The sequence below is a fragment of the Pleurodeles waltl genome, chromosome 4_1, assembly GCF_031143425.1.
Source record: "Pleurodeles waltl isolate 20211129_DDA chromosome 4_1, aPleWal1.hap1.20221129, whole genome shotgun sequence".
Taxonomy (NCBI): Eukaryota; Metazoa; Chordata; class Amphibia; order Caudata; family Salamandridae; genus Pleurodeles; species Pleurodeles waltl.
In genome coordinates this window covers 710,325,478-710,613,835 of record NC_090442.1, presented here as the reverse complement: position 1 = coordinate 710,613,835, position 288,358 = coordinate 710,325,478, and the positions used below count along the sequence as shown (strand labels likewise).

Below are 288,358 nucleotides of genomic sequence, written 5' to 3'. Positions count from 1 at the left end.
CTTCCACTGTACCACTCCATGCAGCAAACATTTATCGTTTGAAGAGGTGCTCAGGAGAGGATACTTCAACAACAAAAATTGGTGGTACTGGTATGTTTTGGTCGTTTTGCACACGCGTACATTTCTGACGGTTCATGGTATTGTATCTTTCTGTACTTCCAATCCTTTATGAAAATAAATTCAGAATGTTCAACAGTATCCCTCTCCTCACAAAACCCAGATTATCTTCCTATGCAGTTGAAACAATGAAAGTGATTCTTTGAGAGGCTAATGACTGACAAAGGACTACAAGCACTTCTACTATATTCTTTATGTACTGTGCATCTATGCACTTTCCATTTCTTTTTTGAAAAAATGCACATGTACTTTGAGGTAGGACGTCACAAATTTTATTATTGAAATAAAGGGGCAGGTGACTCAATTCATTCATTTATTTATTCAAATTATTTGGAATAGCATGCAACTAGCTTTAGGGAGCAGGAAAGCTCTTTATAAAGAACATGTTCATTCAACCAGCAGCTGAGCATGAGGTGCTGCACATAAGATAATGCAGATAATTGTAGTCACAGAGGAAGTAATTTGTGTAGAATTACACATTTCTTTGTCAAGTGCAGAAGACGAGGTTAAAGCACAGGTGTGAGGATTCCAATATTCATTACTACTGCCAGCATTGCTAGGGAGGTGGTTATATTCATAGTACATTAGTTACAGGGCACTGATTTGTACTTATTTGTACTTTTCAATAGCACTACTGTTGAAAAAGTAAATGTGTATCCATATGTATGTACCACATAGATATCATACTTATGTTCCAATTCTCTCCCACATTATCTGAATCCCACCAAGCTATCTATATTCCTGTCCCTGGCCAAGCTACATGCTCACGTGCTCCCCTCTACTTCACAGAGTGGTTCACCCTCCTTCACATTACTATTTCAGCTCTGCACCAAGGATTCCTCGGTGACGTCTTGGATACCTACATGTGCTGTGTAAACAAACCTCTGCAAGCCATGTTAAGTTTTGTTCTGTCTCACACATTAAGTTCAGCCCGTCAGGCTACCCCACAAGCAAGGTCATAGCTTCCTTTTGCCTACAAACAGTCCACCTGTTTTCTCTTCTCTTGTTTTTGCCCTCACTGCATTATGTATAATTTTACTGTGTGGTCTTGTAGTTTGTGTATATGCAGCATTTCTGTTTTGTGTATGCTTGCCCATGTTTGGATTATGTCCCCTTCCGAGTTTTGCTGTGACAGCACTTTCTAACATATATGAAGGCCCGGCAAGAAAGATTTGGGGCAGAAGAAGCTTGTTTCAAAGACGTAACACTGGGATGTGCGTCTGCCTTGGCCTGCCAATAAACATTGGTACCTCAACAAACATTTCATCTGTTCCAGAGTCTTGCCTGGTGTTTGTGTTTTCTTTGCATCACTCTGAGGGGGGTTGGAAAAGTTGTTTCCTTAACAAATGGCGTCAGAAATGGGATGCATGAGATGTCACTACCGGTAAGTAAAATAAATATCTTGCCGTTGTGGCCTTTTCAATGCTTAGACTATAGCTGATAGTAAAACTGGGGATTGAGGTGTAAATACAGATATAGCTCTCAATTAAACAGGGGAATGAGGAGAAACCTGCAAGTTTTTTCCGTATCACTAAGTTACATTGATAGTGGTTGATGCCTTTGGGGCTACCGTAAACCTACGCAGGAAGGCCTGAGCCAGAGGAAACATTTATTTTGTTTTAAGGGAAACCCAGCGAGAACTAAAAAAAAACCTCAGAGAGTGTAGCTTGGGAAATGTTTTATCAGCTGGCACCGGAACACAGGGAAATGATTTTGAAATGTGCACAAACAAATAACCAGTCACTGATCAATGGCTGTAATTGAATTATATGTTAATTAAGTGTAATGTGCCACTATATTTCATTACAATGTTTCTTTGAATTATATGTAAAGTAGTGCATTACTGCATTAGAGTAGAAAAAACATTTATGTAGTGTCTCTAAGTTGTCAACAACTCTTGATTTTTCTCTATGTCTCTCTCCCTATCCACCACTGCATAACAATTTTTTTTGCAGATTACAACTATAGAGTTCATCTTTCAGGGTGTAAAATTGTGAGGGAAGGGCGCAATAGGCAGCGACAAGTCTAAAGGAAACGTAATGGTAGTAAGCCCTCGAATGTTGAAAAAGACTAAAAAGTAGTTTAAACAGCTGATGGGAAAGAGAGGTTTTAAATTACCACCAGATAGCCCTGCAGCTCAGGTTCTAGAAGATAAGAATTGTCTAAAATATGTAGCATCTTTCTGCGTGCTAGTCTGGACTTAGTAGGGGAATAACAGAAGGTGGCTTAGATTTGGTTCTCAGGAGATAGATGATATTGAACACTTGACAGAGACTTTAGAATTACGGGGTTCGCCCAACATGGGATCCACATTATATAAGCGATTGCTTGCAGCAGTGGCTTTCAATTTCTAAAAAGAAAGTTCTCCTTTCCCAAAAAAAAGAAAGGCCAGGAAAATGTCTCCACAGGGTCCAGAGCCTGTTTTGCAGTAGTATTTGTGAACAAGGCGTGCAAAAGACCTAATAAAAAGGAGCTAGAACTAGCAAACAATTGGCCCACAATTTATAGACAGTGTTTATTAGAACTAAGTAACTATGTGCAAACACAGCAGCATTTTTTTGTCACTATGAACTACTTTGGCTTGACGACAGCTGAAGTAGACAGAGTTAAAGCAATACCAAATGCCACTACTTCTAGATGGGCTGCTGCTCTGCTGTGTATTTGGACTTGCTGTCAACTGTTTATCGCCTCAAGGCCTTTATGTTAAACTAGGGGAAGGAGCAGACAGTAAGCCAATAGCGGGTAGTACATTGACTGAGGAAGACATCCTGTTGTTAACTGAAGAAGAAAGGTAAAGACAGAGATTGGATGTGAGTAGTGAATTCAATTCCTGGATCATAGGTAGAGACAACAATGAGAGCAGTCACCCAACATTGGAACAAAGCATCCATTTTGCAGGGCCTGTTCTACCTGTACCTCATTTTCCAGACCCTCCTCAAACAACTTCAATTTACACATTACCTTCAGGCCCCTATATACACTGAAAGAAATAACATGCACAAGCAGGCACTGGGTCCAAAACCAGGCTTACCAGGTGTCACTTATTTTCATATGTCCCTGGAAAGTGATTTAACTAGGGTATCTGACGTGCCAACTAGCCCCAGAGAAGGTGGTGCCACAACACTAGTACTGAATAGACACCTATTATTTGAAGGGGACATGCCGCTTGCTTTTGAAACCCCTGCCCCAGCTTAAACCTTTCGTCTAAGGAAGGATCTAGGGCTGAGTGCAGAAGAGAAAAACAGTGAGGAGAAACGCAAGCAGTTAGCTCACCTAAGGAGGGCGGAAGATAAGTTCCAGGAGGAGGTTAACACTGAAAGGGAGAAAATTCAACGCTCCATTAATAAACTTCAGGTTAAGACAGATACCAGAGAACAGCTGTTACTTACACGGTAACACACACACAGGCGCGAAAGGGTGAGAACTTATATACATATGATGTACTATTAAACACTAAAATGACTGCACCAAAAATAGTGTTAAGGGGGACAGCAATGTTAGAACCATGGACCCCCTTGAAAGCAACTCAGATGACTTAGGATGCCCCAGACCAGTTCACAGTCAGTGTGAAATATTATGAATGGCTTTATAAAATATGCATTGCCTATACCCCCCTTCCCAGAGATGTAGTAATGTTACTAAAAATAGGATATTGTAGCAGATTGTCTTTGGTAAAGAGTGAGTTCCAAATTCCACAGGAAAGAGATTGGACAATACTGACTAATAATATGGACGTAACAGAAAATAGCTGGATGAAGTAGTGAGTCTGTCAGGAACACAATGGCTTAGCAATGAAACATGGTGATTTTCTCAAGTCACAGCCACATTGAAGAAGTCAGGCGAGTCAGTGGCTGATTACATGCTAAGGTTCAATGAAGCATGGGATAATAGTGCAGGGGTACCGCAGACACTTATGAATGGATTATTATCATCTGTGGCCCATAGTTTTAAGCTGCCCCACCCTGATTGGTCCTCTAAAGAATATTGAGAGTTGTGCACGCCTCTGGTAACTCTGGAAAAGGATGGTATTTTAAAGGTAAACCAGCATTTGCAATGCAAAGGGTCTCTCATTTGCTCGAGTTAGAGCTATTAGCGTTGTAAACTCCTAACCGGACTTTTCTTTCCACACAAATTAAAAGAAAAAAACAAGTGCGATTGTGCTATGTAAAATGCAGCGTGATTCACGCTGAAATTAAAAAAAAAAAAAAACAAGTACTATTGCGCTATTTAAAACCCTGCACAATTGCGTTGCGTGGAAAATAAAAAGATAAAGTAGTCCGGAAACCATGCTGAAAACATGGAGCCTCGTATGTTTTCAGTAGTTGCCCGGTGCGCTCGAGGAGGGCTAAACACAGAAAAAGGCATGATGTATGCATGCCTTTCACTAATGAAATCAAGCGGATTTTTAAAGGCAAGCCCACGAACCAATGAAAGTGACATTCATGACATGGGTGTGGTTAAACGCCCAAAGAGAGATTACAACAGAGACGGAGCGCTTGTGCGCTCTGCCCTAAAAAGGACAGCTGATAAAGGAATGATGTTGCAACAAGTACAAAGAGAGGAGGAGCCAGAGGGACTGTACTATCAAGGGGTGCAGCATAGACAGGATGAAGGACAAGGATACCAGAGAAGAGACAAGAGTAGGGATCAGTGTAATGTTTGCTGGAGGTACGGGCCCTGGGGCTGAAATTGTAAAAGTTATAAAGGTAGAAGAGATAGAAATGACAGATATGAGAGAAATGATAGAAACAACAGGTATGACAGATTTGACAGGGATGAGGTCCAACCATCAGCACCACCCATGCCTAGAGACACCAAGCAAATACAGCACTCCCTGAGGAACCCTTTTCAGGAACAACATGGATCAGCATAGGACCATGCAGAGAGAGAGAGAGAGAGAAGACCCAAATGGCAGAAAACCGACAAGCCCGGTGCTATATGATGAAGGTATCGGGCACACCTGAGGAAGATCCCATGTTCCCAATTAAAGTAGGAGGTAATTAAATTGTTTCCTAACGGACTGGTGCTACCTTATCAGCAGTAAGAGACAAGTTGGGTCCCAGTAATGGTGGAACAGTCACTATTGTAGCTGTAAATGGAATGCTGATTTGTGAAGAGTTACCAGAACCCCTACCAGTTTCTGTTGAGGACTTCACAATGACCCATCAGTTTCTCCTGTCACCAGATGCAGCCATCACTTTGCTGGGAAGAGACCTCCTCTGTAAATTGCATGCAACATTATATTTTTCACAAAATGGAATTTACTTACAAGTACCTAAGGGCAGGTTAGAATTGGCTAATAGAGTACTTACTGCTTATAAATTAAGTGAGGATTCTGCATTATGTATAAACCCTGTCTCGTCTCTCTCTCCAAAATACTACAAATGGACTCCGTTACAGGGCTATTTCTACAATGTCATGTTTCAAGAGATGTTTAAATACAGCCCTGACATTAAGAGTGACTTGGTGACTAATTTAGTGCAGTTGGCATTAGTACCTGGGCTCGTACACTGTACTGCAGCATTTGTTTTACAGGTCCAGTGTCTGAAAGGTGCACCTACATGGCAGACAAATATTTATACTGGACAATGGAGTTGCTTGAGGACACATTGTTTGTAGGCAAAGAAGGGTTGCTGTGAGCATTGAGCTATGACCACAGGAGGAGAGATTATTTAAAGTGCCAGCGTCAGAACCACATGAGTCTATTGCTGTAGCACCAGGATTCTACTCTAATGATTTGGACCCCATGGTCAAACAAGAACTAAGGATTTTACATTTCCTTTGGGAGTTGTCTCTGTGTTGGGAGATGGAGAATGATGGTGTTGGACGTTGTGCAAGCTCAGAAATGACAGGGCTGCAGTTTTTGACAAGCTTGAAGGGAATCTGGCTTTACAGCTGACTAAAAACAAGGTTATAGAACAAATTAACTCAAACGTTTGGGAAAAACAGAAAAATGAGGCAGAATTGTTGAAAACATGCCCTCCACATAAAGTGACGCTTAAGAAAAATGCAGAACTACCTTATGTGCGTCAGTGTAGACTGTCACCTCAGGCAGAGGCGGGAATAAAACCTGTGATTGAGTCTCTCTTACAACAGGGTATCATTAAAAAGATTACTAGCCCCTAAAATACAGAGCAGTATGGATTCACACAGGGTTTATGCCAGATAAACAACATTGTGATTCCCTTAGCAACTGTTGTGCCTGACACTAATACTATATTATCTTCTATACCTATAGAAGCAGAGTACTTTTCAGTCATAGATTTCGCCTCTGCATTTTTCAGTATTAGAGTCCATCCAGAGAGTGAGTACCTCTTTGCCTTCACAATAAAAGATACCCAGTACACTTTCACAAGACTGGCACAAGGCTTCACAAAGAGTCCCACGGTCTATGCACAGGCAGTAAAGAGAGACCTGGCAGCCTATACCTGGAAGGCGGTAGTGTCAATCTTATAATGCGCTGATGATCTCCTTGTGGCACCTCCATCATTTGAGACCTGTGAAAAAGACACAGTAGCTCTGCTGAACCACCTCCAGGACAGAGGACACAAAGCCTCATCGTCAAAATTTCAGTGCTGTCAAAAAGAGATGACTTACCTAGGTTATGTGTTTTCAAAGATACGCACCGCATATCACCTGACAGAATAAAAATGATTCAAAGCATGTAGCCCCCATCCACCAAGAAAGGAATTATGTCCTTCCTGGAGATGATGGACTACTGCCGCCAGTAGGTACCCGAGTACAAATCATATTATGTAATCTTGAGAGAATGTACACTAAAAGATGCGCCTAACAACATTGTATGGACTAATGAACTGGCAGACTGTTTCAAGAAACTGAAAGAGACGTGTACTGCACCAGCATTTGCGCTGCCTAATTATAAACTGCCCTTCCATCTCGGTGTCAGAGCTAAATGGCATTGCAAATGAAGTGCTGACACAGCAGCCTGGCTCTGGAAAAAGACCTGTGGTGTATTACTCTGTGACTTTTCCTTCAGCAGTGACTGGGTATCTGGCTTGTTTGAGAGCAGTGGCCGCAGCAGCTGTGATGGTAGAGGACGACTCCCATTGTGATGGACTACCCTTGGTTGTTTATGAGCCACATTGGGTACAGTTGTTGTCATCATCAGCAGCAACACAACATTTTTCGGTGGCCAGGCGCCCAGGTTATGAGGTTACGTTGTTGTCTAACACTAATGTCACCATTAAAAGATGCTTACTTCTTAATTTAGCAACATTATTACCAGCAATAGGTGATTCTAATGAGACCCCTGACCATGACTATGTTCAGATTGTAGAAACATGCACCACACCCAGACCAGATTTACAACAGACACCATTAGAAAAGGCAGACTATGAATGGTACACTGATGGTTCAACCAGCAGACTAACAGACACTTATTACAGAGCAGGGTATAGTATAACAACAGTAGACACCATCATTGAAAGTGCAGTTCTGCCACCTAGCACATCTGCCCAGCAAGCTGAGCTGTATGCTGTAACATGAGCATGCATCCTAGCTGAGGAAAAACCTGTTAGCATTAAGAATGACTCACATTATGCCTTTGGAGTTGTCCATGATTTTGGCCAGCTGTGGCAGTATCGTGGTTTCATAACAGCAGCAGCAGTATTCAAAATGGCCCTTTAATAAAGAACTTGTCAAAAGCAATGAGCAATACTACTACCTAACAGCATAGCAGCCATTAAATGCGAGGCCCATACAGGAGCTATTATAAAGATAGCCAGAGGTAACGCTATGGTTGGCACAGCAGCAAGAGAGAGTATTTTACAGACAATGCAGATGGTGCCCCTAATAGCAAAAAGCACTCCAAAAATTCAGCTCTTTCAGAGACAATTGTTGCTTGCTGATGTGAAGGAAGCACAATGGTCTGCAACACTAAGGAGACAGTGTGGACTGATGCTGGATGTGAACAGAATGATTAGGGATTGTGGGTCCACCAGGATGGGAGGTCTGTGGCTCCACAAAGTACGTTCCTTCCCCTTACAAGGCTTGCTCATGAACCAACTCACATGGCACAATATGGGATGAATGAGCTAATTAGACAGCCATGATTTGCACTAGGGATAACAGCTTTCACTGCATAAATCTGCTCTTGATGTCTTGTCTGTGCTCAACATGCTAAAGGCCGGTCCCCTGCTACACATGATCACTTGCCAGTACCACAGGGTCCCTTTTCCAAGGTCCAATTAGATTTTGACTTTATGCCCCTAGTGAATGGATTCAAATATTTGCTGGTGTCTGAGGATCAATTTTCAAAATGGGTGGAGGCGTTTCCCACAAGGAAGAATGATGCGGCAACTGTTGTGCGATGCTTGATCAAAGATATTATTCCCAATTGGGGGTCCCACAGGGCATAAATAGTGACAGAGGGGGTGAATTTGTGGCTTCAATTGTGCAAAAGATGTGTGACTGTTTAGGAATGAAGTGGAAACTGCATGCCCCTTACCACCCTCAAATTTCAGGACAGGTGAAGAGGATGAATTCTACAATAAAAAAAATAGATTAGCTAAGACAACTGATGCAACAGGCCTAAAATTGCCCGATGCTCTGCCATTATTGCTGCATGCAATAAGGGCAATGTCAACAACTCTTTTGCCCCTCCCCCTGTGGGGTACTGATGGGGTGGCCTATGTGCATAGGGTTGAGGTTGCCTCTCCCAGCATCTCAAGCAGCACTACTGTGGACAGATAAAAACATTTCTAACTATGCTATCAAGTTGTCAGCAGTCTTGAGGCATCACTATCTCCAGGTGAAAGAAGCTTTGCCCCAGAGACCACACACCCTTTTAAATCTGGAAACATGGTCATGGTGAGAAAAATAAAAGATGTTCCTCTTAGTTCTAGGTGTACTGGACCACACATCGTGCTCCTGATGATGCGGATGGCGGTGAAGGTGCAGGGACGTCCTGAGTAGATTCACAGCACCAAGTGCAGATCCACACCAACGACTGAGACAGAGGTGCTTGTAACAGATAAGCACCTGCTACCCGTGGAACAACGCAACATACCAGAAAGGGAGAGAAAGACCAGACCATTCCTAAATGCCATGCTGAGGGCTCCTCATCAAGTGTCAGAGGCACAGTGACACCAAGTGATGCAGTTGAATTTAGCACACAACATAGCGTCAATGAAAGGTGATGGTCGCACCTGCAGAAAAATAGACTGAAGAGGACATGTCCATGAAACCGCCCCTGAACAAGATGACTGCGGACGAGGAGAAGAAGCGGGGGTCAGCACATTGCATGCCGTTGCTTTACTGACACTTAGAGAAAATGTCTTAGAACTGAGTAACAGTAAGACACTTCGGGCCAGATGTAGCAAGCAGTTTTGCCCATTCTGTGTCTATGGGAAAATGTGTTCGTACATATGGCCCTTCATTTCTATATCTATAACTCTCAGGAAAAAAATGCATTGCATAGTAGAAACAATATCTTTTAGAACCTTCATTTTGTGTGCGCTACCTGTATTTAGACAACTAGCTGACCATCTCTTCATTGCAGTGTATGAGAAAGTTAGCCCAAGTCTTAGGTCTTGAAAAATTGTTTGATTTGTAAAGAATTATCCAGACACCCCAATGACCCCATTAGCTTAAGTGAGACACCTGGGCCTATACAGAATTGCGCACAAGGAAAAGGATGCCTTATATCAAATGTAATTTGGGATTGTGGGGAAGGAAGGATTGTATGGTACACATGTTGTACCATACTGCCAAATATTCAAGCCATATACCCAGTATTACCTATGGAAGAAAACAATGCAGATGACAGTGCATTTCCTGTAAATGTGTAAAGCATCAAGTTTCAGGATGTAACCCAGCTTCCCGATACTTATCATATCTAGCAAGTATCCTAACATATTAGAATTTGATGATACCACAGGCATTTGGAATTTAAGGGGCAGATAGTTAATAAGTAGGATCTGGACAACTAAGGTACTAGGGAAACAAGTTAACTACACTTTACATTACTGGAACATCACTATACATGGAAAGATACTGTTGATAAGACCTGATGGTCTTCTACACGATCCATTAATTGAGCGAGAAAATGATTATGCTATTGCCCCCAATGTGATTTCTAAAATATTAAAATATCCTTTATGGTCGGCTTGCTGCTCTTACATGGCACAGTGGGCAAATGTTACACTTATAAATTCTGTATGGATTGATTCCAAATGGTGTGATCAATTTCAGAGCTCTTTCCCTGAGGGGGTAGGCCTTTCTCTAAGTAAATATTACACACTGGACACAGTTACAGAGCAGTGTGTATTTCATTTGTGGCACTAAGACTTACAAGGGCCCTCCCACCACTGGGTAGGCATAAGTGCTATTGTTTATCTTACACCAAACATTTTCATTGTGCCACAAATTGCATTACACAAGCCATTAAATTTGGGGAGTTTCACTTATAAGTATAAAGAGATATACATTCACCTATGTAGAGTTTCAGGGTTTCAGGGTTTCAGAGCAAGAGTCTTTGCCGCAGGATTATCTTACACCACCAGACACTTTCAGAAAGTCTGATAGGTAAATGGGCCAACTAAGTGGACTAGTTTGTATGTTAAACTGTAGACTTTGACTCTGATTCTAGCTTCAGGGAAAAGCATCTGAAGAACCTTCAAGACTGGGAAGCTGTCATATTTTCTTTTGCCCGTGTTCAGTCTTGCTATGGAATGCATGACTGCGTTCTTAAGTAGAAGTCTGATGGTTGTGCTGACATATCTTATCAAATATTCTTAAGATAAAGTGCCTAAACAGGATCGAGGGCAGTGTTCTCATCAAGAATATATGAGGCTATGTGCCACTAAATAGATTACGATTGTCAATTAATCAAATAACATAGTCAAATGAAATAAGGGAATAAGCCTTCTTAAGTCAGATACAAGTCAGAAACCATGAAGGTTTATTTAATATTAAAAATCTTTACAGGAGGCAGAAATATAGTTAGTCATTCATAGGGATTTAGAATGAGCTCAGTGAAATGCAGCATGTCTGGTACCTAAGAGGAAGGCACAGCAATGCCGATTCACCCCCAGAATGAGCCCCCTTTCATAGCAAAATACACAGTAAACATCACACAGCTGGCACAGAGTCAGCAAAATGCTAGGTTGAGCAAATCAAAATTCAGCGTAAACTACAGTATTTCCTAATACCACTCCCTAAATGAATAATAATTAGTCCTTGTTCGCTCTGTTATTGATTGTGACAGTACAAATCTAGTCATACTTATTATAATAACACACTTATTAAATGAATGTGCTCACTGAGCCTTGGGCAGGAATAATCTTGAACAGTAAAATTTGAGAGGAAAAGCTCCCCCCGGAGCTTACGAAGTACACTATCTCATTCAAGAATCACAAAATACGATGTGCCTAATAATATTTTTGTCCACCATTTGCAGCATGTGGAGACAGTAAGAATAAAAATACGGTGACGTTTGAATTTCAAAATGGAGTCCAGGCCTATTTTGCCCAATCTAAATAAACACAGATCTCTAGTGTGCAGCAAGTTGCTTACAATTGCAGATCATTCACGCTAAGCAGTCATGAGTTATTAATTGAGAATTCACTCTAACATATCCCCCAATAATGAACAAACCATTACAGTTCACGCTACTCTATATACAATAGTTTTCAGCACTTCAGCTTCCTGTATTATGATTCTTCCCGAACCTTGATATCTTGATACGCTTGTTTCTAAATGTTCCCCAGTTCAATATCATCTTTCTTTTTCTTGTTGCTAGCACGTTTTTTACACCCACATTTTAGACCCCCCTATAATAAATTATTTATAAAAATGTAAGTAAATCCATGAGCCTGATTACACAGAGAAGAAGAATTATTTATGGAGTGAAGATTTTCCGAGTCATGCTTCCACCTACATCACCAAACTATTCACCAACCTTTGTAATCCCTTTTTCAATCTCACTAAACCATGAGCTGACAGTCTACCGCACACCATATTCTTCAATAACCTTTGCCTCATGCAATGCAACATATTTGTAATATATAATTATCAATAAGCTTGCTGTTGTCAGGAATGTATGTGCAACACTGTTGAACCCTTAGCCCACAACAGTCTCTTCCCTCATTTGCAAGAAGAATGTCCAAAGAAAGGCGATTTTGCATCACCATAGCAAGTAGAGACATTAATTCTTCATTCATACAGGTTAATGCACTTGCAGTGTTAATTAGAAGTAGACAGCTTTCTTATTTTGATATAATTTAAAGTCAAGCCAATAGGAAGAATTAGAATACCAAACATATCCATCAGGACTTGTCCAAAATCACCCCATACTCTTTTAAGCCCAATATCATCCTTTTAATTAATTTTATTCACATGATAAACACAAGGAAAAACTAAAGCAGGATAGCAGTTTCCCACCCAAATACATAGAAGGTAAAATAAGCAGTTTTGCCACACACATAATATATTCTTCTAAATATTGGTTCTTCACCAGTCATAAACTCACCAACCACATAACTGATCACCTTCTTTCCAACCATTTCTTTTGGCCCATTACTTTCAGATTTCTCATGCACATCACTCCTTCCTTTTCTTGCTTAGCATTCAATTTAGGAGGTATTTTTGAATTCCTGAATTTCTCCTTAGCCTTTTCTTGCAGCTCAGTCTCTCTCGCTTCTTCCTAATTTCTACTGACTCTCACTTATCTTTCATTATATTTGATAGTACGCTAACTCTCCACATTATTCAACTTACATCCAAATGTATTAGTCATGTTATGTCCTTGATTAGTTTGCATTATCAATCTCAAATGTTTAAAGTAAACTCTCAATCACCAAAAAAGACGTTGTGGTCAGTAAAAGGTTTCAAGAACTCTAACAAAAATATTACATGAAATATACATTCTCTCTAATATTACCTGTAGTCTTGTGCCTATTTTTGGAAGGTGAGTCATTAGCTGTGTGGCCTACACAAATAATGGATCGGCACTTGTACACCACAAGGAACCAAACACCCCCATTGTAGTACTTGACTCTCATAGGGTAGCATTGCAGAACAGTCTAAGGCTTACTCAGGGGAGGTGGTGTGGGCTAGTAATCACCATTCACAAGCACATTTATTACACACATACTACTCAATACTATCCAACAGTTTTACAAATATACACAAGCTGTTGGAATTTTGGAGGACATTGCGTAATCATTCTTTTCTCTCCCAAGGGGAGATATAAACCAACAACCTTCGTGGCAGAATATTAATTTGTAGTCCAATGCAATATTTGACTGTAACTTGGAAGTGAGAGCACCTGATACTGGCAATAAAGTACATCTACTTTGATCACTGGTGGTGTTGCTACATGCACTACGTGGAAGGTGAACAGTGGTGCAGGGTAAGGGCAATGAAATATACTATGGAGCATTGGCCTCTGCTTCCATTTTACATTGGCTCACAACTCCATTTTGTCGAGTCTGGTTCTGTGCGTAAAGCACTGTTCTGTGTTTTTCCACAAGCTTCTGCAAGCTGCAGGGTGGAGTGTTTTGCTGCTCAACTTCACTCCATCTGCCTGGTACGGAAGGCGCTATTTACATTCCACGAGCTATCAGTTTGGACAACAGGGGGCTGCGCCTGTACTCAAGGAGGAATGCAAGCTTCACCTTGGAGCCCTCTTCTGGGAACCTGGCCCGTTCCGAGGAGACGTCTCGAAGGGTGAACAAGGTACCGCCGATTGAACAATTTGTAAAGGAGGGGGTCTTTTTCTAGAAAAGACTCCTGGGCGTTAGTAAATACTATAAAGGTCAGGAGCCCTGATGGACTGGTTTAGGAACTGTCTTCTGGGTTGGACGCAACACCAGGAGGACTGATTGTCCCGAAGGAGACTCCCTGCGAAAGTCGATTTGGGTTCCCCGGCTTGGTGTGCGGCAGAGGGATGCAGAATCTCTTTTCGGTGAAGCCTTTCAATTTATAAGCATTTAAGCATATTGTGTGTGTATGTGTGTAATATGCATTTATTCTTGCAGTTATTCTCATATTATTTTTCATGATATCACTGAGTGTTTATATTCTTGCAGCTATTCTCATGTTATTTTTCATGATATGTTAGTGTGGTCAGTTTTGCTGTATAAGAACTTGCCCCATAAATAAACTTGATTATTCTACTTACTAAGTTGTGCGAGAGTGATTGTTTCACATTGTGCCCTAAACTATCCTGAAGTGCATAGTTCTGTTATTCTGAAGGCTGAAGCAACACAGGTGGCTGTCCAACTTATTACTCAAATAGGCAACAACAAGGAACGTATCTCAGCAGACTGGAGTGGTTGGCATTGCTAAGATTACTCTCCACATGATCTATGCTATTTATCCACACCCCTAAAGGGGGTGGGCGAAGGATCATCATAATCCTTATTGAATTATTCAACATAAAAATGATGCATAGTTGACACAGTCCGTAGAGGACATCACTTAGTCACGATGTAATACCATCTTTCACTTCTAGAAGGTGCCTTTACATTTGAAAACACATTTAGCATAACATGCTGCTGTTTTAGCTATAGTCCCTAGGGGATTACATTACTATAAGAACACCTGTATCTAGTGGAGAGACTGCGCTTCTTCTGCAGCTTCCCCCTGCAGATGGTACTCATTTTGGTGGTGATCCCACTGCTCCAGGGAGAGCCATTCTGCTTCGATCGTTGGCTGCCTCACGCTGTGTCATTAGGTCTTTGAAGGGCCTCATTGGGGGTGTCCAGTCCCACCTGGACCTTCATCTCCCACATCGGGTGAGTTTACGTTGGCTCCTGCTGGCTGTCCACACAGCCAGCTCCTATTTTGATTCTACAAGCTCCGGCTAGCACATATTCACACTGCAGCCCACAAGCAGGCTGCAGAGGGAGGCTCACCAGTGCTCCCCGTCCTCCTCTTGGGTCTGCCCGCTCCTGTGGTCAGATGCAGTGTTGGCAGCGGCCGACTCGGCGGTGCAGGCGAGTGCAACGGTACCCACCCCGCCATCTTCTCACCATCAGGGTCTCTGGATGGGGTCCTGGGACCCCCAGCGGTCCATACGGCTTGAGTTGTGATAACAACAGGATTGTTATAATGGTGAACACCCTCTAGGGATGAAAGTCTGTATGTAATTACAGGTGTTCTTACAGTAATGGAGTCCCTCAGGGACTATAGTTAAAATAGTAGCATGTTATGCTAAATGTGTTTTAAAATGTAAAGACACATTCTGGGGTGAAAGATGGTTTCACAGGGAGCGCGATGGTGCTAGCCAACTTTACTTTGTTGTGGAGCCCCGGGATGGGGTCTGGGTCCCCCTTTCTGCCCACTTCAGGGGGGCGCAACAGCATCCCCAGGATGGGGTCTGGGGCCCCTCTTGACACATTCACAAGGGTGAGAAGGTGTCCCCCAGTGTGCCTTTTTTGTGGGGCCCCGATATGGGGTCCGGGGAACTCTCAACACCTTCATGGGGCGCGGGGGGGATGCGAGAGCGTCCCCTGATTTTGAGCATCACTTCGAGGTACAGGGTTGGGGTCATGACCCCGTCCCCTCCTCTTTGAGGGAGCGCAATGGCACTCCCCGACCCGCAGATCCTCTTAGGGCATCCCCCAGGCCCTAGCCCACCATGGGGGCTCGGCTCGACTCAGTGGCGGTGCTCCCACACACTTCGTTGCCAGCCCTCCCCAGGAGTCAAAGGCCACAAACCTTTACATGAGAATATCCCAAGGCTGCCTGGGCCAATCTGGACGATGCTGGTGTCTTGTCACTCCAGATGGCAAGCCCTAGCCACCTGGAGCACTTTCCTCAGGCCTCCTGGCCTAAAAGGTTGATGATTTTGGCACAAAGCTGGTTTCATAGGCTCCCTGTGCCAGAGCCCAGTCTCTCCCCACTGGTCCTGGGTTCACTCAAAGTCAGAGTCCTTGGTCCTGGGGACAGTCAGGGGGCTCTTCTTTGCAGTTGTCCATGATGCCTGTTTCCAGTCCCAGTGTACTGCAGAGAAGCACAGCCAAGAGAGAGAGCCCTCCCCTGTGCAAGACCTTTTAAGTGGGGGTGGAAGTATCCAGCAGGGCTGCACCTCTAGCCTATCCAGATGTGCCACATCACTTCTCTGCCCCTGTTCCAACCTTCCTGCACAGTATTCTGGGATAGCTCAAAATTGCCTTGTCCATGAGTAAGTTACCACATGTGCTGTGAGAGTCTCAGCCCTCCTCCCTGACATTCCTTTCAGGGCCTCTCAGGCCCAGTTCCTGGCACGGAATGACAGCTGGCTGATTGATGCAAGGCCCTGCTTGGGGAGCTGGCCAGAGCAGTAATTGTCCCTAATCCTGAGCTGAAGATGAGAAAGATGACATTCCTGGATGACCCATAAGCTGGACCTACTGCGTTATTCTTTTTTATACAGGTTACAGTGTACATTGGTGTGACTCTGGAGTGTGTGGACCCTAGAGAACTGGCGTGGCGCCCTAGGCCAGCCTTCCCCGTTGTGTAGAAAAGTAGCCTCTTTCTAGGATGGTTATCCCCACTTTTTGCCTGTTTGTCAGTGTGTTCAACTGTGTTTACTGGGATCCTGCTAACCAGGACCCTGTGAGTATGCTCTCTCCTTGTATACTTGGTTGCTGGAACCTTTTTCACCCCACATTTGGCATACTGGTCCCCCCATGTAAGTCCCTAGTATATGGTACCTGGGTACCCAGGGCATTTGGGTTCCAGGGGATCCCAATGGGCTGCAGCAGTTATTCTGCCACCCATAGGGGGACCATGCAAAGGGTTCTGCAAGCCTCCCATTGCAGCCTGCGTGAAACGGGTGCATGCACACGTTTTCACTACAGGTCACTGCACCAGGTCACTATAAGTCACCCCTTTGGTAGGCCCTCTCAGCCCAGAGGGCAGGGTGCATGTACCTGTGTATAAGGGCACCCCTGCACTAACAGAGGTGCCCCCATAAACTCTAGATCCATTGTCCTGGATGTTGTGCGTGCAGGGACGTCACTCCCTATGTCCAGCGACATAATGGTAACTCCGAACCTGGGCGTGTTTGGAATAAAACATGTCCAAATCATACCCCAATACTGTTGCAAGTATTGGAAGTATGATTCCATGCACTCTGGGGGCTCCTTAGAGGACCCCCCCAGCATTGCTACCACCAGTGTTACAGGGATTTCCGGGCAGCCCAAGCTGCTGCCACCCCTCAGACAGGTTTCTGCCCTCCTACTGCTTGATCTGATCAAGCCCAGGAAAGCAGAACAAAGGATTTCCTTTGTGAGAGGGAGGTAACATCCTCTTCCTTTGGAAATAGGTGTGACTGGCTTGGGAGTGGTAGCCTCCCCAAGCCACTGGTACGCTTTGAAGGACATATTTGGCGCCCTCCGTGCATACACCAGTCCACACTATTTCAGGGACCCCTGTCCCTGCTCTGGTGCAAAACTGGACAATGGAAAGGGGATTGACCACTTCCCTGTCCATCACCACCCCAGGGGTGGTGCTCAGAGCTCCTCCAGCGGGTCCCTGGGTTCTGCCATCTTGTTTCCAAGGTTGGCAGGGAACTCTGGGAGCATCTGAGTGGCCAGGCAGCTGACGTCAGAGCCCCCTCCTGATCGGTGCTTACCTGGCTAGGTGACCCAGTGCTTAATTTGTAAATAAAAATGTGCCCGTCTCCGCAGCCCTCCCTTAAACATGCAGCTGCTGCAATTGAATGTGCGAACACGAAATACTGAGGCAGTGTAATCCTAAAGCCATCTCGGGCCTCTTCATTCCATTTAAAGGCACTCCCTGCCCTTTAACTCACTCTTGCAGCTTTCATCTTTCTTCTTTTGTCACGCTTTTTCATTTTTCTCTTCCTCCATCTTTCCTATATGTCTTTTGCTCGTAGTAAATGCTTGCGGCAGAAAAATAAGTGCCGGTGCTCCACACTGGAAATAACAAGCACAAATTATGCACTGAGGTGACCGATCCCCCTTTCAGGGCTATTTAGGGTCTCTCTCTTGGGTGGGTCCTCAGATTCAGCTTGCAAGATTCCAGCAGGACTCCTCTGCAACCTCCACTTCAATTTCTGGCCACTGGAACTGCAACTGGACCCTCCAGGAACCGACTACGCTGCAATCCATGAAGAAGACTCTTCTGCAACTTTGTTTCCACAGCTCCTGCCAGCTTTGCAACATTTCCCTGGCTGTGCATCCTCAGAAGACAGCAGCTCTTCAGCCTCCACAAGAAGAAAAAGAAGGAATCTCACTTGGAGTGAATGAGTCACTCCCCTGCATCCACAGGAACCTGCTACATAGACGACGGGCTGCGTGGTTCTCCTCTCATCCTGAGCTGCGTGGATCCTGCATCATGGGTGGTGGTCGGCAGCCTACTCCAGATCACCACCCCCTCTGTATGGTCCCTTCTGCGCCAGGTTACCTAAGTGCAGTTCTTGAGCTGTGTACGCCAGAAATTCTCCCCGCGCAGCCCTCACATGATTGCGTGTAACCAGCTCTGGGCTTCCTAACCTTGCTGCCTCACAGCAGCCTTTGCTTAATAGCATCGGCAAACATGCGCAGTCCATTTTATCATAAGTTATTCTGGGTGAGTCCCAAACTATGAGGCTCCCTCACAGTAAAAAGACAAAAACCAGGTGATCCAAAAGTGAAAAATCAGGGCGGACCAGATAGTCAGAATCATCCTCTTACACCTTTGTTTTAACTTCATGTCTATGTCTACTATGCTAATTGGTGTAGTGGTTAATCCAATGTTTTCAATCCAAAGCAAGATATTTCTATTAATCAATCAGTAGATTTGTAGAGTGCTTTTTGCCACCCATGAAGGTATGAGGCGCTGGTAGGGTCCAGCTGATTGGCCGAATAGCCAGGTCTCCAGGGACTTTCGAAACTCTGGAAGAGATAGGGAGTTCCAGAGATGAAAGGGTAGCTCATTCCAAATCTTTGCTGCTAGGTAGAAAGAGTGACCTCTGCATGTGCTACATCGGATGCGGGGTGAGAGTTAGAGAAAGGGAAGTGGAGGAGTGGTGTCTGGTTGGCTGATGGAAGTTAAGGAGATGGTTCAAGTAGGCGGGTCCGCAGTTGTGTACAGCCCTGAATGCATGAGTCAGGAGCTTGAACTGGCATCTTTTCTGTACAGGAAGCCAGTGGAGTTCCCTGAGATAGGGGGTGATATGGGTTTGTCTAGGGAGATCCAGGACGAGTCTGGCTGTGGTGTTTTGTATGGTCTGTAGTCCTCGTCAGAGGTGAGCTGCGATCCCTGCACACAGCGTTGCCATAACCCATTTGGCTGAAGATGAGGACCTGATTGATGGTCCGTCTTGAGCTTTGGGTTAGTCATCTGAATATCTTATGGAGAATGTTGAGGATGAAAAATCAGGAGGAGGGGGCAGGGGTAACCTGAGTCGACATGGTTAGCTTGTTGTCCAGAATGATGCCTAGGTTCCTAGCGTGGTCAGGGGGGTAGGAGTAGGTCCCAGTTCTGAGGGCTACTAGGATGCATCCTATGCAGCGATTTTGTTTCTTAAGCGCAGTACCTCTGTTTTGTCCGGTCTGAGCTTCAGGCAGTTGTCCTACATCCGGTTGGCAACAGATATCATGCAGTTGTGGAAGCAGGTCTTGGTGGTATCTGTAGGAGGTTGGCTTAGTATATGGTGTACACCTATAGGTGTGGCACCCTGTTCTGAGCCCAGGCAACCCTTAGTGATAGCGTAGGAGGTTCTAGATAACCAGAGCTCCCACAGGGGTAGCTGTGGAGAGCAGCTAAGGCTTATCCAGAAGGGTCTAAAGTAGTTGCAAATACCACACAGGTCAGTCAGTGATGTACACACAGAAAAGAACCACCCTAGTGTTAGAAAAATATTCTATATTTATGATAACACACGCACTAGAACTAAATTTGGTACAGCTCCCAAACAGAGATATGATAATACAAAAAGATACTTAGAAAAAGATATGTACAGACAAATAATAACATCTGCCCCTATGGGGACGGGGAACCATATACTAAGTAAATGGAATGCACGAATCACTCCCAGCCTACCACCCAAGAACCCTTAGGACTGGGGAAGCATAGGGACACCCAAGGTAAGCAGACAGGATTCCACAGGCACCCGTGTGCAGAGTTCTAATCCCGCTTTGGTGTAACATAACATAACATGGGGAAGTTGCAGTTGGAGTTTTCAAGTTCTAGGACCCTTCCCAGAGGACATTGAGGAAATCTGTTGGGACAAGTGGGGTTGGATAGGGCCCGGGTCAGTGGGCTGGTGTGTGTGCTGTGGCAGGTGAAGTGGCAGTAGATGCAGGTGGCGGTCCTACTGTGAAACCCTGGGTCTGCGCGGTGGCAGTGTTTGTTGCGGCCCCTGGAGTCAAGGCTGTGGAGCTCACCAGTGGTGTATCTGTATGGGGTGGGAGGGCCAGGGGTTGTGGCAATGGGCACGAGCCAGGTGCAGGTGAGCTTGCCTTCGGTGCACCTTTGGCACGCCAGTGGTGCACTCACGCTGCAGCCTGCATTAAGTAGGGTGGGTGGGGCTTCTGTGTGCGGGAAGAACGGTAAGCAGAAAAACCCAGATGGGAAAACCCGGGCAGCGGCGGTGTCACTTGGTCTAACGGCAGCAACTGGATCAGGTTGGAACAAATAGGAACTGGAGCCCATAGGCAAGTGGGAGGCTAGGTGCATAGATGCCTAATCCAGCTGGCAAAATCAAACTAATCAGTAAGCCAATTAACATTTTTAATAAAATCAATCAAGTTATTACTACCATTTAGCAACATCTTTGATCGCTGATTGACATATTTCTTCTAAGAAATCTTCCAAAATAAAACAAAAATGTAACTACTAATTTTAAGGTACAATATAAAAAATCAAGCTTAAGTTGCTTCAAATGTGTTAGTTCGTACATCCAGTAACAATTCACGTAACCTTACTATCTTCGACTGGATACTCAAAGTACAAAATGAAAAGACTCTAACTATGAATACTGTGCAAGCCTAAAATGAAAAATTCATTATAAAAAAAATAAATAAAAAAAAGTGCAAAGTGCAACCGTTCATCAAGATTCTATTTAGTAGTAACCTCTTCCAGTTTCTGTTCATAACAAATGGTCATGGCAGGTCTCCAAAAAGAAACTGGGAATCTGTTAATTTGATGACTTGCAAATCTGACTCAACATTTGCATTACAAATGCATTCAGGAGCTGCATATTTTTTATTTGGAACTCCTACTCTTGTTGATCCTTTGAACACTTGGTATTTAGTTTCAGTCTCATTACAGTTTTGCTTTGTTTGCTGTGACTCTTCCTCGATCGTCTTCACAGTTTGGACTTTCTTGAATACTCTTTCTCTCCCTCTCACACTCCGAGATCATTTGGCTTCATGATACACATTCACATTTTAATCCTCAGAATCACTATTCGCGTAAGACTTTTGCTGGATTCTCATCATCAATTTCCATTTGACCTGACGTGCTCTTCTTTCACCTGGAACAATTCGATTTTCACTGAGGGTTTTGGAAATTTGAAATTTCAGATTAAGTTTCTGATTCTCAAATCCTTCAGCTTGACTGTCAAGATTTTCACCCTCCATCCCCTGGATCTACACAGGGAATTCAAGCTTGACAATGTGAATCAGTGGGTTTTGTCACCACATCTTCATCTGCAGTCTTCATTCTCATTGCATGAGATGTGTGAATCCACTGTGGCAAGCCTGCAGCTTTCACAGCAGTATTAGTCACAAGGATCACTTGATGCAGGCCTTTCCACTTCGGGTGCCAGACAGGATTTGCAAACATGTTTCATCAGCATCACCCAGTCACCAGACTGGAGTCTGTTACACAGGTCTTCTTTTGGTGTAGGTGTGGCCAAACTCATGTAATGAGAGTTAGAACATACTATACCAGCCAGGGCTTTGTAGTAGTCCAATACAATGTCATCACTTACAGTCAGTCACAAGCATAGCTGAGGGGATAAAACGAATTCTCATGGCTTTCGCCATTAACACCTCATGAGGAGAAAGTCCTGACATTTTTTTCAGACTATACTTAAAGCTCATTGGTACAAATGGAATTACAAAAGGCCATTTAAATAATGCTGACCTACACACGTTCGCTAGTGTGGACTTCACTGTACCGTTGCATTTTTTCACTCCTCCAGATGCTTTTGGTCTGTAACTACTGCTCATTTTCTAGGGTTGTGTACAGTCACTTAAGAATCACCCTCTTAAAGTGAGTTATCTTTTGTGATTGTAAATAAGTTGGCATAACAAACCTAGGGATTAATTTGCTTAATAATAGTTTAGCTACTGTAAAGATATCACAATGACTTGTTGGGTAGGTCTTGACCCACCTCAAGAAGAGACATACAGTCAGTAAAATGTATCTTAGATTAATGTAAACAGGCATCTCTACAACAAAAGCCTATTTGAATTCTTGTGAGTGGGCCCTCAGACTTTCCTCTGTGACTTATTGTCACTAATGTCTTCTTAACAGTGTTCAATTGCTGGCAGGTAACACAATGTTGGCACAATCCTTCAGCTAATGCTCTGAACAAGTGCTTAATGAAAACGCTTGGCCATGGTTCCACAACCAATATGTGTAGGGCCATGTATTAAGCTTGAGATTGGTGACAACACTGAATTGAGTAAAACATATTGTTTTATTCTTATCTAGTTGGTACTGCTGTTTCCCATGTTTTCGTCTTCTGGTGCCTCGTCTTGTAGCTCTGTAAGATAGTTCAAATCCTCAATTGAAGTTGAGAAGAAACAATTTCCATTGTACTTTGCAACTTCATTTGCATTCCCACTGCATAAAGTGACAATGTCATCTCCACTTTTGTGAGCAGCACACTAGATGAACTTTATTTAGGTAACTGCAATGCTTCCAATAGGCTCAAAATACGCATTGCATTTTGAAAGGGGGTACAAAAAGAATTAATGAAACCTCTTTGTGACCACAATTGACCAAAGTCATGGACCATTCCAAAACTATACTGGCTGTTAGTGTAAAGTTTTAACATTCAGTTAATTAACTCTTGTTAAAGCAATCAGTTCTGCTACCTGTGCTGAAGTTACATTGCACTAGAATGATGCTTCTATTATATATGATATTGTGCCACTCTTAAACAAGAAACCTTAACTATAAAACTAGATCAGCCAGTTCCGGTGGCACATCCTGTATGTCTAATCTTGGTTTGGTGCATACCTTGATCATATCAATACAATCATGGTCACTTTCATCATTATCTTTGTCTGCAATTGGTAAAAGCATTGTAGGACTCAACGTATTGTATATTTTGATTGAAATTTTGTCAACCACTAATATTTTCTGCTCATACTTAGTCGGCTGTTTGTCAAATGCTGAGTCCGGGTACAAGTCAGAAGGATCTCAACTGAACGATGGACTAACACAATAAGTGTGTAACCCAATAGCATTCCTGCACTCTGCTCAGTTGTGAAACAAACTGCAGCCACCGATTTGAGATACCTACGAAGCGCTACAGCTACTGGATCCAATGTGGCCATAAATTATGTCACTGTCCAATCACATCACCTTGTTTTCGTGTGAGTACTGACAATGCACACCCTTCTCTTTCATGACAGAATAAGTATAAACATTTTTCATAATTTGTACTCAAATGACCCAGCACCCAAAATCTTTGTATACCAGTAATGGGTAAAGAACACCCATTGTCGATTCGATGTGAAATTAATATGAACTTCTTCACATAACTCCAAGACTTTTCCCTGAAAAGGTTAAAATTGTCATTCTTTATTCATTTTCTCCTTCCAACAACTTGTTTAAGCTGTAGCTAAACTGTAGCCAACGCGTTTCATCCCTCTAGGGGACTTCTTCAGGGCTACAAAACATGTATCATATATACATTTAAAACCTATATTTCATCAACAATGCAAAAATTACAATGCATTAAAACACTGCAAGAGATCAAAGTTGATATAGTCATGTCTAAACACCATGTATTCAGGACAAGTGAAGCTACATGCATCACTTATTGAGTAATGTGAGTGTTTTAATGCTTTGCAATTTTTGTACTTTTGATGATTTGTATGTTGGTACAGGTACCCAAAAGGACATCCGTGAGGGCATCATTGAAAAGGAGTAAGGGCTCGGATGTGGAAAATCATGGCTGTAGAACCTCTGTCAAGAGATTAGTCTTGACTGCCACTGAGGGTAGTTGAAGGTCTAGGACCTCAGTCTCCCTCCACACCACCGCTGCATAGGAAGCTCCCTCCTCCATAGCCACGGCAGGGGGAGAAATCATACAAGTATCTGGAGAAGTATCCCGGCAACTGGCTTCACCCAGATCTTCACATCAATCAATTTCTTCCTTGTAAGGCTGGCATTCTGGTATTCCTAAGGGTACAGTGACCACTCACAGTCCTCCCAAGGTTATAGGGCTCAGGATACAATCTAGGAGGCAAAGCTCCTGCCAACGTTAAAGTCAGCGTCAGGCGATGACCAACCGGCTCCGTGTTGTGGATGACAAAGGGGATGGCAGTGCCAGTGGGTGCTGGTGGCGCTGGGAGCATCAGGACCAGCACTGGTGAAGGTCACAATAGTGCGACAGGTGGCGGTATGGATCAAGGAGTGGATCCTTGGGGGCCCATCAGCACTGAGGCTGAAGATGCCAGTGAGGAATCCCATGGGGCCCTTTCTGACCCCTTGGGGCCCCAAGGCGCACCGAAGGCGTCGGCTGCCCAAAAATGAGGAGCATGGCTTTATAGAACAATCTGAGTTCCAGCTCCTGGAAAGTCAGGGAGGTGCAGAGCCGGCCCAGGCACAGGTTCAGAGGAATGAGGCCTATAATGCTGATGTTCCCATGTCACGTCGACTGACCGCTTCCACTTCTTGCTCTTCTTCTTGTTTCTTGACTTACCCAATCTCCCCAAGAGCTTGGAGTGGGACGACAATGACTTTTGACTTTGCAACAGGTCCTGGGACATTTCTCTCAACCATAGCCTTGACCTGCGCAGAGTTGTGTCAGGCTGCCATCAATTTTAGGGACCACTCCTTCAAAGCCTTTAGATGCATAGGCCCGGCCATCGGAGCATGACTTCAGGTCGCGCTCCAAACACAACAAACAGATGAGGTGCAGATCAGTCACTGACACTGGCCAATGACAGGCTCTGCAGGGCTTAAAACCCATCTGGAAGACATCCTTGACACACCAGGAGGAAAAACCTCAAAAATAATTGACAAAATGCAGAAAAACGTCAGTAAAAAAATGACTGAGGGGGAGTTGTTCTTCTGATCTCTGCAAGTTATGGCACAAAGGAAAAGAACTGACGTCGATGCTCCTGGGTGGCGCTTATATAGGGACCCCAACATCACTTTTGGTACAGACGTTGCTGAAGACAGAAGGAGAGCCGATCAAAGCCACCTACCAGTGAGCATCGGTACTGCTCATGAAAAACCTTCTGGATCCAGTATGATGCCTGGGGAGAATTAAAAGGTAAGGAATCAGGAGCTAGAAGTCTCTATCAGATTAGGCAGTGTCTTTCTTACAATACTGCATTTTTGTGGGAAATACTATTGATGGTACCTTTGTTTGATAGTTTAAGATGAAGTGCCTACGCCGTCTGGACAGTATTAAACTCCAAGACTAGATGATCCAATGTGTCTCTAAAGGGCACCCCTACACAAATGAAATAAATAGCATTTCAGAGAATAAGGTTGTTGGAGTCACAAGTAAAACGCAAACCACAAAGTTTTATTAAGAAAATTCAAAGAGCATTATAGAAGGCAAAAAATTTGTAAATCAGAAGGCGTAGGGGATTGGAAAATGGCTCAAATGCAGCAATAGGAATTAAATGAGGTCAAGATTCAGAGCAAAACTATTTTAAGTCCTACGCATGAGACAAACCAACAAAGTTCAGTCTCTAGAGTCAGGGAGTTAGAAAATATGTCTCACCACCAAAGACACCATCATTTTATATACAAATTTACAATGGAAGTCAATATAAATCTTAAAGTCAGTATAAGGTGTGCAAAGGTAAACGAGTCACAGCACAGAACTGCACAGTCACCTAACTCCACTATCCTAGCACTAACCCCTAAGTGAATATTAATATGCCCTACTCTAACTTAGGGGGTCATTCTGACCTCGGCGGTAAAAGGCTCTTACCGCCGGTCAGAAGACCGCCATTCTACCGCCACGGCCGCGGTAAACCGCCACGGTCATTCTGACCCACAACTGCCAAACCGCCAAAAACCCGACATCCACGGAAGGCCGCCTCATCAGCGGTCAGCGATAAACTGGAGATGACCAAACCTCCACCGTCACGCCAACACAAACACGCCCATGCCATTATGACCCACGAATCCACGCGGCGGTCATTTAACCGCGGTATACCATTGGCGTTACACACCGCCGCGGTCAAAATACACACCCAGCTCCAAAACACAGCCACATTGGACAATTTGAAATACACACACCTGATACACATACAAACACCACTCCCACACATCCAATCAACTATAAAACACACACCCACATCACCCACAAACCCCCACTACTAGAAATTCGGAGAGAAGGCGAGAAAGAGAGAGAGAGCACAGCTATCGAAAACCCCAACACACAGAGGAACACAACATCATCACCCACACTACATCCACGCACAAAACACCACACACCACCACACACACCACAGTCATCACCACAAACACCACCCCACACCACCCCATGGCACCCCAAAGACACCCCAGGTTCTCGGACCAAGAACTCAGGGTCATGGTGGAGGAAATAATTAGGGTAGAGCCCCAGCTATTCGGCACACAGGTGCAGCACACCACAATAGCCAGGAAGGCGGAGCTATGGCAAAGGATCGTCGACAGGGACGCATCCCAGAAACCGGGAAGACATCCGAAAGCGCTGGAACGACCTACGGGGGAAGGTGCGGTCGATGGTGTCAAGACACAACATCTCTGTGCAGAAGACTGGCGGCGGACCCCCACCCACTCCACCCGAATTCACAGCATGGGAGCAAGAGGTCTTGAACATCCTGCATCCTGTGGGCCTCGCTGGAGTAGGCGGAGGAATGGACTCTGGTAAGTCTAATCCCAACTACTTCACCCCCCCCAACCACCAGCATGCCAACCCACACCCCCACCCTCACCCCCAACCCCCCAGCACACATCCTCCCTGCCAATGTCTCACCAGCACAACCCACCCAACACAACACCAATCCCTGAATGCCAACACAAACCATGGACACCCATCACCTAAGCATGACCACTGCACATACCCATCCCCCCCCACAAACCACCCTCACAACTCCTCCCACAAGGGAATGCCAGCACTGGGGGACAAGGGCACCCCCAAATCGCAACCCATGGCACACACAGAAGCAATAACCATACTCTTTTACCCCTGCAGGGCCCGAATGCCAACACACCGGCCAGGAGGGTCCAGATTTGTCCATCCCGCCCCCAGAACAGGCCCCCAATGATGACAGCAGCTCTGTCGACCTAGAACCTGATGACCAGCCCGGACCATCGGGGACCTCTGGACAGTCGGTTCCCCACACACAGACACAGGCCACAGCAGACCCAACCCCCTCTGGGAATACCAGCACAGCTCCCACCCAGCAGGCCCATGCCTCTGTCTCCAGGACGCGTCAATCAGCGGTGTGTCCGCCACTACAGGGCACCCAGGCTGACCCACCACCCCAACAACAACAGGGACCTGGGGGCAGTGGTAGTGGGCACACCGTCCAGGGGACAGAGGCCCGGGGAAACAGGGGAACTGGGAGGGCTGCTGTGCGAGAGGGGGTTGACCGGCCCAGGGAACCCACTCTCCAAGAGGCCCTCACCACCATCATGGGAGCATACCACCACTCCCAGGAGACGATGGCGACGGTACTGGCCAGGTTCCAGGAGATCCAGGCACAGCAGGAGGAACGGTACATGGAGTTCAGAGACGAACTCAGGAACATCGGTACCGCAATGGGGACCATCGTCCTGGCCCTCAACCAGATAGTCACCACATTGCGGGACCATGTGGCACCCCAAAGGGCCCCTGTCACTAGCCCGGACGACGAACAGCCTACCACCTCCGCCGGCGCTAGTGGACAGGAGGCCCCCACACAACGACAGGCCACCAGAACCCCACCTCCTGCTGAAGATCAACCACCCCGCAAGCAGAACCTGAGATCACACAAGAAGACAGAGTAGGATGCCAAGACCCCCGCCAGCATAAGATACCCCCTGATGTCATCCCACTGTCCCACATTGTCACCCTGTCCAACCTTGAACTGCCCCTGCTCCATCCTTCCACAGGCATATGGACAATGCACCTGTGCTACTGAGAACTGGACTCTGCCATGGACATTACTCCACCCCCACCCATCACCGTTTTACTATCATGGACCTATATGCAGCACTTAAAATAAATCACCAATTGCACTTCAAATTTCAGGAGTCTGCTTGTATTCTTTACAAATGTATTACACATAATGGTGCAATAATGTTCTGTTACATTGTGATGACAACATACCAATGTCAATAAGCATTAGTCCATGGGCAAACAAAGCAGAAGTCACGCAGTGGGTCATACAGCTCTGAAAAGGGAAGGGAAAGTCAAAAATCAGTTAAAAGGAACTGGGGGGAAACACAGAAAGTAGAGATGCAGGAGGCCAGAAGTAAATGTAAAATGGCGTGGGTGATTCTTACCTGTGTGCTACTGAAAATACTGTTGTATAACTGTGTCCCTGTTGTCCGTGTCGTCCCCGTCGTCTTCCTCCTCTTCACTCTCCACAGGCTCCACAGCTGCTACAACACCACCATCTGGACCATCCTCCTGCAGGAAAGGCACCTGGCGTCGCAATGCAAGATTGTGAAGCATACAGCAGGCCACGATGATATGACACACCTTCTTTGGTGAGTACATTAGGGATCCACCTGTCATATGCAGGCACCTAAACCTGGCCTTCAGGACCCCGAAGGTCCGTTCTATAATCCTCCTAGTTCGCCCATGTGCCTCATTGTACCGTTCCTCTGCCCTGGTCCGGGGATTCCTCACTGGGGTCAATAGCCAAGGCAGGTTGGGGTAACCAGAGTCACCTATTAGCCACACACGGTGTCTCTGTAGCTGTTCCATCACATAAGGGATGCTGCTATTTCGCATGACATACGCGTCATGCACTGACCCAGGGAACTTGGCATTTAGATGGGAGATGTACTGGTCAGCCAAACAGACCACCTGGACATTCATCGAATGGTAATTTTTTCTATTTCTGTACACCTGCTCATTGTCTTTTGGGGGTACTAAAGCCACATGGGTCCCATCAATGGCACCAATGATGTTGGGGATATGTCCAAGGGCATAGAAATCACCCTTCACAGTGGCCAAATCACCCTCCTCAGGGAAAACAATGTATCTCCGCATGTCTTTCATCAGGGCAGACAACACTCTGGACAAAACCTTAGAAAACATAGGCTGAGACATCCCTGATGACATGGCCACTGTTGTCTGAAAAGACCCACTTGCCAAAAAATGGAGTACTGACAGAACCTGCACCAGAGGGGGAATCCCTGTGGGTTGGCGGATGGGGGACATCAGGTCTGGCTCCAGCTGGGCACACAGTTCATGTATAGTGGCTCGGTCAAGTCGGTATCAAAGTATACTGTAATATGTCGTTCTTCCATTGTCGACAGGTCCACCAGCGGTCGGTACACGGAAGGATTCATCCTTCTCCTCGCAAGTCCGAGCGGACGGTGCCTAGGAAGGACAACATGGAGCACAGAGTCAAGCAACCCACAGGTACGTTCACCCAGCTTGCACAGTACACGAATCACTATGCATTGAAAGGCTTGTATGAGTGGCAATGCAAGGCCTAGGCCTGTGTGACGCAGTAGCAATTAAGCCATGTGGGCCCTTGTAATGGCGGCTGCCTGACCTGAGAAGTGTGACAGTGGAATGTGAGGTCAACGTGCTGGCGTGGCACACCGTGGCGGTAGGCGGTCGAAGACCGCAGTGCGAAGGCGCATTGGTTAACATTGCACCCTATGGGTCTCAGGAGCCAATGACAATGTGCGCCGGCGGTCGCGGTACGCACCGCGCCGGTACGCACCGCCGCGGGCGTGACCGCCATTTTCTATCTGCTTAATCACTCGAGACCTGATCATCCACAGGAGAGGACCTATACTGCAAGTGCTGCTGTGACCTCGGTCTGGAAGAGACAATGGCTGCTGCGACTGGGGAAAGGGCCCCTGCCTTCACTTCAGAAGAGTTGGAGAAACTTGTGGATGGGGTCCTGCCCCAGTATGCGCTACTCTACGGTCCTTCAGACCAACAGGTAAGTACACTGGGTGCACGTTGAATGGGCTATGCCTGGGTTGTGTATGGTGGATGTAAGATGGTGGGGTGGGGAGCGAATGAGGAGTGCAAGGCACGACAGATGAGAGCATGTGCCACATGGCAGGGTTGGGGAGGGGGGGGGCAATCACTTCTAACATGCAGAAAAATGTTGAAATTTCCTTTCCCACCCTGTACATGTCAAATAGGTCAGAGCCCATCAGAAAGTCGACATTTGGCGTGCCATCGCCAAGGAAGTCCGGAACCTGGGGGTCCACAACAGACGGGGCACCCACTGCCGAAAGAGGTGGGAGGACATCCGCCGCGGGACCAGGAAGACCGCCGAGTTACTGCTGGGGATGGCCTCCCAATGTAGGAGGGGTGCCAGTCGTACCTTGACCCCCCTGATGTCCCGGATCCTGGCGGTGGCCTACCCTGATTTGGATGGGCGCGTGAGGACATCACAGCAGACACAAGGGGGTGAGTACCAGCACATTCTGCTATCTTTACACGCAGTGGAGGTGCCTGGGTGGGGGAGGAGGGCTGTGGGTGACATTAGGCCAGGGCGCTTTCTGTAGTGTAGTCCCCTCCTTTAGGCATGGCCCTGTGCCCCCGCCCCCCACCTCTGTAGGGTGCCAAGTACAGCAATCCATGGTCCAGCATCACCCATGTGTGCATTTGTTGTCCATAGACCTGTAGGCCTAGTCACAAGTACTGAGTAGTGTACCCCGATTGCGCGGCGTAGTGCTGGAGGCTCCTGTGTCTGTCCTCTCCGACAACGGTGTTGACAATGCATGCACTCAACCTGTCTTTATTTCTCCCCCCACCCTTTTTCTTTATCTTCTTGTGCATGTGTGCATTAGCATCATCAGGCGGAGGAGAATTGGCATCGGAGCACGAGGGAGCTGCAACTCACAAGGCCCCGGTGGGCCATGCTACAGACACCGAGGTCACCAGTGATACGGAGGGCGAGGGGAGCTCCACAACGGGGACCCGTGGTGACACCAGCGACACTGACACATCCTCGGAAGGGAGCTCCCTAGCGGTGGCGGCAACATCCGTGCCCCCGCCTCAACAGGTACAGCCGCCACCCAGCACACCAGCTCTGCCCTCCCAGCAGCCCCTCAGCCTTCGCTCCGTGCCCGCTCGCCCAAGAAGGCGGGCATCTCCTTCGCCCCAGGCACCTCAGGCACCTCAGGCCCTGCCCCAGTTACCCCTGCTGCCCTCAGTGAGGAGGTCATTGACCTCCTACAGACCATCATTGTTGGGCAGTCTACCCTTTTGAATGCCATCCAGGGGGTAGAGAGGGAGGTGCATCGGAGCAATGCATACCTGGAGGGCATTCATTCAGGTCAGGCTGCCCATCAACGATCGTTCAATGCTCTGGCCTCAGCACTGACGGCAGCCATTGTCCCTGTTTCCAGCCTCCCTCTTCTAACTGCCTCCACCGTCTCCCAGTCTCCTGTTCCTCAGCCTATCCCATCCACACCATCAGACCAGCCTGCACACACCTCAACACCCAAGGGCAGCTCATCCAGACATAAGCACCACAGATCCCACAAGCATTCACCCAAGCAACATCCAGATGCAGCCATGGCAACAGTCACTACCACCTCTGTGTCCCCCTCCTCCTCGTCTCCCTCCCCCTCCCTGTGACGTCTCCACTCACACCTGCATGCACACCACCATCAGCCAGTACTTCCATCACCACCACACCCTCCAGTACAGTCCGCACACGTGCAGTCACCACCCCCACTGCCATTTACACGTCCCCTGTGTCCTCTCCCACTGTGTCTGTCACCCCCTCTTCCAAAACACTCAAACGCAGGCAGCCACCCACACAACAGCCAACAACCACACGACAGCCTACGTCACAAGCACCTGCACCCATAGACAGCACACCTGACTCTCCTACAACCACATCCTCTCCCTCCACTCCCATACCCACTGCACCTACCCTTCCCATTGCTCCTAAAAAACTTTTCCTCTCCAAACTTGACCTCTTTGCACCACCTGACCCACCCCCTCCATCTGGTAAGAGTCCGAAGAGCACCTCAGCCACCACCAGCCCTGCATCAAGTCTGACCATTGTGCACGGGTTTTGGAGTCCACCCTTTCCCAGCACAGATACATCGGCCAGCAGCAAGGGAACAGCCAGCCCCCCCCCCTGGAAAGAGAACCTGTAAAACCAAGGCCCGCCGTGAGAAGGCTGACACGGCTGCCCCCAAGGAGCAAAGTCGTGGCCCGTCACCTGCCACAACATCAAGGGCAGGCAAGGGCCAGAGAGCCTCATCGAAGGAGGGCAAGGGCAGCAGGGCGGAGAAGTCAGCCAGCAGGGGCGCGGACCAGGAGGGCCCCACAAGCCCCATCCCGGGTGTGACGGAGGACACCCACGGGTCCAGGACTCCGTCACAGGAGGGTCCAGCAACTGCACGGTCGGAGGGCGACTAAGCAGGGAGTCCTGGCCAGGTCTGGCTCCCTTGATAGACAAGAAAGGCACCGCTGAACAGGGCCCCGCCGAGAAGAAAGGCACCGCTGAACAGGGCCCCGCCGTGAAGAAAGGCACCGCTGAACAGGGCCCCGCTGTGAAGAAAGGCACCGCTGAACAGGGCCCCGCCGTGAAGAAAGGCACCGCTGAACAGGGCCCCGCCGTGAAGACAGGCACCGCTGAACAGGGCCCCGCCGAGAAGAAAGGCACCGCTGAACAGGGCCCGCCGTGAAGACAGGCACCGCTGAACAGGGCCCCGCCGAGAAGAAAGGCACCGCTGAACAGGGCCCCGCCGAGAAGAAAGGCACCGCTGAACAGGGCCCCACCGTGAAGAAAGGCACCGCTGAACAGGGCCCCGCCGTGAAGACAGGCACCGCTGAACAGGGCCCCGCCGTGAAGAAAGGCACCGCTGAACAGGGCCCGCCGTGAAGACAGGCACCGCTGAACAGGGCCCCGCCATGAAGACAGGCACCGCTGAACAGGGCCCCGCCGAGAAGAAAGGCACCGCTGAACAGGGCCCCGCCGTGAAGAAAGGCACCGCTGAACAGGGCCCCACCGTGAAGACAGGCACCGCTGAACAGGGCCCCGCCGAGAAGAAAGGCACGCTGAACAGGGCCCCGCCGTCTCAAGCACCGCTCCGCCGGGCCCCGCCGTCTCAAGCACCGCTCCGCTGGGCCCCGCCGTCTCAAGCACCGCTCTGCTGGGCCCCGCCGTCTCAAGCACCGCTCCGCTGGGCCCCGCCGTCTCAAGCACCGCTCCGCTGGGCCCTTCCTGTCAAGCACCGCTCCGCTGGGCCCTTCCTGTCAAGCACCGCTCCGCTGGGCCCTTCATCTCAAGCACCGCTCCGCTGGGCCCTTCATCTCAAGCACCGCTCCGCTGGGCCCTTCATCTCAAGCACCGCTCCGCTGGGCCCTTCATCTCAAGCACCGCTCCGCTGGGTCCTTCATCTCAATCACCGCTCCGCTGGGCCCTTCATCTCCAGCACCGCTCCGCTGGGCCCTTCCTGTCAAGCACCGCTCCGCTGGGCCCTTCCTGTCAAGCACAGCTCCGCTGGGCCCCGCCGTCTCAAGCACCGCTCCGCTGGGCCCTTCCTGTCAAGCACCGCTCCGCTGGGCCCTTCATCTCAAGCACCGCTCCGCTGGGCCCTTCCTGTCAAGCACCGCTCCGCTGGGCCCTTCATCTCAAGCACCGCTCCGCTGGGCCCTTCATCTCAAGCACCGCTCCGCTGGGCACCGCCGTCTCTGCACCGCTCCGCTGGGCCCTTCCTCTCAAGCACCGCTCCGCGGGCCCTTCATCTCAAGCACCGCTCCGCTGGGCCCTTCATCTCAAGCACCGCTCCGCTGGGCCCTTTCTGTCAAGCACCGCTCCGCTGGGCCCTTCCTGTCAAGCACAGCTCCGCTGGGCCCCTCTGTCTCAAGCACCGCTCCGCTGGGCCCTTCCTGTCAAGCACCGCTCCGCTGGGCCCTTCCTGTCAAGCACCGCTCCGCTGGGCCCTTCATCTCAAGCACCGCTCCGCTGGACCCTTCATCTCAAGCACCACTCCGCTGGGCCCTTCATCTCAAGCACCGCTCCGCTGGGCCCTTCATCTCAAGCACCGCTCCGCTGGGCCCTTCATCTCAAGCACCGCTCCGCTGGGCCCTTCATCTCAAGCACCGCTCCGCTGGGCCCTTCATCTCAAGCACCGCTCCGCTGGGCCCTTCATCTCAAGCACCGCTCCGCTGGGCCCTTCATCTCAAGCACCGCTCCGCTGGGCCCTTCATCTCAAGCACCGCTCCGCTGGGTCCTTCATCTCAATCACCGCTCCGCTGGGCCCTTCATCTCAAGCACTGCTCCGCTGGACCCTTCCTGTCAAGCACCGCTCCGCTGGGCCCTTCCTGTCAAGCACAGCTCCGCTGGGCCCCGCCGTCTCAAGCACCGCTCCGCTGGGCCCTTCCTGTCAAGCACCGCTCCGCTGGGCCCTTCATCTCAAGCACCGCTCCGCTGGGCACTTCCTGTCAAGCACCGCTCCGCTGGGCCCTTCATCTCAAGCACCGCTCCGCTGGGCCCTTCATCTCAAGCACCGCTCCGCTGGGCACCGCCGTCTCTGCACCGCTCCGCTGGGCCCTTCCTGTCAAGCACAGCTCCGCGGGCCCTTCATCTCAAGCACCGCTCCGCTGGGCCCTTCATCTCAAGCACCGCTCCGCTGGGCCCTTCCTGTCAAGCACCGCTCCGCTGGGCCCTTCCTGTCAAGCACAGCTCCGCTGGGCCCCTCCGTCTCAAGCACCGCTCCGCTGGGCCCTTCCTGTCAAGCACCGCTCCGCTGGGCCCCGCCGTCTCAAGCACCGCTCCGCTGGACCCTTCCTCTCAAGCACCGCTCTGCTGGCCCATTGACAGTGCCGGTTCTGTGTCGAGCTAGTGTTCACGCTGCACTCTGGGCACCCTGCCTCCTCCATGACCAGTGGAGTCTGTAATCCACCTGATGGACTGTGGCTTTGCACTCCCCAGGATGGCACAGTGGGCATGGTGGCCCCTTCGTGGTTCTGGCGTCGTGGACTCCTGTGGCTGAGGTGCCCCCCCTTCCCTTCCCCCTGAGGTGCCTGTAGTTTTGTCATCTGGTGCCCCAGCAGTGTTCTCTCCAACGGACTCAGGTCTCCTGTGTGGGCTTTGCCCATGTGTTTGGTAGACATTGGCCCACGGACTGTGGATATTTGACACACTGAGCAGGACTTATTGACTATGTACATAGCTTTCGCACTGTTCATGATTTTTGCTTTGATATTTCATGACGATAATTTTCCATGACTTCAATGAACCTAATTTATACATAAATTTACGTTAAAATGTTATTGTGTCTTTGCATTTTTCAGGAGGGTTTGGGGGGTGTCACTCAGTTGTTGCTCTGCATTGGTATGTTGATAGTTGGGGGGGGGCGTATGTGTGTGCCCGTAACCTTTCGTCCTCCCCCCTCCCCTGTGTCGTAGGTGCAGTACTCACTGTTGTCTTCTGCGCCGGAGTTCGTACTCGTGGTAGATGAGCAGGTAGACAAGAGCTGGTAGGATGTTTAATTCGGGTTCCATGCTGTCCTCCGTCCTCGTGGAGTGTATAGAGGTGAGTGTTTTCCCGTTCGTAGTCTGTTTCCGCCGTGTTTTTATCGGCGGGGCTCCCGCCCCGGAAAAGGTGGCGGATTGGTGAGTTGTGATACTGTGGGCGGTACATTGTCTGCCGCCTGCCTGTTGGCGGTGACCGCCGCGCTGTTTGTCTGTCCTGCCGTGGCGGTCGGAGTGTTAAAGTGGCGGCCTGTGTTGGCGGTTCCCGACAGGGTCAGAATTCAATTTTTTTGACCGCCTGCCTGTTGGCGGGTTGACCGCCGCTTTATCACCCACCGCCAGGGTCAGAATGACCCCCTTAATGTCATTGAATGTAGCAGAACAAATCTAGTTACAGAGAGCAATTGAAGCCTCATAAATGAATAGGCCTAATACATCAGAAGTCTTTAATGTAGCAAAAGGCTTCTTCTGAAGTTATTCGAGAACATCATGTAGATACAGAGCATCAGTGCACATTTGATGCATGGAGGATCACTATGAAAAATGAAAACAAACATTATGGCTGCGTTCAAAACAAAGATGAAGTCAGGACTTAGTTTTGAGCTAGTTTACAAAACACAGCAAACCTCACTTCTGTCCAGTGAAGTTTTTTTTGTTTATATAGAGAAGCATTCATATTATTACATATTGCTAAGCACATATTTTAATTAATCAAAATCATCTTCTACAACACTTTATGCACATTTTCTGCAAGATGGTTCAAGAGTGTAATTGTATCCAACTTGTAATCTTTATTTTTAAATGCCACCATCAGATTTTCCAAACCTTTCTTCAAAATCTGATTGAGGATTGATAGCGCTATCCTGATTCCTTTGTGGGATGCAACACCAAGCTAGTACGTTATTCAAGAATCAGAATACAAAGAGGTATTGGGTTTCCTCATGAAGAGGAATGGAGAGGAACACTTGGCACAAGTCAATGACTATACCATTCTGCATCAGCTGGAATCTGAAATAAAATCACAGCAGGATTCTGTGCCACGGGGCAACGTGGGCTACAATTTTACTTATTATGTGTAGGTCTTGTACTACCCTCTATTTTCCACTTGTGTTATTTTCCATGATTAGAGAGTTACATGGGCTACTTAGCACTTGTTTTAAATTGCCCTGCTCAATCATTTTTTTATCATTGGGTTTCATTCCCTCCTCTGTGTCACACCTAAGCTTGAATTGAGGAGTTTATGATTACACTGCATTTAGTTTTATTATAATTCTTACTGGCTGTGCACTTTTTATTACTCCATTTTCTTTGCCTGTAAAATCCCATACTTCCTCATTCACTTTGTGTCTTAAAACAGGGCATAAAACGTTTTTTGTAAGATCTGTAAATGAACTCCCGACTCTAGTGATTTTATTTTAAAATCAAAGGCCTCAACATGTGTCAGAATTGCTTCTGCATCCAGTGTACAGTAAATCACACAAATAATTTTACATAGGAGATCTGTACTTAATAGGTTAACAGGACTTCTGATAACTGATGGTTATTTTCAATACAGCCAGTTTTCACAAGAACTGCTGAGACCTGATTTGTTATTTGCTTATTTGAAATACAGGTACATATTGAACTTCTTTTCGCAAAAGGTTTGAACTGGGGAGCGGGTAGCTCTATTACAAATGATACTGGGTGGCCATTCACCTCACCATCTCTGAACTACCTCTAGGACCAAGCATGCAGTCCTCCCTCCAGCCTCCACCCTCCATCCACCATCAATGCAACTGATTTGGTCCAGTTGGAGCTCCAAAAGGTGTTGAAATCTGAGCAAAATCATTGATGCCATTTAAGGATTTTGCTGAAAATTAGAACCCTGCTAGAAATTAGGCATTTTATTTTGAAAGGTTTGCTGCATCACTGGAGTTACTGGCATATTTGCATTGAATTGCCCTTGTATACTTTGCACAGAAGCCAGTTGGGCTGAGACCGTTGACTACAATATCCCCTTCTGTGCTCGATGGTTTACATTCTGCATTTGTAAATTACTTTGAATTTGATTTGGATTCTGTCTACACTTGTGTTTCCAGTACCCACATAGTACAGGAAGTGCTTTTCTACAACATGGTAACATTTGCATTCATTCCATTAAAAGTATTTACAAAATCTCCACCTCTTTCCTGCGGAACAACATCCACAACTTGTGCATATTGTAGATTACTGCCTTGCATACCCACTGCATACATTTTTTTCATAAATCTGTTTATTGTTGGGTTTTTTCCCTTTTTTTCCTGTTTAGGTTACATTTCACATCTTGTCATGTTTAGCGGTTGTTACAATACAGTGTGTTACAATGCTTGGTGTTCTTTCTGCTACATTATTTTTAGTACAGCAATATCACATTTGTACGACATTTACTACATTATGTCACTTTGATTGTTCTGTTGTTAATCTCAGTTGAGATTCTCGTTGGGGTAACATTGTTTTGTCTCAAGTGTCGGATTGTTGCATTTAGTTGAAGGAAGTATGGAGAGCAGATTATATATATATATATATTTTTTTTGTAATAAAGATTAATCTTAAAGTGAAGAAGAGTAAATAAAAGGAAGAACATGTGTAACAGTAACATTGGCCAATGTCTACAGCAATGGAGTTAGTGTGAATTTCGCTGTTTTCATGCCGGGTTGGGGATCAATTGTGACGAGTAAATTTACAATCAGGGGAGGGGGGAGGCCTTTCGCGGAGATCGTTGTTTATGCCCTTCTTGTTTCTCAAAGCCTTAGCTTACTCAATTGTGCTGTGCGTTCTATCTCCCTGTGCGGTGTGATCTTCTCATTTGTGGATGTTCGTTTGCTTTAGTCAAGTCCCTCCCCTGTCAGGTGCGATTCCGTGTTATATAATTGGAGTGAGAGTCCCTCCCAGTCAGTAGAGATCAGGAATTGTCATAGTCCTAGGGTTTCTTCTCATTTGAGTGCTACGTTTTCTGCTCCCGCCCATACCCTGAGTGAGCGTGTCCAGGCTTGTATCGGTGGAGGGTCTGGGGACTTCCACCTTTGGGTCACCAGTCGCTTCGCAACAATTAGTCCCAGGTCTATGAAGCGTGTCTCTGCTCTGTGTTGTTTGCTTCTTGGGAACAGTCCTAGGATGCATGCCTCCCATGTGAAGGATATCTGTTGTGTTGTGCAAGTGGTTAGGTTATCAATCACCGCTTTCCAGTAGGCGCTTAGGTTACGGCACAACCATATCATGTGCAGCATGTCTGCTCCAATCTCACGGCATCTAGGGCAGGCCGCGTCCTGACGGTTAAAGTACCTGTTTATGCGTGCCGGTGTAAGGTAAGCTCTGTTCACAATATAATACTGGATTAGTTTGAATCGGGAGTTATGTGGTATGTTCAGGTGGCTTGAGATGGCAGATCTCCATTTTGTTATCGCGATAGGTTCACCCGCGTCAGTTTCCCATGTCATACGTAATGTATCACTTTGGGGGGCCGTTTGGATTCTCAGAGCGTCTGCCAGCTAGCTGACCTGGTGCTGGCCGCAGCCCACCACCTGTAGGTACTGGACCAGCAGGTGGGTGGGCGGAACCGTTGTGATATCTCCCCACCTGGAGCTCAAAGACCTCACCAGTGAACAGTATAGAAGGAATTGGCCAGGTGGGAGCCCCATTTCTTGGAGCTTGGCAAACGGCAATAGTCGGTTGTCGTCATATATGTCACCCAGTGTATGTAGTTCTAGCTCATGCCATGAGAGCAGTTCTATGTCTGATGTGATCCTTGTGCCTCTAGGTGTGACCGCTAGTGCCAGGGCGGGTGCGAATGGGATCGTCGATCCCGTAAGGCGGAGTGATCTATGATAGCATTTGTGGGCTGTTTTAAGGAACATTTTTCGTGGGGTTCGGGCATGTGTGAGAGGATGAAATAAATGCTGTATTTGTTGGAGCGAGTATGGTCCTGTCTCTGTTGCTGTATCTGCCAGTTGTTTACCAGCCAGCCATCTGGATATCCACTGAAGTTGGGCTGCCAGGTAGTAGTGTTCCAGGTTGGGAATCGCTAGCCCGCCCTTGTCGGTTGGTAGGTACAGATTTTTCAGGGCTACTCTGCAGCGGCCATTGTTCCATATACATTCTCTCAGCCCTGTTTCCAGTGTCTTAAAGAAGCTGGGGGAGACATGGGGGTCATTCTAACCCTGGCGGTCGACGACCGCCAGGGCTAAAATGACGGGAGCACCGCCAACAGGCTGGCGGTGCTCCCATGGGCATTCTGACTGTGGCGGTACAGCCGCGGTCAGAAATGGGAAACCGGCGGTGTCCTGCCAGTTTCCCGCTGCCCCAGGGAATCCTCCACGGCGGCGCTGCTTGACCCCCTTACCGCCATCCTGTTCCTGGCGGTTTTCACCGCCAGGAACAGGATGGCGGTAACGGGTGTCGTGAGGCCCCTGGGGGCCCCTGCAGTGCCCATGCCAATGGCATGGGCACTGCAGGGGCCCCCTAACAGGGCTCCACTAAGATTTTCAGTGTCTGCATAGCAGACACTGAAAATCGCGACGGGTGCAACTGCACCTGTCGCACCCTTCCCACTCCGCCGGCTCCATTCGGAGCCGGCATCCTCGTGGGAAGGGGTTTCCCGCTGGGCGGGTGGGCGGCCTTCTGGCGGTCGCCCGCCCGCCCAGCGGGAAACTCAGAATAACCGCGGCGGTCTTTTGACCGCGCAGCGGTATTCTGGCAGTTCCCGCTTGGCGGCCGGCGGGGCTCAGAATGACCCCCATAGTGTGGTAGGTTAGTGAAGAAGTATAGGAGTCGCGGGAGTACCACCATTTTTAGGAGCGCTATTCTACCCGCCACTGATAGTGGTAGCGTTCTCCAGAAAGCCATTTGGGATCTAACTGAGGATGTTGCTTTTACTAAGTTACCCTCGAATGTATCTTCTTCGCTATGATAGACTTTGATGCCCAGGTATCTAAATGTGTTTGGTTGCCATGGGACTGGACTTTCGGCTAGGGTGAGTCTCGGGTCTGGTAGGGTTGAGTCGAATGGGAAGAGGCCTGACTTGGACCAGTTAACCTTAAGACCTGACATCTGCGCGAAGTGTCGCAAGAGCGAGACAGCCCTTTGTGGAATCTGTGTGACGTCTCTAAAATATAGCAAGAGGTCGTCAGCGTAGAGCGACACTATGTGTAGGCCGTCTCCCAAAGGTATTCCCCAGTTGGATACCTCCTCACGTAGGGCGGCCGCTAGGGACTCCATTGCGATTGAGAATAGTAAGGGCGATAGGGGGCAACCTTGTCTTGTGCCTCTACCTACCCGGACTGGTTCTGATATCGCGGAGCCCAGACCCACCCTTATCGTTGGTCTGGTGTATAGTAGTTTAATTAGGCAAGTGAAAGATGGTCCCATGCCATATTTTTGCAGCACTTTGAACAAGTAGGGCCATTCCAGGGAGTCGAAGGCTTTCTCCAGGTCAAGGACCAGGCAACCCGCTCGAGGCCAGGCCCGCTTAGCATATTCCATAACCCGGAATAGTCTCCTGATATTTTGGGAGGTGTCTCTGGCTGGTGCAAATCCATTTTGGTCGGGGTGTATCAGTTCCAGCACACTTGGCGCCAGTCTTGTTGCTAATATCTTAGCTAATATTTTATAATCAGTATTTAGCATTGCTAGCGGCCTGTAGGAGCCCATGTCTATCAGGTCTCTTCCAGGCTTGGGACGAGAGACCAGTAATGCCTCCCTTTGTGTGTCCGATAAGTGGCCCTCTTGTTCGGCTGTTTCGTATACCTGGAGTAGCTTGGGCGCTAGGTGCAACGCAAATGCTTTGTAAAAGTCGACTGGTAGCCCATCTGGGCCTGGTGTTTTACCCGAGTTGAGATCTTTGATACTGGCTTTGATCTCCTCAAGGTCCAGAGGTGCCTCGAGGGTTTCGGTCTGGTCGCTTTCTAGGTTTGGGAGTTTCACTTTGGTAAGAAATTCCCCACTGGGGTCTTCTCTAGGGGTTGTCTTTGAGGTGTAGAGCGCCGTATAGTGTTTTATAAATTCAGTTTGTATCTCTGCGGGTGTGTATACTATCTCCCCTGTTTGTGAGCAAATTTCCATTATCGGTTTTCTCTCACAGTCCCGTCGTATCAGCCAGGCCAGTAATTTACCTGCTTTATCAGCTGACGCATGAGTTCTCGCAGTGTGCGGTGTAGTTAAGGCATCTCAGACGCTCTAGTAGTGTCTGGTGGTCTGTGTGTAGTGCTGCTAGTTTCGCCTTTTCAGCTTGGTCATTAGTGACTTCGTCTTCTGACTGCGGTAGGATCCGCTCTGTTCGGGCCAAGTCACGTTCAGCGGTTTTGCGCATGTTGCATTGAGCTCCTAGGCTGTGTCCTCGGATAAATACTTTGAATGCGTCCCATTCAATTAGTCACGAGGTAACCGTGCCTTCATTATGTTCAAAATACTCTAAAATTGCAGTACTTAATGATGCTCTGAAATCAGCATCTTCTAAGAGTTCTGGCCTCAGCTTCCACGTGGGGATAGGTGAGTGGGGAGATTTCCAGCACAATCGCGCTATTAAGGGGTTATGATCTGAGTGCGTGCGCCCCATGTATACCGGGCTCTCTACCACTGTGGCCAGGTTTGCGGTGCAGAATATGTAATCTAGGCATACATGTAGGGAGTGCGGGCGGAGTAGAAGGAGTAAGTTCTGTCTTCTTTGTGCCTCTATTGCCATATATCTATTAATTGCCATTGTTGAGTCCAGTTTGCCAGGCCTCGCGAAGCAGCCACCACTGGGGATGTTGGCAGCGGAGGGAAGGAGCGATCTAGTGCTATGTCTTGCACGCAATTGAAGTCTCCTCCTAGTATCCACGGGAGTGTGCTCCAATGTGCTAGGTGGCGCGATAGGGTGTGTAGAAAGGTAATTTGGTCTGTGTTTGGGGCGTATATGGATCCCAATATAACTGTGCACCCTGCTAGTTTCCCTTTGACGAGTACATATCTACCCTGCGGGTCTATGATCTGCTCTTCCGCCACGAAGGGGGTGCTGCCCTAATCCAGATGAGAGCGCAGAACATCCTGTCGCGTATAATTGTCCTCGCCAGCGCTGGCGTAGTCGGGGGATTTCCTGGTCTATTAGGTGTGTCTCTTGTAGGAACGCCAGTTGAATTGAGTGTCTTTTAAGGTAGGAGTAGATGACATATCGCCGTTTGGGGGTATGTATAACTCTTACATTCCAGGTAATTTTTGTGTATGTGGCCATGTGTTAAGTGTTAGGTCTTTTTTTCTGCTTTGCCCCTTTATGTCCCCTGTGTTGTGTTATTTCGTTAGTTTTCCGTTCCCGGCTGAAATTTATAAAGATTGTGTGTGGCCATTGACAAAAACAGAACCTAGTTAATACTATTAGAGCAGTTAAACAACGGGTCACCACCCAAACATTGCAACAAAGACAAGAACGTCCAAGTGCGTGTCTATACATTTTGAATTTTGAGGCTCCACTGATAGGAGTGTAGGGGTGAGCAGGTTGTGCCAGGAGATGGTGTAGTCTTAGGCCTTGTGGTCAGGCTGTGGCGGATAATTAAGATGATAGGTGGGAGCGCAGGAGGACCCCCCAGTGTATTCGTTCGTCAAGAAGGAAAACCAGCAGTAATATAGATGGGGGGGGGAAGAAGTAGAAGTGGAGAGGCTGATCAACGGGCATCGCCCGCCCTTTTCCTCATCTGCGCGTTCGTGGCCCCCTCATGGGTTGGCTTAGGCATTGGTCAGTTGCGTAGGCTATTTGCTCGCCTATTAGTGCGATTAGTGTGAGTGTCTCGGATTGATTGTTTCTTATAGAGTGATATGGCTTTGCTTTGTACAGGAATTTTTAGAAGATTTCATCCGCAGTGGCTGGTGTCACAGGGGGTCCTTCGATAGGACCCTATTCTGATAGGCGGTCCGGTGTAGGGGGACGTCGCTAGTCATTTGTGAGAGTTCCGTGTCTGATCCAGAGCTCGGGGGGATGTGCCCGTCGCAGTGTGTATCGCTTCCCTTCTCTCTCAAATTAGTTGTTCCAGGTCTGGAGCACATTTAGTTGGCCCTGTACGAGTTACGTTTCTTTTCCGGTCTTGTTTGTTTCGGCTGCGCTTGGCCTGGGGTGTTCGTTCAGTTCATTCCGGCGTATCGCCAGTTGAGAGTCCTGTCGATTCAAGCCAATCCCATGCTGCCACAGGGGTGGGGAAAAAGTGTGTTTTGTCTTTAGCCACTACTCGAAGTTTAGCTGGGAACAGTAGCGAATAGGTTAGGCCCAGTGATCATAGCTTACGTTTCACAAGTAGATAAGAGGCCCTGTACTGCTAAGGTGTAGTCTGGAAATAGCAGTATTTGCATGTCGTCTATTCTGGGTGGTGGCGCAGCTCTTATTGTTCGTAGTATGATGTCTCTGTCTGCATAGTGAAGGAGGCGTATTATGAATGGGCGTGGAGCGCTCCCTGGGGGCCTCATCCGGGCCGGGATCCGGTGAGCACGTTCCACGGAGAAAAAAGGAGTGAGCACTTCATCTGGCATCATTCCTCGCAGCCAAGTCTCCGCGTAAGCCACCGGCTCTCGACCCTCCACGCCCTCCGGTAGATTCACCACTCGTATATTATTTCTTCTGGATCGGCCTTCTGCGTCTTCTGCCCGTCGCTCCAGTTCTGTTACTCTGGCTTGTATGTCTTCCAGTCCGGTTTTCAATTGGGTGGTCGCAGGAGTTAGCTCCTGTATTGTGGTTTCAACCTCTTTGGTTCTGTCTGATAGTTTGCGGTGGTCCGCGTGTAGGAGGGTGAGGTCGCTCGCTACTCTATCTATCTTGGCTTCTAATGATGTGCAGGCGCGCTCCAGTGAGTCCCCAATGCGTTCCACCGCAGCGAGTACCGCATCTAACTTCTGGTTATCTTGAGTTGGGAGGTCTGGTGCTTTCCCAGATCCAGCTCCCAAGCGGAGTCGTCCAGCTCCTGCCATGGTTTAGTTTGTTGAGAGGTTAGTTTAGTTTCTGGTCGTCACTCTGTGTTCAGTTTGTTTGCGCACACACTACGCACTATGAGTTAATGTCCATTGGCAAGTTGTTGAGGGGGTGCGCCGTGCGCGGCCAGTCCTCAACTATTAAGTGAGGGGGTTCTCTATTATCAGTTTATCTTGGGTCTTCAGCGTGGGTTCCGGGCCGTGTATAGACTTGCAAGGAATCACTTTTGGCACAGGCGTCTCTGTAGTGTTTCATTCGTCTTTGGCCTCCGGCAGGTCGCGTGGCTTCAATGTTGTGTCCATCCTGTTGAGCTCCTGTTTTTAATTAGGGGAGGATTGGGCCCGCTTGTCGGGGGTGAAGGGACCGCACATGCAGCCCGGTCGGTTAATGCTTCCCTCCGGGTCACCACTCTCCGCTCTTGTGGCGCTCCATGCGTCCCCAGGGGGTCCGGTCGGCCCAGGGGCCCAAGCGTCACTATGGGTCTGCCTTAGTGGTTCTAGCAGTCGTGAGTGGCCAGTGAGTTCAGTTTACTGGGCCTCGTTGCCTTCTCCCCACTGGGTGCAAAGTGAGTGGGGAAGAAGAGGGAATCAGGGGGTATCCCTTTGGTGTTTCATGCAGCAGTTCCCATGAAGGGCCTATGCACAGTTCCTTTTTGATTTTCCTTCCCTCCTTCCTCCCTTTTCTGTTTCCTCCCTCCTTAAAGAAAAGAGGGGAAGAAAAGAGGCCGGCGACCCGGGGAGGGCTCCCAGTTGCCGCGTGTCACTTCAATAGGGCCCCCTCTCCCCTTCCCGCTGGTCCGTCTAGTCTTTCTGGGCCCCATGGGCATTTCCAGGATACGGCTGCAGTGAAGGGACGGGAAAGGCCTCGATGCCGCTCCGGCGAGGCGTCTCGTTATTTTACTGTTTTGTGGAAGGGGGTGGAAGGGGGCGCCCTCTCTCACCGGTTGCTCGGGGTGTCTCTGGTGAGGGGATCAGCAGAAGTCCAATTCTTGCACGCGTCTCCTGCCCTTCAGCTCCGCCTCGTGGCGTGGCCCGCACGAGCGCGGAACCGCTCGCGAGCTGAAGCCTCCAAGGGAGCGGCTCCAGCCCAGAAAGCCCCAGCGCGTCCTCCGGGTCCAGGCGGCCAGCACGGGACGTCGTTCCCCCCCCCCCCTGTGCCCCCACCTAGGCGCTGTTTAAGCCGGTTACGGCGCGGAGCTCTACCAGCTCGCGCCCGCCATGTTAGGTCATACCCACTGCATCAACAAAACCAAAATCAAAACCTAAATCCATCATCTAATTCCTATCACTCATCTAAAAGCACTTTGTCTGCGCAATCTTGAGTTTTTTTCTCAGTAGCCAGTATTTTTAATTGAAGCACACATTACAGTACTTTGCATACTTCTGTATCTCCTCGATTCCCTTAGTTAACAATGCATCACACTCTACTGAAGATGAGAACTAAGCTGCAGGCACAGACCCTCCACAAAGGTTGAAACAAAACCACTAATATCCTCTTTTGTCAGTATTTCTATTCCACTGAACGAACAAGTTACTTACCTTCGGTAACGCCTTTTCTGGTGGATACACTAACTACCTCTGGATTCCTCACCTAAAGAATTTTCCCCATGCACCAGCATCCGATGGACATTTTTCTTCTAGCTCTGCACGCCGACGATGACGTCACAATTGCCCAACTCCCATGCGATGCCGTATGACTTCGTCCAGAAAATAAGAGGCCTTCGTCGACGTGCAGACGTCAGTTCACTTTTTTCTGTGCCTTCGAGTAATGTTTTTTTCTTCGAGGCTACGAGGGAGCTACTGTTTCACTTCGTGTGTTACAATGTCTCAGCCACAAAAGTCGGGTTTTAAACCCTGTAGGGAGTGTTATCCAGACAATAAGAGGCCCTCATTAACAGGTGAACATTGACATTACATATTTGACATGAACACATCAATCAAAACTTATATACCATCATTTAATCCAACTAATAGGAACATAACAAGTAGAAATAAACATCCTACTGTATACAGATCTACACTATGAATAATATCTATATATCTACATAAACAAAATATAAATACAAACAATTATATACACATATATAAATCATTGCATCAGTATATACATATAAATAATATACAGATGCTCACATAAGGATATCTTGGTAAGACCAACCAGGCAACGGGGAGGCAGGTGGGACCGTGAGGAATCCACAGATAGCTAGTGTATCCACAAGAAAAGGCGTTACCGAAGGTAACTTGTTCTTCTGATGGATACAACTACCTGTGGATTCCTCACCTAAAGAATAGAGTCCCAAAGCAGTAACGCACTCGGTGGTGGGTGCCTGAATGGTCAAACCAAGAAATCCTGCAGCACTGACCGTGCAAAATGGACATCCCTCCGGACTTCAGAATCCAAACAATAATGTTTAGCAAACGTGTGGAGGGATGCCCAAGTTGCGGCCTTGCAGATGTCAACCACAGGAACACCTCTAGCTAAGGCCGATGAGGCCGCCTTAGCCCTGGTGGAATGGGCTCTCAGCCCAACAGGAGGTTCCTTCTTTGCTAAAGAATAACACAATTTGATGCAAAGAATGACCCACCTGGAAAGCGTTCTCTTGTGGATAGCCTTGCCTTTCCTCTTCCCCATGTAACCGACGAAGAGCTGATCGTCCTGTCTGAACTCTCTTGTCCTGTTGACGAAGAAGCTCAATGCTCTTCTTGGATCTAGTCGGTGTAGCTTCTCTTCCTCCTATGATGGATGAGGTGGAGGATAGAAGGAGGAAAGTGTGATGGACTGTCCTAAATGAAAGGGTGTAACAACCTTCGGTAAGAAAGCTGCCTTGGTCCTTAACACCACCTTGTCCCTACAAAAGGAAGTATATCGGGATTGCTCACTGAGAGCCTGGAGCTCACTCACCCTCCTAGCAGATGTAATGGCAACTAGAAAAACTGTTTTTAAAACTAAAAACCTTAAGGGACATGAATGCATCGATTCAAACGGTGGACCCATGAGAAAAGCTAACACTAAGTTCAAATCCCCTGCGGCATGACAAATGGAGTGGGCGGAGACCATTAATGAACCTCAAAACAATTGGGGACTTAAACAAGAAAGGTTGGTCTGGAAGGCACAGAAAGGCTGACAGCGCGGACAAATAACCCTTAACAGTCGCAACTGCACAACCCCTCTGTGCTAAGGGTAATGCAAACGACAAAATGTCAGATAAGTGGGCACGTAAGGGATCAATTTGATTCTCTCCACACCAACTCACAAATTTAGCCCACCTGCTTGGATAGATAGATTTGGTGGAGTGTTGCCTGGCCGATAATATAACGTCCACCACTTCAGGCGGGTGAGAAAAAGTACTCAGATTGCCCCGTTCAATCTCCAGGCATGTAGGTGCAGGCTCTGGAGGTGGGGGTGTAGAACCTGCCCCTGCGACTGCAAGAGGAGGTCTGCCCTGTGAGGGAGACGGAGCGGTGGGCACAGAGGGAGTTGGAGAAGGTCTGAATACCACACCCCTCTTGGCCAATCCGGAGCTATTAAGATGACTTGGGCCCGGTCTTGGCGAATCTTCCTCAGAACCCGAGGAATCAAGGGTATGGGGGGAACGCGTAAAGCAACTGACCGTTCCAGGACATCTGACTTGCGTCTCCCAACGCTCCTTGCACCGGATCCTGGAGGCTGCAGAATGACGGGCAGTGCGCGTTCTACCGAGTGGCAAACAGGTCTATCTGAGGAAACCCCCACATCTGAAAGACGTAAAGGACCAGGTCTGGATGAAGACGCCACCCGTGATTGGTCGAGATGTGCCAACTGAGACTGTTCGCACACATGTTCAAAACTCCTGCCAAATGGTTTGCTACCAAGCAAATCCGATGGTTCTGTGCCCAGGACCAGAGACATAGAGCTTCTCTGCAGAGAAGGTACGACCCCACTCCTCCCTGTTTGTTTAGATACCACATTGCGGTAGTGTTGTCCATCAGGACTTGGACCGACTGACCGCGAAGGGAAGGGAGGAAGTCCTTGAGAGCCAGACGTATAGCCCGCAACTCCAACAAATTGATGTGAAACCTCTGTTCCACTGGAGATCAATGACCTTTGACCTCCAGGTCCCCCAGATGAGCTCCCCACCCTAGAGTGGAAGCATCCGTTATCACTGTGGCCACTGGAGGTGGCAGCGAGAACGGCCTTCCTTGAGAAAGGTTGCCGACCGCAGCCCACCATCGAAGATCCGCTGCAGTGTCTCTGGAGATCCTTATTGATTCCTCGAGATCCCCTTTGTGTTGAAACCACTGCCTGCGGAGGCACCACTGAAGAGCCCTCATGTGCCAGCATGCATGAGTGATCAACAGAATGCAAGAAGCGAACAGGTCGAGCAGACGAAGGACCTTGAGGACTGGAACGAACGCTCCATTCTGGAACATTGGAATCAGCGCCTGAATGTCCTGAATCCGCTGCGGCGGAGGAAAGGCCGGATTGAATGTTGTGTCCAGTACTGCCCCTATGAACAGGAGGCGTTGAGAGGGCTCCAGGTGAGATTTGGGCACGTTCACCGAAAAGCCCAGATCGAACAGCAACTGGGTTGTCGACTGCAGGTGACGCCGCAGGAGCTCCGGAGACTTGGCTTTGATCAGCCAATCGTCCAGATAAGGGAAGACTGCTATCCCCCTCCTTCTGAGCTCTGCTGCAACCACCGCCATCACCTTTGTGAAGACTCAAGGTGCCGAAGTAAGACCAAACGGAAGGACCGCAAACTGATAGTGTTGCGACCCCACCACAAACTGGAGATACTTCCTGTGCGACTTGAGGATCGGGATATGAAAGTAAGCATCCTGCAAGTCGACAGACACCATCCAATCCCCTTCATTCAACGCCAAAAGAACCTGTGCTAGGGTCAGCATTTTGAACTTTTCCTGCTTGAGGAACCAATTCAAAATCCTCAGGTCCAGGATTGGCCTCAACCGACCATCCTTTTTGGGGATCAGGAAATATCTTGAATAACAGCCCTGACCCCTCTCCTGCTCTGGAACCAACTCTACTGCACCTTTCAACAAAAGGACTAGAACTTCCTGTTGTAGTGAAAGAAGATGGTCTTCCGAACAGAAGTATGGGCGGGGAGGGATGGGATGGGGAAACTCCCGAAAGGGAAGAGTATAACCTTTCCCCACAATATCGGTGACCCAGGAGTCCGATGGTATTGACTCCCACATGTGGAGAAACTGAGACAATCTCCCCCCTACAGGAGATGCATGCAAAGGGAGTGATGGAAGACTAAGGCTGCCTTCCCTGCTGCACCCCTCCGGAGGAAGAGGCAGAGTGCTGCTGGGTAGCCCCTCTGGTACGAACCCTACCCCTTCCCCTAAATGATCTATAGGGGTGAGCAGTAGTAAGTTGCTGTCCTGCTGCCTGGAATCTCCCCCGAAAGGAAGAGCCACGCCCAAACCCCGAACCTCCTAAACGATCTCAAGGGAGTAGAGGTGGAAGCTAGCAAGCGTGACGTGGCCCTCCTCTCTTTGAACCTCTCCAAGGCAGAGTCAGCTTTTGTCCCAAACAGTTTATCCCCATCAAAGGGCAGATCAAGTAGGGCTGACTGCACGTGGGGAGAGAATCCTGAAGTCTGTAGCCAGGCATGCCGTCTTGTTGCTATGTAAGTGCCCATAGCCCTGGCCACCGAGTCCGATGAGTCAAGCCCAGATTGGATAACCTGGGTCGCAGCTGCCTGAGCGTCCGCCAAAAGGTTAAGAACCTCCTGAGGCAATCCAGAGTGTGTCTTGGCCTCATCCATCAGAGCATAGATGTATCTGCCCAGGATACAGGTAGCATTTGTTGACTTAAGGGCCATGCTGCATGAAGAGAACGCCTTTTTAGCAGATTGGTCCATTCTCTTGGATTCCCTGTCCGAAGGAACCCCTGGAAAAGATCCTGGAGCAGTGCGGGAGGAGCATGAGGCCTGCACCACCAAACTCTCTGGAGTCGGATGTCTCGACAAGAACGTTGGATCTCCAGGAGCCACCCGATACCTCCTTGCAACAGGCCTATTTACTGCTGTCGAAGTCACAGGCTTCTTCCACACCTCCAATATCGGGTCTATGAGTGCCTCATTAAAGGGAAGAAGCGGCTCTGCCACTGCTGAAGAAGGGTGCAACACCTCCGTAAGAATGTTTGTCTTTACATCAGCAGCTGGAAGAGGAAGGTCAAGAAAATCTGCCACCTTCCTCACCACCGAATGGAAAGAAGCAGCCTCTTCGGTGTACTCCCCCGGAGATGCCAAGTCCAACTCCGGGGAAGTGTCCAAACCACTGGCAGTGTCCAAGCCCTGCAGGTCTCCCAGGGGCTCTACAATCTCACTCTATTCTAAGAGCTGCTTCTCATTCTCCTGCTCCTCAAGCAGCCTCAGAGCCAATGATGTAGATAAGGCGTCTGCTGACGCCGAAGACCTCGGATGGCGTCGACCCTCGGATTCATCCGACGCTGGATCCATCGGCGCCATAGGCTTCTTTAAAGTAGATGGAAGTTGCGGCAAACTCATCGGCGCCGGGGCAACAGATGTCGTCTGCGTCACAGGCCTTCTAGGCGACGCCATTGGTACCGGCGCCGAAACAGCACTTCACGTAGGAAGGAAAGGCATGAAGAGCGGCGGCCTGTACGGAGCCTGAACACCCATGTCATACGCCAAAAGACCCAAAAGTCCTGAGTGACCACCTCCCGGAGCCATGGTGGCGAAGATGATAAACATTGCATTAAGAAATGTGGCAGGGTCTGTGTCTGGCGCCGGGATCGCCGGATATCCCTGCGGAGCTGGTGCCTGAGGCAACGCCGGCATCGGTTCGGGCATCTCCGTCTGCGCCGGTGAGACCGTCGGATCCTGACGAGGATCGACTTCAAAGACAGACAGCGGAGATTTCGGAGAAGTAGGAGTCGTCCGAGGCAGAGGTGGTACAGTCGGACTAACCTCCAATGTCGTTCAGCGTCGAGCTGATGGCGACCTCGAGCGGGTCCAGTCCTTACTCGATCAACGTTGTGAATCTTGCTGGCGCCGGGAGTCTCGATTACACCTGTGCGATTTCGAAGACTTAGAAGAAGACCTACGATGGTGATGTCTCTCCTTCTTCTTTGATTTTGCCAAGAATAACTTGGCCTCCTGCTACTTGAGAGCCTTCGGATTCATGCGCTGGCATGAACCGCACTCTTCGACCTCATGGTCAGAGCTCAGACACCACAAACAATTTTTGTGTGGGTCTGTGACCGACATTTGTCCGCCACACTCCCTACAGGATTTAAAACCCGACTTTCGTGGCTGAGACATTGTAACACACGAAGTGAAAGAGTAGCTCCCTCAAAGCCTCGAAGAAAAAAAACATTACTCGAAGGCACAGAAAAAAGGGAACTGACGTTGCACGTCGACGAGGGCCTCTTATTGTCTGGATGACGTCATACGGCATCGCGTGGGAGTCGGGCAATTGTGAAATCATCGTCGACATGCAGAGCTAGAAGAAAAATTTCCATTGGATGGTGGCGCATGGGGAAAATTCTTTAGGTGAGGAATCCACAGGTAGTTGTATCCATCAGAATTTCTGTATATTTGCCTTAATCTCTCATAATATGCATGCACTGATGGTTTTGGCTCTTGAGTATCCCTTATGATTTTTGACCAATTACTCCTGTGCACCAATAAATAAACAATCACCAATCTAGATTAGAACACATTCACAACTAGACCTTTAGTAACTCTGGGAAATATCCTAACTTGGTGCATCAATGCACATTTCCACTTAGCAGATAGTTTTGACAATATGAATATATCTCAAGATCTTGGATTTCAGTGAAGCCGTTTATCAAACAAAACTCTAACAACAATACACAATAACACAGTTTAAATATTTTTTTATACATTCAATAAGTACAATTTTGAAGCAATGATACCTAAATAACTGCACTAACGAATTACATCAATCTAACTCAAGATATGACAAATATCATAAAGGTCACAATAACTAAGACTCACAGTAACCAGCAAATCAAAACATCATTGACAAAAAGCTCACATACTATAATTAATGACAACACAATAATCCACTGTGGTCAATGCCACATCCTGTCATAATGCATTTGCCATCCTAATATTCACGTCTTCAGGAAAGTTGGCGATGTAGAACAAAGGAATCAAAAGTGTAGACAGATCCAAGAAAAGTGATCTTTTTTACCTCTAGATCTTATCTAAACTCCTAATCCCTTAGCTGCTCGGCCTTTTCCCTCCCAGTGCTGAGCCCTTTTTTGGCTATTTGGGGTAGTTCGCGCTTAGGGTTTCATAACTTCTTTTCTACATAAGGTATGCATGCCAAATTCGTGTCCTTTTTCAACATCCTGGGGATGGCAAAGGTATCCAGGGTTTATGGATTCCCCTGGAGGGGACTGAGAAAATAGGGAAAATATAGCAAAATGTATTTTTTTTTTTTACAGAAAAATAGGAAAATAGTGCTCCATATAAAAGTGTCTGCATTTTTCACTAAAAATGGAATGCAGGAATAGTTTTCTGTACTAAAGTCACCATCTTCCCAGCTTTCAGGAACATGCATATCTGAATCAAAAAACATATTTGTACCACAGTTTTGGCATTTTCTAAGAGGTAGCCTATTTTCCCTAATTTTTGTGCCCTCAATCTACTTCCAGTTTGTGGTGAAAACCAGTGCGAAACCCATGTGTGCTCAAAAACTATAGATTTCTGAAAAGTAGACACAATTCCAAACTCAGAAAGGGGTCATATGACTAGATCCCTCAAGGTTTTCCCAAGGAAAACAACTGTTGAAATAAAGAAATATTGACAATAAGTATGAAAAAACAGGCAGTTGTGACAACATTTTTATCTGTAACTTTTTGTCAAGTTGGCCAATTGACAAAAGCAAAATACCATTACGTCCACTAGACCCTTCTGGTTTTAGGAGTATATACAAGTATGTAGGTTCCCCAAGAACCCCAGGTACCTAGAGCCAACAACTGAGCTGCACCATACAATAGTTCTTCATTGAGTACCAAATATATAGACCAATTCTTATAGCGAAACTGGCAGAGTGAAAAATGTGTATAAAGGAAACATGTATTTCTGAAATGGAGACAAAATTTAGAGTTTAGAAGTGGCGCTTATTTCTACATCTCTGAATTTATGAGTACACGGACATCCGCATGGTTAGGAGGATATTTTTCAAAATGTCTTCTTCTTTATACATTTGCTTGCATTTGAAAGGCACAAACGCAGCAAAATCCAATAGGTAATCACAAATGTTCTACTACGTAGCTCCCACACGTCTGCTGATAAGAATGGCACCTCACTTGTATGGGTAGGCCTACTGCCCGCAACAGTAAACAACCCTAAATGCAACAAGGACGCAGCACATTTTTCCAATGAAAACTGATCCTTTTTTCCACTTTGAGTAGTTCAAGATGGAGCCTAGCTCCGCCGGCACATAGGGAAACCTAACCAACCTGTACATTTTTTAAAACTAGGGGCTACATGTATGAAATTTCGGATTTGCGACTCGCATATTGCGAGTCAGAGTGACTCGCGATTTGCAAGTCGCAAATCCGAATGTAGGATAGTGTCCTTGACACTATTTGCGACTTGCAAGGCGGTCGCAAATGCCCACCTCATGATTAGTCATGAGGTAGGTCGCAATTTGCAACCCCCTTGGGAATGGCGGCCCTAATAGGGATGGTGGCCTGCTGGAGACAGCAGACCACCATGTCTGTGACTGCTTTTCAATAAAGCAGTTTTTTATTTTTGTAATGCAGCTTGTTTTCCTTAAAGGAAAACGAGATGCATTACAAAAACAAAAAATGAAACGTTTTTGTTTCATTTTTTCAGAGCAGGCAGTGCTCTGAAATGTTTTTATCAGTGACATTCACAAAAGGGAAGGGGTCCCCTAGGGACCCCTTCCTGTATGCGAATGTGCTAGCACCAGTGTGACACTGGTGCTAACTGCGATTGTTTTGCAATCATACATGGGACTGCGAGTCGCAATTAGGAAGAGAATAGCCCTTCCTAATTGTGAATGGCAAACCCGTTTTGCGATTCGGTAAAAAGTTTACCGAAACGCAAAACTGGCTTTGTACATGGGGAAGTGCTTTTTGCACGTCGCAAACAGCGACGTGCAAAAAGCATCGTATATGTGGCCCTAAATACTTAGCGGTATCCAGGATGGACTAGCTTGCATGGCTCTCACCAGGTTTTTTTTACCCAGAATCCCTTGCAAACCTCAAACTTTGACTAAAAATACACATTTTTCTCATATTTCTGTAATGGAAAGTTCTGGAAAGTGTGGGTAGCCACAAACGTCCTTCCACCTGCCATTTCCCGAAGTCTCCTGATAAAAATAGTACCTCACTTGTGTGGGTAGACCCAGGGTCCTCAACAGGAAACGGCCCAAAACGCAACATGGACACAGCACATTTTTCCACAGAAAACTGACACTCTTTTTTCCCAATTTGGATAGCTCTAGAGTTTGGGCCCTAGCTCATTCGGCACCTTAGAAAACATAGCCAACCTGCACATTTTTATAAACTAGACACCTAGGGGTATCCAGGGTGGGCAGGCTTGCGTGGCTATCACCATGTTTTTTTTTTACCCAGAATCCCTTGCAAACCTCAAACTTTGACTAAAAAACACATTTTCTCACATTTGTGTGATGGAAAGTTCTGGAATCTATGGGGAGCCACAAACTTCCTTCCACCCGGCATACCCCAAGTCTCCTGATACAAATGGTATCTCAGATGTGTGGATAGGCCTAGTTCAATGACAGGAAACGGCCTGAAATGCAAAATGGATGCAACACATTTTTCCACAGATAACTGATCCTCTTTTTCCAATGTGGGTACCTCTATGTTTTGGACCCTAGCTCAGCGGGCACCTAGGGAAACCTAGCCAAACTGTACATTTTTTAAAACTAGACCTGCAAGCCTCTCACCACATTTCTTAATCTCTCTAGAATTAGATTCTCTAGAATCTCTTGCAAACCTCAAATTTTGACTTAAAAAAACACATTTTCCTCACATTTCTGTGATGAAACGTTCTGGAATCTGCCAGGAGCCACAAACTTCCTTCCACTGGAATTTCTCCAAGTCTCTCAATACAAATGGTACCTCAAGTCTGTGAGACCTAGTGCCCGTGAAAGGAAACAGCCCAAAACACAACATGGATGCAAATGATTTTGTCATTAAAAAAAAACTGACCCTCTTTTTCCGAAGTGGGTAGCTCCAGATTTTGGACCATAGCTCATCTGGCACCCAGGGAAACCTAGCCAACCTGTACATGTTTGGAAATTAGACATCTAGGAGAATCAAGGATGGTGTGATTTGGATGGAGTTTTTTGTATGCACAATGCACTGCAAAGCTCAAACTTTGCTCGAAATCACTAATTTTCCTTACATTTCTTTGATGGAAACATCTGGAATCCACAAAATTCGTACCACCTAGCTTGCACCACCTGTACCAATAAAATCGCAGTCCACTTGTGTGGCTGGGCCTAATCAATCAATAGATCAATCAATCAATAGATTTATAAAGCGCGCTATGTACCCGTTAGGGTTTCGAGACGCTGGGGGGGGGGGTGCTGCTATCATTCGAAGAGCCATGTCTTGAGGAGTCTCCTGAAGGTGAGGAGGTCCTGGGTCTGGCGTAGTGAGGTGGGGAGAGAGTTCCAGGTCTTGGCGGCGAGGTAGGAGAAGGATCTGCCGCCAGAGGACTTGCGCTGGATTCGGGGGACGATGGCGAGGGCAAGGTTGGCAGAGCGTAGTTGACGTGAGGGAACGTAGAAGTTGAGTCTGGAGTTCAGGTAGGTGGGTCCGGTATTGTGCAGTGCCTTGTGTGCGTGGGTGAGGAGTTTAAAGGTGATCCTCTTGTCCACGGGGAGCCAGTGGAGGTTCTTCAGGTGGGGGGAGATGTGGCACCGGCGGGGTACGTCGAGGATCAGGCGGGCGGATGCGTTCTGGATGCGTTGGAGTCGTTTGATGTCTTTCGTTGGGATGCCTGTGTAGAGTGCGTTGCCGTAGTCGAGTTTGCTACTGACGAGGGCTTGGGTCACCGTCTTTCTAGTTCCTGTTGGAATCCACTTGAAGATCCTGCGGAGCATGCGGAGGGTGTTGAAACAGGAAGAGGAGACAGCGTTGACCTGTTTGGACATGGTGAGAGCGGAGTCGAGGATGAAGCCTAGGTTTCGTGCGTGGCTGGCTGGGGTGGGTGGGGGGCCGAGGGCCACCAAGAGTCGTTCCAGGCCGAGGGGGTGCGCCCGAGGATGAGGACTTCCGTTTTGTCGGAGTTAAGTTTCAGGCGGCTGTTGCTCATCCACTCGGCAATGGATTTCAGTCCCTCATGGAGGTTGGTTTTGGCGGTGAGAGGATCTTTGGTCAGGGAGAGGACGAGCTGGGTGTCTTTGGCGTAGGAGATGATGCTGAGGTTGTGTTGGCGGGCCAGTTGTGCGAGGGGGGCCATGTAGACGTTGAACAACGTTGGGCTGAGTGAGGAGCCTTGGGGGACGCCGCAGACGAGGTTGGTGGCATTGGAGCGGAAGGGTGAGAGTCGGACTCTCTGAGTTCTGCCGGAGAGAAAGGATGAGATCCAATTGAGGGCTTTGTCTTGGATGCCGGCTTCGTGGAGACGGTTTAGTAGGGTGCGGTGGCAGACTGTATCGAAAACGGCTGATAGGTCTAAGAGGATCAGGGCTGAGGTTTCGCCGTTGTCCATTTGTTGTCTGATGTCATCTGTGGCGGCGAGGAGTGCAGTCTCAGTGCTGTGGTTTCGTCTGAAACCAGATTGAGAGGGGTCTAGGATGGAGTTGTCTTCTAGCAAGTGGGCGAGTTGTGCATTGACGATCTTCTTGATGACTTTCGCTGGGAAAGGGAGGAGGGAGATCGGTCGGAAGTTTTTGGGATCGTTGAGGTCAGCCTTGGGTTTCTTGAGGAGGGGTTGGATTTCTGCGTGCTTCCAGCTGTCCGGGAAGGTAGCGGTGTGGAAGGAGAGGTTGATGATCTTGCGGAGTTTGGGGGCGATGGTGGCGTTGGCTTTGTTGAATACGTGATGTGGGCAGGGGTCAGCGGGAGATCCTGAGTGAATGTAGTTCATGGTCTTTCGAGTTTCGGCATCGTCTACTTGAGTCCAGGTGGTGATGCGGTAGGCGTGGGAGGAGTTGTTGGGGGTGGGGTCCGGCAGAGGTGAGGTGTTGAAGCTGTCGCGGATGGCTGCGATTTTCTGGTAGAAGAAGGTGGAGAGAACGTCGCAGAGTTCCTGGGAAGGAGGGACGTCGTTGGCGTTGGGGTTGGAAAGTTCCTTCACGATGCAGAAGAGTTCTTTGCAGTCGTGAGCGTTGTTGTTGAGGCGTTCTGTGAAGTGGGAGCGCTTGGCGAGTCGGATCAGTTGGTGGTGTTTACGGTTGGCTTCTTTGAGGGTGGCAAGGTTGTCGGGTGTGCGCTCGAGGATCCATTTTTTCTTGAGTTTCTGGCAGGTGCGTTTGGAGGTGGTCAGTTCGTCTGTGAACCAAGCTGTTTTTTTCTTATCTTGGTTGGCGGTGGGTCTCTTGAGAGGAGCTAGGATGTTGGAGCAGTTGAAGATCCATTGATGAAGGTTGATGGCGGCGGAGTCCGGGTCGGTTAGGTCGAGTGGTGGGTTTTTGGCGAGGGTGCTGGCTAGTTGATCTTCGGTGACTTTTCCCCAGCGGCGGTGTGGTGGTAGAGGGGTGCGGTGGTGTTCGGTGTTTTTCTTGAAGGTGAAATGTATGCAGTGATGGTCGGTCCAGTGGAGTTCGGAGGTGTGGCTGCTTGAAGTGAAGAGTGGGTCAAGGGTCTGTCCGGCGATGTGGGTGGGAGTGTTGACCAGTTGACGGAGTCCGAGGTTGGAGAGGTTGGTGGTCAGTGATGCGGTGTTGGCGTCATTGTTGTTCTCCCGGTGGAAGTTTAGATCTCCCAGGAGGATGTAGTCTGGAGAGGCGAGGGTGTGGGTGCTTGCGAGGTCGGAGACGGTGTCGCTGAAGGGGGCTCTTGGTCCTGGAGGACGGTATATGAGGGTTCCTCTGAGGGTAGTGTTGGGGTCCGTGTGAATCTGGAAGTGGAGGTGTTCGGCTGACTTGAGGGTGTCGTCCGTGTAGGTGTGGATCTTGAGGGTAGATTTGTGGGCGATGGCTATTCCTCCGCCGATTCCGTTGGTGCGATCTCTTCTGGTGATCTTGTATCCGTCAGGGATGGCGATGGCGATGTCAGGGGCCGAGGAGTCGTTCCACCAGGTTTCGGTCAGGAAGGCCACGTCTGGGGCGGTGGTGTTGAGCAGGTCCCAGAGCTCTATGGCGTGTTTTCGTGCGGAGCGTGTGTTGAGGAGGATGCAGTGCAGGTGGTTGGTGTTGGTTGTTGCTGGCTTCGTTGTTTTGTTGCAGGAGAAGTTGCAGGTGCGGCAGGAAAAAGGTCCTTTGGTGTGCTTCGGGCTGGCCTGGAAGCATTCTGTGGAGGGGCCAGGTTTGAGGGCGAGGAGTTCGCTGGCGAGTAACGAAGGCATTGGGCGCGGGGGGCGCGAGGACCAGGGGGGGTGGCGCTGGGCGCGGTCCAGGTGCGGACGGGCGTGGACGGGCTTGCCTCTGGCGCGCCCGCTGCGCCAGCCATTAAGAAGGGAGGGGGGAGGGGGGAGGGAGGAGCAGCTGGGAGGCGGGAGGGAGCGGTTAATGGGGGCGCGAGGGGGGCGGGGCCGCAGGGAGGCAGCGGCAGGGAGAGAACTGCAAGGGGGAGCGCCCAAGGGGCGAAAACAAGAAAACAAGGCACAAAAAAGTCGGGCACAATTTTAAAAACAGTCACAAAAATACACTAATGGCACAAAATACAATCGGGGTACAGCAATCAGAGGGGCACAACGGGGTCAGAAGCGCAAGGAGGCAAGGCGCTGAAAAATAGGAAAAAACACTTACAAGACGGCGAAAAGCGGCACACGGGTCAAGTGAGGCTTACCAGGGCCTCGAACACGCTAGCAGCAGCGTGGACGGGGGTCAGGGGCACGAGACAGCTGGGTAGTGCTGCGGACGTGGGAGGCGAGCTCTAGACCTAAAGCAGGTCAGAGGTCGCTCACTCGCGACGCGCAGCGCCAGCCATTAAGAAGGGAGGGGGGAGGGAGGAGCAGCTGGGAGGCGGGAGGGAGCGGCAAATGGGGGCGCGAGGGGGGCGGGGCCGCAGGGAGGCAGCAGCAGGGAGAGAACTGCAAGGGGGAGCGCCCAAGGGGCGAAAACAAGGCACAAAAAAGTCGGGCACAATTTGAAAAACAGTCACAAAAATACACTAATGGCACAAAATACAATCGGGGTACAGCAATCAGAGGGGCACAACGGGGGCAGAAGCGCAAGGAGGCAAGGCGCTGAAAAATAGGAAAAAACACTTACAAGACGGCGAAAAGCGTCACACGGGTCAAGTGAGGCTTACCAGGGCCTCGAACACGCTAGCAGCAGTGTGGGCGGGGGTCAGGGGCACAAGACAGCTGGGTGGTGCTGCGGACGTGGGGGGCGAGCTCTAGACCTAAAGCAGGACAGAGGTCGCTCCTAGTGCCCCAACAAGAACAGATCAAACCAAGGACAACGGGAGCCCTTGCATGGAGACTCCTATTGACATTGGTTGGACCCGTTCCTGTCGCTGGCACTAGGCCCAGCCACATAAGTGGGGCAGAGTTTCTATCGGCACAGTTGGGGAAATGATGGGTGGTAGGAATTTTTGTGTATCCCTGCGGATAATGGAAGTTTCCACCACAGAAATGTAAGGAAAATACATACTTCAGGCAACGTTTGAGGTTTGCAGTGCATTGTGGGTAAGAAAACCAAGGGATTCACACAAGGTACACCACCCTGGAATCACCTGGTTGTCTACTTTTCGAAAATGTCTGTGGTTGGGTGGCAGCCAAGAATGGCCCCAAACCCCTCAGCTGCCCCTATTGTTGATTTCTCCATGTAGCACTTTAGGGCCTTTTGTGTCAATTTCTCTTGGCTCACCCACACATGTGAGGTACCATTTTAATTGGGAGGCTTTGGGAATGCTGTGTGGTTGAGCATTTGTGGCTCCCCACATATTCCAGAGGTTTTCCTAACAGAAATGTGAGGAAAATGTGTTTTTTTTAGTCAACATTTGATATTTGCAGAGGATTGCGGGTAAGAAAATGGTATGGGGTGGTGCATATGTAGCACACAACCCTAGACTCCTCTAGATGTTTAGAAGTGTCTGGGTCTTGTAGGTTTATCCAGGTGGCAGCCTACCCAGGCCCAAAAATGCAGCCGTTCACCATTACAGGTGAGATGATATTGGGAGTTAGCCCAGCTGTTCATTCTCAAATGTAAAATCACCTCCTAAAAGAGTCAAATGTCCTCTTGCTTGCCATTGGGATGAGATGCTTTGGTACACGGAAGAGCAGAAAAACTGTTGCCCTCTCTTTAGTTGGGGTGGGGGCATAACCATGCGCATGGTGGTGGGCAGCCCCCTCTCCTCTATTTTTTTTAATACCTTGGTATCTAGTTGGCGGTCCGCCACTCCGGCGTGGGGTGCGGGTGTTTATTGGGGATACTTACCCCATCTGCCCCCAGGGAGGCAGAAAGACTGTGTCCCCATTTATTTGGGGTGGCGTCTGGGCCATGCCCATGCAACCCCCACCCCTCTTTCTTTAAAAAAAAAATATATATATATATTCCCAGGAGCCTAGTGGGCTTTTTGCTCCCCCCAGAGGGCAGATGTGGTAACAAAAAACCCATCTGCCCCAGGGGGGCAGAAAGACTATGATCTATGGAGTAAAATACGTACTTTATACAATATGTGGCCCCAATGTTGATGATCCTAACGTTATAAATGGGTTGACTCTCGAGTTACTCGAATGGTCAGGTAAGCTTACGGTCCTGGGGGATTTTAATTGTGTAATGAACTATGGTATGGATTCTTCCAATCGTAGGGCTTTCTCACGAATGTTTAAAATCAGGGCCTCTATAGTTGAAATGTCCCGATTTCATCATCTTAGGGCCGTTTTGAGGGCCCGCTATCCGTTGGCTCCAGGGTTCATGTATTATTCAGTGCCACATAAACACTGTTCTAGAATTGATTTGGTGATGGTCTTCTTCAGTATGCCTCTATGGAAGTGTGCCCTAGAGTTCCCTTGGATCACAACCCTGTATTAGTATCTTGCCAGCTCCAGGCAGGAACAAGTCAGAGACGTCAGCTTTCCTTCCCACGTTACCTATTTACTGATCCTGGATTTGTCTTGATTACTTTTAAAGAGCTGATGGAATTTGTCCAAACCAATTTGGGTACGGCCTCCCTATTTGCAGTGTGGACTCTATGAAAGCTTTCGTGCAGGAATTATTCAGCCGTTTATCTTTCGTCAGAACAGAGACAAATCCACTATCTTACAGATTCTTCGTCAGTTGGTGACGCAGTTAGAACTTTTTCATGCCAAGGAAATTCTTAAGGGGGACTTTGACCAGCAGAAATTATATCTCTCTCTGATCAAAAATCAGAGTCAAGTTAGGGAGAGAATTGAAGGAAAGGGTTGCCACTAGGTATTGTAGTATCGCTCTCTTCAATAGAAGTATGGCAAGCAAGGTCAGTGAGTGCTGGCACATCAAATTGCAGACAGGCAGTCTAAGTCTCATATTTACTCCAAGAAAAGGAGATTATGCAACAGTGCATACAAGTCCAGAGGTGATTGTGGAACAATTCTCTGCCTTCTATGAGTTTGGGTTTAAGCGCTATCGGCGGATCTTGAATATTGTTAATCCTAGTGAACTGTCTCTTTCTCCCCTCCAGGAGGACATCATTGTCTGTGAGATCAATCAAGCTATATCAGCACTACCCGATAGTAAAGCCACTGGGGATGATACTATTTCACTGGAATTCGATAATGTTTACATGAAAACCATTTTACCTCTCTTTGTCCACGTTATCCAGCATATAGAGATTGGTGGTGAGGTTCCTTCATCCTGGAACTTAACTCGGATAGTTGTCTTCCTAAAGAAGGGTAAGCCCCCCCAGAGGACCTTGGGTCATATCACCCCATATCACTCATCAATGCAGACACTAAAATAGCCGCTAAGATCTTAGCTGCCTGGCTCACTCCCCTTATGTCGTGTTTGGCGTTGCACTACCAGCATGGCTTTATCCCGGGTTGTGATACTATGGCACATGTTAATATGGCAATTGTAGCTTTCGTCATTGCTAAGAAAATTGGTGCAGACCTTGGGATTATACTTTTACAACTAGATTGTGTCATTAGCAGTTTCATCTGGGGATATAGACGGGCCCGGCGGGCAATTCGACTGATTAAGCTCCCTTGCAACCAAGGGGGATTTCGGCTCCCTGATTTTAAGATGTATTTTTGGGCAGCGTTTGCCGGGCAACTTCGAGTTTTAGTTACAACTGACAATCAGGACCCACTGGCTTTTCCCTATCGCCTGGCACTTGGACAGGAATGTAGATTGTTTTTATTCAGACTTGGGGACTCTAATTATTTAAAGAGGGTCAAATTCAAGTGTATTAGAGACACTATATATATTTGGCAGGAGATCCCTGCTAAACATACTATAGCGCTTGTCAGCTCAGACATGCTTTTGTGGGCTAACCCTATTTACTGGCAATCTTTTATGATTACATACGTAGAGGCTAGCCTTACTGTGGGTTGTTGCATCTGGGGCATCTTTATGACTTGAATGGCTTTCATACATTCGAAAGCCTGCAAAGTTTGTATGAGCTTCCCCAACGTTTTTTCTTAAATTTTTTGCAGATTGGGGATTTTTTCTTGGTCAGGTGCAGGCTTGCAGTTTTACCCCCCTCGTTCGAACTTACTCTCTGGTTTGCTAAACTCACCAAGGAAGTCTTTAATAAGCATGGTGTATCAAAGTCTTTGCCAGCAACGGGCTAATGATAGCCCTCGGCTCGCTGATAAATGGTGTAAGGTCATCTGTCATAACATAGTCCGTGCAGAAATATTGAGAACACTGAGCACTTTGGAAGATTCGGTACACTGGACTAACTTAAAAGTGCAACAATTTAAAACAATATTTATGTTGTATTATACGCCAGACAGGATAACACAGTGGGCTAGGAATTGCAGTCTGGATAAGACCAAGTGCCCTAAATGTGGTTGTGTGGCTGCAGATATCTTGCATATGTTTGTTTTCTGCCCTAAACTCGGGGAGTTCTGGGCAGATGTGAGACGGCTCACTGGCTTATGTATTAGCAATGATCTGTACTTCTCTTCTAAGGAAATTATTTTGGGCTATAGCTCGGGTACTGACTTGGGACTTGAACAATTGCTATCCATTGTCAAGGTAATGGCAAGGCTCTGCATTGCCAGAGCCTGGGCTGCTGTGTTATCCCCCCAAGGTGGGCAAGTGGTGGGCCACTTTGAAGCAGATTTACGAGCAAGAACTTGTATTGGCCAAGTCAAGGGGCATATGCTCAATGAAAAAATGTGATCGTGCCTGGTCCAGATTCATGTAGGAGCCTTAGTCTGTTCTAGTGGGTCTAATGGAATTCATGTTGTATGAGCTTACTCTTGTTTATCCCTTTCACCAGTCTCCTTTGTTTTATCCTCTCTAGGGCTGATTTCTCTGTTTTTGTTTTTTGTTTATATGGCACACGTTTTGTTTGCGTAATGATTGTTGGATCGTTTTTGACAATAATTCAAATAATTAAAAAAAAAGGAAATGTGCCCCTAAATAAATTAAGATTGTCAATAAATTGACTAATATAGTCAAATGAAATAAGGAAATAAGCCTTCTTGATTCAGATACAAGTTAGAACCGATGAATCTTTATTCAAAAGGTTTAAGATTATTACAGAAGGTAAACATATAGTCATTCATATGGAATTAGAATAAAGCTCAAACAAAAGTAGTATGTCCAGTCCCTAAAAGATAGGCAAAGCAAGTCTCTCATACCTCCAGAATGAGGCGTCTTTTGTGTCATGTTGTTGTGCAATATTGAAGACAGATACGAAATGCAGGGTAGTGGTTTCTTTATTTCACATTCCAAAACTGAGCTTCTTCTTCAACCTACCTTTACTACTCTCCTCCTGACTCCTCCCTACTGATCCCTCCGCTGCCTTCCTTTTCCAGTTTCCTTTAGCTCCAGGGTCATAGAGCCCTGGCATACAGTGCTCTTGCAACATGACATTGTGGAGCAAAATACACAGTAAAAATCACACAGTTAACATGTTGTGAGCAAAATGTTACATAGGATCAGCAAGTCACAGTACAGAATAAAATGCAACAATGTCTACACCATCACCACAATGAATTCTAATTCGTTATCCTTTTCCCTAATGTCATTTGATGGAACAGTACAAATCTAGTTCCAAATATAACAATGTTTTATTAAATAAATGTGCTCAATGAGCCCCCAAACAGGAAGGACCTTAGACAGTAACATTGAGAGGCTAGGCTTCATCCGGAGCCTACCAAGAATAACTTCTTATTCAAGAGAGAGATGACAGAATCACAAAACACTGGGGCCCAGATTTACTATGTTTTTGCATTGCCCTTGTTGCGCAAGACAATGCAAGGACAACATCAAGGCTTCAGGAAGATTTACAAAGACACACCAGGGGAAATTTGCACCAGTTTGCATGATTTATTAAAGAAATGCAACACAATGCAGCCATTTGCACTACGTTGCATTACATTTCATAGTATTAGACATTCCATGGGTGGAGCATGGTCATTCCCATGCATCCACCCATGTAATCTGACTCAATCCCCGATTTACTTAAATCAGTAAGCCTGCGATTGCTCCAAAATGGTACATTACCCCGACCATGGCATAACAAGGAGAAATATTTTCATTTCTCCTCATTATTTCCTCTTTCCACATGGAAAGAAGAAATTGCCTCTTCGGATTGCTTTTGTGCAGAAAGGTATCCTTTCCTGCACAAAATCAATCCTGGTCGTGAGGCAGCATGGCATAAGGGAGCCTGCACTGGTGCTAGGCAGCATACAGTACACCAGCAATAGGAATCAGCAGAAGTGCACCATAACTTAGTAGATGACACATTTCTGCTCTCTGAGAAGGGAGTTTTGGTGAAATAAAATATTTTCTCAAAATCCACAATTTAAGTGAGGAAGCAGCGATTTATCAAGGTTTTCTAGTTTCTCTTTGTATAAATCAGCTGCTAAAAGGGTATGTATTTGTTTTTCTTTTTTTATGTTACTGCTTTGTTTTTCCCTCTTGGATTTGGCCAAAACCACAGGCTATTAAGCCAACGCTGAGACTCTAACCTGGCTCCCCAGTCCTAAAGTCTGCAGCTCTGGGTGTAAGGCCACATCCTGGGTAGAGGGAGAGTGGCTGGCAGAAGCCACTTGAATGATCGGCTCCTTTTCGGCTTAAGGTTCCAAGAGGGCCTCAAGTTAAGCCAAGCTTCAGGCTTGAGCATAACTCGAGCTTTCAGTGGCTGGCCCACCTCTAGCAATGTGTATTGGTGCAGTTAGATGTTCAAGTTTTCCAAGAGAACGTCCGCGTACAGTTTGAAATGGACTGGTGATAGTTTGGATCCTTGCAGGACCAGACAAGAAGTGTTTTGTATTTTAGGTTTGAAGACTCCTAATTTTAGTAGATTGGAGTGGCCAATCAAAAAGTTTTGATCAAAATGAGTAGTTCCTCTTATAGTATGATTCTGTTTTCTAGCATTTTTAAGAGAGTTAGTGATCTATTATGTCAAAAGCTGCTGACAAGTCTAAAATAATTTACAGGCATTTATCTCAGAAGGTTAAGTATTGACAGGATATGAGTGTTGCAACATGGCCCACCGCTGACTTGATGGGGGGGGGGGCAGAACAGTGACCTACCATGCGTGCACTTCAGAGGGACTGGCTCAGCTCACACACAAAGGACTTCACAATAGCTTACTGTGTCCCAAGCCCGACAGGGACCAGGGCAGAGAGGCAGTAAATTCCAGACACCTCTGTAGGATGAAACTTCAGAAGCTTCTCCCACTTCAAAGTGGGTACCAGGTGTACACCTGGACTTGTGAAAGACTCAGAAGAAAGATTGCTTTGCTGCAAGAAGGACTGCTCTGCTGCTTGTGTTAGAAGCACAATGGTCCCGTAGGTAGCACTTTCAAAAGAATCTATCATACTCATAACACAAATTCCACAGTAGGTATGTTAGTAAGTAAAATCAATGAATTAAATAAAAGGTCCCAAAATGTTCCTTCATTGAGATATGTAATCTTACCACATTCTTATAATTAACGCAGGACAATCAATGCAAACAGCACATTTTTTGCTTTTGCACTGAGCACCTTTTGCACCATGTGCTGTTTACATTGATTGTCTTACCTACAGGACTGTTGTGTTTGTTTGGTATAAATGCCTGAGGTTCCGGTCCGAGTGTAAGGGTCAGTCTTTATTGTTGGATATTCTGGCCTACGTAAGGAGGACGGGACCTGCGTCTTGAATCCAGGAACACCAGAGTGACTCCAACGGCTAGTTGACTAGCCTCCTGATCTGAGCCTAAGGAACAGAAAAGGCTCCAACCCCCTTAAGCCCTGACCCAGTCTGCAGTGAGTGTCCCCTCCCCACACCCCCAAAGTGGTGCCTCCCCAATCCTGAACCCTTGGAAGTGGGACTAAAGGTGTTCTGCTAGCCCAGCCGTGGTCCCCATCAGAAGTGACACAGTACAATGCAACCTGAAACAGGACCTCCCATTGTGGCCCTTGCAGCTCCTCATTGTAACCAATGCAGCGCAACCCAACTCGGCACAGACCCCACCCCACAGCCCTCAGAACCGATGCAGCATAACGCAGGACCCCACAACACACCTCAGAACCACAGCTGCACAGTGAAATGCCCCACAAGGACATAAGAAACAATTCTCAGCGGGCTTAACCTGAGTCCTGTATCCTGCCTGCACTCCATTGCAGTCGGCCTGAACTTGTAACTTTGTCCTGTGCTGGCATGACCAGATAATCACAGTTGGCTATTTTTACCTAAACTTTTAAAAGTGCATATCTCTGGTTCTACTAATTGTTTTATTGTCCTTTTGGTGTGAAATTATTTATTACATTTTACTCAATTGTTCTAAATTGGTGTGGGATTTTTCTTGGTTTTCAAATACACGTTATTACAGTTTAAGTGCTGAATAAATATGTCACACATTTCCTCTAAGTAAAGCATGACTGCTTTTGTGTCAAGCTACCAGAGGTGTAAGCACAGGTTAATTTAGTGACTTTTTGTGGTTCATCCGGAAAAGGATTCTGGCTGTTGCTTGAGTAGGGTTTCACCCCCCCCCCTAACCAGCAGCCCAATTTCTCACAGGAGGCTATAAAGTTCTCCATGGCTTTGCCTAACCATGGTAAGTTATTGATTGGATTGTATATGTTAAGAGTTTCTGGATCTACTGGGGTTTTCTTTTAGGATTACTGAGATTTGTCCGATCTAGAGGCTGTCTTGACAGAAACCTTGTTGTAACAATGCATTTACCAGAGAGAGAGCCAACATGGTACTAGAAGAAGGATAATATTTGTATGTTATTTTAGCGGGCAAGTAGCCATCAAAGTAGAATGCTGGCCACAATTGTTTGATCATTTTTGTTAAATCTTCTAATTTTTATATTTTGAATATGTCAATTTTATGTTTTTTAGTAAATATTTTACATTTGCAGATCTGGAATGCAGGAGTTTATTTCCAATTCAACAATTTTCTAATTACTGGGTGGGAGATGCAGTGTAAACAATGCAAAGGCTTTAAACACTCAGATGTGGGCAAAGGATAGGTTGTCAGTGATTGCTCAAACGGGGAGCACAAAGCAGGATTGCTCAGGTGCAGATGTGCCATTCCCTCAAATGGAGGGGGCAAAGAGAAGGGTTCCTTTCTTAGTGTGGAGGTAAAGGGTGGTGTAGGGAATGGCAAAACATGGTACATTTCACAATACGAGGAGGCAGCAACCCCTGAAGTGGGGGGGGGGGAGTAGGTGGCAGGGTTACAAATGACATCACATTTAACAATGCATCTGCAGAGTCCCAGTGTTGTTTATTTACCTCAACTCCAAAGGAGGGTCATATTCCAGCTAATTGTACTCCATTTTTAATTACACTAATAGTGAATAACGTATTATTGACTATTCGTGTAATAAAAAAAACTGACTGAAAACAAGGAAGTGGAGCCACAAGCAATGTCCACAAGGACCAGCCTCCCCTGTGTTCCTGGCACTGATTTTGCCACCTTTGAGGCCAGGGGTCGCAAAGGCAGTGCCAAGGGTAGCAAGGGGTAAGCTGGGGTCGCAGCTGCAACCCATGGGAACCCCTAAATGACACCCATGTAGCTAAGTATAGGGAAACTTCATGGCAGTTCACTAGGTGATAACCAGAGGTCAGATCTAGCATGGAGAACCATCTTGCCTCATTCTAAATGGCTATATCACTGGTGGTGGACATTGACCATCTTTCATGTGTGATTTGCTAGTCCCATGTCCACACTGGTGCTCCTTGCCAGGCTGGATGGCCTTTTTGGTAACAAACATCGGGGACACCAAGGGAAAGAGTCCCATAATCTTCTTTATTATCTCTCGAAGCTCCAGCTTTTGTGACTCCAGCTCTCCTTCCTTTTGTGGTGTGTGTAATGAGATGTGTACACATGTTGATTTGTAGCTTTCCCTTCTTGCTCCTCCGAACGTCCATCGCACAGAAAAATGACATGTTGATTAGTAGCTTTCCCTTCTTGCTCCTCCGAACGTCCATCGCACAGAAAAATGACTAGAATTCAGCATGGATATTTTGATTGAGCACACGCTAATACTTAACAGTAAAAGTTAACGTTTTCTGTCATTTTTCAACTCAGCAGTGTATCGATACTGAACTCCTAAATGAACACATTCACTCTGGTTTCATTGTGACATTGAGTGGTAGATCCTTTGAGGACTTCAGGCTGAAGGGTTTAATAGCCACACTCTGCTTATGCATGTGTCCAGGCAGTTAATAGCTTGGTCGTAGGCTGCAGCAGAGCTTTAAAGTGGTTTGTGGCTATCATATTTATGGTGAACCTAGTGTCCCTGAGGGCCGCTTCCCTTTTTTTAAATGTAAAATGTTTTTTGGCATTTTGGTATAAAAAATAATACAAGCAAGCAAATTTAATTTCTATATTCAAACATTATGTATCACAAAACGACATAAAAACAGGAAAGTATCTACTGAGGTGCCCACAAATATATAGATTGATATTAAGCCCCTCACATAGCCATGGCTATACCCATACACCCCATCCATTTCAAGATTACCTTTTGGTTTTGAAGTCACCAGATCCAAATATAGTTAAAAAAAAAACTTAGAAGTGGCTTAGTCTGCATTCCACCTGTAAAGGCATGGGGCTTCTAACCGTTTCTACATGTGGGTGATGTCTCTCTAAGCCAGTAACAGACTCAGCATGAGAAAGGCTTTTCATACCTATTAAGGCCCAAGTCTTCTAATTTATTTAGAACAGTGTTGAAAAGACTGAAGGAAATGCTTTATTCAGAGCAGTGCAGCAAAACCACCCTGGAATGAATACAGGTAGTGTCCAACTGGCATGCACTCTACATTCCATGAAACAGAACCATCCCAAAGAATGTATGATGCAAACCAATCCATTACACAGGCACATGCAAAATATAAATAGGGATCACAATACAACACATCTCACCCCATAAAAAATGAGTCAACAGGATAAATATATGCGGATAAGCATAAAACAGAAAAAAACATAAAAATACTAAAAAACTATAACATTCACAAGTGAACAGAACAGTGATTACTTAACAAAACCGGCATATCTGACAGAAGGATGTCTAGAGCTTTGACCCTAGAGGCCACTAACTCATTCAATTCTTCACTTTCCAAATTAGATTCAAGTAATCTCTCACAGTTTTCCCTTTGGTCGGTTATGTTGTCCAACAATTCTCCATTCTGATTAATATTGTTGTTCACTTTCAACAGAAATCATTATCTTCTCCTTCACATAATTTCCCGCATTATCATGACCATGGATTCTCCCAATACACTTAGCAATTCTCTTTCTTAATACACACCTTCGCATCCTGGATAACTAAACAATTGGGAAAGACTTTCACAACTTTCATAGCTTGATCAAACTTGGAAAACCTTTTTTAAATTATACCAGGCTTCAGAATTCTCAGTGAACCTCATCAATCCCTTCCTTAGTTTTACTTTGTTTTTTTTCCACCCTTCCTTCAATTTCTTTCAAGTCACACTTCTCCTCTACCATGCCGCACTCTTTCTTGAACCACCACAGGCATAGTGTAGAAACAGGATTCCTGGCTTTAAGTAACTTAAAAGGACTCACCTCAGCGATCGTATGTGGGGTTATACAATACACCCACAGCCTTTCTCTCAACACATTCTTCCAATCACCTCCACATTTATATGCCTCTACAACGTAACCCTTCAAGGCACGATTAAACATCTCTACTTAACTATTTTCATGAGGTTCATATGATGCTGTAGTTACTTTTTTAATGTTGCGATGCTTGAGAAATTAATCAATCTAATGATTTTAGTTGTACTCCATGGACAGTCATTAACTCTACAGTTCAACCTTTTCTTGCAAAAACCTCTTTGAAGAATTCAATAACAACATTTGTCGTCTGACAAAGAAATGTCACTACTGGCCACTTCGAATGATAGTCTATCAAAACCAACACAAATTGTGCATCCACAGGGAGAAAACTAAATGGTCCAGAAATATCAAAAGTAACCATTTCCCATGAAAGTCAGGTCTCATCACCAGTTTTATAGGTGCAAGATTGACTCTCAACATTTTATCGCTACTGGCACATCCCTCACATTCTCTTACCGTTCTGTCAGCCATCTTGTCCATCCCAGGCTACTAAACAAATGTTGAAGAAGTCGCTTCATTGCAGTCATCCAAGGATATTCTTTATGAGCTAGTTTCAAAATCACAACTTGCATGTCAGTCGGAGGACTACACATTCCCTCTTTGAACAAAAGTCTGCCTTCTAATTCCAATAAACCAACGGCAACAACTGAGGACTAACCGCCACCTTTTTAGACCAACCCTCTAACACACACTTCTTGACTGTCTGCCACAACTTGTCCTTCATCTCACACTCCCTCCATTATCCTGCAGAAATCTCCTCAAACTCCCCTGACCCAATTTTTCCTCAATGGTGGCAATCATATCACAATCCTTAACAGCACCATCCCCCATTGCTTTGCTGGCATGGCAAATCAATAAACAGTCCGCAGTGACATTACTTTTCCCTGGAACAAATTCCATTTTGAAAGAATGCTCCTGCAGTCTTGAAGTGAGTCTAGCAACACGTACTGTAGAGTTCCACCCTCCACCAGGAGACACTATTTTTACAAGAGGCTTGTGATCAGTCCTCAAGATAAACCTGCTTCTTCATACAAAATTTCTGAAAAGTTCTACTGCCCAGACACACGCCATTAACTCACTTATAATCAATGCATACCTTCTTTCAGTCTTGTTGAAGGTTCTGGAGGCTAGAGCCACATTCCATTCCTGTTTCACACATTTCTGGGAAAACATGCCACCAATGCCATACTGACTGGCATCTAAAGTGAGCAAACACTCCTTATTCATACAGAAGGGTTTTAAGGTGGGAGCTTTCACAATATCTAATTTGATGCAATCAAAAGCTAACTGTTGTCTTGCATACCAAAGAAATTCAACTTTCTGACTCAAATGTTCTTTTAAAGGATCATTTTTTTTTTTTTTTTAGCAAAGTCCTTAATAATATCATAATATTCACACATTTCAGCAAAAGTTGTTCCTTGTTAGTAGGTGCCGGTGCCTTTCCAATAGCATTCATAATAGATTTCTTAGGCACCACTCCATCACTAGAAAAGATGTGTCCTAGGTACTCTACAGAGTTTCTGAACGTTTTACATTTTGATCCTTTTAGTGTTACACCATGCTTTTCTAACCTGCTGCACACTTCAAAAACATGCTCAGGATGCTTCTGTACATTCCATGAGAATAATAAAATATCATCTTGGAAGATGTCTTTAAAGATGTGAAACATTGCCCTTTGGAATACAGAAGCCACTGAGGCTATTCCAAAGAACATCCTATTGAACTGGTATAAACATTGTGGAGTAATGTATGCTGTCAATTGTTTGGGATTATCTGTAAATTCAATCTGATGGTATGTTGACCTTAGATCTAATGCAGAGAAAATATTCGAACCTTCCAACATGCATACCACTTTGTTGATATTGGCCATTGGATGCCAATCAATTAAAGTATTGGAGTTTAGAGCCATCAAATCAACACATAATCTCAACCTTTTGGTTGGATTTGTGTGCCAAAACTACAAGAGACACCCACTTCTACAATTCAACTTCTTCAGTTATTCTATCTTTAACCATCTCATTCAACATTTCTCTTAGCTCTTACCTGATGTTTATCAGTACTCCCCTTTGTTTTTGTGTTTACAGGCACCACATTGCTCTTAATTATTTACCTTGTGTGTGAATTCTCTTAATGTACCTAATTTTACATTAAAAACATTAGGAAAACCTTCCATCAGAATCTTTTAGTTGCTTTCTTCATCAATAAATAGCACTTGGTCATCCCTTCCACCACTTCCTTCAAACAGTAACCTGGGCTCACTGCTTCTGGGATTTAATAGTATCCCAACTTCTACTGACCCCCCCAACCGTGTATATTCATACCCCTTATAGCCACATACAACTGAATATGGGCACATCTAAACTTGAACTCCAGAACAATACTCACATATCCATCGATATCAATGGTAGAGCCATCAAACCTTTCAGCACTTATATCAGCAGGCTGTAACTTATTAATGTACAATACACTGGCAGATTTTTCCAGAAAATATTCTTTGGTAGCTATGGTCCATGGGGAGCCAGAATCAGCCATAATCTCCAGATGAATACCAAATATGTGAACCATACTTTTAGGAGGTCTCTTTACAACTTGGTCTGATTCACTTCCCTATTCTTTTGGATGGACAGCACAACCCCCCTTCCACTCTCTGCAGTCTTCACACACTCAAGAAAAGAAAGGACTTGAGGCCAGATGTACAAAGCCATTGGGGGGTGTGGCCTGAGATCAATGGAGCGACACGCTTGAAGCGGAGCTCCCAGCGGTCATTGGCAGGCCTGTAATATCGTGATTCACCGGCCGACCTGAGAGGGGGCCCGAGGGGCTCCGAATTATACCTTGAGTCCGGAGAGACGATACACACCCATTTTTCAGCCGCCGAGATGCTCTGGCTCCACGTTTTGGCGAGATCGGGTGACACGGCTAGAAAACAACATGGCGGCCGAGTGGAGCGGTGGTGGCGGCGCCGGGATGCGGCGCGCGGCCCTGAGAAGGTGAGCGAATTGATGGGGGAGACCCCCTTCTACGCTCCCCCCTGGAGGGGGGGGGGGCTCCCCTTGCGGCTGGTGCTCGGAAGACACGGCTGCCGGAGATGAGCTGGGGCATCGGCGGTTGGGCCTGAGGGAGAGACGCGGCCCATGCCTGGGGCCCTGACTGCAGCGGAGGGGCTGTCTGGGCCTAGTCCTCCCCCCCCATCTCCGTCTGAGAACATAGCAAGAAGTGTGAGTGGAGGGGGGTTCGGATCGGCCTGTCGAGAGACCGGAGGCTCTCTGTGATGTGCACTGCGTGGCTAGGACAGAGGGGCCATTGTGGCCGCGGAGATGTGGGACCTGCCGAAACCCAGGGGACATTGCTGGGAGAGTGACACAGGACGGGCAGAACTACTGGGTGCAGCATAAACTGGGTCAACCCTGGGCCCATTCTCCCTCCTGAACAACTAGAAGACCGGCCCACGCAGGCAGAGAGGGAAAAGCGCTAACACAATGGGCAAGCCCAAAAGAAAAGAGGGCCTGACAGAGAAGGTACTGTGATAGACCCACTATAGGGGAGACATATCGACCCGGGGGCGGGTGGCTGCAAGCTCACCCCTGAGACCACCCTGGATACTATATTACCGGTGATCCAGGTGTCCCGAGAAGCCTTCGAGCAAAAAATTTACACTTTAACAGTTGATCTAAGTCTGCTCTGAGATGATTATCGTCGGCTCACAGATAGGGTGGTCTCCACGGAGAAAGCACTGGAACAGCTGGCCCGACTAGCCAGACTTTGACAAAGAGCCTATCTGAGATCACTTCCTGAGTTAAGACATTTGAGGCCAGAGCAGGAGACGCGGAAAATAGAGTGCGCAGAAGCAATCTTCGACTGTTGGGCCTCCTGGAGAAGGTGGAACAGGGAGAAACAAGCATGGAAGAATTTTTGGAACAGTGGCTACGAGAGATAGTGGCCCCCGAGGGACTATCGCCCTTCTTTGCGGTCGAAAGGGCCCACTGAGTGCCAGCGAGACCACCGCCCCCAGGACGCGGCCGCGTCCTGTGGTTGCCAGGCTGCTCCATTTCAAAGATAGGAATCACATCCTGACCCAGGCGAGGATGAAAGGCGAAATCAGAATGGGAGATCAGCAGGTAATGATTTTCCCGGACTTCACGAGAGAGAAGCAAAAGCAAAGAGCTTCCTTTACGAGGTAAAAAAGAAACTCAGAGAGAAGGGAATCCAGTATGTTATGGTCTTCCTGGCTAAACTCCAGGTCACCGCGAAGAACAAAGTCCACCTGTTTGTCACTCCACAACAGGTGTGGGAATGGTTGGAGTCTAGTGCCCTGCTCAATGCGGACCCACTGGAGGGGACGCCCCCAACGAACAAACGACAGTGCGAAAGACGGAGTGGGTGGTGAGCGGCTGCGGCGCCTCCAGGCACTTCAGGAGATGCGGTGGACATGGCAGCGGCGCTGAACAAGGGGAACCGGGGCTCGCCCAGCCCTTCCCAGGCCTCCTCGGATCGGGAATCCAACTATGGCAGTGCTTCTATATCATCGCAAGTGACCTCCGACATAATGCCAAGGATAACCCCGGGGACCGCGGACGAAATATTATGAACCCAGCCACCATATCGAACTGCACTCCGGTGGCTCACTCGTGAAGGAGAAAAAAGACGCTTGACCGGGAAGCTGGCTCGTGGTCTTTGGTACTTCGCCCCTGAGCAATTAACAATTAAACATAGTTGAACTAGTTAGAGTTTGGACGGGGATAGTTTTAGATGTCGGTCCTGGGGAGAGGGAGTTTTGGGTCAAGATTTAATATTACCTAGTTCTGTCACTCCTAAAAATATGGTATCTGTCCAACTACTTACTGTCGAAGGCGCACTCCTCACAGCCCACCTCATTAAGATACGGGAGGTTAATCATAGCCATACTTTACACACATTCACTGTATGGCTTAAACGACGAGGGGTTCACATAGCCATAATTCAAGAGACACATCTGATAGAGCAAGAAGTCAGGGCCCTCACCAAGAGATGGCGAGGCCAAATATACCGAACGACCTATTCAGCTTTTGCTAGGGGAGTACTAATATGGGTCCGCCCTGGGGTCCCATTCCAAAAAACAAATGAGATCATAGCTAGGGGAGGACGGTATGTCCTGGTGACTGGACGATTGGAGGAATCTATGCACCAAATCAAGAAAAGGGTTCCTTCTTTTCAGCGCTTTCCCACGCTCTAGGGCCCCATCTCACTCAGGCAGCTATCATAGGCTAAGATTTTAACTGCATTGCCGACCCAGAACTTGACAGATCACAGCCCCCCCGCAGCACTCCCAGACCCACTGAACGTCCAAATCGTTTTCCAGCTGAAAGCGACACTCGGGCCATACCGACAGCTGGAGACATCTTCACCGCACAGAACAGGATTATTCCTTTTATTTCCACTACATGACCTTCATGTTCGGTTAGAAACGTTCTTGGCATCCCCAGAGGTAAACAGTGCAGTGGAGGCGACGAAATATCGATGTCGCACAGTTTCAGACCATAACCCCCCCCCACGCATACCTAGCTGGCGCTTCAGAGCAGAGTCACTTGAGGATAGTGCTTTTCGACACACTATTGCAACTGCAATATGCAAATACTTTGAACACAACACTGGAACTGCCTCAACCTGCGCAATTGAGTGGGAGTATTTAAGACGGTTATTAGGGGTAAATGCACATCAGAGGTTGTTGGAGTTAGAAAAACACTAGAACACGACATCCAGAAACATGAGAGGGACCTTAGGAATGTCGAACACCGACCACCCCAGATCTGACCCCCCCACCTTATAGATGCCAGGGAAAAGGTTGCAACAGACAGAAAAATTGAGATGTGTTGACTATACCCAATATAGGGCCAGGCAACATGCGGAGGGTGACAAAGCGGGGTCGCTGTTGGCCTGGCTGGCGGGCCCCCAGTGGCTCCAATCAATAATAATGGAAATTGAGGACCCCATGGGAAGGAGACTTTACGGGCAGAGAGACATTACTGAAAGGTATGCTCTTTACTACTCTCAATTGTATGCTCCGCCCCGGAAGGCTTTAAACCCGGAGCAGCTACAAATATTGGACGACCTTCAGCTCCCACGACTGGAGGAAAAAGACCGACAAACAGTGGAGGAAACAGTAACTCCTGCGGACATCAAGGGGGCAGTGGGGTCCATGGCTAGGGGGAAGGTCCCAGGGGCAGATGGACTCGATGATGCATATCTGGACATACTGGCCTTGCACCTCTGCGCACTCTATTCAGAGGCAAAAGAAAAGGGCATGTTGCCTCCGTCTACAAATGAGGCCATAGTAGTACCCCTCTTGAAAACAGGCAGACCAGCGACAGATGCAGGCTCTTACCGCCCTTTATCCATGCTCAATATGGAGTATAAAATACTTAGCTGGATATTAGCGACTAGGCTTCTTTCTCATCTGACCACTCTAATTCACGCAGACCAGTCTGGGTTTATCCCCCAGCGTAACACAGCTCTGAATATCAGACGACTGGTATCGGTACTACGCTCTAACTCCCCAGAACAGCACAATGCAGCAATAATAGCGGTAGATATCGAAAAAGCCTTTGATAGCCTTCGGTGGACGCACGGGTAGAACAGTGTCTAAAACATATTCGATTGGCAGGGGCATTAGACAGGGCTGTCCTTTATTGCCCCTGCTGTTCGCGATCGCAGTGGAGCCGCTGGCACAGGTTGTGAGATCAGGCAACTGCTTTGCTGGACTTAGGACTGAAACACAGGCGCACCACATCGTGCTTTATGCAAACAATATGCTGCTTTTTTGGGGGGACTTGGAAAGGGATCTGCTGGGAGCAATGGCCCTGCTGGAAACATTCAGAGACTTGTCGGGATTACTAATCAACTGGCGTAAATCTCACATTTTTCCTCTACAGGAAGGTGCCCTGCGGGTGGGAAACATGCAGGGGCTTGAGTGGTCCCCCTCCACGTTTCGTTACCAAGGGATACAAATCTATCACAAACCTGAAGATTTATTGGAGGGTAATGTGCATCGAGCGGTCCGGAAGCTGCGCTCCGATATTATATTCTATAAAACATTACCGTTGTCAGTGACTGTGAGGGTGGCATTGATAAAAATGGTAGCATTACCCAGACTGATGTACTATTTCTTAACCCTGCCCTTGATCATCCCTCATTCATTATTTAAAGACATTAATTCCACTATAACCAGTTTTATGTGGGGATCGGGCAGGCACAGGCTAGTAATGGGCACACTCCAGAGGCCAACTGCGGAAGGAGGAATGGCAGCTCCTGTTGTGGAAATCTATTACCTGGCCTGTCAACTGCAGTGGCTAGTGAAAACACTGCACATTGAACAGCAGGGGGACAGGCTGAATCGCTGTGCAGGTCCCTCACTCCCTACCCTTCTGGGTATGTTGTTGGCTCCCAGGGGGCGACGAGAGCCATACCCACTAGCCTTACTTACCTTGCGTGTGTGCTGGGGGCTCAGTTTACAACGCACACGTATGACGTGGCTGTATGCATCGGAAGTGCCGGTGGGCAGTCTGACTGGGCTGCCAGAGGGGCGGGCCCTGGCGGGGATTTCACAACTAATTACACATAACATTACCACAGTGGGAGATCTGTACCATAACGGAGAACTACTGACCTTTGCTGCTCTGAGAGAGCTACATGACGTCCCTTGGGGTTGTTCCTTTCATATGGCTCCATAGTAAAAATGAAACAACAATACTGGAAACTGGGAACACACGAACCCCCTACGCATGCTGGATGCCAGGCTATTTGCACACGGGGGCGGAAGTGGTATCAGCTCTTTAAGGGGTACTACATAACAACACAATTCTTCCACTGGACAGGCTTGGCAGACAGACACTGGGACCCCCATAGACGAGCAGAGATGGGCTTGAATAACAGCACATGTATACACAGTATCTAGAAACGCCTGTTTCAAACTCATTAACCTCTATATTTATCACAGGGCTTACTTGACCCCCTATAAAATAGCGAAAATGTTTGCGACAGGGTGCGATAGTTGTCCCCGTTGCACGGAGCCGGAGGCAGGTCTGATCCACATGCTGTGGAACTGCACAAAGCTTGAGCTTTATTGGGAAGAGGTATTTAAAAGCATCACTGTAGTCACGGACAGAAGACTCTCCTTTAGTGGCAATACTGGGGGACTTTCCTAGACCTAACGCAAAAAAACCTAACAGATATATAGACCTAGCACTGCTGCTAGCCAGAAGAGAGATTACGATGCACTGGATGGACCCAGGGATCCCCCGTCTACAAAACTGGAAGGCCAAGTTAATACGATGGGTAGATGCAGAGGGGAAAATATTACACCGGGAGGCGTCTAGGGGTAGTAGACCCAGAGACACAGCACGACAATGGGACTTCTTGCTTGATTGTCTTAGGAATCCAAATGATCCAGTGTCAGATCAGTTGCAATCTGCTGCTGGAACGGATGTAGACGAAGACCCCAACTGACTCCCTCAAAGAGTTCAGTCACAGTTCAGACTGGCCAATAAGAGAGATTGTGTTACGGAGAAGCGCCTATTGACCTGTTTTTGGTGTTGATTTTTTTTCTTTTTCTTAGGAGTCGACACGGGGAGGGTATTAGGTAAAGGGTAGTTTAAACCCTACGGTTGAACATGTATGTATTTGATAACTGCAAAATCAATAAAAATATATATATAAAAAAAAAATGTACAAAAGCCATTGTGCATTTCTTAACAGTCTGAATCGCTATTTTGGGCGGCTAAGATATGCAAAATGGGCTTTTCAGATGTACAAAGAAACTCTAGGGAATCGCAAATTGCTATTTCTACCCAGTAGAAATCACAATTTGCGATCCTCTGAATAGGAAATATCAAATAGGGATTACCTATTTGGGACCCCTATTCAGATGTTCAAAGCGTTTCTTAAATGCGAATTAGGCCTTTAGGAAATGCAATTGCCATCAACTTTAAGTTGATGGTAGCCATATGCAATTTTAAAAAAGCACACCAAGGGGGCGTGGTTGGGACGTCAAGATGGCGGTCGCAGTTTAGAAGTGTTCTCGACCACTCTGTCATCCATCCGCACTAGAGATCACTGATATCTGGAGACCCTAATTGCGACTGTGGACTCCTTGGACCCCGGTAATGCCAAGGCCGGAGTAATCTGAAGCCTCTGGCGCTGGTGCAGAGCACTCCGGGGGTGAGAGCAGAAGACAAAAATGATGGCTGCCCTCTGAGGCTCTCGGCCGGGCCCACCTGCAGGACGATGCGTGGACGAGCGGCCATGGGCACCCGCTGCAAACTGGGTGTGATCTGGGCAGTGTCTTTGCCCTCTCTGGGCGGCATCACTCAGCGGCCGCGACCGACAGCAGAGAGGGGAGGAGGTGGCGCTGCTGGAAATGCACCTGAAGGGGCAGACGGGCCTATAGCACAGGAGCGCAGACTGGCCTGGTTCTCACCGCGCTGAGATCCCCTCACCAGGCTGGTGCCGTCCCGGACATGCGGGCCGCCCCTGATGAAGCTAGTGAATCGGGCAGGTCAGTACGGCGGAGGAGGCTGGACGGCCTTGGGCAGTGGAGGAGACAACTTTTTGGCCCAGAAGGGATGCGGGCCTGGAGTGGTGTGCCGGGGCAGTAGCGGATGAGCCCTGGAGGAACCGCGGGGTGAAAACTGTGAGTTTACCCTGGGTCTCACACCATGCGGACGCACCAGAGGACAGGCCCCTGCCTCATGACTGTAACACCATTCGGGGCTTTAAAGGATAAGCGGCCTCACCTTCTCACTCTCTTGTGATGGTCCTGGGATTACTGAAGTGCATGACAAACCACTGAAGAGTATTTGTTAAATGTGACACACAAACAATCTCCGTACAAAGAACTGCAGATGTGACATACGGCTACAAGAAGTACGCAGCCCTGCTCCCTGAAGGCCTAGCATCTGCAGCCTGCTATTTTGAACGACTGGCACTTAGGAGACACATGCCATATGCCGGGGGGTGAGGAGACTGGTGAATCTCTCCGTGTAAGAAATCATCACAGTGGGCCGTGGGAACTGATCTGTCGTTTGGACTCCCATCTGGGGGTGTGTGGAGGGTGGGACTAGAACATAAACCTGCAATGAAGAACCTGGTGGTCATTTGAATACTCCTGGGACCTTGTGAGAGGGCATCAGTGCAGCGGTAATCCACCCCTCCACTTCCTCACTATGCTGCAGCCCACCCCCACCCTCACTGCTACCTACCCCGTCCTGTGCACTACATGGGAGGGGGCATCTGCGGCTTGAAGTTGTGACTGGCCCCACTGATCTTGCCATCTCGGACGGTGAGGAAGGGGGTGAAACAAGAGTGGACTCTGAGGCATCAAAGTGGAATAGCGACTCCAAAGTGCGTGGCCATGGTAAAGGATAGGACGGCCCGCTCCTCCGCAGCCCTACCACGGATAGATCAATATACCACCACCCCACATGTGGAATCTGGAGCCAGTCCTCCACCGGCGGGTGACCTGGCCAAGATCTTGCAAGCGATTCAGTCATCACACAAAGCTGTTGAAAATAAAATAGGGGAGGTCACAGTGGATATTGCATTGCTGGACCAGGATCTCCGTAACACCACAGCCAGAATCACGGAACTTGAAACCCACCTCTCTGATGTGTAGGATGAAATGAAAACCCTTAAGACCCCAGTGACTACTCTCATTGCCCGCACCTTAGAACTGCATTGACGTGCCAAAGATGTGGAGAACCGCTCAAGGCACAACAATGTATGTATCATTGGCATTTCCGAAAATGATGAGTACCACCTGATTGTGGACATCCTTGAGCATTGGTTCCGATCCTGGATGCCGAAGGGCTGCCTGTCACCCTGGTTCGCAATTGAAAGGGCCCACCTTCGCCTCGGCCGGTGATTGTACGATTTCTTAATTTCATGGACAGGAATGAGGTTCTGCAGGAGGCTCGAACCTGTGCAGACCTTCGATGCAAAGAGGCCAAAGCCTTCCTATTCCCAGACTACACGAAAGGAGTTCAATAACCGCAAAGGTCCTACCTTGACGTCAACCAAAAAGAGTAATGGGGATACTATACCGTCTCCTTTTCCTGGCCAGACTTCGGGTGACCTACAACACAAAAACATGGTTCTTTGAGATGCCGACCTCTGCTTGGACCTGCCTAGCTGGGCTGTTGTCCCAATCCGAGCACAATCCTTCATCGGACTTGAGGCGTGTTAACTATCAACGTACTGAAGACAGGCCTAAGACACAAAAGAAACTCCAGCGCTCCCGAAGGAAAGGGAAGTCTCTAAGAGGTGGGTCCATATCCCCGGGCCGGAGCACCCGGAAGCCTCGTCATGCGTGGCAATGGTCAACGAGACATGGGAGGCCATGCCGGAGGCGCTACCTGAGCGACCCAACCCTGAGAGGCCTTCTTCAAGTAGTGACACTAATTTGTCTCTGAGCCCTATAATTTAGCATCGGAGATGGAGCCGCTACCTGAGGTCTACACCTTACATATTGACCAGGAATAGTAAACTGTTTTGGTCATCTGGTGCTGATGATGATCCTGCATCACAGAGGGGACGCCCACGACCTGATACCTTTTTCCTCTTTTGCCCTTTTGTTTGTTGAGTTACTCCAGAGTGGTGATTATATGGGTGACAGATGCTTCTGGGGGGGTAAGTATGGGGTGGGGTGGGAGTTGGGGGGAGGGAATGTGAGTTGTCAAGCAATTTGTAATTGTTGGTTTTGGTATATGTTTGATGCACCTACTTTGGCATACATGCAAATGGGACCAACCACCCTCAATGGGCGGACATGTTATCATGGGGACAAGTGACATTAGGGGGCCCAACAGACTGGGCTTCGAGTGATGGTACAAGCCAGTCAGTTGTCCCTTCTCCAGCGATAGGTTATTTACCCTGCCAACTGTTATGACGCAACCATTTCAGACATTGTCCTGGAAGGTTAATGGTCTCCTAGACAAGATGAAATGTGCTGCAGTCTTTACCTTTGCTCACCGACACTGCCCAGATGTCCTGATGTTGCAAGAAACCCACCTAGTTGGGGAGTGTTGCCCTTTCTTGACCCTTCGAGGGTATGATCGAGTTTATCACACCAGTTTCACCCGGGACTCCAAGGGAGTGACTGTCCTTTTGAGACGTTCCTTCCCTATGGTAGTTGGTAGGGTCATTACGGATACTCAGGGGAGATATATAACTCTTACAGGCGCAGTGGAGGCCTGCAAAGTTAATATGGTGAGTGTGTATGCCCCTCCGGCAGCAGTGAGGACATGCTTACATTATCTTGCCAAAACATTATTAGAGCTCCCCCATGGGCATTGATAGGGGAGGACTTTAATGCAGTACCTGACCCTGAGAAAGACATTTCAGGTTCACCCTCTGTCTCCCGATGTGTAACGGCGCAGCACTTATCAGACTGGCTCACATCTCTAGGACTCAGTGATGTGTGGAGAACGTGGCACCCTCAGATCCAACAATTCACGCATATCTCAGCGGCGTACCACACACAATCTAGAACAGATCTCATCCTTGCTCCAACTGTAGAATGTAATGCCGTTACTGATATCCAAATCCTACCGAGGGGCATCTCAAATCATGCCCCCCCCTTCTTGCGCGCATGGGGTCTGCTGAGAGAGAGGTTCATCCCCTACAGCATCTTAATGCTTGGCATTTGCAGAATAATGCTTGCACTCAGTATCTGCAGACTGAATTGCAGGCATATTTTAAAATTTATGATGGCTCTGTCTCGTTGCCTGCAAATCCTTTGGACGACCGGTAAGGCGGTGATCCGGGGCTATGCCAAAGGGTTTGTGCGGTCACAAGAGAAAGCCTGCATGTCACGCACCACACAGTTGGAGGCCCAGGCCCTCCACCTTGTGGCTGAACTAGGGACACAATTCAGGGAGGCAGATTCCTGTTGCCTAACTATGTTTCGAGATGACATACGCAATCAATTTATGGAAGCAGCTAAGCCCCTGTGGAGGGTGTCCACATCTAGAGTTTATGGCTGGGGGGCATATGAATGGTAAACTACTTTATTGGCTGGTGTCTCACCACCAACCATCAAGGATTATCCCAGAGATTGACGACCTAAGGTGCAACACAGTGTATACCCTCCCTGAAATATCGGGAGCATTTGCTGAATATTATCGGTCCTTCTGTATTGTCTTGTCGGTGGTTGACCCAGAGTATTCGGCCCAGTTCCTCAATGACGTCTCTCTTCTCACATTACCTCTGACTGAGAGGGATGCCCTAGATGAACCCATTTCCAGTATGGAAATCACGAAGACTATCTCAGGTTTAGCCCAAGGGAAAACCCCAGGACCAGACAGCCTTCCAGCTGAATATTATGTAAAATTCCATGAGATCCTGATGCCTAGACTTCTGGCTCTATATAAAGAAGTGGACCATACGGGCTAATTTCCTTCGGGGATGGCTATGGACACCATAGTGGTGATCCCCAAGACCCAGCCTCCATCCTGGGCGTGTGCAGATTATCGACCCATTTCGGTTATAAACAGAGATGTACATTTTTTTTGCTGCAATCCTGGCTGCTCGTCTCAAGCTGATACTATCTACCCTGGTATACCCCTAGTGTGGATTCATGGAAAAGCGTGGCATGCACTATTGTATTTGCGGACTCCAGGTGGCATTGGCTCACCGTCACCGGCTGCCAGGTGACCTCACCTGACTTCTTGTGGATTTCGAAAAAGCATTTGATTAAGTGGACTGGAGCTACATGCAGCTGGTGTTAAAGTGGGTCAGGATGGGTCCCGTTTTAGCAGGCTGGTGCGGGCGCTATATGTCAACCCTAAAGCCCGGGTACTGATTACTGGTACTCTATCCCAGGCCTTTCCCATATGCCACGGCACACCTCAGGGTTGCCCACTAGCCCCCTCCTGTTTGCCCTGGCAATGGAATCGCTTGCACACATAGTAAGAACAGACCCCCTGTTCAAGGGATGGAATTGCGGAAAAGACCATAGTGACTGCATAGCGCTTTATGCAGATGATGTCCTAATTCACCTGGTAGATCCGATTAACAGTAAACCATGCATCTTTACACCTACTGAAATGCCTTGCGGAGGCATCAGGCCTCCGAGTAAACCATCTTAAATCTGTGACTGTGCCCCTGTCGTCATCGCAAAACTGCTTTGCCTGACAAGACACTATGCCCATCAGGTGCTTTAGTTTTATATACCTGGGTATCTGGGTGAAACTGCTTCCTGATTTGACTGGGGCCCTTAACTTGCAACCATTAACACAACGTGCGACTGAAGATCTGATGAGGTGGCGCTCTCTTCCCCTGAATATATGAGGTCTTATAGCGTTCTTTAAAATGATGATCCTGCCGCGATTTTTATATACTTTACAAAATCCATTGGTCCCACTGCAACGATCCTAGTTTGTGTCTTTGATAAAACTATAACATCCTACCTATTTTGCCCATAGCCATCCTTGGTTTTGCATTTCACAAATAGTGATTTCCTAATTGGAAATCACTATTTGTGAAATGCAAAACCAGCCCATTGTCAGAAATGGCATGGTGATCTCTCTGTTTTCTTAGTCACATTAGAACTACTTGAATGAGAACCACCCACATTACACACTTCCACACTGCATTCTTACGAATGGTTCACAACACACACTTCTTTAGCACAATGTGCTTGCATACTAGTACTCTTCACATGACATCCATTTTTCAGATAATTCGAAAGCTTTCAACATAGAAATAGCATCCTGCAACCTAGGATCCTCCATGACCCACAATTGTTCCTGTGTTTTTTTGCTCTTCACATGAGCAATAATTTGGTCCCTAATTATCTCATCAGTCATAGGGCCAAAATTACATATCATAGACAAAGCTTTCAGGGCTGTCAAAAATTCATCAAATGATTCCCTATCCTTTTGCGCCCTCATATAAAATTTGAATCTGTTTAAAGGAATGCTGGTCGTGGGTTTGAGTCTATAATCCATTCTCAATAATCTTCCTCATATACATCAACATCTCCTTGACCATCCGAAGGTACAACCTGGGGTAGTATTCGAGACACAACTTGACCTTCTGAACCCAAACAACGCAACAGGATGGTTTTCTTCCATTCTGCTCCCATCCTTTCACCATCAGTAGCTTTCAGATATGTGATAAACTCACCTTTCCAAAATATGGGAGGTTCTCCCTTGCACTGTAAAAATGTGGATGGAGGGTCAAACTGCATTATGTATATGTAGCTCAAACTACCAATAAACGGGTATCAAATTTAAATACTGACCAGGAACAACAAGCTCCACAAGACCTAAAGAACAAAAAACATTATCCAGTTCCTGAGAGGCCCACAAAGTTATAAACAAACACACCAATAGTCCTAAAGATACGTATCCACCATAATGGCCAATATGAGATACTGGAAGTGAAAATATACATCCACAAATAGTAGCACAGTACAATCCAAGGAAGTTATGAGGGTTTAGCCAATCAAAATCGTTGTCTGGTTTACTACAATACACAGTCCAATGGGAAAGGTAGTAAAATCAGCCAATCACCACTGCATCCTCAATTTGGACGCAGAATCAGCCAATCAAATTCACCGTTGCATCTTTGATGTTTCTTGTATTCCTATATGCCATGTACAGCGTGTACGCTCCAGTGTGCTCGAAACAAACAGGTCGCGCTCAGGAATGCAAAGTAGGTTGTGCTGTGGTGGCTCGAGGCACATAGTTGCACTCAAGGACATGTGTGGTGGCAAGGAGTCACTGAAGAAGAGTGCATGAGATCATAGGACATGCTCCCTTGTACGCCATAGAAGCACAAGCCTATAGGAAATCAAATAGTCTTAGATGCTCCCAAAAGTGAGTAAGAGGACAATAAATACACTCACGGCTGTAGGTAGGTTCACTGTGGGCTAATCCAAGCTCTTTCTGTGTTCTTTCTAGATGTAAAGATTAGCCAAACAGGAGTTTAAAACATGTAATTCACAGGTTCTCAGAGGCAATATGCTCTTGTGTTGCATCCATTTGGCAGTGTGCCTCTGCAGGTCATTGCCAATTGTTGAAAAGACTCCACTTAAGAATGAAGGAAATGCTTTATCATTCCTTGCAGCAAAGCAAAACTGTCCTGCCATGAAGACAGCTAGTGTCCAACTAGCATGCAATCTACATTCCATGAAAGAGAACCATCCCAAATAATGTAGAAATCAAACCAAACCATTACTCAGTCACATGCAATATGTACATATAAATCACAATGCAACAAACAGCTATTTGAGTGGTGTGGTTGATAGGGTAGGCCAAGCACTCCAAGAGAAGCAAAACCACTGCATCAAAAAAATGGATAGATCGACAACTCCAAACTGTATGAAAGAATTCACCCTTCTCTGTTTTGTCTTTTAGAGATGGCTGTTACCTTGCCCTGTTAGGTACTGAACCAGGCACTTGGAGTACATTCCCATGTATGGGTGCCACTGAACATCAGCAATATTACAAAGACGTCTCATCTTCCAGCTCTTCTAGCAGGGATTTTAAACAGATCTTTTGAAAGATTCTGGAAGTTTTTGATGGCCTCCCAGTGTTTTATTGGCTCTTTTTAGGTGTTGCATTAGCCTGGACCTTTTCTTCTACCCCCCAAAAAAGACTTACATACCTACATACATTTATACATACAGAGGCTTCCCAGTAAGCCCTGTTTATCCATTGTTCAGTTGCAGTGTCATTCACATTTTGCTACCACCAACAGCCACAGTATGCAAGGAGGGGCAAAGGGTCAGCTCACTTGACTCTGAATGAAGGCATTCTGCTTGTGTACAAAATGCACCTGATGGAGCATTTTGTATACTCTTTTCTTGAGGTTGATAATCTTTTTCCCTGCAAGAGGATGTCAGCATTAATTTACAGTGTAACCAATTTGACCACACAATGAAAACCCGGATCAGAAATAAAGTTAAAGGGTTTTATTACAAGTTAACAGAATAGCAATCTGGTAACTAAATCATCAGACGAAATTTTGACTAATTAGCATAAGACAAACCAAAAATTCTGTCAACTGCAATCCAGAAAATCAAAAGAAGTATCTGATGCTCAGAAAACAATAACTGGTCAGTTTTCTTACACATTAGTGCAAGTTGAAATCATCTAGCTAAGTTGAACTATGAGCAAATGAGGGAAGTCTCCCAGAAGCCTAAGCTGTTGCAAAAAGGAAAAAATCTAACTAAGAAGACATAAGGGCAAAAGGCAAGGAGCAAATATAAGGAAAAATAAATGGAAAATTAAAAAGGAAGGTGTCAGCATTTCAGAAGCTCAGTCAAGAGTCCTCTTAGGAAGTTAAGTTTAAGCCTAAGCCACACACAGCAAACCACAGGGGACAGAAGGGAAAAACATAGGTCTGTACCTCTCAAACTCCAGGGGAAAGCATGCATAAAATCAATGCCCCAATCAGGTAACACCTTTCTTGGTCATGCCACCACAAGCTATATTGTATTCTCCTGTCCCATGGTGTAACTTGCAACATCACTCTTTGCTCCCAGGGCAGTCCTGAGAACGCTGGTGTCCTTGATCCTCTGGACATCATTTGCAAGATGTATGAATACGGGCCAGTCATCTCACTCTTGGTTTCTCCATGTACTACCTTCAAAGTCTTCCTCTCAGACACTGTTAGTAAAAGAATAGGACATCTTTGTATAAACTAACACTTCATGTGAATGCACCTGCAATGAAATTACATGTTAGCAGAAAATGAAGAACAGTTTCCCATGTTAAATAAATTCAGACCTAGTAATGTCAACTTTAAACATTATTCAGCAATGCACATTTAATTTCTTATTGTGCCCATGTAAAATTTCTACAGTTATATAAATCTCAATTACATAGATTCAAGTAAAACATCATGTTAAATATGAATGAAATAAGTTGTCAGTACATGAAGGTAAATGTGGTTGAGAACCACATTTGCCAACTTTATAGACAGTGAACATTAATGTATACCTTACATAAATTGTAATCGTTTCTAATGCAAATACATTCAAATAACAAGAGGATGATTATACAAATACATTCAATTATTATATTAAATTTAATAAAGCTAAGGAACACAGTATACACTTTTCCTAACACTACATTGAATGCACTTAATTTTTGATGTTGAGTGTATCAGGTAGAACACACATTATTGTCAGGTTATGAATACATATAGGTCATAATTGTGACATCAAGAGAGGCAGCAAAATCTACACTGTTACACAACAATGCTAAAAACGTAGTGCCCATCGGTGACAGAGACTGGTTGGTCAATATATATATATATTTTTTTTTTATCTGAAAAATATGTATTGTCCTTTTCTATTTTTTTTCTTTTTCAGTCATGACACCCATGCCTTACAACAAACCGTCAGATGTTTTAGATAATTCTACAGTAATGCCACACTAATGCATTACACTTCTTGATTGTAAATCAATAAGGACAAATATTATTTTATAAAGTCATCATTACATTTTATGGAAATATTATTAGCATGCATACAAAATAGTTGATAGTCTTGTGCAATTCTTTTCCAGGTTTTTGTTTTCCGCGATGTGCGAAAACACAGTTGTGCCTTAGGCTCATTCCGTTTAAAAAAAAAAAAAAAAAAAAAACTTGTGACCTCTAGTGCCATGTTTGTTAAATGCAAGGTTGTTCTATCTGTTATCACATCGCATTCCCCTCATAGCTCTTTTCTACTCCTTTTAGTATACTTTTTCAAGTAAACCACTACAGTGCCCTAAAGTACAATCACTCATTATTACATATGTATATTCCACCTGTATTTGAAAGTGCTCTGAATGAGGGTTTGCTGTATTCAGAGTTTGGCAATAACAAGTAACACTGTAGCATAATCTAACGTGCACTATTTGTTCTACACTAAATACTGAATTTCATTAGTCACTTTCTTTCTATGTCTAGTTTTCATATCGTTTATGAAATATGTATTTTATCACTAGAGTTTCTTTTCTAATAACCTCAGGCAGAAATTCAACTGTCTGTGCTTTGTGACCCGTTACATGAGGGAGGTAGGTGCATGGTCTGCCCTTTAAAGATGGCCACCTGTTCTTGAAGCTCCTCCATGGGACAGCAAACAACTCCACATAACAATGACAAGCAATACAGATTTGGACAGCAAGAAATCAGATACTGAGCTGATCAAAATTATGTAACCATCACTAGCGTACACCCACCGAAGGGAGAAATATTCACCAGGCTCTGGCCATGTTATGAGCCCTACTACACCGCCTCCCAAAATGGTGCCTGAAGATGCATTAATAGCCAACTTGACCCAAACCTAAATCACCTCCTAGTTCTGATCGCAACCGTCACCCTCCTTTGGCAGACACACCAAAACCCTTACTTTGCTGTTTTGACACAGAGTGAGATCCCACATGGGAGTTCAATAGTTGGAGGAAAACAAAAGAAAGGGGGGAGAGAGAGACAAAGGATACACAGGGTCAATGTCTGCACCAACACCACCGTTGGCGCACACAGGACCCTCACACACAGGGAACAGGCCTACGCACTACGCATGGCACTACCAGTGAAATGACTAGTCACCAAGGAATGAGGAGGGGCACACACCACCAACTGCAGCACACCTGGGACCCACGCAGCCCTGCCCAGGAGTGATTACTAACAAGCTAGGTAAGCAGTATTTCCCATTCAAACCCTTAGCCACCAGAGGACCTACGCTGCTATGCGTGGCCTGGACTAGGGGCACCCAAGGACACACAACCACCACCTGGATACCACCCCACCAGCCGTAAGTTGTAATGCTAGGCACTGTACTCACCCCCTTGTGGTTTCTGTGATGCCCTCAAGCACCCATCCAGCTCAGGGTAGGGCACCGCCAGTATGCGGGCCATCAGGAGGGTCCGGGTCCAACGGGCACCCCTCCCTCGTTCGGAGGCCATCCCCAGCTGAGCCTCTGTGGTTTTTTGTGCCCAGCGTCTCAAGTCCTCCTACCGTTTGCGACAGTAGGTGTTCTACCTGCCATAGATCACCAGGGTCCGCAAGTCCTTGGCGATGGTACGCCATATTCCCTTCTTTTGATGGGCGCTGACCTGCAGAGACAATACACACAGAAGAACACCAGCCTGTCACACAAATGGCCCACCATACCCGTTTGCATCACCACTGGCACACACATAGCCCAGCCCGCAACATGCACACCGCCAAGAGGATATTCACCCACCCCCCTTACACAAGGCCTTCACACACAACTCCATGCATTCATGGCACATGCACTGTGCACAAGGTGTACTCACCTGTTGGTCTGGAGGCCCATACAGCAGTCCGTACAGGGGTAGGACCCCATCCACCAGTCGCTCCAACGCCTCTGAAGTGAAGACTGGGGCCCTTTCCCCGGTAACACGGGCCATGGTAGGTTCCAGACACAGGTAACAGCAGCACATGCAATGTAGGTCCTCTCCTATGGAAGGTCAGGAAACAAGTGAGGAATCAGAGAGAAAACAGCAGTCATGTCCGCAGCGGTGCATACCATCACCACCAGTGTAGATCACCATTCGCCACTGTACACCATAGGGCCCAACATTAACCAATGAGGAATTGCACGGTGGTTCACAACCGTCTACCACCACGGCGCACAACGTCAGCGGCATTACCTCACTTCCATTTGTCCCTACACACAGGACAGGCAGTCGCCATTTCAGGGGGGGTGAACAGGCCTTTAGATTATTGCTGCGTCACAGGATAAATAGGCACATACTTCACTAATTACACTGTTCCATAACATGTTTACACATTGCGGACTGCTGTTGTGGCTCCATTGTTCAGTTTGTGACAGCCTACTCACTTGTGTTCCTTAGATACCTACTGCTGCGGATGAACAGTAGATGGAGACATACCCAGTGTACAGACCCCTGATGGACTTGGCTACCCTGGAGGACAGGCACATAATACTCCCCTATAGACTGGACAGGGCCACAATCACAGAACTGTGTGCCTAATTGAAGCCTGACCTGATATCTGCTATCCGTCACCCCACTGGGATCCCCCCTCTTGGGCAAGTGCTACTAGTGCTCCATTTCCTGCTAACTGGTTCTTTCCAAGTGACAGTGGGCTTGGCAGCAGGAATGTCACAGCCAGTATTCTCAAATGAGCTAACAAGAGTGTTGTCTGCCCTGATAAAACACATGTGCAGCTACACTGCTTTCCCCCAGGATGAGGATTGGGCCACTGTGAAGGCCGGATTCGATGCATTGAGACATATCCCCAATATAATAGGTGCGACTGATGGAACACATATTGCATTTGTGACCCCCCCCTTAGAATGAACAGGTGTTTAGGAATCGTAAGAGTTTCCACTCCATGAATGTGCAGATGGTGTGCTTGGCTGGCGCACCAGTGCATCTCTCACGTCAATGCTAAGTATCCTGGGTCGGTTCATGATGCCTTTGACCTGAGGAATAGCAGCATCCCAAATGTGATGGCCCAACTACAGAGACACAGGGTGTGGCTAATAGGTGAGCCCTGGTTCCTACCCAGTATATGTTGATGTATGCCTATGGTGTTGGCCAAACTGGATAGTGTGTGGCTAAATGTTGTCCCTCAATATTTGCAGGTGACTCTGGTTACCCAAAACTATCATGGCTGCTGACCCCTGTGAGGAATGCCAGGACAAGGGCAGAAGAATGTTATGATGAGGCACATGGGCGAACCAAAAGGATAATTGAAAGGACCTTTGGCATCCTGAAGGCCAAGTTCCGGTACCTCCATCTAACAGGTGGCTCCCTGTGCTACTCACCCAAGAAGGTCTGCCAGATAGTAGTGGCATGCTGAATGTTGCTCAACCTGGCACTCAGACGCCATGTACCTTTTGTGCAGGAGGAGGAGACTGGAGATGCCCCTGTGGCAGCAGTGGACCCCGAGGACAGTGAGGATGAGGGGGCAGAGGATGAAAATGTGGACAACAGAACATCTTTGATACGTCAGTACTTCGAATGACACAGGTGAGACCGTGCAACTTTACATTTCTATGACTATTGTATTCTGTGTGGCATTGCCATGCTGGCATTACTCACTTCTCTGCCCTACTTACGATTACCTCTGGATATTCATTTTGCAGATGTTGGTGATATGACACATTCTCCTGGTGTGATCATAACAGCCAGCTACAGGTCATTAATTCTATGCTCATTCTATGTACAGTTCACTTGCAATGGTTGTAGCTGTTTCAATCAATACAAATTTGCAATACATGAAATACTAGTAGTCAAGCTTTGTCCAAGGGTGTTTATTGTAGTGCTAAAATATGGAGGGGAAAGTCCAATGGAATGGGGTGATGATGGAGGAAAGTCCAGGGTATTGTTCCAGTCTGTTTGTAGCACAGGTGAATTGTTCATGGGGACACAGGAAGGGGAGCAATGGCGGTTCAAGGTGGACAAGGTGACTGAGTGGGACACAAGGGTGACAATCAGGAGAGTCTCATTTCCTGGCGGTGGTCTTGGCAAGTGTTTCTGTCTTCTGTCTGGTTCGCAGAGAACGTTTGCAGGGTAGTTCACCTTCTGCCGGGGGAGGGGTGCTGGTGGCCTGTTGGTCCTGTGGCGGGGCCTCCTGGCCACTAGCGACAGTGGAAGTGGAGGGCTGTTCAGATGACTAGCTAGTGGTAGGGGCCCGCTGGTGTGACACTGCCTCCCTCATTATGTTGTTCATGTCTGTGAGCACCCCTGCTATGGAGAACAGGGTGGTGTTAATGGCCCGCAAGTCCTCCCTGATCCCCGATACTGTCCCTCCTGCAGCCGCCTGTTCTCCTGCACGTTGTCTGGGATCCTGCCCAACGTGTCCTGGGAATGTTGGTAGGCTCCCAGAATCTCAGAGAGTGCCCCCTGGAGAGTCGATTCCCTGGTTCTGTCCTCCCCCGGCGCACAGCAGCCCTCCCAGTATCCCTGGTGGCCTGTGCCTCTTTCCCCTGAATGGTGTGCCTACTGCCACTGACCCCAGGTCCATAATTGTCTTGTGCACAAGGTGTGGCCTGGGGGTCCCTATCCAGGTGGGCACACTGCTGATTGACGTGTCCTGGGGACAGAGGTATGGGTATGCTGGGTGGGTGCTGTGGTGGTGGTTCCTGATGGGGGCGGCTCTGTGGTGGTCTGTGACTGGGCTTGGGTGACCGACTGTCCGGTGGTCCCTGATGGTCCAGGTAGATCATCTAAATCCTGAAGTCCAGAGTTACTGTCATCACTGTGGGCCTCTTCTGTTGGGGGACTGGATAGTGGTGGCAGCTCCTCTCCAGTGACCTTGGCTGGGGTAGCTGTGGGGATAAAAATGATGTAAAACAGACAAGAATTGCAGCAAACTCATAAACAATGCACAATCCCTATTAATACCCAATAGTAAGAAAATACAAATAGAAAACAACAATACTGCTATTAAGTTTCAATGAGAGTGCAACTTCACCAAAGTTCCTGCTGCAAAAAGGAACTAAACAGGGCTGAAGCAGCCCCACTAGAAATTACCCTAAGAGGCAGTGCACTGCAAAATGAGCAAATAAATATATAATATAAGAAAAAACAGAAGTCCGATGTTCTAACAGTGCAGATGAACAGTCCTTTTTTAATGTTTCATTGCAAGTCCGAAGTGTTGATTCCACACAATTCCGTAGATGAAAAAAAGTTAGGACCAAAAGTGATAAGGTAAAGCAGCCATGTGTTCTTGCAATTCCATAGACAAATTAAATGATACTCAGGATAAACAGCCAACGCGTTTCGCCCAACAGAGGGGCTTCTTCAGGGCTGGAATGCAACCAGAAAGACAAATATATACTATACTATCCATTGCATAAAAGATGTGAATATCTAGGTAAGTGTGAGAATACAAATTATGAAAGTGAGACAAGAAAGGAAATGCTGTGTACCAACACATTAATGAAAGTGATGAGCCCGTATAGAAACTATTCCATACCATGGAGGAAGAAAAATATATTGTGAACAATATGTAAAAATTGACCAAACGATGAGTTAACTAAAAATCAGATTTAAATATTTATATAGAAATATGTACTTGGAGTGTTAGTATATATCCAATGAAAAATGAAATCCCAAAGGAAAAAAGGGGGGGAGGGCACCAAGTGTCAAGTAAAGTAAATAGAGCAAAATACTAAAAAACATACCATCAATGGTATCCAGTCAGTGGTAGTAATAACAAATATATTGGTAAGTTGGTGACCTGAAAAAACGAAACCAAGGAAGGGGGGAGTGAATAAAAATGTAGGGTAAACGGGGATACATTCATATGGAGAAAATGTAATAGAAACCGTATGAAGTAAACACTAGAAAGTGGCAAAAAATATATATAGACCACATGCTTACAAAAACTATAAATAAAGTATAGGGCAATAAGATGACCCTAATGACAAAATGCCAAAGACCTATCCATAAAACTCCAAAAAATAAGGAAGTAGTAAGTAACGTTAAGACAAAATTGGCCAAACGAAGCAGATAATGATTGGAAAAAAGAGTTCAGAATAAGTGGGAGAAATGGAAACCCTACCGCAAGTGCTGTAAAGCAGCATGTCCCGCTCTCAGAGGGGTTTCATTAGCGCGATCAGAAAGACCGCGAAGGATCGGACGCGTCCGGCCCGAGTATGGAGCCGGACGCCAGAAGGCAAGCCCCTTGAAGGAAACCTCCGGTCCGGGTGTGCTGACGAGAGACGCCCGGAACCCGGAAATAGGAAGATAAAGCCTCTTAAAAATAAAAGAGGGACAAGACAAACCGCTATATTGGGGCTGGTTGTGGTTACAACAAGTGCATACTAAAAACAAAAATAGGACAAAGAAAAAACTGCCATATTGAGGTTGATTTCCAAAATTCATGAAAAAACAAACAAAAACTAAATAAAATAAATAGATATGAAACGGGCGAATTGTAAAAAGAATAATAAGGAAAGGAACAATTATTACAAAACTGACTGGGTACCCCATAGAGCATGAATGAGACAAAGAAATGAGTGTACCAAGGAAAAGTGAAAAGGAGAAAGTAAAAAGGAAGAGGGGAAAAAAGAGAGAGGGGGGGGAAGGCAGAAGAGGAAGGGCAGGTGGGCCCAAAAAATTATGTGGTCAAGCAGAGTGTGGTTGGCATAAAAGAAGACGTATACATATTAACGAGAGAAATGTTAACACTTATGGGGATGCATCTGATGACAGATTTGGCCAATTAGCACATAATATTGGTCATAAAGTTAGAGCAACGAAATATTCACAATATAGCAAAATGAAACATAATTCTGGAAAGACCAAAAGTATATAACAGAAAAAATAATGAACATAATGTAAGTATATTACAAACAAATAGCAAAAGTGTTGTACGCCCCCAGTGGTACATTGGCAATCATGGTGAAAAACACATAACATTTTAAGCCAAACAGGCACACTAGAAAAAATAATGAAACTCATCCGTGTTGTGGCCCAGTTCTACCGCTTGAAGGCGGCAGATCCAGGCCGCCTCTTTTTGGCGCAAAGCCATTTCTCTATTTCCCCCTCTAGAGTAGATGGGAACGTGTTCGATACCATGAAACCAAATAGTTGGTTCATTAGGATGGGTCGATATCATATGCATTGCGAGTGGATATGTAAAATCATGTTTTCTTATGGCTTGTAAGTGTTCCTGTATTCTAAGTTTTAAAGGGCGTATCGTACTGCCCACATAGACCTTGTTACATGCGCAACCCAGAATGTAAACAACAAATTTGGTATTACAATTAATAAAATGATGAATAGTGAATCTTTTTGTATTATGATAACAAAAATCTTTGGTTTTGTCATGACCAAAACAGCAAATATTACAATCATGTCAAGTGTAGATACCCTTAGGTTTCATAGAAAGCCACGTAGTAGGACTGGGAGAAGAAATGTAGCTGGGACACAAATGATCTCTAAGAGGCAGCCCTCTTCGATAGGTAATCTTAGGTTTGTTGGATATGATTCCTTTAAGGCCCGGGACATCGGTCAATAAGGGCCAATAGCGTTTAAGAATTTTAAAGATACCCTGGCTGTGGGCCGTGTACTGAGTCACAAAAGATAAGAAGTCCTTCCAAATCTTATTATTCCCAAGTGTTTTAACAATCAGGGTGTCCTTTCTAGGTGTCTTCATGATACAATGAACGGCCTGTGTAAGGATATCGGCATTGTAGCCCCTATTAGTGAATCTGTGTGTGAAAAATATCGTTGGTACTACAATTGCGTCTAACGCGTACCATTTCTCCAAATGGGATGTTGTGAATCACCGAAGCAGGGTGGGCACTGGTAGCGTGATGAAGACTATTACATGCTGTGGATTTCCTAAAAAGCGTACTCTGTATGCTATTGCGTTCTATGTAGAATCTGATGTCCAAGAAGTCTATGGTATTTTTATTATAGTGTAAGCTAAGTTGCACATTGTAAGGATTGTTGTTAAGAAAGGCATGGTACTGAGTAAATTGATCTATGGTCCCATTCCAAATGATGATATCGTCAATGTATCGTCCCCAGAAGACAATGAAATCCGTCCAGGGTGAGGCAAGTTTGCCCCAGGCGTGTATTTTTTCGTACCAGCCCATGAACAAACAGGCATATGATGGAGCAAATTTTGAACCCATCGCCATCCCGTGTCTGTTGGTACCACTCATTATTATGCAGAAAATAGTTTCTAGATAGGATAATATCAGTCATCTGAGGAAGCATCTGGTTATGTGCAAAGCAGTCCGCAGTCCTAGTATTGAGAAACATAGTGACTGCTTGAATCCCAAAAGGTTTACGTATGCATGTGTACAGGCTATTCACATCCATAGTTACAAAGATAAGATCGTCAGACCAAGTGAAATCATCAAATTTATTGAGGATATCTTTGCTATCCTGTATGAAAGAAGGTAGGTTACTGACAAATTTCTGTAGGTAGAAATCCACATATTCAGATATTTTTTCCGTAGGGGAGTCTATCCCTGAGATAATAGGTCTTCCAGGGGGGAAGTTACTGCCTTTACCTGGTATTCCCAGGCGGTCTCCCATCCAAGTACTAACCAGGCCCGACGCTGCTTAGCTTCTGAGATCAGATGAGATCAGGCGTATTGAGGGTGGTGTGCCCACCCTGCTTCGGTTATTCACAATATCCCATATGGAGAAATGGTACGCGTTAGACGCAACTGTAGTATCAACGATATTTTTCACACACAGATTCAGCACACCCGACACCAATTCACTAATAGGGGCTACAATGCCGATATCCTTACACAGGCCGTTCATCGTATCATGAAGACACCTAGAAAGGACACCCTGATTGTTAAAACACATGGGAATAATAAGATTCGGAAGGACTTCTTATCTTTTGTGACTCGGTACACGGCCCACAGCAAGGGAATCTTTAAAATTCTTAAACGCCATTGGCCCTTATTGACCGATGTCCCGGGCCTTAAAGGAATCATATCCAACAAACCTAAGATTACCTATCGAAGAGGGCTGCCTCTTAGAGATCATTTGTGTCCCAGCTACATTTCTTCTCCCAGTCCCACTACGTGGCTTTCTATGAAACCTAAGGGTTTCTACACTTGTCATGATTGTAATATCTGCAGTTTTGGTCGTGACAAAACCAAAGATTTTTGTTATCATAATACAAAGAGATTCACTATTCATCATTTTATTAATTGTAGTACCAAATTTGTTGTTTACATTCTGGGTTGCGCATGTAACAAGGTCTATGTGGGCAGTACGATACGGCCTTTGAATACAGGAACACTTACGAGCCATAAAAAAACATGATTTTACATATCCACTCGCAATGCATATGATATCGACCCATCCTAATGATACAACTATTTGGTTTCATGGTATCGAACACATTCCCATCCACTCTAGAGGGGGAAATAGAGAAATGACTTTGAGCCAAAAAGAGGCGGCCTGGATCTGCTGTCTTCAAGCGGTAGAACTGGGCCACAACACGGATCATGAGTTTCATTATTTTCTCTAGTGTGCCTGTTTGGCTTGAAATGTTATGTGTTTTTCACCATGATTGCCAATGTACTACTGGGGGCGTACAACACTTTTGCTATTTGTTTGTAATATACTTGCATTATGTTCATTATTTTTTCTGTTATATACTTTTGGTCTTTCCAGAATTATGTTTCATTTTGCTATATTGTGAATATTTCATTGCTCTAACTTTATGACCAGTATTATGTGCTAATTGGCCAAATCTGTCATCAGATGCATCCCCATAAGTGTTTACATTTCTCTCGTTAATATGTATACGTCTTCTTTTATGCCAACCACACTCTGCTTGACCACATTATTTTTTGGGCCCACCTGCCCTTCCTCTTCTGCCTCCCCCCTCTCTCTTTTTTCCCTCTTCCTTTTTACTTTCTCCTTTTCACTTTTCCTTGGTACACTCATTTCTTCGGCTCATTCATGCTCTATGGGGTACCCAGTCAGTTTTGTAATAATTATTATTATTCTTTTTACAATTCGTCCGTTTCATATCTATTTATTTTTGTGGGTTTTTTTGTCATGAATTTCGGAAATCAACCTCAATATGGCTGTTTTTTCTTTGGTCCTATTTTTGTTTTTAGTATGCACTTGTTGTAACCACAACCAGCCCCAATATGGCGGTTTGTCTTATCCCTCTTTTATTTTTAAGAGGCTTTATCTTCCTATTTCCGGGTTCCGGGCGTCTCTCGTCAGCACACCCGGACCAGAGGTTTCCTTCAAGGGGTTTGCCTTCTGGCATCCGGCTCCATACTCGGGCCGGACACGTCCGATCCTTCGAGGTCTTTCTGATCGCGCTAATGAAACCCCTCTGAGTGCGGGACATGCCGCATTACAGCACTTGTGGTAGGGTTTCCATTTCTCCCGCTTATTCTGAACTCTTTTTTCCAATCATTATTTGCTTCGTTTGGCCAATTGTTTCTTAACGTTACTTACTACGTTCTTCCTTATTTTTTTGAGTTTTATGGATAGGCCTTTGGCCTTTTGTCGTTAGGGTCATCTTATTGCCCTATACTTTATTTATAGTTTTTGTAAGCACGTGGTCTATATATATTTTTTGCCACTTTCTAGCGCTTACTTCATACGGTTTCTATGACATTTTCTCCATATGAATGTATCCCCATTTACCCTACAATTTAATTCACTCCCCCCTTCCTTGGTTTCGTTTTTTCAGGTCACCAACTTACCAATATATTTGTTATTACTACCACTGACTGGATACCATTGATGGTATGTTTTTTAGTATTTTGCTCTATTTACTTTACTTGACACTTGGTGCCCTCCCCCCCTTTTTTCCTTTGGGATTTCATTTTTCATTGGATATATACTAACACTCCACGTACATAATTCTATATAAATATTTCAAACTTATTTTTAGTTAACTCATCGTTTGGTCAATTTTTACATATTTTTCATAATATAATTTTCTTCCTGCATGGTATGGAATAGTTTCTATACGGGCTCATCACTTTCATTAATGTGTTGGTACACAGCATTTCCTTTCTTGTCTCACTTTCATAATTTGTATTCTCACACTTACCTAGATATTCACATCTTTTATGCAATGGATAGTATAGTATATATTTGTCTTTCTGGTTACATTACAGCCCTGAAGAAGCCCCTCTGTTGGGCGAAACGCGTTGGCTGTTTAGCCTGAGTATCATTTAATTTGTCTATGGAATTGCAAAAACACATGGCTGCTTTACCTTATCACTCTTGGTCCTAACTTTTTTTCATCTACGGAATTGTGTTGAATCAACACTTCGGACTTGCAATGAAACATTAAAAAAGGACTGTTCATCTGCACTGTCAGAACATCGGACTTCTGTTTTTTCTTATTTTATATATTTATTTGCTCATTTTGCGATGCACCGCCTCTTAGGATAAAAATGATGTATTATACTTCAGGTGTCTAATATATGTACTTCTTTAGCTTCCTCTCTATGGCTGTTGTTCCCCCACCAGCTTTTGCTTGTTTATGTTGGCGTATAGTGGTTATGATAGTTTCCCTATGCTGTGCATGCTTTGGTGATGAGTGTCCATGCAGGGCTGGGAGGGGTGCCCATGCTTTGGTACAGCAGGCTGGACTTGGCATTGGGATTAGTGTGATGTGATGGTGGAGTGTGTGGGTGAGTGGAGTGAGGGGAGTGAGGGTGTGGGTGTGCAATGGCATGCAGGTATGGGGGGGTGATAATTGTAAAAAGGTTGACTTACCAGTATCCAGTCCTCCTCCAACTCCGGTGAGTCCCTCAGGATGTAGTATTGCCAAAACCTGCTCCTCCCATGCTGTGAGTTGTGGTAGAGGAGGAGGGGTTCTACCGCCAGTCTTCTGGATGGCGAGCTGGCGTCTTGCTGCAATGGAACATACCTTCCCCGGTAGGTCGTTCCACCTCTTCCTGATGTCGTCACTTGTTCTTGGGTGCTGTCCCACGGTGTTGACCCTGCCCACGATTCTCCGGCAGAGTTCCATCTTCCTTGCTATTGATATCTGCTGCACCTGTGCTCCAAATAGCTGTGGCTCTACCCTGACCATTTCCTCCACCATGACCCTTAACTCTTTCTCAGTAAAACAGGGGTGCCTTTGTGGTGCTATGGGTGTTATTTTATGTGTGTTGGTGAGGGTGTGTTGGGATGTGGAGTGTGTGAGGGACGTATGGGTGAGAGTGGTGGGTGTGTGTAGTTGTCACAGTGGTCTCTGTGTCAGTCTGGTGGCAATTAATTGTATTTGTAAAGGGTTGTGGGTAATGTGGGTGTGTGTTTTATAGTGGTGTGGGTGTGGTGTGTGTATGGGTGTCAGGTGTGTGTTGTTTGAATTGGCCAATGTGGTGGTGTTTTGTCTGTGGGTGTCCATTGTGAGTGCGGAGGTATGTAGCGCCAATGGTTTATCGCCGTTGAATGTCTGCCGTGGTGATTTGTGGGCCATAATGTGGTGGGCGTTGTTCTGTTGGCGTAACGGTGTGGGTTTTGGGACCACCACTTTTGCACTGACCTTTGAGCTGGCGGATTTGTTTATGTGGCTGTATTCTGTTGGACTGGTGTGTGCGTGTCATAATATGGCGAACGGATATTCGCCAGTGCGGCGGTAAATTGGTGGCCGTCAGCACGGCGCTAGGCGGCATTTACCACAAGTGTCGTAATGAGGGCCACAGTGTGAGTTTCAGTTTAATTTGGGGTTGCCCCTTCCCTTCTAGCCATGTATACCTATCTGTCGCAGAATCCCAGATGTCCTTACATGGGGTCTCTAACCCTCCTCTACGGTTCTCATTTACCTTTGTATCATCGAGGTGGATGGTCCTACACTAGAATGCCATGTCTGGGGTCCATTTGTTATTAACGAAAAGAGCCCCAGATATGGTAAAACGGGAGGGGATGTGTTTGTGCATTGGTAAGGTGGTTTTGCTACCTCCAAGAACCTCTTTTCTGGAAAGTCTTGAGGCTAAACAGTATCTTCCCCTATGGCACCCTTCCTGTGCATTCTATTTAGCTCAGTTTGGATATCGCTAGGCTCGGTGCAAAGGTACAGTGTGGTGGGTCTGGTCTCGTACTGGGTCAAATTTACTACTATTCTATGAGGTTCTACTCTGTTGGGTTGTATCTTGGCCTTAATATTGCACCGGTATAGGTGGAGAAGGCATTTTATTGTTGCAGGGGCTACCTCTTGGTACAAGTAAAGCCTGTCTGATCTTCCTGTATGCGGTATCAGCGAACTGATGAAACATGACCCAGCTGATTTCTTGGAATCCACGGCTGTCATGTGCTGACGCCATGCGTTGTGTAAAAGGGAGCTGAATTTTGCATGTGAATGCTATTGTTTGGTGTGGTGTAATAGTAGGTGACATGGAAATGGTCCCTCCGTAAATGCGATGACAATTTCTGAATAGACTGCATTAGACTAGACCTCTGTTTGGCAATGAATGGATGCGGCAGCACCCCAAGTAAACATAGGGTATATAAATGTACAACAACACATACTTTATATAACATTGTGGTTCTGAGATGAATCCAAGGGAGATGTCTGTAGTCTGCTGGTGAAGGGAGTTTCTTAGTTGCAACAGTTCGAAAAAAAGTTCTTAGAGCAGTTCGCAGTTCTGGATCTTGTTGGGAGCACTATTGCAGAAAGTTCTTGGAGCAGTTTGTAGCTCTTGATCCTGTTGGGAATATTGATGTGGCTGCTGAAAAAGTGATGGTCTGCTGTAAAAGGTAGTGCACTTGGCGGCTCGATTGCAGACCTGTTGGATAAGTGCTAGGTGTGGTTTGTTACTTGAAAGAAACATTGCATCCTTGCATGCATCGTCGCTAATGATCTCCTAGGAATTCCTGTGCTTTTCGCAATTTTAGTAATGCACCGGAGGGTGGCCCCACTTGGGGTACCGGTTTTGGGAAAAAATTAGTTATTTTTCATGGGCTTATTAATTTTTATGGGTTGTTGGACTTCTCTCCTCTCCATGCGTGACTAGGTGTACGGTGATAAACTATTACTTACGGGGTGATCTCTTGAGCATGTGGGTAATTTCAGTTACTAACTAGCACTCTGTGGGTACTGCCAGCCCTCCAGTATCCTAGTGTGTGCATGGGGGTGTCGTGAGTGCTGGTGGTGTCCTTTGAGATTCACGTGCACAGGCAATGTATAAAGGGGAGGCGCAGCACAACTGAACGTTATTTGACAATCGCAATGTGCCCTGAGGTCACATATATACCCCTCTGTTCCCCGCATGTACCATGCAAAGCGACCCTCCCTAGTGGTGGCAGGTGTCTTGATTACGCCCTTTTTCTGGAGGCTTCTTTTGGGCTAGGTTGGGCTTCTTTTTATTAGTTACTGGGCGCTAACCTAGATCTTCACATGTGCTAATATTTAGAACTGTTGTGAACTGGAGGGCGTAGGAGAGTTGTTCCATGACCTCCATGTGCCCCTGATGTGCGTTGTCCTAGATTGGGATTATGGCTCCATCCAGATGATATGTGTTTAAGGTAGCATAGGGGAAACCTGGTTCCAGACAATGGAGGGCAGCTTTGTTTTGGAACTGAAAGGGGGTCTCTATTTGGCTGGAGGCTGTTAACTTTCTGCAGGCACTACGGCTGTTGGAACAACACAACGTAAGGAAATGTTGAGAATGGGGAACTTTGGACTTGGTGACAGGAACTCGCCCCATTTGACTTGTGGTTCTAAGGGCCTGGGGTGCCTCCTTTTAAGCATTGGTCGGGGAGCCACCCTGCTACTCTCGTCAGATTGCCCTCCCCCTGGGGTGTGACCAGCCAAAGCTACCTTGGGGGATCAGAAGCATTGTGAGGACCTTGAATGGCAGACTCTAGTGAGCATACCCGATCGACAGAGCATGTGAAGCAGCCCCGAGTTTCCTGAACACAAGTAAAGGCTTGAATCCCTAACGTTGTCCCTTTTTGTCCTTTTGAGTTTTTGCACAGTGAGTTTTAAGGTGTGAGTGAAATGTATGCTTTGCATTGGGGGTATTAAGTTTTACTGAACATCTGGGTACAGCATTTATGTGAAGGCATTACTTCCCCAAACAGTTACCCCTCCCTGCCATGGTTGTGGCTTCAGTCCTTGTTGGTCTGGGTTCCCTGTCTGTGGTTGCTGTTGCCATGTGTTTGTCCAACTATCTGACCCCTGTTGTGGTGGTGTGGCAGTGAACGGACTTCCCTGGGTTGGAGTGTAAGGTACATTCAGGTTTCCCTGGGCTTGGTTTTGTGGATGGAAATTTTGCGGGGCTTGGCCAGGCTCATTGAACTCTGTTTGTGATATGCCTTTGGCCGGCATCTATCGGTCATGTGGCCCATCCAGTGGCAATAGTAACATTCTATAAGGTCTGGCTGCTGCCAACCTCCCTGGTTTCTGCCGTTATAGCTAGGTTGAAACCCTCTGGGGTTTTGCGATGGAGCTCCCTTTAGAACTGGTTCCATTTGCATGCTAGCGGCCAATGCGGCCCACTCAAGGGTGGTCTTTTTCAATTTGTTTTGGATCAACTTAGTGGTGTTTCTCTGGGCTTGCTCCTGTCTTTCCCTGTCCTTTTCTTTTTTCTTTTTGTGCTAGTGTAATATGTGAGCTTTTATCTCCCGCCTGAGTTTGGTGTCTAGACCCACTACGTTGTCCAATCCCACTTTGTATTTCGATGGGCAACCCCTTTTTGAGGATATTGTAAAAGAATGCAATCTGGGGGTCCATATTAGTCTAGCTGTCCTGCCTCTTGTCACCATTGTTCTCTTATCATAACCAGAAAATCAGTTATGGTATCCCCAGGTTTCATGGTTTCTGCAATTAACCCTCCTACATTTGGGCACTCCGGAACACTTCCCTCAAGGCAGTCCATATTTGGTGCCTGTATGAGCTGAATGTGGCCCGGTCATACTTGGTGTTTGTCAGAGTGATTGCTGGGATGCAAGCTCGGGCGAACATTGTTAGTCTGTTCCAGATAAGGCTACTTAGCAGGCTTTTGACATCACCTATTGCTAGGTTTATTCTTGCTGTGTTCTTCTCAAAGGATGAGATCTATTTCTCCTCCCCATCCAACAATGATGGTAACTTGGTCCTTAGCTCTTCTTTATCCATCTGAGCTGATGGCACATAGATGGTCCCTGGCGTACCCTTTTGCAGCAGAGGGTACATTTTGGCTGTGGGTAACTCCGCTGGTCTCTCCCTGACATAGCGTTCCCATCTTGCTAAACAATCCTGCATGTAGGGGAAGTTTCATTTGGGATCTCCCCATCCATGCGGGATGCAGTCTTCCGCAACAGCTATGTCCTCTGGTTCAAAGGACCCCTCCTCCAGCCAGGGTCTATCATATTGGTCACTTCCCGTGGTCCAGTGGGCTAGCAGGTGACAAAATGGTTGTGCAAAGATCTTGCATTCCTCTCGGGCCAATATCTCTTTTGGGGGTTAGTTTGTCTGTCTTGCGTATTTTTGAGGAGCAGCAGACATCTACGTTGCTGCTCCCCTGGTGTGCACACAAAGATGTCATATTGGTTCTCCTGCATCTAGGTTGAGTTTGCACCAGGCTACCATGTCTCTTATTTCCTGATCAGCCCCTCTCCTATGTTGACGGTCTGGTGAGGTTCAGACCCCAGCCAAAAGCCTCTCCATTAGTTCTGCCTCGGACTCTTCTTCAAACAGTGCTCTGTACGTATCCCCGCTCTCCACAGGGGATCGTTCGATCCCACGGCCTTAACATAGTCTCCTACGCGGATGACACCCAACTGATCCTCTCACTCACGAAGGACCCCGCCACCGCCAAGACCAATCTCCACAACGGACTTCACGCCATCACCAACTGGATGGAGATAAGCCGCCTCAAACTGAACTCGGATAAGACTGAGATCCTCATCATCAGCTCCAATCGATCAGCATGGGACGACTCCTGGTGGCCTGCCACACTAGGAGCCGCTCCAACTCCCACCACCCACGCAGGCAACCTCGGCTTCATACTGGACTCATCGTTCACTATGACCCAGCAAGTCAACGCCATCTCATCCTCATGTTTCAACACCCTCTGCATGCTTCACAAGACCTTCATATGGATCCCTATTGAAACCAGAAGAACGGTCACCCACGCCCTTGTCAGCAGTAGACTGGACTATGGCAACACACTCTACGCGGGAACAATGGCCAAGCTCCAGAGGAAACTTCAGCGCATCCAGAACGCCTCCGCACGTCTCATGCTTGACCTCTCTCGCCACAAACATATCTCAGCCCACCTCAGAGACCTTCACTGGCTCCCCGTCAACAAGAGGATCATCTTCAAACTACTGATCCACGCTCACAAGGCTCTCCACGACGCAGGCCCAGCCTAGCTCAACGAGCGTCTCAGCTTCCACGTTCCCACCCGCCAGCTCCCCTCCGCCAACCTCGCCACCATCCCCCGCATCCACTGTGCCACAACCGGCGGCAGATCCTTCTCCCACCTCGCTGCCAAAACCTGGAACTCCCTCCCCATCAACCTACGCCTGACCCAGGTCCTCCTGACCTTCAAGAAACGTCTCAAGACCTGGCTATTCGAGCAGTAGCAACCCCCGCCAGCACCATGAGACCCTATCGGAGTAGCGCGCTTAACAAGTGATTGATTGATTACTTAATTTCTTTTAGGGTAAAGAATGTGAACAGTTCTCTTGGAGTCATAAATAAGGTCCCGATAAAAATAAACTGCAGGTGGGCCTCGACCTTGCGTGGACACAATGGGGGCCAATGGATAACGTGTCCACATGTCCGACATTAGGGGCGCATGATTGCGGTGTGATACTGTGCATGCTGTGCTCTGTTTGGCTGAGTGTTCCTAACTACATGTGGCATCTGACTTTATGGTGTTTGTGAATGCGCGCACTCCTCTGGACATATGTGCCTTATTGGGGCCAATCACCTGGGGCCACTGTGGTGGCACTGCACCTATCTGTGGGACTGATCTTGAGTTTCCTGTTCATGCATTTGTTTGTTGGCTATGTACTGCCCCACCTATGACCTGTCAGTTAATAAACTCAGGCCTACGTCTCACAGCCTGTCTGACCACGTTATTTGGAGTCAGGGTTGATGGAGAGTTCATGACAGATGAATTCGCTAATATAGATGCAATTTTATTGTTATATATGGATGTATCAATGTACACATCAACATTGACTTTTTCAATATTAACAATATATGGAGTTATTGTTATGTGTGACAGTTCTGACTCTTATGTTTTGTTCAGTACTGCAGCGTCCCCAAAATGTCCACTCGGAGACCCCCTCTGACACTGCCTTTGTGTGCTAGATGATGATATTTAGATAGAGTTTTTGTGCAGGCCAGGGTAAATCTTATTTGTATTTCTGGCAAACTGGCTTAACAAGTGTAGGATACTAGAAACGTATTGTTGGAAATGGCCCCTCTACAATATCACCCCCAAACTTTTTGTCTTCCTCCTCTTCTTTTTCTGACCTTATTTTTGCTGGGTTTAGGAATCTACGCACTTTACCACTGCTAACCAGTGCTAAAGTGGATATGCTCTCTTCCTACAAACATGGTAACATTGGTTCATACCCAATTGGCATATTTGATTTACTTGTAAGTCCCTAGTAAAGGGCACTACATGTGCCCAGGGCCTGTAAATTGAATGCTACTAGTGGGCCTGCGGCACTGGTTGTGCCACCCACATAAGTAGCCCCTTAACCATGTCTCAGGACTGCCACTGCAAGGCTGTGTGTGCAGTTTCACTGCCACTTCGACTTGGCATTTAAAAGTACTCTCCAAGCCCAAAACTCCCCTTTGATTACATATGTCACCCCTAAGGTAGGCCCTGGATACCCCATAGGGCAAGGTGCTGTGTAGGAAAAAGGCAGGACATGTACATGTGTGTTTTATATATCCTGTAGTGGAAAACTCCTAAATTTGTTTTCCACTACTGTGAGGCCTGCTCCTTTCATAGGGTAGCATTAGGGCTACTCTCATTTCCTGTTTGAGTGGTAGATTCTGATCAGAAATGGGTAACCAGGTCATATTTAGTATAGCCAGAATGGTGATAGAAAATCCTGCTTATTGGTGAAGTTGGAATTTATATTACTATTTTTGAAATGGCACTTTTAGAAAGTGAGCATTTCTCTGCACCTAAAATCCATCTGTGCCTTACAGTCTGTCGCCAATCAACGTATGGGCTGAGCTGGTTGACAGCTCGCTTGTGCATTCCACCAGACAACCACAACCACAGGACACTCAATCACACCTGCACTCATCTGCATACTGAATGGGTGTTCCTGGGCTGAAAGGGTGGAGGGGCCTGACACTTACATGTGTCCCTCCCTAACACAATGGACTGCCAAACCCCCTACTGGGACACCGGCAGACAGACCTGTACTGAAAGGGGACCTTGTGCACTTCAAAATCACTCTTTGAAGTCTGCCCCATTTCAAAGGCATTTTTGGGTATATAAACTGGGTCTCTGACCCCACCAAATCAGACGCTTCTGAACCTCAGCATACAACCTGTCAAGAGGAACTGCCTGGCTGCCCAAATGACTCATCTGGACTGCTTTGCTGTGAAGGACTACTGCCCTGCTGTTGTCTTGCTGCCCTCTGACTTTGCTGAGAATTCCTTACATGGGCTTGGATTGAGCTTGCCTCCTGTTCTGAAGTCTTTTTGGCCCTGAGACTTCTTCTCTTCAAAGAAACTCCTTGTGCGCCTAAAATCGTCACACAGCCTGCCAGAAACAACGCACAGCCCGCATTGCGATGAGCAAATTGCCGCACAACTGAACTGGAATGACAGCCCGACTTCCAGAGAGAAGATCGATGCAGTGCCTGTGATGCAACCAGAAATTTGACTCACATCCCTACCGGATCGATGCACAGCCGAGACGGAACGATACAGCCTGACTTCCTGAGTGAAGAATCGACGCAGCACCTGCTGTGCGACAGAAAATTTGATGCATCGCCTACCGGAACAACGCAATACCTGTGACTTCACCCAGTACATCCAGGATTTTCCCTGCATCATCCCTGGGCGTCAAAAGATCCCAGCATCGCAGTGAGGAACCAGGACTGCGCACCGGAAATCCACGCAAAGCCCCTTGCAGCGTGGAAAGAAACAATGCATCTTCTGTGCCGCGCTGGAAAGTCTGATGCACACCTTATTTTTCCACGCATCTCCTCTTCTGAGGCCTCCGTGCGTGGTAATTTTGCCGCAAACCAGGTACTTTGTGAAACCAAGAGACAAATGTTTATTTCTAAGATTTAAGACTCTTTTGATCTTGCAAAAGTGATATCTCAACTTGTGCTTATTGACTCTTTATCGTTTTGACCGTAATTTAACCAGATAAATATCTTATATTTTTCTAAACATGTGTGGTGTATTTTTGTGGTGTTTTCACTGTGATATGTATGATTTACTGTACAAATACTTTACACATTGCCTTCTAAGTTAAGCCTGACCAATCAGTGCCAAACTAGCAGAGGTTGGGCACAGGATATCTTGGATTGGAGCGACTTACCCTGACTAGGACTGTGGTCTCTATTTAGACAAGGGTGTATACCTTTGCCTACTAGAGACCCCATTTCTAACACATCATACTTCAAGATATTAATCATCTCCTTTCTGAAGATTTTTTGGTTCCAGGGACATGGTGTATGGCAAGACCTACAAGTGTTATGAGTGCTAAGCTGCAAGGTTGCTCCAGGTATGCAACATTGCTTCTCTCTGCAGTGCATATTTCACACCGTTACAAATAGCCATTCTAAGACTCTCCTCCAGCATCTAGTCTAGCCTTACATCCACAGACAGAACTCACCAAAGAGTGGTTTTGTCTCTGCAGAGGCAGAGGCAGTGGCCTGGTTATCTGGTTCCACATCAGTAGGAGGCAAGACAGCACACATTTGCCATGCAGTAAGGATTCCAGGACTGAAGGACCAGTGTGGCATGCAGCCTATAACATTAACACTGGCAGCAGGCTGCTCTGCACATAGGATGCTGAGCTGAAAGTTTGAAGATATGAATACGGTGGTATGCAGGATTGGTGATGCCAGATGGATAAAGGGCAGGATGTCAGACATTCGATCTCTTCTTGGGACTTCCATATAAGGTTGATGCAATTTTCCTGTGAAATTGTTTGTGTTCAGATGGGGAACATAGACACTATCTCCTGGATATAGTGCCCCATTAGTACAAGGATCTTAAGGCATATCCCTGGTCAGATGTAAAAGGCTCCCTCAGGCTTTGTAACTAGCAGGTACACTGTGCTTTACCCTTGATTGGGTGCAGGGCTGATGAGTTCTGGTGTAGGCTTATGCAGACAAAAGAAGTCTGTGGGATCTAGGAAGGGTAGCCTGTGGCTCACAGCCATCAAGGCCAACAGTCTGTATAAGCAGAATCCATGACCTTCAGTCCTCCACGTCAATCAACTCCAGAAGAAGGCCATAGATAATGCCTTCAAAGCAGCTTGCATCTGCAACAGTCACACAAGACTTCGCACATAAGGTGTTACTTTGTAAGCACTGTTCACCATCAGCCTCACACTCCACAGACATTGGCCACAGTAGCAAGCGCTTCAATTTTGGAGCATCATAGAGGTTATCAAAAGCTGCATGTGTTCCTTATCAGTTTGTCCGATTTCATGGATTATTCACGAGCCAGGTTTTAGTACCACAGGGACGTGGAGAGAGAAAATATGTTAGTGAATTCATAATATCAATGTCAGTAAATGCAGCAAAGAAATACAACTAGGTGTCATGGAAACTTTTCAAAAACTCAGAGCGTCAATGAAAATGGGTACAGATCTATAAATTGGAGGCAGAATTTCAGGCTTGGACGTAAGTCTAGGCACAAAGAACCCATAGTAAACTTAAAAGCAGGGAAACAGGGATTTAGATGATAGCCAGTACTGCTAGTGAGGGTTGGTAGCAGCAGAAGTGATTAACACTTGTAAAAAAACTACTTGTTTCTTATCCACTTAGCTTACACATTTCTCCACAAAATGGGAGGTTTGAGAGACAAATGCTAGTTGCATAAGGACCACCCTTCTTTTTTGCCTATTCCCTTTACCCAAACTTTATTTCATCCCATATCTGCCATTGTGGATAGAGATGTTATAGAGCACTGGGAGCACTTGTGAAAATAGAGGGTCTTTCTGGACAACGTGTTGGATATCTAACAGTGCAGATGAATGTGTGCAATGAGTTAGGGTGACTCTGTAGGGTGGATCCTTGGCTACATAGTGCATTTATTGGAAGTGTATTTATCTCCAAATTGTGTGTCGTTCTGCTGTGTGGGTCATTGTGCATCAGACTTCATGCTGGGCTTGTGTTTATGTTTACTAGGTGGGCATGTGTGGAGTGCTCACATTAGATATAGCCGCATATTGTGTTTTTGGGTGGCCTGTGTATGGGAACAGCCGGCAACAAGTGGTAAACAAGGAATGTAAAAGGTTGTGCATGTGTCATCATTTTTGCCTATGGCTCCATAAAGCCTTGGGCCTTCTTTAAATGAGGTCACAGCTCCTGACCCTTTTACCCAAGAAGTGTAAAACAGAGAAAGGACAATGGTAAAGTACAGGCACAGGTAAACAGCCTCCCTTCCCCCACCCACATCAAAGTACATATTCACATTAGTTTTAATGACAAGTGTTAAAGCAGTAACTATGTATGTGGTCTTTTATTTGCTTACATGTAAAAATCTGAATCACTTTATTTGAAGAGCTGCAGGATCTCGGGTTTCCTAACAAGTGTTTGTGCAAAGGTTCCAGAAGTATCCGATGAATCCTGTAGCCCGGACTCCAGGAGAAGTTGGACACATGATGTATGCTGACCCGCACAAGCCATGTGGAGTACTGTACAAAAAGGGGAGAAAATTTACATTGATTTATTAATAGGTTTGTTAAGCAACAACTAAAGCATTTCCAATGCCAACAATTTTTCAAAAAGTCAAGATGAGGTGGAATTAGTGTTTGGTTTTTGATTCAAACTGTTCCCCTGATTCAGGTAACAATTAAGGCCCAAATGAGAGAAAATTCACCCGGCTGGCCCTGGGGTTCGAGCCGCTCAGGACGCAGCCTCGGTGTGGCCTAGGTGACAAGCAACGTGGCAGCAGCAGGTACGCAAGAAGCCGCACAGCGGGAAAGTCCGGCTGCGGGCGGAGGTCGCGTAGTGGACAGAGGCCACGACATCCACTCCTGTGGTGTGCTTGCGAAAGCAGCCAGGAGGGAAGAGCAGCCCGATACGGCCTCACCCAGCTGGGGAGGGGGGGAGAGAAAGGGGGTGACTCCCTTCCCATCCCCAATCTTAAGTGTGTGAGGGGGGCCTTCAACCCGCAGCGAGAGGTGGGAGCGCCCCAGGAGCCATGGTCAAACCGAAGAAACCAGCCCCAGGTAAAATTCAACAAAATGGACAAATACGCAGTTCCGAAGATGCAGGCCGCATCCAGAAACCAGGCCTCTGACACCACTGGTACAACTGAGCCCTTATTAAACACTATCATGGCAGCCATTTCCGATTTTGAAACAGACACTGGAACCAAAACTTGAAGCAGTGACAATCGATGTCTCCCTTCTAAGAGCGAATCTTCAAAAAATGGCGGACAAAGTCAATAAAGCTGAAACGAATATCCATGCCCTGCCGCCCACATCTAAACGTTTAGAGGAACATGTCCAATTACTCACCAAGCAACAGCACATCATGGAGTCCAGGCTGGAAGACCAAGAGGGAAGAGCAAGAAGGAACAACATCAGAGTTGTTGGGGTGCCGGAAGGGGCAGAGGGCCCCAGTGTCGATCTTTTCCTGGAGGATCTTATTCTTAATAAACTCTGACCGAAGTGCCTATCCAACCTCTTTTCAGTGGAAAGGGCTAATCGGGTGCCGATCCCACAGGCGAAACCAGGGGGCTCCACCAAGAACAATTATAGCACAGATCCTACAAGCAGCACGGACTCCAGGGGACATACTCTAAGAAAACTCACAATTTAGAATCTTCCCAGACTTCACAGGCCAGGTACAAAATCTGACATAGCTTTGAGGAAGTTAAGAAAGTCCTGCGCAAAAAAGAAATCGAATACATGATGCTGTTTCCAGCGAGACTGAGGACAGTCGCAGAGGGCAAATCCTGGTTCTTCACCTGGCCTGAGGAGATGTGGGATTGGATTAAGGGCTGGCGGAAAGCCGGACAACCCCAACGGAGAGAGGTGGTGAGGAGCGAACAAGGCACTCAAAGATCGGACAATCCCTCAGCGTACCATGCAGATGATACAGGGACAGCAAAGGGCTGAGAGTCACCATGAGGGACCACATAACACAGATAAGACTAGATGGGGCCGGTGAGGGGGAGAGAGAATGGGTGTACATCACATAGCTGGAACGTCCCTAAGTCAAAGAAACTGTAATTTCTTGAGTACTCAACATAATAGTTCGATTTACATGACATGACTCATATTAGGGGGCCAACTAACAGTCAAAACTAAGCGGTTCATACATCGGTAACTATCCCATAGTTATTATAGGCAGAGCTAACCAACCCTAAGTACAGTTTAATGTTAAGTAACGGGCGACAGGTGCTCTGCAAGTTGTGGGGTGGGTAGTTTTGGTGGGAGTATTATGGGGAATGGTTTATTTTTGTTTTTGTATACTGTTTCTTGCTCAGACGAACTTTGCTAGATGGAGGGAAGAGAGCCGGGGTAGGGAGGGAGGGGAAGGAGAGACCCAATTGTCATATCAGTGCATGACCCACTGAGAAATGCAGATGACTAACAAAGGGCAGCTAACATTAATGACCTGAAATGTCAATGACCCGGGCAACAAGATTAAACGTACGCTGGTACTGCAATTTATTAAACGGCATGCCCCTGATATAGTCCTATTACAGGAAACTTACTTAAAAGGTAATAACTATAGAGGACTAAATTGAATGGGATATACCTTACTGACACACGCTGGATTTACCACCAATTCCCAGGGAGTGGGGATTCTACTCAAAACTTCCATACCATTAATTCCGGGCCGGGTCTGGAAGATCCTCTGGGTCGTTATGTGGCACAGACTGGCACCTGGAATGGTCAGACGTTAAACATTTGCTCTGTGTCTGTGCCACACACGCTGCGGGACGAAACGCTTCCGGCGCTGGAAACAGTGCTGCTAGAAATACCAATAGGCATCTTACTATTAGGGGGAGACATGAATGACACCTTGAACCCAGAATGTGATAGACTGGCCAGTGCTAGGCTCGGGTCTGTCGTGAGTCAGTTGAGATCCTTTGTGGACTCCATGGGATTGGTAGACCTGTGGAGGGATCATAACCCCCAAGCTCGACAATTTATACACCTCTCGGCATCCCACAGTAGCTTATCCCATCTGGATTATTTATTGACACATGGGGCAGATGCAGGTAGATTCTTTGAGGCATAACACTTGGCTCAATGAGTCTCAGATCATTCCCTAGTAGTAGTCATGCTCAGGAGCTCCTCGAGGATCACGACCCTACCTCCCAGAATTGCTACGTGGCACCTCAAGGATGGCACACTGCAGGGGAAAATTAAAAGGGGGGGCAGAAAACTTTTTCAAAGAAAACATAGAATCTGTAGACTCAGCCGGCACCCCCCCCTGGGAAGCATTCAAGGTCGGCTTGAGAGGACACACATAGGCGGTGACTGGGGGGTGAATAAGGAGAATCGACTTGTTTATGACACATTAGAGAGAGAGAGAGAGAGAGAGAGAGAGAGAGAGAGATCATAGACTTGGAAACTCAGATGAAAGAGAGGACAGAACCGACCATAGACAACTCTCACAGACTCCGGCTCAAACAAAAAGAGCTTAAAGACTTGGCCGGAAACACAGCTAGGAAACATACTCTGGCAGTGCAGAGATGACTATATGATGGGGGAGACAAAACTGGTAAATTTATAGTGTGGCTAGAGAGGAGGGACATGGGTCGTAACTGGGTGTGGTAACTACGGGGGAGGGGGAGGAGAGATACACCTCCGGGACAGAAATAGCAGAGGCATTTGTTACATACTATGAGCGGATCTACGTCTCCAGAACGGTTCACAAGGAGAGGGACTGAAGGGAACTCTTGGGAGACCTCCAGCTTCAGGGCACGTTGGAGGAAGGTAGTGCGACACTGGAATAGGACCTGACAGTTGAGGAAGTACTGGAGGCTATCTTGGAGCTGCTGTCGGGCAAGGCAGTGGGCTCGAACGGCTTACCAGCCAAATTATATAAATGTATCGCAATTATAGTGGCCCCATACATGCTGGCTATCTTCTAAGAAGCCAAAACAGTAGGATACCTCCCACCAGACCTGCAGGACGCCACAATTGTAGTGATACATAAAAAACGCAAGCTGCAAACGACATGTAGTTCCTACCGATCTATATCATTAATTAACCTAGGAGTGAAAGTTCTGGCGAAAAGCTTGAGTAATAGACTCCAGCTAGTTATAACAAGGCTGGTGCACCAGTCGGGCTTTATGCCACATAGGAGCACCAGACTTCATCTTAGACGACTATATGGGATTCAGCATGAGACGCAGGCAGCGGAGGCAGATGATGCCATGGTGCTATCACTGGACGCGAAAATGGCCTTAGATAGTATAGAATGACCTTTCCTTTTTGCAGTACTTACTAGATTGGGTTTTTCTCATGGGTCAGATTACTATACCAGGATACAAGGGCCAGTGTTAAAGTCAATGGAGCAATCTCGCATTCCTTTAGGCTTCATAGGGGCACACGGCAGGGATGTCCACTATCCCTGCTCCTGTTTGCCTTGGTCTTGGGGCCACTGGCTGAATGGATACGGCAGGATCCGCTAGTGTGGGGCATCAGGGAAGGGGACAACTGGGATGCCCGGATCTCCCTATACGCAGACGATGTCTTACTGTATGTCCCAAAACCATATCGTTCAGTGGACAGGCTACTGCACATCATACACACCTTTGGACAATACTCAGGATATCAAATGAATTGGGAGAAATGGAATGGTTTCTTACCTGTAACTCCAGTTCTCTCGTAGGGGTATTTCCATGATAGTCATAAGCATTGAATAGTTCCGCGCGCCTGCGGGGACCCCGGAGCACTGATGTGAAGTATATTCTTAAGTGCAAACACCAGCCGTTTAAAGAAAAGGTCTGTCAAAAAACACTTAAGAATAACATTGTGCAGCCTATGTGAACAGCTACACAGGCCAAATTGTTGAAAAGAAAATCAATAGTAGTGTAAATTCATGTTCAAACACCTATTTATTCTAGAAATGTAATAACAAATACATTCTCATACTTTATTTACACCTCTGATGAGAATAAAACAATGCAGGGCAGTGTAGCCCATAGGCTGCCATTATACAGAATGTAAATAGAGCTGTGCCTTTAAGAAAAGTAAAGTCTTCCTGTTTCCCATCATGCACAGCAAAAGGCAGTTGCCTCAGTTCTTTTTTGGAGGCTATTACCTGACATGAAGAAAAAAACAAAACATTTGTTGGAGTACCAACCTCCATAATATTCATGTTCTATGTCAACTCCACCGGGGAGGAGGGAGGGTTGCTTATGACTATCATGGAAATACCCCTACGAGAGAACTGGAGTTACAGGTAAGAAACCATTCCTTCTCTCGTAGGGGATTTCCATGTATAGTCATAAGCATTGAATAGAGTAGCAAGCCCATCCCCATAACCGCGGTGGAGTCGATATAAGAATACTGAGAAAAACATGAATCATGCAAACAAATTCTTGAGCAAAGCCTGTCCAACCTGAGCATCTGCCCTAGCGTCTGTATCAAGGCAGTAATGCTTAGTAAAGGTATGGACCGACCTCCAAGTGGCAGCCTTGCATATTTCTGCCAAAGGGACATTTCTCATCAAGGCTACAGTAGCTGCTTTCCCTCTGGTCGAGTGGGCTTTTGGTCTACCACCAAGGGATTTGTTTGCTAACTGATAACATAACATTATACATGAAACAATCCACCTGGATAAAGATTGTTTAGATGTGCCCAAACCTGTTCTGATTGGGCCATAGTTAATAAAAAGCTGTTGTGATTTTCGTAAGCTTTTTGTCCTGTCCAAGTAAAATTTCAATACTCTCTTTACATCCAGAGAGTGCAGAGTTCTCTCAGCAGGAGTAGCTGGATTCTGAAAGAAAGTCGGTAATGAAATTGTTTGGTTCACATGGAAGTCGGAGACTACCTTAGGTAGAAATTTTGGATGAGTTCTCATTACCACTTTTGCAGAATGAAAAACCGTGTAGGGTTCCTGAGCGCAAAGGGCCTGGATTTCGCTGACCCTACGCGCTGAAGTGATTGCCACCAGAAAAGCAGCTTTCCATGTGAGATGCTGCAGCGATGCCTTGTGTATCGGCTCGAATGGCGGCAGCATCAGACGTGATAAGACAACGTTCAGTTCCCATGGAGGAGAAGGCTTTCTAATGGGAGGAAAAACCTTTTTTAAACCTTCTAGGAAATCCTTAATAATCGGAATCCGAAAAAAGGAAGTTTGTGAAGGACTCTTTCTGTATGCTGTTATCGCCGCCAAGTGAACTTTTATTGACGACAGTTGTAAGCCCGATTTTGCCAAACTTAACAAGTATGGTAAGATAGATTGTTCCCCACAAGAAACCGGGTCAATGTTGTTGTGTAAACACCAAATGCAGAATCTCTTCCACTTGCTTGCATAGGCTGATCATGTGGAAGGGCGTTTTGCTTCCCTCAGAATTTCCATACAGTCCTGAGGTAAGTTCAAATGTCCATATTGCACTAGCTCAGGAGCCATGCTGCCAAACTCAACGATGAGGGGTTGGGATGAGATATCTGCCCTCTGAACTTCGTGAGAAGGTCCGGGCGATATGGTAGCCTGATGTGTGGTTTGAGTGACCGGTGAAGAAGGTCTGGGAACCACCACTGGCGTGGCCACTCCGGAGCAATTAGGATCATTTTGGTCTGAGCATTGGACAGCTTCTGGAGAACTGCCGGAATCAGGGGAAGCGGTGGAAAGGCGTAAAGAAATGCCCCTGACCAGCTTATCCATAGGGCATTCCCCAGTGTCCCTGGATGGTAATATCTGGAGGCGAAGTTTTGGCATTTTTTGTTTTCTGGGGTTGCGAATAGGTCTGTAGAAGGGGTACCCCAGAGTGCGAAAATGGAATGAACGACGTCGTCGTGTAGTACCCATTCGTGGTTCTCGCTTATTACCCGACTGAGGGCATCCGCTTGAACATTCTGGATGCCGGGCAGGTGAGTTGCCACTAGCGACAGGTTCCTGGCTAGAAGCCAATGCCAGATTGTCTGGGCCTCTCTGGATAAAATTCTGGACCTGGTGCCTCCTTGTTTGTTCACGTAGTACATAGTGGCCACGTTGTCTGTCTGAAGAAGGAGAGTTTCCGTTCTCAGAGAGGGAAGGAAGGCTTTGAGCGCAAGGTGGACTGCGCGAAGTTCCAGCAGGTTGATGTGATAGAGACTCTCTCTCTGTGACCACTCGCCTTGGACTCGAAGATGTTCCATGTGCGCCCCCCATCCGAGCAGTGACGCATCTGTTACGATGGTTTGAGATGGAGGTCGTTGTTGCAACGGAATCCCCACCAAGAGATTGCTGGGCAAACACCACCACTTGAGGGATTGTAGGGTGTGAGGAGACAGCAGGACTTTGTTCTCCCAATCGTCCCTCAGTTGACACCACTGATCCTCTAGATTTTCCTGCAATGGTCTCATATGGAGACGAGCATTGGGAACCAGATGGATACAAGACGCCATCGAGCCCAGTAGAGAAGCTATTATTCTTGCAGTGGCTTGAGGTCTTTCCTGCAGTTGTTTGCACTTTTGGAGAATCGATAACCGTCGTTCCTCCGAAGGAAACACCTTTCCTAGCTTGGTATCTACAATGGCCCCTAAGTAATGCAACCTCTGAACAGGTGTTGCTGTTGATTTCAGAAGATTGACTTGAAGACCAAGTTTTTGTAGCAGTTGTAGAGTCCATTCGAAATGCTGCTGTGCCTCGAGATAGCTGGAGGCCTTTATGAGCCAATCGTCTAGATAGGGATAGACGAATATTCGCTGTTTCCTCAAGTGGGCGGCTACTACCGCCATGCATTTGGAAAAAGTTCTTGGCGCTGATTTTAGGCCGAACGGTAGAACTGCAAATTGGTAATGGCGTTTTCCGACAGTGAACCTTAGGAATTTTCGATGTTTCTTGGTTACTGGGATATGGAAGTAAGCGTCGCAAAGATCTATCGCACATAGCCAGTCGCCCTGACGTAAATGTGGGTAAATTTGGTGTAAGGCTAACATCCTGAATTTTTCTTTGCGAATCCATTTGTTTGCTGTCCTCAGATCTAAGATGGGACGAAACTCTTGTTTGTCTTTTTTCTGTACAAGGAAATATCTCGAATAAATCCCCTTCCCATGTTGGCTGATGGGAACGGGTTCTATGGCTCTTTTTTGCAATAGGATATTGACCTCTAACTGCAGAGCTTCGAGATGGTGGTTGGCTGTTTTGGGTGGAACAGATGGTGGAGAACTGGTGAATCTGAGAGCGTAACCATGTCTCACAATATTCAATACCCAGGCGTCTGTTGTGATGCGTAGCCACTCGTCTAGATGATTTGAGATACTTCCCCCTACCGGAGTGGGTAACGGAGGAGGGGGAAGCAAAGATTCAGGGCCTAGACGTGGGAGCTTGTCGAGGTGTCTGGGTCTGAGGTGTTGAACGACCCCTTGTCGACCTTCTGGAGAAGCCCCTCTGATGCTGCTGCTGCTGCTGTTGCTGAGGGCGTGAAGACGACCAATGTGGAGCCTGATACCTGTGGGTGAACAGTCTTCTTTGATATGGGCGGAATCCCTTTCGCTGTTCTTTAGGTCGCTCTATGCCTACCGCTTTTAAGGTATCCAGCTCCGACTTCATTCTGGCCATCTCATCATCGGCATGAGAGCCGAATAAAGTGGAGCCTGAGAAAGGCAGGTTCTGTATCCTCTGCTGTGCTTCGGGTTTAAGCGATGTAAGCCGCAGCCATGCATGTCTCCTGAGCGCTATACCATGAGCATAGTTATGTGCGGATAGAGTTGAAGCATCTGCCGCAGCACTTATGATCTGGTTAGAAACCATTGCTCCCTCGCTCACGACCTCTAGGAAATCTTCCCTTTTGTCCCTAGGGAGATGCTCTGCGAACTGTAGTATAGAGTCCCAGAGGGATCGATCATATCTCCCTAATAAAGCAGTGGCACTGGCTGCTTTCATGGTGATAGATGCCGTCGAGCATACTTTTCTTCCTGCAGCATCGATCTTTCTGCTTTCTTTGTCTGGGGGAGCAGAGGAAGACGGTGACGTCGAATGCGATTTCTTCGCTGCCACTATAATTACCGAGTCTGGTACTGGGTCCGACCTCAAGAATAGAGGATCTTGCTCTGGTGGACGGTACTTTTTAATGAGTCTGGAAGGAGCAGACTTTGTTGTAGCCGGCGTGAGAAAAATGTCCATTGCTGGTTCAATAAGACCCGGAACCAGTGGAAGTAAAGGTCGTGAAGATGTCCTTTGATGCAAGGTCTCAAAGATTACTGATGTCGATTGGGCTGGAGCTGCTAGCGGGATATTCAGCTTGGTTGCCCCTCTCACTAAGACCTCCTGAAATGTGTTGACATCATCTATGGGAGACACTCTTGGGGATGGTGAGTCTGATAAGGTTGGAGAGTAGTCTTGTGTGGACGATGAAGAATGTCCATGATGTGATTGACGACGGTGCCTTGAGGTAGATGTACGCCTCGAGGAATAACCAGAACGCCCTGCAGATCGCGTTGGAGTCCTCGGAACAGGTTCTGGAGGAGGCGCCGGAAGAGGAGCCGTAGGTGTTACCGGCGTCTGTGGTAAAGGCGACTGCCTTTGTGAGAGCTGTGGTGATGCTGGAAGTAGGATAAGCGAGGCCGAGGATTCTGAGGTTGTATAAACCCTTCTAGGCCTCTTAGATGGTCTTCTCGACGTCGAAGCACTCCTCGACGTCGAACTGCGGTGACGCCGAGTGCCTCTAGACGTCGACTCGTCTCGCCGCTGAGAACCTCTCGACGACGAACCTCGACGTCGGTGCAGTGACGGTGAACGCCTCCGACGGCGAACACTCTCTCTCGACGGCGATCTCCCTCGCCGTGTCGACGGCGAGCCCGACTCGGATCTCCTTGGCGTGGACTGTGTTCGCCGTGTCGACGGCGACCCAGATCCTCTCGACGTCGGGTGTCTTCGCCGCCTTGACGGCGAAATAGCTGTCGACGGCGAACAATGTCTTTTTCTCGCCGGCGAAGCACTCCTCGACGGCGAACATGTTGGCGCCGTTCCCTGCTTCGACGTCGACGCTCTCGACGTCGTCGGAGATCTATGTCGTTTTTCAGCAGGTCTGGAAGGAGTCATGGAGGAAACAGGTTGAGCCCTGGTAGAAGTCTGACCTTCTCCTCGATCTGTAGTGGAATGGCCACTTTTTCTCCTGTCCTCTTTCGCCTGGAGTCGGATCTTCTCTCTGTCACGAAGGGTTCTTCTAGAGAAGGTTTTACAAATGTCACACGACTCCGGTTTGTGGCTGGATGGAAGACAAATTATACAGACCCTATGTGAATCTGTTTTAGCCTTCTTTCTTCCACAAGAAGGACATTTATCAAAAAGTGAAGGCATTTCTAACTAGAAAAACCTCAAAATTCTGTCAGAATTTAACAGAAATCAGTAGAAAATGATCACTCAAAGGTAAAAACGTCGAGTGAAAATTAAATTCAGAAGATATTTCAATGAATTTCTGTCACAAAAGCTTTTGTGAGGTAGAGCTCAATGCTTCAGGGTCCTGTCAGCAGGAGCCGGAAAAAAGAACTGAGGCAACTGCCTTTTGCTGTGCATGATGGGAAACAGGAAGACTTTACTTTTCTTAAAGGCACAGCTCTATTTACATTCTGTATAATGGCAGCCTATGGGCTACACTGCCCTGCATTGTTTTATTCTCATCAGAGGTGTAAATAAAGTATGAGAATGTATTTGTTATTACATTTCTAGAATAAATAGGTGTTTGAACATGAATTTACACTACTATTGATTTTCTTTTCAACAATTTGGCCTGTGTAGCTGTTCACATAGGCTGCACAATGTTATTCTTAAGTGTTTTTTGACAGACCTTTTCTTTAAACGGCTGGTGTTTGCACTTAAGAATATACTTCACATCAGTGCTCCGGGGTCCCCGCAGGCGCGCGGAACTATTCAATGCTTATGACTATACATGGAAATCCCCTACGAGAGAACCTGGGTCTTCCCGCTGAGTGGAAGCAAGAGCATTTTGCCACCTGGATGTGGGATCCCCCTGAAAGAAGAGGGATTTGTATATCTGGGAATATATATCGCTAGAAGCCCTGAGGCTTTTCTCAAGAGACATTTATGCCCATCTGTGGGACAATGTGGTGCATTGGCGAACGTTCCTGACATCCCTAATGGGCGTGCGACCCTGCTCAAAATGATGACCCTTCCTCGACTACTGTACATCCTTCAAAACACCCCATATCCAGTGTCTAAAGAGTTCTTTAACAAAATCCACAGGGAGATGTGCATCCTTCTCTGGGACGGGGGCAGCTGGCGTATTGCATTACATAAGCTTCAGAGAGGGGTCGACGAAGGAGGATTGGCGATCCCAGATTTCCGGGCCTATTACTGGGCAGCCCAATTGGTCGCAATGAGCGAGTGGGTATATGCAGGTAGTGATGAACTAGCATACAGGGTAGATAGAGCGGCAATGGGGGAGAGCGGATACCTGGCAATATTGTATATTAAGAAAAGTGCGAGCATGGAGAGAGGTGACAAATACCATGGGATGGGGGAAACACACTAACAAATGCAACCCCGCTTTGGACTAGTGACCAATTGTGTGATGTGGGAAGATTGGAAGGCTTTAAAAGATGGGAATCTTATAGGTATAGAGCGGTTGGGGGATGTGTGGAGAAATGTCAAATGTATTTCCTTTGAAGAGCTCCGTACTGAATTCTCCATGGCAGACTCAGAGAGATATAAGTACCTCCAGATGGCACATGCACTCTGTCACCACAGAAAGGAAGGAGAATTCCCCCCAGATACCTCTCCGTTAGAAGACAGACTGCTACTGAAGCCACTTCCAGGCAAGGCAGTATCTGAATAACACCCAGAACGCTCTGCATACACTTCGAGAGGCCTGGGAAGGAGACATAGGTGCTCTTAGTGAGGTGGACTGGCAGGAAGCCCTACAGAGCCCCCGGGAGGTGGGAATCCTGGCCTGATTTCGCCTGATACAGTCAAGGCTTTTACATAGGTCATATTGTTCCAAAGCCTTACTACACTGTATGGGCTGCAGTGATTCTGATCTGTGCTGTAGGGAGTGTGGCCTGGTGGGGACATTTTTCATACTCTATGGAGTTGCCCAATCATTCGGGGTTGCTGGTCCAAGGTAGCATGGGTGCTGACCCGAGTGACAGGCCTGGCGGTGCCGATGGAGGCCAGCTGGCACATCCTAGTTATCACAGGGGAGGAAAGATGGTTCAGACACCAAACAACATGGTTGAGGCTAGCAGCAGGAGTGGCCAAAAGGGACACAGCCAAAGCATGGGGCGCAAGTGAGCCCCCTTCAATTAGAGAATGGAAATATAACATGGATTGGTGCCATCAAGTAGAACAGGAGATCTATAAAGGCCGGGGCTGTTGCAAGAAATACAATAAAGTTTGGTCCCTATAGCGTAATTATAGAAGCATATGAACACATATGTGACATAATGTATGGCAAGGTACCTTATCGGTGCGGGGGCTGGGAACATTGGTGCTACTGTTCCATGATCACTGAGAGACCACATGTTAAATAGTAAATGAACTAATTTACGGATATGTTGGATTGCAATATTGTGCCTTTCTTTCTCTCAAAGCAAAGTTTAAATCATATAATGATGATGATATAGGATGTATTCTGAGCATATGTATATTTAAATAAAAAGAGTTAAAGAAAAAAGTATTTTATTGAGTTTTGTCAACATACATATCACACTTGCAGACCCATGTTCGCCCTCCCTCCTCCAAGTTGCCATGGAGTGGACAGCTGCATCCTTGCATTACACAGCCGCTTCTGCATACCTATTTCTCCAAACATCTACAGGAAACATGCAGTGCGATTGTGCAGATGGCATTCAACAACTAACAAAGAACAACTAACAGTCCTGCTAGAAATGGCAGGATATTGCATCATGTAAGGTGATGTTGGTGGGTGGTGTACGTAGTGGAGCCGTTTGTTTAAGATCGTTGCTTGTGGTGGGTGACAGGTAAGGGCCCGCAGTAGGCTGGGTCTCAATACGCATGTTGCGGGTGCATCACCTATGTGTGCTCATATGGTGTTTCCCTATAATCCACCTGGCGTCGTACAATTCCCCAGTTCCTTAATTGAGTGATGTTGGTCAGGATTCCAGGTCTCGGCCCAACCCTGGGCTGTAGTCCCATGTAACCACTCGCTACAATGCAGGCCCACACACAGAGTTCCGCAAGCCATTTCTGCAAATCAGGGCCTTCAGTGATGTTCCAGGGTAGTGTTTTATGACATCTGGATAGTGTGAAAAATAAATCTATGAATTTATTTGTGACTGCTTATGTTTTCCGTCTTGTGAACAACCCTAGTAGGCATGCTCCTGCAGTTTCGGTGACCTGTCGTCCCGCTGCTATTGATATTATCTCGACCACCCCAGTCCAGTAGGGTTGTAAAGCCGGACAGTCCCACACCATTAGCATAAATGCAGTACTGATCTTGCCATAGCTAGGGCAGTTCGACCCACATTGGAACACATTAGGTTTACTCATATCTGCTCTGTGGAGGTAGTAATAATGGATTAATTTAAAACGCACATTGCGTTATCCTGTTGGGGTATACATCAATATTTTAGTACAGTCTGTGTTGTTAATCTGCTCACTCAGGTCCTGTTTCCAATGCTCTCAGCTCTGCTTTAGCCTGTTCCTGCAGCGCCTTGTATTAAACATTGCATGTCGGTTTCCGGAAATTCACAAATGCACTGCAGACCCTTATGCTCCAGAGGTTCCGTTAGACCCGCTTGCCACCACTGTTGTGTGGTTGTAGTGACTGCACCATGCAGCAAGAAACCGCTTGCCGGAGGTCCATATTGCCCTTGCAGGCTCTTAAAACCCCTTACCCCACACCATTTATGTATAGGTCACCCAATGTAGTCAGTCCCAGCTCAGCCAGTTTCTGAGCCTGCTCTAGTTGATGCCGTGTGGCTCGGCAAGCAAAGTCTCTCGCAAGAGCTTTCGGGCATACGGTGCACGAATCTGTGTGCAGTGGAGTGCCCTCTTCCATGATAGTGCAGGGTTGTTACCAGAATCCCCCTCGTAGGCTTATGTGGGAGGCTCGCCAGGTCAATCAGCAGTTGTCCCACCTCACTCTCCAGTGGGACATCCTAGTATCCCAAAAGTGCACTCTCCAGCAGGCTGCCCACTGTAGCTTTGCCGCTAGGTAATATAGCTCAAAATGTGGCACCTCCTATCCCCCCTCTGAGGTGGGTAGTTTCGGCTTCACTAAAGCCACTCGTTTCTATCTGATGCCCTACACAAGAGTAAAGCATCTTCAATTATCCAAAACTCTTTTTTTTAGAGATTTCTATGGAGTGTGCTGTGAAGTGGCAGAGTAACCTGGGGAGGATTTCCATCTTGATCAAAGGTATTCTGCCCATAACTGATAATGGCAGTGTCAGCCAGTATCTCACTGCAGGTCGTAGGGAAGCTATAACGTTGCCATTCAGCAACTGTTGTGGTGTGTGATATATGCAGATACCATGGTATTTTATCATGTATGGTGCCCACCACAATTAATTCCCCAAAACTGTATGCTTAGGTCCCCTGGCAGCACTCCAGAGAGGAAACGCACAGGATTTCTACCAAATGACCATCAGTCTTGAAGTTTTTAAAGTTACTCCAGTGCCCCAATCACCCCCTAGACATCTAAAGCCTCCCCTTGCACGTATAGGAGCATATCATCGGCAAATAGGGACAAGTAGATGGGACCCTCATTAATTCTGAGTCTTCGGTACTGCATACAGTGTTGTAGCACATTAGCCAAAGGTTCTAATGCCATTGCAAACAGCACTGGTGATAGTGGGCAACCATGACTGATGCCTTGTCCCCTTATGTAGCTGTCAGACACAATGCAGCCCATTTTCACCCAGGCTACCAAGTTCATGCAAAGTAATTTGGTCCAACGAATCCACTGCCCAGACCCATTCCTGACATGACACCATACAGGAAGTCCCAAGACAGTGAGTCGAAGGCCTTTTCAATATCTATTGCCAACTCAGCGTGTGTGTATGATTGTGTATGTGTGCACATGTGGGGGTGTAAATGTGTGTGGGGGGCAGGAGAGGGAGGTGGAGGACTCTCTGGAGGGGAGCGGGTGAGACCTCTATCAGTTCTATCAGATAGTTCTTACCGCCATGGTTTGCGTGGTGGTACGCTTGCCACAAAAAACATGGCAGTAGGCGGGGTCATAATCCCGATGGTGGGATTGTAACGGCCTCCGGGCGCGTCTGGAGACCAAAGTCTCCAGCCCAGCGGCCGTTACCACCCTGGTGGCCGGAGTGGTACATTGGCAGTTTGGCTTGAGCCAAACCGCCAATGTCATTATTTGGGAAAAGGTACCGTCAGCCTGTTGGCAGTACCTTTCCCGAAATTACCGCAGACCGCCAGGGTCGTAATGGGGGCCAAAGTATCTTACAGAGCAGAGGATTATGCTCCAGGCTGCTATACCACAGGGAAACCACCCCCGCTATCAATAGTCTGATAATGTATCCATGTGAGCACAGATACTGGGTTAACTGCTGTGTTACAATTTACTTCTTTGGCTATAACAAACTTGATTTGCTCAGCCACACTATAGTCCCGAATGACCCAATGCACAGAATGTTTAACAAAACAGAACACAAAGCAAGAACAATTAAAACACACACAATCACAAACACAAACAATTAAAGTGAATACAAAATATCTATCACTTACCAGATCGTTGTTTCCCATCCCTCGCATGAAGATCTGCACCAAGGGACAACAGTAATGAGATTGTTCTCAAATGCCCTTCCTTCATTTGAGAATGATGGAGGAAAATAAAACATAACATTTACTTAAATCAAAAGACAGTAAACAGGGAATATATGCATGGGTTTAAACATTGTTAGAACACTAAAAGGTAGGACTTTTCAGGTTAGTGTAAATATAAGGCCAAAGTAAGAAAGTCTGAATCTCTAAGAAGAGTAAACAAATTCCTCGATCTATTTGTGCACTAGACAGACTAACACGAACTGCATCAAAGTGAAGCAGAAGTTAAATTCAATTAAAATGCTGACTGGTAAAAACGCAATTCTCATCCTGTCTAGCTCTCCAAATGACACAGATCATCTCATTTTGTTTAGCTGAATCCTCGGATGCGAAAAGCAGGCATGCCCATGAAGCACCTCACTGAATTTAACAAATCGTACGTAGTGGAGAGGCTTCAGCAGGACAACTGGGGATTTGAACCAACATTAATCATAAAAATTCCTATCTTTCGTTTTATTTATGTTTAATGTCAACATGTATTCATAAAATCATAGGTGCAGAAGAAGAGACACATTCTTGTTGCAATTCAACCCTAGACTGAATTTGTCCCCTGATGGAACTTTGTGCCACTTGTATAAATGAAAAGAAATTCAACCTCAGCCAACTGGAAAATAAAATGCAACAAAAGTACATCAGAACATTTGTCTAAGAAGGGAGGATGGACTGAAGTACTTACTGACAAGAATAGGTCGGTTAGTGTAAGGTTTCTGCCGGAGGTGCAACCCGGGGCTCAGACAGCAGAGATGTGATGGTTTATACAAGTTTTAGTAGAGCAGGTGAACTATCAGTTTAGCTGACAGAGTACATGCCAGCTAAACTCTAAATAACACTTCCAACCGCTGTTTAATTCCTGGGTTATGGTCCTGGGTCAGTAATGCAAACAAAATCACTGTACTTGTAACTGCTTATTGCTTTTCTTGAATCCTCCTTCAAATTCATTACCCTTATCCCTTCTGTTTTACTGATCAAATCACAACTGCCCTCACATGACCAAGCAGTCTGAGGAGAATAGCTGCTGCCTGCAGTGCTTTCCAATATCCAAAAACTAATTCCACAATCTCTGTTGGTGCTCCGAAATCACAGGAAGGAGACTAGCAACCCAATGTTACTGATGAATTTTGGCACTTGAAGAAGCAATCCTCGTGCTTTAAGCAGTATTCTCAATTTAAAAACCATCACAAGGCTTACTGAGCGCTACCCTAAACATATCAGGCATTACTTCAGGCCTACTCTGCATTATCCAAGGAATAAACATAAAGCTGAATCTTCTAATACTAAGTAGCAGCCTCAAAAAAGTGACAGCATTTTCGCATTTCCACTAACATGATCTTAATAACAGTACCCTAGCACGTTGAATAGTAAGCATTCTATTATTATTCGATGTAGCACAGAAGATACCGACATCATTATTAAGGTGCACCACACCCTGGCATACAATGGCAGTCGTATTGCTATTTTTCTTTCAGGCCCAGGAAGTTTGATAAAGAAATTAACTGGCAAATAATTCGTGCTAGGCATGAGATTGACAGTGATAGTATGTAAAACAGGATATTTCTACAGGAATACTGCTCATCTGAAGGGCCTTCATCCAATTTAGGAAAATAATCAGTTAGTGTGCCTCACTTATTTTAGTGGCAATTTCCCTGTAGGTGACGGCTCCCAGTATTCTATCTTTCAACTGTATCAAGTATTTTAGTGGTTAGAAATGCTTTGAAGGATACTTTTCAATTTGTAGCATGGGTGACCCTGCTCAATAGAGAACCCTGCACAACAGTATGGGTCAACGGTACAATGTCGGCCACATTTCGTATCAGGCCGGGTACCAGACAGGGTTGACCCTTATCCCTGCTCCTATGTGCACTCATATTGGAGCCCCTGGCCTTGCGATCCTTCTGAAAAGGGTTTCAGGGCTCCAGGATCCTCCCTGGCGGAGGAAAAAGAATTGCTGTACGTGGATGACATACTCCTATACTTAACCCACCCGAGCACTTCGATCCCTGAAATGTTCCAGGAATTTGAGACCTTTGGTATCCACTCCGGTAATACCATAAATTGGAACAAATGAGTCCTTTATTGAAATCACTTATCAGAGATGGAACATGGTGCTCTATGTACAACGGCAGGATGCTGAGAGTGTCCCAAGTGGGTTTTAAATACCTGGGCATTTATGCAACACTAAACTCCGAGAGCAGTATAGACCGCAACACTGGGAAAGTATTATCAGAGTTTCATGTAGATGCACAGCACTGGAAGATGCTCCCTCTCACAATAATGGATAGAGCGGCCATGTTCAAAATGGTTACCCTCCCCAAATTTCTCTATGTCCTGCAAAACAGTTATCACAAGCTCCCAGAACAAATCTTTACTAAAATTGACAGAGTTAAGAAGGCTACTGTGGAATGATATGCACCCCAGAAAGTCTTCAGACGTTGCCGTGGAGTTCCTATAATGGAGGGATTGCCCTGCCCAGTATTAGAGCATACTACTGGGCGTCACATTTAATGGTAACAAAACAACTGGGGTCATGCAGAGGGGGACCTCCCTACATATGCACTAGGGAGGGCGTAGTTTAGAGACTTTCCCTATCTCCACTATCTCTTCAGGGGAGGGGAGTAAGGAGCTTCCTACCCGCAACACAAGTTGCAATTGAGGTGTGGCTCAAGGCAAATAGACACATTGGTTGGGCAGACACAATCACCTGTGAAACTCTGTTATGGGTGGGTAATAAGCTTAAGGAATTCCATAAATTAAGAGGCTTCTGTGACTGGGACACCATCGGAATCTCCAAGGTCGCAGATATATTAGAGTGAAGGAAACTAATTCCCTTTTCCTTACTACAGCAAGAATTTCAGCTCCTAGATACACAAAGCTTCAGATACCTTCAACTTCAACATGCATGAAGAACTGAATCAATCCCATCTAATCTCTCGGAATACTCACCCTTAGAGGGTAGACTGTTGATGGGGGAAAATAGCTGTGAAGGCGGTCTCATCTATATATAGAACTCTTAATAATAATATACCGGACACTTTACAGAAACTTAGACGAACCTGGGAAGCAGAAATAGATGAATTGGAAGATGTGGATTGGGAGGCTGCCCTCATGTTTCCTAGGGAGGTAGTGATCAAATCCAGGTTGCAACTTATTCAGCTAAAAATACTACATCAAATTACAACAGAGCGCACCTTCATAAAATGGGATGGGTGACATTCTTCAACTGTGTCAGAAGTAGAGGTAAAGGAGGAGTCTTTCTCACACACCCTCTGGACTTGCACGGCCACATGGCCCTACTGGCAAACACTACTAGGCCAATTGGGGAGGTTACTCGAGGCTGTGCTGCCAGAGGACCCTAAGTATGTCTTCATGGGCTCTGCTGCAACATAGCCTTCCCCCCCAAAAAAAAACAATTGGCATTCTGTACAAGAGAAACTTAGCAAAGTACTGGGGGGTCCTGAGACACCGACAATGACTGAATGGAAAAGAGGAATGGATTTGTACATAGCAGCGGAGAAGCTGGTATCAAAGAGCAGAGGATGTCCACGTAAATTGTGGAAGATATGGGGTGACTGGATCACATATTACAACCTTGATCCACAAACTATGCTAATTCTGAACAACAAGACTGATGATTGTAACCTAATCTGCTTACATGTCCATATTCATTCATAATGTTACTTGCTATGCCTTGCTCTCACTCGTTGTCTCCAGTTACGTTTGGGAAACACGTTTATGAGATGACTGTTTTGTACCTAAAACACCTAATAAAAATAGATATTAAAAAAAGAAATGCTTGGAAGGCGTATCCTGACCCCAAACTGGAAAACTGTTCCTTTTCCTCCGCCCCTCTCTGGAAAAACATATTTCTGTTGGCACAGGATTTATGATGGGAGTTTACTATTTGGTATTCTTCACAAGTATTTAGTGCTGTGCATCCAATGTTCCCACTTCACAATTTGTGAACATTTTTCTGATGACTACTGCTACATTACTAGGATGGTGGGGATAGACTTAGCTGCACTGATGGGGTGGATGGGTCCTAGTAGCTTAGTGTGTTCCTTAGCTGTCACTCCTGAGACGTTCCTTCTCTTATCTCTGTTGGGAAATGAGCAGGGAAAAAGATAAAGTCAAAGACACACAAAGCTCACCTTGGTGTCAGAATTTTCTGGAGTACATGTTTGAAAAAAGAAATAAGGAGTCGGGCTGCCAGCCAGAGTGAGGTGTAGAGGCAATAAATAAGAATAAAAGATGAACCCAAGAGTCTCCTCCATATGAAACACAGTAAACAAGACTGCTCCCTTTTTAGCTGCAGTGTTTAATACGTGAGGAGTTAGAGAACAAAAGCTCCTCGTGTTGCGATGCCTCCTGTAAAGCTTGCTTCAAGACATACACAGTGTTTTGCTAGATGTTTTGCATCACTGAGCTTGATGAAAGAGGTGGTTTTGTACGGTAGGCAACTAATGAGATTACTTAGAATTTGGCAGATGCAGGTCGTTCTCCCAAAAAATTGTTGGCTGTCACTTCTGTCCAATTTAAAGAGTACATCTTAGTGACACCCTACACATTACCTTATCTCCAGTTTGTAAATGAGCATACACCCTAAATTTGGTATGTACAGGTCGGTTTTAGGTGGATGTCCCACATCCATCAAATTCTTAATGGCCTACGGGTCACTTGTTTGAAGAAAAAAAAAATATAGGTTTCTGGGACCTTGTTTCCTACAGAAATAGGGAACAATTGACTTGCCCCAAGAATCATAAGTAGTGCCACCATTTTCAACCTTGTAAAGCCAGCAATCCATAACTTACAACTCCCACAAAACCTAGACCTAAAAGTAGGAAAAACTATGGTCAGAAGGTTGGTGTGATGTTTTTCATTAGAAGAGGTGGTCTTAGCCCACAGGGCACAAACATCTGGAAGGGTCATTACCCTACACGGTACCAATAGAGTTCTGTAGAGGAAGTCCAGAGATAAGAGGGTCACCCTGTGTCCTGAACATAATTAATGAGTTTAGCAAAGGCGCTGAAGTACATTGCTCCTGGTTAGCAGAGGAAATCATACCCATATTAAAAAATTGGCCATTGGATAATCCAGCTGAGTAAGACCTAATTAGTTTGACCAGTGACCATATGTGGGAAGGTTTTCTAGACAAGACTAGAAAAAAGGTTAAATTCAAACAAAATATTATTTTTTAATTCCAAGTAGGTTAATTATCCCTGCGACAAGGCTTTTCAACTCAATCCCTCAATCATAAAATTCTCCTATATGTTGCTTTTATTATCCTAAAGAAACCTGAATTAAATTCTGTGACATATTGGCATGTCCTATGTCTTTTAAAGAGCCATAAAATCCATGTATTATACCAACCTCGACAGAATACTGTGGGGCTCAAATGGTGAACAAATTGATGATTTTATTTCACTGACAAAACAGGAGTTAAATGTGTTTTTTTTTTTTAGCCCCATCAATTTTCTCTCTTTATATAAATTATCTGGCTTAAATTCTGACCTCACATAAACTGATGCTACATTACTGGAAGGAATGCTGGTTGCCAGCCTATTCTTCACTGCTGCAGCTCTTGGCTCTAAAACCCCTGAAGGGCTTTTCCTTCTTTTGGAAACTGTTGACATTTTTCAGAAGACGCAGGTCTGATAATGGAAGGAAAATGAGGGCCCCTCAAACATTTAAGTTAAAATCTAAGAGGGTATTTGAACAAATCTGATTCCAAAACGCAATTGATTTTGATTACTTTGAACTTTGCTTCAAGAAGGATAGGAAATAGCAAAGTCAAATCGCCAATATTACAGGTTCTCTCTCTCTAACAATTGTGGCCATTCTCCCTTACATCCTGCCTTGAATAAAAATGATGGTAAAGGCTCTCTCTGAGCTGAAACCATGTTAATTCTACAACATGGTCTGAAATTGAAATCTCTTTTTGAAAAGGTTTCGTGGGTTCCCAATACCAATATATTTAGCCCTTGACAGAATAGCATTGCCCAAATATTTTAAATAAAACCAATACTATTACTGGTCAAACTCTGGGCAACAACAGTGCATGAACCATACAGGATGGCAATAAAAGATTGCCACACAAAACATCGCACTCCTCGATCTGGAACAATGGTTGGTGGTCAATTTCCCTTGACACCTTGCCTGTCCCAGTTGATAAGGCAAAAAACCTTGGAGTGATTCTTGATACAAAGCTCTTGCTTAATGGGCAGGCCAGTCACACAGTTGCTACATGCTTCTGGCTTATTGGAAGGTTGAAAAAATATTTTCTTTCATTTCTGTCTTGGAAGCAGGTTACAGTGGTACTGGCCATACCCAGAATTGATTATTGCAAAGCTCTCTATCTGGATTCTAACATCAGTACCCACGCAAACCTGCAGGAGTTACCAAACACTCTTGCTAGGGCTGTTCTGGATATTCCTAGTTGTCTATCTGCATCAGCAAGGCTAGATGAGCTTCATTGGCTCCCTATTAGAAAAGGTATAAAAATGAAGGCCCTCTGTATGGTACACAACGTTCTGCCCATCGCAATCTGGTTATTATACCCAGAGTACGTAAGGCGAGATGGAGTGGCATAGCTTCTTCAGTTCTCTGACTTCTATTAAAGGACAGTTGCAATACAGGAAAGCATTGAAGACCTGGCTGTACACTGCATAGGGTTCTTTCTTTTGACTTCATAGCTGTGATCTACCGCTGGATTGTGTGGCCAACGGTAACTACAGTGCCTCGACGTCTACCGGCTTTTGTTGCGCTGTATACATTTAAAATTAAATCAAAGCATGTTTAAACAGGACTGAAAAAAGTAAACTGATGTGACCTTTGGCTATATTTGAGATCTATTCCATAAAGACTAGTGCTACATACTAAGAAGATAATTGTCAGTGGTTTGGGTGCCAATTACAATGCTATTAATGACAAATGCTCTCAAACCCAAAGTCTATTGATAAAGTGGTATATTTAAAATATCTGCAGTGGCTATGATTTCATAAAGCAATTCTTTTCTTTGTGAAAAGCCACAACATTAGTTTCCTCATTTGCAAAAAGATATGGGGAAAAGTTCATGCCATCTAATTTCCTCAATTTCTGCCACATTAAAAACTGTGTTACACCTACATTTGTTTTGTGATACAAAGTTTTTAAATATGCATTGCATTTTTCCTTATTAATATTCTTGGACATTCTATCTAATGTATTTTTAAGACATGATTTTTTTGAGCATGCTGAAATAAATCATTAATGGCTGACGGACAGGTCAAAGTCTTTTGTATGAAAGAAAGTTATTAGAAACACATATGGCATAATGTAAAAACACATAGTTAGAGAAACGGGTAGTAATCAGAAATACAGGATACAATGGACAAGGTCCCTTCTCTGCTACTGTTCGCAAATATACCTTATGTAAAATCAAAGAAAAAAGCCTGTCAAATACTTAAGGACGACCACAAGCATCTGTTGTAGAAACTCAAAGCCAAAAAAACTAAAAATACTTTCAAAGGGATAAACCATTAAACATGGCCACCAAATACCACCTTCACAATAATAATTATCAATAGTAATAATAATAATAAAAACAGACCTCACACTCCAAAATAAATGAGAATATTAATTTTAACACTGCAAATAAATATTTAACATTAAAAAATACGGAAGAAGGTGAAGCCCTTCTGACACCAAAATAATAGACAAACAAAGCAGCATTTGAAAATAAAAACTTTTTAAAAATGCTTCTAATTCAGCGACGTTTAACTTTTTAACTTGTGTACCCCCTGAAACACATGCCTAAGCAATTTCTACGACTGAACCTCAAAACAGTACAAAAGCAAGTACACATCAAATACACAAATTTTGAAATATTCTATTTAATTCACAAACCAAAGGTATGCAAAAACTGACATTTTAATGGGAAGAATTAGTTTTTCAAATACATTTTTAACATCAAGTTTCTGACTGCTTCCCATTTACAAAGAGCTTAAAAATGTTAGATTTTCAATTTTGTTTTTTGTGTACATATACATTATTAATCTGCTGATATTATTTGGACCTCCTTAATAGATGTTGCAGGACCTCAGTGGCCTGCGGACTCCAGGTTCAAGAAGGCCTGTTCTACTGTACTTGTTTTTAGCAAGTTACAAACCACCAGGAACTGAAAGAATAGATGCATTATAACGAACGAGTTAGATGATATTTGGACTTTTCGTTAAAGTCAGTATTAAATAAAAATATTTTTCTTTAAAAAGAATTCTGGGGAAGTGTAAACTGAATCTATGACTCGCTGTTAATTTGTAGGGTCTCTGTTGGTTCCAACAGCCTATCTGCCAGCTAGCTCACAACCAAGTGATCACTGGACCAGAAATACAATACGAGCCAAGCCCTGATGCTTGTACCAATGTCTCTATATCCAAACAGACATAACCTCATGTTTTTAGCTTCAAAAATACTTAAACACAGTGCATCTTTGAACAGTCAGATTCTACTAACTACATAGTGTGCATCAAATTAATGACATTGCGCTATGCTTATGCTCTTTCTCAGTTCCTCTGAGACATAGTCCCAAGAAACCAACACTAGTCTGACTTGATTTTTTTTTATTTTATAGTCCTTGGGGAAATATCTGGATATTTTTCTGCAATCCTAACTGAGAGCGGCAGTAGAATACATATCATTTGTGTTCTATGCACAACCTGTACCCCACCATATAATTTGCACGTGCTACATGTTTTGGTCTCTGTTCAATGTGTACCATCTCTACTATTGGTGTTCTCACTACTTGATGTTCTCTTTGTGCAATGTCATATCAGTACTCAGACAATAAAACTGCTTGGTGCATACCAAATGCAGTCTTGACCTCAACATGATGTACGCGTAGCATTGAGAGTACTTCACATTTCATAGTGCAGTGTCAAAGAGGAACCTTAGCACAAATTCAAAGTAAACAAGTGACAGCTACAAACCTTGGCTGCATAATGCAGTGCAGTAAGCTGGATAGGCGTTGCCCTCTCGTTCACGTTGACACCAAGATCAGACACCAAGAAATCGATTGCTTCATCTTGTCCTGTAATTGCGGCTTTGTGTAAAGCCTGATCTCCAAGTGTATCCATGGTGGTGAATGATGCCTGGAAGCACAAGAAAATGTGTTACGATCAGTGAAACCCCAAGTAATTTTTTTTTTAGAAATCCACGTTTTCAATTCGACAAACCTTTATGTACGAAACAATGTATGTTATTCTGTTACCTCACTGTAACACTTACATTTTTGTATTGTCTTCACCCAGTGCTTAATTTGTAAATAAAAACGTGCCGGTGCCCAAAGCTCTCCTCTTAAACATGCGGCTGCTGCAATTAAATGTACGAACACAGAATACTGAGGCAGCGTAATTCTAAAGCCATATCGGGCCTTTTCAATCCATTTAAAGCCAATCCCTGCCCTTCAGCTCACTCTTGCAGCTTTCTCCCATTGTGATGCTTTTTCGTTTTTCTCTTCCTGCGTCTTTCTCATATGTGCCTTTTGTTTGCAGTACATGCTTGAGGCCGAAAATTAAGCGCCGGCCCTCAAAAATTAAGCACTACTTCCACCCAAATGTTTTTACCGTCATAGTTTGACTACTAAATCAAATACAAATAGGGCAAAACATGTCTGTAAATTAACCATTTAGTGTTTTTAAACAGTTGACAAAGTTATGCTTAAAGGGTGAATACTTTCTTACCTGAGTTATTTAGGTACACAGAAGGAAGATCTCGGACCTTGATGCGCAAACAGAAAAACACAAATTCCAGGCTGCTTTTCATCAGGAAAGTGCCTTCTGGTAAAAATGCAACCTCAAGCATGCTCTCTAAAAGCATTCACTCTTAACATTTGAAAAGCATATGTATGTAAATGCCTGCACATATGGTGATTAAGCAACACAAATTTGGAAAATGAACTGCCATGTCTGTGACATCTTTTGAATAAAGCACCTTTTTTAATGCAGATCGTTTACCTTACAGGAACACAGACATTTAAAACAGCTGACCAAAAGGGCCAAATGGGGGTGGGTATAGTGAAGGAGAGCACAACTCTCAACAACAAATCTGCTTAACATCTCAAGACACATTCTCTAGCTCACAGGCTCCTTCTACTGAAGAAAGACCCAGAACAACCATAGAGTTCTTTACTTATATAATGAAAGCCATTGTAAGCATCTATAAAATCTAGAGGCTGAATTATATTTTCAAAGATTGCTCTTACTGCCACATTGTGAACCTGCTGAAGCTTTTTAATAGGTTTTCCTGGTAGCACTGAATAATAGGAGTTGACAGAGTCCAATTGTGCATTAGATTCTGCCTTAGCATCTACAGCCCTCAAATGTATTTCTGAAATGTAAATATATAGGGATTTTGTTAACTGTTGCAATAAACAGCCCTTCATCTCGGCCATTAATTAGGGACAGTAAGAACATCTATGTGACCGCTTCACGTTTTAAATAATTGAAAATAGCAATAAACATGTGAAAGATGGTCTGTTAACAGTGTCAAAGAGTAAACGAGATTAGGCTCATCTCGGCGCAGCACTTGCAGCTTTTGGTCTGTTTGAGATACAAACACGTTTGCTGAAATCTGCAAATTAATCAGTAGTTGATGTCAAATAATAGCAACACAGACATTCTGCAGCCAGTGAATCACATAGTGCAGCGACAATACCTATAAGTGCCTTCAATCCTCAAACAGGGAGAGACTGCTGCCAGTCAACCTTATATCGGTGTCATTCACCCATTCATCAGTAGGGTCCAAATCTGTGCTAGTGCATTTCAACTCCAAACACATAAGTGAAGCCATTCTCGTTTGGTGCCTTTCATTCATCAATCTGTGCCTTCCAATCTTCGATTTCTGCCTTCCAAAACTCACATTTGTGTCCTACATACCTTCACTGGTGTTTTGGAACGATTATCTGATACATTCAACCTTATATTGAGGTTTTCCCCCCACTGATTGTTGCCTTCCACAAAATGTATTAGTTGCCTTCCAACACTCCAATGATACATTCAAATGCTCAGTTGTTCTGTTTCAACTTCCGGGACCACGCAACCTTCTGTAAGGGTGGACATTAGTGGAAACCGTGTACAGTCGATAATAAAAATGAAATAAGATCAATTATATTTTCCTTAAACATCTTGCTACGTTTTGACAGGTTATGTTATGAGGATTTGTACAGTGCACTTATAACCTAAGGGGGTATACTAGAAGCAAAACGAAGCACTGTGTACTGCTGAGAGAAAACAGCTGGGAAGCACTGGTTAGTGATGATGAGCATGATATTTACCACCTCTTGTGGGAATTGGCAAGTTATGTAGTGTCAGACTGAAAATCACCCGAACGAGAATGTGGACAACACCACAACAGTGCATCACCTAACCAACACAGAAAGAGACACCAATAACCATCTGTCAATGCATACCTTCAATACACTGTCACAAAACGATTTCTTCAATATTATTATTTCAGCCTGACCAACAGGACCACCATCAGACCTAGCACCCCCAAGAGTGTTTAAAGATATCTGTGCAGGAGAGGTAGCCAGATGCCCACTCAAAGAATGGGTTCATTCCCACCTGAGCTCAAAACCTCCTACATCAGACTTCTCTTCAACAAGAAAAAACCTTGACTCATCTGAGCCAGCAAACTACAGACCCATATCAAATGGGACATTCTTAGGAAAAATAATTTGAGAAAGCAGTGTTTATTAAACTTTATAACTTTACCGAAAATGATGTCCTACTGTCAGACCAACGGTCCATTTCAGACAAGGCAGAGGCATAGAGTCAAATATATACATCTGGGATGATCTAAAACTCTCAGTTGGCAGCTATGGCAAAGCTGCCTACCACTTTTGGATGTATCAGCTGCATTTGATCTGTCCGGTCCAACACCACATACTACTGCAAAGACTTAACAATATTTAAATCTGTGAAAATGCTTTCAAAACGATTGCTTCCTACCTCCCAGACAATGTAGACTACCTTCTCTTTCATACCACCTCCTCACACACAACTGTCAGGACCTCCCAGCTCCCCTCATTTTCTTTGTGGCATTGCTCAGTGCACCTACAAGACCGCCACGTCAAGGATTCATCAACGGAGTTATGCCCCCAGACTTGTGCTAAGGTAGGAGCTGTGCTGATTAACAAGTCGAGTGTGCCTGCATGTAAAAGGCACTGTTGCCCAAGAAGGCCATATGGCCCTAAACATTTTGTGGCCCCACGTTCAGGGATCAAGTTCTGCCTTGCCTCGCTGCAGAGGAAGAGACTTCAGCAAGGTAGCTATCTTGGGTGTGACTTTGTATCATGCACCAGAGAAAGAGATTTCAGAGCAGGGCGTTACTGGGCTATAAAAGCAGACTGCATCTACTGGAAGTTGCCAGTTATTAAGAATCCCAGCCAGCGGTAGGACTCTTGCTTGCCCACCTGAACCTACTCCTACATATCTTTAGAAGACCAGTAAGATAGGAGACCCAATACTTTATTTACAAGGAACAGCACTCAGGAAGAGTGATAGGTGGATATTCATAGACTATTGGGTGGCATTTTCTAAGACTTTAAGAAAATAAGTTACTTACCTGTAACTGTAGTTCTCCAGTATTGGAATCTTTCATAGATGCACATGCTTGAATCTTTCCCCGATGTCGAGATGGGAGCGCCCGGTATAATTTACACAAGCAGTGTTAAGATATAGTAACAGAGAAAGGCCCTAGACCTCTTCAATTTAATAGTCTATCAGAGTAATTTTGTTAAAAGGACCAAACTTGAGCATCCACCAATCAGACGACAGCACCCTCCAGAATCCTCCCGAGAGAAGCTCCAGCACCTCAGATTTTCCAAGCACAAGTGCTTACAAGATAGGACAAGCATTTGCAATGCAACGGGTCTCGCGTTTGCTCGTGTTAGAGCTGACAGCGTTGTAAACTCCTAACCCGACTTTTCACTGGTAATTAAACCTATCGGCAAAAGTGCATTTGTGTACTAACCGGAAAAGTGCAATTAACTGTGTCACAGGGTTGATATTATGAAAAGCGCTCAACTTCTGCCAAGCGAGATGGCGCTGGGAAAAGAGAGAAAAAGGAGTCCACGGGCCGGATGGAAAACAGCGAGCCTCGCATGTTTTCTGTACTTGGTCGATGTGCTCGAGGAGGGCTATCCACCGAAAAAGGCATGACGTATGCATGCCTTCCACTAATGAAATCAAGCAGATTCTAACAGGCAAGCCCATGAACCAATGACGTGACGTGGACGGGGCTCCGAGTCCTTTTTAGTAACTAAAGCGCCTCGCTTAGCGAAACGTATGCGCAAGCGCATGCGTCGCAGGCTCGACCCTAAAAAAAAGAGAGAGAAAGATGAAGTGAGCTTCTCCGGGGATGTGGGTGGGTTGCATGTGAATCTATGAAAGATTCCAATACTGTAGAACTACAGTTACAGGTAAGTAACTTATTTTCTTACTCCAGTATTGGAACTTTCATAGATTCACATGCTTGAATAAGAGTAGAGAGCAGTAGCTATGCACATTGTACTATAATAACCATATTCGATAGAAAACACGTTGATAAATAAAACATCATTATATTCCTGTATATAAATCTATGTAACTATAAAGGCATTCACCTATGTATATCTATATATATCAACACATATACCCATATATATATATATATACATACACACACACACACAGATATCCAGATCGACAGAGCAAAAAGTATCCCAAAACACGTATGTAATATGAATACTATCATTAAAAATGTCCACTTATCTGTCTGTCACAATGTTCTCTTTACTCTTGTTTACTTTCGTTTGTTTGTTTCTTTTTTTGTTTTTTAACTGTGTAAGCGAATATAAGGGATATAAACAATGTGCATACCTGTTCTAGGATGGAGGGATAGAGAAGAGATGGCTCGCCTTCACCTGAAGAGATTCCTGAGAACCGCTTGACCCACTGCTACCTCTCCCTGAGACAGAGATTCCAAGCAGTAGTGTTTTGTGAATGTATGACAGCTCCTCCATGTTGCTGCCCTACAAATGTCTTGTAGTGAAACTCCGGCGAACAGCGCAGCTGACAATGAGACTGCCCTCGTGGAGTGAGGATGTACAGGTGAGTGCAGAGGTTTACCCGCTGCTTGATGGCAGAAGCGAATGGCTGAGGCGATCCATCTGGAAATACTCTGCTTGGAGAGTGGATTTCCTTTTCTAGGAGCACTGTACGCTACGAAGAGCTGATTAGAGCGTGGAAAAGATTTAGTTCTGTCCAAATAGAATTGAACACATCTTTTAACGTCTAAGGAGTGTAATGCCCTCTCAGCCGGAGTAGATGGATGAGGAAAAAAGGATTTGAAGACTAAAGGTTCATTGATGTTAAAGTCTGAAGGAACCTTTGGAATAAAATGCAGATTAGTCCGCATTAGCAGTCTGTCATGTTTAAGCTGTAGGAATGGCTCTTGAATGGAGAGCGCTTGCACCTCGCTGACTCACCTAGCTGATGTGAGAGCTACCAATAAAGCAACCTTCCATGAAAGGAACTTGAGAGAAGCACGATGGATCGGCTCAAACAGATGTTTCATCAGTTGTGCTAAGACCATATTTAGGTTCCACGAAGGAGGTGGTGGTCTGAAAGGAGGGAAAACTCTGAAAAGCCCCTTCAAGAACCTCTTAATCAGACGAGAGGAGTAGAGTGAGGGTGAAGCATCCAAACATCTGTATGCAGCTACCGCTGCTAGGTGAACTTTAATGGAAGAATGTGCCAGGCCAGCTTGAGCTAGCTGCAATAAGTACGGTAATATTTCCTCTGGTGGTGAGACTAATGGGTCAATCTGCCGCTGATGACACCAGACACAGAATCGTCTCCATTTACAATAATAAGTCTTACTGATGCTATCCGCTCTGGCTTTTGACAAGATATCCCTACACTCCTGTGGGATATTCAAATGTGCGAACTCCCTGTGTCAGGAGCCATGCTGATAAACGCATCGACTTTGGATCCGGGTGCCAAACCTGCCCTTTGCTCATTGTTAACAATTGGGGTAACGGCTTCAGCGGAATGTGAGGCTTGATTGACAGAAGAAGTTGTTCCGCGAACCAATGCTGACGCAGCCAATACGGAGCTAGAGTGCACGGCTCTGCTTTCATCTTCGTGAGGACTCGTGGGATCAACGGAATTGGAGGAAAGGCGTAAGCAAAGATATCTGACCAGACTATCGAAAACGCATTCCCCCAAGATCCCTTCTGGTGATGCCATCTTGCGAAGAACTGGCATTTGGCGTTGTGCTTGTTTGCAAACAGGTCTACTGTTGGCGTTCCCCACTGGGAAAAATGTGGTCCACTATTGACTGGTCTAGCTCCCACTAGTGGCAGCTCGACTTCTGCCTGCTGAGTGCATCTGCTGTCTTCTTGTTTATTCCCGGCAAGTGTACAGCTGATAGTGTGATGCCTTGCTGTGAGGCCCAATTCCAAATTGTTTGGGCTTCTCTGGAGAGAGTGAGAGATCTTGTGCCTCCTTGTTTGTTGAGGTAATGCATCGTTGTGGTGTTGTCTGTCCTTATTACCACTTGTGAACCTGAGATCTTGGGAAGAAACACCTGTAGGGCAAGGTACACTGCTCTGAGCTCCAGCCAATTGATATGCATTGATGCCAGATGCGGTGGCCATTTGCCACTTACTTGCAGATCCTGTAGCACAGCTCCCCAGCCTTCAGGGATGCATCCGTAGTGATGGTCCACAGAGCCGGCTGCTGTCGAAATGAAAGGCTGATTGATAGATGATGACTTAGAGACCACCATCTCAGAGCCCTGAGCATTGTTGGAGTTATGTGTATCTGATCGTCGAAACTGCCTGATACCTGGAGCCATTGACGATTCAGTTGCTCCTGTAAGGGGAGCATCTTTAGACGGCATAGAGCAACAGAGACTTAAACAGACGGACAGTAACCTTGCTTCTTTTCTGTATGGAACTTGTTAGTCAGTAACCTTTGTTGCCTCTCTAATGTGGGACATGCCATGGTGGATTGTGTGTCCAGTTTTGCCCCTAGAAAGGTAGAGGCTTGGATTTCTCCCAGTTGTTGGCGCGTCCGAGGTTGGTTAGTAAGGAAACACACTTTTTTGTTGATCTGCGCGCTCCTGCGTAGTTCTTTGCCTTTATCAGCCAATCGTCTAAGTATGGAAACATTTTGTGTTTTCTCCTTCTGAGAAAGGCTGCGATTGGTGCTAGACATTTGGTAAATATTCTGGGAGCTGATTTCAGGCAGAAAGGAAGGACACGGAATTGAAAATGGCTGCCGGCTACGGTGAATCTCAGGTATTTTCTGTGGGCAGGGTGGATGGGTATGTGGAAGTATGCGTCTTTCAGGTCTAGTGAAGACATGAAATCTTCCTGGTTGAGGCGCAGGAGGACGTCTTGTAGGCTGATCATACGGAATGATTGCTTTTTTAAGTAGGTATTTAGCTCCTATAAATAGACGATCGGCCTCCAATCCTTCCACTTTTTTCGAATGAGGAAGAATCTGGAATAAAATCCTGTTCCCCGCTGGGTTCGAGGCACCTTCTCTATAGCTCCTTTGAGAAGCATTTTGTCGATCTCCTTTTTGAGTGGTTGAGGGTATCTTCAAGGAGTCCTGCGGGGGGTTGGAGGGAGGTAGTTGGGTAAATTCTAAAGTATGGCCCCATTTCACCAATTGGAGGACCCACTTGTCTGATGTGATGGTTTGCCATTGTTTGAGGAATAGGGATATCCTCCCGGCCAGACTGAAAGGAGGAGAATTGGATGTAGCCGGAGCCTCGGATGCATCAGGCTCTCCGAGCCGAATCTTTGGCCGGGCGGGTTGAGCATCCACGACCTCCAGGTCTACCATAGGCTGGTTGCGGCGGCTAACTCTGTGGGTAGTACTGGCGATATTGTTGGGCAGAGGAAGGATAGGTGGAATATCTGTACTGTTGATATCCTCCTCTGTATGAGGGTTGGCCACGCCCTCTAGGTCGAAAGGAAGACTTTCGATATTGCAGGGTCCCTAGTGACCTTGCTGTGTCTGTGTCCGATTTAATAGATTGTAAGGCGTCATCAATGTGTTTCCCAAATAACTCCTGGCCATTAAAAGGTAAGTCCAAGATCTTATTTTGCACCTCTGGACGGAAAGAGGTAGCTTTAAGCCAACCTTGCCTTCTAAGAACCGCTGCACCGGCAAGCTGACGAAAAGCAGTGGTTGCTATGTCCATTGCACAGTCGATAAGTTCTGCAGACGTGCATTGACCCTCCTGTACAGTTTTGTTTGCCTCTGATCTTGTATCTTCCGGCAACTGGCTAATATAAGGTGCAATGTCCGCCCAAAGTTGCCTATCAAACCTAGCCAATATAGCCAATGAGTTGGCAGCTCTTACCACTAGGCTAGCCATAGAGGAAAATCTTTTACCTATATTAACTAACGGTCTCTTTGTCTGGGGGTGCGGAAATCAGGGCAGAAGGATTCTTAGATCTTCTTTGTGCTGCCTGAGCTACCACCGAATCCGGAGGAGGGTGTCCAGTTAGACATGCTGGTGCATCGTCCGGTGCTTTGTACTTCTTATCTAAACGAGGCAGTACTGTTTTAACTGTAGCCGGATTATGCATGACCTTTAGACCCTCTTCCCACAGGTAGTTGGGAATCGGGATAGAGCGCACGGATTTCTGGTAAGGCTCCTTCAAGTCGTAAAGGAAACAGTCTGTTTGCTTGTTAGGCATTGGCAAAGCAAAACGTTTGGCAGCTCTTTCTAGAAGATTGTGAAACCCTCCTATGTTTTCTGGTGGGGACTCCACCTTAGATTGAGAAGGAGAAGGAGGAGCATGGATGATGTATTCGTCCCACTCAGAGTGAGTGTCCAGGAGCTCCCCTTCTTCCTGATCTCCCTCTGGGACGTCCGTATCCTGAGGAAGTGTCATATCTGGAGTAGCCACATTCGCAGGAGGTAAAGAAGTTGGCCTCTGATGTGGAGTGGTAACCCCAGAGACGGGTGATGGGGGAGGTTGTTCCTCTTGAGGGGGAAAGCGCCTGCTGTAATCAGCCAACATCGCTCTGAGGTCAGTCAATAAGGAGGATGGAATATATGCTCTCTGTTGGTATTGTTGTTGTTCTGCATAAAATTGGGGGCCATAGGTTTCCTCTTACTCATCCTCTTCCTGATACTTTACGTTTAATTGGGATGGACTATGGGCTGCTCCAAATGGCCCCTCGTCATCTGAGTCTTCATCTCCCTCTAAAAGGTGCACTAGATCAAGGGATGACACCTTACTAGGAGATGTATGTGTTGGCGTCAGTTTTTCCACCATTTTTTGATGTTTCTCCCTCGTCGACGGTGTCGTCTACGGCGCTTATATAGACTTAGTCATGGGCGGTGTCGTAGACGCTGAGCGCACGGAGATTTTAATGGATTAAAGTCTCGCTGACGAGTCTACCGTCGACGACGGTAGGGCTGACACTGACATCAGCGCTGTCGACGATGACGATGTGTAGACGGTCGTCGACGCTGATGTCGTAGCTGCAGTTCTGGTCGACGGTGGGGTACCTGTCCTCGTCGGCGTTGTAGTTGGCAGAGCCGTCGACGGTGGAAGCGCAGAACTGGATGTGGTTGGCGGAAAAGTACTCACCGACGGTACCGTCGACGATGAATCCGTCGTTGGTGGTGCTTTTTTCGCAGTAACAGAGGATGGCTTCTTAAAAGGCACAGATGGTGGTACAGAGGAAGATTTTCTGTGCCTCTCTGAACTGCTAGAATGACCTCTCTCCTCCTTCCTGGAAGCTTTCTGAGGAGAGGAAGATGGGCTGCGGCCCTTATAAGACCCTAAAGCAGTCTTTTTGTGGGCTTTCCTTGAGAGTTGGGAGGGAGATCTTGAGTCTGATCTCGCCCTCTTTGGTGATCTTTTGGATGTTGAAGAGTCATCACTCTCAGAGTCAGAAACTGGATTTTCTCTGTGTTTTAGTTTCTGCAGCCACATCAATAATCTGCTTTCCCTATCCTTTAAAGTCTTCGAGGAAAAGGTACGACAAACCTTACAGTCTTTGGCTGAATGGTCAGGGTAGAGGCAGTAAATGCAGTCCTGGTGAGGGTCTTCAGAATGAAGCCTTTTCTTTCCACAAGTCTTGCAGTCTCTGAAAAGACCCCTCTTCTCCTTGTCAGACATAGTTGGAAAATACTTGACAAATCAAGCTCGATAAGTTTCTCTGAGAGAAAATGCTGTTGAAAAGGTGTGAAGAAAGAGCAGAGCTCTGAGGAGACTCCCTAGCACGACGTGCGGTAGAAAATCTGAGGTGCTGGAGCTTCTCTCGGGAGGATTCTGGAGGGTGCTGTCGCCTGATTGGTGGATGCTCAAGTTTGGTCCTTTTCACAAAATGACTATGATAGACTGTTACATTGAAGAGGCCTAGGGCCTTTCTCTGTTAATATATCTTAACACTGCTTGTGTAAATTATACCAGGGGCCCCAATCTCGACGACGGGGAAAGATTCAAGCATGTGAATCTATGAAAGTTCCAATACTGGAGTAACAAATTCTCCACTTCCTCATCCCACGAAAACTTTGGATACAAGCATGGTTCTTAATTTTCATGGATAGTTTCTAGAGAGAAAGACACTGTTTTGAGAAAATGAATTTGGGTTGTTCATGCTTCTTTATTTTGATGAGACATTTAAGTTGCATTTTTGACTTTGATAGCCAGTGAAGGAACTGGCTCTTGCAACCAAAGAGACATTCAATAATGAGGCTTAATGCCCTGTACTTTTTTGGAAGTTGTTTAAACGTTTCTTAGAAATGATCACAGGTGAACACTGATGTCATAGCCGTAGAGTAACACGTTTGGAGATTGTAAGTGTTATGTTAAGGGTGTGTTTTAACAGAGTTGTTGATTTATAAGGTCTTAGCTCTGAACCAAACTCACCTCTCCTCCACTCTGCACAGCTTTTGGAGGGTTCAACTCTCCTTCCCCTCACATCTGGAAGGCTTAGCACCTCAGCCGTCCGAGGTACAAGAGTTTACTTACCTTACGAGAGCTGATAAGTGTATACTGAATGCAACTTCTAATAATCGGGTCTAATCTCTCTCCAGTAATTGCAGGTTCAATTCCGCAGAGTCACCTTCCCCCTTTATCATGTTGTGGTTTGCCTTTGAGTTCCTTCGTAGCTACTGCACCAAGGGAAGGGCGGCACTGGGTACCAATCTGCTCCCACGTATGAATATCAGGGTGATAACAAAATAAGATATTTACATCTGAGCAGAATGGAGAACATACTCTCCACCTTGGCCTCAAACAAACACTAGATGAAGTTAAAACAGAATTGTCAGCTTCACAAGCTGAAAATGCAACTTTTCAGGAAAGAGCTGACCACTTAAAGGCCAAATTTATCCCATTGTTTTCCTGAGCTCATCTTGGGGTGTTCAATTCCCAAATCCAGGTCTAGTGGGGACTACTCCCTTTGTAATAGCTATCTGCAGAAACAGGCGTCACCAATCCAGTGGTGGAAGTTTCTCCCTCTTCTTTGGTCACTGAACGTTATTCAGGGGGGAGCAAGAAGTTTCAACAATTTTCATTCCCTGATGATCAGACGCAGTTGGCATTTTCAATGTCTGTATTCTATAGAGGGTTGAGAGATGATTTAAAAGATGCTATTTCTATTATTTCAAACCTCAGCCTCAAATGTGTCCCCAATTAACTGGCCTTGTCTTACACCTTGATCAACGAATCTCTGAGTGGAAGGATGAGCACCATAAGGGAGACTCTTTGCATCTCTGAAACCAGAGAAAAAAATCCTAAGAGGAAACAATGCAAATTGGTACTGAAATCAAAGGTCCTTTAACTAAGGGGGAAAGGGAACACAAACAAAAAAAAAGTTATGTCCAGGAGTGTGGAATTTTATAAGATATCTACTTGTTCAAGGGATAAGTTGCTTCATAAATCTACTTGTCCTGTAAAAAACAATCCACTTATTCTCTGGTGCAGTGTAGTGCTATGTCAAATTATGGCATAATCTCAGAGGAGAGGATAATTGCCTCTTTGATTATGCCAGGGCTCAAGCTATCGAAGGGTTTCAACATTAGCAATTCCCTTATTTTGTTACCTTTTAGCAGATATACATACAGAGGCTGGAGATAGGGGTAAGCAATAGTTCCAGGGTTGGAATGAGCATTTGAGTCTCTGTAAACATTCTAATTTGCATGTTTAGGGGTTTTCACCAGCTCTTTTCTAATCTTTTCCCATACAGAGAAAGGTTGCAAATTTACTCCTGACAAGGGCAGAAGTAAAATTTCTCACAGGCGTGGGAAAAGGTTTTTGGAGGGCAAGTGAACTTGTAAACCCTCAACAGAGTTTAGTTTGAGCAAATTTACACATGCATATTTGCTTGTGCTAAAATGCAGGTCACAAATATTTTCTAGGAGTACGATTTCCTAGACTACTTATGTAAATTCTTGTAAATTCACAAAAGCTGTAAATCTGCACTAATGCAAGACCATACACCATGGGTGCACTTTTGTGATTTTCTTTAAGAATTGGGACCTTTTGTTTTTATATCAAAGTCTTTGTCTTTTTATTGACTAGCTTCACTCTAAATGACAGGATTCTGCTATTTCACAAGGAGCATATTGGCACACAAAGTACTTTGGTTCAATGCCCTCAACTAGTGTGGCAAGGTGTGCTTTTTGAGACCAAAAATATTTTTGCCAATGTTTGTTAGGACTGTGAGGCTCAGCAATTTCCATAACATTACATTTTCACAAAATCCATATCAAAACAAGACACGCATTGACAAAACTAAAAGGCTGACCACCAGTGTCAGGTCTGTTGGCTTTGACAATGATTGTTTATTGTCATGTTTCCCATAGTCGTGTTGGAATTGGTTACACAGATTTTTTTCCATTATGAATATCTGCATGCATCAACACATTTTACTGAATGATGCTTCAAAGAAATGGTACCTAAATGTCACAGTAATTCTGTAAACGTTTATTTCCTAGTTGCAGTTTTTGTAAACTTTTATTTTGAAAGCATAGATCACCAACTCTGCTTTCAAGCTTCTGTAAATAGTTGCATCAAAGCAGGGAGCATACTGGGTGCATTATACGTAGCTTCATATCACTAAACTTTGCAAATGTGTGTACACATTTTTATAATGAAACCACTGTCAGTACTGAAGTCTGAGCTTACAACATTTTCTTATAGTGCTCACCCTAACAGTAAAGACTTTGTGTTAAAGAACCATAAATACAAGCTCAAACAGCGTTAACATATGGGCACAACAATTACCTTAACTGTAGGCAATGCCATTCCCTGATCCACTATGTGGTACTGTAAACTGGCAGCCAATGGATTTGTGTTGTATGGGATGGGCCTACTTGTCCCAAGGACAAAATAAACATGAAAACTTGTTGCCCTTGACCCCAAACAATACGTCCTGGGCATTGTGCTATAGAAATTCCACATCCCTGTATGTCTATACTATGGTAAAGAGAGGCATTTTGTACATCAATGTCCCACTAAACCAAAAAGCTCTATCACAACAGGAGACTCCTATTCCTGACCATTGAGGAAGAGCTTGGTCTGGAGGCTAAAGAAAGCATTAGAGTTTTCTCAAAAAGAAGTAAAAGTTGAAATTATGGTCGACTACGGTGCGAGTGGAAATTATATTGCTGTCCAGTTCTCTCATTCAATAAATTGCCTGTTGGTTTAGAAAACACAGCTAGAAATGGTAATGGTAAAGATGGAGCCAAACTATCATCTGGTTTGATAGATTAAAACAACTGATGCAATAGTTAAAAATTCTGGTAGGCATTCCTTGGCTAACCCGTCATGATCCTGATATTCACGGGCGTTCACAATCCACAGTTTAAGTCTCCTTATTGTAAAGAGATTGAGACACTCCTGCCTCACTGTCCCTTTTGATTGCCATATAGACTTGGTTGAAGGGCACAAGTCCATTTGAGCAGAGTGTAAGTCTTAACTGCTGCAGAAAATGAATACTTTAGAGTATATTGAACATAAGCTTGTTATTGGTTTCAATAGGCCATCCCGGCCCCCACAGCTTCTCCTCTCCATTATTATTTTTGCCCAAGCCTGATGATGAGCTGAGACTCTGTATAGATTACAGGGCCTTGAACAAGGTAACAGTGAAGAAGACTTACCCGCTTCCACTCACCTCAGTCTTGCTCGATCAGGTGAAATCTGCAACTATTTAAACAAAATTGGACCTTCGCTGAGCTTTCAACTTGTTTCAAGTGATGCAAGATGAGTGGAAGCTAACTTTTAAGACTCAATTTGATCTTTAACAATACCTGGTGATGCCATCTGGGCTTTGCAACGTACCAGCTGTGTTCAAATTCTTTGTGAACAAGGTTTTCAGAGAACACTTGGATATATTTGTAATAATTTACATCAATTACATTCTGATCTACTCTGAAAATGAAAAAGAGCATGTGTCACATGTAAAATTCGTATTACAGAAATTGTGTGGGGACATACTGCTTGCAAAACTTAGTAAATGCGCCTTCCATGTATCTACTGTAGAGTTCCTTGGTTTGGGACTTCCACCTCTAAGAATTCTAGCAGACAGGAAAGGTTGATGCAGTGGTGAAAAGGCCAACTTCGTCAACATTCTAACTAAAGAAGGCTTTCACCACTGCCTTACACCCATCCCATTCAAGGGATGGAGACAAAACATAATGGGATTGCCTCACACTACAACTGTCTTCACAGTAATTTACAATATTAAACACTTCAAAGGGCCTGTCACTAAGGAATTCTTTTGAGTAGATCTAGCTCGTCATCTGTCCAAGAAAGAGTTAGATGAGTGAGTAGCTCCAAAAGAGTCCAGAATTGTAAAAGAGGCAATCCCATGCAAAGGAGCTTTGATCTATATCCCGGAGAAACGTTTACAGAAATAAATCTTAACTTTGTACCACAATAGCTTATTAGGACACCAACCTGGGATCACCAAGACTACAGATTTAATTCAACTGAAGTTTTGGTGGGAAATTCTGAAAGCAGATCTTACAGATCACAATGCACAGTGTCTCATCTGCGCACAAGAGAAAACCACATTTCAGCACCACAAACTCCTTTGGAGCATATCTCCATGGATTTTATAGTGGACTTAACTACTGTTTGATTCTATCACAATCTTTGGATAGTTACAGATTTAACCAAGATGGCACATTTCATATCTGTTTGAGGAATCCCTTCTGCCCCTCAACTTGCAACACTGTTTCTCACGATTATAGTGGGACTTCATGGGCTTCTCCTTAGTACTGCCTCCGACCTGGGCTCCCAGATCACATCCTGTCTCTGGAAGGCTTTCTGTAAACTACTTGTAATCATAAAACTCTCCACCAGAAGGTACCCTCAAATGATGGTCAGTCAGAAGAACTCAACTAATCTTTAGAACTGTACTTATGTTGTCACACCCTTCAGATTGAAGATAGTGTTGCTCTGAGTTTGTCTGCAACAATGCCAAACACTCTTCTACTGGGTGTTCACCATTTTATGCTCTAAACAAAACCCATCCTTGGTCTTGCTCAAAGATTTTATCCACTGAACCAACATGTCTAATGCACATGAAAGATGGAAGTAAATTCGCAATTTCTTAGTTCAGGCCCACTTTAATCTGCAACAAGCCCAAACTACGTATAAAAAGAATGCAGGTGAATATCATCAAAACTCACCCATTTTTGTGCCAGATGATTTGGACTCGTTCTTACACTGACACCTTTCCTTTCTGCGACCCCAGAAATTCAAGGCCTGTTTTTTTGGCCCTTTGTGTTTTGAAACAAGTGGGAAAAGTTGCTTGGAAGTTACTATTACCATCAACCTTGTTGGTTCACCCAGTCTTTCATGTTTCGTTACTTGAAAAAACCCATTCAATACAATACTACTTGTACTCTACTACTACCATAAATGTTTCAAGAGAGGTAACTCTTAAGGTTAAAAAGTTAATTGACTCTTGCTTACGGAAAGGTCAAGTATGGTATCTGGTTGCCTGGTCCGGTACTGACTGTGTAGAACAATTGGAACAATTGTTTCATGTTGCTTACCCACACAAACCCTGGAGTGGGGAGAAAATTAAAGGGGGAAGAACTGTCAGGACCTCGCAGCCCCCATCGCTTTCTCTGTGGCACCACTCAGTGCACCTACAAGAGTGCCACCTCAAGGATTCAGCAAATTATTTGTTCCCCCAGACACGTGTTAAGGTGGGAGCTGTGCTGAGTGTGCCTGCATTTAAAGAGCAGTGTTGCCCAGGAAGGCGCTGTGGTCTTAAACATTTTGTTGCCCCAGGTTCAGATGTCAAGTTCTGTCCTGCCTCGCTCCAGAGGAAGGAATTTCAGCAAGCTATCATGGGTGTGGCCATGCACCAGAAAATGAGGCTTCAAGGCAGCGCATGGCCAGGCTATTAAAGGAGCCTGCATCTGCTGGAAGTTGACAGTTATTAAGAATCCCAGCCAGAGGTAGGACTCTTGCTTGCCCACCTGAACCCACTCATACATTTCTTCAGAAGACCAGTGAAATAGGATAATGGAAACATTATGTACAAGGAAAAGCCCTCATGAGGAGTGGGAAGTGGATTTTTATAGACTTTGGTGGGATTTTCTAAAGTTTTGGTGGAATGTCCGCTCCCTCATTCCAGGAAAACATTGGCTACATGCATGCAAGCGGTCCTGACAGAGAGGTCGGTATAGGCGCACAGAGAGTGCCCACTTTGATGCAAGTCTGACTATAAGGGGACGCTCCCTCTCCAGGATACCAGAGGCTAGTAGCCTTTATTGTTAGGGTCCTCCCCAGGTATTCCCTTGGCTAAGGTAGGCCCTTCCTTCCTTTCCCACGTTTTTCTCCTACTGCGATTTAAACTGCAGCGCGCTATAAGCATCTGCAACCGGGATCCAACACCCTGATGAATGCCCAGAGACCCTCCATAGCTCAATCACAAGGGCAGAAACATGTCGGCTAGATAGGTGACCTTGTGAGTCATTGTTCTCACACTGGTCTCCCACTTCTTTTAATCACACCACACAGAACCTTCTATTAAATCCACCCTGGTACCTGAGTAGGTGTTTTTATTCCCATAGCTTAGCTGGATCCCTACTTTCCAGAAATTAAACTAATTTACGCACTCCCTCCTGTTCCTTTAACAGCGAGGTTGAGTCCGCCCAGGTGGTACTGTCCTACCTGGGTGGGGCTAGGTGGTCATATGATGAAGCATGACACTATATAGTGTGTGAGACCACCTAGTCCGTAAAGGAAATCCCCCTCCACAGACCTTAAACCACCCCTCGTTTTATCTCTAGTTGAGATTTAGGATTGGTATAGTGACGCAATTAGCACACTTTCAACCCATTTGTAATTCCAAAACCCCGTACTCTCTCTTGTGACTTAGTATTATGTTTGGGGAGTCGAGTACGATGGGTGTCTTTTCCCGCTCCCTTATACTCTCCCTTTGTGTACTATCTTAAATTTTGTCAACAGTCTTTTTGAGACAAAGAAAGAAACTGTTTTAAGACAAAGGATTTGGGCTGTTCATGCTTCTTAATTTTGGAGAGACGTTTAAACCACATTTTTGCCTTTTTAGCCAGTAACGGAACTGGCTCTTAATATCTCAAGAGACATTTGATGATCACAGACATAATGTCCTGTATTTTTTGGAAGTTGTTTAAAAAAGGTCACAGGTGAACACTGATATCTTCGCCATAAAGTAACACATGTGAAGATTGCATGTTTTTATGATAATGGTGTATATTAACATGTTGATTTACAGGGTCTCAGCTCCAAACCAAACAACTTACATCTCCTCTTCGCAGCATCCTACTGGAGGATTCAGCTGTCCTTTTCCTCACATACGCTAGGCTTAGGACCTCAGCCATCTAAGGTAGAAGAGTTTACTTACTTTGAGCTGTTAAATGTATACAGAATACAACCTCGAATATCTAGGTCTAATCTCGCTCCAGCAGTTGCAGGTTCAAATCCCAGCATCTTCTTCCTAACCCTGTCTTCCTTTGTCTTGTGGTTTGCCTTTGAGTTCATCTGTAGCTAGCGCGCCAAGGGGAGTGCGTCCCCAGGTACAGATCTGCTCCTGCATAAGTATACAGGGTCGTGACCACAACACTGTGGCGTTCCTTCGGGTCCATCATATCCCCTCTAATATTCTACATCTATCTAACACCCCTACAAAACCTGATTAAATCATACAAGCTCACCTGTTACAACTATGCAGATAACACCCATCTCATTAAAAAAAATGTATAGGCCCCACAGACCTTTACAATTCACAATCCGATGGCTGCCTTCGTGCCATAACCACATGGATGATGAGTAACGATCTAAAGCGCAATACTGCAAAGACAGAGATTATGGCATGTAGACAATGGCAAAACTACCACAGTACTGCCAAATGGGCCAAGGAACTTGAAACCCCTCTGACAGCATGAAGACAAGTTAGAAACCTAGGAACAAACATGGAGTCAGACCTATCCTTGATACCTCACTAAAACTTTGCCAAGAGTGGCTTCTACACAATGAAAACACTATGTTGCATCTTCCCATACCTTGAATACCAACATAAACTGAAAGCCATCCTCACACTTGCAGTCCAAGCTTGACTATACGAACAGCCCAGCTACCTTTGCACACCATTCGTTATACACAAAATACAACACATCCAAAATGCTGCTGCAACGCTTCTTCTTTAGCAAAGAAGACACATGACTTCAGTGCTTCAACAGCGGTAGTACCTACCAATAGCTAAAAGGGCAATGTTCATAGCACTCTTCATTTTCTACAGAGGCTCCGAAGGAAATAGATCGCTATACCTAAAAGTTAAATTCAAGCAATACAACCCAAACAAAACACTGCACTTCAGGCTTACACCACTTACACCACCTTACCATGAAAATTCTGTGGGAGCACTGCTTCCTCTGTATAAGCCATCGGACTCAGGAACTCACTACTAGCCAGCATTAAAAGCACAGAGGAGAAAATTCACTACTGAAGACATTTGAAAACTTTGCTATTCCTAAATAACTGCACCACCTGCATTCCGGCAACAGACATCAAACAGTTGCAAGTGCAAATCGTCAGCTTACAATCCAAGAACTACAAACAACTCAGCACCTGGCTGGATTTAACGCAGTCTTTTGTAATCCTCAACCACTGCATCCTAACTCCATCTAAAATTATTATGCCTCTTAATTAATCAATTCTAACATTTGATGGGTTTATAATAATCCCCAATTAGCACTGCTTGACACAGGAAGAGTGTGCCCTACCCTCAATAAAGCAATGCCTACACTAACACTGCACTTTCACCCTACACCATGGCGGCCCATCCCTTAATTTGCAACATTCTAACCCGGTCCCTTCTACTGAAATTCTGTTTCTCATACTGAACGTGTGTGGGAGGGACCAGTGGGAATACAGATTCAGAGGCTTGGTTGTTTTGCGAATTCTGATATTTATTGATAGGCAGTATAAACGGAACAAAGTATGAGTTGCTATTTTGTGGGTTTGCTTAACGTAGCAGGGAGATGGTCATTCTCCAGGTCAGGTAGCATGTGATAACGTTCTCTTTTCCTTTTCGTTCCTTAGGTCTTTGGAGGTGGTTGCCACCACCAGTGCCCGCACTACCACAACTCTCCTGAGTTGTGTCTGGCTTCTGCCCGTCCTCTTGCTGTGTCCACCAGGCCTCATACGAGGTCACCAGGGGCTCCTCTGTGGAATCGGCTTCTCCGACCACTCTTTCAACCCTCCAGTGTTGCGATACGCTGGCCGCTCTCCTGGCATGCTCCTTCAGGGTCCTTCATCTTGTAGTTGCTTGCAGGTTTCATCTGTGCGCCGTCTTCCTGGTCCGCCTCCTTTTTCTGCCTTGTGACACCATCCCTTCATCCCTGAGAAGTCTGTTTTTCTAGTTGGTGACAGTTCTTCTGCAAGCAACCCTTCCTCTAATCTGCTGTCCTTTTGTTTTTCTTTCAGGTCCTCATGGCGTTGTAAGAGGAGCAAGGGAGGATAACCGGCAGGTAAGGAAGTGGAGCAGGAGTGGTCTTTTCCAAATGTCTCCTTGCTTACTTTCTTCCCTGGAAAAAAATGGGTGCAAAGGGTATCAGGACAAAAAGTCAGCATTAGTTTCCTCTTTTCCTTTGTGATGATGTCTTTCAAAACAAAAAGGCTGAAGTGCAACCGCAATACATGAGCGATGTTACCTTAATTTGGAGATATCCAATCCAAGGGATTAAGGTAGGTGTAAACAGTGAACTCCCGTCACTCTAGAAACCATCGGAGGGACTCAATAACCCATTTGATGGCTAGTGCTTCTTTTTCTTTAATGATGTAGTTCTTTTCACGGGGAAAGAGCTTCTGGTTTATGTACACGACAGGACTCTCAATCCCTGTTTTATCCTTTTGTGATAGACCTGCACTGAGACCTTCTCCGGAGGCATCTGTTTAGAGGATGAATGGTTGTGAGAAATCAGGGCTATGAAGAACAGGTTCTGATGTGAGAATATTCTGTAACACATGGAAAGCTTCTACGACTTGCTGTGAGGGATATCTTAAGCATTGTTCTGCTTCTCTATTGTTCTTCAAGAGGTCGGTCAGTGGTGTGGCTATTTGGGAGAATCTTGCGATAAACTTCCTATAATAGTCGACCAAACCAAAGTTTCTCTTTGTCTCTGGAAATGGCACCTGCAGGATAGTCACACTTTTTTCTGACTGGGGTTGTATGAGGCCTTCTCATAGTATGTATATTCTAGGTACTTAATATGATTTACTGCTGTATTTTTTTTTTTTAAACACAAAACTGACTGCATTTTTCAAGTTACAACTTGTTGTCGACAGTAGACATCAAAGAATTGACCATTATCCAATAAGTGACCATACAAGAAGCATTCCAGGGCAACATAATATTCTTATAATACAAACAAATTAAAGAAGTAAAACATTAAAATATATTCCCCTGCCCCCCTACCCAAATGGATCGTGTCAACTATCTAGGGGGTACTGGTATGTAGCGACAACTTGGAGAGGTAATGTGATTGTCAAATTTATGCAGGGGAGGGGTGTTAGCGGAGGCCTATCTAAACAGTCAGGCGCTTAAGAGGGGTTTATATAATCAAATCTCTAGAGGAATATGCATGGGGCATCCATTTTACTTGAATGGACTCACCCGGTGTAAGGGTGTTGCCGATATATCATCATCCATATTAGGAGCAGTACATGGTGTATATATATATATTGGACAGTCAAGTTAGGTGCCATGTCCTGAGCTTTGAACCCTTTTAATAGGGCATCCCATTCTAGGGAAACAAGCTTTTTGCAGATGCCAAGCTACTCCTCTCAACGAAAAACATCACTTTCCCCAAGCCCCCAGTGTGCTAGCTCGTCCCTCCACCTAGACAATTTAGGCGCTGTTGGAGCCTTCCCTTGTCGTGTAATAAGTCTCTTTGCTAGTAGTAATGCCAAATCTGCAAATCGTAATACTGCCCTGGATCCCTGCGGTCATGTATGTAGTCCAAGTATGCATTGTGCTGGGGTACCCCATTGGCCCAGTCCTCAAACATCACCCAGGGCTGGCTGCCACCATCCTCCAGTATTCGGACAGATGGGGACATGTCTATAGTATGAGCAGGAGATCAGTCTGAGGAGCCCTACAACAGGGACAGTCGGACTATATGGTTGGGAATGTTGTAGCCAGTCTATGCGGTGTTAGAAATGCTCTATGTAAGAGAGAGAACTGTATAAATTTAAGTCTAGAATTACATAAGAAAAGTTTGGGATACTCAAGTATTTGTGCCCAGTCTTTGTCAAGGATTTCCCAAAGAAGGTCCACTTCCCAAGTTTGTTTTAATGGAGTTAATGATGCATACAGACTTGTACGAAGTCCTCGGTAGAGCCAGTGGACTAGATGTCTCCCACTCCCCATAGGGTGTACTGCCTGGAGTGATTTTGTGTGCTGGGTTCACTACCATTTGAGGGCAGATGTTGTTACACATACTGAACTATACTGGCATGGATTACAAACAGCGTCTTGGGAAGTCCATGCAGGTGTGTGAAGTCGTCATGTGATAATATTGTACCATCTGGAAACAGCGGCCCTTTTGTTGAAACCCCTTCTTGCTCCCACAGTGTCAACAGATGTGATGTAAGTGTACCATAGGATTTGGGGAGACCCCAGAGTGGCACATGAGTTTCATATGACGCAGCTGCGGTGGTGTACCTCAATGCTAGCTTCCAGTAAGCAAGTGCTACTTGCAGCAGGAGAGGGCATGGTTTGAGGGGAGATTGGGGGGGTTTACTCCGGAACTTATCAGTCTGTGCAGTTGACCACGGTTGATCTGAGTCGGTGTGTACTCTGTTTCCGTCAGATTGCGTCCAGCTATCCAGTATGATAACCATTGCAATTGTCCCACTATGCAATACACTTTGAAGTCTGGGGCTCCCAGTCTGCCCTTGGTCATGGGAAGTTGTAACCTCGTGAGATAGACCCTATGGAGACCTTTCCCCCAGGTCAGGTCTCCTAACAAAGCGTTCAAAAGCGGAATGCCCAAGCTGGCGCCATCACTGGAAGGTTCACTTAGTAATACAAAAGACATGGCAACATAATCATCTTTGATAGGGCCAGCCGGCCTGCCACCGATAGGGGCAAAGTGGTCCAGAAACCAATCTGTGAGTCACTTGAGTGAATTAGTCGCCCTCACAAGGTTACCCTCACAAGGTTACCCTCAAGGACGTCCTTCGTGTTGCGATAGATGTTGATGCACACATATCGATCAGTGTGCGTAACCACAGATAATTGTTTGTCATCAACAGGGACTGTCTGAACACCGAAATACACAAGATTTTTCAATGTTGATGTGAAGTCCCAAAAGGGCTCCAAAGGAGGTCAACAGCTTGGGTATGCCCCGTAGTCCGGCATGGAGATCTTAGAGGTAAAGGATCATGTCATCTGCATACAGGGAGACAGAGTGAATTCTGCAACCCAGTGTATGCCCCATTCAGCGGATTCCTTCTGAAATGTTGTGCCAGTGGATCTAGTGGCAGGACAAATAAAAGCTGTGATAACGGGCAGCCCTGCCTGGTCCGGCGCTCAATCTGACCAATTTAGAAGCATATGTAGAGTAAAATTCAACTGGGACTCAGTCTAATCCCGGCGTTTTATTTCTGACAAGGTCTTTAAAGGCCCTCCGTATTTCTCTAGATGTTATGGGTGCCCGCATGGTTTCCCTCTCATCTGGTGTCATTTTAGGTAGTCATGCTTGTCGAATAAATGCATCAATACCAGCTGGATTAGGAGTGGCGGGGTGGCTGTTAGCTGTGCATAGAAATTGCAAGCTCTAATAATGGTCTGTTATGTATCAAGTACCCCACATATTAGGTCTTGTATGGATAGAATGGGCGTGGGTAGGTAATCCATTCAGATCAAGCAAGCCAGCAAGGACCTTGACTTATCAGTCTCTGCATGCAAGTTCCGTGCATATTCCTTAAAGTCAATGAGACGAAGACATTCTAACAGTTTGGCATAATTAATGCAAGCCTCTTGCAGTGCTCTTGTACCTTCAGTGTTATGATGAGCCTGTAGTTCCAAGGAGCCCATTTTGTTCTTTAATTGTGTGATCTCCCTTATGACCTCATGTCTCACCCCCATTACTGAACTGATGAAGGACTCCAACACCACAACCTTAAAGGCTTTACATTCCACCATTGGTGAGGCTGCTGTACTGTTACTTTCAGTAAAATAAGTGTCAATGGTCGTAGCCAGTGTCTCCCTGAATGCTGCATCTTCTAGCAGAGTCAGCAGTAAACGCCAAGTGGGTATTGGGGAAGGCACCAAGCCCCAGGAGACAGCTATTTCAACTATGATCTGAAATCGCCTTTCCTAACTGAACAGCAGTGTCATTCTTGGGAGGAGTGTAGTTTGCCACAATAACCTGTCCAGACGAGAGTGTAATGTATGAGGGTATGACTAAGAAGTATATTACCTTAATGAACCACTTTGGCTATGCCAGACATCCAACAGGCCCCAGCCTACTATCCACTGCTTCAAAGCCCTAGATGGCAAATCAACACAGTGCCGGGTAAGGAAGGGTGAGATCTGTCTAACACTGTGTCCAGCACTGCGTTGAAGTCCCCATCCAGTATCCAAGGAAACGCTGACCAGTCCGCTAATACTGTAGATAGGTGTGAATGAAAACAGTCTGCTTTGTGTTGGGTGCATATATGCATCCCAACAATAAGGTATCCCCATCTAGAGTGCCATTTAGGAAGATGGAGCACCATTTCGCATCTATCTTAGTATCATAGCCATATGGCCTCACCCCTTGCAAAAGCTGAGTAAGAAGTATAGAAGAGCTGACCTTTCCACTTCCTGCACATCTTCTGGGCTTCATGAGCAGATAGATGGGTCTCCTGCAAAAACGCCATGAGGGCATGACGTCTATGAAGCTGTGTCAACACCCTATGCCTTTTATACACAGACCCAAGGAACCGCACACTCCAAGTGATTATATTATATGCACTCAAGATCGTGGTCATATCCATGAGTTACAATGCTTAGCTCTACCCTCAGAAGCTTCAGTCATTCGTGAATGGCCCTATCCTACTCCCTTGTGTAGTGTGCTAGGTGACAATGATAAACTTTAATCCCCTAATCCTGAATACAAGGTCCAGAATCTGGGAACTACTAGACCAAACATTAAAACCAACAATAACATTTTCATTATAGAAGAACAGGTGACCTTGCAAGAGGGGTGTGTGTGGCTGTGACCCAGGAGCATTAACCTGGAGGGGGAATAACCCTAGATCCTGTGAAGGTGAGTGAGAAGCCCACCAGACTCTGGTTACATGATAAAAATTAACAGGAGTATGATTACTGTTATGTGGCCTTAAGTGCTGCATAGGTAGAAGCCCAGTTCTACCCAGTTCCATCAATGTTCGAGGAAAGATGAGCCCGCTGTTTGCTTATGAGACATAGTTTCAAATTGTGGACCAGGAGTTCACAGTCTCACCAGAAGGGACTATACAGTGTATCTCATGTCTCCTACTTAGCAGTTTATCACATCAAATGTGAGTCATCTGCGGTGTAATTGATGGAAATAGAGCCATACTGGCAGCAGAGTCTGAGTCCAAGGCGCTTCCCTGTGACGAGCTGGAGGCAGTACGATCATTACAGGGTCTAAAAGAGGTTGCTGCTGTGAGCGCTGCTCATTGTCCCTCTCGAGCCTGCTGCGGTGAAGGAGCCATCTTTGGACTGCTCTGTGTAACTACACGTCGTTTCCTCCTCCGAACCCGCCTAGGCGACTTGGAGTCGGTCCACATTGGACTTGCGAGTCTAGGAAGTGGGCCTCTAACCGGTCACATGCCCCCTCCCGCGTCTCGAAGAAGAAAGTACACGCCTCATGGATCACCTCTAGTTTTGCAGGGAACAGTAGGGCGTATTGCAGTCCGATGGAGGCCATCTGACTTCTTGGAATGACAAGAGTTTCCTCTGGACTGATAGGGCATAGTCCGGAAATAGGGAAGCCTTGGTATTCTCCATGTGGATGGTGGTCTTTCATGTCCCGCTCGCAACAGTGTGTCACAGTCTCTGAAGTTCAAGATCTTTGCTACCATGGGACTAGGTGGCACTCCTGGGATGGGCCGTTTAGTGGAGACCCGGTGTGCTCTCTCCACAACAAACATCTCCAAGAGCCCGGATGGGGTCACCACTGAGCGAAACCAGTCCTCAGTAAATTGGGTGGCAATGTGGCCCTCTACTTCTTCCGGTGCTCCCACACTGTTCCTTCGGGCTCTACCCTCTGTGTCATTGGCTCGGTCTTGCAGTCAATCCATTTGTTGACTTAGATGAGTAAGTTGGGCAGAATGTTCCGCCTGACCTGGAGCTAGTGTTGATACGGTCATCTCGTTTGTTTGAATTCTATCAGAAATTTTACGCTGATCATCAAAGTATGAGGAGAAAAAGGAACCATGGCACATCCACATGTTCATAATGATGTTCTTTTATTCTTCTAAGTGAATCATATATTCGTTCACAGCAGGTATGAAGTCATCATGGTCACAAATCGAGTCGATACACTACTATACTATTCAATGCATAGACAGCCGACACGTGTTTCGTCGTTATTTTTAGGGTTAAAGGACACCATATGTTTTCTTTAACTGTTGGAATTACCAGTTCATTTATATATACTTTATTTGCAATATTGTTTCACAGCCTTGATAAAGTCGCGAACAACGAAACACGTGTCGGCTGTCTATGCATTGAATAGTATAGTAGTGTATCGACTCGATTTGTGACCATGATGACTTCATACCTGCTGTGAAAGGATATATGATTCACTTAGAAGAATAAAAGAACATCATTATGAACATGTGGCTGTGCCATGGTTCCTTTTTCTCCTCGTAATTGACTGTGGACCATCTGGGTTTGCAGCACATACACCTTGTGGCTAGGTGTAGAACCATTCTGGCACTCCTGGAACGGAAACTTTGCTACTTTGGACTCTGTACATCAACATTGTGTAGTCAATCTTCAAACAATAAACCTGGAAGTGCGCACCAGTGTTATACACAGCCACAGATCATTAATTCCAGATCATCAAAGTATGCCGATGTTAGTAGTTATCGCCTGCAAGCGCTGCTCAATTGCCGCCCTTGACTCGCATATCTCCTGTAGGATAAGGTCCAATTTGTCAGTTTCGGCAGTCAGGACAGTAGAGGGGATGACATCTTCAGGTGTTCGTGTAACAGAGTTCTGAAAACGTGTAGATCTAGACCGAGAGTGCGAAGTCTGTGCACCAGATTTATTTATAGGATGCCTCGTAGTGGTGTCTCTGGAGGGAACAATTCTGAGAGTCAATCAGTAACGAATTTCAATTGTGTCGTCTGTTAAAGCAGCAACCAGTCCAGCACAAGATAAATGGCGAGGCATACTGTCATCCACCCCTTTTCTCCGCGTGGCAGTATATTCGTTGTTAGGCAGTGCGTTCTTTGATGTTGTGCACTCCCAGCAGCTATAAGCAGTTTCAGTTTTTCACACGGGGTTCAGCATTCATGAGCAGCAATATAGTCAGCACATTAAGGAGCATGTTGGCACTGTGAATATATGCAGAGCACGATATTCCTCTGTGGTTTTCTAGTATTCCCACACGAGCCTTCCGGGGGCTGCTCCTGTGCTGCACCAATGGTGTTCGTGGACTTCATAATTCGGCGAGGGTGGAGGTTAAAGCCACTGAGGGGAACAAGTAGTCTTGAATATAGTTCTATTAACACCAGACCGGTCAAGCACGATCGCTAGGAGTTCCCGGTAGCTATCTCGTTAGAAGGGGCTTATGTGGTTCTGCGATATAGTGGGCCATTTAGACCAGACAATGGCCCCAGGCGGTCAGCAGCCTTGAGCATTGCTCAGTCGCCTACGTCACTCAGCAGTGCTGTTCATTTTTCACGACGCAGCCACCATTCACTTCTTATAGGGGGAGTGGGGTGAGAGAGACGGTCCATGGCCTAGGATACGATCAGCATGAGATAACCAGCACCCCCTCACTGCTCTTATCCGTCTGGGATCATTGGGTGAAATTGTCCCAATTCGGCAGACGCCGACAGGCCGCCAACACAACCTTAGCACCACTGCAATGTTGGAAGGTCTTTAACACTGACTTTGCCCCAGGATGCTGCTCACACAGAAATACGGTGAGGAGGCCTGTGAGATGGGCCTGCGGGACGGTGCCAGCCCTGGGGGATCCACAGGAAGGAAGGCAGGAAGGAAGGCACAGGCCCCAGCTATGCTGTGGTCTCAGGCGGTTCAGGTTACTCAGCGGCCTCTGCTGTGCATGATGTTAGCATTTCAGGATCAGCGCATCTCATAGAGCAACTGGGTAGTATCGCTAGGCTCCGATGTTGCACAATACAGGTATTAATGGCAGGATTCATGGGCCAGGTCCAGGAGCTTCAGATTATATGACCAAACAGACCCTAACACCTGTAGAACATTCTGTAGATGTCTTATGCGGGCTTCCCAAGAAGGGCTTTATATGATTATGTCATTAACAGCTGCGTAAGTACTGTGGGAGAACAGTAAACTGGTAAAACCCTCCTGATGCGTAAAAGGTTGTTTTCTCGTTATCACTAGGTTTGAGAGGAATCTGCCAATACTTTCTACATAGGTCTAGCGTGCTGATGTAGATAACATCACCTAATCTCTTGATCATCTCATCAATACGGGAAATAGGGTAGGTATTGAACTTGGAAATCTTGTTTACCTCTTAAAAGTCAATGCAAAATCGTATGGAGCTATCTGGTTTTGGTACCAATAAAATAGGAGAGTTCCATTTATTCACAGAAGGCTCTATAGCTCCCATTTTCAACATATTATGTACCTCCTCCTCAACAGTCTGTATGCAAGCTTCAGTAACTCTATGCGGCTTAAGGTGTACTTTCTGCCTAGGTTCAGTGAAAATAGAATTGCTGGATTACATTAGTTTTCCCCTTGGGTTCTGGAGAAAACCCTGTGATAAGGCCGTAATTGTTCAGTCAGTTCCTGTTGTAGTTCAACCACAAGATCAAGGTCAATACACTTTTAAATTAGGTGCTCTCTTCTCTGCAGTAGTCTCAATCAGGACCGAGATGGGGCCTCCCCACTACTTTAGCAAGTTCACATTATTGATTGTTGACTCATTCTTCTCTTTGTTGAGCTCCACCCTAAAGGTCACTGGGGTAACTTGTTCTAATATTGTAAATGGACCCTGCCATTGGCACAACATTCTGTGTTGGGAAGAAGGTCATAGTAAGAGCACCTGATATCCTATCGCAAACACTGTTTTTTTTGTACTGTATTTTCTGGGTTTGTTGGGCTTGTTCTAGGTTCATTCTTGTTATCTCGCATTTCTGGCTAAAATGGGTTTTTACAATGGTTTGGGATTGTCTTTCTCCTGTTCCCATGTTTCCCTGGCCATGTTTAACGGGGTACAGGGCTCTTGGCCAAACAACAGATAAAAAAGTGGGAAGCCAGTACTGCTCTGTTCCTTGTAGCAAATAAGGCATTTGTTCTCATGTTTTTTCTTCTAGATCTAATAGTTTTTCAAACTTATTCTTTGGAGAAGTAATGTATCACTCGACAGAGTATCTTTCTGAGGATGGAAGGCCCTAATACGAGTCTATTTTCTACCCAAATAGTTGCATATTTCTTTCATGAGTTTGGAAGTAAATGGGGTTCCCTGCTCTGCTAATTTCTCTTTGAGAAAAACTAGGGGTTTTAAAGATCCTCTGCTTAATTTGTCTCACATGAACCCGATATGTCTCAGAGTCCATCCCAAGCCTTTCTAGAATGCTTTTAACGTCCACATAGGGGGTGGTTCCTCCTGGAGTAGCTGCCTGATAGGCAGTTTCCAGATCCTCCAAGGGCAGGAGCCCAAGATATTGCCCCCATCTGTTTTTGGGCCAAGCAGCCATCTGAGCCAAGCATTCAAAGTTATTGAAGAAGATGTTAGGGTCGTCTTCCTCCACATACTTTTGCAATACTACAGAAGGGAGGGCGATGTGACTGCATTGCAGGCCCAACACATCTGCCAGTTTACCAATAGCTGCATCCAGTAACTGCGAAACCTCATTAAGCTGTTCAGCCTGACTAGTCATGGCTTTTCGAAAAGTCTCTTGGTCTTCAGTAGCTGGGGACATTTTGCCCTTCTGCCATTCTAGATACCATAGCCTCCATTTCCTCCGATCCCCCTTCTGACACCACTTGTGGGAGGGACGGGCAGAAATACGGCTTCAGAGGCTTGGTTTGTTTGTGAATTTTTATATCTATTGATAGGATGTATAAACAGAACAAAGTATGGGTTGAAATTTCTTGGGTTTGTTTAGTGTAGCAGGATGATGGTCATTCTCCAGGTCTCAGTAGCAGGTGATAATGTTGCTCTCTTTTCCTTTTCCTTCCCCAGGTTTTGGGAGATGGCTGCCACCACCAGCGCCAGCACTGCCACAACTCTGAGTTGTGGTGGCTCCAGTATGTCCTCTAGCAGTGTCCATCAGTCCTCATAAAAGGTCTCTAGGGAGTCCCTAGTGGAGTCGACTTCTCCAGGGCTCTATCTAAACCCTCCACGGTTGCGATGCATGTCATTGCGATGCTCCGGTTCTTCTCGTCTGCTGGCGCTCTCCTGGCATGCTCCTTCAAAGTCCTTCTACTTGGAGTTGCTTCCGGGATTCAGCTGTGCACCGACTTCCTCGTCTGCATCCTTTTTTGCCTTGTGACTCAGCCCATTCTTTCATGAAAGCAGAAGTCTGTTTTAATTGTTGGTGGTTCTTCCGCATAGAGCTGTTCCTCTAATCTGCAGTCCTTTTGTTTTTCTTTCAGGTTCTGATGGTGTTGCAAGAGGAACAAGGGAGGATCACCGGTGGTCTCTACACGTAAGGAGGGGGGGCAGGAGGGCTCATTTCCTCAATGTGCTACAAGCCTGAGACATTGTGGTCTTCTCCAGGAGCGTACTCCAACCCTGTATCACCATCTTATACAAATATGGCGTTAATTAACAACCTGCATTAGCAGGAACAATATTTTGCTTTGAGTATCTCATATGTTTGAGGTGGTTGAAATACAAGACATTGCATATACAATGAACATGTCCAAAACGTACAACAACCAGAAAGTAATACCTTATGTATATCCAGGAGACGTTTCGCTATGTCTATGTGTCCATTCTGTATGGCATCTATAAATGGAGTGACTCCACAGCTGTCCCTGTCATCAGGTTCATACATGCACCTATCATCAAAAAAAGACGCAGTGGATGGGGTTACAGCGTGAAGCAGACTTTTGGTTAAACTAAAGTCACTCAAATGGCTGGCAGGATTTAAACAATACTACAGATGAAGGAACCACTATAAACATTGGCGTGCTTGCAGTTGACAGCCCTCAAGGAATTAGAATTAATATGAACATTACATTTGCATGGCTTGATGAATCATGATGATGTAAAGAATACGTCATTTTAACATGTAACTTGTTATATGAATAAAGGTGACTTATGAAGGTCTGAAGACGTGAGTTAAAAAGCATATTGCGACCAATCTGTGCTCTGTAAAAATCACTATATATAACTACATGTAAAGTAAAACGTATATGCCTTGGCCTGGATCATTAAAATGAATTCCTTTGTTGGACATGCCAAAGTACATATTAAGAGCTGTGGGCCTTTCCTCAAGAAAACTTGTTATTGAAGCACACAATAAGTCTAATTGACAATGTAAATTGCTAATATACCATCAAAGTGGTTTCTTGGTGCTATGATAGATGTTTTATCCCTAACCAACTAAGCAGAGCTACTTTCATTAATCCTCAGGGCATATAATGCTGAGGGACCCCAGCAAGAATCCAACCTGTGACGATCCGGTTAAAAACAGGCTCCTCCACAGGAAGAATTATCCCAATGAGCTAATCCACTGCCTAAAAAGCATTAGGGTCCTGTACAATAACAGTGGCCATAAAATCAACTAAAATAAATGTTATTCTGATGATTACTATCGCACGCCATGATCAGACCAGAGGTAACAAAGTATATACATGATCTGACAAGATGTACATTCTCACTATTCTCCCTCTCACACTGCTGGTTTAGTGGTGCTTGAAACAAAAACTAGGCAATGCTTTGTTTCTTAACTAGTGGCAAAAACCTTCTTAGTAAATAGGTTGACATTCGTAGATATACCACCCTGTAAACAAGACAAGCATCTCGAAGGTAAAAATAGCTTCTGAAACCATAAAGTACAGCAATCTTAATGCTGGTGCCATGCAACTCAAACAGCATGTATTGGTGACTAAACTTACCATTGCAGATAACATTTCCACAGGGATTTCAGTATCATCATATAGTTCAAGATGTCATTCGAATAGTTCTCCTAGAGCAAAGTCAGCATCTGGACCAGAGATTTAACATCATCTGCGGGATTAATGTATTTTCCTTCCCATTTCTAGGAAACGTAGGCCAACAGGGATTTTGCCACACTACTTCCGTCAGTCCATATGTATGACCAGGTCCAGTTAAAAGCTGATATTCTAACAGTAGGCTTACCCGCTTGAGTCAGAACTCATTCATGTTACAACAAATCAAATCTACAAGTCATACCAATAACAAACTAACCACAACTTCACAATATATAGAAAGTGTACAGTATTTGTATACTTCCAAGGCCTAGTTTCATTTTAAAATACAGCACTAATGTCCTTTTCTGTAACAGCACAACTTTAGCCTGTCTGCACTTAGTAAACTGTGTCAGCATACTAATTTTGTCACCTCTGAGTGAAGGATTGAAGCCATAAAAAGCCACATGCATGTTTATGTATTCAGGGTGTCAGAAGTTAGCTATTAATTCGGAAGGGGGTAACCCCTTAAAAACGTAATAATCACATTATGTTTAGGACAAAACCTGTTCTGTACAATCTCTGGTAGCTACAACACAAGCAGCAAGCTTTTAAAATAAGGAACATAATACAAAATAATTTCAAACCAATTTAGGAAAATATAGAAAAAATAATAATGATCCACTTCCCTAAGAAGCCACAATGTCATGCGCCTGGTTGACAAAAATGACCCTTGCTCTTGGGCATAGGTGAGGTGCTGCTGAATGGCCAGAATGGCCAGCGTTTGATCAGGCACTGATTTTTGTGTCTTCCTGAGTGTCTCTGTCTCATATGTGCTAAAGGCACCTCAATAATATATACGGAGACGTCCCTGGTATTGAGGATTTCCTCCTCAGCTAGATAGGTACTACCTATTTGATGCTGTAGGTTGTTCAAGCTTGAACCTTAAAAGGATCAATCCCCATTTGGTATCCTTATCTCTGAACAGGTACATTGACCATGGCGCACCTGCAATGAGTGGTAATTGCAGTAAACATGCGACCTCCCCTCACAACTCATTTATTAGCTAAAGGCCTTACAGCCCACGGGCTCCTGTTACCTTTGTAGTTGAGGCTCATCCAGCTTATGGAACAGAAACATTTCTTTCTTGGATCAATTTTCCAACTGTTAATGGGAATACTAATACATTTCATCATTAAACATCTGCTAATATACCTGCACATTACACAGCATACGCATATTTAGAGATACCTCTATCCTTTTAAGACCACCATAACTGGCTTGATGGCACCCTACCCCAAACAATACTACACGTTAGGTTAGGTCCTCCGAGTAATGATGGTCCTACTTGGCCTTTATTGGCTGATGTTTGCCGCTCACACATTGAGCTTATAGCAATATATAGACTCTTAGTACAGTTTGCAAACAGTTTGCTGCTCCAGCGCAACCTCACGCAGTCACACCAGGCATTAACCACGCAACCACACATTTGGTCATGGGTAAGGTACCCGCCAAAAGGGAAGAAATTTTGTTGTGGTTAGCTCAAAAAATAAATTAGCTGGAAGCAGTATTTCCCCATACGGGAGCACAGGATAAACATAGAATTCTCAATATGTGCTTGCCATTTGGGATGGTTTCCACACTAAATAACTGCACTACTTGGGGCACAGTATTTGCCACACTCTATACTACCGCACACGGTACACCAACACTTGCCAATCTTGCCAAAGTGTTATAACAAATTCAAGATGAATACACGGCTGCCCTGGCCCTAGATCTGAGGATTCAATTAATGATCATTTTGCCACTGAGTCTTCAATAATATGAAGGAAGGAAAGGGAAGGAGTAGCACTAGCAGTGCCCATGCGACTAAGGGATGTTTCTGTACAGGATTAAGAACGCAAGCTGCCAAAGATTATTGCCGAGACCTACACTAGAATTGGTCCAGACCTAGTAAACTACAATTGCAGGGTAAATCCAATAAAGATTCTACCAAGCAAGCACCTGAGGGTTCTAAAAACTCTAGGATAAAAAAAAAAACACACCAAAAAAAGAAAGGGGATACCCTCCGCGATCGAAGGCCCCTCAAAACCGTTATAATCTTAGAAATAGAGATAATATAAAAACTCCTGATAGATATCAATATAATGATTTACGCTAATCTTGTTCCTTTCAGAACTCACCTGATAAAAGTAGGGAGAGAGGTGGGCGGTCAGAACAGTGAACTGTTTACATAAAACCAAAAAAGGAGTCACCATGCTCATCAGAAGTTTCTGTTAGTAAAGAAGAAAACCTTCCCCAACAAAAACCTCAATTTAAAAAGAATAATGTGGCAGCGATTTCTATAAGAAATGGCACTCAGGATGAGATCTTTACTGAAGAACAGGAAGTGGGCACTGGCCCTGCTTGACATCGCTGCAGAGGGCACAATATTTCACCGGAATCTTGAAGACCATCCGGAGGTGAAAGCAACTAACAACTTTTTACAAGTCGTGACTGCTGACATGCGCGACTCCACATCTGATTATGTGTATAAACTGAAAATACAATTAGAAGGAGGCATAGAGCGCACAATTGATTCTATCTTTTGGGATCGTGTCACAACCATTTATGATATTTAATTGGCCGAAAAAGATTGGCCACCAGAATTTGTCCGTACTCTCCCATAAGGGGAAGAGGTTTTTGAACCCTCTTTCTCGCCCCTTGTTCCAAGAGAGCTCAGGGATGCATGCCCTATTGACTGGGTGATGGCACAGGTACTCGAGTTATATCTCAACCATATACAGTTGGATAAAGATTCTCCCTACCACATAATACCAATTAGGTCCCAACTATAACCTCTACCCTAATAGCCAATAAAACATGAAGCTAAAGCACCAGTGAGAAATCCTCACTCAATTAGAGTACCAGGGTGTAGCTTAACCCGTGTCTTACCAATGAACAACCCGCTGTTCCCTGTAACTAAATCAGACCATTCATGTACAATAGTCAGACTACAGAATTTAAATAGTCATACACATTTGCCGTTGAAAATGCACACAGTACAGCTCTTATTAACAATTTAGTGCGCAAAAAATACAAAACAACCTTGGATATTTTCAAGCTCCAGTCATTATTGGGCTTTTTTCTTCTGCTAAAATATAGCACCTAAAACTAGGGATTTAAGAAGTTTTAGCGCTTTAGGGCTGCAAAAAAAGTTTTTCAGAATCCCACAAGGGTAGAGAAACAGTCCAGGATATGTTGAAAGAGGCTACAAATTTAATTTCACAAAAATAGCCTTCCTCAGTGACCTATTTTTGGAATACGAATTATCAGATGAAAGCAAGAGCCTGGCGCCCCCGTTTCTGGAAAAGCACGCACAGTTGCAACCACCGGACACCCTCAAAAAGCTCTAGTCATTGTTGGGCTTTATACATTTTGGCAGATCTAACATTCCAGGTTATGCACAATGCATTAACCCATTATAATATCTAATCAGTCCAGATTTTTCAAGCAAATACTGGATGGTTGAAAATACGCATTCTCAGAGCACTGCAACAAGACATGCTTGCAGCTAAACACTTACAAACAAGAGACAACAAAACACATTTGATCATCGGAGTAACTGCTGGTGTCATGGGTTTCACCTACGGAACGCTCAATTAAGGTGACCCCATCCCTATAGCATACAAATCACATCTCTATTTCATAGCTGAACAACGCTCCCACAGAAAGAATTCTGACTGCTATTCAGATGGCTGTCATTAAAGAGAGACCACTGGCCCAGGGGAAACCCATTATTGTTGTATCTCCGATCCAAGCCCTCAAGGCTGTCACAAAAGCCAGCATTCTTAACACTAAGGCACTACAACCACTTTGGATTCAATGGGAAACTACTCTGACAGTCACTAATGTGGATTATGTTTTTTACCCTAAATTACAAACTCAAGAATTTCTCCAATACGAACTAGAATACCCAGTTCCAGCAAACACTTTGCCTACTGAATAATATCACAATTGTTTACACTGATGGTTCAGTCCAACCAGCAATAGGCACCAAACACCAATACTCTGCCGCCCATGTGGTTGTGAGTGGCTACATGAATGAAGGTAAATTCCAATCACAACATACTTACACGCAGACCTTGGGGACTGCACTGCACAATTCGCAGAGCTCAAGGCTCTGTTGATGGCACTGGAACACACGGATCCAGGACAGTTAACACTAATCGTCTGTGATTCCTACTACTGTGGCCAATCCTTCAATGAATATCTCCATTACTGGCGCCAGAATGAGTTCAGAGATTAAAAGGTAATGCCAACAAACACCAACTACTGTGTGCATCTGAAAGATACGCTATCCAATGTCTATGTAGTTTTTATATTGGAACATCAACGTTTTGGAATACACATTACAGGCAATACTTTGGCTGATGGAGTGGCCAAATCATGCAGTAGCTATGGCTTCTGTTGCTACAGTAATTCGTTCAAGGACGAGGCTGGATGATCTCTGGTAGCTACAACACAAGCAGCAAGCTTTTAAAGTAAGAAACATAATACAAAATAATTTCAAACCAATTTAGGAAAATATAGAAACAATAATAATGATCCTATTCCCTATGAAGCCACAATGTCATGCGCCCGGTTGCCAAAAATCACCCTTGCTCTTGGGCATAAGTGAGGTGCTGCTGATTGGCCAGAAATGGATTAAGACTGACAGTTGTCACATGGTGTGGGGTTGGACTCAGTTCCCCACAATTCAGGTGATGCTACCGCCCAAATCCAGCAGCCTCATTGGTACAATTAGAACCAATGTGACATTATTATATCTATCACAGTACGCATAAATGATCAAGCATGTCAAACATTTAGGGTTAGGTAATGCTCGTACGGTTTTGCTATAATCATCTGTAGTGAGACTACACAGTAGAGCCTGGTACACCTAGGCCTATAATGTATGGATGTCCTCTATAGGCAGGTTGTAATGAAAATGATATTAGTATACAAGCTCTTTATTGAACAACGCGCAGCATAGAGTGGATACAGTAGGTAGGTTGCAGATATCATCATGTATATGTTTGACCAAAACCGTTTATGGCAGTATAAACACCTACAGGCAGTGGTACATTTAAGACGGATCTTATGCGTTTATTGGCAGCATCAGTGTGTACACAACAATATAAAACAATGCATCTTCCCCTCCACATACACATGCTAACCCCTAGTTCAGCACTCCCAAACGGATCTCGAGGGGGCCCACACCTTTCCCATTTTCTTTTGCAGTCTTCAGTCCTTGGAGGGTGGGCTGTGCCCCAGGCCAGCGCAATGTTTCATTTGGCTACCCCTGCTGCAACTCTCAGCCAGCTTTGTTGATATCTTGTCCAGAAGGTCTCCCATGTGATAGACAAGAGGAGCCATTCCAGATCCAAGGAGACTGTCTCTTCCAGCATCTGAGTCATTCTTTCCACCACCTCCTCCCAGTAGGTCTGTATCATGGGACCCCAACACCCCCCCAAAAAGATGTGATAGAATGTGTCCTCCTGTTCACATTCCCATAGGCAGAGGGCAGAAGAACTCCTTCCTATTTTATGGAGTTGCACCGTGGAGAAATATGGCCTATGCAGAATTTGTAACTGCACCAAGTGGAATCTGGCACAGATTGCTATCTCTCGCGGTCTCTTGAGAGCCTTGGACCAATCATCGTCCTCAAGGGTTCCGAGATCCCCCTACCACACCCCCCTCAGTGCCACCATGGGATCCAGGGAACCAGTTAATTGCTGACATTTTTTTTTTTTTTTTTTTAGACAATGGAGATGGCGTGGTCTGTTATGGGTTCTGTGAAGAGGCGGTCCTCCAATGGAGTCGGCTCTGGCAGTTGCTCTCCTTCGACTTAGTGCCTCCGAATGGTATTACCTAGTTGCAGATATTTGTATTTTTTGGTTTCTGTAATGTTGTATTCTTGGTGTAGGATCTCCAAAGTAATTAGTGCAGTCCCCACTCCAAAGGGCCCACTTTGAAAATCCCTGTAGGGTTCCCACCTCTCACAGGAGATTGCTGTCCCACAGTTGGGTTTGTGTAGTAAGCCTATCCTCCTCAAATAACGAGTGGCTTCCCTCTACACCCTCACTACTGTTTGAATATGTGTCAGTAGAGTCTGTTCTCACACCCTTCAGTCTCCTCGTACCCCCCGCAGCCCATTGCTTGCCCATCCATCGGTAAGACCGTTCCTCACGGTCAGCGAACACTTATTCACCAGCTGCATGCCCAGTAATAGCGGAGTATGTCCAGGATGGCCAGTCCCCCCTCACAGACACCTCCTTGAAACTCACTTACTACTATACGCAAGCTACTACCACTCCTGAATAGTATTATAAACTCTTGCTCTACTTTCCCAAAAATATCAGGGGGAACCTTAAAAGGTGTATTCTGAAATAATTAAAGGAGGCACAGGACAGTCACCATTTTGCATGGGGCATCTCTACGTGAGAGGCAGGTGCTTCCAATGTTCCACATCTCTGTGCAGCATCAGTCTGCACACCACAATATATAAAAATGCACCTGCCACTCCCAAAAGGATCTCCAGGGGGCCCACATCTTCTTCCATTTTCTAGGGGAACCTCTGCTTTGATAGACAATTAGCTCAGCCAGCTGACACCAGTCTTTGGGCCAGATGTATCATCACGGCCCTTTGCGATTCGGCCATGAATCACATTTGCGATTCGGTAATAGCGATTTTTTTAAAATCGCAAACGCAATTACCAAATTGCAAATTGCAAATTGCGATACCGGCCCCATTCGCAGCTATGGGCCTCTAGGATCCTGGAAGTTATTGACTAGTTTTTTTTTTTTGTAGAAAACGGAGATGGCATGGTCTGTTATTGGTTTTGTGAGGAGGCAGTCCTCTAATGGAGTCGACTCTGACGGTTGCTATCTTTCAATTAAATGCGTCCCAACAGCATGACACAGTTGCAGATATTTATTTGTATCTTTCAGTTTCTGCCATTTCGTATTCTTGGTGTAGGTTCTCAAAAGTAATTAGTGCAGTCCCCCTCCAAATGTCCCCCAAGTGCTCAATGCCTATGAGGGCTCACTTTAAGAATCCGTAGGGTACCCACCTCTCGCAGATTAGCGTACCACAGTGGGGTTTGAGTAGTAAGCCTATTACTCCTTCCCAAATAATGAGTAGCTTCCCTCAAAATAATCTCTACAGTTTGTGTATGTGTCGGCAGGGTCTGTTCTCACGCTCATTGGTCCCCTCGTACCCCACCATGGCCCATTGCTTCCCCGTCCATTCGGTAATCCTGTTCCTCACGGTCAGAAAACAGTCACTCATTTACCACCACCAGCTGCGTACCCAGTGATATATGAGTATATCTGGGAAAGCCAGCCTTCCCCCATCCCCCACTCAAGGAGACCTCCGCTAGAAGCTTGCATAGTGCTATATGCGAGCTACTACCACTCCAGAGTAGTACTCTAACCTCCTTTTATACTTTAGAAAACTATCTGTAGAGAACCTTAACAGGTGTATTCTGAAACTTGTTAAGGAAGCGGGTACGGTCATCATTTTGTATAGGGCAGCTCTAACATAAGCGTGAGCGGTAAGTGCTTCCAATGTTCCACATCTTGGAGCAAGCTGTCAAGCTGCAGGAATAAATTCCTGTGCATGAACTTAGCTGGATCTCGAGTGATATGGATCTAAAGATATTAAAAGCCATAAAGTACCAATGGAGCCAGGTGGGCGGAGCTTGACTGCCTAAGATGGCGGCCGCTTAGAGCTGGAGCTCCGTGCTGGCCCGCCTAAAATCCTGACAAGATCAGGCTGTTGGGGGGCCCCCAGCAATATGTTGAGCAAGTGGGAGCCCGCTAGTGACGGGAGACGGAGTCTCTGGAAGAGCCGGGTACTGCAGTGAGCCGCGCGAGTTGAGTGGGCGCCCCAGCCGGCCTACTGTGTGGGCCGCGGGACCGGGAAGCTGCTGCGGGCGCAGAGACATGGGCGGTGCGTACGTGCGCCGCCGTACCTGGGAGCTGAAGCGGGGCAGTGAGGAGCGGTGCGCCGCCCCCGGCTGTGATGGAGAGGCGCTTGTATTGGGGCCTGGCCGGCTCCCGGAGGACCCCTGGGGATGCCGGGCTCCGTTGCAAACGCTGCTGGCCGTGCGGGTACGTCGGAAGACTGCCGCGGCCCCAGCGAGACACACGCTGTGCTGCCCTATGCGCAGCTTAGGAGGCGCTGGGATTGAGGCCCGTCTCGGATCCCTGTATAACACCACGGGTGGTGCTACAGTGGAGAGTGGCCCCTCACGGGAGGAAAGCGAGGAGCGTGGGGTGCATGAAAAGAGATGAGGAGGCAGTGAGGAGGTCGAGGGGGACCCCTGGACTCTGATCCCCTGCACAGGGAGGCGATGGTGGTGGAGGGCCCTCCGGAGGAGCGTGGACAGCGGGGGTGTCCCTTGCCCCTCCCCCTTCTACAGTCTTTGGAAGGTCTGATCTGAGATTGGCTGGCGTAGGGCCAAGGGCTGTGGCTGTCCCCATAACATCCCCCGCATGACAAGAGGCCCCGTTCAGGTGGAGATGGGAGATGCCAGCGTGGAAATTGCTGTGATGGCGCAGGCCTGACCCTCATGTGAAGCATTGAGTGGAGGAACTATTTCGCTGTGTATGGGGGTCTGCAAATGGAAGATTGCTAGTGCATTAAGCTGCGAGGTTCATCCACATTACTGGATATTGGATGGAGGTGAATCCCGGCTGCTCCCAGAGCCTAACTAACTATGGGGAAAAATCAGGCACAAAATACAGGGAATGCCCCAGGCGGAGCAGGGGCATGTCCCCCAGCTGGCTAGTGGTGACCCTGAGGAGAGTGCAGCACTCACCACGATGCAGGATACCCTGAATAAGATCCTTGGGGCAATTGAGGACACTAAACTAACTCTGAGTCAGGAAATTGGAAAGGTTTTCTCTGAATTAAGTCACTTATGAACAGATCATCATAAGCTAGTAGACAGGGTGGAGGATACTGAAACATCTTTGGAGGAGCTGCAGCCCGCATACCGGGCCCTCCGGGCTCAGGTCACCTGCCTATCTGAGCAGGTCAAGGTATTGGAACGCTGTGCGGAAAACACAGAGGACCGCAGTCGGCGCAATAATATACGAATTGTTGGAATGCCAGAAGGCATTGAGGGCACAGATGCAGTGGCCTACCTGGAAACCTGGCTACGCACCATTATGAATGAACGCCCCCTCAAGCCCCTCTTTGCCCTGGAGGGAGCGCACCTCTTGGAGGATATGGCTGTGACACGTCCTTTCTCTAAACTACTGTCCTGGAATGTCAGGGGTATGGGTTAGATTGCAAAACGACACAAGATACTTTCCTATATAAAACTCAGGGGGGTACAGATTGCCATGTTGCAGGAATCTCACCTCACCCAGTTGTTTACAACCACATACTCGGCCTATGCAAGAATGGTGGAGGTGTGGGAGAGAGTAGGGGTCCCCTTTGAGCCCATTAATATTGACACAGATTAGGAGGGTCGATATATACTAGTGGAAGGGTGACTATATGGCAGGCCGCTGGTCCGAGGCAGTATATATGCGGCGAATCAGGACTAACTTCAGTTCCTACACACATTATCTGCCAGGTTTGCACGTTTTGCTAATGTTCCGTTCCTACTTGGGGAGACTTTAATGGGGTACTGGACACTGATCTGGACCGCTCTACCGCCCCGCTGCGGGGGGAAGTCGCTGTCAGAGTGGCCAAGGGCATATCGACCTGGATCTCACATTGGGACCTGGTAGATATCTGGTGCCTTCAGAACCCTCTTGGTAGGGACTACTCATACTATTCCCACCTCTACCATGTGCAAACTAGAATAGATAGAATGCTCTGCTCAACCTCTATTAGCGCATCGGCTACGCATTCTGAATACTTGGGCCTGACTGTATCTGATCATAGACCGTTACTGATCCATCTAGCCACGATGGAGGCTCGCCAACCTGTCCCAACGTGGCGCTTACACTCAGCAGCGTTGGAAGATGATGTATTCCGCACAGCACTACTAAATAGGCTGTCGGAATATTTGACACTGAACCCGGGCTCGGCGTCCAGTAGGGGCATTGAATGGGAGGCCTTAAAGGTAGTGGTGCGGGCCACTGCCTTGGGCAGACGGTGGGCACCTGTCGGGACCTTGAACGGAACATTTTGCACTTAGAGGATGACTTACATAGAAATGACAATGACCTGGATGGTTCACCAGAAGCACAGGCGAAACTGCTGGAGCTCAGGAAGAAAGACTCATCAGCGCTAGAATGCCTCAGATGCCATGACTACAGGACCCATCTGGCCAAAGTGCACGACAAGGAAAGGAAAGCTGGGAAGCTACTGGCGTGGCTGATTCACCCAGAGGTTGGGAGGACACCGATCACCCACCTCTTGACTAGGGAGGGAAATATTATTTACACACCTACTCAGATCAATGCTAAGTTTACGGCTTACTATAAATCCTTGTATAACTCCACTCACGTGGACTCAGCTACCATAAGGGAGAGCTTTCTGTCTGCACTGCCTCGGACTGTTCTGACTGACGAGGATAGGGAGGGGCTGGGTGCACAGGTCTCCGTAGGGCAGATTAAGGCAGCCATTAAAACGCTAGCGGCGGGTAAGACTCCGGGCGCTGAAAGCTTGCCCTCAGAGTTCTATAAACTGGGCTGCGATGTCCTGGCCCCTAGATTGGCAGAGATGTATGCTGAAGCCTCTGAGACCAAACTATTGCCGGCCACGACCAGAGAAGCCATAGTGATCCCATTACCCAAGACTACGCAGGTTGACAGAAGGGTTACTGACTTCAGGACTCTGTCCATGCTCAACACTGATTTCAAGATCCTTGGTAAAGCCCTTGCTGCACGACTGCTGCCCCACATGAACGCCCTAATACATGGGAACCAGAGTGGGTTCATTCTCACCCGAAGTACCTCCAATAAACTCTGTAGGTTATATTCCCTGCTCTATGATGATGCACATCCCCCTCATCTGGCAGAAATTATTGTGTCAGTGGATTTTGAAAAATCCTTCGACACAGTGAGCTGGGAATTTTTGGATGCCACTATGTCGCGGCTGGGCTTGGGAGGGGCCTGGGGTGACTGGATTAAACTGCTTTACACACAACCTACGGCCCGCGTCAGGACGGGACAAACGAACTCCTGTAGCTATGATATCTATAGATATGCCCTCTATCCCCCTTGCTATTCGCCACTGCCATAGTATCCTTGCCGACGAATCTTCGAGATAAGGTCCAAGAATGGGGCATATGTCAACGTGGAAGTTTCCATATAGTCTCCCTGTATGCAGTTGATCTACTTATCTACCTCCAACCATGGGCTAGAAACTTTACCTCAGGTGTTCCAGCTGTTAGATGAGTTTGGGGCCTATTCTGGTCTCCGACTAAATAAACGAAAGACTCATGTCTTCCTGGCGGTCCGTGGAACAAGCCGACTGTCTTCTTGTCCGAAGGAAGTATCTTGGGCGTGGCCCTTCCGTTATCTGAGCAATCGGATCTACCACGAGATGCAGGACCTCAGGGAGGGTAACTTGGGCCCAGCGACACTGTGGACCAGTGTCACTTTCTGGCGCTCCCTGCACTTGCCGACTATGGCTCTCGTATCTCTTATTAAGATGGTTGTGGTGCCCAGACTGCTATATTATTTTGTTAATTTGCCTATCACCCTGACACCCTCTTGGTTTCGACCACTGGACATGCTGATTAGGAAACTGATTTGAGATGGTGGACTATGACGAGTGGCTTTGACCAGTCAGACTGCCCTGAGATGCCGGGGGGTCAGAGTCCCCGACTTTGAGTTTTATTTCCTGGCAGCCCAGTTACAATGGCTTGCACGGTGGCTCAGCGGGCTGGGGCTATTGGAGCTGGCAGCAGATGGGGGAGATCCCAGCAGCACTGGACTGGTGGTTGGGCTGCTTTTGCCTACCGCACGTGGCATCAAAAGGGGAGTGTTGCTGACAACGGCTCTTGCCAACTGGTGGAGAGTCCTTAGACGAACACACACGGAAGTACCTTACGCTCCAGCTATACCCCTAATGGGAATGCCACACAGCAACCCCCTCTCTTGGTTTACAAAATGACAACTACACTGCTGGGCGACCACAGAGCTGCACACCCTGGGCGCACTGTACAGTCAAGGTTCGCTGATCCTATTTGATGATCTTAAGGAGCAGACTGGTCTGCCTCGCTGGCAGTTCCTGACGTATGAGGTGTTAATAGGATCTATGCGGGCCCTCTGGAAAGGTATTGCGGGTGAACCTCCCACGCACAAGGTCTTACAGATTATGCTGTCCATTGGGTGGGGGGTGGGGGGGGCTCACACTTGGCCTCTTGGCTTTACAGGTCACTACTGGCAATGGCACACAACCCCCTGGATGCTCTACGGGCTAGGCGGGAGAAGGATCTAGATAGACAACTCACTGATGGAGTATGGGACAGGATTCTTGAGTACGCCCCCTTGGCCTCTCAAAACACCTGACTTAAATATATACAATATAATTACACACATAGGACTTACTTAACCCTGCAGCGACTGAAGCTCATATACGGGGGATGGGTTGGGTTGCCCACGGTGCAGTATTGTTGGATGTAGGATTTCGACACATGACATGGGGATGTCCACAGCGGCAAGAATTTTGGAGGGGGGTGGGTCATCCATAAAATCAATCATACACTGCATAGACGACTAGAGACTACAATGGAAACCTGCCTCCTGGGGTTATTCACTCTGCCATGCCCCAAAAAAGTGGGCAACAGATTTGTTGATTTGGCTCTGGTGTTGGTAAGCTTCGAGTATCAATGGCATGGAAACAAGCGGAGGGTCCCAGCCTACAGATTTGGACACAAGATGTCACAAGGTGGGGTAAAGCGGAGGAGAGATCCTTGAAGAGGGAAGAATGCAAAGGGATGAGGCGCAGACCATTGGCCCCACTGTGGTCAGAGGTGATGGATAGCTGGGAAAACAGTGCTGCGGCTGTCAAGAAGTATGTCATTCAATGTATTAGGCATTATGTTATACCTGCTTGAACTTCATTTGAAATGACAATAAAATAAAAGTAAAAAAATAAATTTAAAAAAAGTACAAATGGAGCCAAGCAACAGGGGTAAGCCTCAGCATGCCAGCTGCCGGGGGGGAGATGAGGAACTTAGTCCAATTGATGCGGTATCCAGAACGGTCCCCAAATAAGTCAAACACTTGTAGTATTCTGTCAATGGTAAGGGTCAGTTTAGTGATAAAACGTAGCACATCATCTGAGTAGAGGGAAATGAGTTCCTCCCAACCCTCATCACTCCATTTTTCCCTAAGGAGTGGACCTTGACGCACCCACAAGCGGCTCTAGTGCCAATGTGAATATCATATGGGACAGAGGGCACCCCCGTCTCGTGCCCTTCTGTAGGGGAGAGGGGCAGGACACCACACCATTGACCCTAACTTGTGCCAGCAGTCCCTGGTACAGGAGTCTGACCCAGTGACAGAAATGGAGACCAAACCCCAAACCTGTTAAAGCGGCAAAAATGTAGCTCCACTCAATACTAACATATGCCATTCTGGCATCTAGGGCTGTAGGCGCCCGCTGCTCAGCTCGCAGGGACCGAGTCATGTGTAGTACTCCATGTAAGTACTGCAAGTTAAGATGTGTGCTTCTATGCGGCATCAAACCAGATTGATCCGGATGAATTACCAAGGAGAAGTCCTTCCTCAGCATAGTGGTCAAGGTTTTAGCCAGCATTTTGGCCTCCACCTTCAATAGGGAAATGGGCCAATACGACCCACAATCTGATGCCAGCTTCTCCTGCTTATGTATGACTGGGATAGTCACTATTACCTGATCTTCAGGTAGGCCTCCATTTTTACGCGCCTCACGGAACAGGGCCAGCATGGGTTCCTCTATTTTGTCTATCATACCCTTATACAATTCAACATGTAGGCGAGTGGGACCCAACGCTTTCCCCTATAGAAGGTCACAAATCACTGCTCCTATTTCCTCAGGTCTTCCTCCAGATTCGGCCTACCCTCTGCCGTGTGCATCTTTAGATCTATGTCTTTAAGGAAGTCTGCATAGTCCTCTGCCGTCATAGTAGTTGTGGATGCATATGGGCGTTCGTAGTGCGCAGCAAAGGTACCAGCTATTGCTGGACTCACTTTCTGATGGATGCCTTCAATATTAAGCACCTCCAATACCTAGTGACACTTTATGTCCTGTTGACCCAACCACGCCAGCAATTTGTTTGCTTTGTCACCCAAATCATACAGTCTGCGTTCTGTCACTAATGCATAGCTATGGGTCTTGTCCTCTCCCAGTGCATGTAACTCTGCCCAGCGCAGTTTAAGTAAATGTCGAAGGTCAGCAATGTCGTCTGTCAGGAGCTGTGCTTCCAAGGACACTATGTCTCGCTCTATATCCTCATACTGTAGTGTCTTTTCCTTCCTCTTACCCCTTATTAAGGCTTGTCCAAGAACTACTGTTTCCCACAAAATACACGCTGAATCTACTGTCCTGCATTTTCTCTGAAGTAGTTCTCTGCCCCTTCCTTAAGTTTCTTTTGAACATCACTGTCTCTAGAGATCCACGTACTGAGCCTAGGAGCCAGCTTGAAGTTTTGAGCTGGGCCCCTCTGCGACACTACAAGTGAGTGGTCAGAAATTCCCCACAGCTGGTGTCTTGCGTCACTAAACTTGCCTATGTGGAGCTGTTGGGTGTGAATATGATCTATGCAGGAAAAGCTCCTGTCAGGTGCTGAGAAGTATGTGTATTATCTTTTATGAGGGTTATGAGCACACCACAAACCTATCGGGCCTATTGCATCCGTGAAGGACTGCAATGGACTACTTTCAGGCTGGGAGCTGGCCTTACTCATTCTATTAATTCCCGGGTCTGCCACTGCATTCGTATCACCCTCAGAATCAGAAACCCAGGCGGCATCTCAAAAGCAAGGCATTTACCTCTGATAGAGCTGTCCCATTAAGACGTGGTGGGATGTATAGGGAGCAGATATTTAGATAATACCCCTCAGTGCCAAATATCGGCCAAGGAGGTCTGACCACGTTTGGCCAAGTGTTAAAGGGAGTTACATTCTAATAAGAACACCCATTCCCCTGGCGCTGGTTGAATATCCAGCATGTGCCACAAGGACATACTTGAATCTATCTAGGGCTTTATAATAATCTCCTTGAAGATGAGTATCCTGTAGTAGCACTACATCAAGGGACTGGCAGCGGAGGCACTGAAGAACTATTGTGCTCTTAATTTTGCTTCCCAACACACTGACATTCCATGTCAGTATATTTAAGCATCCCTGTTTCTGGACCTCCATTGGTGGAGTAAATGAGTGGGTATCTGCCCTCATCTCACCTGGGATGCCAGGCCCTCAAGGCCCAACCTCGCACAGTCTGTAAGGCATATCAGTGTCCACTCGTTTCACGTCTTGCGAGAAAAAAGCACACATAACAACAAACAAAGTCCAAACAAGTACCCCAACCGTACATATCACCTCCTCCCTGCCACCACACTAGACTTGCAGAGTGCTGATTACCCAGAACAATCATAAATTACAGTGGGTAGGCTAGTGTTACCACACCAAGTTATAGTAGACAGCGCATTAGTGGATTATTACATCTCTCAGAGCAGTCATTTAGGTTTGGCATCTACTTGGTATACCCTCATTACTCCCATCCCTCCCTCCCTCATCTCCCACCACAGGATGCACACCACTCCATGTCTATTGGGCGTGCACAGCAGTCCACCTCTGCCACAACTCGGTGAGCACCCCCAAGTATCTCCTTTGTCACTTTGCATTCCACCAGCTTTCACCCCCTTGAGTGCAGACATTCATTTATTTCACCAACAACCTAGAAGGGAAATTACAACAGATATAACACATATATAGCGCACTGAAGGACTGTATAAATCATGGGACACAACCCCCATGCTATACGACTATGTGTATATTGGATCTTTCCATGAACAAGAAATTAATTTTGCAGCGTACACATTCAGGTAGTGGCATGTATAGGTCCGCATGCATTGTAATGTTACATAATTTTGACAGCAGGTTGATTAGCCTTGTTTGTCCTTGTAAGGCTGACTTTGAGGTCCTGCATTGATAAATTATAATAGGTACGTCATGAGAAAAAATAAGAACTTCTCATGATGCTGCAAGTGTGGAGAGTCTGATGGGTAGGTTTGCAGGAAACAATGAGATGCTGGTACAGCACAGAGGTGATTGGTAGCCCGTTTGTGAGCACTGGGCTGTGGTGAATCACAAAATTGGGATGGATCTTAAGATATGTCCTTTTTCATCTTTGCGAGGTAACGCAAAAGATAAGGGACTGTAAATATAATGGTGATGGGATGATATGATAGATTATAGGTGGTCCTTACAACCCTGGCGGATGGTGTTAAAGCAGCGGTAAGACCGCCAACAGGCCGGCGGTAAAAATTTCGGAATTACGACCGTGGCGGAAACCGCCAACAAAGACAGCCACTTTAACACTCCGACCGCCACGGCGGTACAAACAAACAGCTCGGCGGACACCGCCAACAGACAGGCGGAGGACAATGTACCGCCGACACTATTATGACAGGCCAATCCGCCACCTTTTCCGGGGCGGATTCACCGTGGACAAAAACACGGCAGAAACAGGAATTTCGAAGGAAAAACGCTCACCTCTACACACTCCACGAGGAAGGAGGACACCATGGAGCCGGAACTCCATATTCTTCCTGCGCTAGTCTTCCTGCTCCTGTACCAGGAGCACCAACACCAGCGGCGAAGACCACGGTGAGTACTGCACCTATGACATAGGGAAGGGGGGAGGCAAAAAACAGGGACACTCACACGCAACACCCCAACCCCCACCCCAACCCTCACCCACTACAACACACACACCAATGCATATTGAAACATTACAGTAACACCCCCAACCCACCCGGAAGAATGCAAAGACAAAAGGAAATGAGTGTAACCATAGTAATATATCAAAATTCAGTAAGCAGAACTATATATATATATATATATATATATATATATATATATATATATATATATATATACATACACACTATTTACAAAATATACACCACGATTAGTAGTCCAGGTATAGCACCATTCATAGTCCGTGGACCACTGGGCCCAAAATGCATGGGCGAGGCCCACACAAGATACCCGAACAAGACGGAGAGAACACTGCAGGGGCATCAGATAGAAATAAAACAGGCACCTCAGGGGGAAGGGAAAGGGGGGGGGCACCTCAGCCGGATGAGTGCACGACGCCAGATCCACGAGGGGGCTCCATGCCCATTGATGTATGCTGAGGAGTGCAAAGCCACAGTCTCACAAGTCTCTACAGTGGGTGGTTTGCCCACTGCTGCATCTTGGGGAGTGCAAAGCCACAGTCTCTCAAGTTTCTACAGTAGGTGGTTTGCCCACTGCAGCATCCTGGGGAGTGCAAGGCTACAGTCTCTCAAGTCTCTACAGTGGGTGGTTTGCCCACTGCTGCATCCTAGGGAGTGCAAAGCCACAGTCTCTCAAGTCTCTACAGTGGGTGGGTTGCCCACTGATCAATCCTGGGGAGTGCAAAGCCACAGTCTCACAAGTGGATAACAGTCTCCACTGGTTCTAGAGGGGGACTGGTGCCCAGAGTGCTTCATCCTGTGCAGGACAGAGGTAGTGGATGCATAGCTCCACTGGTTCTGGAGGGGGACTGGTGCCCAGAGTGCTTCATCCTGTGCAGGACATTGGTAGTGGGTGCATGTCTCCACTGGTTCTGGAGGGGGACTGGTGCCCAGAGTGCTTCATCCTGTGCAGGACAGAGGTAGTGGATGCATGTCTCCACTGGTTCTGGAGGGGGACTGGTGCCCAGAGTGCTTCATCTTGTGTAGGACAGAGGTAGTGGATGCATGTCTCCACTGGTTCTGGAGGGGGGCTGGTGCCCAGAGTGCATCACTCACCCCGTGACGGTCCCTGTTGCGTCAGTGCCCCTGCCGCTCATGGGCTAGCGGTGATTGACTTGGCGGTCCTTACCCTGTTCAGCGGTGCTTGCCCTGTTCAGCGGTGCTTGACTTGGCGGTCCTTGCCCTGTTCAGCGGTGCTTGACTTGGCGGTCCTTCATTGGCCAGCTGGGCTGGGGCTGGCGGTTCTTCATTGGGCAGCTGGGCTGTGGCTATCGGGGTCCTCCTGGGCAGCTAGGCTGTGGCTGGCGGGGCCCTCCTGGGCAGCTGGGCTGTGGCTGGCGGGGCCCTCCTGAGCAGCTGGGCTGTGGCTGGCGGGGCCCTCCTGGGCAGCGATGATGGGGCTGGCGGTGGCCTCCTGGGCAGCGGGGATGATGGCGGTCCTCTCTGCCGTGCTGCTCCTCACTGACTTGACGGGTTTCTTCTGCCCCTTCCCCTCCTTGGGAGGGGTCACAGCTGAGTCCACACTCCCCCCGGGACCCCTGTGAGCGGCTTGGGTGGCTGGAGTCTTCCCCCTCTCCCGCCGGGCACTGGCCAACTTCTGGTGCTTCACAGGGGGGGGACTGGCTGTGCTGTTGCTCCGTGCCACACTGGCTGTCCTGGTGGCCGGTGCACTCCACATACCTGTCACAACAGGCACCACTGGTCCCGTTGATTTTGTGGCTGAGGTGCTAGTTCGGGACCTATGAGTTGGACGGGGGGTGGTGGGAAATAGGTTAAGGGTGGACAGGAAAAGTTGCTTGGACACACTGGGACGGGTAGCTAGAGGGGGTTTGGGAGTGGAGGAAGAGGTGGTGGTTGTAGGAGGTGTAACTTTTGTGGCTTTGGGTGCAGGTGCATGCGCTGGAGGTTGTTGTGAGGTGGATGTATGTTGGGTGTGTGTGTGCCTGCGTTTCTGTATCTTGGGAGGGGGCGTCACAGACACACTGGGAGAGGACACAGGGGACGTGTGAATGGTAGTGGGGGTGGTGACTGCACGTGAGCGGGGTGTGCTGGTGGGTGTGCTGGTGCGGGACGTAGTGGCTGTAGTGGTAGTGCATGCATGTGTGAGTGTAGACGAGACTGGGAGGGAGGAGGGAGACGAGGGGGAGGGGGACACAGTGGAGGCAGTGGATGTTGGTGTGTCTGTATGTGTGTGATGCTTGCGTGAATGCCTGTGGGATGTGTGGTGCTTATGTTTGCCTGAGCTTCCCTTGTGTGGTGAGGTGTGTGCAGGCTGGCCTGATGGTGTGCTTGGGATAGGCAGAGATACAGGGGATTGGGTCTGGGTGGAGGAAGTTGGAGGGGGGAGGCTAGACACAGGGACAGTGACTGCCATCAGTGCTGAGGCCAGAGTTTGAAAGGTTCGATGAAGGGCAGCCTGACCAGAATGAATGCCCTCCAGGAATGCATTGGTTTGTTGCAACTCCCTTTCTACACCCTGGATGGCATTCAAAATGGTAGACTGCCCAACAGTGAGGGACCTGAGGTGGTCAATGGCCTCCTCACTGAGGGCAGCAGAGGTGACAGGGGCAGGGGCAGGGGCTGAGGTGCCTGGGGCGAAGGTGATGCCCACCCTCCTGGGTGAGCGGGCACGGGGCACACGCTGAGGGGCTGCTGGGAGGGCGGTGCTGGTAGGGGGGGTGGCGGCTGTACCTGTAGTAGTGGGGGAAACAGATGTTGCCGCCACCACAAGGGATCTCCCATCGGAGGACGTGTCTGTGTCGCTGGTTTCAGCTCCTGTCGCCGCCGTGGTGCTCCCCTCGCCCTCCGTCCCACTGGTGTATTCAGAGTCCGTAGTGTGGACCTCCATGGCCATGTGGGATGCAGCTCCCTCGTGCTCCGGTGCCACTGCTCCTCCCCCTGATGATGCTAATGCACACAAGAACAGGGAGAGCGCAAAAAAAGGGGGGGGGGGGGAAACAGAAGAAAGACATGTTGAGTGCATGGCTTACCGCTACCGTTGGCGGACATGACAGACACAGCAGCCCCCTGCACTACGTCACGCTGTTGGGCACTACAGTGCAATTCCTGGGAAATGGCCTACAAGGCTATGGACGACATCTGCACACATAGATGGCAGGTGCATGAATAGCTGTACTTGGCACTCTACAGAGGTGGGGTGGGGGGCCACAGGGACATGCCTTACGAAGGGGCCTAGCCTACGGAACTCGCCCTGGCCTAGGGAAACCAACAGCCCTCCTCCCCCACCCAGACCCCTCCACTGCGCGCAAAGTCAGCTGAATGAGAGTGTACTCACCCTCTTGTGTCTGCTGTGATGCCCTCAAGCGCCCATCCAACTCCGGGTAGGCCACCGCCAGGATCCGGAACATCAGAGGGGTCATTGTTCGATGGACACCCCTCCCACGTTGGGAGGCCATCCCCAGCTGAGCCTCCGCCGTCTTCTTGCTCCAGCGGCGAATGTCCTCCCATCTTTTACGGCAGTGGGTGCTCTGTCTGTGGTGGACCCCCAGGGTCCAAACGTCCTTGGCGTTGGCACGCCAAATATCCTTTTTCTGGTGGGCGCTGACCTACATGAAATGTACAGGGGAAGAAGAGAAGTCATTACCCACTGCGCCGTCAAAGTGAGTGGCCCCCATCCCTACCCTTGCCATGTGGCACATGCACCCACCGTCTTTCATGCACTCAGAACTCAGCCCCCTTCCTTCTTACAACCAGCCCTCTCCACACAGGCATAGCCCATACAGCATGCTCCCTGTGTACTTACCTTTTGGTCTGGAGGACCGTAGAGTAGCGTGTACTGGGGGAGGACCCCATCGACGAGCTTCTCCAACTCCTCCGATGTGAAGGCAGGGGCCCTTTCCCCAGACCCACGAGCCATTGTCTCTTCCAGACCGAGGTCACAGCAGCACTTGCAGTGTAGGTCCTCTCCTGTTGAAGATCAAGTATCGAGTGATTGAACAGACAGAAAATGGCGGTCACGTCCGCGGCGGTCACATCCGCGGCGGTGCGTACCATCACCACCGGCGTACATCGTCATTGGCTCCTGGGACCCATAGAGTCCAATGTTAACCAATGCAGCATTACGCCGTTGTCTTCGACCGCCTACCACGACGGTGTACAACGCCAGCGCAGTTACCTCACATCCCATTGTCCCACTTTACAGGTCAGGCAGTCGCCATTTCAGGGGCCCACATGGCCTAATTACCAACTGCGTCACACATACCTAGGCCTAGTCTCAACACACATACAGGCCAGATTTTGTGTATGAATGGTGTTCTGTGTAGACTGTGGGTACATATCTCTGAGTTGTTTGACTCTGTGCTCGCTGTTGTCCTTCATTGGCACGTCCGCTGGGACATGTGAGGAGATGGCGGAATCCTCCGGTGTACCGACCGCTGGTGGACCTGTCGACAATGGAGGAAAGAAATTTGATAATCACCTACAGGTTTGACCGTGCCACAATCCAGGAACTGTGTACCATTTGGAGCCAGACCCGATGTCAGCAATCCGCCATCCCACATGAATCCCCCCTCAAGGGCAGGTGCTATCAGTGCTCCATTTCCTTGCAAGTGGATCATTTCAAACAACTGTGGCCATGTCATCAGGGATGTCCCAGCCTATGTTTTCCAACGTATTGTCCAGAGTGTTGTCTGCCCTGCTGAAACACATGCGGAGCTACATAGTTTTCCCTCAGGTGGAGGATTTGCCTACAGTGAAAGGTGACTTCTATGCCCTTGGACATATCCCCAACATCACAGGTGCCATTGATGGGACACATGTGGCATTGGTACCCCCCCCCCGCAGGAGTGACCAGGTGTACAGGAACCGGAAGAGTTATCATTCCATGAATGTACAGATGGTATGTTTGGCCGACCAGTACATCTCACATGCGAATGCCATGTTCCCTGGCTCAGTGCATGACGCACACATCATGCGGAATAGCAGCATCCCTTATATGATGGGTCAACTCCAGAGGCACCGTGTGTGGCTATTAGGTGACTCTGGTTACCCCAACCTGTCATGGCTACTGACCCCCGTGAGGAATCCCAGGACAAGGGCAGAGGAACGCTACAATGAGGCCCATGGGCGAACTAGGAGAGTGATCGAGCGGACCTTCGGCCTCCTGAAGGCCAGGTTCCGGTGCCTCCATATGACAGGGGGATCACTATTCTACTCACCAAAGAAGGTGTGCCAGATCATCGTGGCCTGCTGTATGCTTCATAACTTGGCTTTGCGACGACAGGTGCCTTTTCTGCAGGAGGATGGTCCAGATGGCGGTGTTGTGGCGGCTGTTGAGCCTGTAGACAGTGATGAGGAGGAAGCAGAGGAAGAAGACATGGACAACAGGGACTCAGTCATCCAGCAATATTTCCAGTGAAACACAGGTGAGATTACATTCCTGCCTACTACATGTACTTTTTACACTTCTGCCTCTATCCTGTCCGTCAACTTCACCCAGTGTATGGTCACTGAGTTGTCACTTTCCCTTACGGTTTCACAGGTGTGGGTCCCAACTTGTGTCATCTGCTTAAGATTCCTCATGGACTAGAGCTGTGTGACATAGGTATGTTGACATTCCTATTTCCTGTAAATTTTGTCACTGTAATTGCAAATACACTATTTCAAAATCACAGACAGACTCCAGATCTTTTGGTGCTTTAGGCGTGTTTATTTAAATACAAAATATTGGAGGGGGGAAGTTAGGTGAGGGGTGATGGCGGAGGAGTGTCCATGGCAGAGTCCAGTCTATTAGTCTCACAGGTGCATTGCCCATATGGGCATAGGAAGTAGAGCTGGGGCAGTTTCAATATGGACAGGGTGACAAAGTGGGACAGTGGGCTGACAATCAGGGTGGTCTAATTTCTTGGCGGGGGTCTTGGCATCGTGCTCTGTCTTGTTCCTGGATCTCAGGGACCGTTTGCGGGGTGGTTCTTCCTCTGCAGGGGGTGGGGTGCTGGTGTGGTGGTCCTGTGGCGGTGCCTCCTGTCCACTAGCGCCGGCGGAGGTGATGGGCAGTTCATCGTCCATGCTAGTGTCAGGGGCCCCTTGTAGTGCCACAGTGTCCCTCCTGGTGTTGAGTATTTCCTTCAGCATCCCTACGATGGTGCCCAGGGCGGAGCTGATGGTTCTGAGTTCCTCCCTGAACCCCAAATACTGTTCCTCCTGCATGCGCTGGTTCTCCTGAAACTTGGCCAGGACCGTTGCCATCGTCTCCTGGGAGTGGTGGTATGCTCCCATGATGGCGGAGAGGGCCTCGTGGAGAGTGGGTTCCATTGGCCTGTCCGCCCCGTCGCACAGCAGCCCTCCCAGTTACCCTGTGTTCCTGGGCCTCCGTTCCCTGGACCGTGTGCCCACTGCCACTGCCCCCAGGTCCCTGTTGTTAGGGTGGTGGGTTATCCTGGGTTCCCTGTAGTGGGGAACACACAGCTGATTGACGTGTCCTGGGGACGGAGGTATGAGCCCGCTGGGTGGGTGCTGTGCTGGTGTTAACAGAGGGGGGGAAGGTCTGTGGTGGCCTGTGCCTGTGCCTGTGTGAGGGGAACCGACTGTCCCGAGGCCCACAATGGTCCGGGCTGGTCATCTGGATCCAGCTGGCCAGAGCTGCTGTCGTCACTGTGGGCCTCTTCTGTGGGTGGAGTGGAGATGTCTGGACCCTCCTGTCTGGTGACGTTGGGTAGTGGTCCTGCAGGGGTGTAAAAGCATGATTATTGCATCTGTGTGTGTCATGGTGTGCAATGGGTGGGTGACCGTGTACCCCAGTTCTGGCATTCCTGTGTGGGGTCTTGTGTGATGATGGTTTAGGGGGGTGTATGGGTATGTGCAGTGGGCAGGCTTTAGTGATGGGTGTCCATGCTTTGTTGTTGCATGCAGGGCTTGGTGTTGAGATGGGTGGTTTGTGATATTGGTACATTAGTGAGGAGTTGGAGTGATAGGGGTGGGGGCGATGGTGGGGGTATGTGATAGCATGCAGGTAGGGTGGGGATATGGTAGTTAAAGGTTTGACTTACCGGAGTCCATTCCTCCAGCTACTCCTGCGAGGCCCTCAGGATGCAGAATCGCCAAGACCAGCTCCTCCCACGTTGTTAGTTGTGGGTGAGGAGGTGGGGGTCCGCCGCCAGTCAGCTGAACCGCCTGGTGGTGTCTTGATACCACGGAACGCACCTTTCCCCGTAGGTCGTTCCACCTCTTCCTGATGTCGTCCCATTTCTTGGGTGTTGTCCCACTGCGTTGACCCTGTCGACCATTCTTCGCCATAGCTCCATCTTCCTTGCAATTGAGGTGTGCTGCACCTGTGCTCCAAATAGCTGTGGCTCTACCCGGACGATTTCCTCCACCATGACCCTGAGCTCCTCCTCCGAAAACCTGGGGTGTCTTTGCTGTGCCATGGGGTGGTGTAGGTGATGTGTGTGTGGTGATAAGTGTGGTGATATGTAGTGGTGTGTGGTGTTTTGTGCGTGGAAGTTGTGTGGGTGATGGTGTTGTGTGCCTGTGGCTGCTAGTTTGTGGATGGTGGTGTCTCTCTCTGGCCTTCTCTCTGTAATAGTGGTCGTAGGGGTTTGTGGGTGATCTGGGTGTGTGTTTTATATTGCAATGGGTGTGTGGGAGTGGTGTGTGTATGTGTCTCAGGTGTATTTCGAATTGTCCAATGTGGCGGTGTTTTGTAGAAGTGTGTGTATTTTGAGCGCGGCGGTGTGTACCACCAATGGAATACTGCGGTTGAAAGACCGTCGCGTGGATTCGTGTGTCGTGATAGTGTGGGTGTATTTCTGTTGGCGTGACGGTGGAGGTTTTGTTTTCGGCAGTTTATCACTGACCTTTGGTGTGGCGGACTTGTGTGGGTGTCTGAATTTTGTTGGATTCCGAGATGTGGGTCATAATAGCTGTGGTGGAATTCCGCGGCCGCGGCGGTGTGTTGGCGGTCTTCTGCACGGCGGTAAGCGGCTTTTACCACCAATGTTGTAATGACCCCCATAGTGTGTTCCTGATGAAGGTGTTTCATGCCAAAACGTGCGTTGAAAGACCTATACGCAAGCAACAGTTCTGAATAAAAATGATAATATATTTTTAGGAATATAATTGAATTATTAAAAAAAAAAAATGTAAATATGAATCCTGATGTTTAATATGATTAAATGACTGACATATTGGAGAATCATGAAGACGTGTTGCTACAAGGAAAAATACATCTTTTTAACATTAGTATGAATGGAAGGTAGATAGGTGTTTTATGCAGTGTGCATGACTGTAGATGAGATGAAATGTGATTTTATAAGAACTGAAATTTTATTATCATTGAAACTGAGATTGAAGACATTTAGGATGTACTACCTGGTTATGTGATAGCAATGCTCCGTGTAAGAAAGATGCTATACAGAAAAGGATTATATTACTTACCCTGTAAGCATATGTTTGTGTCATGTAGTGCTGTAGAATAACCTGCTCAGCATATTTCTGCCATCTAGTGTTGGGTCAGTGTGCACAAGTTGTGTTTCCTCGAAGATGTTGTCAGATCACAAGGTAAAGTGACCCCCTCCTTTCAGTGATACTGCGCATGGGCATCCACTCCATTGTTAGATTGTTTTCCCCGCAGTCGGGTGAGAATGGAGTGTGAATATAGTGTTAGTCAGAGATGTCCATTCATGTGAAAAGTAATGAAATACTACAATGGCCACAAGTGTCCAGGGTGGTGGGCAGAAACATGTGAATCTATAGCACTAAATGCCAAGAACAGATGCTTACAGGGTAAGTAACAACCTGTTTGATGGCATGTGTAGCTGTAGATACACATGCTCTGCTTACACTGTACAGCAGTGCCGTCTCAAAAGCGGTGGCTAACACGTGGGTGTTGCAGTTGTTTGAAAAAGAGTACGAAGCACAGCTTGTCCAACATTTGCTTGCTGCTGTGCGAAAACATCCACACAGTAATGTTTAGTAAATGTGTGGATCTGACCATGTGGCTGCTTTGCAGATGTCAATTAATGGTATATTACCCAAAAAGGACATAGATGCACCGATGTTTTGAGTTGAGTGTGCTCTAGGAGGTATGGGTAAAGTTCTTTTAGCTTTACTATAGCATGGTTGGACACATTTGATTATCCATCTTGATATACCTGCTTTAGATATAACCTTCCCTGTATGTGGAGGTGAGAAAGCCACAACGAATTGCTTAGTCTTAAGGAAGTCTTTAGTCTTATCAATATAGTACATTAATGCTCTTTTAACATCTAAGGTGTGTAGAGCTCTTTCAGCAACTGAATCGGGCCGAGGAAAGCAAACTGGTAGCTCAACCAATCGGTTCAGGTGGAAAGTTGAAGCCACTTTTGGAAGAAATTTGGGATTGGTACGAAGGACTACCCTCTCCTTATGCACCTGAAAAAAATGTTCTTCTAAGGTTAATGCCTGAAGCTCACTCACCCGTCTTAGTGAAGTGACTGCCACCAAAAATGTTACTTTCCAAGAGAGAAACTCGACTGGACATTTATGTAAAGATCCAAATTGGGTTCCCATAAGTCTGGTAAGTACAATATTAAGATTGCAAAAGCATTTCTCTTCCAACCGGGAGGTGGGACGGGAGAGACATGAAAGGAAAGACCTAATATAATTAGGCACATATGCCCCTGGGGTGGGGGGGGGATCAAATACCACAAGACACCAGAGTTTCTTTTTTTTCTTTATACTTAGGGGAGCGGCCCCTTGTGCAAGGGCTGTTCCCCAGGAGTGGAGGGGGGGCAAAATATTTCTAGGCCTCTTCGCCCTCCCCCCCCCGGAGGCAGATAGGTCTAATATAAAAAACCTATCTGCCCCCGTGGTGGGGGTATTGGGGGTCAGAAACCTCTAGACACCAGGGATATATATTTTTTTATTTACTTTATGTTTTTATGTATGGGGAGTGACCCCCTTAGGCAAGAGTCGCTCCCCTGGGGGTCAAATTGTGTTTAAGCCATTTATGCCTATTTTTGTTAGGCCAATCTGCATTAAATGGGGGCAGAAGCCACTAGACACCAGGGATTGGTGTATGTGTGTGTTGTGTTTGGGGGGGCAGCCCCTTGGGCAAGGGTAGCTCCCCATGGGGGCACATTACTGTTGGCCATATCTGTCCCCCTTTGGGGCAGATTGGCCTATTTTTGGAAGGCATAGCTGCCCCCAAGGGGGGGCATTAAGCCCACTAGAGACCAGGGAAGATTTGTTTTTCAAAATAAGAGGAAGGGGGGGGTATGGCCATACCCCCAACCCAAATACATGGGGCCAAAGTTGTTCTGCCCACCAGTGGGCAGATTGGGCAATTACCCCCGACCCACACCCTGGTTGGGCAGAAAGTCTACTAGATGCCAGGGAATAAAAATTAAAAAAAATAGTGGGGTGGTGGCTACCAACATGTACGGGCCTGGTTATGCCCCCATCCCAACTGAAGGGGAGTCTTTCAGCTCTCCTCGCACACTAAAACATCTTAAGCAAGCAAGAAAGAAGACATTTGATTATTTTGGGTTTTGGTTTTACATTTGGGCCGTGAGAGCTTGGTAACTCTTAAAATCGTCCCACTTGGAATGGTGAGGGCTGCACTTTTTTTACTTTGGGACGCTGCCATGCAGAAAAATCCACAAGACCTAAACACATCGGAAAACTAAACATCTGGTTGATTCCAGGGTGGTGTGTTTCACATGCACCCTGCACCATTTTCTTTCCCACATTGCCCTGCACACCTTTGCTGGAAATCACACATTTTTCCGACATTTTTGTGATGGAACCATCCGGAATCTGCAGGAATGCACAAAAATTCCTACCACCCAACATTGTCTCATCTATACCGATAAAAATTATGCTACACTTGTCAGCCTAAAAATGTTTTTTTTTTCCAAACTGCCCTTTTGGAGCCGCTTTGCTTCCCCCTCAATTTCAACATGTTTTTGGCTCTTCCTTGTCAAAGGCACTTGGCCCATTTACACAAGTGAGGTATCATTTTTACCGGGAGACTGAGGGAAACGTTGGGTGGTAGGAAATTTGTCCCGGTGTGGTGATCCCACACAGAACTGTGGGACAAATTTGATTTTTTTAGCTAAATTTGAGGTTTGCTGAGGATTTTGGGTAAGAAAACACTGGGGCATCCACGCAAGTCACACCTCCCTGGACTCCGTCGGGTGTCTAGTTTTCAGAAATGTCTGGGTTTGGTAGGTTTCCCTAGATGGCTGCTGAGCCCAGGACCAAAAACGCAGGTGCCCCCACCCCGCAAAAACAGGTAGTTTTGTATTTGATAATTTTGATGTGTCCAGATAGCGTTTTGGGGCATTCCTGTCACGGGCGCTAGGCCTACCCACACAAGTGAGGTACCATTTTTATCGGGAGACGTGGGGAAACGCTGGTGGACGGAAATTTGTGGCTCCTCTCTGATTCCAGTACTTTCTGTCACCGAAATTAGAGGAAAAAGTGTTTTTTGGGCCAAATTTTGAGGTTTGCAAAGGATTCTGGGTAACAGAACCTGGTGAGAGCCCTACAGGTCATCCCATCTTGGATTCCCCTAAGTGTCTAGTTTTCAAAAACGTGCAGGTTTGCTAGGTTTCCCTAGGTGCCGGCTGAGCTAGAGGCCAAAATCCAAAGCTAGGTACTTTGCAAACAACAGCTCGGTTTTCTTCGGGAAAATGTGAAGTATCCATGTTGTGTTTAGGGGCATTTCCTCTCGCGGGCGCTACGCCTACCCACACAAGTGAGGTACTATTTTTTATCGGGAGACTTGGGGGAACGCTGGGTGGAAGGAAATTTGTGGCTCCTCTCAGATTCCAGAACTTTCTGCCACCGATATGAGAGGAAAAAGTGTTTTTTTGGGCCAACTTTCGAGGTTTGCAAAGGATTCTGGGTAACAGAACCTGGTGAGAGCCTCACAAGGCACCCCATCTTGGATTCCCCTAGGTGTCTAGTTTTCAAAAATGCACAGGTTTGTTAGGTTTCCCTAGGTGCCGGCTGAGCTACAGGCCAAAAGCTACAGCTAGGCACTTTGCAAAAACCACATCTGATTTCAATGTAAAAATGTGATGTGTCCATGTTGCGTTTCCTGTCGCGAGCATTAGGCCTACCCACGCAAGTGAGGTATCATTTTTATTGAGAGACAACACAATAAACAAGTGTTATTGCCCCTTGTCTTTCTCTACATTTTTTCCTTCGAAATGTAAGACAGTGTGTAAAAAAAGACGTCTATTTGAGAAATACCCTATAATTCACATGCTAGTATGGGCACCCCAGAATTCAGAGATGTTCAAATAACCACTGCTTCTCAACACCTTATCTTGTGCCCATTTTGGAAATACAAAGGTTTTCTTGATACCTATTTTTCACTCTTTATATTTCAGCAAATTAATTGCTGTATACCCGGTATAGAATGAAAACCCAGTGCAAGGTGCAGCTCATTTATTGGCTCTGGGTACCTAGGGTTCTTGATGAACCTACAAGCCCTATATATCCCCGCAACCAGAAGAGTCCAGCAGAGGTAACAGTATATTGCTTTACAAAATCTGACATCGCAGGAAAAAGTTATAGAGTAAAACGTGGAGGAAAATTGCAGTTTTTTTCACCTCCATTTAATTTCTTTTCATTTCAGCTGTTACTGTCTGTAGGAAACACTTGTAGGATCTACACAAATTACACCTTGCTGAATTCAGAATTTTGTCTACTTTTCTAGCTTTCCGGGATCCAGCATTGGTTTCACACCCATTTCTGTCACTAACTGGAAGGAGGGTGAAAGCACCCAAAAAAATAAATCGTAAAAATGGGGTATGTCCAAGTAAAATGCCAAAATTGTGTTTAAAATTTGGGTTTTCTGATTCAAGTCTGCCTTTTCCTGAAAGCTGGGAAGATGGTGATTTTAGGACCACAAACCCTTTGTTGGTGCCATTTTCAGGGAAAAACCACAAGCCTTCTTCTGCAGCCCTTTTTTCCCCTTTAGTTTAAAAAAACACGAACTTTTCGCTGTATTTTGGCTAATTTCTTGGTCTCCTTCAGGGGAACCCACAAACTCTGGGTACCTCTAGAATCCCTAGGATGTTGGAAAAAAAGGACGCAAATTTGGCGTGGGTAGATTATGTGGACAAAAGGTTATGCGGGCCTAAGCGCGAACTGCCACAAATAGCCAAAAAAAGGCTTGGCACCTGAGGGGGGAAAGGCTTGGCAGCGAAGGGGTTAAACCAGTTTAAAAAACAACTCTCAATGATTTCAACAATATCATTGGTGGAATTAAGAAAGTGAAGTGGTTTTCATTATCAGTTACAGTTTCGGTTGCAATCAATACAATTAAGACAGTTTGTAATGTTCAAGTTCTCACCAGACTGAAACAATCAGTCTGGGTGCTTAAATCCCAAGCAGTTCCCCGCCATTTTGTGACACGCTTGTAGCTGCTCTTACAACTTGTAGAATTAGCTCTATTGCCTCTTTTGGCTAGCAGACCAGTTGATTCAAGAGGTTGGACCTGCAGTGCAGTCCACTGCATGTTAAGGTCTCTATGTCTAAAGTGTTCAAGAAGGGTACTGACAGAATATAATTTCCCTTCAACAGCTGTTTGCTCTCCTCACTAATGGTGTTTATTCAATCTGTAAACAGCAGTGCCCCACTTAAATAAAAAGCTGAAAATGGAAGGAACCTGGACAACATAAACAAGAGAATCAAAATTAGCTGGATTAGGGACACTTGCTAGTCAGCCACTATGCTATACTGGTGCAGACAAAGTGGGGCAGGGTGAGAGCTCACTTCTCTGTGCTTGGGAATACAAATGACATCAGCTTCCAGCATCTCAATTCGTTTATTAGCCACAAGCCATAACCTTCACAAAAACACAAATGCATTTAAAGGAGAACACAACTTACTTTCTTAGAAGCACTTCCATAACTGACAAACAGCCATGCATTGCTAGTTAAAAAGAGAACACAGGAGTTAATGGTTCTGGTTAGCACTCACTTAAAACAGTTTAAAGTTGAAATATCATTTTAACTGTGATTAAGACATTACTTTTTCTTTCTTTTCTCGATTTGTAACTTGAATAGCAGGCAGGACTATCTGCTGCTTAGTAGTACTTTCATCCTTCCTTGAAATATGGTGGTAGACCATAAAATGGACATAGACGAAGTTGTGGAGTGTGAAACATCGTAGAAGATACCACATAGCATGAGATGGTCTCCCCACAAAAATAGTGTACAGGTGCCACAATTCACCAGCCCTTTTTGAAAACGCAAATAGTTAATGCTGTTCATCTCAAAGATCATGCAGCTAGCGTGCTAGGCGGTGGTGTGACCTGGAAGCAATGAAAGGAATGCTGAATGGCTCTTTGGAGGGCATTTACAAAAAACACATTTAGCAGCTTAATTTATACCACTAATTCATGGGCACCACTACAATGCCTGCCCGACTCCTAATGGGTGCAGCAAATGACATGATGTCCAAGCTGGAGCTGCGCTAGCGATGGGAAATTCCAGTGCCTTCTTTCTGTCAAATTGAGTCACAATGACCATACTGCCAGTGCCTGCAAGTCCCACACACATGAAGGCTGTTGCACCCGCCTGTGATTCACTGAGAGCCAAAGCACTTACATATTGTGAATGGTCCATAGTGGAACTTTTGCTGAGGCTTTTGGACATGGGTGAGCATGTACCTTTTATGATACGTAGGTCAGCAGCAGGCACTGTGTTGCCACTGTAATTCTTGAGTCTTTTCAGGTCAGTCAATCAGTCAATTTCTATAGCACAGCGAATCACCTGGAAGGGTATACAAGTGCCGTCAAACAACCAGGTCTTGAGAGTTTTTCTGAATTCTGCAAGACAGGCTGAGGTCCATAGCTGCAGGGGGAGATAATTTCATATTTTCTCTGCCAGATAGAAGAAGGAGCGCCCTCTGCTTCTGCAGCTGCGGGGGATGTGGGCGACTGAGAGGGACGCAGAGCATAACTGACTGGAGGGTTAGTGGAAGCTCAGGTGATGGTTGATGTAAGCGGGTCCCTGGTTGTGTAGTGCCTTGTACATGTGGATCATCAACTTCAAATGGCATCTCTGCTCTATATGCAGCAAGTGGTCTTTTCTGAGGTGGGGGTGATGTGGATTCATTGAGGCAGGTCGAGGATGAGTCTTGCTGCAGTGCTCTGCATGGTCTGGAGTCTCTGTAAGAGGTGCCTGGTTATCCCTGCATAGAGAGCATAGCCACAGTCCAGTTGACAGGTGATCAGGGGCCGTGTGAAGGTATGTCTTGTGTCCTGGGGGAGTCATTTGAAGATTTTTCGTAGCATGCATAATGTGGGGAATTAGGGGGAGGAGACTGTGCTGATCTGGTTCTTAATGATCAGCTTACTCTCCAGGATGATGCCAAGATTTCTGGCGTGGTTGGTCACTGTGGGTGATGGTCCTAGTCCCTAAGGCCACCAGGAGTTGTGCCAGGGAGTGGTTTTGTTGCCGAAGATCAGTACTTAAATTTTGTCCATGTTGAGCTTCAGGCAGTGGTCCTCATCCAGCTGGCAAGGCTTGTCATGCACCTGTGGAAGTTGGTTCTGGTGGTAGTAGCATCTTCAGAGAGGAAGAGAATGAGCTGAGTGTCGCCTGTGTAGAGTATGATGTTAAGTCTGTGGGATCTGACGATGTTGGCCAATAGGGTCATGTAGATGTTGAGGAGAGTGGGGCTGAAGGGTGAGCCTTGAGGGACGCCGCAGATTATGTCCTTGGGTTCGGAGTTGAAAGGTGTTAGGCGGATGTTCTGTATTGTTTGGGAGAGGGAGGAGGCGATCCATCGGTGCGCATCCCCTTGGATTCCGATGTGGTTCAGTCCTGCGAATGGAGTGTGGTGGGATACAGTGTTGAATGCTGCTGAAAGCTCGAGGAGGAACAGTGCGGCCATTTCTCCCTGGTCGAGCAGGGCTCAGATGTCCTTTTCAGTAGTGTTTATGGTGGTCTTGGTACTGTGGTTGCTGCAGAATCCACCCTGCGAGCTGTCGAGAAGGTGGTTCTGCACCAGATATTTAATGAGTTGCTTGTTGCTGGCCTTAGTTTAAAGGGGAACAGGGAGATGGGGTGGTAGTTTTTAAATTTGCTTGGGACAGCCGGCGGTTTCTTGAATAGTGGTTTGATCTCAGCATGTTGCCAGTCTTCGGGGAAGGTGTCTGTGGTTAGTGAGGTTTTGAACAAGGTGGTGAGTTTGTGCCTGATCCTGTGGCTCCTGAGGTTGAAGATGTGGTGTAGGCAAGGGTCTGTGGGAGCTACTGAGTGAACAGAGTTACAGATAGTGGTGGTGTCCTGGGGGTGAGCTGGTTCCATGTGGTCAGCAGGCAGTCGGTGCTGACTGTGGAGAAGGATTGAGGAAGTCTGTAGACTTTGACAGGGGCTCAAAGTTTTTATAGATGGTGGTGATCTTGTCGTGGAAGAAGTTGGTGAGGTTGTCGCAGAGTTCTTGTGAGGGAGTGATGCTGTTTTCTATGGCTTCGGGGTTGGAGAACTCCCTGGAGATGTTGAGGAGTTCTTTGCTGTGGTTGGAGCTGGATTAGATGCGTGCATCGAGTGCATTCTTCTTCGATCGGTGGCAGAAGCTGAGGGAGGTCTTGAAGGTGGTCCTGGCAGACGTGTCCTTGCTTGCGCGCCATTTTCTTTCCAGGCGCTTACAGTCATGTTTAGGTGTTCTCAGTTCTTTAGTGTACCATCTGGCGCTGCGTGGCGTGGAGGAAGGAGGTGCAAGGGCTGGAGATGTTGAAGTGGACAATGTAATGGTCGGTCTAGGTGAGTTTGGTGGTGTGACTGTACTTAACCCAATCGCTGGAGGTGTAGACGGGGTCCAGCATGTGTCCTCCGGTGTAAGTGGGGTTGCCGACGAGTTGGGAGAGTCTTGTTATTCACGTTGTTGAGGACGTTGGCTGTGTTGTGTCATTGAGGTTGTCGAAGTGGAAGTTTAGGTCACCGAGGAACATGTACTCATGGGAATCTATGGCGAGCAGAGTGATGAAGTCAGCAATGATATTGCAGAAAATGTTGCATGGTGCTGGGCGTTTGTAGGTGGGGGTGCCTCTGATGGTGAACTTTCCATCTATTTGGAGTTTGAAGTTCAGGTGTAGCACGGTTGGGATGGCACTGTCCGTCGTGGGGGTGCACTGGATTGGTTCTTTGTGGATGATAGCAATCCTTTCTCCGGGTCTGTTGATGCTATCTCAGTGTGTAATCTTGTACCCGTTAGTTATTGTTGTGGCGATGTCGAGGTGGATGAATAGTTCAACCAGGTCTCAGTGATGAAGACTATGTCATGGAGAGGGTAGTAAGAAGGTCCAAAGGTCCCTCAGCTTGATGGAGTGTTTGCAGAGCATGGGGACTTTTGGTTCACTCACTATGCACTTTTGCTGTGTGGCAATGCTCCGGCCACCATTAAGTAGGTCCTGGGAGGTGGGAGGGGTGCTGATTGCCGATGGGTGGGCTTAGCGGGAGTGGAAGCAGAAACAGGCAGAAAGGGGCAAGAGGGGGAGAATAACAAAAGTGGCAAAGAGGAGATTAAGGAAAGAGAGGCAAAGAGGAGTGAAGCAGGCATTCACCCAGTAAGCAAACCAAAAGAGAATCCAGACCAGCACAGAGATGAATCTTCATTCATGAAATTTAATTCTGGATAAGGTTACAGGAGACAAACTCCATCCACACCAACAGGAGACTGCTCTTCACCAACTGCCAAGTGGAACACTCACCAGTGTTCCAGGCAAGAACAAAGAAAGCCAAAGTGGGTGGGGGAGAATGGAGCATACCATAGTAATACAAGTACAGATAACAAAATACAATTGTGGAGAAAAGGAACTAATAACAAATATACAATTTATACTAAAACCACAGAAAAGGATATCAATGCTACAAGGAGTTTAAGGAAAGAGGGGCAAAGATGAGATTAAACAGCGTGGCAAAGGGGAGATTGAAGAAGGAGGTAAAGAGGAGGGCAGAGGCAGCAGAGAGCGAAGGTGCTGTGACAGAGCTGTGCAGGGGCCTACAAAGAGGGACCTTAGGAAAGCCCTGTTTCCCTATTAATCTGTTCGGTTGTCATTCACATTTTACTCCGCCCTACTACAGCATACTGCATGACACAATGTATCAGCCTACTTCTTCATCAGACACTTTTGCTCTGTGAGGGATGGCATACTGCCTAAAACATGTGTACTTCAGCCTGAAGAGAAGTGCACTTCAGTACTAGCCAATATTTTTCCTATTTTTCTTCAGCCATCCTTGTGTATTTAAAGTACATCTTCAGGTTACAGTAACTGAACAGCATCAGTACATTTTATTTGTGCCAATAAGAATCATATTCTCTTATAAACATTAAGACTGAAAAGGTTTTCCATACTGGTTGTATGTACGTCAGACTAGTAGGAAGCACCCATACTTTTAAAGTTGTATGCAATAGTTTTTATTTTGCTAATTTGCTTATACTTGTAATAAAAATAACCACCCTTCCGGCCTGCCAAGACCAGAACTACTGGCTTCCCTAGTGTTTGATTTCTCATTCAGGGCAGCACTTTTTCCATTTTGTGACAAACGCTCTGAGCTGCGCTAAAGACCGATTTCCCAGATATAGCATACTTGACCCCTAATCTTTTATTTACATGCAAATAAATGGCAGGTTGATAGCTAAGTAGTAATGAACGTCAAACAATAAGAACAAATTATTGGTAACTGTTATGAAGATGATAGTCACAACTTGTAGGGCATGTAGGACTTTACAGATTTCACGAACTTTTTAATTGTTTATGTGCTCAATTAAGCTGCTGCACTCATGAGGTTTGTACCTGCTGTGTGAAGAGGGGTACGGCCTATTTTGCTCTGTGTCATCCAAATGCCTGGGCACACCGTGAGCAGGTACTCAATGATGCCTGGATCCCCCTCACGACTGGCAATATGGAAACAATTCCAGCCATCTTTGTTCTTTAACTGCGGGTTGGCACCATGCTCAATAAGCTCTCTAATCACTTCTAAGTTTTTCCTTGTGCAAGCCATCATCAGCGGAGTCCTAAAAGGAGGAAGAAACCAGAATTCGTTGCTCAGATGTATAACCTTATGTACTCAAAAACTATCATCCTTATCAGCCAATAAGAGCAGTGGCAGGATTACCAATCGCATTCATGTTTCAGTTACAGTGTTTCACTTATTTGGTGTTTTTTTTCCAAATGATTATTTATCATTTTAATACAACAAAAACAAAACTAATACAACCTACAACACAAACGGATGAAACATGGTGATTACCAAATATATTTAAATACAGTCCATGAAGTCACACTGAATTCTGATTATTAGCTTGGTTATAAGACGAGAGGGGCACATAGAAAATAGTACATAGCAGTGGGGTGTTATAAAAGACCTTTACCCATGAACTGAGGACAATAGCAGGAGATATATCTCCTATCTATATATAAATCAATTTGGAGAATGGAAATACATGGGTGTTATTCCTCTCCACCTTACCATATCCCTTTTAGTGTGGATGAAGGAATGTATCACAAAATCATTTAGGGTTCCTCACCAAGTCCTGTTCATAACGGGCTATTCACAATGATGAGACAAGGGCACCACTACTTATCCCGAATGGGCACCATATAATTGGAATAAGAAAGAGGAAGTGTGGTAGTAGGAGGAGGAAGTAAAATAAGTACAGAAGATTGGAGGTGTGTGATGGCTGTTTGTTTGTACACATGCCTGTATGTTATGTTTGTGCAACTGATAATGGTGAAACGGAGGATTGTTTAAGAACAAAGGCAAAGGCCCCCAATCCCGAAGGGCAAGCTATCTTTCAATGCTGGCTGCCTGCCTCCTAGGAATGCAGCCATAGGTGTGTGCAATAAAAATACAAGGAAGATACCAATTTAGCTAAGCTGTTGATCGATTAACAAGACTCAGGGTCTAAACCAGACACACTGTAATGAAATGTAGGAAGAGTTCAGCCCTCAAATGGGATGAAAGTGAAGGCATCATTTAGTACAGGAAGTGATTGTGTTCCATAAAGGCCAGCACCCTCATAGAAAGGGGGGTACAGTCCTGAAATGTCCATAGCTCAACGAAAGGGCAAATGTCACACAGGTAGGCTATTCACTGTCAGAGGAAGACTGAGTGCGCAGCATACACTCAAATGTGTTGGATGTTACGCACAACTGTGCATTCCATGGCCTGAGTTGTGCAGATGGTTTTGTGACCATTGTCACCCGGTGGTATGTTCTGCCATCAGTTTGAGTCCTTCAATGATGTGGAAGGCAGTGGAGCAGCAAAAAATCGGCCGTAGGCAAAGAACATCAAAGCTGGTCGTCTTCCTCAAGTGCTTAGCTGACGCCATTATTTTGAGGGAAGAGGCGTGGTTAGGCCTACAAAATACACTTCCTAAAGTGTTGGATTGTACAGGAATCTGGCTGGCAGGTTGCCAATAAGGATGAGTCTTTCCTGTGATGTTAGTTTGTTCCGTTATCAGGGACTTCCTTGAACATATTATCCAAGTACATTTCCCATAGTCCTCAGGAAATCATAATTAGACCAACTTACCACCTTGGGTGAGAAAAACTGACAAGTTAGGACTTGTGTATCTTTCTCAAACTTACTCAAAGACAATATGTATTTGGCACATAATAAACCTGCTATCGACTATACAGGCATTTGATTTCCTTAGTGAATGACATTGGCACCCTTTCCCCCAAAGTGAGCACACACAATAAATCCACACTTATTTTTAAAGGCTATATTTAAAGTTAATTTTAGTGTAAAGCAGATGCAGAAAGGGGACTGACGATAATAAAAGCGTTCATGTCTGACTAAATCATAAAAAATTATAAAACCAGGTAACATGTCAAACTGTGGAAATCCTTTCGTAGCTAAACATATGGTAAACATATTAGCACCAAAGGTCTACCAGTCAATAAGGTGTCGGTATTATTTGTCACTGCATTGCTGAACTTCATATATGTTTAGGGTTCAAAATCACGTCAGTAGGATAAGGTTAGATTGAGTCCATGAATCCTGTCTTGTTAGGGCAGGGTAGCGTAAAAAGGTACTAAGAAGTTTGTACGGTTCAAGAAGTCTAGCATTAAGAGGTAGTAAGGGTATTCTAGGTGTCAAGGCAATAAGGTAAAGAGTTTTTAGGTTCCGGAAAGGGTAGCAATAAGGTTTAGTAATGGGTCTTTAGGGTTCAGAGAAGGGTAACATTAAGGGACAATAGAGTTTTTCAGGGTTCAGGAAAGGGTAGTTTTAAGGGGTAGTTTTCAGTTTTAAGTATTCAGGAACCGTAAGTGTCAAGGGGTGTAAGGGTTTTTAGGGCACAGCTAGTTAAAGATGCATGTAATAAAAACTACCTTTGAAATTTGGGGAATTTTCAAAGGTAATAATGAAAAACATTATTACCTCGACAATAACAGGTTTCCAGGCAAGTTGCATGTCAGAATATCAAGCAAAAAATAGCTGGGGCCAAAATATCTAGAACCAGTATATCAAGAGGATATGCACATACATAAGTATAGATTTAGTATTCTTAACAGCACTTCTACATACCTTGAGATACATATATTATCAAGGTACATATATGTGAAGTTAAGTACAGCAAACCTGCACTTACCTACATATACCTACCTTCAGAATATTCAAGTTCTTCATTTAAATCTCAATACTTTGGCCCCACAATGTTTTCTAGTTTATATTCTGATGCATACCTTTCAGGCATGCCTCTGGAGGAAACATTTTTGAATTCCCGAAAGTGAAAAATCTGTAACTATGTGAGGTGATAGACCTGCATGTCTCCTCACCACTACCACATGACGGTAAAGGAGACTAGAGGACAACTTCCCAGCCTTGTAGCTTAGCAAACTAAGAGAAGAGCAGTGACAGCTGCAAGCATAGCTGCAGCCTACCCCTCTGGTTCTTGAGTTGAAAACTGTTTCCATGGGCTTTACTTTGTCAGCATGTGTTCCTCTGTCTTATTTCCCCTCTGTATGGCCTCCACCCACATATGTGTTTACGACTAGTCACCCAAACTACACTACCTGTACTAGGCTCGAGGCTGTGTCCCCCTTCACCCTGCCTATGTGTCCCGGTGGAAACATTCTTTCTACGTGAAGTTTGCAACACCCCAATGCAACATGGAAAAACATTTAAAGTACCATGGATGCTTGCTTGTTTAGAATTTATTCTCAGAATTGTCATCATAGCTGCTTAGATAGTGCCAAAGTTTAGGTTTGAAGTACAATGTTTATTACTTAGCTGGCAATAAACAATCACTTTGTCTTGATGGTAGGATGAGACAGAAAGGAGGGCCAGATAAGTGTCCGATGCACAAACCCACGAAAATCCACAACAGCTATTGTGTGAATATCTCCCTAAATTATGCTCTTCACAAGGTTGGCATCAAAGCATTAAAGTACAGACAAAGATTGAGATTAATCATGGGCTGAGGTCAAATGTTAGAGTCCAGCATCAGTCACGCAAAGGGAGACCCAGGAAGTCACCAAGCATGCAACATGAAATTCATTACAGGCAGTATGAGACCAAAAGAGAGACTGAGCAGCTAGCAGCTAGCAGCAGCAGCATGCAGCAACCAAGCAGTTGAATGCCTGGGGATCGCAAAGAGCACAAAATAGGCAACTTATTTCATGGGAGTTATATGACGCCAGCAAAGAAAAGTCTGGAGATTGAAAGCCAAGGATGAGCTTCCACACTAATGCAAAGTGTGTGTGGAAACATGTAAAATGTTACTATGGATCATAAATAGCACAAAAAAAGACAGAGCTGAGGATTAATAGTTAGGTGGTCTGTCAAATCTCACAGACATGATGTATAGCCTAGGTATCTGAGTGATCCAAGAATATACAAACTATAATAAGAGAGCAAAGAAAGAGCTGGGGTTTAGGTTGCTGTGGTTTAGATGATGCACACGTCTGCCTCATCAAAATTGCAAACTTTGAAACTTCAGCAGTACACAACATACAAAGTTGTAATAGTGAAATAATCCTTCTGTAAGATTAACACTAGAACACAAAGTTGTACTGTCAGTGTTTAACAACATTTTGAAACGGGGGTCTGGGATTCTCACGTGGCATGTGAACTCAAGATAGCAATTGTAGTGCGAAGATGGAGCTGGATACCCGGAAGAAAATATTGGCAGCCATCATAAATCAGAGATACCCACACAAAGTGTCACCTGCGAAAGTTAAGGCTCCCATAGCAACCATGCTTATTGAAGAGAGGTAACTGTTGTATCCTGGCAATGGGATGCTTCTGCTGCTGGATTCTAGATTAGGAGTTCTAGAAGACAGAGAGCAGACAGTTGCTGAGAAGTAAGAACGTGTGGAGGGGTCTTTGGATATAATCTAAATAAACCTTCTTAATTACTCACCTAGTCCTTGAGTCTTAAGAAATTGGCAACGAGGATGGGATGCACTAAAGCCAGATCCTGTTACTGGATTGTATGAAGGAAACCAAGACCGAGGACTTGGAGAAAGGACGACGCCTGGTGTAGAGTCTTAGTACAAGGAAAAAATAAATCTGGTGATCAGCCTGAATACTGCGGTGCAAAGGGTCTACTGTTCGACTCTTGGTGAGTTAAAGACTTCATCGGGCGCAATGGTGTGTGAGGCCAGAGGGTGAATTACAACCACATTGCACCATTAGAGTTGTGCTCGAGCATACATCCACGGTTGTGTGTGTGCATGTTAACTGAAGGCTGCTTTCATGTTTGGCTGAGCCCATTATCAGAAGGCGCGTGATTCCTGTGCTGGAGAAGCAAAAGGAAGAGCGTGCAGGAATGTGTGAGGACTTACCAGCCATCCGCGTCTTTTGACTTGAAGAAGTGCCTCTGGAGCAGTGAGATAATGGCACATCTTGAAAGACGTGTACGATCACATGACACATACGCACTGTGCTACGACACACAAAAGTTAGCAGGGAGATGATTATGATATGACGGCAATAAGAAAGGAAAGTGCACCGCGTCACAGCAGCAATAAGAAGGAAAGTGCACTGCGCCACACAAAGCTGGATAAGCACAGCTTGAGAAGTAATTATTAGGCAGTGTGCTAACTACAACAGCCCAACGAGTTAGATACGGTTGGAGGCATAATTGAGCCTCAAGATTCAACCAGAAAAGAAGACATTCTAAAAAAAGGGAACTGTAAGACATCTATGACTGGACAACTGGGGTCTACTTTTGTTATTATAATGCATGAAGGTGCATTTACATTTATGAGCATGCCATTCGGGTTAGCTAAGGCACGCGCAGTTTTCCAAAGACTCATGAGTAGCGTGTTGAAAGGGGTTCCTAATGTACTAGTCTTTTAAGACTACATTTTAGTGTGGGGGTAATAACATAGAACAACTTGATGATATATTGGATGTAGTGTTAAGGAAACAACAAGAAGCCGGACTGACGGTGGGCACGGACAAACGCAAGCTTGGTGTGAAACAAGTTGAAAATCTCGGCTCACATTGTCGGGAGAAGGTGTAAAACTCAAGTTCAAGTTGCTTGAGGGTATTGAGTGTGCACCTGCTCCCATAGACAAGGAACAACCTTGTTCTTTTCTCGGCCTAACCGAATATTATTCAAAATGTGTTCAGAACTTTGCTGATAAGGTGTATGCATTAAGGACACTAATGAAGAAAGGGGCACACCTTGACTGGATGGAAGAATGTCAGAGGGCATTTGATAGGATTAAATCAGAAATGGAAAAGGCAGTAGCCATAAAGCCATTTGATCCACAAGATGAAACCATTATAGTAGTTGATGCTAGTGCATACAGACTGGGGCTGTATTAATGCAAAAGGAGGATAGCCATGAAAGAGTCATAGCATTTGCTTTGCACATCCTTAAAAGGTGTGGAAGGCACATACTCTGTCATGGAGAAAGAGGTGTTAGTGTGCTGGTGGGGTGTGAGCTTTTTAAAAATATATGTGTGGGGGAGTATCTTTGAATTGCAAACTGACCGTAAACCCGATTGAAGTATTCTCAACTAAGAGAGCCGGAAAAGCTACACCTAGGATTGCCAAATGGTTATATTGGCTGCAGGAATATAATTTTGTTTTTTGTATAAGTCCCAGGCATTAAGAATTTGAATGCAGACTACATTTACCCATGCAAAATATGTAAGAGAGTGTAAAATGTATTGACAGTGAGGAATGGTTAGTAGCCAGTGTGACTGAGTCATGTGGTGGTGCGATTACTGAGGACGAGTGGAAGGGAATACTAGAGGATGACATATTGAAACAGATTGGGAGGTGTTTATCTAGTAACACAAGTCAAGCGGAAAGCATCAGAAAGGCATTTGGAGACTAGAGGATGGTGTGGGAAGTGTTGTCCTGGGTTGAAGGAGATTTAAGAAGAAATGGGAGGTTGGTGGTGTCTATGGTGTGGAGGACCAGGTAATTGAAATTATTGCATGAGGGTCATGGAGTTATGACTAGTATGAAGAGAAGAGCCCACATCGATTTTTGGAAGCCAGGCATGGATGAGGAAATAGAGAGATTTGTGCGTCATTGTATAGCATGCATATGCATCTCCCATTACAAAATTGCCAGAGAAGCCCTGGCAAAGGCTTGCAACGGACATATGTTTTTTTTAAGAGAAACAAAAGCTTGTAGCATCATAAGCTTTTGAGAAGAGGTCTTCAGAAGGGAAGGTTATCCTGAGTGCATTGTAACAGGCAATGGGCCACAATTTGTTGCTAATGAAATTCATGAGTTTGTAAAGGAGAAGGGAGTACTTTATCACAAGACTGCTGTTTATCATCCTAGAGAAAATGGTCTTGTCGAGAGATTCAATTGAGTGTTAAAAGAGTGTGTTAAATTGGCTGAGAGTGGTATGGATTGTAAGAAAGCAGTCAAGGAAATGATATGGAGCTACTGAAATACCCCTGATGCAGCTACTAAAGAGACACCATTCTCATTGCTTAAAGGTAGGCAAGCATGTCCTAAGCTAACACCTGCATGGATGATTAGGACAGAGAAAGGTTTGACTGGAAGGGTAGAACTTGAACAAAAAGTAGCAAGATATCAAGAAAAATATGTGCGAAGACACAATGATAAGTTGAAAAATAAAGTGTGCCAGTTATAGGACGGGGATTGGGTGAGAGTAATTTGAATAAGTAACCAAAAGGTAGGGAATTCCAAATGGTCTAATCCCAAAATGGTAAAATAAAATTGTAGGCAACAAGGTATGGCTAGCAATGGGACAAAATGGAATAGCAGAAAAGTTACTTTGTGCAATGCACTGGAGCCTAAGATTTGGTTGGAAAATAAAGGACATGAATACACCAAAGGTCAGAGCTGAAACAAAAAACAGTGCCAGTTTGAAGGTGTGTATCAAAAGGAAGTTAGTTTGGCACAAGGATTATGTTTGCTTGTAAATTTTATTATGACTATGTTGGTTGTGTGCTTCCAAAATTGCTATTTAACATGCTGTTATCTTATTTCTTTGTTATTGTAGTAATATATTTAAAAAAAATCCTTTTTCTTCTTTCCTGTTTTCTTTATTGTAAAAAGGGGATCTATGTTGCATCCTGGCAACAGGATGCTTCTGCTACTGGATTCTAGATTGTGGATTCCAGGGGACAGAGAGCAGGCAGTTGCTGAGGAGTAAGGGCATGTGGAGAGGTTGCTGGATATCATCTTAATAAACCTTCATAATTACTCATAGTTTTTGAGTCTTAACATTAATCATACTCTGAGACCAAAGAAAGAGCTGAAGAAAAAAGACTGTCTCTAGTCTGACATGATTACCCACCAACATATACACAAACAACAGCATGGAAAGCCTAAAGCAGAGAATACAGAATGGAAGACAATCATAATGTGAGAGGCACTGGGAGAAGAAAGACAGTGCTGAAGACTAAATAGAATCTATAGTCCACTGACAGACCTCAGCAACACTGACATAATCGGAGGATTGGTGAGGACAAGCCATACAACACATTGTAGTTGAGTAAATATAGCTGAGCAAAAAAGAAAGTGGGCCTAATTCATAACATTGTCTCCACTTGTACATTTATACTGGAAATTGCAGGACATTTTAATGCCAGGATTTAAGAACAATGTGAGCTATCAATCATAAATCCCTTTATTCCCACATAATATTACCGAATAACAACATAATACTGCGTGGGCAGTCAATCCCACAAAATGCGTGGAGAGTTCAAGGCACATTCAGCCTTATTTGTGAACACTCAAACACATCAGCTTATGGCCATTCTCAAACTTCTCCCAAACTTTCCAACCCTAGAAATGATCAGATGTTAACTCTAAAGAAGGGTTAGAGTAAATACTTTTTTAATGTTAGGAATGGGAAAAAGACACTTCCAAACTTTATAGACTGTACGGAAACGGGTGTTTCTCCACAATGAAAAGTATATTCCACGTGGAGAAAACAAATGAGGAAATAGTCTTAGCTTCACAATCTATGTAGTAAGTTAGTTAGGTATTTGCATGCAATTAGGGATCACTCCAGGAGACCGGTCAATGCCAAACAAATTGTTAAAATTGGCAAATGTGTATGCTATTTTGAAAACAGTGTCGGCAATGCATGCTGAGTTTCGCAGCTTACCCTATTACCTTATAGCACTTGCCCTAGCAGAGAAAGCATTGCATTAATGAATCATATATGCAACTTGAAAAACTTGATTGTTTGGATGTATGTCATTCTTTACCAGCAGAGGATTCCTTTTTCTCCTAACTATAATGCAAAAAAGTAAATTGGTAGAACACAGGATTGCACATGAAGCGGGGAAAATCTCCTTGTCCATTGGACAAAATAGAATTCAAGATTTGTTGTACTGACCCCAGAAGATGTCCTGGGCATTTGGCTACAGGAATTCCCCAACGGAATCCTTTAGGGGATTTCACCCTTTGAATTTTGCCTGTACCACAACCAATATATCTGCATCAATCTTGGAATGTGGTAGTGTTTATATGACTAAATCAGGCACACACTGTGGCATGAATCCCCTCACTTAGATGGACCACTGTATGATGTATGTGGATCAATGGTAGCTTACTGTGTAAGATGTTTCGTTTTTATCCATTTATCTTTTCAATCTATTAATGCAGTGGGGTAGGTCTACATTGTAATTTTGTACAGAAGTTACAGAATCCAACACTCTGAGCATGAGAACTAAAGGATCTATCTTCTTCTAAACTTAACTGAAGGAAGCAAGAATATGAGCTACTTGTGCACTGGAATTTATTGTTTTAGTGAGAGTCTGTAGTACCTTGAGGTCTCTATACTGGAAAAGTTCCTGAATAGCAGCCGATGTAGAAGAATATTTCTGCTTTGTGTCAACCGCAGGCTTTGTAATACCTTCTGTATAGAACAGACTGTTATACTCATTCATGGTTAGAATGTTAGTATGTAAGGAGTATCAGGTATTGCTTGGTTATGTAAACATTTCAGTGTTTTGAATGTGGGACACTATTCAAATTATATATCCCTCGAGTTCTGAACGGAGGACCACTGCACCCAGAACAAGTGCAGTACATAAGCATTTGGGACGCTTGCTTTAGTACCTGCTTCTAAAGAAAGTACAGGCCAAACCACTATGATTTGTTTATCATGTGCAAGAAGAAGCTTCTTGAAGATGGCCATCTCTACAGCTGGACAATTTTCTCAGAGTGAATTATTTCTCAGCAACTGAATACAAATGTGAATTGTAAACAATGGGGATAGTTTGTCCATCACGGGTTAATAAATACATGTAGCCTCCTGTACTGGGACCTAACCTAATAACTAGGTTTCACTAATATGCTTGTAGATGTGTTGCTTCTGAAATGCCTACTTGTAGCCCAAGTGAGGTGGTCATATGTATATCTGTCCAATTCCAATCATAAAAGGTGGGCATCATCAAATCACATACTCACGAGCATAGACTGGCAAGTAAGCCCTTCCAAAGTTTAACAATGCCATTAGTTTGTAACTTTTGAAATTTATTTTGGAGCTCTCCCCATCAGGCAGTTCTTGAAACAATCTGTCCTTAATTTAGGGTGCAAATCACCCTGCACTGCTTTTATACACTTGTGGAAATCTTGCATATGTCAGAATACCAAAAAACGTGATGGAAGATTACGAAGTATTGTATTTAAGGTGCTATGTAAGGACTAAAGAAATTATTGATATCAACAGTCATTCTGTACTTTACATCATAAGTCTACTACTGTAAGCATTCAGGGGAGGGAGGGAGAGAAAGAGAGAGCATGAGAAAGAGCACGAGAGCGACCAAGAGAGAGCAAATGTGTTTTTGTTTTAAATAAAGGAGGTGTTTTTATCATCATATGTGTTATCACTTTCTAATACTGCAATTCTGTCAGGAATGGTATTATAACATGCTTTGCTAATGGCATCAGTGGATATTGTCTTGAATCTCAAAATCACTCCAAACAGAAATCAAACGTAGCAAAAAAAAATACTTATATCAAGTTTGGTTTCTATACAACTCTGGACATATTTTAAAGCCCACTTTAGGCATATTTGTTCCTGGAATCCCCAGGTACTAGGGAAAGCTATAATCCAAGTACTATTTCATCTCCATGGGGTGTCTCTCTAACAAAGGGTGGAAGGGTGGAATTCAATGATGTTCTGGTAGGATAATGACATAGGCATTCGACATCTGAGACTTGAAAACTATCTTTACAGTGTTCAAAACATCACATTCTATTTGTATTTCTATATTATTCTACAGGGGTAAATACAAGTGCATCTAAATTCCCATTCAATATCTATATCTGAATTAATTGTCAAGAGCCGTAACCAGATACTCCTTGAGAGTCTCATTTCCATTGCACCGTCGACAAGAGCTATTGCCCACATCACGTTCCACAGAAGAACTCATTTTCTGAGGCATGTTTTTTCAGGTTAGTGGTCTAGCCTGCCACTTTATTCTTTTTATAATGAGCTGCTGAATCTGAATTTTCCTCTTTGTTCAGATTATGCTTGGTATCCCAAGACTGTCCCTTTTCCACTTTCTGACTTGTGTACTCCTCTCTTCTACAAAACTCAGTTCAGCTGTTTTGTTTATCTGCAGAGTATTTCTCTGAGCAGCTATTGAACAAAAGGTCCTGCAAAGAACATTAAAAATGGTTTTAAGTGTATTGGTATTCATCTGGATTTTTATTTATTACAGTCCCTTATGTTATAACCTCTACAGGGTCCTGCTGTGGCAGACAGCCAGTCTGTAATCAGTTTTATCCTCCTGCTTCCCTTTTTTGAGTAGGGAACTTTACATCATTGTGATCCCTCTACTTCAGCTTTAGGCATGAGTTGTGGTTTTCAACAAACGAGCACCTAAGGTGTCAATACCTAAGGAGGCATATACTTTTTAATAATTTGAAGAAATTCATGTCCCTGTTCCTGTGACAGCCCAGCAGCTAGGCACAGGCATGTGTCTAATAATGTTGCTTTATCCTGAAAGTTACTATGAACTAAAAAGAAGACTGCATCAAAGTTACCCATTGACTTTGTACCTAAATCAACTGGTAGGGTGCCATGCTAATTCTGCATTTGTTTCCAGAACATGTGGTAATACTACTATAGAAGGGGTACCACGTGTCATAATATATATTAGTAAATACACTTCCCTATATACCATACGTTCCCAGGGGAAGACATATGGTCATATAGTATGCTTAGCTTGGGGGCGTTGAATGAGGATAGACACCTCTTAACTGGTAAGTTTTGCAAGTGATCCAAAATTTTATTTTTTCTTGCTTTGCAGGTACGTTGCCCATTATCGCATTTATAATGTGAACACTTATCCTTGGTGCAGAGGGTCCATGTGATATAACCAGAGTCCCAACACTGGTCCCTGCTGTCTGTAATGCATAGTGTTGAAGTCCTTTACATACAGTCACTAAATCTAGCAAAAACCGTCCTACCTGATCTGCAGATATCCATATAGACAGCTGAAAATGCAGAGGTTGTGAAAATATATAGCATCAGAGTTTAGGTGCTGGCGTCAGTATAAGAATATAAAAAATGTCCTCTTGTCTTTAGATATCAATGCTCCTGCAGTGCAGACCAAGCAAAGCTGTGCCACCAAGTAGTGTGACAATATCCAGTGTATCAGTTTCTTTCTTGTCTTACTCCCCTTTCTCTAGGTCCACTTCTAAAAAGCATATTGTCATGTGTGGTTGGTATTGGTTTGGAAAAGTGTAGAAGCACAAATCCCTCCCAATGGATCACAATTGCAAAGTTGGTGCATACTGACAGTTATACTGTGGAGAGTGATGCTGTACATTTTGGAATAGCTACCTTTTCCTCTGGCAATCAAGAAGGAAATTGAACAAACGTTCACCATGCCCAGTCCTTGACAAAGTGCAACACTAATGACTCCTTAGCTTCGCTCATTGAGGAAGCTGGCTACCTATGTAGCTATACCAATGTAAGGGAACACTATGCAGATAGTCCAGGGTTACCCCTATTGGCTGACAGGTGTTAAGATAATAACCCTAAAAGCTCTCTTTTGGGGTAGTGTGGGTGAGCAGTTAGGCTTATCAGAAGACAGGTTTAGGAATTTAGTGCATGCAGAGAGTCAGTAAGCAAGACACATATTCAATAAAGAAATCCGACAACAATTTATAAAAATAGCACAGATTTGTATATGAATTTAGATACCAAGATCATTAGAATCAGGTGAGTACTTCAAAGGCAATGAATTTGTATACGTTTCAAAAGCTGACACTGCAATTTCTGGAGGTGTAACGTTATCCTATGGGGGAAAACATGTATTGCATTCGGGCACCTGCCAGCAACTTACAGGACTGTTCTTCAGACTTGAGATGAATATGAGGCAAAGTACCACATTAACAGGTCACTTTGGGGGGCACTGGGGCATTCGGGTGCAGAGGTGTGTTACAGTGTCTGGCATCCCATTCATTTCAATGGAGATCGGTCCAGCTGGAAAGGGGCTGCAAGCAGGGACTGGGGGGCCAGTCCAGGGGAAACCATAGGAGTGCTGGACCTTTGAGATGCTCAGGCACGAAGGGACACCGTTGGTCCACTTCTCTTAGGGCTGGGGGGGTTCAGGTGCAGTAGTCTTTTTTGGCATCAAATTTGTGAGCTGGAGTTACAGGCGGTTGGAGGGGGCCTGCAGAAAGAGGCTGCAAGCGTGACTGGAAGTTCAGTCTGGCCAGACCCAAGAATGAGCTTAGTTCTTGTGGGTCTCAGGACCATGTGGGCACCGTCACCTCCCTCAGACTCAGGCTGTGGGGCGTGGGTGCAGAGGCACTTTGAGGTGTTGGCAGTCGAGGAATCACTCTTTGTCCTGGGTTCTGCAGAAGGCGGGGGGACAAGCAGGCCAGATGGGCCACTCTTGATGTGGGTCTCATTGCCTCTGAAGTCCCGTTACGTGCAGGTTTATTTTCCTCAGCGTTGGTGCCCAGACTGGACATAACAAGCCTAGGCTGCTGCAAGGGATCTGGTACACCGGGAGTTGCTGTTGTTCAGCTCCCATCAGTCCTGGTGTCTCCACACTTAGAGGAAGGACGGATCTGACCTGTAGGAGCACAGACACGTCTTCTAGGGTGGCATTGCGTTGGTAGTCCAAGTAAGCGGCAATATGCGGTTGAACTCGACCTTGCTTCTTTAGTGCTTGCGGCAGCAGAGGAGTACCTCCTCTACTCCAAGGGAGATTCTCTGGTGATTAGCAAAGCACTCCAGGTTTCTTTGGGTCTGCACAGCAGCACAAGTAGACTATTTCTTCCACGATTGTCAGAGGCAGCAGGAAGGCTAGCAGGGTTGGCACCAAGTCAGTCATTGCTCCTCTGTTCTCAGGTCAGCATTCTTCTTTGTCCACTCCTTCTCTTTGTCCATCGAAATTGAAGTGCTGGTATGAGAGTATCCCCTAAATACTCATACTTGGGGTGAAAAAAGACACAGTCCCAATCTCTTCTCAAGGCTTTATTTCCAGTAAGTAGGATGCTACCAACCCTGGCAGTTCCAGTCAAGCAACTGTCCCTAATCTCAATCTTCCATCTCTCTTAGATTCCAATTCGTTGCTTAGCAATCACTACATCTCTAACATTCCACAACATAACCCAACATCCCCCCCCCAAATTAAACAAAAAAAAAAAACATAACGAGTAAACTAAAATAATGAACAATGGGGAACAATGGTACACCCAGATAACTGATGCATAATTTACATAACAGTGTTGCCAAATTAGACAATATAATCTCTCAAATAACCTGGTCTCTTCACAACCCTCTTTTCTTTTTCCTTCAACACCGTTTCACCCTCAACCCTTTCATTCTTACCTGCACCATCATTACTCCACCTCCTCAACTCCAGCTCATTGCACTTCACCACACTATCCATATTCCATCTCTTTCCATATTCCAGCTTTACACAATACCTTCTCACCTTTGTTATCCGCTAAGGCACAGACCATTTAGATGAACCTTTCTTTGTTCTTTCCCAAACCCTAGTTCGCACCCAATCTTCTACTGCCAATTTACGCTCCATCACTCCATCCACACCTCTACCCTCATACTTTCCTTGGATTCCTATCACACAACTTAATCTACCTTCATTCACCTTTCCTCTACCTGCCCCGCCCACCCAACCTGGTACAGCTTTAGTACAGGATTTCCTACCTTTCAACAACACAAACGGTGCCTTCATAGTGAGAGAATGCGGGGTGGTGCGATAGCTCCACAAAATATCTTTGATCTCCTTCTTCCAATTCAACCCATTCTGCAATGACAAATGAATATTCTCCCCCAACATTCTGTTAAATCTTTCCACCAATCCGTTCTCCCTGGGGTGTGCGATGGCAGTTTTGACATGTTTAACTCCGCAACTCACTAAATAATTTTCAAACTCACTTGACGTAAACTGTGGACCATTATCTGTCACCACCACTTCAGGACATCCCTCTCTTCTCCATATCTCTTCACAAAACTCAATAACCACACCAGACCTAACATCCCACACTTTACTGACGTCTGGCCACTTTGAATGGTAATCCATCATCACAATAGCGTAAGTTTTACCACTACCATCCAGCTCAAAAGGACCACACACATCCATACCAACTCTCTGCCACGGCTAACGTGGAAATGGTATGGGGACCACAGGAGTACCCTTCCAAGCATGAGTTTTGTCACTGCATGCGCAGCTCAAACAATTTCTAACAAACCTCTGAACATCGAGATCCATGCCTGGCCACCAAAAATCCTCTCTAGCTTTCCTTTTCATACCTGAAATTCCACCATGACCTTCATGCAAAACTTCCAATACTTTATCCCTCAACTTGCACGGTACAACTACTTTATCGCCTCTTCTCAATACGCCATCTTCTTCAGATATTTCCAACCACATACTCTTAAAATTGGATAATACCTCTGCAACATCTCCCAACTCCCACCAATGTTTGTCCAAATTCATTTTTAATGTTTGCAACACCACATCCTCCTTCACCGCTGTTTTCCATACATCCTCCACTATAGCCTTTATTTCAATGGCTTGTATGTCCGCCACAACCCAATCTTCATCTTCTTCGCTTTCCACCCCCTTAATTGGTAGTCTAGACAAACAGTCAGCCTTCACATTTGCTACGCCCGGGACATATTCAATAACAAAATCATACTCCTGTAGCCTATACAACCATTTTGCTATTCGAGGCGATGCACAGCTGGCTCCTTTTGTCTTAAAGTTGTCCACCAAAGGCTTATGGTCCATCCGTAGATCAAACCTTCTCCCCCACACATAATTTCTGAAATGTTGGACCCCCCACCAACAAGCAAGAGCCTCCTTTTCGATTGCAGAATATGTGGTTTCTGCCCCTCTCATCGTCCTCGAGGCAAACACAATCATATGCTCCTTTCCCTTCCCCACTTGCAACAACACTGCCCCCAAACCATACATACTCTCATCCTCATCATTTTCTATCTCATTTTCTGCCCATACCAACACATCATCCTGAGAAAATTTCACATTCTTAACCTTGTCCAATAAACTCTACATAACCCTTTGGAACACTGCCGATGCAGATGCCAGACCAATTGGCATTTGCAAAAATCTAAATGCTCCCTCTGGTGTAATGAACGAGTTGAGATGCTTTGAATTTGGATGTAACAATATTTGCTGATATGCGTTAGACAAATACAGAGTAGAAAACACCTTCCCACCTTGAATGCTGGCATACAATCCATTTATTTTTATTTGGTATAGGATGTCTGTCAATCCATATATTATCATTTAAATCTCTCAAGTCAACACACATCCTAATCTTGCCATTAGGTTCCCTGAGCCAGTACCACTGGGCTCAACCATTCTGAAAATGCCACTTCTTCTATCACTCCCAACTGTAACAATCTCGCCAACTCAGCTTTCAATGCATCCCTTTACACCAATGGTACCCCTCTCACTTTATGTACTTTAGGTACCGCACTCTCTCTCAACACAATCTTGTGTTGAAACATTTTAAGACACCCCAACTCATCCCCGAACAACGGAAATTCCGACTTCCATTTCTTCGCCTTTGGATCATCATGTAACACAGACAAAGCCTGTTCCTCCGCATTTGGATCCAACACAATAGCCAATGCCCTTTGCTCGTTCCACCCTCACAAACACCTCCTACATTCCAATACATACACACAACATGTTATCACCCTTTGTTTAAAACCCACCGTTCCTTGAAAATATCCTGCAACAGGTATTTTGCTACCTCCGTACCCGACTAATTCGACTTTAGACTCAGATAAGTCCACCTATCCTATTCTACACCAAGTATTTCTATCAATGAGCGTATACGGGGAACATGAATCCACCCACACGCTAATTCAGACTCACAACACACTTCGGAGGTCTGTATCGATCACTTCCTAACAACAACATGTTATCTTCAACTGATTCTTCTTCGTGGTGGCATCATTCAGCATCAATACTTGTATGCGGTCATCATCTTCATTTGAAGATGTTTTTTCCAACGTTTTACCATCGTTCTGCAAACAATTCACACTTTTCTTTTTGGTTACACTTTTCCTCTGGTTACACACTTTAGAAAAATGACCCATTCTGTTAAACTGAAACACTTTGCATTTGTGGCTGGACAGCTCCCAGAAAATGCCAAATGTTTCACACTACCACATCTGTAACATTTTTTGTTCCCCTCTATCTTGCTATCATTTCTACTGCATTTGACTCTACCTCCTGCACTGTCACATTCTCAACATCGTTTTTTCCCAACTCCTTTATGTTTCGTGATGTGTCTTCAATACGTCTTGCAATAACTATTGCCTCATCTAAGTATGGATCCTTTAGACTCAAGAGTTTTTCCTGAATTTTTAAGTTTCTAGTGCGGTTTATCAACTGGTCCCTAATTATTTCCTCGTGCAAATCTCTAAATTTGCATGTATTTGCTAATGTTCTTAACTCACTTACAAATTGGTCTATAGAGTCTGTGCACTGTGCTTCTGTTCTAGAAAAAAACTTGTGATGCTCTACCACTATGCTTACCTTCTTACTAAAGCGACTTTTTAATGCCCCCATGGCTCTAATATACACATCATCACCTTCTACTTCCTCATCAGATCCCTCACCATTTTCAATAATTTCGTTACATGGCAAAGTTTTCAACACCTCCCTGCCCTCTACCCCCAAATTGGGTTTAAACAAAACTAATTTCTTTTTAGCCATAAAATAGCTCCACCTAAAGCTTCTAAATACGTTTCGAAAGCCTCTTGCCAATCTTCCCACGGCATACTAGGTTACCAGGCAGAGCCAAAAATGTGGGTGGAGGCGCTATTGGCTGCATAGCGTGCACTATTTGCCCTCAAACTTTAAAATAAATATAATAACGAATTAATCGTAATAAAACTTAAGTGTCCCTTAGAATCAGTCACTGCAGCTCCATTTCTTCACTCTCCCTCTTGAACAGAATAGGATGTACCATACACGTAGTTCTGTGTCCCTCCTGCCGAAATCCAATGCAACAGTCTTAAACCTCCACGTAGGAATAAAGAAACACAATATGCTGTTAAATTTGGCAGCGTTTTCATCATTGTAGACCTACTAGTTAATTTCCTTCATTTGGTTGCTCTAAATCAATTTGCCAGTGTCCGCCTTGTTATACGAGTATCAGTTACTGTTCTAAAGTTGGTTGCCCTTGTTTAACCAACCTGCAGCAGTGACGTTCTTCTCCACACCGGTCAAAGATACGTTTCAACTTGGCAGTGTCCTCCTCGTTATACGAGTATCAGCTTCTTTTCTACAGCTGGTTGCTCTTGTTTAAGTAATGCACCGCAGTGGCATTCTTCTTCATGTCGGTCACACTCGTTATAACCACGAGCTTCGCCTGGCACAGCTTCTGTGCATGAGTGCCCCCCTCAGGGTGGGACGCTCGTGGCGATATTTAAAGGTAAACAACCACCTGGCACAGCACTCACGCGACAGCTTCCATGCACAAGTGCACGTCAGCGCGGAACGCTCGTGGTGAATATTTCAAAGCTATACAACGAGCAATTTACCACACGGGGCACACGCGCATACTTTAACAAAAAATAAGCACTGGTGAACTAACAGCAATTTTTACAGGATGCATGCCATGATGTTAGATGAAGACAGGCATCTCCACACACTCGCGATCACCTGAAACTTCGTAGTAATTGACATAAATAGGCGCGCTTATACAAATACGATCGCCAAAAGCAAGAATACCTCCATGAACAAATGTCCATACAGGAACAGCAGCACGAAGTTCCTCGTTTAAATCCCTTCACACAATACAGATGATATCATTCCCGGTCTTCATGAAAACTTCTTCCAGCAGGGAACCCTCGCCACAGGCCCTCTAGTGACGTAGCAGAAAAGTGATGCACCTTCACATTCGGGAGTGGTTAGGATCAACCTATGTCATACTCCACCTAACACAGAAAGCGTCTCACATATGCCAGGGTTGGCTTACAGATGGCATCCACACATCCCATCCTCATCGCCACTGAAAAAGATGCGGTCCCAATCTCTTCTCAAGGCTTTATTTCCAGTAAGTAGGATGCTACCAACCCTGGCAGTTCCAGTCAGCAACTGTCCCTGCTCACAATCTTCCATCTCTCTTAGATTCCGATTTGTTGCTTAGCAATCACCATATCTCTAACATTCCACAACATAACCCAACAAGGGGCGTTAAAGGGAATGAAGGTTAGACAATGGGCTACTTACCCCTGAGGTCACTACACCCCGTAGATGTCCACTTCCTTTGGGGAGTGGCCATCACCGTGTCCCAGAATTCCTACTTCCACCACACACAAAATTGTGGAATTCGTAACTTTGTGTTCCCCTTTGTGCTGGTCACCCGAGAGTTGTGTCTAGCCCTGCAGTGCAACACGCCTCCTGCATAGCTAATTGTCCCACCTGTCCTAGTGCCAAAAGCACCTGGGGGCAGGGGGTTGCCTCTCCCAGGTCTGGGGGAAGATGGAGGTCGTATACCAGAGGGGGCAGGGACTTTGAAGTCCCTGGCCTTGGTATTCATATTTATTAGCCAACCTTTTGGCAGAGGTGATAACACCACTTGCAGAGCAGGCATTGTTTCTAACCTGGAAGAGCAGAGTATCTTATCTCCCGGAGGTCAGAAACTCGTCTGTGGTTGCAGGCTGGTCAATACCAGTCACTCAGCACACCAGAGGACAAGTGGATTTCAGGGGGCATCTCTAAGGTGCCCTATGGGTGTCCAGTCACTTGCAATGTATAGGAATAGAACTAGACATCACAGAGGCATATCTGCTCATGCACTTATGTTACGTGTATTATAGTGCACCTTGCCTTAAGGCTCTTAAGGCCTGCTGTAGGGGTGACTTACATATAATGCAGCAGTGACATGGGCATGGCATACAATGAGTGTGTCATGTTGTGTTTTCACTGAGGCTCTACATCCTGACAGGCAGTATGCGATGGCAGACTGTGTGCAATTTGTGTATGATACAGCCCTTAAAGAGCTTCTTTAGTATCCATACCCTAGGTACCAGGGTACCTAGCTAGGGATTTACAGGGGCGCTAAAATACTGTGTGAAAGTCCTGTGCGGTCTGTCATGGAAGGCTAGTCCATACCAGTCGGCCAGCATGCTAGCGGACTAGTAGGTTTCAGGGGGGACCTCTAAGGTGCCCTCTGGGTGCATGTCATAATAAATCCAATACTGCCATCCGTATGGATTTATCAAGACAAGGTGTTTGATAACAAACACCACTATTTTCCTTGCAGCCACTATGTAGCTGGGGCACTAGTCCGGCCAGTTGCCAGTACATGCTTTAAGATGGGTGCCCGGTCACTTGCAATGTCTAGGAACAGAACTAGACATCACAGGGGCACGTGTGCTCATGCAGATTTTTCCTCACATGTATTATAATGCACCCTTCCTTAGGACTCTTAAGGTCTGCTGTAGGGGTGACTTTTAATGCAGCAGTGACTTGGGTATGGCACAGAATGAGTGCTCACTTAGGGTTTGCACCCTGACATGCTGTGTGCAATTTGTGTAAGGGTCCCTTAGGGTGGCGTAAGATATGCTGCAGTCCTTAGGGGCCCTCTTTAGTACCCATGCCCTAGGTACCAGGGGTACCATTTACTAGGAACTTACAGGGGTGCTAAAGTGCTGTGCCAACTGCAAATCAATCTGACATACTTTGTTTTAAGGAAAGAGACCTGGCAACGAGGTCTGATTAGCAAGCCTCAGTGCAATGTCAGAGTCAAAAATCAGCATCTAGTAGTTCTAAAAGGGGGCAAAAAGAGAGGGGACATCTGCAAAGAAGCCCAATTTCCTACATGCATGCTCTGAATTTTTCTCAGATTATAGTACAAGACCTATGACAATTACACCTTGAGAAGTCAGTGTTAAAACAGACCCTGGGCTCTAGGTAAGCAAAACATCACTGTAGTCCCCTTCCAGTGATCCACATACCTTTGGGAATTATGTGAACGTAAGAGAATTTCTGGATTCTCAAACAGTGCTTTTTAATTTTCACACTGCACAATTTAATCTAGATAAAGCAGAAGTGGATTATCTTGTCGGTTGTCTTACTGGGCATGCTTTGGATGGGCTAATCCTCTGGTAATCAATTACGATGCCTTTTTGTAAATGTTTACTGTTAAGATGAAAGTATATCCTGATTTGAACTGTTCTGCGGAAGAAGTCCTGAGTAATTTTCAGTAAGGTGGAATGGTCAATTGTCAGATGAAAATACGTGGGTTTATAGAACTCGATTGACTATTTTGACAAAAGTTAAAAGAGGAGATTAAGGATGAGTTGGCTTGATCACAATGTTCTGCTTTATTCCTGAATGTATTGATAAAGCTTTGTCAATTGAACGTACGTTCAGAGGAGGTTTTCCTGATTTAGCCAGAGTTACCTCATATATCCGGTCAGAGCTTAAGTGGATCTTTTGACTCAAGTTAAACTGATAGTCATCTGTTACTTTCACCAATTGTTTTGGGACTGTAAAAAGGGCAAATCATTAATGCCCCTGCAGTATTGGATAGGGCGCCTCCGGAACGTTTATTGATCAGGCCTGTGTCGCTAAGAATAACATGAAAAGAGGACTCCTGAAATTATAATTCTTTGGTTACTTCAGTGCGATCGATAAGCATCGTCAATTACAAATCACTTTTGGAGATCATACTGAAGTGCTATTTTGGACAAGTGTCATGGCCACTGAGAATGTTCAGGAAGTCTTTGGTCACCTAATGAGGAGATAAGAGAGTCCAGCTTACATTTAATAGTGACCAATCTTTTTCCTATTCCACTTCAATACCGTGCCGTAGCACTTTTTTGCTAAGAATAAAGGCACCTCACTTCCCACTTCACAAAGAATATGAATGTGCCAATCAATCTGAACCTAGTGCTTTTGTTCTCTTTTGACATATTTATTAATTAAAAGAATAATAAAAGGAGATACTAAAGACTTACTTGCAGGAGAATTTACAAAATGGGCAATGTGTACTATCTTCTATTCCAGCCGAGGCACCTTTGTTTTTTGCCACCATGAAAAAACAGGTCCTGTGTGCTTACCCTCTGTGTATACAGGAGGGGATGAATGAAAGAAGGATCTCTGCACCCATTCGCGCATTCAAATATCTAATGCCAACTGGATTATACAGTGTCCTGGCAATTTTTTTGTGTTTATTCTGTAAACCCAATAAGAGTGAATATGAGAAAGATGAGTTGGGATATCTTGATACACACACTGAATGCCACAGATCTTTGCAAGAATATTTTGGCAAATGGATTCCCAAGCAATTGGAATGGCTGTCACCTACTAATGTCAAAGAAGCTCAAAGTTTCATTGGATTTGCAAACTTTTATCATCATTATCATCAGTTTATGATTCAAATCTGTTTATTTGTATTTCAAACAATACAACATATGACCACCGACATCCAACGGCTGGGAGGTGAAACGTGTTAGACCAAGGGTAGGAAAGAGGGGGTGGGGGGGACTATATTAAACAACCTCACAAAGCACTGCTTTAGCCTGTAGCCTGGAGCATGAGCGAGGACAACAGAGGTGAGGGCCCCTTCCTGCTCATGAGGTACAGTATGGAGATCGTGTGAGGCCTAATATGCTTAAGTAGGTAGGGCAAGTGAGTTCTCTAAATTCATTATACAGGAAACGCACACTTCCCCTCCTTTCTCAAACTGTGGCAATGTGTGCATAACACAAGCCGTTAACTGTTCCATGCCCAGAAGATCCCATTACTTATGGATCCATTTCAAGTGTGCTGGAGTTTGGTCTGTCTCCCAGCATGCCAGTATGACTTGTTTAGCCGCACCCAGTGCCAAGGTGATCACTTGCCCCTTTGGTGAAGAGAGTGGATATGTGACTGGGTTCGGTAGGCCCAGAAGAATGTAACTAGGGAATCTCAGCAGATCTGTGTTCCAAATTTTGTTAATGTCAGCCCCCACCGTAGTTGGGGGCAGTGCCACAGCATGTGCACCAGGGTGCCAGGCTGTCCGCAGTGTCTCCAACATAGCCCGCCCGTACCCCTCTTCCAATTAGCAACTCTGACCGGTGTATAATACCAGTAGTTAACTGTTTTAATCAATGTCTCTTTACCCATCGCACTAGTTGTCGATTTGTGTGCTCTGTGCCAGATGTCCCTCCATTCCTTGTCTGTGAAGGTGCGCTCGCATTCCTGTTCCCAGCACTGGGGACTTGTTAAATTCTGAAGGGGTGTTGAAGAATTTGTATATCTGAGAGGATACTCTTGTCTTCTGAGCGAGTAATAAGCCACTTTTCAAAACTGGACAGCAGGCAGCTCGCATGAGGGAAGATGTTTGGCTGTAGGAGCCAATGCCTCAGGGCCAAATATTGCCATCGAGCAGTGGAGGGCAGGTCGTAACATGTTTGCAATTGCAAAAAGTCCATGAGGCCCTTTACATCAAAGACATCTCCCAGCCTCCTGCAACCTGTATTCTGCCAAGTGTTAAAGGAGGCGCTGGCGCTGCAGGAGGAAACTCTGGGTTACCTATAAAGGGAGTCAGGGGCGATATGCAAGAAGACAAGTTGTGACTGTGACTGCATCCCAGACTCCCAGAGTGGCTCGTAGAACAGGGGAAATATAGACACCCTATGGGGCTTAGGCAGCCACGGTAACTATGTGGATGCCAGCCACTGCTTGATCAATGAAGCACCAGTGCTTAACCCTGGGGCTCTTGGTACACTCCACCATGTATCACAGTTAAGCCGCCTGGTAGTATTTCTTTACACATGGGATGCCCAATCCTCCCCGCCCTGGAGCCAGATACGCATATTTCCCCGTGATCGCACCTTTTTGTCTCCCCAAATGAAGTCATCTATTAGCAAGGACGAAGAGGGAGGCTGCAGCGGCAGGGTTTGCATGACGCACAGCATCTTCGGAAGCAGTAACATCTTAACTGCTGCTAATCTCCCCAGCCAAGATAGTAGATCTTTCTTCCAGAATATTAGGTCTGCCCTGGCTCCCTGCAAGAGCTTTGTATAGTTGCTATCTATTGTGCACCCCAGCGTTGGGAGTATCTGGAGTCTTAAGTTATTAACTCCCTGAGGTGCACACATGAATGGGAAACGTCATTCCAGGTATGTCTGGTCGACTTTTGGAAGCGTGATGTTAATGATGCTAGATTTTATATAGTTGATTTTAAAATCTGCAGCCTTGGATCTCTCTAATTCCCACATCAGTGAGGGCAGGGAGGACTTGGGATCCATCAGCACGGGCATCACATCATCAGCATTAAGCGCTATTTTGTGCTCTCTACCGCCCATTCTCAGGCCTCTAATGTCCCGATTGAGTCGCATCCTGGTTGCAAAAGGCTTCATGTAGACTGCGAACTGTAGCGGTGACAGTGGGCAGCCCTGACAGGTTCCCCTGTGGATAGTGAAGGTTGGCGATAATATGCCAGTTCACCCTGACTGCCGCTCTTGGGGATTTATAACTTGCCCATACCTATAGGCTAAATCTCTCTCCCAGTCCCATTCTAGTTAGAACCAGCTGCAGGTATGATCAGTGTACTCTATCGAACGCTTTCTCCAAGAGAAGTGCCATGGAGTATGGGAGAGGTGAGCCTTGTCGACCAAGCGACATAGGCGTTTAGTGTTACCACAGCAATTCAGTTCTGGGATAAAACCTGCTTGGTCTGGGTCAATTAGGTGTGGCATATGGGGGCCCACCCACGGCACCAGAGTTCCCGTATAGATCCTTGCATCTACATTTAATAGCGAGATAGGAAGGTATGATGAGCACCGTGTCGGGTCTTTGCCTGGTTTTGGAATGACAATAGTAGTGGCCTGAAGCATAGATTCTGTTAGGGTGCTGGTTACACTAAATGAGTTGTAGAATCTAGCTAAGACAGGGGCCAAGGTTGGGGTAAAGGTCTAGTAGAAGGCTGCTGTATAGCCATCTGGGCCTGGTGCTTTGTCTAAGGCGGGTTTTTGTATGGCTTGCAGTACTTTCCCAACCTCAATTATCTTCCTTTCGAGCTACCGACTCCGAAGCGGCGAGACTGTTCAAAAGTTGGTCCAAATAGGAGTCTGCCTGGCTGGGGTCTAGACATTCGGCTGCTTACAGTGTGGTGTAGAAGTGTTCAAACCCTTGCGCTCTGTGGGAATCTTGGGTTACCTGATTGCCCTGAGAGCCAGTCACCTCCATTACTCGCTGCAGGAGGGTTTGAGCACGGAACCGGTGGGCAAGTAAACAACCCACTTTATTGCCTCCCACATATAATTTCTGTTTTAGGTTCAGAAGAGCATATTATTGCATAAATCTAGAGCTTTGAGCTGTTTGTGGGCGGCCGTTAGCTGCCTCCTGACTCTGCAGGCACCTGTGCATTTGTGCTCTGCCTCCAAGTCCCTGACCTCAGACTCCAGTTAGGCCCTCTTATCTCTCCTATCCCTGTTCAACTGGGCCACCCTTGCAATGAAGGTGCCACAAATTACTGCCTTCAATGTGTCACCGGACTTCTGGAATATAATTAGTCTGTAGAAACTGCATTATAGCTAGGGTTATTTCGGAAATTGTCTCGTCCTGGCGCAGAAGTGTGTGATTTAAACGCCAGGAATGATGTTGTATTGGTGACCCTGGCAAGCAGCAGATAACTGAGATGGCCGAGTGATCAGACAGGGCTGCCACCCCAATGTCTGCTGCTGTGGTGTATGTGCACAAGTGTTGGGAGAGGAGGAAGTAATCAATCCTGGTGTAGGACTTGTGGACAGCGGAAAAGAAGATGTAGCTCTTATATAGCGGATGACGTGGTCGCAAATGTCTACAAAGCCCGTCTCTGCCAGCCACTGTCTGAATGTCGAGGAGTGTGCGTCCACTTGTCCTACCGTCTATGTGGACCTGTCCAATGTGGCATGTGGGGCCAAATTAACATCCCTATCTGGTGTGGTCAGAATTTGCCCTACTCTAAGAGCACCTCCTGCTGGGAGTTTGGTGCATATATGTTTGCTAGTGTGAACATGTAACCTGGTAAGGCGCAGAGAGAGCACTTTGCCCGCGCTTTCAAATTCTGGATAACCTGGCCTGGGAAATGCAAGGCCAAGAGAATTGCTAGTCCGGCTGTTTTCTTGGGGCCAGAGGTGAAATATTGCAGGTCAAACCATTTCGAGCACATGAGCCTCCAATCCGCTGCAAGCAAATGTGTCTCATGGACAAGGCAAATGTCGCATCGCGCATCTCTGAGCAAGGAAAGGAGCGCCAAACGTTTAACCGGGACATTCAACCTACGGACGTGCAGGCTTAGGACCTTAACAATAGGTACGTAAACTGATACGTTATTGGGGGGTTGGGAGTCCCCCTTGTGTCCCTTCAAGATCTGTTACACGTGTATGCAAGTCATGTCGTTTTTCACCTGTCTGGGCTACTTGTGAGGAAAACACAGAAACATTAAAACAACAAATTAACTGGTAGGTTCCCCACCTGGGGTCCGTGTCAGTGACGTGTTCCTTCATCCTCACACACCAATTGGGGTGAGCTCTGCTACCAGCGGCCGTAGACTGCTACTAAGGCGAAGACCTGTCATCTATGCATCCAACTAAGCATTCCACTGTGATTACTCTCTCGAGGAGGGTCTTTCAGTCATTGTCCGGGACCGAGGCGCTGTCTCTTTGCTGTAGTTGTTGAAGGAGTGCTGCCCGTTCACAAATCCTCTCTTGGGCAGATGATTTCCTAATCTTCTTCCCTGACTGCGATTGGTGGAACTCCCGGCACCGGAGGGGGCTGTGATCCCCCCCAGGGCATAGGAGGCCCGTCCCGGGCAGAGCCCCCATCCAACAGTTGTCGAGCCGCTTTCATTGTGCACAGGCTCTGTGTCTCGTTGTTCCACACAAAGGTGATGCGGAAGGGGTGCCCCCATTTATATTTGATCGCCTTTTCCCATAGAAAACTGGTAAGGGGCAGGAGCAATCTTCGTCTTTGAAGGGTGACCTGGGAGACATCTTGATGGAGCCACACTGTTGCCCTCGAATTAGACAAAAGTCTTATGTCTCACTGCCGCCATGATCGCCTCCTTCTGCCAATAGTAATGCAGGCAAGTAAGAATGTCTTGTGGTTGCCCCGGTGAGCACGCCGGTCGACCCGCTCTATAAGTGCAGTCTAAGATAATGTCTTGCTCCACTAAGTCTCGCGTTACATAGCGGAACAAGCGGAGGACATAGTCCTTCAGTCTTCCCGCATCTGCCTGGAGCGGAACAACTCTGATGCGTATGTTGCACCTTCTCGAAAGGGTTCTCTAGGTCCTCCATTTGGTAGTTGAGGTTTGCTGTTTTGTCTCTTAGTGTGAGGTTCTCGCGACTGTGCTCCTCTAGCTCCCCATCTCGATTGTCGCCTCCCCGCTCTAGGGAGTCAACTCTTTGTTCCAGCTCACTCATAATGCGTCTAATGTCTGACATCTGCTGCTAGTTCCTGTTTCAGGGCTGCTATGTCGTCTCTCAAAGTAGTAAAGAGGTTCTCGAGAAACAGTCTTGTAACCGGCGCATCTATTTGCAAAGTGCCATCTGGAATGGGCTGGCCTTCCTTTTCGGTGCGATCTGCCTTCTTCCCGGACGGTTTTGTGAACATGTCTTTAATAGAGGAGTCTTCCTGTGCTGCTCGAGCATTCGCCATGTCTACCTTAGATGCTGCCTGGGATCACCATCTGGGGTGGGGACCATGACAGTGCCCTGTTGTCCTTGTTACTCTTTGCCCCTCGCTTCGCCCCTTCTCCTTTATCCTTGGCCACTATAAGTTCCCCAACCAGCAGTGGCGCCTTCCAATGCTGGCGAGCAGGGTTGGAGGGGTGTTAACATGTTCCCAGGTGAGGTCCTTGTGTTTTACTTGCGAGCTACTCTTCCTTCCTCCGGGAGGCACCGCTGGTCCTGCCAGGCCCAGTACTTGATCAAACCAGATCAATCGTTTTTGGTGTAGGTCCCTGTGTTGTCTCCCGCCACTGGAACCCACTTTGTGGCGGGTTGTATGTTTTATAGTTGCCTGGGCTTGCGCTTCTGCGCCAATCCGACCGGTCTCCCCTCCTCACCACCGGTTCTGTTTAGGCCAAAATGATACCGCTGACGCTCAGGGTGCTGCTGCTATCTCACCCCCTCTCTCAGTCCTCATCGACTGAGGGGCCGCATCCCCCCTACCGACACCGGTCCCGGTTAGCACTGTTGCTCCCTGGGTTGTGCAGGGGCCCAGTCTCCTCCCACTGCCAACCCTCCTACTTCCCACTGCGTCTGGGCCTTCCCACTGGCTCACAACATCCCTGCACTCCCTCCGTTCACGGGATCTCTTCTCACCTCCGTCTCTGGGGGGGGGGCTGTGTGGCCTTTATTTGCTTACCTGTGTGTCTTCCACTTTTCAGGGCCCAGGGGCAGCCTCTCTGCCACGCCGCACCGCACCCCAACTACCACCATGTGGGCCCTATCTGCCAGATTGGCATTGACGGAAGGACTGTCATCCGTCCGGGCACCTCTCCAGCCCCAGGCCTGTTCCTCACTTCTGTCCCCCCTTCCACGATGGTTCCTGGCCATGCAACCGCTGACCTCGGCTGCCATTCTCCAGGCGCCTCTACTCCTTCTGCACCTTGGCTGCGGTGCTGTCTGCTGGAGGTCCGCTCCTCCTCGTCTGCGCTCCCCCGGTCGACCGGTGCGTCTTCAGCCCAGGGTCTGGCTGCGACAGTCTCATCCCTCCATGTCCTCCCACGATCCAGCGACCTCTGCGTGGGCCAGGTAGGGCCAGCACCACCTCGTTTCTCTGGGTCCCACTGGTATGGGGCCGCAGCAAGGCCCGAGACCCCCCTCTCTTGTGGTCGCGGCGTCTGTTCAAGGACCCAGGGGCCTACCTCTCGCTCTCTGCTCTTCTAGGCCAGCGACAGCTGCCATGTTGTCTGCGGCCGTCTTCCTCTCGGCCGCTTTCGTGTGGGCAGGGGACGCTATAACTCCTCTCTCCCTCTGGCCCCCCCCCTCTGCACCAGGGTGTCTGTGTTTCCCCCACAGGGATGGCTGTTGCAGGGCCTCAAGTCACCACTTTAGAATCGCGGAGGCAGAGCTCTGCAATTGTATTGTAATTGTATTGTAATCGTATTTATATAGCGCTTACGACCCCTGAAGAGGCGTCGAAGCGCTTTTCGATGAGTAGCACGCTACTCTGGAACCCAACAAGAATTAGTGATGGATTAGTATTGTTAAATAATGAGTACAGTTTTAGTATTATTATGAGTTAATTTGAGCCGCGGGTATGAGAGTTTGTTAGTTAGACTGACTGGAGTAATGGAGGGGTGGAGGAGGAAAGAAATCCACAAGTGTTAATTGGGAGTGTATCCTTCATTTATTCAACCCAAAGGCTTGGGATGAGTAAAGGGGTGTTGAGGGGGGAAGAGTATGTGGAAGGGTTAGGGAGAGCATAGTAGCAGGGTGAGATAAATGCAGGAGAATTTAGTAGGGTTGTGTGGGAGGTCACAGTAGTAGAGTGAGGTTTGGTGAGTTAGATGTGGAAGCAGAGGGAAGAGCTTAAGCAGAGTTATTTAGGAGATGAAAGTAGTAGAAGGGATCTGGGATGAGTCAGAGTGAGAATGGAGGATAGTTTGATAGAGACATGACATATGATGATGACTAGATAAGTGTGATAAGATGAGAGCAGGAATTCATAGATATCTAGTATAACAACCCACCCAGGAGCCATGCAATGATCCACGAACATGCCAAGCACAGAAACAACATATACACATACATACATATATATATACACACACACATGAATACACACACATATGCACATACAATACATAATTAGAACCATGGGTAAAAAATACTTAGTCAAACAGGTTTAAAGAGTATGTGTGTATTTTATTGTTATGACATAGTAGCAATACATATTTTCTAAAGAAACTATAAATAAATAAAAATATACATATAATCTGAAAAAATATTTCTCAACATAGGCATATGCAGTTCATAGTTGTTTGAATATGGTGGTTATGAAGGAAAGAGCCAACTCTTGAGTAGTTTTCTGAAGACAAGAAAGTTATCTGTGGCTCTTATAGTTGGGGGTAATGAATTCCATAGTTTGGCTGCTTGGACGGAGAAAGATGTACCACCTATAGTCTTTTTCTTGTATGGTGGTGTTCTAAGGCGGGGTGCAAATCTTGAGTGGAGGGTTCTTTGATGGATGTATTTGGTAATTTTCTTTCTGATAAAAAGCGGTCCTGTTCCATGTATAGCTTTGTGGGTGATACAAAGCAGCTTGAAAGTGCATCTTCTGGCAACAGGTAACCAGTGTAGTGCTCTCAAGGCAGGGGAGATGTGGGCTTGCGGCTTTATATGTAATAGTAGCCTGGCTGCGGAATTCTGGATACGTTGTAGTTTTTTCATAACAGATAGAGATGATCCATGGTAGAGGCTATTGGCATAATCCAGTTTGGATAGTACAAGCGAGATAGTAGCTTGCACCTTGTGTGGAAATCCGAGGTGGGGGAAGATGCATCGTAAAGTCTTCAAGGTAATGAAGCTTGTGCGTGCTAATTTGTCTACTTGGGCATTCATAGTTAACTTGGAATCCATGGTGATTCCTAGGTTTTTAACTTCCTTGGATAATTGAGGAGGTGGTCCGAGATCGTCAGGCCAGACGCACAGTTGGTCATAATTTTTCCAGTCACCACATATGAGTATTTCTGTTTTGAAGGTATTTAGTTTGAGTTGGCTCCAGGTCAACCACTGATCAATGGCTCTGAGGCAACTGAAGATTTGTGAGTTTTCAATGTTTTTGGGGCATTCTAATTTAAGTAGTATTTGTGTGTCATCTGCATAGTTGTAGGATGTGAGATAGAAATCATTGATCAGTTCTGGTAAAGATATCATGTAGATGTTGAAAAGCAAAGGTGGGATGATTGACCCTTGGGGGACCCCTGCTTTTGTGAGGTAGGGTTCGGATGAGGAGGGGGGCGAGTGGATGATATTCGATCTTTTTTTAGAGCAATCCCTTGTATGCCGGCTTTGTGGAGTCTTTGAGTTAGGGTGTCATGGTCAACCGTATCAAAGGCAGGTGTGAGGTCCAAGAGAAGTAGTGCAGCAACTCCATTTCGGTCGATTGTGTTTTTAAGATCGTCCCAGATTGCCATGAGTGCTGATTCAGTGCTTCTTCCTGGGCGGAATCCAGTTTGGAAGTCTGAAAGTATAGAATTGTCTTCAATGAATTGTGACATCTGGGCGAATGCTTCTCTTTCTATCAATTTGCCCAGCAAAGGTCCATTTGTGATTGGTCTGTAGTTGTTGGGGTCTTGCGGGTCTAGGTTTGTTTTCTTGAATAAAGGTCATATGTATGCCTTTTTCAGGTCTACAGAGAAAGTTCCTGAAGTTAAAGAGTTGTTGATGATTCTTCTTACAGGTTTGGCAGCAGAAGTAGATAGAAGAATGTTCTTGAAGATTTGTGGTGGGCAAGGGTCAGAAGGGCAACCAGAAGGTCTGCTTGCTTAGACCAAATCCATAAATTCATCCTGGGATATTTGTTTGAAGGACTGTAGAGGTTGGGTTGGTTTATTCTTAAAGGGTATTTTAGGAAAGGGGTTGGTGCTGATAGTTTTCTTCTGTTTTAAATAGGAGTCCAATGAGTCTGCCTTGGTTGTGTAGTGAGTTGCCAATTTGTTTGTGAAATCTTGAGTAGTGGGATGACTTCCTTCCATGCATGTAGGTTTTCGAAATTCATTGACAATTTTATAAAATTCCTTGGTTGTAGATTGAGCATTTTGAATTCTGTCTGAGTAGTATCTTTTTTTTAGCTTTTTTGATTGATGATTTTTATAGCCTGTTAAGTTTGTGTAGCTGCAGTTTGTCTTGACTGTTGTTTGTTGAGCCAGGTCCGCTGCAACTTTCTGATTTGTTGCTTTATCTTTTTAAGTTCTGTGTTTCTCCAAGGTGTCGGTTTTCTTTTGTCGTGTTTAGTTTTTCTGAGTGGCATTAGGACATCAAAAGCTTCCTGTAGCCACTCATAAAGTTTTGGCACAGAATTAACTGTATCTAGATCTGTGTTTGCTGTTAGTTGTGTTTCTAAGTGATCCAAATTTGAGTTTGCTCCATAGTCGATAGGTGTATGTCTGCAAGTAGTTGTGGGGTGTGTTGATTTGTGGAGTTGTATGTCGGAAAGTTATCATATGGTGGTCTGACCAGGTGATTGGTGTGATGCTATGAATAGTAACTAGTTCAGGCTTAGGAAAAATGACATCTAGGATGTGACCAGCGATGTGTGTGGGATTGTGTACAATCTGAGGTAGGTTAAATGCGACTAGGCCAGTGGTGATAGCTTTTGGATGGGGAATATTGGGTTTGTCAAACCAAATGTTTAGATCCCCAAGAATTCATAGATTGGAGTATAGTGTAATAAGGTTTGAGACTGTGTCTAGAAAAGCATCTGGGAAAGTGGAGTTGTTAGGTGGAGGTCTGTAAAGGAGGAGAAAGTTACAGGAGGAAGTTGGAGTAGGGTGGCATCTGGTAAGGAGGGCTTCACAACCTTGTATGGAGATGTTGTCTGTTTTACTGAGGTTCATTGCTTGTTTGAATATAATAGCTAGTCCACCTCCTCTCTTGCCTATACGGTTTTGAGTGATGGTTTGATAGCCCGGAGGAACGGCTTCGTGCAACACTGGTGCCATGTCATCTCCCAACCAGGATTCAGTTATGAATAGTAAGTCAGGTTGTGTGTCTGTGAGCAGGTCGTAGATGTGGTGCTTGTTTTTTTAGAGTAATCGAGTAATGTTGCGTCCGCTCACGGCGCCATGTTGGACAGCCCCCCCCCCATCAGTTTACCAAGATATTTGCATCTACTAGGGACACCTCTCTTTTTTATGGAAAAGGTGTTTTTCTGGGACAATAAACCTCAAAGGGCTTTTAAGACACTACAAATGTTTTTTACTCAAGCATTCAGCTTATGACACCATGGCACCTCTAAGTTGTTTATTTTTCATTTAGCCCATGTTTTTACAGATACTGAACAGAATTATTCAGCTCCTGAGAGAGAACCGTTAGCAATGAAGATGGCTTGAAATGAATGGATATACCTTTTGATTGATAAAACTGAACCTTTTTAAATTCAAGAAAATCATCTCAATATGTAGTGTAGGAAGTTGGGTCTGTATATACTAATTCAAAGTAAGAAATAGTGTGCACAGAGTCCAAGGGTTCCCCATAGAGGTAAGATAGTGGCAAAAGTAGATAATTCTAATGCTCTATTTTGTGGTAGTGTGGTCGAGCAGTAGGCTTATCAGAGGGTAGTGTTAAGCATTTGTTGTACACACACAGGCATTAAATGAGGAACACACACTCAAAGACTTACTCCAGGCCAATAGGTTTTTATACTGAAAAATATTCATTCTTACTTTATTTTAAGAACCACAGGTTCAAGATTTACATTAAACACTTTAAATGTAAGGTACTTCACTTAGATACTTTAGGAACTTTGAATGAAAACAATATCATGTACAGTCTTTGTAAAAATGGCAGTAAGTTATTTTCAAAGTGGACACAGTGCAAAAATCAACAGTTCCTGGGGAGGTAAGTAAAGGTTAGATTAGGAGGTAAATAAAACACTTACAAGTCTCAGTCCTGGGGCATGGGCAGCCCACCATTGGGGGTTCAAGGCAACCCCAAAGTTACCACACCAGCAGCTCAGGGCCGGTCAGGTGCAGAGGTCAAAGAGGTGCCCAAAACACATAGGCGCCTATGGAGAACAGTGGTACTCTGGTTTCAGTCTGCCAGCAGTTAAGTACCTGCGTCCTTGGGGGGCAGACCAGGGGGGTTTTGTAGAGCACTGGGGGGGACACAAGTAGGCACACAAAACACACCCTCAGCGGCACAGGGGCGGCCGGGTGCAGTGTGCAAAGCAGGCGTCGGGTTTTGTATAGGTTTCAATGGAGAGACCCGGGGGTCACTCTAGCGGTGCAGACAGGCACGGGGGGCTTCTCGGGACAGCCACCACCTGGGCAAGGCAGAGGGTCGCCTGGGGGTCACTCCTGCGTCGAAGTTCGGTTCCTTCAGGTCCTGGGGGCTGCGGGTGCAGTGTTGGTTCCAGGTGTCGGGTCCCTTGTTACAGGCAGTCACGGTCAGGGGGAGCCTCTGGATTCTCTCTGCAGGCGTCGCTGTGGAGGCTCAGGGGGGTCGTCTCTGGTTACTCACGGGCTCGCAGTCGGCGGGGAGTCCTCCCTGAAGTGTTGGTTCTCTGCAGTTCGAGCTGGGGGTGTCGGGTGCAGAGTGTAGAGTCTCACGCTTCCGGCGGGAAACGTGAAGTCCTTGAAAGTTGCTTGTTTGTTGCAAAGAAGTAGCTGGTTTTGAACAGGGCCGCTGTTCACAGGAGTTTCTTGGTCCTGTAGTACAGGGCAGTCCTCTGAGGCTTCAGAGGTCGCTGGTCCCTGTCGGATGCGTCGCTGGAGCAGGTTTTCGAAGTTGGAGACAGGCTGGTAGGGCTGGGGCTAAATCAGTTGTCGTCTTCCTCCTTCTCTGCAGGCTTGTAGGTCAGCAGTCCTTCTTTGTAGTTCAGGTTGCAGGAATCTCTTTTCCTGGGATCTGGGGAGCCCCTAAATACTGAATTTAGGGGTGTGTTCAGGTCTGGGAGGGCAGTAGCCAATGGCTACTGTCCTTGAGGGTGGCTACACCCTCTTTGTGCCTCCTCCCTGTGTAGAGGAGGGCACATCCCTAATCCTATCCAAACTCAAGATGGAGGATTTCTAAAGGCAGGGGTTACCGCAACTTAGTACACCTTAGGGGCTGTCCTGACTGGTAGGTGACTCCTCCTTGTTTTTCTCATTATCTCCTCCAGCCTTGCCGCCAAAAGTGGGGGCTGTGGCCGGAGGGGCAGGCATCTCCAGGGTTTGAGGTTCACTGCCAGGTGTTACAGTTCCTGCAGGGGGAGGTGAGAAGCACCTCCACCCAGTGCAGGCTTTGTTCCTGGCCACAGAGTGACAAAGGCACTCTCCCCATGTGGCCAGCAACATGTCTGGTGTGTGGCAGGCTGGCAGGAACTGGTCAGCCTACACTAGAAGTCGGGTATGTATTCAGGGCGCACCTCTAAGATGCCCTCTGGGTGTATTTCACAATAAATGCACACTGGCTTCAGTGTGCATTTATTGTGCTGAGAAGTTTGATACCAAACTTCCCAGTTTTCAGTGTAGCCATTATGGAACTGTGGAGTTCGTGTTTGACAAAGTCCCAGACCATATACTCTTATGGCTACCCTGCACTTACAATGTCTAAGGTTTTGCTTAGACATTGTAGGGGCATAGTGCTCATGCACATATGCCCTCACCTGTGGTATAGTGCACCCTGCCTTAGGGCTGTAAGGCCTGCTAGAGGGGTGACCTACCTATGCCACAGGCAGTGTGAGGTTGGCATGGCACTCTGAGGGGAGTGCCATGTCGACTTAGTCATTTTCTCCTCACCAGCACACACAAGCTGTGAGGCAGTGTGCATGTGCTGAGTGAGGGGTCCCCAGGGTGGCATAATACATGCTGCAGCCCTTAGAGACCTTCCCTGGCATCAGGGCCCTTGGTACCAGGGGTACCAGGAACAAGGAACTTACCTGAGTGCTTGGGTTGTGCCAATTGTGGAGACAAAGGTACTGTTTAGGGAAAGAACACCAGTGCTGGGGCCTGGTTAGCAGGGTCCCAGCACACTTTCAAATCATAACTTAGCATCAGCAAAGGCATAAAGTTAGGGGGTAACCATGCCAAGGAGGCATTTCCTTACATGTAGTGCTTCATAAGTCTTCAGTGCAGAGTAGTTGACAAACTAGATGGCCGTCACATATTCGTGGCTCAAAGACTTTCTTTTAGTTACTGCTTTGTATTGCTGTTATGCCGACACTGCTTTCACTTTTGACCAACCTGTAAGTCGCTCCATCAAGTGGCTGGAAATTCTTAAGCCTTTTTTTTTTTTTTAACAGAATTATAGTTGCTCAGGAACGGATGAATTTCAGGACATTAAAGATCTCATTTAAATACTTCTTTAATTTACCAAATATAGTTGTACTTAAGCCAATAAGCAGTTTAGGTTCCAACTAAAGTCATGTAATTGGGCGTTATAAAAATGTGCTATGATTCTGTAATTTCACCATAGATGAATAAATCAAACCTGGATTCAGTATTGTAATCTTCAGGTGCCCAAATGTTCATTCTGATTTCTTATTTGCACCCAACACAAGTCAATATATTTTAAATCATTAGGATATTTACCACCGCTAACTGTGATTCCTGAGCCATGGGATACAATTTCTACAGAGTCTAAAAAAGATTATCTGCCTTCTGGTGGATGTCAAGCAATACGTTAGTATGGATATCTTTGTAAAAATGGCTATTTTTTTCATCTATGGCCAAGTTACCATAGCAGAAAAATTTGCTCAATGTTTTTCATTCATATTTTTCGCCATCATGGACTACTTTATACAATTATTTCTACAGAGGGACATAATATTTTTCACATTTTTTGAAAGCTCAATGTCCTTAGGGGAGAACAACCTTTTTCTTCTGGTTATTGTCCTTCAATCTTTGGAGAAATATCTTTATAGTTATGCAAGTCAAGGTAATATAGTCTCCTATTCATCCACTGCAGAGTATTACTTAAATAATGGAACTCACAGTGCTACCAAGGTTCTGTCCTTATGTCGTATGCAAGGTTTCCCTCCAAGAGATTATTCTCTTCTCCCTAGATTGATCCTTGGATTAAGGCACCTATTATGTGAATCAGTGACCTAACTTGAGAGAACTTGTTTCTGCAAGTTTACTCTGTTCAAAGATCAAGATAATGGGACATGCTGATCAAGACCCTCAAATTTTGCCCCTGGAGTTAAGATCTGGCTGTCTTCATACTTTCCTCTTCTTCATACATTGTTGGTCAAATTTCAACCACAAATGTTTGGTTCACTTGTAATTATTCATCAGGTCACTCCAGTAGGCTTCCGATTGAAATTGCCTCCCACTTGGAAGATTCAGTTTTTCATTCATCTCAACTGAAGCCATGTGTTGTAGATCCTCATCAGCTATCGCCTGGACCTCAGTGATTATGGTGTAAGAATAACCAGAATGTGAAGGTCAAGGATTTTGTGATTTTCAGAGGTTCTCTTCAATTTCTAATTCACTGGAATGATCGTTGATCAAGCGAGCGATCACAGGAAGAAGTGTCTTTTTTTCATGCATAAGGTCACATCTGTAACCAGGGCTTACAGAAGGCTGTCCGTGGTCAGAGGAAAACTGTGCACCACACACTCTGGGACACTGATGGTGGATGCTGCAGTCAGCACGTAGCTGGATAACCTAATTGCCTGTGCTAATGGTTCTATCAACACAACCACTCAGAGAGGTGGTTCACGATCAGTAGAAACCATTAGTCTGTCCAGATGATGGTGGGGCTGGGGAATCCTCAGTGGAAAAAGTCGTCAAGCTGGTCTCTTCTTCACGTGCGTAGCCAACACCATGTATCTGAAGGAGGGGGCGTGGTCAAGCCAATGAACTAACTTTGGACCCAATTTTCTCTTCATTCAGCAACATCACAGCAAACAAACCAGGAACTATGACGTGAACAGACTACGTCCTTGTCAGTTTTAGCATGCCCATCCTGCACCACCAGAGACTTTCCACTATTTGACCTGCCCGTCGCAGTTAGAAAAGCATCACAGAATAGGACAGGGATTCCACCCTGTCTGCACACTAGCCCAAGCCCACCAGTAAATTGCAAAAAGCCATCAGGAACCTTAACACTTGGATCACCACATGTGCTGACACCCTGGCTTCCCTCAAGCATAACCCAACGGCAAGAGCCCAACTACAGGCCAGCTTGCACACAGAGGAACTCAGACTGATTGAATGTACTGCAAGCAACTGGGGTGCAAATGGAGAATAGGTCAACACACACAGGTCAAGACACAACAAATAAAGACATCTTCAAATCTGCCTTAAGACACTACACCAAAGCAGGTAAAGAACACCAAGTGTACAGCTCTTGCAGAGCGCATCAAAGCTGGCACAAATAGCAGAAAACAATCTTCACCATCATCAAAGATTTAACTGTGTGAGCAACATCACCCTCTCGAAGATCTTTTCAGCAGACTCTCTGAATTCTTCTGGAACAAAATCACTTCCATATATGGCAACTTCGACCCCCAACTGGACTCCATCACGGTCGCAAGTCATCTTACCATCACAAATGAAGACCCAACCCTGACCTTGTAGCCTGCTGTCACCACAGTCGAAACCGCAGCTTCCATGAGGACCATCCACTTGGGGGGCTCCTCCAGACCCTTGCCCCTGACCACACCTTCCCCTGTCAATCAGAGAAGTACCAACACCCATCCTCAATGCCTCCACATTACCCGATACTCAGAAACACACCATCATCACCCTTCTGCTCAAGAAACCTTCAGCTGATCCAGCCAAGCTCTCCAACTACAGACCCATCTTCCTCCTACCAGACCTGGCCAATGTCATAAACAAGCCTTTTCAATGCAGTAGGTCTCGCATTTACCTGAGTTGCATTATTGCTGGACTTCTTTTGCCACATTAATTGGTCAACCCTGCTGCACATTTTGGTCCTTTCTGCAACATAATTCCAGTGGCCCTGTTTGTAACTAAAGAGTTAGTAGGTCTAATGGAATATTTTTTAAACAAGGCCCTTAAAACACAAACTACTCTCAGGTGCAAAACAAAAGTTCCAGCTATGACAGAGCTTAAACAGACAGTGAATAATTGGAGGGGTTATTATTCTGGGGCCCCCACAAACCTAGTGTGGGGACCCAGAGATGATGTAGACAGAAAGAGCACGTTGTCGGGAATGTTTTGGGGGTGGTCCCATTGTCCTAGGACCATCACAGACTGATTTATGGGCAAAATGTTTTGTAAAAGCGTGCTTGTAAAGCATTATGGGGCTAGTTTCTGGGAGCTGCAAATATTGTACTGTGTTGACTGCAATGCTCAGAACAGCACTAGAAGACACAACAATAAAAATAGCATTTCTAAGAAACATGGTCAAGTACAAATATAGTTAGCCCCTAGAGGGCATAGCCTCATGAAAGCAGAACGGCAGAGAGTAATGCAGTGCAACCATATATTTAGCCCCAGGAGGGCGTAGACCTTAACACATTTTCAAGGCTAGCAGGCCTACTATAATGAACTACTGTGAGTTGTAAAACGAAAGTTCCAGCCATGCAAAAGCTTAAAAAGACACAGAACGTTTCAGGGGTTATTATTTTGGGGTCCCCACTAACCAAGTGTGGGGACCCAGGGTTGACCTAGAGAGAAAGAGAGTGTTGTGCTGAAGGTTGTGGTGGTGGTCCCATTGTCCTAGGACCACCACAGGCTGAGTTATGGGCAAAAATGTTTTTAAAGACGAATGCCCTGCAAAGCGTTATGGGGAGAGCTTCTGAGTGCTGTGAATATTGTAGTATGTTGACTATAATACTCAAATAGCCCCTGGAGGACAACACAATAAAAATAGCGTTTCTAAGAAACATGGTCATGTAACCATATAGTTAGCCCCTAGAGGGCATAAGCACATTAAAACAGAATGGCAGAAAACAATGCAATGCAAGTATAGATTTAGCCCCTCAAGGACATAGTGCATTACACATATTCAGGCCTGGCAGGCCAACTGCAACGCTATTATAAACAAGGCCCTTAAAACGCAAACTACTCTCAGCTGTAAAACAAAAGTTCCAGCCATGAGAGAGCTTAAACAGACACTGAATGGTGGGAAGGGTTATCATATTGGGGTCCCCACTAAGCTAGTGTGGGTGCCCACACATGATGTAAGCAGAAAGAGTAAATTGTTGTGAATGCTTTGGTAGTGGTCCCACTGTCCTTAGAACACCACAGGCTGAGTTATGGGCAAAAGGTTTTGAAAAAAGAATGCCCTGCAAAGCATTATGGGGTGAGTTTCCGAGTGCTGCAAAGATTGTAGTATGTTCACTGTAATGCTCTGAACAGCCCGTAGGACATACCACTCTAAAATAGCATTTATAAGAAACATGGGCATGTAACCATATAGTTGGCTCATAGAGGGCATAACCACGAGAAAACAGAATGGCAGAAAAGAATGCAGTGCAAGCACATATTTAGCCCCTGGAGGACACAGTTCATTAGACATTTTCAGGGCTGGCAGTCCTACTGCAACAATATTAGAAACAAGGTCCTTAAAATATTAACTACTCTCTGCTGTAAAACAAAAGTTCCAGGCACGATGAGAGAGCTTAAAAAGACATTGAATGGTGGGAGGGGTTGTTATTTTGGAGTGCCCACTAAGCTAGTGTGGGTACCCAGAGTCGATTTAGACAGAGTGAATCATGCTGAATGTTTCGGTGGTGGTACCATTGTCCTAGGAACACCACAGGCTCAGCTATGGGCAAAAATGTTTTGTATAAGAATGCTTTCAGAGCATTATAAGGCGAGTTTTCAAAGTGCAGTGAATATTGTAGATTCGGCTCTCCTGCTGTCTTGGGAAAGCCACTTTGAAGATTTCTGTGATGTAAAGCATTTATCAATTACAAGTGTTTTTGTGAAAGCTATGGAGCGTGAAGGGGAAGAGCCAAAAGTGTGAACAATGTGACCAGCGTTTCAATACTGCAGATGGAGTTTACGCTGCTGTTCTGCGCTGTGAGCGCCATGGAGCACGAAGGGGAGAGACAAAAGAAAAAAATTGCTCACCCATGTTGAAGTATATCGGCAATAGTGCAATAATCCATGAAACAGGGTCAGTTTGCAAGGCGGTAACAAAACCGACCCAAGGCGGGACAAACGTAAAGCATTTAACAAAGACATCAGGGGATTTTTTGAAAGGCAAGCCCACGATCGAGTGAAAGTGATGGGCGTGAGATGGGGTGGTTAAAAGCACACAGAATACTTACAACAGGTCGATGGAGATGATAATGTAAAGTAAACACAACCTTCCCTTAACTTTAAAAAGGAAAATGTGGCCCTGTGCATATTTTAAAAGGAACTCCAGGCTGTGAGCTACTCTGAAGGGGTGTGCAAGCTACTAGCAGCTTGCAACCGACTGATTGGAGACACCTTCTCCAACTGTTGGCTGGCTGAGTTCCGCCCAACAAGCAGCAACCCCACCAGAAACCTCAATCATCATCAATAGCAAACTGGACATGACTACACAAATCAAGGCCATCACTGCAATCTGCTTCCACACCCTGGAGATGCTCAGTAAAATCTTGAAATTACTCCAAAACAAAACCAGAGCAGCCATCACTCATGCCCTAGGCACCAGAAAGTTGGACTATGGCAACACCCTCTACGCTAGGATCACCATGCAATTCACCAGAAAACTACAAACCACCCATAACTTGGCAGCCACTCATCCTCAACCGTACATACAGAACTCAAATCACACCACACCCTAAGGAGATGCAGTGGCTCCTGGTACACAAAGGTGTTAATTTCCAATTCCTCACATAAATATTCAAGGCACTACACAACCACTACTTCACCTACTTGAACAGTTGCATCTTCTTCCACCAACCACTCAGACATCTCCACTTTGCATGACTCGCACTCACACACATCCTGCACATACACAGGACCAGATTAGGAGAGACATTCTCTTATATCGCTTCTAATGTGTGGAGCGACCTCTGTCTTCGCATTAGATTCTCCTCTTCTCTTGAATTCCGCAAAAAGCTGAAGAACTGGCTTTTCAATTAACCAATCTTACCTAAGCAGGGGTAAGTACACACAACTGCTCAACACAAAGATACCTCCATAGGTGAAAGTGTGCTTTGCAAATATACATAACATAACTATCCTTGTCAAGACTGTAAATTGTTAAGAGAACTCTACAAACGACTACCAATCCAAGGTGAAGCATGAGCATTTTCTGTAATGTCAGTTCTTATTTCAATCATAAAAGAAGGATGTACAAATATGATAAATGTTCCCTATGTTTCATCCCAAGCATTGGCTATTATTGTTTTGCTCTTGATTTTTACTATTGCACAAGAATTCCATTTAGGTTCATCTCTGGCGTAGCTCTTTTCTTGTCCTAATGTCTGGGACAGTTTGTTCTATGGCTTACCAACTGCAACATAAATATGCATCTACAACCAAGCACTATCAGAAAGAAAATGTTACCAGTTTTTTTTTTTTTTTGTCTTAACTGGGACTGTCTTAAGGAGACACCCTTCACATCTGTTATACTGTGCAGGGTGACACTGCGGCTCCTGAAAGAAGTCACCCTTTCCTTGGGCACTCAAGAAGAAAACTGAATAGATTTTTGCTACTTCCAGTCGTTGACAGAGACTCAACATACCAATCCAGACAAAGGAACAATGGGGTGAAATGTTAATTGGAATGCAATAGAACAGTGGTGCCCAACCTGTGGTCCGGGGACCCCTGGGGGTCCGCGAAGCCTCCTCAGGGGGTCTGCGACTGATGTCTATATCTCATACTATTATTGGAGCTAGCATGAGTCGGTCATTTTTACTCAGTGTATGGACCCTGACTTGTCACTTTGCCTTTTCATTTCACAGATGTCAGTCCCACTTTGTGCCCTCTGCTATATTTCCTCCAGGCCTACAGCTGTGTTACATTGGTATGTGCACAAGTAAATTGACATTGCTATATTCCATGGTTAATTCATTTACACGTTTGAGAAAGCACAGACTGACTCCAGATTGTTTTGTCATTGAAGTGTGTTTATTTCTGTGCAAGTAAGTGGGGGGTGTAAAATGGTCAGGGGGGATGGTGGAGGAATGTCCATGGCAGAGTCCAGTCTATTTGTTTCACAGGTGCATTGTACAAAGGAGCATAGGAAGTGGAGCAATGGCAGTTGAAGGATGGACAGGGTGACAAAGTGGGACAGAAGGGTGACAAAGTGGGACAGAAGGGTGACATTCAGGGGGGTCTCATTTCCTGGCGGGGGTCTTGGCATTGTTCTCTGTCTTGTTCCTGGATCTCAGGGACCGTTTGCGGGGTGGTTCTCCACCTGCAGGAGGTGGGGTGCTGGTGTAGTGTTCCTGTGGCAGTGCGTCCTGTCCACTATCACCAGCGGAGGTGGAGGGCTGTTCATCGTCCAGGCTAGTGTCAGGGGCCCCTTGTTGTGCCACAGTGTCCCTCCTGGTGTTGACAAGGTCTTGCAGCACCCCTGTAATGGTGACCAGGGTGTTGTTAATGGACTTCAAGTCCACCCTGATCCCAAGGTAGTGTTCCTCCTGCAGCCGCTGGGTCTCCTGAAACTTGGCCAGTACCGTTGCCATCGTCTCCTGGGAATGATGGTAAGCTCCCATGATGTTGGAGAGGGCCTCGTGGAGATTGGGTTCCCTGGGCCTGTCCTCCCCCTGCCGCACAGCAGTCCTCCCAGCTTCCCTGTTTTCCTGAGCCTCTGTCCCCTGAACCGTGTGCCCACTGCCCCCAGGTCCCTGATTTTCTTGGGTTGGTGGGTTTGCCTGGGTTCCCCGTAGTGGTGGACACACTGCTGATTGATGTGTCCTGTGTGCTGTGCTGGTGTTTCCTGAGGGGGGAGGCTCTGTGGTGGCTTGTGCCAATGTCAGGGAAACCGACTGTCCTGAGGTCCCTGATGGGCCGGGCTGGTCATCTTGACCCAGTTGTGCAGAGCTGCTGTCATCACTGTGGGTCTCTTCTGTGGGTGAATTGGAAATGTCTGGTACCTCCTGTCCAGTGACGTTGGGTTGGGGTCCTGCAGGGGTGTAAAGGCATGATTATTGCATCTGTGTGTGCCATCATGTGCAATGGGTGAGTGACCCTGTACTCCAGTGCTTGCATTCTTGTCTTGGTCCTTGTGTGATATTTGGTTTAGGGTCTGTGTGGGTAACTGTAGTGGACATGCTTTGGTGATGGGTGTCCATGCTTTTGTGTTGAATGCAGGGCTTGGTATTGGGATGGGTGGGTTGTGATAGTGGGGCATATGTGAGGTGTTGGGGTGATGGGGGTGAGAATATGTGATGGCATGCGGGTAGGGTGGGGGATGAGGTAGTAAAGAGTTGACTTACCAGAGTCCAGTCCTCCTGCTACTCCTGTGAGGTCCTCAGGATGCAGTATTGCCAAGACCTGCTCCTCCCATGATGTTAGTTGTCAGGAAGGAGGTGGGGGTCCACCGCCAGTCCTCTGTACAGCAATCTGATGTCTGGAGACCACGGAACGCTCCTTCCCCAGTAGGTCGTTCCACCTATTCCTGATGTCATCCCTAGTTCTTGGATGCTGTCCCACTGCATTGACCCTTTTGACAATTCTGCGCCATAGCTCCATCTTCCTTCCAATGAAGGTGTGCTGCACCTGTGATCCGAATAGCTGTGGCTCTACTCGGACGATTTCCTCCACCATGACACTGAGCTCCTCCTGAGCTCAGAGAACCTGGGGTGTCGTTGAGGTGCCATGGTGTGGTGTGGGTGATGTGTAAGGTGGTGTGTGAGGGGATGTGTTGTGTGTTGTTTGAGGCGCATGGATGTTGTGTAAGTGATGGTGTTGTGTGTCTGTGGATGCTGGTGTTGTTTATGGTGGCGTCTCTCTCTGGCGCGGTTTCAGAATTCTGGTAGCAAGGGTTTGTGGGTGATGTGGGGGTGTGCTTTATATTGGATTGGGTGTGTGTGTGTGTTGTGTGTATGTGTATCAGGTGTGTTTATTTCGAATTGTCCAATGTGGTTGTGTTTTGTATATGTGTGTGTAATTTGAGCGCTGCGGTGTGTACAGCCAATGGATTACCACAGTTGAAAGACCGCTGCGTTGATTTGTGGTAGTGTGGGCATATTCCTGTTGGCTTGACGGTGTTGGTTTTGTTATCACCAGTTTATCACTGACCTTTGGTGTGGCGGACTTGTGTGGGTATCTGTATTATGGCGGATTCCGAGCTGTGGGTCATAATAGCTGTAGCGGAATTCTGCGGCCACAGCTGTATTTTGGCGGTCTTCTGCACAGCGTTAATCGGCATTTACCGCCAGGGTTGTAATGAGGGCCTATGTCACTGCCCCAGCCGCCGTGCCCGGGGCATGTGCCCCCCTATCAGCCTCCTCTCCGGCAGACCTCCCAGCAACCCTCCATCGCCACTGCCCCCATGCAGCACCCTTCAGTCCAAACAGGGCCACAAAGCTTCCCCCATGGAAGTGACTTGCAGCAAGTAAGTCTTCTGCGACTGCTGTCATGTGAGGTGCGTGGCTCAGGGTGGCCACTCCCTCCCCCTCAATCTAGTCCTGGGGTTCATGCCGACCAAATTCTCGCTGGGCTCTCCAACGGCTTGGCTGCAACTCGTACAGTACTGGCGTGGTGGGGAGGGTGGTGTCAAGGCAAACAAAGCAGGGCAAGACAACCCTCACCCAACTCCAAACACCTTTCTACTGCCTAAGGATTCACCAACTCCCTTGTGGCTCACTTCACCACAGCGGCCCCTGGCTCACTCCAGGCACCACTCCATTTGCCTCAGGCGTGTCTCCTACTACAGAGGACACTATGCCCTCCTCCAGGCCCGATGCCAATGATCAGATCCTTCAGAAGGTTCCCCCTGGTCCCTGACATTTCACATTTTTTGCGGAACAGAAGAAATTACCTCAAATGGCTGTGGGGCGCTGGAGCTCAGGCTTTACGCAGCTGCCTCCATGAGTCCCAGGCCATAAACTGCTGTATACTTGGTATACAATGAAAAACCATTGTAAGGTGCAGCTCAGTTGATGGATTTGGGTAGCTCCGATTATTGGACAACATACAAACCCTATATATCCCTGCCACCATCTATCGGACGTAATGATGTATTGCTTTCATAAATCTACCATTGTGAGAAAAAGTTACAGATAAAAACGTTACAAATGGCTTTTTGTACTCCACATTTTCATATTTCTTTAATTCAACAGTTAGTTTCTTGGGGAAAACCTTAAGAGCTCTACACACATGGCCCTTTGCTGAATTCAGATTTTTTACTACTTTTCAGACCTTTACAGGTTCCCTGGATCTTACAGGGGTTTCACATAGGTTTCTAACACAAACTGGAAGTAGGTTGAAAGCACAAAAAAATAGGAAAAATAGACTACCTCTTTGAAAAATGCCAAAACTGTGATTAAAAAAAAAAACGTTTTGGATTCTGCTCTACATGTTCCTGACAGCCGGGAGAATGGGGACTTTAGCACAACAAACCTTTTGTTGATATGTTTAGGAAACAAAAAACAGACACTTTTTAGCATAGCACTTTTTCGTATTTTCCCACAAAAACCTCAAAATGTAGCTATATTTTGGCTATTTTCTCAGACCCCTCCAGGGGAATCCACAAACTCTGGGCACCTTTAGAATCCCCATTGTAGGAAGCTGGCCTGGTGTGTGGCGGGTACCTGAGGTACTTACACCATATACCAGGTCCAGGTATCCCCTATTAGTGTAGCGTAGGCAGTGTCTAGAGGCCAGGCTCTCTAGAGGAAGCTGTGGATAAGCAGCCAAGGCTTCACTAGGAGACTTGCAAAGCTCATCCAATACCACTGTAGTCACACAGCACTCACACACATGAAAGAAACACTGAGTTGTACAAAAACTAAAGGGTCTTTATTATAGTAAAACAGAGCCAAAACACTAGATAGACAACCCTACAATAGGAGTTAAGTAAACACACTAATATATACACAAGTTATCAGAAATAGGCATAAAAAGTGATAGAAAACAGTGCACATGCAAATAGTGACCCTAGGGGGAACCCAAAACATATACTAAAAAATATGAATGTGAACAAAGGACCCCCCACCTAGGCAAGTGGAACGTGTAGAGGGGCGCTGGGGGTACTAGGAAACTCCAAAGTTAAATACCACAGTGCCCCCTAGCGACCAGGAAGAAAGGAGTAAGTTACTGGATTTTCCCCAAACCACCCAAAAGGAAGAAAATTAAGAAAATGCAACATGCAGACAAGACTGCAAGATACCACCACCGGATTCTTGAAGAGGAAGATCTGTGGAAGAAGGGGACCAAGTCCAGAAGTCAAAGAAGAGTCAAGGAGGAGTGGGAGCTATAACCCACCCACCGGTGGATGCAGAAGTTGGTCGAAGATTGGACGAAGACGGTCAGGAATGCAGCCCTGGAGAGGGTAAAGAGTACCTGGAGGATGCAGTCGACGTCCCACGCTGGATGGATGACTGCAGTCGATCAGTGGCCTGGAAAAGCTACCAACAAGCCTTGGCAAAGGCAGAAGTCATGGTGAAGCTAAAGTGGAGCTGCCGGAGACCAGCAAGGCCCAGGAGGCCTCAACCCCTGGGGTAGTCCTAGGGAGACTCTCAGCAAGGCAGAGAGTCCAAAGGAGAAGAAGCAGTCCCCACAGGAGACCCACTGGACAAGTAACCGGGAGTCACAGAGGAGCCCATGCAGCAAAACTGAAGAAAGGTCCCACGCCGCAGGAGAAACACCCAGAAGGCTGTGGGTCACAGGAAGAAGTGCTGGGGGGGGGGGCTACACAAAGCCTGAAGATCCCTGGGAGGAGATGCAAACAAACTTTGATAGCTGCAAGAGATGCAGTGCATGGGGGTACTGTCCTGCATGGGAAGACAAGGGCTTACCTACACCAAAGTTGACAGCTGGCAGAGACGACCGAGAGGAGAAAGAGCACTACTCCGGACCACCACCCGTGATGCAGGATCCTTGCAGCTCAGGATGAGAGGAGATCCATACAGCAGGTCAGCGCTGCAGTTGGTGCCTGCAAATGCAGGAGAGTGACTCATTCACTCCAAGGGAAATTCCTTCTTCCTTCTCATGCAGATTGAAGACTTGCCGCCCGCAGAGGATGGACAGCCGGGGAAATGGTGCAGAATGTGGAAGAAGCAGTGGAAACAATGTTGCAAGCAGAGTTGTCATGGGTGCAGATTGTCAGTTCCTGGAGGGTGCAGTTGCAGTTCCAGTGGCTAGAAATCTAAGTAAGGTTGCAGAGGAGTCCCGCTGAAATCTTGCAAGCTGAATTCGAGAACACACCCAAGAGAATGACCCTAAATAACCCTGAAAGGGGGATTGGTCACCTAGCCGGGTGACCACCTATTAGGAGGGGGCTCTGACGTCACCTGCCTGACCTGGCCACTCAGATGCTTCCAGAGGTCCCTTCCAACCTTGGATTCAAGATGGAAGAACCCAGGGACCCTCTGGAGAAGCTCTGGGTACCAGCCCCGGGGTGGGGATGGACTGAGGAGTAGTGACTCCCCTTTCCATTGTCCAGTTTCGCGCCAGAGCAGGAACTGAAGGTACCTGAACCGGTGAAGACTGGTTTAGGCACAGAGGGCACCAAATGTGCCCTTCAAAGCATACCAGTGGCTTGGGAAGCTACCCTTCCAAGCCATGTAATATTATTCCCAAAGGAAATCCTTTGTTCTGCATTCCTGGGCTTGAGCTGTTCAAGCAGCAGGAGGGCAGAAACCTGTCTGAGAGGTGGCACAGCTTGGACTGCCCGGAAAACCCCAGAAGGCTGGTAGGAGCAATGTTGGGGGTCCTCTAAGGAGCCCCCAGAGTACATGGAATCATACTTCCAATACTGCGAACAGTATTGGGGTATGATTCTGACATGTTTGGTACCAAACATGCCTAGGTTCAGAGCTACCATTATGTAGCTGGACACAGGTAGTGACCTATGTCCAGTACACACACAAAATGGCATCCCCACATTTCAGAAAGTCCAGGAAAATCGAACTGGAGTTTGTGAGGGCACCTCTGCTAGTGCAGGGGGGCCCTCACACACAAGTACTGGCACCCTGCCCTCTGGGCTAGGAGGGCCTGACATAGGGGTGACTTACTGTGACCTGGTGCATGCACCCTTTCACACAGAGTGCCATGGCAGGCCTACAAAACCCTTTGCATGGGCTCCCCAAGGGTGGCATAATACGTGCTGCAGCCCCTGGGGGTCCCCTGGTACCCCAATGTCCTGGCTACCATATTCTAGGGACTTACATGGGAGTACCAGTCTGCCAAATGTGGGGTGTAAGTAACAAAGTTACCAAGTTAGAAGGGAGAGAAGATAATCACTGGTGTCCTGGTTAGCAGGATCTGTGTGAAGACAGTCGAACACACTGACAACAGGCAGAAAATGGGGTTAACCGTGCCAAGAAAGAGGGTACTTTCCTATATCCGTGATGTTGGGAAAAAAGGGTGCACATGTGGCATGGATACATTATGTGCAAAAAGTTATGGAGGTCTAAGCGCGAAGTAACCCAAACTGCCAAAAAAGGGCTCAGCACTAGGGTGAAAAAGTCTCAACTGCTAAGGGGTTACAGGTTCTTTCATTTTTTTAGATGCCTTGTGGATCCAGTCGAAGGCAGTGCACAGCTGAATGTCAAGTCAGAGTATTGATAACTAGTGTCTTTGTTTGGTTGCCTATCCCATTCCCATTTCTGCTAGTACACTGCTTATCAACATACTATTTCATGTGTTGTTGGTAGGGGATTGTAAACCTATGGAAAATTAATTAGTCCCACTGGATCCACACTAGAATGCTAGTTACTGACTATAAGAAACTGGACTTCTTTGCAGATGCCCCCCCACACACTTTTTGCCCCTTTTTAGAACTACTGGTTGCTGGTTTGCGACTTGGACAGTACACTTATGCCTGTTAAAGAGACCTCAGTTCCAGGGCTCTTTCCTTAAAAGCAAGGTATGTCTAATTGTTTACAAATGAGACAGGATTTTAGCACTCTTGTAAGTGCCTAGTAAATGGTACCCCTGATACCTAGGGCATGAGTACTAAAGAGGGTACCTAAGGGCTGCAGCATAGCTTAGACCACCCTAAAGGACCCACACACAATTTCCACACAACCTGCTATCGCAGACTGCCTGTCAGGGTGCAAATCCTAAGTGAAAACACAACAGGGCACACTCATTGCGTGCAATGGCAAAGTCACTGCATGCATTATATGTAAATCATCCCTATAGAAGGCCTTAAGAGCCCTTAGGCAGGGTGCATTATAATTCATGCGACGACACATCTGCATGAGCAGATATGCCCCTATGATGTCTAGGTCTATTCCTAGACATTGCAAGTTACCGGGCAGCCATCGTAAAGCATGCACTGGACACTGGTCAGCACAAGTGACCCAGCTACATAATGGATGCATGGAAAGTAGTGTTTGGTATCACACACCTCATCTTAATAAATCCATACTGATGCCAGTATTGGATTTATTATGACATGCACCCAGAAGTGCCCCCTGAAACGTACTAGTCCCTTGGCGTGCTTGCTGGCTGGTTTCGACCAACCTGACATCACAGATTAGATTTTGACCCTTTGAAGGTGAGAGCCTTCAGAGCTCTGAGGTCAGAAACAATGCCTGCTCTGGCAACAGGATGGTTAGTAAATATGCATACCAAGGCCAGGGACTTCAAAGTCCCTGACGCCTTTGGTATGCGTCCCCCAAACGTGGTAGAGGCAACACTCCTGCCCAGAGGCCCATTTAGCAGCATGACCAGTGGGAAAATTAGCTACACAGGATGCGTGCGGCTCTGCCAGGAGGACACACCTCTAGGGTAACCAGCCCAAAGTGAACATGAAGTTAGGAATTCCAACATCTTTTGTGTGGTGGAATTAGGAATTCTGGGACAGGGTGATACCCACTTCCCACAGGAGGTGGTTATCTAGAGGGTGTAGGGCCCTCAGAAGTAAGTAGCCCATTGGCTACTACCATTCACTTCCCTTAACGCACCTAAATTGACTATTTAGGGGGACCCCCCTAGCACCAGGAGTGCAGATCAAGTCAAGACTCAACTACTGGAAACAGAGTAAGAAGGAAGAAGGATTGAGGAGAGCAAGAACAGAAGACATGCACCAAAGATTGGCACAAAACCCCACCAGGCAGCTTGTGCTTTGGCAATCTCTGGACCAACTTCACCAACAGCTAGACACCCTCCTCAAAACCCTTGGAGGACTGCCCAGCACCTTGACAACTGGGAAAGGTCTCCCTTGGAGCAGAGAAGCTGATTCCCTGCATATACAGGCACCATTCACAAAGTCCGGTACTCTGCCAGGTTGGCCATTGAGTTTTCCAAGGGAACAGGCACCGTTTCCAAAGTCCGGTACTCTGCCCGGTTGGCCATTAGGTTCTCCAAGGGAACAACAAACCAGGAGAAGATTGTTTAGAGCCCAGGAGGTCTGCCCTGCCACTTCACCGAAGACAGAGGCACTGACCCCCACCTATACTTGGGGTACGGGACCCCTTGCAGCAAATAAGGCTTTTTGGTGGTCCAATCCGGATCCCAACATCATCAAAGCAGACCTACCATCGAGGGACATCAGGATTCACGGTCCATTCAGGAGAGTGGTCCCACTGCCCTGTTTCCCCTCTTCACCGCAACCTGATGCCTCTAAGCAGCTCTGCACCAGAGCCCCAGAGCTCGAGTCCGAGGAAGTCAACAGTGCCAACTGAGTCTTTAGACCCTCTGGAGCTGCGCCCACCAGTGGGCTTCGCCAGACTGGACTACCAGTCGCCACATGCAGTCTCTTTCTGCAGGCCCCCTACAACCCTGAATGACCCCAGCATACAAACCGGACGCCAAAAGACACCACTGCACCGAGCCCTCTAGTCTGAGAAAAAATTGATCAACGGTGTCCCCTCTTGCTGAGTATCTCAAAAGTCAAGGCACCCCTTTGGGTTCTCCCAGACTGGTCCCCCAGTCCCTACTTGCACCCTTGAAGTGAATGGGATACCTGACGCCGTAACGCACCGCTGTACCCAGACGGCCCGGAGCCCCTCCGAGGTGACCTGTTGGTGTGGTCTTGGACCTTGCCCCATACTCACCCTAAGTCTAGAACAGTCCTGAAAGTCGTTGCCAAGTGCCCTGCAGTATCTCTTTCTTGTACATAGGATAACATTAGGGCATCAGACGGTGAAAAGCACCTCTGCAGCCAGAAGCGCCAGTGCCTCACGAGGTGACCTTTGGTGCTGCCTTGGACCTTGCCCCATACTTACCTTAACTCCAGAAGATTTGTCCTGTTAGTCGATGCTAAGTACCTGTATGAAGAATGGTTTTTTAACCCATAGGATAACATTACCAGAAATTGCACTGTCAACTTTTGAAGCATATAAAAATTCATATCTTGAAAAGTACTTACCTGATTCTGATGATCGTTGTATTAAAATTTGTATAAAAATCTGTTATTTTTATAAATTTGTGTCATATTCCTTTATTGAGTTTGTGTCTTGCTTACTGGCTTTGTGTGTGCACATAGGGCCAGATGTAGGAAGGCATTAGCGCCTCGCAAACGGGGAAAAACGCCATTTGCGAGGCGCAAATGCCCTCACGCGATGCAAAAGCACATATTGCGAGTCGGTACCAACTCGCAAAATGTGTTTCAGACTCGCAAATAGGAAGGGGTGTTCCCTTCCTATTTGTGAGTCGCATCGAGATGTAGAGTTGATTTGTGACCCCTTCCCCTTTGTGAATGCTCACAATAATATTTTTTCAGAGCAGGCAGTGGTCCTATGGACCACTGCCTACTCTGAAAAAAAACGAAACTAAAAGGTTTCGGTATTTTTTCTATTTGCAGCTCGTTTTCCTTTAAGGAAAACGGGCTGCAAAGAGAAAAAAAAAAAAATGCTTTATTGAAAAGCAGTCACGGACATGGTGGTCTGCTGTCTCCAGCAGGCCACCATCCCCGTGAGTGCCTAGACTCGCTATGGGGTCGCAAACTGCGACCCACCTCATAAATATTTATGAGGTGGGTCTTTGCGACCCCATAGCGAGTCGCAGAAGGTGCCTGAGACACCTTTCTGCATTTCCTTTTGCGAGGTGCAAATTGCGAGTCGCTGGGACTCGCAATTTGCACCTCGTAAAAGGAAACCTACCTACATATGGCCCTAAATGCTTAACACTGTCCTCTTATAAGCCTAACTGTTCGCCCACCGTCCCACAAAAGAGAGTTTAAGGTTAAAATATTAACCCATCAACCAATAAGGGTCGCCCGGACTATCTGCATAGTGTCCCCTTACATTGGTACACTACATAGATAGCCAGCTTCCAACACTGACACCTGACTACATAAGTGGCAAATATCCTTACCTCATTCTCCTTCTGCTTTCCAAACAGAAATAAATACAGGTTAAAGCTCAGACTGTCCCTCCCCCCATTCAGCCAAACCAACCTGCCTCCCTTTTTGTGGAACCACTTGCTATCTATTCTCCCTTTTAAATGTATAGAAATGTAAGAGCATGTGTCTGGGGTCCCCTGAGCAATATAAAATGCATATTTTTGAAAACAGAAAGCCAAGATGTTTTTTGCTACATTTTTTGTTCATATTAAATACTAAGCTTGTTAGAATTATATAGAATTGTATAAACTGGGGAAGGACTGGTTCACTTCATTACATCATAAACGAGGTGAAGGGGCCTGAAATAGGTGCCGGAGTCAGGTACTGATTGCTGGGGCAAAACTCAAACAGAGAAGAGTAGACTATATCTTGTTTTATTGTGTGTGTGTGTGTTTTTATTTTTTTAAGTACAGGTTATGATATATAGGCTTTACACATCTCAACTTGTGTGACTAAAAAACCATCACTTCATGTAAGCAATTCCTTTATGCAACATTAAGGCTCAGTAAATAAAAACAATATCTGTTGGATCTGACATCCTTACTGTGGTTTCCCCCCAACTTTTTACCTTCCAGGTCCCTGTTTTTGCTGACTTTGTTTATGCTGGCTTTAGGATTCTGAGCACTTTACCACTGCTAACACTGTTAAAGTCCTTGTGCTCTTGCCGACAAACATAGGAAGATTTGCTTACACCCAACTGGCACATTTAATTTACTTTTAACACGATACTACAGGTACCCAGGGCCTGTAAATGAAATACTACTAGTGGGCCTGCAACACTCATTGTGCCGCTCACTTAAGTAGCCCTTTAAACATATCTCAGGTCTGCCACTGCAGCCTGTGTGTGCGCAATCTAACCTGGCATTTCGGCCTGGACAAAATAAACCTTTTGCCAGGTCCAAATCTTCCTTTTTTAATAAATATAATCTCACCTAGTGTAGGCTCTGAACAGCCCAGAGAGCAGGTTGTAGTTTATTTAAAAAGTGGGACATGTACTTTCAACTTTTACAAGTCCTGGTAGTGAGAAAAACCTTGAAATAATTTTTTCACTACTGCAAGGATTACCTCTCCAATAGGATAACATTGTGTTAACTTATTACATTTAATAAGTGATACCTTTCAATTGGGAACAGGTATGAATGTTGAGTTTTGTGTCTAGAGATTTGTAATTAAAAGCAGTCTTTAATGGAAAAGTTGGATTTTAAGTCACATTTCTGAAACTGCTACATTTAATAGTTACCATTTTCTTGTCTCAACCATTTGGTGCCTGCAGCCTGTGTACTGGGTCAAGTGGCTAGGTATAGCTGCCAGTTAGTCTTTATGTATTGCTCCCAAACAGTAAAACAAAGAGCCATAGGTGCTGGCAGGATGGGTCATCTCTGACGTGATGATGAGCAGCTGTCACCTACCACACTTGAACATCACAAAAGGATCCGCCTGAACACATTCACAAAGGGTTTGACACTAGTCTCTTGTGACCCCATACAACCTAGGGCCAGGAGAGGGAGGCAAGAAATTCCAAGCACCTCTGAGGTGGAAACATTCAGAACCTGTTCCTACTTCAAAGCGCACAACAGGTATAAATATTGAACTCAGTCTCAACTCTTCAGTACACCTCCAGACCTGTGGAAGACTCAGATGGACTGCCGGGCTGAGGTATGAGAAGGGCAGCTACTTTGTTGTCCTTCTGCACTGCTGCCTGCTGCTCTGCTGCCTGAATAAAGGACTGGACCTGCATCTTGGTCCTAGGACCACCAGAGTGACTCCACAGGCCAGCTGGTTGGCCCCGTGATCAGAAACCTCAAGGACAGAAAAGATTCCAACCACCTTCAACTCAGCACCCTGACTCAGTCTGCTGCTAGTCTTGTCCCCCAAGTGGTGCCAACCCAGTCCTGGACCCTTATAACTGGACCTGAAGATGCTCTGCCAGCCCAGTTATTGTCCTCAGGGCGGAATCGACGCAGTGCAATGCATCTCCAATGCAGGACTTCACATCGCTTCCACCAGTCTCATCAGAACTGCTGCTGTGCATCCCAAACGTGGGACTTAACATCGCAACCTCTTCAACACAGGCCTTCACATTGCAAACCCCTCATCGACGGCATCCACTGCGACAATGCAGTATTCTTTAATAGACGCCCCATAGGTTCTTCAGAACCAGCTGATGTGCGACGCATCTTTGAAGCAGGACTTCAAATAGCAAGCCCCTAGTCGAAGGCATTCTCAACAACTATGCTAGACCTCGCATCACAGCCTAACAGCTTCTCAGAACCACTGCTGCGCAATGTATCCTTGACTTTGGATCTAGCATCAGTCCGCAACAGGGTTTTGAGATACTCTTGTTCAGCAGGTCTAACTTGGTCCTTGTATTCGACTCGCGCTCCGTAGCAGTCAGCCTGAACTTGTGACTTTGTCCTGGTCTGGCGTGGCCAGATAACCACAGTTGGCGCTCTGTGTTTCTAGGCACTATTTTTACTTAAATCTTTAAAAACTACAAATCTCCAGTTCTACTATTAGATTGTTGTTGTTTTAGTCTCAAATAATGTATTCAAACTTACTCTATTTTTCTAAATTAGTGTGGGATTCTTCTTGTGTTGTGTTTCCATTTTATTATTGTTTGAAGTGTTGTATTAATATTGTACACATTGTCCCTAAAATAAGCCTGACTGCTGTCATGTCAAGCTACCAGAAGGTTAAGTACAGGTTAATTTGGGGTTTACTTATCTTTCACCCTGACATATATTGTGGATGATGCTTGAGTACAGTCCCCCCCAACCAGTATCCCAATTTCCATAAGTATTCTTATGAGAAAAGGCCTGATTAGTTTACTTCTGTTTGTGTATTTTAGTTTCAATGCTTCTTTTCATCAGTCACTTCATTATGTGTATTTAGGACGTGTTGCATTTAATTAAAGTGACTGAAATCCTACAATCCCATATGAAGCAAGTAAACTGTTAATGTGTAGAGATTGCATTATTGCAAGCCATTCATTTGGCGTAGCTTCACGCCTGTCTCACAGCAGCAGCTTTAAAAATTCTTAATGATGTACTTAGTGTTCACCATGTTTTGGATTTGTGACATTCTGAGTAATTACTTTGCCAATGACAATTATAAGGATTTGTGATCAATGAACTCTGATCCATACAGGAGGGGTGAAGTTAACAGGACATATCATGCTTGGCAAAAAGACTCCGCTCCATGCCCTGGGCTTGGGTATATACCACTTTGTGTGGATGTTTTGTTCTGCATAAAAACAGTCAATAAAGCATCTACAACCATCCAAGTAAATTAGGTGCCCTGCTTCAGGACCTGTTGCTCTTAAGCTGGTACCTCTGTAACCCGCCAACATTAACCTCCAAATATGTTCTCCAATCCGATAACACAAGCTACACCAGAGATGCCTTCAACCCAATTTATTTCAGCAGGGAAGGTCCAAATCGCTATTTAGGGCAGTCAGGAAATGCAAACTGGGCTTTTCTTATGTATAAAGCCCTTTAAGGAATCGCAAATAGCGATTTCTACCCTGTAAAAAAACACAATTTACGGTTCACTGGAATAGGAAATTGCAAACAAGGGATTTCCTATTTGCGATTTCTGTTCTAATCTACCATGCATTTCCTAATGGGCTTAGGCGATGCAATTAGCATTGACTTGAAATCGATGGTAACCAGGTGCAATTTCAAAAAAGCACTCCAAAGTGTTTTTTATTTATTTTAATTGCAATAGAAAATACACACACATGCTCCCTAGGTATATGTGTGCTTTACAGGGGCATCCCTATTTTTGGGGTGTACCAAGGGGGGACTTTTGCCCACTGCCATCCTTGGTTCTGCATTTCCTACATAGCGATTTCCTAATAAATCGCTATTTAGGAAATGCAAAACCAGCCCATTGTCTCAAATGCAAAGGGATTTCTTTACAGCGATTTCCTAATAAAGATTCCTACTTGTAGGACTCGCTATTACAAAATCGGTATCTAAGTACAATGCATTTTGCATTTCTTAAATAGCAATTTCTATGAAGTTGCTATTTAAGAAATGCAAAATTGCATTTTCGTACATCTGGCCCTGGGTGTATTTTGACCCAAGCGGTCTTGTGGCCCGTGTGATCAGTTTGGTTATCATATTTGGACGACAGTCAAATGGAATACAAGTTAAAACAAATATATTTCTGTTACAAATTAGTACTGCTATAATCAATTTTGAAGGGGGGGGTAAAAAGGAGAAATATTTATTTTACACATCTATTCATACAACAGTCAGTGAATTTTAACCTCCAATAAAAAGGAGTGTCCTAACAAGAATGGACTAGGTTGTTCTTAGAGGTAAAGGCATCTTAGATATAGTAACCATGGCGGCAGCAAAACAAACAGCAGAATTATCAGTGAGAAATTGGCCGTACAGGCAATTAAAAACACGCTCCTCAGTTACTTCAGAGTGGTAAAGAGTAATAACAGAAATCTAATTTAAAAAGAATGCAAAGGTCACATGTTTGTAGCAGTTGATTAAAGGCATAAGATCATCTGTTTTTTTACAGGTGTATCTGGGAGGATGACCAAAGAGCTCATCTTTACATAAATACGGTACATTCACAGAACTGCTTTTTAACTGGACTGGTGCCGTCATAATCATTAAGAGAATTCAAAAGAATGTCAGAGAGAAGCAACCATCATTAAGCCAAGATATAAAAGGAGACTCAGGGCCTTATTTAGAGTTTGACGGATGGGATACTCAATCGCAAAAGTGGCAGATATCCAGTCTGCCATATTACAAGTGTCTATAGCACTTGTAACACAGTGGCTGTGATATCCAACAGGTTTTGACTGAGTTTGCCCTCTGCCAAACTCTAAATCAGGTCTCAAGTTGAATTCAGTAGGTAAGGCAAAGGCAGGCTAACAGAGCCTACTGCCCATTATGTTAGTCTGTATGTACCTGAGAAGGGTGCAAATTTTATTAAAGAGTAAAATCTGACATAGTATGTGCTATTAGTACCACACTACACGTCTAAATTATGAAATGCAGATGGAGTCACAAATATCACAGATAACAAAATCACAAATTAAGTAGATACTATAACGGTTAAGAGCTCACCAGTCAGCTTTCTTCAAGCAATCAATCTCTGCGCCTTTCTCAAGCAGGTACAGTAAACATTCCCTGTGACCCATTGATGCAGCTTCATGGAGAGGCCTTTTGTAATCACAATTGAACAACTCTACATCCATTCCCAGCATTTCTGTCAAAAATCGCAGAATGTCCAAGTGTCCATGTCTGGCTGCATAGTGCAGCAAGGTATCGCCTGATTTACCAAAGTGCTTTGACTTGAGTTTGCTCTGTTCAACTCCTTCTTTCTGCACTTTCTCTATGAGGAGACAGGTCTTCCCTTCTTGGACCAGCCTGATGAATTGGTTGTGTTTGTGTTCTTCAGGCATCTTGATAAGTTAATTTTATAACTTCCTTCACCACTGCAGCATAGGATTATTACCTGAAGAACAAAGTATTTATTTAGATATTTTAAAAAATATGTTTCCACATTTAAGTCGGATTGAAAAGATGTCAGCTCAAAACCATCAAATCCTGGTGCAAATCCTGTAGTGACTTGTGATCTTAGCATGCAGATAAATACACACTTTCTCTCAAACAAACATTATTTTGGGCATTTGATTTTTACAAAGAAAATGGATGGGCATTAGCTTAATTAAACTAGTTTTTCACATTTCTCTTTATATAGGCTTATTCCGGATATAAAATATGGTATACAGGTGTCCCATTGTTAATAATTAAAAAACATAATATTGTTCAAGCACCAATTCATTAACTTATTGCAGGGATATATCTTCAAAATACAATGACGGATCATTATAAGTTCACTCTTAAATATGAGATGATTAGCAACGACAAGCATTGGGATTTATAAATGGTCAGTAGCAAATCTGTAGTATAGTTAATGAACAATATCTTGAATAAAATAGCTCCTACAACCAATGTTGGCCATGAAACTGGAATCAGATGGCTGCAAAAAGACCTTAGCCATCAAAAAAGCATGTTCAAAAATTGGGTGCACCACCTCCATTCCCATTAAATCAGTTTAACATGATCTCTGCTGACTGTTAGTCAAAAAAAGACAAAAAATACATTTGAGGGAATAGCAACTACTTCTGTGGTTGTTGAATTTCTGAGAAATATGCTGTTTTGGGGAAGGTCAGAAACTCTTGTGACTGATATTGGTGCACTGTTGCGTTCACACTAAAGGAAGGAGTTCTTGCGGGAGTATGTTATTAAGCATCTGATGTCTGTCAGTGCAACAGGCAGGGGGAGAATATTAACAAAGGTTTGAAGGAGACCATACAGACAGCTTTGTACGACATAGCGATGATATTGTGGTCGCATAGGACTACTTATTTGGACACTGAAGGGAGTACTTTCCAGTTGCTGAAATACGGTAGTTCAGTGGGTGCCTTCGTAATGGTTAAATATCTGGGAACAAGAGTGTCCTGGTTTTGTCATTCTTCGTGGATGCAAGGGTGTAAAAAGCTCAGCAACATTCAAAGTTTTATTATAATTCAAAGAATAAAGTTCATTGTTTCAATTTTGTTAAGAGTTCGTGAGTGAGAATATTGTCTCACTGGTGTCTGGCTAAGGAAAGACTGAGGCTTGGCAAGGCCATTGCAATAACTAATGTGGATCATAACTGTGATGTCATGTGGGATGCCACTAACACTTCTTCAAAAAGTGTATTGTTTGCACGGGAGGTTACATGTGAGAGTGGTGTTATGTCTTATGCTTCCAGAAGGAAAAATAAAAATAAAAATGAAAAATAAGCTATAATCAGCAGCAGCAATTTTTCATTTTACAGAATGAACAACGGTTTAATGCAGGGCATACAACATTGGTTTTTGAATGCCACTGTTTAACTAAGTTACTTTTTTTGTTCAACTAAATCTGTTTTACATAAGTATCATATATTACATCCTAAAACATGTTGGTTTCTTTATATACACACACACATTCAATGTTGATGCATCACACATTTCTGTCTGATTGTTTAACTGCTATATAATTCTTGTATATTCATGTTTTACTTCATTCGAGCTAAATGCTTATTTTCATATATTCATGAGCTTTTATATGATATCTGGGAAGTGCCCTAATAGATTACTCAGACTAGGAGTGCTGCATTCTTTGGCATCGTTTCCTCTTAGTTCAGGCAAAAGTGATACACCTTCTGATAAGGGAGTGATGAGGTATTCATGAAGGGACTAGTATTTGTTTCCTGACAGCATTAAGCAATGCATGTCACCCCTTTTAACACCTTTACAATCGTTTTCAGAAAGCAGGCAGTGGCTGACAATAGTGCATGAAGCTTGGAGAAGAAAGGATATCTTAGGTTCTTCATTAGTTGTCACCTCCTCCTCAACTCATATTTCAAGAAGCCCAACCTGATGAGCCTATACAAGTTACCGCATGAGTGGCTGATGTACAAGAGTGTGAGGATTTTGGCTTGATGGCAACTGCTGCTGTGGAAGAAGTGAATGCCTGTGAGGGCACAGCTGCCACCTGCAAAACCTGTACTCTGGGCAGTTAGATTGCATTTAGTAACACTGTTGGTCCCCATGTGGTGCTGAGGGGAGATATGTAACTGTTAATGGCAAAAGTTATCATTCTTCATCTCTTTAGAAGAGCATTTATAACTTGTCTACACAATAAAAGCTGTATGCGTACAAGAAGGAACAATAATCACAATAAACACAGCCTTGCTGCAAAGTTCCTCAATTTCTACAAGCTACAGAGTCCTTTGAGGTTACTGCAGGACCAATATATGTACTTTACCTATTCCCAGACTTTTCTTTGCTTTCCAGTACCTATTTTCTGTTTACCACTGTAAATGTAGGACTACAAGCAGAAGAATGCAAAGTACAAATTAGGACTGGCTAATCAACGCAAGTGCAAGGCAACTTCAGAGCTTGGTTTCTGATGCTTTCAAATCTTTGACATGTTCATGCTGAGAGGTGACTGTTGTTCCTAATAATCATTGTTTGGTGAAAGTATTTCTAAGAATAACTGGTTTCAATAATGTATTCAGCAGTTGAAAATCATGGCTTCACTGAGACACCCACCCATATTTAGTGCGTCATTTTATGCCAACATCTGGCCGAAGTGAACACTTGAGTCAAAAATAGCTGTTTGTGTTTCTGTGGTGTATTAAAGTCTGTGGTGTGAATAACTGTATAAAACACCTGTAAGGAGGCTTCCAGTTGATTTTGACACCACTAAGTAGTGCTACCTTTTCACCCAAGAGCACATGGCATCTAAGGGCTACCACGTGTAATGGAACAAAATTAAAATACATGACCTAGAAAGGGTTGTGGGAGTTCTATCGCTCAACGCCAGGGACATATTCTTTGGGGTCAAAAGAAACAAGTTCACATGTTTATTTTGGTCTTGGGACAAGTAGGCCAAACCGCCTACAGCACAAGCTCTTTGGCTGCCAGTTTACCGAGAAGGGAACTGTCTGCAGTTGAGGTAATGTTTGTCCATATGTTGATGCTGTTTGATCTTGTATTTATGGTTCATTAAAGAAAAGCCTTCATTATTAGGGTCAGCTCTGTAAATAAACATCTGAACTACTGACAGTGGTTTGAGAAAAAAAAAAAGTGTACACACCATGTTTGAAAAGTTTAACAATTTCAGGCTAAGTATAATGCTCCCAGAATGCTCTCTGGTTACTTACAAATGTTTTTAGAAGTTTGTAAGTAAGAGTGATGATTCTCTTCTTTCAAAATAAAATGTTCAGAAAAAATGCAAGTAGGAAAAAAGAGTTTCGCTACTATGAAATCTTAGTTGCTATTTCTTTGAGGCGTCATTTAGGAAAATGTGTTGATCCATGCTAATATTTCCCAAAAATATTCCTAATGGAAAATCAGTGTTACCATTTTTAACAAGATTATGGGAATCATAAAAGCATTGGCAAAGCCAACCGATCTGGCATTTTTTGTGAGTCTTTTGGTTTCATCAATGCGTGTCTTGCTTTGACATGGCTTTTGTAACACCTTATTGTTGGGGGCGTTACCAAGCACTCACCATTGTAACAAACACTGGCAAAAAGTATATAAAAAGTTGTTTGTCTCAAAAAGTAGACATTGCCACCAGTCGCGTAACAAAAGCCCAGCAGCCCCCTCTTCAGGGGGCCTCCTCAGACCAGCACCTGACCTGAGGGAGTCTTTGCGGGGGGTGTTCTTTGCAGGGGAGTCCCTCCAGTTTCCCTATGCCACCGATTGCCACAGTAGTTCCTGGCACTGAACAAAACTACTTTGTGTGCCAATATGCTCCTTGTGGAAGAGCAAAATGCAATCACTCACAGTAAAGACAGCCGATAGATAGAGAAATAGAAGTTTAATAAAAACGAAACGTCTTTGTTAACGCCAGACCTGATTAGGGACCCAATTCTTAAAGAAAGTCACAAAAATGCAACCATGGTATATGTTTTTGAATTTGTGGCTTTCGTGAACAAGAACTTACAGAAGTAGGCCTGGAAATCATACTCCTAGAAAATATTTGTGAACTGTATTTTAGCACAGGCAAATATGAGTGTGTAGATTTGCTCATGTGAAAATCTATTCATCGTTTACTAGTTCACTTTCCCTCCAATCACTTTTTGCCCCAACCCTGGAAGAACTTCTACTTCTGCCATTGTCATGAGTAAATTTCCAACCTTTCTCATTATGGCGAAAGATTAGAGAAGAGTTGGTGAAAATCCTTAAAACATGCAAGTTAGTAGGTTTGCAGACTCATACTGCTTACTGCTTCCTCCAGTCCCAGTATGTAGATCTGCGGAAAGGTGGCAAAATAAGAAAATTGCTTTAGTAGGGATTGAAATGGCAAGTACTCAAGCCCTACTATAGTAGTAGCCCAGGCATAATCTGAGAGGCTATTATCAGAGCTCTTACATAATGAGATTCCTGCCATAGTTTGTCACAGCACACTATGGCACTAAAGGGACAAGTAGATTTTTTTACAGGACAAGTAGATTTAAGAAGCAACCTGTCCTATGGACAAGTAAATATTTCATTAAATTCCACACCCCTGCCCAGAATTGATTGCCTGATCAGTGCCCTCACAGGAGACCACATGACTTGCTTTTCCTCTAACTCATTATCTAATCAGTTCAAATTTTTCTCTGTAACCGCTCCCCACTGTCAGGAAAACTATTGCCAGGGTTGTTAAGTTCTTCCCTCAGCAAAAACGATTCCTCTTTTCCTTGTACCCAAGTTGGTTGCAGTGGCGTCCTCACTCCCGGTGGCTCTTGCAGAGGGTGTTCTTAGAATTAGCTTCTTTAGGTTTAACTGCCACTCAACATGGTGGCCGCAAATCCTTGTGAGGTCAACGCTCTAGTGTTTCTACCTTAGTCTCGTGCTGAAGCTTCCCTCCAGCTGTCTCTCTCTTGGAGCCGTGCACTTCAACTGTCTTCCTGAGGAGAATGAGCAGTATTCCTGAGGCGCTTTGTTTCATAGAGAATTCTTCCAGTTTTGAGTAATTAATTATTTTCCTTGTTACGGTGTGCACACCAGCTACTTTTTCCCTATTGAAAAAGCTGAATTTGTTCCTTCTTCCAACAACTGGCTAAAGGCTTTCTGAGGAGAATTTGTTTTGGCTTAACAGAACTTCAATCAACTGCAGTAAAGAATCCTTTTGTACGATTTCCAGAATTCCCAATATATTAATGTACATATACATTCAAGAACTCTTTGTTTCGCATACTTGTCAGTCTTAGAGACAAACCTCAGTGCTCAGACTAATTCTTAGAGACTGATTGAGAAAACTGAACCTTAAGAAGGAGTTTTCGTTTCCTGTTAAAGACATTAGTAGTTTGTATATTTGTGAACTTCTGAACTGTTCTCCAGAGAACCTTGGAAACATCTGACTCCTGGAGAAAAGAAGATATTAAGTTAACATTGTTATCTTAGAGAGAGGCAAGTCTCTCAAAAGATCCAGGTTAGGAGAACAATAGAATTGGGTGAATGTGAATGGCTGAACAGTTGAATGTGCAGTAGGAATGTACTTATCTATACTCTTATCACCCCACTGCAAGTCCTTCCTTTAAAGAAATCCCAATGAGAAGAAAGGTGCAGGTTTTCAGAGACACACACTGAATATCCTATCTTCAAGTGGGAAACATAGGCTGGAACTGGATCTGGAGGCGGTCTCTCTTTTTCTATTCCCATTTCCCATTCCTGTTTCCCCCAGCGAATGCAGGGTTCAGATAATCAGTTAAAGTCTGAGCACGCATATGTTGGAGGGAGTTGGGTAAAAGGCATCTGTTCCTGTGGAAGTTTGATTTAATGTGTAATATTCTGACACCTACTTAGGACATCATTCGTTAAAAGACAAGGACAAAAGCATCTCCAGTTAGGGCATGGGAAGTGGCTTGGGCTTGAACCATTTCTCTCTAACCCATAATCTCATCTGCACACCCATCATTGTGCAACACCTCTACCTACATCAGCTCAACTTTTCTGAACAAAGTCATCAGCATTCTAATCATCTACACGCACAACAAACACTTAAGCAGACACCCAGGTTCATGCTAAACAATCTCCACACCACATTCTCCCAAGCAGCTGGAATGCTGATATGGTCCACTCTAACAAACTGAACACCAATTTTATTAGATACTTGGCTCAGTGCAACCACAACACAAGATCGAGCGTACTGAATGATTAAAAGACTCGACCAAGAAAGGGTGCTGTGATCATCCACCTGTCATCCTGGCCCACTACATTCCAATAGCAAATGACTGTCAAATCTTTAAACTGCTCCTACTATTTGCTACCTATGTTAGCAACTTGTATGTTGTCTGCCTTAAACTAACCTAGCATTCAACCTCGAGATGTCTGACCTGACCACAACAGCCTCATCAACTACACAAACAACTTTCTCAGTGACTTCAATGTTCCCACTGATGCAGCAACCAAAATCATAAAGGACACTTCACTCGAGCTGCTAACCCCTGCTGACATTACACAACATGTGACAGTACCAACTCAGAACAAAGAGAACATACTAAACTTTATAGGCATTGCCTTAAATAACCTCACTGGTCAGATGTTTTGCCTTGTTTACAGTGCCAACCATGAAGCCATCAATTTCAACCTCACTCACACCACTCCAACCACTGGGAGCAACCCAAGCCACAAAAAAATGTGATTAGACTGTTGAAGAAATTTCCCAAAGAAGCACTCCCTACCGAACTGATTTATCTTGCTGCCAAATCTAAGCTCTGCGCCCACATCAAACCCCTGCTTCAGGGCTCCAGCACAGTAAAAAACAACAGCAGATGTTCAGGTAACAATTACATCCTACAGCATGCAGGTGAAACTATCAGCACAGTGGTGCAACCAGAAGACGAGGCAACGTTGAAGATTATGTTTCAGATGAAATGTGCCTTATCAACCAAGAAACAACTACGCAAAAAAACAAAGGCAGCTCATCACAGAAGCCAGAGATGTCTACTAAATAAAGTTATCTGTCAGGACTCCAACAGAAGCATAACACTATTCAAATTAGGCGCTGTGTCAAGACTGTCATGAATCCACTCCGACATCTGCACAGATATCACTAGCTGCTTCAAGGACAAAGTCCACCTACAGATTGAGATTGGTTCAGTTTCAAACATCAGCATGACCTTCATGCTCAGTGACACACTCAAAGGGTCATCATTCCCCACTCTCTCTTCTAATGACCTAGCAATTTTACTCCAGTTCCTAATGGCAACATTATATGAAATCACCCTGGCATCAAGAGTGAAGAAATGCAGCGAAACCAGAACACCACTACTGAACATCACGAATGAATTATTTTCTCTAGACATCTTTTCCAATGCCCTCAAGAACAGACAGATGCAGCTACCGCAGATGAAACATAATTTGGACTTTGAGGGCATTTATCCATGATCACATTTCAGAAATTTATGGGCAAGTCATCTTGACAAAACAATAGAGTACTACACCATCTACTGGTAGTACTGGCCCAGATTCATGCAACATGCAGCCCAGAAACAGTCACCAATTCAAGGAAGATGACATCTCAATTTGTTCTCTATGCAAAGTTCCGGGGACACCAACCTCCAGTTGAGGTTTAGCATCAAATACAGGAGCCAAAAAATACAAGAAGGAGAAATCTGGATGTTAGGCTGCATTCCACTTCATCCAAGGCTCATGAATCCCATCCAAGTCCAGGAACTATCCCTCCTTCACTTCACTAAACATACAGACTTTCCTCTACATCCAATATCTTTCCACAGTGGAATCTCTTGTTGCTACCACAGGAGCTCTGTTACCCTTATCTTCTTCTTTCATGCAAATTCAACTTCTCTTCACCCAAACCTACTTATGTAACGTTAGCCTCAGCTTTCTACAGTCCTATTCCTTCCCCTCTTGTATCTAAATCCTTTTGGCAGTACTCTGCCCTGTCACTCACACATCTGCATCCCGTCCTCTTCTCCCACTCGTCCTCGATTCTTTCCCTATCTTGTTTATCTGTTGAGTTGTAATCGAGGGCATGGGAGAAACTACATTTGTGGAGGGCAGGCAGCCTTGGTGAGAGCCTAGCCGGGGTTCCTTAAAACAAACAGACATCATAAGATGTAAATCGGGCAACAAATATCATAAAAAAATATAAGGACTTGAAAATGGAAAAAAAGGCTTCCAACATTTTAGTGTCCCGGGTAAGTACAAATGATTATATCACCGAATTGAGTGAATTTATTGAAATTTTGAAAGTATTATTTTACACATGAAATATTTAGGAATATCCCTGTGCTCTGACAATGGCACAAGTTACCCAAAATGTGCTAGTGTGTCATGTTCTCTGAAGCCTGTTCTATTAATAAATGTGGAGCAAAATGTTTTTTTACCAACACTATGTGAGATTTTTGTAGAACACAGATCCTGTACTGAATTACTTCAATGTGCTCTGAATCTGGAGGGTTAAGGAGAATATTACATAGTGAAGTACAACAATCAGCCATAGATCACACAATTTGGACAAGCCAGGATTTGTGTCCATGATTGCATATTGTCAAGTTCAGAGACTGCAGATTTACCTGCTCATCTATTCTCTGTAACACCAAAGGTCAAAACCTGTGTTCAGTTACTTTGTGAATTTGTATTAGTCTATAAAGTTCAATAGATATACCCCTTACATCAAATTGACACTATACCACATGTGCATAGTAATGAGATTTGAAGGTGTGCTTTTCTGTTTGGAATATTTTCAATAACACTGAAGATTAAACACAGCAAATGAATATGTCTATCCAAAGCCGTGCTGCACTTCACAAACATCTCCTTAAAAAGCTACAACCTAAGGAGCAAACTCTCTAGGGAGTAACATTAACAAAACAGCATCTCTCGTCTTCCCTTATGCTGCCGATGTAATAGCGGACAAGGGCAAAACCATCTCCGGTTTGCGCATGTTAAGTGGAATTTGTTAGATCCACTCTTCTCGCACCCACAATCTCAGCTGCACACACAACCATGTGCAACCCCTCTCCCTACTGAAGCCCAACTTTCACACTCACATCAGCAGCTTCAACCCTAACAAGGTCATCAGCATTCTTATCTACACAAACAACAAACACATCGACTGCAACTATAAGCACTTGTGTCGAGTATGTTATACGAACAACATATGTAGGTACACATTAAAGTTCCATAATATTCTTCTTTATTGATTCCTCACAATATGCTCCAGCCAAGCCAACTCGTGTTTCATCAGGGTTGTTTTTCCCTTTTGACTTCCTCAGGGCTTCTTAAGGCTGTAAATAATATATACAGAAATATCTGTTTTATCTATTACTTTCCTCTATATTCAAACTCTTCACAAACACATATCCATAATCTCCTAAATAGTGCACAACATAACACTTATGTGGTACCAGGTGGAAGTCAAATTAACAATTATGTGTCCTATGCAAATAGTAGTGCGTACCCAATAAATATCCAACGTACAAATATCTCCTTAGTGACGTGACCAAGCTCTATGTGTTCCAAACATGCACAAGTGGAGTCCCTCACCCCATCTTATTATTTGTCCAAAATGTTGGTGCTCTAAGTAAATATTCTACTTCTAAATCACTCTACCTGTTCTTGTGAATGTCCCAAATTATTTTATCTTTATAAGATCAGTTCAAACAAAACTTCTATATCTTCTATCACAATTTCGTTCCTATATAGTTGTGAATCATATAATTTTATTATTAAAATAAAGATTTTTAAAGTTTTAAAATCTACCATATATTATCTTTTCTTTTATAGCTTACCTCAGTAATTGCTTTTCTTAATAATAATATTTGAACTGGAAGCTCACTTTTGAACGTGTCCTGTAGAACAAATCGAAACAGCCTTAGTATATATTCATAAATATGCCCAACAATCTATACCTAAGTTTCTAATATTAAAAATCAAAGCTATTGTTGCACCCCTCTGTGTAAAGTGACTTCGTACATCTTCACTGCGAGTACGCAATCAAACCGAGTTTCCGTCTCCCCATTGCTTAAATAGCCCTTCATTCTTCGTACTAGACAAGCAAAGAGGACTATAGTAAACCATTCCCTGTACAACAGTCTGAAACCCTCAACAGAGTCCCTTGTCTACTTCTAGTCACTATTCAGAGATATCCAAAGAGGGCTACCTCTTTCGTATCAAAAACAATTAAACACTCGATCCAACATCTAAGTCAAATGGTGTTATTAATACTGATGCCTCACTATTAATATCTCATTAGATATTATAACCGTTTGCTCGTCTACAATAGTATTTCTTGAAAAATATCAAACTTGATTTAAAGAAATAAGCACACATAGCTAGTTATGAGTTTAATCATAATACCATATAGATAAATAAATATCAACAAATTAATCTACACTGCATGATTATTAAACCTGACCATATTGTAAACAATAATAATCTTCTACTCATACTCATATCTCCTATTTGCCAAATGTTCATGTACCTTATGTCCTCTCCATACATATCATATTGTCAAAAATCCCCTTCTCAATAACAATATCTTAACTCATACTCTCCTTGCGTGTGAATAGTTTGTTACACATATCGCTGCTAGTTCTACAGGGAGTGCAGAATTATTAGGCAAGTTGTATTTTTGAGGATTAATATTATTATTGAACAACAACCATGTTCTCAATGAACCCAAAAAACTCATTAATATCAAAGCTGAATATTTTTGGAAGTAGTTTTTAGTTTGTTTTTAGTTTTAGCTATGTTAGGGGGATATCTGTGTGTGCAGGTGACTATTACTGTGCATAATTATTAGGCAACTTAACAAAAATAAATATATACCCATTTCAATTATTTATTATTACCAGTGAAACCAATATAACATCTCAACATTCACAAATATACATTTCTGACATTCAAAAACAAAACAAAAACAAATCAGTGACCAATATAGCCACCTTTCTTTGCAAGGACACTCAAAAGCCTGCCATCCGTGGATTCTGTCAGTGTTTTGATCTGTTCACCATCAACATTGCGTGCAGCAGCAACCACAGCCTCCCAGACACTGTTCAGAGAGGTGTACTGTTTTCCCTCCTTGTAAATCTCACATTTGATGATGGACCACAGGTTCTCAATGGGGTTCAGATCAGGTGAACAAGGAGGCCATGTCATTAGATTTCCTTCTTTTATACCCTTTCTTGCCAGCCACGCTGTGGAGTACTTGGACGCGTGTGATGGAGCATTGTCCTGCATGAAAACCATGTTTTTCTTGAAGGATGCAGACTTCTTCCTGTACCACTGCTTGAAGAAGGTGTCTTCCAGGAACTGGCAGGAGGACTGGGAGTTGAGCTTGACTCCATCCTCAACCCGAAAAGGCCCCACAAGCTCATCTTTGATGATACCAGCCCAAACCAGTACTCCACCTCCACCTTGCTGGCGTCTGAGTCGGACTGGAGCTCTCTGCCCTTTACCAATCCAGCCACGGGCCCATCCATCTGGCCCATCAAGACTCACTCTCATTTCATCAGTCCATAAAACTTAGAAAAATCAGTCTTGAGATATTTCTTGGCCCAGTCTTGACGTTTCAGCTTGTGTGTCTTGTTCAGTGGTGGTCGTCTTTCAGCCTTTCTTACCTTGGCCATGTCTCTGAGTATTGCACACCTTGTGCTTTTGGGCACTCCAGTGATGTTGCAGCTCTGAAATATGGCCAAACTGGTGGCAAGTGGCATCGTGGCAGCTGCACGCTTGACTTTTCTCAGTTCATGGGCAGTTATTTTGCGCCTTTGTTTTTCCACACGCTTCTTGCGACCCTGTTGACTATTTTGAATGAAACGCTTGATTGTTCGATGATCACGCTTCAGAAGCTTTGCAATTTTAAGAGTGCTGCATCCCTCTGCAAGATATCTCACTATTTTTGACTTTTCTGAGCCTGTCAAGTCCTTCTTTTGACCCATTTTGCCAAAGGAAAGGAAGTTGCCTAATAATTATGCACACCTGATATAGGGTGTTGATGTCATTAGACCACACCCCTTCTCATTACAGAGATGCACATCACCTAATATGCTTAATTGGTAGTAGGCTTTCGAGCCTATACAGCTTGGAGTAAGACAACATGCATAAAGAGGATGATGTGGTCAAAATACTCATTTGCCTAATAATTCTGCACTCCCTGTATTTGCATATAGACTATCTAGCTCCTAAAAAATATTCTAATTCATAGTCTGAGTTTAAACCATGCTCTTCTGCTTGTAATCTTATAATCCACATGGATTCTTTCCTCCTTAATGAAAGCTCCCTATTCCTTCCTCTCGGACTTATCTTAATATGATCAAAGCCCAAAAAATGTAATTATTTATGTATATTTTGTGCACTACATCCCCTCATAAGTAATGCAATTGGATATCTTTCATCTTCTTGTCTAATGGCTCTACAATGTTCTGCAATCCTAATCTTGAGTGGACAAACTGTACTACCAACATAAAATTGTTCGCATTTGCAAATCAACATATATATTACATGAGTAGTACTACAATTAATGTATGTTTGTATTGAATATCTCTTATTTCCGGCTCCACCAAAGTCTCTTTGTGCTTGACATGCCCATTTACATACCCCACAGTTACCACATTTGAAACAACCTCTATTATACGTATCTAACCAATTTCTTGCTTTCTGTTTGTTAGGGTAACTAGGACATAAAGAGCTGCTCAATGTTTTACATTCACGATAGGTAGCTATAGGTTTCTTGCTAATATATGTTCTCAATGTCTGTTCCTGTAAAACAGTGGCTCCCAACCTTTTGATTTCTGTGGACCCCCACTGTAACATTAATAGAACCCAGGGACTCCCAATGAATTATCATTGGAATCCGGGGACCCCCACCTGGGTCATTACTGGAAACTGGGGACCTAATTTGTCAATATTTGTTAATATTTTTTAATTTTCTAAGCTCTCGTGGACCCCCTGAGAAGGCTTCGCGGACCCCCAGGGGGCCCCGGACCACAGGTTGGGAACCACTGCTGTAAAAGGATCTTCCAATATTTCTTCATACTTTTCAACAATATACCTGAATTTTCTGTATAATCCAAAATTATTCTTATTTCATCATCTTTATCCTTCACTTTTTTCTCTGTTCTTAATCTTAATGTTTGTTTCAAAGACAAACAGGAAGCTTTTCCCAAATACTTTTTTCACAATCTCTTCATTATATCCTCTAGCTAAAAATTGTTTACTCATATCATTTAAACATTCATAAAAGTCTTTGTCTCTGCTACAATTTCTTCTTGCTCTAATCATCTCTCCATACAGTATGCTTCTATTTGACATACAGAATGTGCACTTGTAGCGTACAATATTGAATTACATGATGTAGGTTTTCTATACAATTTAGATTCAATTTTGTTATCCACCACCTACAATTCAACATCCAAAAATTCTATATGTGTAGTGCTATACTGATAGATACATTTCATATTCACCTCATTGCTATTTAAGTATTCACAGAACATTTTTAGTTTTTCACGAGTTCCTGCCCATATCATGAAACAGTCATCTTTATATCTCCCCCAATAAAGAATATAAGAGTGCCGTTCTGCTGCTCCATGTCCCCATACCCAAGTCTCCTCAAACGAGCCCATAACAGATTGGCGTACAATACTTCCCCACTCTAGTCGTCAAATTGTTTATGTGGAGAAGCTGCTCCCAAAGAGATATCTAATTGAGATCTATACTGGAATAATAAATTGCTGTGAACCACAGCGATATAGTAATAATCAGTGAAAAGATAGACAGAGATAGGTTGGCGGAAGAACTGTTTAGTAATTTGAATAGTGGACATACAGTTCGACAAGCAATTCAAGGTGGAAGTCAAATGAGAAAAGAAGGTTTAAGAGAAAAGTTTATTAGGTTAGAAAGACTCAAAAAGAACGAGAAGTCCAAGTGGTGGGATAGTGCCATATTTAAACAATATAAGAAACTAAATAGAATATATAGAGGTCTTAGATCTAATATATTTCCTACATATGATGATCTGGTCACAGATCTTTTAATAAGATGGGAAGAAGAATTGAAATCTAATTCAATAAGGTTAATGGATATACTTATAGAGAATGCTGAGAGGAAAGTTCACAGTTTACAATTGGAACTTTCAACTTTAGAAAAGGAAATTGAAGAATTAAATTTAAAAACAGCGACTGAGAAAAATTATGATATCCTCAATAATGTAATACCACATTTCAAGAGAGCATAAAAGGGAGAAAGGCTAGAAAACTGAAAAGAGATAAAAAAGATTATCTGAATGGTAGAGTTTTTACATTTTTGAAGGAATATGATCATTTAATTCAAGGTACTCTACCTAAGGCACCTTAGTTCAACAGCAACATTGAAAAGTGTTCCATCGACTAGTGATAGTGAGATAGAGATTACTGAAGGACTAATAGCTATCCCACATACAGATACAAACACTTTTTTACAAGAAATGTGGAGGATAAAACAAGGCAATTGAGACCAGAATAGGGGAAAAGATTGAGAAGGAAAACAAGGAGAAGAAAGAGGGGAAAAATATAGGAGCAATATATAGGGATGAAGACAAGATCCTGGGACAGGAATGTTTAAGTACATGTGCAGAACAGGCTAACATTGTGACGAATCTATCTGATAAAATTTTGACATCAGAAGAATATACTCTTCTGAATAAAGGATTAGGGCAGTGGTTCCCAAACTTTTTTGACCCGCGCCTCCCTTGACCTATTGGCTATTGTCCGCGGCTCCCCATTATGCTTTTTTTTTTTTTGGGGTGGGTGGGGGGATGTGAGCCGGGCCTCAGGAGTACTTACATTTTTCACGCTGAAAATAATTGGAATAAAGCCAATGAAGGTATTATAATCATAGATGTAACAACATAAAAATATAACAGTTGTTTAATTAAAAAAATATATAATTGGTTAAGTCAGAAACAATATAAACTATGCTTAGAAATCTGTACTGAGGGGAATGTATCCAGTACTAATCCTATGCTAGACAGCATATGCTCTCCTCTGCCTCTGGTGTTTGACTGTGCGTCGCACAAAGCAGCCTATTTGTGTGCTAGATCTGGGAGTGACACCAGCAGCATGCAAAGTTTTGCATATATGGTGCTGCAGTCTGTTTTCTCTTTAATGCAACAATGCACAGCAAAATTTGAAGTTTCATCACATTGTGTGAAATCTTAGTAAACTTGAGCCTGCAGGTTTTTGTGAATAGAACTAGTGTGTACTATAATTACTACCACTAGATGGTGTTTGAGGATTAAACTTCAAGGCCCTTCCTTGCTGTATTTCAATTTCTCACTCGAAATTCCACAATCACGAGCTGTGCACTCTAAACAAGGAAAACGGCTTTTGACTTTTTTTAATGGAGGGGATTATCTAAGTTCTAATATGCAGCTGCAGAATTAGGTCACTGCTATCGGTAATGATGCAGCTCATGGCGCCCCTGTCTTGTTTTGATGGCGCACCTGGGCGCCGTGGCACACAGTTTGGGAACCACTGGATTAGGGTTTTGCCCGCAGGTAAATGGGATATATGTAAATCTAAAATGGATCTATTTACATTTGTGAGAAAACTTTAAAAATACTTTGAATTACATTCTATACAAGATGGAGAGAATATTAGGTCACCATTTAAGAGATCACTAAATGCATTGTCAATACAAGATTTTATGGATACAGTGGCTTTAATGTCTATCACAGACTATGAGGAATTTCAAGTTACTACCTCTAGGGTATTGCAAGATCTTAATATTGTGTCTAATATACATGTGAGCAGTGGTCTTAGGCATAAATCCGCATGGATACCTAAATTATCTGCAGATAATATAGAGGTCTTTTACAAATTGGTTAGTGAGGACCTAAATAAATGAATACAGTTTCTGGGACAAGAAAAAAGTATAATTTAAACTACAAAAGAATATATGGCCTTAAAAACTCTCAAAGAGGAAGACACTATAATGATTAGGAGAGTGGATAAAGGAGGCAACATGGTGATTACGGATCAATGTGACTACGACAGAGAGATTTACACACAGTTGAATAACAGTGCATGCTATGAGAGATTGAAATATAATCCTATTATGAACTTAACTAGTTATATTAATAGACAGTTAAAATTGTGGTTTGAGAAACATTTATTAGACGTCGATGAATACAAATACTTACAAGTTGATCGTCCTAAATTTCCTCGTTTTTACACTTTGCCAAAAATGCACAAGAATCTCCAGTCCCCCCCGGGGAGACCTATAGTATCTGGAATTGGTGGCCCTACAGAAAAAATATCGGAATTTGTTGATATATTCTTGCAACCATTGGTAGTGCATCTTCCATCATATATTAGAGATACTAAACATTTGCTAAGTATGCTGTTGGTTATGAATTGGGAAGCAAATGTGTATATTGTTACATTAGATATAGAATCTCTGTATACAAGCATAAAACATGAATCGGGAATTCAAGCTATTACACATCTGCTAAGTAAGAGGTCAGCAAGTCTATCAGATCATACAGATATGCTAATAGAAATGATGGATCTCATTCTTAATCATAAGTATTTCCTATTCAGTGGAGAATGGTTTAGACAAGGGCAAGGAGTTGCGATGGGGTTGAGATTTTCTCCCTCATATGCCAATCTGTTTATGGGCTGGTTTGAGGAGACTTGGGTATGGGGACATGGAGCAGCAGAACGGCACTCTTATATTCTTTATTGGGGGAGATATATAGATGACTGTTTCATGATATGGGCAGGAACCCTTGAAAAACTAAAAATGTTCTGTGAATACTTAAATAGCAATGAGGTGAATATGAAATTTATCTATCAATATAGCACTACACATATAGAATTTTTGGATGTCGAATTATATGTGGTGGATAACAAAATTGAATGTAAATTGTATGGAAAACCTACATCATGTAATTCAATATTGTACGCTACAAGTGCACATCCTGTATGTCAAATAGAAGCAATACCGTATGGAGAGATGATTAGAGCAAGAAGAAATTGTAGCAGAGACAAAGACCTTTATGAATGTTTAAATTACATGAGTAAACAATTTTTAGCTAGAGGATAAAATGAAGAGACTGTGAAAAAAGTATTTGGGAAAAGCTTCCTGTATGTCTCGGAAACAAACATTAAGAACGGAGAAAAAAGTGAAGGATAAAGATGATGAAATAAGAATAATTTTGGATTATACAGAAAATTCAGGGATATTGTTGAAAAGTATGAAGAATTATTGGAAGATCCTTTTGCAGGACCAGACATTGAGAAAATATATTGGCAAGAAACCTATAGCTACCTATCATAAAGGTAAAACATTGAGCAGCTCTTTATGTCCTAGTTACATTAACAAACAGAAAGAAAGAAATTGTCTACATACATACAATAAAGGTCTTTTCAAATGGGGTAGTTGTGGGGTATGTAAATAGGCATGTCCAGCACAAAGCGACTTTGGTGGAGCAGGAAATAAGAGGTATTCAATACAAACATACATTAATTGTAATACTACTCATGTAATATATATGTTGATTTGCAAATGCGAACAATTTTATGTTGGTAGTCATGTTCGTCCACTCAAGATTAGGACTGCAGAATATTGGGGAGCCATTAGACAAGATGATAAAAGATATCCGATTGTATTACATATGAGGGGATGTAGTGCACAAAATATACATACAGAATAAAAAATTTGGGGCTTTGATCATATTAAGATAAGTCCAAGGGGAGGGAATAGGGAACTTTCATTAAGGAGGAAAGAATCCATGTGGATTATGAGATCACAAGCAGTAGAGCATGGTTTAAACTCAGACTATGAATTGGAATATTTTTTAGGAGATAGATAGTCTATATGCAAATAGAACTAGAAGCGATATGTGTAACAAACTATGCACACACAAGGAGAGTATGAGTTAAGATTTTGTTATTGAGAAGAGGATTGTTGACAGTATGATATTATGTATGGAAAGGGCATAAGGTACATGAACATTTGGCAAATAGGAGATATGAGTACGGGTAGAAGATTATTATTGTTTACAATATGGTCAGGTTTAATAATCATGCAGTGTAGATTAATATGTTGATATTTATTTAGATAGTATGATTAAACTCATAATAACTAGCTATGTGTGCTTATTTCTTTAAATCAAGTTTGATATTTTTCAAGAAATACTATTGTAGACGAGCAAACAATTATAATATCTAATGAGATATTAATAGTGAGGCATCAGTATTAATAATAACACCATTTAACTTAGATGCTGGATCAGGTGTTTAATTGTTTTTGATACAAAAGAGGTAGTCCTCTTTCGATATCTCTGAATAATGACTAGAAGTAGACAAGGGACTCTGTTGAGGGTTTCAGGCTGTTGTACACAGAATGGTTTAAGACAGTCCTCTTTCCTTGTCTAGTACGAAGGAAGGGCTATTTAAGCAGTGGGGAGACGCAAACTCGGTTTGACCACGTACTCGCGGTGAAGATGTATGGAGTCACTTTACACAGAGGTGGGTGCAACAATAGCTTTGAGTGTTAATATTAGAAACTTATGTATAGATTGTTGGGCATATATATGAATATATACTAAGGCCGTTTCGATTCGTTCTACAGGACACGCTCAAAAGTGAGCTTACAGTTCAAATATTATTATTAAGAAAAGCAATTACTGTAGTAAGCTATAAAAGAATAGATAATATATGGTAGAATTTAAAACTTTAAAAATCTTTATTTTAATAATAAAATTATATGATTCACAACTATATAGGAACGAAATTGTGACAGAAGATATAGAAGTTGTGTTTGAACTGATCCTATAAAGATAAAAGAATTTGGGACATTCACAAGAACAGGTAGAGTGATTTAGAAGTAGAATATTTATTTAGAGCACTAACATTTTGGATAAATAATAGCATGGGGTGAGGGACTCCACTTGTTGTACATGTTTGGAACACATAGAGCTTTGTCACGTCACTAAGGAGATATTTGTACGTTGGATATTTATTGGGTACGCACTACTATTTGCATAGGACACCACATAATTGTTAATTTGACTTACACCAGGTACCACATAAGTGTTATGTTGTGCACTATTTAGGAGATTATGGATATGTGTTTGTGAAGAGTAGAGAAAAGTAATAGATAAAAATGATATTTCTGTGTATATCATTTACAGCCTTAAGAAGCCCTGAGGAAGTCAAAAGGGAAAAATAACCCTGATGAAACATGTGTTGGCTTGGCTGGAGCATAATGTGAAGAATCAAAAAAGAAGAATATTGTGGAACTTTAATGTGTACCTACATATGTTGTTTACATAACATACTCAACACAAGTGCTTATAGTTGCCGAACAATTTCTGGATCAATCTAGGGATTGTCCCTATACAAGGTTCTACAGAGGAGGTACCTTGTAATAGCACCATGTAATACTTCAAAGATATGTGTGGTGAGCGCTAGTTCTCCTTAATACTTACCCACTCTAGTCGTCAAACAAACACATTGAGCACACACTGCAGTTCATGCTAATTAATACCTACACCACATTCTCAGATATAGCTGGCACGCTGACATGTCCACCTTAGCTGAATATCATTTTTATTAGACACTTGGCTCAGCCCAAAGACAAGATCTAGAATACTGACCAAAAGACTTGACCCAGAAGGGGTGCTGCGATCATCCATTGAGCATCCTGGCCCACTACATTCCAACAGAACCTAACTGTCACGTCTTTCAGTTCCTGTTACAACTTGCTCCCTGCCACAATGTTAGCACCATATATACTGTCCACATTAAAGTGACCCAGCACTCAACCTCGAAATGTCGACCCTGACTTCAACAGCCTCATCAGCTACACAAACAACTTCCTCAGTGACTTCAATGTTTCAGCCAATGCAACAACCAAGATCCTACAGCACACCTTCCTCAAGCTATTAAGCATTGTTGACAATACACAACTTGTGACACTGCCAACTCCTAACAAATAGAACATCCTAAACCTTACTGGCATTGCTGAAATAACCTCACCAGCCAGCCACGTATCCTTGCTGATAATGAAAACCATGCAGCCATTGCTTTCAACCTCACACCACCTCAACCCACTGTGGGCAACCCTAGCCACGAAAAACAGTGAGCAGACTGTTACTATAAGGATTAACTTTAATAAAATAGTATCTCGAGTTTTCCCTAACACTGCTGTAGACTTAACATCTCAATAAATGCAATTAAATATTCACAAATGTGGCGACTAACCCTTCAAACAGCCGAAGGGAGTTGGGTTCATTAAACATATTACTAAACAGTGCTCCCATTCATGCAATACCTTTATATTAGCAGGTATTCCAGTGTATCTGTAGTTCTGGGAAGCTTTTCAGCAGTAATACATACTACACTTGCACACCAGTGTTTAGTTCAAAAATATTATCCTAATTACCCAAAACTTTTCACAAATGTTACTTCGTTCGGCATGAGTCTCAATATTTAACATGATATTACTTAAAAGTTTTAGCAGGGGATTTCTCACAATAGTCTGCATTTCGAGACACCACCAATTCATTAAAACAATCACAATGGTAATACATAACATTAAACAAACACAAATGGTTGGAAAAAAATTATATATATTCATGAATATATTTAACAGGAATGTTGATGCAGAGTTTTGGCGGGTCCTAAGATTCACCTCGCCCTCTTCAGAACACATATGATAAAAAATGTACTGCACTTTAAATATATAAAAAAAAAAAAAAGAAAACATAGGTAAGAGCGAGTAGTACTAACTTCTTTATGTTTTATAAATCCAGTGTAATAAATTTTGAGAGACTACCTGCTTAACTCAAGGTATTACCTCAAGGAGAGCGCTGTTTGGTAATAGGTGCAATTAATTAAAAAATGAATCTGAGGAAATAAATCCCTCTTGACCCCCTCCCCCCCACCCACGGTTCCTACGACCAGGCTTATAATACACTTTCTCTTCTAAAGCCCTACATTGCTATGTAACTATATTTGACCTATATAAGTATGCATACATACAGGCTGCTGGATAAATAAGAGTCAATGTCTATCAGAAGGTGTAACGTGATATGCAGAGGTAGGCAAGCCGCTGAATGCTCAGCCAAGTTTGACCCTGAAAACTGCCTCCGGATCGGCTCAAGGTACCATTGGAAACTTGAGTCCATAACAAGCTGAACTTTCATGTGGTTTCTGCCTGCCACCATCACTCCACCGTCATGCACAAAGAGGTCAAAACAAAGCATTAACATTTCAGGTAAAAAAAGACACCCATTATTGTCTGATTTGTACAAAGAAACCAGAAAACCTGGATAAAGGGTGGCTTCTTAACCAAATTGTGTGATCTTAGGCATTTTTCTTCACTTTCACATATGAAACCACTCTCAAATACGCGAGTTCAGAATACCAGCTGTACAAAATCCTATTGTGTTTGATTTAATAAACTGTAATATTGCTCTACCTATAAAAAGCTGGACACACCCAAGGTTCACAGGACAGCTGTGTTGCCTAATTCACTAAACTGCACTGTCGCCAGGGTGGCTCAGGAATGGTGTAGTGTCGCGACTAGAGAGCGCTAGGACCGCGAGGATAATAAGATGTACTGCGAGGGCCGAGCCCCGGAAAAGGATAGGGAGGGGACAGAAAAAGAAAGGAAGGGATTGGGGACGGGTACGTGTCGGTGTACTGCCTCCGGCGAGTGAAGAAATAAAAACAAGATAACCCTACTTCTGTGTGCCGCGGTGAAAGGGCTCTAGAAGCCACGCAACACCCTTCTCTCGGCTCGCCCTGTTAGTTTGGTGGATCGTCCACCTCTAATGACGTCATAACCGACTGGCAGCTCGCATCGCCGCACTGCTCTAACGACCGGTTAAATCATTGTGAGAATGCCCCTATAAAAGACGGAATAAATAGTTTTCAGACATATTATCGGTTAAAGTTACTATATGCACAATACCACCAACGGATACTATCACATGGGTGCCGACGTTCTGAAAGGTTATTGTCATGGCTTTATAGTACCAACGCAAAAACAGACAAGTTAAATTATTGGAGTATTAATACTGATCTTATCAATTCTACCTAATCGGGCAGCAGTTCCCTAGCGTCAGCCTTACCTCCCATCAGAAGAATATATATATATATATTTTTTTAAATGATTGCCTCGGCTTTACTTTCATTTCTACCACACTTCAATACATTAAAATAAAAAACGTGCGCTCTGAAGGCAGAATGACGATGGTTGCGTCGCCCCGCATTAGACTACGTTTGGCTAGAATGTATCACTCGGCCCGGATATAAACATCATCCGTCCCGGAAGAAGCCCCTCGCGCCCCCTAAGGTTCACTTATACAATCTACAAGTGGTTGCCGTCCACACGTTGGCTGGTGTTAATTGTGACCTGCAAATTCAATGCAGAAAATGCGGAGTTGTGGGGGTGGGCGAGTGAAAAATGTCGTATCGGAGGACAACCAATTCCTGGTAGAGTCGGATATTCTGCACGTTTCTATAACAGACTACAGCGAAGCTGACGTTATGGCTAGATATTTGCCTCCTTGCGAGGCACGGGTTGGTCGCTTCTGTTAGGTAGAGGTTAGTTTATGTAAAATGTTTAACGGGAGAAAGGAGGTGTTTAAATTGTGGAGAAAACAACGTGTATCAGACTCCTTTAAATCGTGCTCGTTTCTATCCAAGGACGAGAGAAACTAAAGTGCGAGGTCTTTGTATTTTGCCACGTGCAAGTAACTAACTTTAGTTAGCAACTAAAACCGTCCTAAGCTGACTACAAGATAGATAATAGCAGAACGCATAGCGCCTCAACGAAGGGGTCTAAAAGCGCGTCCAAATTGCATTAAATAAAAGCTTTGGAACTGTGATGCTGCGTGCAGTGGAGGCAGGTCCAGTGAGCTTGGTCAAAGGTGTGCCTAAAAAAGTTTCTTTTGGTCTTTGACCGTCAGGTGTAGTGCCCTGCTAGACACACGTGCATTTCTCAATCAGTTTTTGTAAAGCGCAACTACTCACCTGTGAGGGTCTCAAGGCGCTGGTGGTGGGTCAGGGTCTCATTCGGAGAGCCATGTATTGAGGTTCTTCCTGAAGATGGTGAGAGATGGCTTTGTTTGAGGTGCGTGGACAGGTTGTTCCAGCTCTTGGCTGCGAGGTATGTGAAAGATCTTCCTCCAGCAGTGGATTCCCAGATGCGTGGGACTGTAGCTAGCGCCTGCTGGGCGGAGCAGAGGGGTCTGATAGGGATATGGAAGTAGATGCAATGTTCAGGTAGGCTGGTCCGATGTTGTGCAGGGCCGATGTTGTGCAGGGCCTTGTAGGTGTGGGTGAGTAATTTGCAGTTAATTTGCTTCTCTACTGGGAGCCAATGGAGGGTCCTCAGGTTTTGGGAGATGTGTTCTTGGCAGGGGAGGTTCTGGACGAGTCTTGCAGCGGTGTTTTGGATGAGTTGTAGTTGCCTAATGTTCTTTGTTGTGGTGCCGGTGTAGAGTGCGTTGCTGTAGTAGAGCTTGCTAGTGACTAGGGCATGTGGGTGATTTTTTTTGCGGGAGTCAACGGGGTCCATTTGTGAGATTTTGCGGAGTTGGCAGAGGGTGTGCCAGCAGGAAGAGGTGACTGTATTTACCTGTCAGATCATTGATAGGGAGGAGTCGAGGATGATTTCTAGGTTGTGGGCGTGGTCAGTCGGAGTAGGTGGTGCGCTGAGCGATGTGGGCCACCAGGAGTCGTCCCAGCCTGAGGTGGAGTTTCCGAAGATAATGAACTCGGTCTTGTCAGAGTTGAGCTTGAGGCAGCTCTCCCTCATCCAAGCGGCAACAGCTTTAATCCGGGTGTGAAAGTTCTTCTTACCTTTGTCCGGGTCTTCAGTGAGGGATATAACGAGTTGAGTGTCCTCGGCACATGACACGATCTTCATTTCGTGGTCTCCAATGATGGCTGCCAGCGGGGCCATGGATATGTTGAAGAATGTTGGGCTCAGGGAGGATCCCAGAGGGACTCCGTAGCTGACTTCTGTTGGTTTGGATGTCAAGGTTTGGAGCCTGACTCTCTGTGTACTTCTGGGGAGGAAGGAGTAGATCCATTGCAAGGCTTTTCCGTGGATTCCTGCGTCATGGAGTCTGATGCATAAGGTGCTGTGGGAGACTGTGTTGAAGGCTGCTGAGAGGCCAAGGAGTATGAGTGCTGCTGTGTGTCCGTGGACGAGGAGTGTGCAGATGTCATTGGTGGCTGCAACAAGAGCAGTCTCCGTGCTGTGGTTGCTGCAGAATCAGGACTGAGAGGTATCCAGAGAGTTGTCCTCTAGGAACTGTCATAGTTGCAAGTTCATGGCTTTTTCCAGGACTTTGGCTGGGTGGGTGGCAGCGAGATGGGTTGGAAGTTCTTGAGCTCTGTTGGGTTGGCTGTGATTTTCTTCAGGATGGGGTGGACTTCGGCAGGTTTCCAATCTTGTCGCAGACCTTTCACACGAACACCTGGCAACCACAGATGCACAAGAGTGGAAGATCACAGGATGAAGAGATGAGAATTCATGCCACGAGTCAAGAGTGCACCTACAGACAAGCCAGCCACCAGGGTGCAGCAACGTCACTGGAGACAGCTCAGTGGGTGTATTGAAAGAAAGCCACCTGCATGAGCGAACAGTGTACCTGCCCCACGCTTCACAGCGAGGCTGTCCAAGATGCATCCCTGCTAGCAACAGCACATGGCAAAGAAAAGACTGCACTAACTATGCCAAAGTCGCTCCAGTTACCCTCACTCCAGCAACCTTACTACCAGTCGTCCAGGTCATCTAATGAAACACCATCATTGTCATGTGCATCACCTTATCCAACAAAGGAGTATCTCAACACTAAAATGGAACCTCACCTCTGCAAAACATCGAGACCAAAGAGGCACTCCTGGCAACTTGTGAGACCAATTGCCCAGAGACTATCTGAGAGCCCATCCACATCTGGTTCCTGTTGACAAGCGCACTGACCAGGTATCATCCAACCTTGCTGTTCCACAAATGACTTGGCCGTGGCTTCAGTTGGGGAGGCTGCAGTGGCCTGCAGATGACCAAATGCAGCCCAGCACAGTCCTCACCGGTCTCGTGGTGACCCTTCAAAAGGGACTCAAGGAAATTCCTGAATGAGCAATCCTTAAACGAGAGATGGTCTGGCAGTTGTTCCACCAACAAGGTATCACGACGCACCATGGCTTCAAAGGATGGCATCATATCACCATAGATGTCTTCGCTGGATTGGCTTTCATGAAGCCAGGGTGTCTAACAAAATATTTCTGCAGCAGATTCCACCAACACTCTGGATGCATCAAGTTTGAACTGTTTACACCAAACACATCACCACAAGAGCACGCAGGACTGACCATCAGTGCATGAGTGGACATTGAACCAACGAACCGGCTGTCACTGA

The 288,358-nt window shown here is 45.5% G+C and overlaps 1 protein-coding gene and 1 pseudogene across 12 annotated transcripts; both read right to left on the bottom strand.

The window, feature by feature from the left end:
- Positions 1–88,120: 88,120 nt before the first annotated feature.
- On the bottom strand, positions 88,121–285,255 carry ANKRD16 (ankyrin repeat domain 16). Of its 12 annotated transcripts, none has more exons than XM_069229281.1 (11): positions 285,059–285,239; positions 279,116–279,217; positions 272,727–272,786; positions 262,502–262,892; positions 204,253–204,473; positions 199,337–199,379; positions 167,368–167,476; positions 136,673–136,834; positions 127,620–127,698; positions 112,303–112,465; positions 88,121–88,832 (listed from the first exon to the last, which is right to left on the bottom strand). In XM_069229281.1, exons 4-10 carry the CDS (start codon positions 262,837–262,839, stop codon positions 112,323–112,325), a joined length of 1,095 nt encoding a protein of 364 aa, XP_069085382.1. In that variant the 5' UTR covers positions 262,840–262,892; positions 272,727–272,786; positions 279,116–279,217; positions 285,059–285,239; the 3' UTR covers positions 88,121–88,832; positions 112,303–112,322. The 12 variants fall into 12 exon arrangements, with proteins under 12 accessions (XP_069085382.1, XP_069085385.1, XP_069085386.1 ...); XM_069229284.1 differs by lacking the exon at positions 285,059–285,239 and adding an exon at positions 284,670–284,748; XM_069229285.1 differs by lacking the exon at positions 285,059–285,239 and adding an exon at positions 284,404–284,620.
- On the bottom strand, positions 98,181–98,280 carry LOC138288677 (5S ribosomal RNA; annotated as a pseudogene).
- Positions 285,256–288,358: the final 3,103 nt, after the last annotated feature.

What these genes read in the sequence shown, in the direction of transcription:
- ANKRD16 (XM_069229280.1), bottom strand. Translation starts at nt 262,839, where the DNA reads ATGCCTGAAGAACACAAACACAACCAATTCATCAGGCTGGTCCAAGAA. An exon ending in TGCTTGAAGAAAGCTGACTG is followed by an intron (nt 204,474 to 262,501) that starts GTGAGCTCTTAA and finishes TCCTCCTTTTAG; the next exon opens with GACTCCGCTGATGATGGCTT. An exon ending in GTCTCCTGGATATACATAAG is followed by an intron (nt 136,835 to 167,367) that starts GTATTACTTTCT and finishes TTGTGCTTCCAG; the next exon opens with GCATCATTCACCACCATGGA.